The sequence below is a fragment of the Cygnus atratus genome, chromosome 17, assembly GCF_013377495.2.
Source record: "Cygnus atratus isolate AKBS03 ecotype Queensland, Australia chromosome 17, CAtr_DNAZoo_HiC_assembly, whole genome shotgun sequence".
NCBI classification, from domain to species: domain Eukaryota; kingdom Metazoa; phylum Chordata; class Aves; order Anseriformes; family Anatidae; genus Cygnus; species Cygnus atratus.
The window spans coordinates 5,430,133-5,673,925 of NC_066378.1; the positions used below are offsets into that span (position 1 = coordinate 5,430,133).

Below are 243,793 nucleotides of genomic sequence, written 5' to 3' on the forward strand. Positions count from 1 at the left end.
ACCACTAGAGGGTATTACTATTGCAAATAACCAAGCTGGTAGGCTAATTCTTAGGTTACATAGAAGAATGTAAGATATTTGTGACAAATTATTAAGCTATAGAAATGTCTTGCTTTTATTTTTTCTGGATTCTTCCCTGTATTACTCCTCTAGTGTTTGAATACAGATTTTCAGATAATCAGGCAATCAGTTTGTCCACTTATCAGTATATGCAATTTTTGATTGCATTATTTATTCAACGTTGCAGTTGGATGCTGTGCAAACCAAATCAGTCTAAAGCTCAGAATGTAGTTATGAGGAAATAACTTTTCCTTAAAGCTGATTATATACCTTACAGAGGAGTGTTGCGTTATTTTTTAATTTAAAGTTACCGGTGTGATACATCTACATTACATGAATTAACCCTAAGGGCAGGTATTATGTATTTGGATTTGTTAAAAACAAACCTTCATTTGCTTTCACCCCAAAAATTTCATCTGAGCATAATGTGACTGTTGAAAGTTACCAGATGCACTATCTTACTTGCATGTATTTTGTTTAGGTAAAAAACAAGGACGTTTAATTTAGGTCAAACCATCCTAATCATCTAGCAGTAGCATGCTTTAGTCCAGCATGTACTTTTTCAAACCAACACATAGGCTAACAATAATAAAATTGCTGTGCTTTAAAATTGGCAGTTTTATCTAACTCAGTAGATATAAAGAGCTTTGTTCTGCTTGTTTACTGCAGTTACCTTTATAAAGAAATTGCAGGAGAAATTACAGATTGATATGCTGAGCTATGATTATTACTGATCTGTTTTCCTATCAAGAATATTGCTTCAAGAACTTAACCTTCATTAGCCCACATAAAATCTGTGTTATCTCAAGAAAAACATGCACTCATAGGGAATTTAGCCTGACTCTGTTTTTTTGTTTTTTACTGCTCTCCTAGATATGTTGGTCTTGTACCTTACGGTAAGAAGCATTCGTTTTCCTCAGTGACAGTATAGCACAAGACATCATAGACAGATGAACAGTGAACTAAGAAAACTAAATTATTTCTGGTCTCTAAGAGCGTAGCCAAATAACTCTTCTAGAACAGAGTGATCAAAATACCAAAGTTTAAACTGCTGGTACACTAGGAAGTCCAGAAGAATAACAGCAAGGTTTCTTGATGATCTATTTTCCTATTTCCTGCCAGCACAGAGGTAAAACTGTAGAGGCATATTTGCTAGATTTGTAATTAGTGAAATGATATCCTGAAGTTTTTCAGGCTTCCATATTTGTACAAGTGATTGTAATTGCTTCAGTTTTTGTTTCATAAGTGCTTTCACTACTTTATTTCTTCTCCATCTGTCTACCTCCAAATCCAACATATCCTTTCCCACTTCCTCTTCGTTTAAATTAGTATTGTTAATTTTGCCTTGGAAGCATACCCAGTACTTGACTAGAAAGAAATAATGATTCTCATTCTATACCCTTGATGCAAGGTTACTCCTCCTGACCTGGAGACCAGCCACAGGCACAATTTATTTGGCATTCAGCACTATTGATGGGGGCAGAAGTTTCTGGCAAACAGAGGAAGAAGCAGCTGGGCATGGGGTAAGAGGGGCAGGAGCTACTCAAGGGAATATTCTGCCAACGGAGTTTTTATTTCATTAGCAGCTGATGCACTTTAAGAGATCCTTACCTCCTCAGTTGTACTGCAGCAAATATTTGGCTTTGCTCTGAGGGTAGAAGCTGCCAATGCCTAAGACAAAGAACGTAAACTTATTTATACATAATAAAAAAGTAGAGTGGCGCCATTAAACTGTCCTAAAAATTTCAACATTTCTCCACTCTTCCTAAGCAAAATGTAGTTGTAGGGATGTGACATGTCTGAGATAATTGTAGTCTAGGAAGCTGATGCCTTGTCTTATCTGATAACATTAATGATCTTGAACAAATCACCTTTTTCTCTTTGTGTAAGTAGAAGATGGGATATTTTACCTGAAAGATCTGGCCTAGTTCAACTAGTTACTGAAACTGAAGGGAGAATTACTTGAAGGATACACACAACCTGCACAAACACAAGTCAGAACAGAAAATTGTGGCAGTTCCTTCCAAACTGAAAACCTGTCCATGCCTTAGCATCTTCTCTGGATGGGAAGGTGGATACGCTGCCTCTCCAGCTGAGGGTCCAGTCCCATGCAGTACTGCACTGAGACTGTTTTATGATCAAATACTATTTTTTCCTGACACGTTTCAACTCTTTTGAGATGTTAGTATTATCCACATGAAATGGAAGCAAGATGACTACATATTTGACTTACTACATGTGATTTTTATTATACTATAACAAAAAATTATAATTCAGTAAAATGCAGCAATAGGATTTTTTATTTCCTCTTTATGTACTACATATTACTGATTTTGCTGCTCGTTTGTGGCTTTTGTAATTAGTTTTAAACATTATTTGGCTTGTTATTTCAAGTGCAAGTACTATCTTTTAAATCTCTGTAGTTTGGCCATAGCCACAAAGAAAATGAATCAAACCTGTTCTAATGACAGAAAAAAACAACATAGCCTTCATAATCTAGTGCAGCCTGTCTACCAGTGTTTAAAACTGACTGTCATTGGCAGACAGAAGTACTTAAACCAGCAGGAATGGATCAAAGGTACAGCTGCTAAGTAAGCTTCCCTAGAAGAGCAAATATTTTCGCATAGATGTGAATTTTCAGATGGTACTATTCATCTCTGGGTCTATTGTTTTGCTAATATTGCTCTTACATGATTAAACAGCTGTTGTTTTCCACCCAGGAGATGGCTATACTTAGCAGCTGGTGAAGCGATACCTGCACATGTATTCAGGGTCTACTTTACGATCCTTTTGTGTTAGTGACATTGTGAGATTTTCCTGAATGATTTTTTCTAAAACATAAGAATCTGTACTAGGTTAGTCTTCCATTTTAAATTATCTGAATTCTGCTAAACGTCTGCAGAGGCACAGCCCATATGTTCCAATCCAAACACCTGAGTTGGCACTGGCTGCCAACATAGGAAGAAAAACAAAGTGAAAAAATAACCATGCTGTGACTGATCTTTTGGAAAACAACAGCGTGGGAGAAGGATGGCAATGCTGGCGTTAAGTCTGCACAACAGCCTCGTTAGGCAGGTCAAGGTAGTCATCTTAAATCTGTTTCTTCATTTGAAATGTTTACTTTCAAACGCTGCTTCATTTCACATTGACAGCCTCAAAAGCAACATGAAAAAATTAAAAGCACAAACCAAGCCATGAGACTGAGCTAAAATCACAGCATTTGCCAAGGTTTCAAGCATGCCTGGGGACTTAGCGCGGTTTATTTTGTCGTGCCCTTACCTATTGCAGCTAGCTATGCTGCTTACCACTGCCAGCTCTCCTGAATTTGCGCCAGAGTGCACAGGCCCCTCTGCCAAGGCTGGCGCTGCTCCCCTGAGGTCACGGCGCACCAAGCAGCCTCCCTCCCAGCCTCAAGCAGCTCGTGGGTGCTGCAGGCCAAGCTCTTGCCCAGCTGCTGCCCGCGGGGCCTGCTGAGTCCTTTCCGGGGCTTCCTTCCTCTTCAGCGGCTGCAGCACCATCTTCCCCTGCCCGTGCCCCAAAGGGCTTCGACCCCGTCCGCCTGGGAACGGCGCTGGAAAGGGGTGAAACTCTCTCTCATCGTGTAGGAAGTTGTATAGATATCTAGATCCGAGGAGATTATCACGCCGGTCCATTTTGTCCCTTCATAAATAGTCATTAATAAGGCAACACATTCTCAGGGAAGGCAAGCCCTACCAATGAGCTGCCTGCAGCCAGCACCCCACATAGCCGGGAGGGAAGGGAAGCCCCAGGGCAGCCCGAGGCATGGTGGGGGGCAAAGCCAGGGCAGAACCCAGGAGGGAGGCCCCAGGAGGACAGGAGGAGGGCAGAGGAGCGCCGCTGTCCCCTCAGACACCTTCATCTGAGGGAACCAGGCGGGCTTTTGGGGCCGACCTGCGGCACGGGGCGCCTACGGGCGGTGCCCCCTCCCTCACATCTTGCCCCCCTTCACGCACATATTACCCCACCACCACACACACTTGCAGTGGGGACCCCCGTTACTGCGCCAGGGGCTTGTTTGACCGCCTTTAGCCCGGGAGGGGACCGAGGCGCGCGGCCCTTCACAACCACCAGGGCCGCCTCCCTCAGCGGCGCCACCCCTCCCCCGCCGCGCTCCCCTCAGGCGGGCGCGAGGCGCCTGCGCGGGGCGGTGTCTCCGGCGGGCTCCCAGCGCCCGGCGCCGCCGCCATTTTGGTGCTCGGCTCCGTGAGGGGAGGGAACGGAACGGCACGGAGCGCCGGGACACGGAGCCCACCCCCAAGCCCCGCTCTCGGCCGGCCGAGCCCTCCCTCCTTCCCTTCCCTTCCCTTCCCTCCCCCCAGCCGGTACCGCAGCCGGCCGGCCGCCCTCGCCGCTTTATCCCTTGCCGGCCGCCGCTGCTCTTCGCCACCCGCCCGCCCGGGCCCGCCGCAGGCCTGAGGGAGAGGCGGGAAGGATGCCCCGCACGCCCCGCCGCTGAGGGAGACTCGGGGGCTCTGACCGCCGCCTCCGGCCGGCCCCAGCCCAGCCGCTCCTCGGGGCTTCCTCCTGCCGCATCCCTCCGCTCCTTTCCCCCCCGGGCTTCCTCGCTGCTGGGCCGGGCGCTCGCCTCTTCCTCCTAGCCCCCAGCCCCGCTCCGCCTGCCGGGCCTCCCCGCCCGGCCCTTCCCTTCCCCGGCTCTTCTCCTCCTCCTGGGCCTTCGGGCTCGTCACCTTCCTCCCTCTCTCCCTCACCCTTCCCCGCCCGGAGCCATGTCCTCCGCCGCCCGTTTCGATTCGTCGGACCGCTCCAGCTGGTACGTGGGCCCGGTGTCCCGGGCGGAGGCGCAGACGCGGTTGCAGGGGCAGCGGCACGGCATGTTCCTGGTGCGGGACTCGTCCACCTGCCCCGGGGACTACGTGCTCTCGGTGTCCGAGAACTCCCGGGTTTCCCACTACATCATTAACTCCTTGCCCAACCGCCGCTTTAAGATCGGCGACCAGGAGTTCGACCACCTGCCCGCCCTGCTGGAGTTCTACAAGATCCACTACCTGGACACCACCACCCTCATCGAGCCTGCACCCAGGTGAGTGCCACCCTCCCGTTGCCACTCCCACCGCCAGCTCTGCTCGTGGTGCTGCGAGGCGGGGGGCTCAGCCCCAGCACCCTAACGCTGGAGGTAGGGCCGTGCTGCACATAGCAAGGAAGCCTTTCCCTGTGGCCCTCCTTTGGAACCCTTCCTAACAGCGGTCCTCAGCGCTCTGGATCAGGATGACCATTATGGGTTGCTCTTTTGGTCATCATTGTCCAGATGGTTTGTGGGGCCTGGCCTTGCACTTCGTGTAGATGGATGCAAAGGTAGTGTGTACATCCCTATCACTGTAATTGCCTTGCGAGAGGGCGTGGTCTTGCTTTGTATCAACCTTCTGGTATTGTCCTGTTCCCAGGAAGGTTGAGAAGCTGGTTCAAAAATCTTCCCCTTGGTGATTGAAGTACCAGCCTCTGAGCTTAAGTTGCTCTCTGGCCCTGCATCCACAATGACACACCTTTGTGATTAGGCTGCTTCACCCTGTTAACTGAGTTTTAATGCATTTTAGGACAGCGTTTCCCAAGCTTCTAGAGTGACATTCTCCCCAAAAAATGTAAAAACATGTGTCTCGGTTTGGTTATGGCACTCTTTGTATCTCCATATACTACACTGAGAATTGCTCTTCTAGGAAGATGGGAAAATGTGACGTGACTATGAGATCATTCTTTGTCCTGAGCCCAACAGGGGACATACCTGCAGCTTGCATCACTAAACAGCTTATTGATAAGTCTAGAACATATTTGTTTTTATCTTTGGGGCTTCCTGAATAGAATGAAATGAAAATAAAAGCTAGAAAAATAACATGGTTAAAAAAAAAAAAAAAAGGTTCACTTCTAAATTCTGCAGTTTAAGGTTTTTTTTTTCAGATTGACAAGTTATTTGGTGGAAAAATAACTTTGAGTTTTATAACCACACTTTAATCTTGGCATAGTCCAGTTCTTAATCACTGTCAGTAACTTGTCAAAGGTTGACAGTAAGTTGTCAAACTGAGTTTTGACCACACACGTGATCAGAAGTCTTCCTGTAAAGGTGGTGGGAGGAATGTGACAAAGCACCAGCTTCAAGAACTCATAAAGCTGCTAAGACATCTTCAGGGTAGTGGTTGTGCTGTGGCTAAAGAAGTGGATAGGTGAAAAATTCACTCACCTTTCACAGGTGCAGGAACACTTAAACGGAGCTGCCCAGGGTTTTGTGCATGTTTAAACTTAAGGATGGTTTGGATGAAAAATGTCAAATCTGCAGCAATTTTTATGCTCACCTCTGTTCTCGTTAACCTGCATACTGCTGTGCCTTTATGAACGTAAAAGCTTGTTCTCAGTCACGTATGGCAATGACTTTCTGGGCTTTATCAAGACACAAACTTAGCTGATTCCACTTGCTGTCTTGGTGTTCGTGTAGAATCTTGCATGAAACATTTCGTGAATGTTTTCATGACATCACAAACATGCCACCTCATTTTCAAGGTTTTGATTCAGTACAGCCCTTGGTTGTTCTCTCAGCATACAGAAACAGATGGGACCCCAAGCATACTGTGTACTGACATACTTTTTTTTTAATGTATAAAGAAAGCTACAAATGGGGTTGAATAGGTGGTTTTCCTTCTAGCATAATTTTTGTTCTAAACTTTTTGAAAAATCAATGACATGGTTGGTGGTTTGAATTTCTGTTTAAAGGGAACTTCCTAATGCAAGAGGGAGAATGAGGGGCAGCATTCCCAGATTATTATTTTTAAATTAATGGACTAGATTTAGAATAGGGGTAGACAGGCATTTGTGTCAGCTAGCTGTCATTTTTCTTTAAAAGTGGGCATTTTCAGAGGAGCATCACAGGTGCTTGTGAAGGCTGTTGATTCTTTTAATTTCATTAAGTATATATAGTATGAAGGGATGTTTTTTGTGGTAGAATTAAGTAGTTTCTTGTATATTGCTGTACACCACCACTTTTAGCTCTAGGGGATGATATTTTAAACTTGTAAGACAGTTGAAACCTGTTTTAAGCTATTTGTTTTTGTATCAATAGCAAGTATCTGCTATGGCCCAATACTGTAAGATTTCTGACAGCTGTTTTGAAAGAAGGTGTATAAAGGTTATGGTGAAAATAGTCTGCAGTAAAAGAGTCTCATTTGATGAACATTCTTATGCTATCACAGAATAAAATGTACTGGACAGATGATGGGCAAAATAATAAGCAATGTGAATAAATTAAAGGTAGTAATGTGGTTAATAAGGCAAAGGAATATTTCTAGATGGCAAGCTTTTTTGCTTCTTACTCTGTTCTTAGCAGTGGGTGTTAGTATTTCATGTTTTCTTCTGTGAAGATATCACTGCAGGCTATTAGATTTAAATACCCAGTAAAGATGAGTACTTTGAAGCAGTAATAAGCTTTGTTATAATCTAACAACGCTTCAAGAGCTGAAGTTGTAACAATAAGATTAGGGAGATTATTCCATGTTACTTTCCAAAAGAAGAACAAGAGTATTGTCTCCTAAAAACACAGGGATCTGCCTCTCTTTTCTCAAACAAAGCAGTTTTCAGTATTAACAAGACTGACTGTCCCCAAAATCCTACCTATAACCTATAAACAGCAGCTTTCTGGTACAAAGATGCTCTACTGCCTATAGAATCAGAAAGACTTGAGAGTTTATCATATCCTCCTCTTACTTTTTTTCTCTTTTTCCACTATGCTCCCTCAAGTCTGGCACTTAGAGTTACTGAATTCTTGAGGGAAGTGGATGCTGAGGTTAAAAATGTGAATGTGATGAACTGAAGAGGATTAGTTAGCTCTCTGAGAGCCCTTCCCCTCCTCACCCCAAGACACCCAAATCTTTTTCATTTACTTTTAAGTATCGTGGCCTCATGTCACTTAAGCTATAGAAATCATTTTATTCTACCCTAACATCTTCAAAACAATCCAAAAAAAAGTAAACCAATAGATAAGATTTTGCATTATTTCTCCCAATTTTTGCATCCTCGATAGTTTCTTATTGGATTTCTGGGGAAAATAACATGGGTATTTAGGTAATTGCTTGAGAGCATGAGTTAAACTTGTTAAACACTTCCCAGTGTTACCAAGCTAATACTTTTGTTATAAAGGTGAACGTAGGTAGTTCTCCTTCATTTGGTGGTCCTAGCGTAAAAGTGGTGGTTGGCTTTGGAAATACAGAACAATAGCTATGGAATAGCTATTGATAATACCAACTTTTTTAAACTTAGGTATCCAAGTCCACCAACAGGATCTGGAACTGCCCCTATGTCCACTGCAGAAGAAAATTTGGAATACGTACGGACTCTGTATGACTTTCCTGGCAATGATGCTGAGGATCTTCCATTTAAAAAGGGTGAAATACTGGCAATTGTAGAGAAGCCAGAAGAACAGTGGTGGAGTGCCAGAAACAAGGATGGTCGGATTGGGATGATTCCTGTTCCTTATGTAGAAAAGCTAGTCAGATCTCATGGGAAGCATGGAAACAGGAATTCCAACAGCTACGGTATTCCAGAACCTGCCCATGCTTACGCTCAGCCTCAGACCACAAGTCCCCTTCCCTCGGTATCCAGTACACCGGGAGCAGTGATCAATCCTCTGCCGTCGACACAGAATGGACCAGTCTATGCCAAAGCTATCCAAAAGAGAGTACCCTGTGCTTATGACAAGACTGCACTGGCATTAGAGGTAAGTTTATTTTCCTTTTAAGTCCTACAGTTGTTCAATGGTTTTGTAGAATAAGAAAATAAAAATTGTTACTGGCAAAGTTGGCACGTATGACTTCATATGGAGTTTGCTCAGCTGCATCGAGGGACTGAGAAGTTCTGTTAGGTTCTGAAGGAAGATTACAAGAATTGCTTCATCTATACCACTTCCTTTGAGAAAAGTGACTAAGTTATGTCAGAACCTATACTTAATTTACTGTTTTCTTGCCTCTGCAACAGTGCAAATACGCTCAAGACTAGTAGAATGTATACATCCTGCTATGGGAGTAAGTGCTAGGGGGATGACTGCTTCTCCACCTAATCTTGGGGAAGGAAAGGGGTGTTTAATTGTTGCAGTATTCCCGGTTGAGAACTGGCAGTAGCATCCTTCAGAGAAAGGTAAAGATTGCTTATGAACAGATTTTTAATTTTGTTTTGATCCTCAACTGTAGCATGAAGTACACTAGTGTTGAGAGCTCATGTCTGGGCACATCAGAAATACAAACAAGTGGAAGAGTCTTCCGAAGGACTCTAGATCTTTTTTTTGAAAATTGGAACTTGAGAAATGGTCTTAAGACCTAAGAGGGGAGGGGAAGGTTGTGTTTATTTATAAGATGAAAGACTGTAGTGTAGCCTCTAACCTTGTGTTGAGCTTTTAATAAGTTCCTGTGCTTGCCAAAACACTTTTTATTTTCATTTTATTAGGGATGTCTTAAAGGTTTTAGAACCTTATTCTTTAAATGGTAAAGAATTCATGTTACAATTATAATTAAATTAGCATAAATGATGGAATGAAAGAAGTTTTTAAATCTATATCTAGAATACAGACACTCTTACTTGTATGCTTTGACTATACTGAAAGCTAGCTAACTCATGCTTCAGAAATGTCTCACCTGGAAGCAGTGCTATTGGTTGTTATTCTGAGTGATGAAATTTGAATGTGGTAAAATACTTCAAGGAGCAAATGAAAGGAAACAAGCAAAGGAAGCAACAGCATTTTAGCAAGTAAAATAGTGGTTTTAAAAATACTTTTGAACTTTGCCTGTTGCTCTTGCTCAGTTAGTTTGCAAGTTGAAGCTGTTAGCTATAGCTGATACTTAGACTAAGGTTTTATGAATAATTGGAAGTCGCTAATAAAAGTTACCTTAAGGCTTTTTCCTCTTGTAAAATTTCTACAGGTGATTACTCTCAGAGTGTTAGAAATTAAATATGTATCACTGGATTTTCCTTAAGTTTTAGGAAAGCTAGTTGCTTGTTATTCATGAACAGGGTGTGAAAATTATCATAGGAAGAAATGTAAATTCACTGCCAGCTGTACCGTACAGTAGATTCCTGCCAAAACTATTCATGCTTCTGAAAACAGAGCAAGGCAAGCAATTGATGTTGTTGTTATCAGGGTGTCGTGGAATTACTTCAGGGAGCTTGCTTTGTTGCAGGGTAGCAGAACTGCTTGGAAGGATGGCTCTCAAATAGATTTTTCTGATTTGCTGTTTAGTGACCTAGTTAATTGTCATTTTAGCTGCCAGAATATAGTGGTAGGATTAATTTTCTGACCAACATATAGGTCAGAATTCTTTGGAACCTTCAAGTTGCTGAAATTTTGTTTGAAATATTCTTCTGTTCCACTGATCTCCAATTGCTTATGGCTTCATGTCTTTGTGTCTCCCACCCCTGGTATATTTTGTCTTCCTATGCAGTCTATTTTTTCACAGGTTCACCTTAGTCACACTGTGGCTTCTCCAGAGGATTCAGAAGTAGAATTCTGGGAATTGATCTACATTTTCATTAAAATTGGTGGTTACAGCTTCTCCTTCCATGCACAGGGAACATTAACAACCTCATTATAGCAACATTTTTGTCATGTGTGCTATCCTTAAAGAAAATTCCAGCTTCTTTTCATTATCTTCCTTCAGCTTGCCTAACACCTGCTGGGCTCTGATGTATTAATCCCAACCTTGTCAGGGCTTTGCTTGTCACTAAATAATCTGAACCACTCGAGGTCATAGTTCAGCATTCTTGAAAATAATAGGGTTCGTTTAGACTACAAGCTTCTGTTTGGTAAGAGCACAGAAGGCAGCTAATGGTAGGGAAAGGATGGGTTATGAGGGCGTTTGGGGGAAGAAAGCTAATGGTGTTCTTTCAGAGTAATAGTATTGTACAGTGTTCTGCCTCAGAACAGGTGTATTCTCAATCAGGGTTCAGCTTGTACTGATAATTGTTCCTATAATTGTACAGCTACTGATTGTGTGTAATCTCATTTAAACTGATAAAAGTATGAAAGCAAAATACCTGCTTGCCGGCTGGAGCTTTATGTGATCAGCATGCAGACACTACTTACAAGAACCAGAACACCATCAGGAGTAAATACAGCTATTGAGTGGTAACCTGCTCAGCTCCTTTTAAGTGCAGGGATGTCATTTTGCAGGGTTCAGCTTGAAAATGGGACAAGCTGTCTGCTTTCAGGTCCAGTTTGTCTGTTGCACACTATTGTTTACCTAAGCTGTCAGAGAGGATAAATATTCATAGACTGTTACTGAGAAGAAACCTGGTTTTAAGGAAAGTAATTACATTTTTCATGTGAGAAATGTTTTTTTTAAACTTGTAAAATGAATGTTCTAGTGAAAATCCTTGTCAAGATCTAGTTGGTTAGATAATGATGGAGTGCTTAACTTTGAAGTAGTATTTAAAGTGTGACAGTTTAAGGGCAAGAAAGTTTGAGAGTGTCTGCAATACATTTCCTGTAAGGATACTAGCTAGGTAGCATGGCATTTGGTACAACTTGGACCTTACTGGGCTAAAATTGTTCAGCATTCATATTTACATTCCTGGAGTGACTAACATCCAAATGGGGATTTGGTCCTGTTGCATTATATGCTCTATTTTTATTCTTTAAAATAAGACATTAGCAATGTGCTTTACAAGCTAAAATACCAATTTTAGGTATTGCTGTTATCCCCAAACATACAGTTACTGTGCATATAGTTTTGTGCATTCCACTGCAGCAGTGAACAATTAGTAAAGCCTATGATAAGTTTATTGTATGTCAAAGATTCACATATTACTGTGGTCAGTTCAGTTAATTACATTGGCGGTTCAGATTTAATGCTTTTTAGCGAGATGATTGATGTCTGCAGTTTCTCACTGCAACTTTACTAATTTTGATTACTACTCTGTGTAGTAAGAATACTGCGCGCACACAAAAAAATCATCAGCCCAGATCTGTTCCTCTAGTTGTATGCTTTCAGCCAAGAGGCAGTTTCCTTCCTTTCTGGTGTTCTAGAGGAAGAAATACGAAGGACAGGGATGCAGTGTCCTGCGTTTATGGGAACTAGAACTCTACGTTACGGGACTATGTACTGCTCCTCTTCACCCCTGATTTTCCGTGGGAAAATGAGGAGGACAGCCCTGTGTTCAAAGGTTACACAAACCAGCACTGCACGGCAATGCGTTCTGTAAGAGCAGGGACTGTTGGCACTGTTGCTGAGGTACAAAACAGCAAAGTCTACCTTAGAGTTTCTCAGCATTAATAACGTGGAGTTCTACAGCCAGCCTGCTAATGACAGCATGCTAATGAAGCCTCATCTGAAACCCGCCTATGCAGTGCCCAGCAGCCTAAGACCTGCTGCATTTTACCTTAAAAAGGAGTTTATCTGTTGGTATTTGGGCTTTTTGCTTGGATCCAATAAGCTGATTAATTGCTAATATCTACACAACAGAGTTCTTCATGCCTAGCCTGGTCAGTAGGTAAACTAATGGTAGGTAATTCCCTTAAAAACTGGTGAGCTGTTTGAAGGTTGGCTCAGGTTGTGAACTACAAATTCCCTTATAAAATGGAGTGGAATAACTTAAGGATGTTTTAAATACGCCATGTGTTTAAATAATGGTTCTTAAATATATTGCAAGCATTGTAGTATCGCAGACCATTTTGAAGGCAGTGGTAGTTCTAGAGTTCACATCCAAATCTGAAATGACAGTGTTAGGAATCTTAAGGTTTTCTATATACAGAGCTTCATTTTATTTTTATAGCTTTTTTTTGTAAGTGATTTTTTTTCCCCAGACCTGTGCCAACATTATAGTGTTAAGTAGCTTATTTGTGTGCGACATATCAAACACATAGATGTATCCATTTGCTATCAGAGAGTTAATGTTTCACTGAAATGTTTTGGTGAAATAAATACCTGTTCCCCATAGTTATATAACTGACATAATGTGTCTCTTGAGCTTGTTGCAATTAGGTTACAGTTAACTTTCTTCTCTTTAAAGTAGAGTTGAGACAAGTAGGGCAAGATGTGCTAGTAGTAGAACTTTCTTAATTAGGAAATTAGGTTGCTATTTTCACTAGGCAACAAGCATTGTGCTTTTCTTAAGTCAAGGAAATTCACTATTGCTGTTTTAAACATTAAAATGCATCTGACAAAATAAATATTTGGCTTTAACTACACAAGTATAGGTTCTAGGTTTTAAGTGTTGATCACAGAGCTTTAGCTTGGAGAACCATTGAATTGAAAGTGATGTTGGTGGCAGGATTTGTGTATCTGCTGATACACAGAAACTTTTCAGTACGCTACCTTTGAAAATGCAGCTGCCAATTACATTGGAGGCTGTGTGCGTTCTTAGCCTTTGGGGCATCCTTTTCCAGTCCAAATTCTTTATTGTTCCCATCAGTTCAACAGTCAGTGCCTCGCAATTTAACACATGTTCACCCTCCGAATCATTTGCAGAGTTTATTTTCAGATGAAACTGAAAGCGATGGGGATAATCTAGACAAGTTCCTGTGCTAAAATGAGATTTAGTGTGGCTCAAGAGTGACTGTTTATGGGAATTCTGAGCTCTTTGGATTCTGGACTGTCATGCAAGCATGCTTAGCAGATGGGGACAGGCTATCATGGTTTAATGAAAACTGCACCTTGTTGTGGTGCTCTAACCCCAGCTCTGGCAATTGTCCTAACTCTACTTGAGGTACGCACTGCGGCACTCTTCCTAGGTGAGGCTAGGTTAATTGTATCTGGGGTTTCAACACTTCTGCACTGCCCTTCGACCTGCTCTCACATCTCAAGAATGGTCAAAGGTCTCTCCTCAGGTCAGAATGACTTAAGGCATCAGCTGTTATTGTTCAGGCACACAGCATCAAGATCAGGGTAATAAAGGCATGCTATCAGCCATTTGGTTTCTAGAATCTTCTAATACCTAGAGCACCAGCTCCTTGAAAGTATCGCTTCATTCTCCTTGGAGTGCAACTGAATTCTGCCTCTTTTGGTTAGTTTTATACATTTTGGGGGACAGTGGGTTATCAGGTAACTTCTTTGATGTAATATCTCTAAAACATGTTGAATTAATGGACTGTGTGACTCAAATGGCATGCAGGAACCTTGTGCAGTGTATGAATCAGCTTCAGGTACAAGACAGGTACAGAAGAGTCTGGAGTGAATGAAGTAGCCTTTCTGACTGGCATGTTCCACAACTTGCATTTCCCTGGGGCTTTGAATTCGTGCTGTAACAGGGACATAATGAAAGGATGCTATCTAAAATACGCTTTGATTTTATCATTTGGGTGGAACCAAATGGCTGCATTTCAGAAGTATTACTCACTTCAGTAGGTGCTACTTCCATCTAGTGATGCTGGCATGCTTTGCAAGTGAGTTACTTGTCTGAGAGATGCTGAGACTAAGGAAGCATTATCCTAATTTATAGATAAGGGCCCATGAGCTGTCCAGAATCATACAGGAAGTTTGTGGCAGAAATAAGAATAGAACCAGGTCTCCTGACTTTGTCCTGTGCCTAATCATAAGACAATCCTTCTGACTAGCCCAAAATATTCTCTGAAAACAATAGCATGTTAAATAATTTTAGTGGGAGATCACACCTCAGCTGACAGGCTTTAAAGAGAATTTACCAAATACTGCTTTCAGTTAATACTTGGGAGGGATGTCCAGAGAGACTACTTGACCAGATTCTAGAGATGCTCTCAAAAAGGGTCTTTATGAAATCCAAGAATGATTCTGTCATGACATCAAGATTCCTTCCCCAAAAATCTTGTTTCAGGATGCTATTTAATTTTCTCAAGGCAACTGCATTTTGTGTAAGTAATATAGCACGAGGGGATATTCGGCAGCTTTCCTTTAAAAAAAAGAGATCTGTTTATTGCAAATCACTCTACTATTCAAGTCCTTGGTATATGAGAATGTTTTCTGAGAAGCTTTCCTCACCTACCACTCTTTAACAGCAGCTACTGATTTGTAGCAGCTTTACCTGCCCAGCAGTCTAAAAAACACTTTGCATTGTTAGTCTGCACAGCGTTTTTTTTTTGCAAGGTGATACTTAAATTGTCATTTTATGTTATTTTTTTGCTCAACTGAAGTAAGACTTCCAACCTATTCAAGCTGTAGAAATCAAAATCAAACTGAAGGATGTTTTTCTAGAGCTTCTGAATTAATTTTGGATTGATCTCTACAGCATGTGTCCAGAATTAAGTTGTCAGACAAAAAAAAGTCCACGTGTTTGATTCTGTGTACTACTGATTCCCCTCCTCATCCCAGGAATAAGATTGAAGTGTTTCCAAATGGATTGTTTGTGTGGTGTGGGGCAAATGCAGTTTCCTATTGGGTTTTAACTGTTGCGGTGTCAGATGTGCCTTCATGATTTTGAGTCTAAAACCTGGAACTTGAATCTGTCTTCGAGGGTTATTTTAAATCTAGCAGTGCAACACTGACTATTTATAGATGTTATCAGCCTTTTCCTAAAGAGACTTTTGTTAGGTTCCTGTTTGAATCATCTTGTTGCTATTTAAAGCTTTCTCTAGACTTTCCATATAATGAGAAGTCAGACAAATCGTGCTTTTTGTCAAAAAAAACATGAAGCGTGCTGCAGTAGTCCACCAAGAGAGGAAAGCCAGTCAAATTAATGCTATCTGTGTGTGCTAAATGACCTGGGCGGTGTATAACTACTCAGTAGGATATGCCGGCTTCATGTTTGAATTTATGAGCAGCATGCATAAAGTTGACAGTTTAAGGGAGTCTCAGTTATATCCCAAAACTGCATGGGGATCAGAGGACTTTCTCCTCTCTTGAAAGCACAGGATTAAAGTTGTCTCAAGCATGAGTCTTGAACTTCCAGATGGGAAAGGGGAGGGGGAAAGCTCTAAGTAGTGAGAAACATGGGGTGAGGGAGGATTTGGGGCAGGAATAGAACTCCACATTTTGAGTAAATGTCCAATTTCATTCTAATACACATCAAGCTTAAATATCTGGAAAGAGTTTCAACGTTTGAGAAATTTTAACAGATGTAACACTGAGTGAAAGAGTTTATGGTTATATCTTAAGCTTCACTCAAGGTTTCTGAATGCTTCAGAGTGGTCATCAAAAATATCTACTGAAGTAATAGTAACTGGTTTAAACAGGCTTTGGATCATCTGGTGATGTGTTTTCTGCAAGATATTTTGTAAACTCAGCTTTTTTCCTTTTTGGAAAACATACACATCTTATCTGAAACTTTTTAATCTAAGGTCCTTTGCCGAGGCCCTTGAATTATCTGCATCAGTTGTAAATGTTAATGCTATTTAGATAGCGTGGACAAGTTGTTATATATACACTATGTCAAGAATAAAATCCATTTTTTCCTTCAAGATCAAAGCTAGTTTCCTTTTGGATTTTGCAGAAGTAGTTTGGTAATCTGAAACCCAGCTACAAATTGCTTGGACCTCATTTGGGGAGGAAGCTCATGAACTGCTGGCCGTTAGGCATAGGCACGTTCTACCTTTTGTGAAGTTAGTTATTAGCTGCTAATGTCACTTCTCTAATATTTACTATAGTTACCACATAGATGCAATTAAATAAACAGGAAGGGAGGTGTAGTTCGAGAGCTGCTGCAACAGGCTACGGGTTCAGCTATTCTGAAGTGTTTGAGGGAGAAATGACTGTTTAGTCAGTCTCGAAGGCTGTTTGTCATGTTGGATATTTTGCTTTGTAAATTATCCTAATTCAGGTTAAATACAGGCACTGAACAGTGATAAAGTATAATTTATAATTTGGGCTGATGGTTTTTTTTTGTGTTATAGCTTTTCTGTTTTTTCACTACCAAATAGAAGAAAAAGTTATGATAGGAAAGGCCTGACGCATTGTTGTTCCTGTTCCAAATTCTTTGATGGGAAGTGGAGGTGAAAGCAACAGATAAAGCTACTATCTGTATATCTAATGCTTATTAAAAAGCATTTGAGAAGTGTATCATTGTTTTAGAAAACTACACAAGTTTCTTAGGTTGTGGTAGTCAGTAGTAGACCTTCACATAGTGGTTTCTCTGCCACAGGAATCATTCTTTGAAAAGCTAAGTTTCCTTTGAAATAAGCATGCTGATGCTAAATCCAGTGAGGGCTGTGCTATTTTGAATGGATGTTGTATCTCATTATTTATGGTAGCTTTAGTGATGTCAGTTTACATCTAAGCTAAATATATGGCTGCATGAAGTAAGCTTTCCTACAGGAAAAGGCGTGGTTCAGTAATTTATTGCAATACGTAAGTATATCATTAGTTCAAATTTTCAAAGCAAATGCAGACATCACGTTTAGCAATGGTGTCTGTGTTTTAGTTGAGTAAAAGTAACTTTTCTTTCCCTTTGAAGCTTATGTCAATTTTCTTTTTAAATGATGGGGTTGTATTTATTGTTCTTCATTTGATTTGTATATGAGGTAAGATTCTCATGTGTAATAACTTTTTTTTAATTCTGCAGGTTGGAGATATTGTGAAGGTTACAAGGATGAATATAAACGGTCAGTGGGAAGGAGAAGTCAACGGTCGAAAAGGGCTTTTCCCATTCACGCATGTCAAAATATTCGACCCTCAAAACCCAGATGAGAATGAATGATTCCCTCTACCCGACTTACACTGCTGCTTCATTTTCCTGGCTATCATTAGCGTTGTTTGAGGTGGAATGACTAAATGGCACATTGCTAGCATTGCCCGTTTTCCAGCTTGCTGCAGTTTGACAGTTCTTTTAATATACATTTGGAATACATACAACCGAAGTCACTGCCTGACCTTCCTGCCGTAGTTGCATCAACCAGAATTTGGTTTCGCTTTTAAAACTGTATTGGGCCGTAAGCTGGAGAAGACTGAACCGTAAGGTGTACAGCAGACAAGTATGGGAAGAAAACCTTTCTTAAGACTTCCACGGACTTGTTCTGGCCTGCTTAGTAGGAAGAGTCCTAACCTTAGATCAAACATGCAACTCGTGTTACTGTCCAACAAAAAGCAACAACAAAAATGCAATTTTAGGACTGAAGAAGACTTAGTTTTAAGTGAACCTGTCCTAAGGTAGTACATTTATGATGATGGTCTCTTTAAAGGACAATAATTGAAGCTATGTATTCTAAGCAGTTGTATTAGAAACTGCTCGTTTCTGTTAACTCTTGAGCTTGTTGTTGACCTTCTTGAAACAGTGCGTGTTAAATACAGATAACCATTGATTGAGCTGCATTGAAGCTGAGGCATTTATTTATAAGGAAATTTAGGAGGGGTTAATACTCGTAACTCATTTTTGACATACTTAATGCATTTCTGTTGATTTTGCAAGCACTAACTGTAGTAAGTGAGCTTTAAAGGGAAACACTTTGGCCTGGTCTACGTACAGCTCTTCTGTGTTGAAAGCCTGGTTTACTGCTACAGCAGTGCTTGTCACCAAGCTGTCACTTGGTAGACAGAGAAGTCAGATCACCACGGCATGGAGAAGTACAAAATGACCAGGACAGAAGAACCTGGTAAATACTGATGGAATCCTCTTATTTAAGCATAAACCTTTTATACCCATTTCTCTGCAGGTTCCCTTGTCACTCCAGATTTCCCTAGCTAAGCCAGCCCCAGCTTGCTTAAGACTCCTTGAACACAGTACCTTTTTTTCCAGGGTGTCTCCGCATTACTGTGCTTCTTTTCCCAAACTGCTTTCTTCTTTCTTTTGGGCCTTTTTTTTTTCTCTCTCCCCTCACTCCCTTGTATCACAGACCCTCTGCATGCTACAATTTTTACCCCCTCCACAGGAGTTGGCTCTGGCTTATATATGCCCCAGATCCCTCCCACTCCCAGCATCCTCTAGAAAATGGTTAATTGGAGTCAGCTGCCTGGATTCCCTGTCAGATAAGTGAATGCTCAGGCTGGAGGAGGCCACAAAGGTGTCTTTTATCAGTATAGCTTTTTTTCCCCTTTTCTGTACATAAGCTGTACTGCTGTACCTAAAGTAGGGATCTACGTGGCTGTAGCTATGTGAGTATAATTAATGCCATGGAGGGTAAGTCCTTAGCCTGTTTACAGGATATGAAAGCTTAGGTACAGTGCTATCTTCTTCTTTAAATGTGTTTTCTAGGTGAACTGGAATGCTCTTTTAAAAATAACGCCAAATTAACAGAATAACGTGTCTGCAAAGACTGTAAGTATGAAACCTCCCTTTTCAGACAGCCTGCATAAAGAAAAATGCCTGCTGCAGAAAGCCAGGAATATCTGACAGGAAAACAGCAGTGCTACAATACATTCATTTTTCAACTTGTGAAGGCTGTCAGTTGTAGCAAAATGAGAAACTTCAGACACCTGCAGAACTGTACCACTTCTTACAAGTGTTATATTATATGGAAGTTGTCATCTTAACTTCCAGCATGTTTTCTTGTTGATTTGTGTCACTTTTTCCTAGTAAAAGAATGTTGTTCTCACTCCTGTGAAAGTGCCATGAGACCCTTAAATGGAAGGCACTGAAGAAATGCGAAAATGGCATTTACAACAAGAGATGTAAAATGCTGTGGTTGTTTTTAAGAAACTCGGTTCATCTGTTATTTTCTGTAGTATTAATCAAGTGGCTGACAGTCTAGAAGTTCTTGTAGAGCATTTTACTACCAAATTAACTGTGAAGTAGCGTAGCATTGACTGAAGTGTTCAGTGCTGAAAGAATTTCTTGACAATAGGCGTTGACAGGTTGTCTTGCAAAGAAAAGCTATGCAGCTCTCTTAACTAAAGGAGGTTGTGATTCTTCTGTGCCCCAACTCCACCTGAAGTTTACTACATAGATTGTACTACTGAAAGTCATCATGTGAATACAGAAACTGCACTAGACTCAGTCTGCTGCAGAGAAAGCTTATTTCAGACCTGACCTAGTTGCAGGTAGCTCTTCAGAAAACTGGTTGTAGAATTCTTCCTTTGCATGTTAAAGTTCGTAAATAAATACTGTGAGATTTGAGATCTTGAACACAGCTTGTAACCTGGATTTTGTCACTAAAATAAGTGTCTTGACTCATCTCCTCATTGAATAAGGTATACACTTTGAACACAAGCATTGTTTTAGGTTCAATTATGTTCTGATACTGCAGAAAAGCAAACTATATTCCTTCAAAACTATGCAAAATTTGTGTGCAGTGGCATCTGATGCAAAGACGAGTTGGTACATTTCTGTGAACCTGGTTTTGGGCCCCAGACGAACAGTGTTTCTCGCAGTAGCAGCGGTATGGATCGGTGATGTTCAACGCGGTTTAAATGTAGCATACTGGCCAGCCTAAGCTGATTGTAAACTTGCTTCAAAATGTCTTTGCCATTTTACTATAAGATGAATATTTTCATATAAAGACTGCATTTGATCAGTTTGTGTTTTTCTTTGAAGGACTCTTTTGATTCTCAGTCGCTTGTTGCTTGCTTACATGTGTGCTGTCTGTTGCTTTATGAAGCCTCCTGAATTCGAGTGCTAACCTATCTGTGTAGATGTTCCCTGGGGGCATCAGGTATTCGTACTATGAAGCATGAGAGTCTGCAAGTGATGGCTTCGATCTATGCACCATTAAAATCGTTCATGCTTTTGAACTAGCAGCCGGTTTAATCACCAGGTGCCACACTAGTTAACTATCATGAAAGGCTTACTGTTTGACTTCCTCCTGTTGTGTATGTGTGTATATAGACATTGGAGCCTCTGACCAGTCTGAAAGTTTAAATTAATCAGTGTCCATCACTGGATAAGCGCTAATTTAATTCATGATTGTTTACAAATTGGGAAGAATAAACAAAAGGGAATATCCTGTCTGGGTTGGGGCTCTGAAGAGCCTGAGCATTATTTTTGTAAAGAGAAATACAGCATTCTTTGTGCCATTTCATGTGCCTGTAAAGTAATTTTTTAATATTATATTAACATCCTGGGAACGAGTGGGCTGCCTTTTGTTTTCTAGTCAAGTTTTCAAGCATATTTCTCAATACCTGCATTTGAAAGTGAGACCTGCCTAATAGACTGCCTTTTGGGACCAGTGAAAGCATTCTTGTATAGTTGTCATTTTCTGTTCTGTTAAATGAAAATGTTTTTTGAGACAAGGATACAATTATTGCAGTGGGAAAGGTGGCCTTGTATTCGAGACAGTCTTCACTGTGTAAACTTTAAAACACAATATGTAACTTAAAGACCATGAACTTCAGGCAATAATATTAAAGTGTAAGCTTTTAAAGTTTATTTTGGGGATCATAGCTTGTTTTATTTTTTGTGCTATAAAATTAACAGTATTAAATGAATTATATTCTTAGAATATATGGAGTGTCTTTTCTTAAGATTAGTGCCTTTTAATTTCTTACTCCACTTATTTCATAGAACTGGTCCCAACATCAAGCCACTGTTTTTTTTCCAGTGCCCTGTTTGTACAGTCTAAATAAAACTTGCCTCAACTTACAGTATCACTTGTTGTCTTTAGTCTTAAACCCTTGGTGATATTGGCAGAGTATTTAAGTTCTTACTGTGTCAGTATTATGGCCTGTTCCGTGGGTAAATCTGTGCCAGCTGAAGTTTTCCCAAGTCAAAGCAACAGGTAAGCAGGAGAAAATACTGATGCTGAGTGAATGATGCCGTCATGCTCCATCCTTGTGCGTGTTCTCCAACTGTTCTGCTGTGCTCTGGAAGCTCAACTGACAAAGATGCAGCTCCGGTAACGCTGATTATCACTGTTTCCTTCCCCCTCGCACCTGACAGCAGCGCTCTTCCTGTCACTACATTTAACTTTTCTTTTGTAGAGGCTTTTAAAAGTTTGTGTAGAAACTATGACCTTCTTTCACTGTGATAATTATCTTGACTGTGCCTGTAAGAACGATGTAGGTATTTGCTTTGAATTTAGCTTAGTTACTAAAAAATAAGGCCTGACAGGGTGCAGGTAGGGACAAGTGAAGCAGGTGCCATTCTAGCCCCTGTTGAAGCTGTCAGCGTAAGGTGTTACAGATACCTGCTTTTGTAAATCAAGATCAATTGCCTTTTTACAGTCAATCCAGATCAAGAATAGAGGGGACGATAACTCCTTTTTAATATTTGAGATCATTCAGGTAAATAATTCACAATGTGTTGAAACTTGAAGTGAGCTTACACAGGATTAAAAAAGCAGAACTTCAAACACATAAATGCTGTAAGGGAGAAGTCGTAAAAGCTTGCGTTGTTTCCCTGGCCTCTTTGTGGGTATGTTCTCACTGCAATGAAGCCTAGTGAGTGTGTTCTCTGCAGTACAGATTTCTATAATATTTTAATGTTATAGCCAACTCTGTATAGTGTAGTAGCAAATATTCATATTTGGCAAGTTACATTTTTTCAGAAAAAAAAACACCACTATCTCAAATACTCAAGCAGAAGGAAAGTGCATACAGGCAGCCTGAGAACGGCTTCAAATTATTTTGTATACCTTTCTAGCAAAAACTGGAAATGCTTAGCTGCTTACTGCAGCTGCTTCTCAGGACATCATAAATAGCTCTTGCCTCACTATTTATGTAGCAAAACCAAGGCCCCTGCTTTACCAGCAGCCTGCTTCCTACAGCCTGAATTACGACCACGTGTGCAGAGGCAGCACCGTTCCTGGCTACGGTAAGAGGTGTGCAATGCACATGGAGGCAGTTGCTGCCCATCCTCTGAGGAAGGGGGGGGCTGCCCGCACCAACCAGCCCAGACAGGGCTTGCCCTGGTTTTTGTTCCAGTAAAATCGGGCTTCTCTGACACTAACCTGAAGTGTCCACACCCACTGTTATCACGCAGTGGGAGATGGAAGTGCTTTCAGAGCCAGAAGACTTGGGAAGTTTAATAACGTTTATGTTCTAAACAGAAGAACTTAGTAGTTTTCTCAAAATGCATCAGGTGTTGGTAAAAATCTGCACTACATAGGGGTATGAGGCCACAGGACTCTGCATGTCCTTGTTTCGTCGTGCACTTAGAAATAACCTCTCCCTCCCACTTGAGCTGGGAGGGGGGTGCTTTACCGTGGTAATGTTAATTATCAGAAGGGACACATTACACAGTCTGAGCGAGCTGTAGCAACAAGGGTGCAAGGGACTGTCATTTGTCTACATTTTAAAAGGCAGCTTGCTTCCTCGCAGCCCTTGCCCCAAGTGCCAGCAGCACCAGCCTGCCCCCACCTCCACCTGCCTTCCCTTTCTGCCACCAGGCTGACCCTGTGTGGGGTCCACAGCTCTCACTGCCTGCGCTCAGGGCTTGGGGTTTGTACCAGGAGCACCCATCTCTGCAGCTGCCTCCAGCTTCAGGAACATCCAGGTTTACTCAGCAGAACATCAAAGGTAACAAGAAACGAGCAACAACTCAAACTGGGTTTAGTTGTGGCTTACCTGCACGCAGACCTTCACTTATTTAAATTTGAGCTAGTTGGGCTAGGTCAGGCCAAACAGCAGGCAGCATAAGCCTAGGTGCAGGCGAGGTAGAAGGAGCTGGTTTGTCACCTTCATTTAAATAAAAGGTTTTCTTTCTAAACCAGTGCAATAGAAAACACCCCTTTAGTTTCAACCAGCTGTATGCCTGCTTCAACTTACACTACCAGTAGCAAGTATGCCTAAATATACTAAAATAAAATGCTGTCACAACAAATGAACAAGTTTCCTTGTAACTTTTTTTACATGGTTTACAATAACCAGTGTGACTTGTGCACGCAGGAAAGCTCTTCGGGTCTCTGCCAACAAGGATGGCTCACCTTAGAGCAGCTGTAGTGGTTTCTGCCCCTGTGTCCTCTGCCCTTTTGTAGAGAGCGTATCAGCTGCTCTTGTAGCAGCTGTTGGACCACAAGCCACAGCTCAGTGTATTAAGGTAAAGCAGTTCCAATTTCAGGTTACCTTAATACCGCGAGCTGCAAACGGTGACAGTCACTATGCAAACAGCTGAGCCCTCCTGCAGCAGGACTGCGAGCCCACAAGGGTCAGGCAGGCAGCAAGGAAAGAAACCATAACAGCTGTCCCAGAGCGAGCCTCCTGCTCTGAAATTTGAGCCCTACGAGCTTGCCTGCAAGCAGAAGTTGCATCGATTATTGTAACTTTGGAAACGGGACCATTGCGTGCACAGCCTGAATCTGGTCAGCACCGCGATGCTCCAGCTGGACCACCCTCCACAGCAGCAGCTGGGGACCCCAGTGCTGTGACTCATGCCCAGTTCTGCTTTGTGGGGTCCCCAGACGGGCACCACCTGCAGGAGCCAGCAGCTGAGCTCCTGCCGCTGCTCAGCAGCATGGTGACTACTCACCGGGAACCCAGTGGCCCCTCGCACTGGACGCAGCCTCACCTGCGGAAGGTGCCACCCGCACTGTTCCTGAGGCAGGCCGGGGTGAGCGAGAGGCAACAGGGACTTAACGCGGCGCTCTCCTCAGATAACCTTCCCAGCACCTGCTCGCTTCATTCCAGGCATTTTGTAACCAGAACCCTCCCAGCACAAGTTATTAGTCTAGCCTGCCGCTGGCACACCAGACAATCGGGAGCAGGGCTAAATCCAGGCTATCCACAGGGACCCAGCTCCTGCTTTGTTCGTCCTGCCTGGTCCAACAAGGGCAGCTCAAAGTCAGCGCTGAAAAATCCGTCACTTGTAATCTTGTATTTGCTCTAGAACTTAAGCACTAAAGCACATGAGGAAGCGTGGATCTCAGTGACTGTCAACAGCCCTCTCGTGTGCTCTGTTTCCCAGTCTGGCTCTCTAAGGAATCCCCTTCAGGCCCTGGGGCAGGAAGGGCTCTTGCTCAGATGAGGGGGTAAGTGGGGGCTGGTTGGGGTCTGTTTTGCCTGCCCCTGGCTGCCTCTGCCATCTGCTCTGGCACCAGAGACGGAGCTGACTTGGGGAGCGGTGAGTCGGAGGCAGGGGCACTACTTGGAAAAGACAGAAGGGACTGACATAAGTGAACATCAGGGGCCGGTTGGAAACTCTTGGCACTCCTCTTATTCCTTCTGCCCACTGCCCTGCAGCAGCCAAGCCGGACCATGAGACCCCCGGCGTGCTCCTGACAAGAAGTGACAATCCCAGCTGGATCCTAGAGTGCACTGTCACCGTCCCTAACTTGTCATTAAAAACATACAAACCAAACTTGCCCATTACTCATTACGGTGAAGCACCCCGATCATTTACAAGCCTTTGTGTGCCTAGATTCCAACCCCAGAGCGTGTTGGTTTTTTTTTACAATGCTTTATGTTACTGTACTGATTTGATCTGAATTAGGAGGTAGTTCAGGGCAGGGGACTCTCACTGGGACTTTTGTTTGCTGAATCTATTTCTGAAATCTTGGATTGTCTCTTTTTTACCCTGATCTTGTGACCAGTGTTATCATTAATCGACTGACCTTGCAGAGGAACAGCTTTTCTCTTCCCAGGTAAGGCAGCTGATGAACAGTGGGAACTGGCTCCTAGTTGGCAGCACCGACAGGTATGCACACGAGGCTGGCTTCCTGCCAGGCCTCCAGCCTAACGCAGGCATGGCACAAAGGCGGTGTCATCCATCTCACTAGGCCTTCTTAAGGGAAGAAAGAGCCCTATCCTTCAAAGACAGAATACCTCCCTCCACCCTGACTAGCTGCAATAGCTGTGAGTACTCAACACTTTGGAGAACCAGCTCCAAAATTAACAAAGAGAATTTCCCTGCATGAAATAACACCTTGGACATGCGACACCTCGGGCTGGGGGGTTGGCCACTGAAAGGCTCAAATTGGCTCGGGTTTGGGATTCTGCTGAACAGGGTAACACAGGGCTGAGCAACACACGCAGTGTTACTGGCACTGTCGGAGACTTCTGGTTGAAATCATCCCAAACCACAGGATGTCCCCAGTAGCAGCATAAGGGTTACTTCCAGTACTCAGTAGCAGCCCCTGCCTGTACAGGGCTGAGTAACCCACCTGCATCAGAACAGGCACTTGGCATCATTTGATCGAGGCAGAGGTAGCTGATGGGATGGAAATAGCTCTCCGACTGGTGGGACAGCATGCTGGGCTTCGAGCAAGCGTTTGTGCTGTACAGCAGTGGTAGCCCACAGACCTCCACCATGGCGTTTGCGTTATCGACGCTGGCCTAAATTTAAATAGATAAAAATAAAGAGACGTTAGCCTAGGAACAGAAAGCTTGCACAGTCCTTGACAGGGCAGTGAGGATGTAGGACTTCCATTCGTCAAATGTGCGGGACTCATGCCTCCCTCGCTGCAGTGGCCTGGTTTCAGCCACATGTTGCAGTCCTGCAGCCCTAAGGCAGCGTGGCACTGAAACAGCTTTGGAAAATGGAGGAGAGTGGAGGAAGGAGACGATGTACCTGGAGGAGGACAGACTGATTAAATGCCCCTCCCTGCTGCCTGCTGCCAAATGCTCTGTGGGCTCTGTAGTCATCACCCAAAATAGAGCCATAGTCTGTGTCTCCTCCAAGAGACAGTCCCTGCTGGAAACATGTCAGGGCATTGCTGGGGCAGCAATTTACAGCACAGGGAGCCACTTTGGGAGCTGCTGACACCACACCCCACTGTACCTGGCTGCTTTCCCTTTCCCCCACCATTAAAGCCGCCTGTTGATGCTTGCTAGCCTGGGAACCTGACACAGGGCTCAAACCAGCACAGAATGTAGGCAGGGTTTGGGCAGAAAGGAAGAAAGGTCCTGCACTGACCTTAGGTGTAGGTCGGAAAGGCACCACACGTGAAGCCAGGGCCACCTCAACCCGAGGGGGGCCTTCTGGCAGAGGCTGAGCAGTTCTGAGGCAGCCCCTGCAGTCTCCTGGACTCTCCAGGACTGGCCACGCTCTCCCCTAAGCCCTGCCAGGGCTCTCTGGCTGTCCCAGTGCAGACTTTACGCTGCAGCTGAGAACCTCCCTAGGGGGCAGATGGCAGCAGCAGTGCTGGGCCACCTTTTAGCGGCTGTTTCAGCAGGCAGGGTACTTGCCCAGCGAGCAGGAGGCAGGGATGCAGCTCCTTCCTCAGCCAGCAGATTGCCAAGCCCATGTCTCCAGTGTGCAAGGGAACGGCCACAGCACAGCTTCCATGGCGCTGCTCCTCCTCACCCTCTCTGGATGCTGGCTGCTCTGGGGTGAGGAGCCCCAGGGTGCGAGAGGTGCAGGTGCCTGAAGTGTAGATGTTTGGGGCCCCTCCAGGCCATTCAGCCATCAGCAGATCTCCAGCTCCGCACAGCCTTGCTCACTCCTCCTGGACAGAGAGGAAACCAAAGTTGAGAGCGCAGAGCGGGCTGGGACGGCGCAGAGCTGCTGGGGCAGAGCCAGTCCCAGGGCTGAGCTCCTTCAGCCCGGACAGAGCTGGGGACCAGGTCCCACCTGCCTGCCAGAGCCACGGCATCACCCCTGCGGGTGGGTGCTGTGCGCCGGGCAGACAGTGAGGGCCCCAGCGCGCTCCAGGATCGCAGCCCAGCAGCGAGGTGAAGGGCCAGCCAGGCTAGCTAGAGAAAGGAGAGTTTCAGAGACATTTGTAACAGACAGATGACATCGGTGATAAATCGAACGAGACAGTTTGCAAAGCCACACGGTTCCTCCATCCCTCTCACTAATGCCAGCACAAATCCCTGCCCACGCAGGGCTGCCCGGAACACCCCAGCAGAGCCGGGGAGCTGCTCCCAGGCCAGTGCTGGGTTCAGCTCTGACAGCCTGCTGAAGCCACGCTGCCCTGGGAGCTCGCCTGCGCTTTCCGATGCACAGACACCTCCTTCCCTGCGGAGAACAGCACGTCCTCCTCCTCCTCCACTCACCTTGCTGCCAGGGTCCCTCCCGCACGCGAGCTGCCTCAGCCCTGACTTGCCCTCGGCTCCATCGCTGGCAGCGTCTGAGCAAGACCGGTCACGTCCAACGCCCGCCGCAGACACGTCGTGACAGCGCGGGAGCTTCACCCGCCGTGCGCTCTAATTACAAAGCACCACCGCGGCCGGCTGCTTGGCTTTCCCCATGTTCCCTCTTGCCCTGAGACACCCAGGCCCCAAAACCTTCGCCAGCAAACCCTGCGCGTGCTGCCCGGGTCCTGGCCCAGCCGTCCCCTCGCAGTCACTGGGTGGCACTGTGCCCCTGCCTTGTGCAGCCACCCGCCTGCGCCCAGGGCCTGGGGCTCCTGGGGGAACCCATAGCCGAGGCTGTGGGGTGATGACTTTCCTGGCCAAAGCGTGCCCACGCAGGGCTGCCAAGGGCTCGGACACAGTTGTGGCAGCAGGGGACGGAGGCCCTGCGATGGCTGGCAGCCCGCAGGGAAGTGACAGAGCCATTCCAAGTGCCTAAAGTACGCTGGCCGCCGGCGAGGCTGGCTTTCCCCACTGCGCCTCCATTTTCATTACCGTGGTAAAACGAGATCAACTGCATCTTCACAATATCCCCCCTCCATAAAACTAATAGGCCAGGCAATTGGTAGGGCTCTGTGAAGTACTTTATGGTCTGGACACTAGGAGTGAGCTCCGCAGCTCAGAGGCCGTCCCAGTCCCAGGAATTTCCCCCCAGCCTCCCCCTTCAGGCTGGGAGCACCAGGACAAGCCTTCCTGGAGCACGGCATGGTGCCTGCCGTGACCTGGAGCCCCACAAGGGTCCACCAAGAGCACCCAAGGGGAGCTCCTTTCCCCCTCGGAGATCAGGATTTCTGCTTTGCAGGACAGCCCAGCACGGCCTCGCCCCAGCTCGGGGGGCTGCGAGGCCATCGGGTGAGCCAGGGCCAAGGCAGCCGCAGCCCCACTCTGCCAGCACCGGCCAGGGCAGCGGGCACAGGGTTTGCTGGGGAAGCCCCTCTGCTTCATCTGTGATTGAAAGGTGGAGGCTGGGTTCGCCTTTGTGAGCAGAAAGCAGCCATTCTTGGTCTTACAACAGTAAAACAGCTCCGCTCTATAAAGATCAATTCCCTCCATGCTGACAGCCCCATGCTTGGGAAGCTGGAGGGAGGCAACACACTTGGTGTTGGAGGAGCCCCATTGCAGAGGGCACGGCACAGAAATTAAGGGATGGGTTTTGCTTCACACATTGCCAGGACTCACAGATCCCGACGCCATACTCCAGATCCACATCAGCCTGAAACCTAAAGCAGAGCCCAGCCCTGCCTCTGGCAGCAGCTCCAGATCCACCCTGGGCAAGGCGATGACCGAACGGAGAGGTGGCTGCCTACCGCGCTTCTTCCTGACGTGTAAAAGCAGCCCGAGAAGTTTCCTTTCTTTGCTCAATCTCCGTTAGACCTTCCAGGGAAAATTAGCACAGGTGCGCCAGCAGTGGCACCAAGGGGATGGACCCTGAACAACTCAGAGGGGCATTTAATTAGTTTGCTGAAATCTTTTTAGCTACCTGCTACAGCTCCAAGCCCTGGCAAACAGTTGGGAAAAAGGATCTCTGTGCTCAAAATCAATTGATTTTTTTTGTTGTTTGATAGCTCTTATCTGTATAAAAAACAAACTAAAGATCCTCCAAGGAGTATCCTGTTGGGAAATAAAGTGGAAGAGACTACGCTCCTCTACCATGAGGGCAGAAGACAAATGGGAGATGGGAAAGCAAAAGGTTTCCAGGTCTCCATAAGAGTCAGAAGGGAGGCAAAGAGCCTGTTTCTCCCCTCTGTGGTTTAACTGTCTGTAATCTGTCTCCCCCTGACTGCCCCTGCTGACCCCATGGGACAGAGTCGCATTTTGCTGTGCTGAAATACCTAGTATTTGCAAAAATGACCCAAGATCCCCTGATAACAAGTGCCACAGGCGCACAAAGTGTTACTGCTCGCTCCTTCTGAGGGACGAGCGGCTCACCAGCACTGTGGCTGCTAGCAGAGGCTCTCTACTGCCCGGTTTTCAGGTTCATCCCAGCTCCAGATCAGAGCTCTGTGCTGTCCTGGGAGGGACAGGAGGGAGCAAGCACAGCCCCAGCTCCATAACCAACCCCCTGCTGAGTCCCCTCCTTTAATCCAAGGATACGATTCCTTTGCTAGGCACATGGTGAGCTGCCCGCCCTACCTTCTCCACCGCCTGCTGACATTTGTATCTCAAACTAATTGTCACTATATCATCTGATCCTGCCCAGCTGTCTAAAAAAGCAACATCCTGCGTACCTCTGGGACCTCTTTGTCAGAGACTGTGAACTCATCTCCATCCAGCACCAGGATGGATTGAACAAACCGAAGCGATATTTTATTGCTGAAGCATAAAACATGGGAATAAACAAGCACCAAAGTGCTACTGATCATTAAAACCAGATGGGAGCCCATTTACTGCCTCCAACAGTGAGGTGCCACCGCTGTGCTGCCGAAGCCCCATTGAAATAGGAAACCTACGGCACCATCTGGGAGGTGCAGGGCAGCCACAGCTACTCATAGCCCCTGGAATTCAGGCCTGGATTGAGAGCTGTGCTCTCCTCCCTCCACCGCCCTGGGGACAGTAATACAGCTTTCAGTACCGGCTCCAGAAGTATGGTCACTCCTGTAAGGTTGTGTCTAAATTAAAATGCCCCGGTGGGGACAAGCAGCCTGTGCAGGGCCAGTTCCAGTGTCCAGGAACTGGGAGAATTACAGGCCAAGTTGCCCACACAGGGTGAGAAGTCAGTTGCATTTCAACAGGATTTTTCTCAACACACGTCAGAGAACCATGCTGGTCAGCCCTGTGCATGTCAGCTCCTGCATGGTGGATTACCCGAAGCAGCCCGGGCCTTACCTTATTTCCTTACTGACCGGTGCTGGCTGGCACGAGAAGCTAAACACCACGACAGGACAATGCTGAGGCTGTTTCTTCTCCTTTCTAATCACTGCAGACGAATGCACGATCAGCTTCTGCCCTGAGCATAGCAAGGGCATTCCCAAAGTTTGGGGCACTGGAAATTGGCCTTCAGAAAGCTCCTGAGCTCAGCACCCCCATCTAGACTGGGGTTTGCACCTCTGTCTTCGAGCCCCATCTTCCTGTGGCAGGGAGCCCCGCGCACGGTGTGGGGCCGGGGACAGGTCCCCGGGATGCACCCTGTAGCTGGGGATGCAAATGGAGCAGGAGGCTGCTGGAAAAGCAGAGGGACAGACAGATGCTTTTACACTTCAAAGGAAACAGGGCCCTGTGAGGCTTTCAGGAATACTCACAGATCGATAGACTCCTTTTAAACACCGAGCACATTTGCTCAAGTGTGAGGCAATTAGTCCCTGAGGATGGAGGCAGGGCAGGACCATTAACAGACATACGGGCAGGATGAAGCAAAGGATGAGAGACTTGGGGCATGGCTCCACGCGAGACTGGCAGCCCTTGGGCCAGAGGCTCCCCTCCGTTTCATTCCCGAAACAGCAGCCAAGCTGGCCACGCGTGGCAGGAGACAGCTGCTTTTCTGCGGGGCAGTACATCTACCCACCAACCTCAGGAGGGCAAAGAAGGGCGTCTGCAGGACTAGAAGACAGTCTGGGCACTGGGGCTCCAGGCTCATTTCTTTTAGCAACATTTATCCTACATCTGCTTTGTTGTTTTTTTTTCAACCATAAAGCAAGTTTGTAAGCAACCCCAGCAATTCAGATGCAACCTCACACTGCAACAGCTTCCTTCAGCACAAAGCATGCAGTATCAGGAGTCTCCTGGGGAGAGGGAGATGGGTTAAAAAATGGGCTGTAGTGGTCTAGTGTTCTCACCCACAATTTGCAAAACATCCTCGTGCCTTTTGCTGGCTGGTGTCTGAGCTGCTCTGGACAAGCTCGCTGTCCACAGAGCCCCTTCGAGGTGGTAAATTAGAGCTAAAACCAGACTGTGGGAGAGCAGAGGCTGGCTGCCCAGTGAGAACAGAGCCAGCACAGGGATGAACCCCACAGCGTAACAGAAATCAGGCCTGGTCATCCCCTTCTGCTCTGTGTCAGCACTTCCACACAGCTCTCCCCTTACCACAGCCGGTGAGGATGTAACAGAGCTCCCCGTGCCAGTGCTTTGTGAGGCCCACAGATCAGAGCTGGAGGAGCAGCAGTGCCAGCGGGCAGGAGGTTTCTCCTGCAAAGAGCTGCTGTGGTTTACCTGCACGGTCTCATTTTTCAACAAGAAGGAAGGATACCAAAACTGAGCCATGTTTCACACCTAGCTGAGTGGCTGAGGGGATGCCTGCCCTGTATTGCTAGTTACCCTCTCTGACTCTCCTTTACAGAGGCACAAAATTTTCCCTCTTCGGTAAAAATCAGAGAGGAAGAAGAAAATCTCGGCATGCCCCCAAAGAACCGTAGGGGGTAGAAATTAAATCCACCCATTGCGCTCACCGAGCAGGGCACTGTCTGGGCAGGAATGCTGTAGTCGTACACCTGCACATTCAAATAAAAATAATGGAGTATTACAGAAGTGTCAGAGGCAATTCAGCACCCTACAGCAAAGTACTTCATGCCATAAAACAAACTCACATGACTTGGAAAAACAAAAAAGGAACAACACTAAATCAAGCACAGCAGCAAACACAGAACAACCGGCTGTTTGTCATAGCTGCAGGGCCTCTCGTTACTGCTACATTAAAGGATTCCTTCACACTTGTTTAAAATTTTGTCCAAAGCTGCTGCTCAGGCCCTGATCTCAACAATGCTTCAGCATTTGCTCGGGGCAGTGCAAACTGCATACCGCAGGGAACGCCGGCTGCAGAGGAGAAACACTTCCCCAATTTGCTTTACCTTATCCTGGGAGCCTGCGAGCATTGGTGTTAGCTCTGCCTGGGTTTCTTTGCTCAGATTCACTGGCTGTAACCTCTAGAAACCACATTTACACCTCATTACATCTCTACAAAGCACAGCAGCAAAACCAGCTTACCTGGAGTGGCTGGGAGCCCGGCCAGGAGCATGCTTGCACCTCACACAGCTGGGGGAACCGAGAGCTGAGCCCTGGAGAAACAGGCACCCACCTGCACAACCACAACAAAACCGTACCTCTGAGCACTGCAGGAGCCCACACAGCCTGCAGGTGGGCTTTGGGGCACACACCACCCAGGGCAGAGGGGAAAAGTGCAGCAAATCACCCTCCCCCCACACTTCAAGGAAAATCCCTTGTCCTCCTTTCTGCCTGCACAATCCTACACCTCTCTCTGCCTTCTCCTGGGTATTTCAATTCAGTGCTGCCCCCTCACTCCCCAAGGGTGAGGGCGGGATGCAGGTAAGTGAAGACACCTGTGCCCTGCACACCTGGGGGCTGACGAGCAGGCATAGAGGGGCTGGCAGCACTGCTGAAGCTCCTGCCAGACCCAGGCAGGCAGGAGGCGTGGGGCTCAGCACCAGCACAGCCCCGCGCAGGGGGTGACAGCAGGTGTCGGCTGCTGTTTGTTGGTGTCAGCCAAATGCAGCGTGCCCCCTGCTAAGAGGCTCTGTATGGGACCCCGATGTGGGGCTCGTGATTTAAGTGGCTTTCAAGCCCTGCAATAAAAAACCATTTGACTTGAAGAATGTTTTTATTCCTGGGAGGGGGTTGCTGCTGCTCGCTTGGCTCCTGGTGACCCAGGATATGCGCTAAGGCAGGAAGGGCACAGCAGGATGCTCCCCCCATGACAGGCACCTCCACCGCCCTCAGCAGGGTGCTTCTGCAGGGCCAGAGGGTGGCTGGGCACATAGAGGCCACATCCTGGGCTAGGCGAGAAGGGACCGCGCCTCTGGGAGGAACCGCAGTGCCTTGTGAGGGCCTGGGGAGAGATGAACACTGTGTGGGATCACAGCAGCAGCACCACGGGTGCTTCCCCCAGGCCCTGCCACTCTCTGTGGTAGAAGAGCAGCAGCGCTGTCGAGAAGACTTTTTTCTGCCATTCCCGCTTGCACTGAAGCAGCCTCAGACTAGGCTTGTGGCTGCAAAACCAGTAGGAGAAACCAAAATAAATCAGGATCTTTATTTCCCAGAGGAAATGTACCTAGATCCCACTTCGAGTCCGTTTGTCCTCATCCTTATGTAACTCCGCCGCAGGAGAGGAGCAGAAAGCATAGAGAAAATAAACAACTTGCTGCAAAGAATTAGCACAAGACTGAGTCATATCGAGCACTGCAAGCAGATAACCTGGAGCTTGCTGAATAAGCTGCAGAGAACAATGAGCGCTGAGATCAACAGCATGTGCCATGTAGGAACTGGCCCCAGGTAACATGACTACAGCAGAGCCACTGGCATGCTGGAAAGAGATGCACAAAAACCACATTTCAGAGTTTATTTTATTGCTCTTAATGGCCTGCCTTCCGCATGTCTCATTTCCTTTTATTGAAGCTGTCAGGGAGGCATTACATTATCTCACATGTGTGCAAAAACAGGATTTCAGTCAAGCTCATACAGATTTTAAATGCCACAGCTGAAGAAAACAAGACAGTGGAAACTGCAAAGGGAGGAGGCGGCAGCAGAGTCCAGAGCGCACACACCTACGGGCAACATTTTCCAAGGCTTCACAGAACAGCAAAGCTACAGTCTCTAACCAGAGACGGGCAGGAGGAAAGTAAAGGTACCTCGCTAACGAGCAGGATGATTCACTGAAGGGCAAGGAGTCCTGTTGCAGCAGAAGGCTGATGAGTAATTAATGGCTCCTCCTATGCACACGGCTGGGTCTTCCACCCGAGCGCGGCAGCCGCCTGCCAAACCAGCTCTACCAACAGGCCCTGTGGGGCAGCAGCACTCCCAGAGCTATTCCGAAGGTTCAGAAATAACACACTACACTTGTGTTTGCACGGGAGTTTCCCTGTGCTGCCCGGTTCTCTTCAGCTCATCTTACTCACCACAGCACGGTTTCCATCCTCATTAGCACCCTGTGGCAGAGGGAAATACAGCCCGACTTCGAGGATAAAGGACCAGACCTAAGGAACTAGCCGGGGTGTAGCACTTCATGTTTTCTTGCAGTGATCGCCCCGGGGAACCCCACCGACCTGTCCCCAGGGTCCCTGGATGCTGTGCTCAAGGCACCAAACTCCTCGGCCAGGCTTCTCACCTGATTTCCAAGACACAGAAACCAGCGGCGTCAAAGCAAACTACTAACGCTCAGAGACACGACTTTTCCTCATCCAAAGAGGACAGGCTTTTACAGCTGCCCTGCCTTCACGCAGCTGGCATGTGGGCAGCAGGAAAGCACAGTGTTCTGGGGTTAAAAACAAGCTCCTCCACATTTCTTCCCCAAGTGATTTCTTTGCAGTGAATCACTTGCATTCGCACGCGTGTGGTGCACAGCAGGTATAAATCAATACTGGCGAGGGTGCTGTCAGAGAAGCGAGCCGACATCACTACACACACTGTGGTGAAGCCTGACCTTTATTTGTGTGCTACACATCTCACGCCCATCCTGTGAGGCTGAGGGGAAGTATTTGGCTGCTCTGTACATATAATTGTGGTGCAAAGCCGGTTAGCAATATACTATTTAAATAAGGAAGTAGTCATTGGAGCTGAGTTTCACAAATACATAGGGCTACTTTTCAAAGTCATTTTAACAATAATAAACACAGTTTAACACCTCTACACTATGCGCACACACAGCGCTGGCCTGGTGCCTGGGCAGAGCAGCACACAGCCCTTCCCAGTGAATACACACACCGGGCCTGATGCACCACTGGTCACGAACCTGCCCTGGTCTGCTCAGAGACAACGTCTTGCTACATGCACACACAGAAAACGCCATCTGGCAAACAGACTAAAGGACACACCTCACTGCCTACTGACGGCTACAGACCACAAAGCAGTTTATTTCAAGTGTTACAAGAAAATATTCCCTAAATAACAACAAGGAATGCATCTATCCTCTCTGAGAAGCAAAGAGCCTGTCTCAAACAAGACCCCACTCACCACCAGGGCTGCTTGGGCAAGCAGAGACTTCTCCCTTCAAACACGAGGACAAAAATCCTCTGTGCAAGGCAGCGTGCAGGCTGCTCACGGACAGAACAGCTCCTCCAGGAGTTGGGACCAGAGATAAGGAAGGTGAAAGCGCTGACGACTGACTAGATATGGAAGCAGATCCCTACAGGCACCTTAGCAGCAGCAAGAGGACTGCACCGACCAGCCTGGGAGGCGCTGAGCTCACCAGCAGGGCAGAGAGCAGCGCAGCACGTAGCTCCATGCCTATGGCACATTCACCGTGCTAAAGGATGTGGGCGATGAACAGCGCCAGGCTGGTCAGGAGCGTCTTCTGACAAAGCTTTCTTGTACCATAGCACAGTAACAACAGCTATAAATTATATTCCCCAGGGGTGGCAGGGGGTGGAGGAAGGAAGAAGTTCACAGCGAAAGACTTCCTTTCCCTCGAAAGGAAGAGGTCAGAGTGACACAGCCAGCACCACTGCTGAGGGCCCTATTCCTGCCAAGCACAGGCCTTTGGAGACCCCTGGAGCAGCCCCAAATTCTATGAACAACCTCCCTCCACCACCAGCAGAAGGAAAAGTATTTCACTAACCTCGAATCTAGGGGTGACAGAAGAGGGGTGGGCATGAGGGACATGCAGACACAACACAGAGCCTTGCTGCCGGTTCTCTTGCAGAGGACAAACTCTTCCCTGCCTGCATGACCTGCAATTTCACTGCATATTTTACCGTTATATGCTCCTGGAAAAAAAGGCAAGACTCTAGCTTTAGTTTGACTATACTAAGTGAGGAAACTGCTCAAGGGGTCACTGGGATTGCATTTTTTGCATGTCTTCGCAAATATCTTCTACAGCTTCTTGGCCACCTGAAAGGCTTACTGAAACTCCTCAGCCCCCATCTCCTTGCACTGACTTTCCTGGGAAGACGGGATTTTGGAAACTGCCACATGCAAGATGCAAACGCAGACTGGGACAGGGTTTGGCAGCTCTTTAACTACTGCTCTTACAGTTTGTGTGCTACTCCTGTTGGAAACAAACAATGCAGAACACACTGATTCATCCAGACGTGCACTGACATAGCTGGGGTAGCAAGCAGTTTTGCTGCTGCTTGTGAAATACCACGAGGGCTGTTGTGCAAGGAGACAAGGAATTGAAGGTGTCCCATGCTCCCATGTACGGCAATGCCTCTTTGCTTAGTGTAGACAAGGCTTCAAGGTTACCACCCCAGAGCAAATTTGTCCTCATTTACAATTTTCTTTTTGTCTTTTCATGGGGAAGGTTCTTCTCTGCTCACCAGCAGGCATAGGGGAACAGCGGGTACTGGCTCCACTCTGCCATGGTCCCGTGGGCATGTCCTGAAGCCCCCTGTGTGTTGTAATCTGTGGAGAAGGCCGAGTAGCTCATTGCCCTGTACTGGCTGTGGGAGGGCACCATCCACTGGCCAAGGCCTTGCTCAGTGCTGTACGGACTGTACATGGGCGCTCGGGCTCCAGGTTTCCCCACCGAGTCCAGAGCCATGTTCACCACTCCTGTATAGTCCTGGGGAGGGGGCAGAGGTGGGGGGAGCGGAGGCAGGTTGGTGAAGCCCTCTGGGAGCTGTTTGGAGTCGTGCTCAGGCACTGTGGCAAGATCCAAAGGGTGGCACCTTGCTCGGAAGTCATTCAAGGCGGCGACGTCGCGGGCGGGAAGCTGCTGGCTGTCCCCAGCTTCATGGAACCTGAGCCCCAAGGGCAGAGAGAAGAGCAAGTCAAACCTACCGCAGCGGAAAACCACTGAAAACCCACAGAGATTCCCCAGGGAAAGGCAGGGCAAGCCCTTAGCATGCCCTCTGCTCCTCACTGTTTCAAACATCCGCTGTCCATTCAAAACAAGCATGTCTACAAGAATCATTTGGCTCTGTACAGGCTTCTTACTCCCTCCATGTGCCTTGTTTCCAGAAGCCTTGACCCGCAGTGGGAATGTGCAATGTGTCAGCTATTTCACAATGATTTCCCACGTGAAGATACTTGCATGAAAGCAAAGTGAGCCATCTTGTTCTCCAATGCACTTACACACACTGCGTATCAGAAGGGGGCAGAGGAGCGTCAGTGCAGTCACTCTCCACCTTCACATGTTGGCTGACTGCACATGAACTCTCCCACGCAGGTACAGCCTCACCTACCGCTTTGTCTTATTGTTAACGTGGATTTTAGCCCAAGCTCTGCTGTCACCCACACAGAGAAACTAAGTGCCAGAGGAGGTAAACTCAGCATGCCCTGGCTCTGGCTAAGTTCTAGCTCGGGCTCACTATAACTCATGTCTGAATTTGCAATGGTAAGGAGGAGGGAAACATCTCTGGAGTCCTGCCACTCCTCCAACACACTTCTGCCAAAGGACAGGCAAGTTCTGTGGTACGCGAAGTTAACTGGGAAAACATTTCAGGACAGGGAAATAAAGAGCACTACTAAGACATGAGCATGCCCAGAAGCAGTGGGTTAGACATAATACAGAAAAGCTTTGTTACAGAGATGTCTCCATGCTGATTGAGTACCTATCACCCAAGCATGGCATGCAAAAGAAAGATATCCTTCCTCACTCACACTGGCTGTTTTTCTTAGGAAATACCCTGTAGAAGAGGAGGCCTCCCATCAGTTTAAGGGTGCCTTTGGACATGAGCACTGAGAGATGGGACTTACCGGTATGTCTGGTAGGATGGTGTAGGCACTTGCTGCTCTCTGGCTGGACCCTCCCTCTGGTCGGCCGGCACCGGTGATGCTGCAGTAAAGGCATGGCTGCCGTTCTGCTCTGAGATCCAGAAGGGGTAGCCGCTGCTAACTGCGATGGGGTTACTCTCTTCCTTCACATCCACATTCTCGTCTTTCTCAAAATCTGACTCACAGTGGGGAAAGAAAGAATGGGGAAAAATGAGAAAGGAGAAGAGAGAGCCAGAGCTCACAACAGTTTATTAGCAGTGGAATTAATTGCAGGATGGTGAAAGGAAACACACTATTACCTCTTCTGCAGTCATACTGCCTTAAGGAACTAGCCCTTTGCTGCTTTTTTCTGTCCTTACACTGTGGTGTTCAGTCCTTCCCTGTCCCCTCTCCCTAGCTGTGCCACTGCAAGCAGCACTGTGAACTGGAACATAGAATGATCACGCTTAAAAATAACCTAACAAAAAGAGTAAAGATTATTTCTAAATGGTATCAGTTCCCCCATCTGCATCACAACCCAGCTGTACAAGCAGCAGTGCTGGCACAAGTGCACAGACAAGAACCAAGGCAGATAGGCAGAAGAAAGCCATGGGCGACACTGCAAGCTGGCATCACTGTTAATACGAAAATGTTTTGAAAGCACAGCCTTTGATCACATGCGGTCACAAAGCATGGCTGGGAGGCTGGTGCATGGAGAGCTGATGAGCAGTCACTAATGCCAAGTGACATGTGAGCAGGCTCCTGTGGACAATACACAGAGTCAGAAGACTTCCTAATCCCTTCCTCATCCTGACACAGACAAACTGAATGTGTGTGCGGGGATATCAGTCAGAAATTAAGAGAGGGAAAGGCCTCACAAAGGATCATCAGTCATCATTTGTTGGCTCATTCTACTAAAAGACATCTCTCTGAGCTGCTTTTCCTGGCTGTCGTCATGGGTGCAAAGTGGGTGCCCTTCAAGGATTACGATTTAAAAGCATAAGCAAGCATCAGAAATCTTAAGCAGCTGAACCCAAACTTCTGTGCTGGGGCTTCCCTCCAGGGCCACCAGCCATGGGCAGGGGCAAGCAGTGCGCTCTCTGCATGCTGGAAGCATCATGTCAGAAAATGCAGTGTTGGAAGAGCGGGCTGCACCGCTTCCTTCTCGCCTGCATAAAGCAAAACCTTCTTTAAACAGGGATGCACTGGTCCTGTCTCACACTTCTCCCTACTTATTCAAGCTGCCGCCTCAGTCATTCCTTATTCCTGGCTGACCTCCCTGAATTAGGGAATTAACACCATTTTCCAGCTCTGCAAAGCCGTATGCAACACCCTTTAGGGGCCCTGCCCAGGCCACTCTCCCCAGACAACAGACACAGCAGAGCTATGTCACTGCCTGGCTTCCTTCCTGTGGCCTAGGCAGTGTTTGGGACTGACTCTGGGTTTGTTGTTATCAAGATTACCACGTTCCTCAGCACCGGACTCCTTTTCCTCAGGCAGCTTCCTCTTCTGGCCCTTGGCTGGACTGGGCTTCTGAGATTTGGCTCGTCCTTCCCTGGGAAGGGAACAGTGCACGGGAGTAGTTTGTAGTTAGTTTTCTACCTAGATAAATACACAAGGGATGCTGGACAAAGGCCTAAGAAGACAAAAAGATGGGATGAACCTCTCTGATGTTCTGCATGTTACATTTCTTCTCACAAAGCAACCTGACAGATCCATGGGGAATGTTTGCCACAGTTGAATTACAGAGTTATGCTGCCTGCCACAAGCACGAGCTTCCAGGGAGAGCTCTTGCCCCACAGGATACTGGGGGTAAATCAGTAAAGGGGTTGCCGCTCCCTTCATGCTTGTACGAAAGGCAAAATCAGAGTGGAAACCTCATCAGGTTTTTTGCAATGAGTTTGTAAGCGTACTCCAGTGTTGGATACACATACTATACATGCGTATAGTAGGGTGGGTGTTTTGCTTAAAAGCAGCCTTTTTGCTAAATGGAAAATGAATCTAAGCTTAGTCAGAAATGATCCTATTATGAGGAGAAAGAACATCTCTGACAGTTTTGAAGGTTAAGTAACAAGAGTCAGATTGGGCCTTTTTCTCCAGGAAATAAGGTGGGGTTTTTTAGGCATAAAATAAAACAAAATCTCAGAAATTTTCATACCATTTTCGGCTTGGAAAAAAAAAAACAAACAAACATTTTTTCCCTCTTTATTACCAGTTTATGGGGTACATTTAAGATTACTTATTTCTTTAAATTCTCGTCCACTGGCTGCGTTCAGACCAGAGAGAAGACCTCACTTGTATTGGTATTCGACTTCCCTCTTGCAGACAAAATTTCCTGCTGGAAGACACACTTTTCCACAACGGAGGAAAGGAGATGTGAGAGCCTTCAAATGTCAGAAGCCAGCTGATCTCACAGGGAAAGAACAATCTACTGTGGACTCCCTTTACCTTTATCACTGCTATTCACATGTCAGATTTCAGTCTAGATCCAAACTACAAGGCAATGTAGGTATCAAATCTGTCACATTTCACACATTTCTGTAGGAAATCCTTTATTTCCTCCCATTCCCCAAGTCTCTTGGGTGGCTTCTATGCAGCATCATTCCCAGATATGGCTAAATGCAATGTCCAGAGCAAAATGCTCTGCAGAACTATCTGGTATACTTTGCTCTGTGGACTAGGGTAGAATTCACAAGTAAACTCTGGTTATACATAAATCAAGATGGAAAAACCAGCTTACCTTCGAGTGTTCTTCCCATGCTCCCGGAAACCTTTAGCAAATGGATTGTTGTCAATTTTCAGCTTTGTGATCTTAAAATAAAGGACCAAGATTCGGTATTGTGGTAACTGGTTGGGCTCATTATTATTTCAAGACCTTCACCTCAGTATTTATCACAACCGGTTTTGGGGGAAGAAGGGCAGGGGTGGGTGTTTGGGGGATGCCCTTGCCACAGCATCTGAGCTCTCCCAGCAGTTCAATCTATTAATTAGGAAGTGAGACAGAGAGAAAAGTGGCTTTCACAGGATCAGTGGGAATTTGAGTGGTATTCATCTGACCAGACAAATATACAGGGCCAGTACCTATATCTGGACTTTTGTCTGTACTTTTTACTGCATTTGGGATTCTGTTAATCACTAACAGGGCACTTAACACAATTAATGTGCATGATTCATCTAATCCCCAAGTAGATGTTTTCTACAAGAACAATAACATGCCGATTTCTTTCCCCTGTACATCACAGGCACCCAGGGTAACTAGCTCTGAACGAGACATCTTCCTCTACATGATTTCTAAAGACAGAATATTTAGCAATGTGTCAAAGGACTTGCACACTGTACCTGCTCATTCTGGTAGGCAGTAACAGAAGTGAAGACAGTCTCAGGGAAGCTGAAGACTTGGAAGATGCTCCAGCGGACACTGAAGAGGTCATCTGCCTGCACAATGTGGAAGCGAGGCTTGTAACGGTGCATGGAGTGGAGGATGATCTGGCGCAGAGACAAAAGGAGAAGGTTTCCATGTGCAACCTGGGACTGTTCACCTAGACAGTACAGACTAAAACCTTCCTTAGCAGGTAGTTAAGAGAGCATAAGGGCCAGGCTGAGGAAGGAAGAGAGGGCCCTTGGATATCTTTTAATTTCCACATGATATAATTTCTCACACACCTCATTTCACTTAACATCTATCTGCAATGAATTCCAAGAGAGCATGGCACAAAGGCCAGCTGCAACCTACGTGCCCATGTTGATCCAGAGTGTTGTTGGTGAGCTTCAGTTTTTGGAAGGAGACAGGTTCTTTCATCCAGTGGCTGCCAGGAGCTGGGGAATCTGGGTGGACATAGGTGCGACAAGGGAGCTGGGGCTCTGCTTTTCCAGCAACTTCCCACTGATCTTTATTCCACTGTGAAGGGAAAGATAGAAATCTAGACCTTAAAAAACCTACTTTTGTTATAAGGAGCCCCGGCAACTTTGCTTCACTGTATCATTTAGTGGATTCCTCTGAGGCAGGCAGTCCTGACAAGTAGCAGATTTTCTCTCATGAGCCATGATCGTGTTACCAAAACAGCTCCAAGTTTAGGCCTCATTTTTCCTCCCCTTCTCCCAGTGGTTGTCAGAGAAGTCTGACATTAATCATGATCAAAATAGTACTGCTTACAATGAAGATTAGTTACATTTCCAGCTGCTCCCCAAGCAAAAGTGACAAATAACTGCAGAGAGGCATAAAATCCACCAATTACTTCTGAACTTTGTCCAAGACAATTTATTTATCAGCCTGGACAGTGAAGCATAAAGATTAATCTGTTTCAAACAAAGATGGAAGAAAAGTATAACTTCTATCATTTAAAGTACTTACCTTGTACCTGAAGTTGTCCACTGGCACAAAATCTACCAGCATGAGGTACTTGGCATATGGGATTAAGCCAGAGACTTTGATTTTGCATTGTGGAAACATGCGTCTGAAGGAGAAATTAAATATACAGTATAAGGATTTCTGTATAAAGTGGATAGTTTCATGATCTACTCAAGCAGCAGGTCACGTTTACTCACTGCTGTGCAAAGTTCTGGTAGCAGTATTTCTACAGGCCAGCTACTGAACATTTTTACTATCTTATTGATGTATTGATTGTCTAATCCTGTGGGTTTAGGTGGAACAGGCACTAAGAGGGCAGCAGTCTCTGATGGCCTGACATGGTTATTGCTTTTGTTCTTCTGACTCCTGTAATGCAACAGTGGAAAACTTAAAGAAAGCATTTGGAATTTGCATGTAGTTCCCAGCTTTATGCAGCTAGCGCAGACCTGGAGCACAGATTAAAGGATTTTCTAGCATGGGTTGTGCTCATCTGAGAACAGATCTAGCTTTCTGTTCCAGTATTCTCTACCACACCACTTTTATCTTCTGACTTTGCAAAAAAGCTTCAACACCTACCTCCGTACCCAAAGGGATTGCTTTAGCTCACAGCAGCTGACATAATGCATTACAATTTCATATTCCTTCACTGCAAGCTCCCCAACACGTGACTCGAATTTGAATTTTAGAGTAGCCTGCCTGCACAGATCATTACCATTCTATGCCACGTTCTCATCTGCACTTGCAGAATCAAACCCAGGTATTTACTGCTCATCTGCTCCTGCCCGCAATGGAGGCGAAGGAAGTTCAGGGCACTTTCCAGAGCAACCTCCCAGCAACAGGAAGAACATCAGTGTTAAGTACTGAGATAAGAGCAGAGAAGATTTCACAACACATCAGTCCCACAGTGACCTTTTGCACTTCGCAGCTTGGCCCTCTAGGACATCCTGAAAACACAAGCCTTCTGCCAGAGGCAGGGAGATGTGCATAACTGGCTAACAGTTTAAGAGCCACCATGCAAAAAAAGAGTGCTCAGAGTTTTGCAAACAGATTGGAAGGGTGTGGTGCAGGCAGCTGTCCTGTTCCCCTCACCTGCCAGATTTGGTGATGATCATCTCAGTTCCTATCTGATGAAACTTCATCCAGAGCCCCATGTCCTCCAGGGTGACCACAATGGAGCTCTGCGGGTAGGGCTCCAGGCTGGGGGAAGGAAGTGCGTCACATGGCGCTTTCACGTCTAGGAGGGAGAGAAAACAGTAACTTCAGACAGGCAGGAGGGGAGCTGGCACAAAGCAGCCTCTCCTGCTCCGAGGCAGGACTCCTGAGAAGCAGCACCCAAGTCAGCCTCCCAGTACCTGTACTCACAGCTACCAAATTTCACATGCTGTTGTAACAGATGGGCTCTACATCTGGCCACTCACTCCTCCTGCCTAGCCCAAAAACTTCTCAGCTCCAAATCAGTGCACAGTGCACAGCCCTGGTTTAGCTCAGGTAGCTGAATGTTGTGATTTTATCCAGGAAAGGTCCAGGTGCTGCCAAGAGCTAGGTAGTCTGTGCCACAATAAACCTCTTAAAGAAAATCCATTATCTTCCTTCCAAGGTTTTTTTTTGTTGTTGTTGTTACTTAGTAGACTCAGAAGGCATAAAGGCTTATTCAACAGGTTTGATTTTAGCTGATAAGTCCTTTTGTAAAGATCTGTGTGTTGAACAAATTGAACTTGATATCCTTTATTCCACAACTCTGACTGCTAGGTAGCCACAATCTACTTTTATTCCTGTACTGGACAAAACACTTTACCAAGAGAATAAAAAAGGATTGGAAATATTTTAACTGTAGCAGTGGGAGAAAACAACAGATATTCGGTAGTAGAGGTGAAAAATGACTCCAGAGGACTACAAAGGGATAGACAGGAGATCGAGATGTAAGTGGAGACAGGAAAGGGAGGAGACGGAGCTGGACCAGGGAATATTCCCAAAAAAAGGATGGCTGGTCTGAACTGGACATGGAGATGGAGACCACTGAGATGCCTGTGACGGCAGCAGAAGGTGCTCTCTTCAGTAGCATACCCTGGCATGTCAGGAGAGCTGTTGGCAACAAGACTGCACTTTCTTTTACAGGCAGAGGACTAATCATGCTCCTGGGGAAGGGAAAACTACCCCAGAGAAACTTCAGTGCTGCCGTACCTACCTCCTCTGCAATGCTGTTTGGATTAAAAACCTTCCATAGGAGCTCTTAACATAAAGCTAATGTAACACACACAAGATCACTGCGGCCATAGTGAAAAGCTTGGGCAGAAAAAGATTTAGTTTGTGTGGCCTGGTGTAGCTGCTGGTGGACTGATTTCAAAGCCAGCAAGGCTTTGCTAACACTGCTCTGTGTACGAAGAACGTATCAGTAAGTCTGCTTGACTCAGAGGGTGCTCACAGCCGCAGCACTGTCCTCAGTTTAATGAGGGCAGGCCACCCTTTCTGGGTGTTGTGTTACCAGCCGTGGCTATTTGTTTAGAAGGGAGATTTTTCTGCCTCTTAACCTCGATTAGATTTTATTCACAGCATATCAGAAATAAGGGATTTTATCACCTTGTTACAGTTTTCCTGGGTAATATCTTTAAAAGAATAAGCATGAAAATTAGGCAACTACCTCCAGAAAAAACAGCTTCTTTCACAAAGTGACATATTTCCACAAAAACAACCCGATGCAAGCCTAAGGGCTTCTTCCCACTATATTAGGAATTAAGAAACGTTTAAACATAATTCTGCCAGTTTGTAAAGGTCTTTAGACATTTAAAAAAAAACAAAAAAACTTTACCCTTTTTTCTGCTTTGATCCAACATTAATGAACTGGCTAAGAAGTGACACCTAGTTTGCTCACTAAGATTAGCCTGTTAACATCTTCCTACTAAAGCTTCCCTCATATCCTCTTGCAGAGACATGAAAGCTGCCATGAGACTATGCATTCGGTAGCTCAGTGCAGCACATGTATCAAAAGGAGTTACAATAAAATTGGGCTGATTTCCCACAGGAGTCATCCAGTCACAAATACATGCAAACAGATTTTGATTAGCTCGACAGATGCTCACTCCTTCCCCCAAATGAATTTTACAATTAACATTTTTGTAAGCAAATTCCAATGCCATTAAATGAGACTACAACAAGGGAGATCTCAGGAGTCCTTACTGAGAGACTTCCAACAATGAAATCAAAAAGAATGAAAGTAAAAGGAGTTCAGTACTGAATTAAAAATCAAAGGCAGATGTTATAATCTGTTTTTACCAAAATGATTCCACAACACACCTGTATGAGTGACAGGGAGAAAGAGCTGCACATACAATAAACATTGCAGCAAAGACTTCAAAATGTCGTTAATGTTCTTCTTGTCACAGCTTTTGTGTGCCCAGTCAGAGGCTGAGAAACAGGATATTTACAGCTTCAATGTGGATCTGGACCACGGCAATAATTGAGCCTTCTAATAGACCCTCACTGCTGACAACAAAGTCATGTGCAATCAGCTTCACAGGGATTCTGCAGTGGTGGATCCATTTGTAGGATCTATTTCAGATGTGTTTTGCAGAGCCAAAGGCTGGCTTGCAAATTCACTCCTAGTTTGTGCCCATCCAACTAGTGTCAAGACTCACGCTCACGTCTTCCCCACAAAGATGCCTGTGTGTTGGAACTACACCACAAGGAGCTTTGTGGCAGGGCATCCAAGCACTGCACTGGATTTGTTAGGTCTGTACTTCTGATGTTTCCTCTTCTGCATAACTTAGGTTTTAAGGATTACTTGAAAGAGACTTAAACATCTTCCAAGAATTTTAGTTCCAAACTACTTTAAAACTATTCATTACTATTACCGTACTATTACCACACACAGTGCTTTTTGAAACATATGCCAATATGAAGGTGTAGAGCTGCTATGATAAAGGCCAGCACTGAAAATTAAGAGATCTTCATTCTATTCCGTGCTTGATTTTAAAGCCCTTATACAAACAAGACCAGTTTGTGCTTTGGTTTGTGTCTAGATTAGGCTGTACGTATCTTTTTCCTATCTTGGAGATGGAAAGGAGAGAAAGGGAAATGAGAGTAAATTCTGTAATGCTTGGAGGGAAAGGAACAAAGATCTTTGAACAGAAGATGCTGGAGATTAATCCACTCACTGAAAGCAGCCCCTTAATTAATTGTCAATTACTGAGACAATTATATGATTTCAGAAAATCTGTTGCAGACTTCCCATAAATACAGGCTAGGGTTTGCAATAGTGGGAAACTCCAACCAGGCAAAAGGTGCGTTTCTTATCTTTATCAAAAGTGGTTATTATTACATTTGTTTCTGTTTTATTCTCAGCAAAGTCTCATGCTAACAGCTATCTAGCGTTCACAGGGAAGAGACACACATCAGTATAAAAAGCTATCTGATAAATTAATTTTGCCAATAACCCATGAAACCCATGTTTTCTGACCTTATATATGCCAGTAGGAACACCTGGAAGAAACCTCACTTCTTGGAGCCACAAAGCTTTTTTGGCACTAACGAAAGGACTGTGTTTCTACAAGTGCAATGGCTTCACCTCTCAAATGCACGCAGTCATATTTCTGCTGTGTAGGGTCATACATCATAAACAATGCAATAAGAAAATAAGATGACTTCTGAAAGAGTTGAAATCCTTAACATAATAAAATACTGAAATGGGTGATTTTCATTTTCGCGCTTTTGCATAAGCCAAAGTTCTCTTGATGTGACAGAAATCAGTATGAATCAGATCAGCACCCTATGGATGGCTTTATAAAAACCCCAAAACAATGGTGAAGTTGGAAGTCATCATAAATGTATTTTGCTTATGAAACAACACATTACAGCGGTAGAGAAAAGAAGGTGAGAATACCCAGCCACCTCTAACGGGTAGGTGAACTGCATACCTAAACTAGGTAAAGAGTCGTTTCCTACCAATGCAGAGGAAAACATGGGACTAAAGCTGGGTTTCAGTTATACTGACACATGCAGTGCCCCTGGACTGGTCTTTAGTTTTCCAATGCATTATCTGCCATTGTGTCCAACTGATCATGCCCCACACAGAGGTTAATAAAGAGGTTAATAACTTGCTGTAAGAAGGACTGATGAAGAAAACCATAAATAAAACCCTATGGAAATGAAAAAAAAAAAAAAACACCGCTGTGTTTGGGCATAAAACGCTGGTAGAAGTTGGGGGGTATGTCTGCTTGGAGTTTATATTTTCAAAGGGCAGAAAAAAGATAGGGGCAGGCAAAACAGACAGTTTGCATCTGAACTATCAGCAATATATGAAATATTTCCAAACCTTCTATGGCCTTCAAACCCAAAGGAACTCATCATGCTACTTTTCAGACAACATGCAAATAACACCTTCAGTGAATGATCACATTGCACAAGGTGATCCAGATAAGGGAGTTTGGGGCAAAACCAGGAGTGAAGCTCTGCTACCTTTGCAAAAGATCTTCCACAGCTCACAGAGAACACTCAAAACTGCAATTGCTCATCTGTTCCTACAACAAAATTTAGAAATTATCTCTAGCCACACACATACTATAAACACTGGTATCCCTTCAGGTTGGCTTGTTCTCTTTCTAAAATTATTGTGCATTCTTGGCATATCTCTAGGATCTTTCTGCGCAATAGGGAATAGGAGGGAGTCCTTTACCTACCTGATAAAACTTGCATTTTTCCATGTACTGTGGAGTCTATGAAGTTGCTCAGCCACCAGAGTCCTTAAAAAGGGAGCCCAAATAGTCCAGTTCAAAAGCAGGTCTGATTTCCTGCAGCACGCAAAAGCCCTTCCATCTGAGATCCAGTGTCAAGAGTGACTGAGATGAAGATGGGACTCCAAGCACAGCTAGCCAAGGTGAGTTCCTGTTTTATGGAGGCTAATGAGCAGGGAGGAGCTTCTCGCCAGGGCTGTCCCCTTGCAATCCTTTGATGTCCAAAGGGACAAAGAGAGGAAGGATCTGCAGCAATGGCTGGGGCTAAGGGAAGAAAATCAAAGAGAATTAACATGGCTTTGACATACAGGAAACCCTACAGGGGAAATGCACCTTGATTTACTGCTAACGCACTTTTAAACAAATAGAGACAAAACCAAAAATATTAGTTAAAGACTTACCTACAAAATAAAACCTTAAATATTTTAAGGCTATTCCAATGATTTGATATAATTTTCCTGGCCATTCCAAGGATTTGATATAATTTTCATCTCCAAGCACAGAATCACTTTACTGTTGATTTCTGGTATCAGAATCAGGACTGTATTGAGCTGTTTATTCCCCAAGCGAGTGATTAACAGTCTGTGGAAAACTTGAGTTTTGAGAGTTTTATCCCAGCTCAAATCTGGGATACTGCGATAACGTATACGTTTACCAAAAGATATCTTCTCCACTCACAGAAATGCAGTTGATGGTACAGTGTTACCTACCTAACCAACCTCTCCATTCACAGACTTTAACTGCACAGTTCATTTTCCTGTTGTATTGCGGTTTTTTTTGGCATGGTCCTCACCGCTGCATCAGACGTTCTCAGGTTCATAGCTGAGGCTGCTCTGCACATGATACCTTTACAGCTGAGCTTTGTGACTGAAAGCTGCAGTTGCTTTAATGACACAGCTATGCTAGCACATCGTTTTCCTGGCAGCAAACTCCTTCAGCTGGCACCTTCCAGCACTAGTGCAAGTGATCTAAAAGTCTCAGGCGTGGAACAGGCACTGGTTTTATTTAGGCCTGCTCTTACTGAACGAAAGGCTGTGCACAAGCTGAAGGACTTCAGTGTTTTCCCTTAATTAGTTTATTCTGCAAGTGTGACCATTAGCTTTTGTACTTACAAGTGCTTACAAGTGCTAAGAGACAGCAATCAAGCCTCATGCTTCAGGTCACAAACCAGTAGCTACACCTCAGTGAAGAAGGGAATTCTATGCATTCATGTACAGAAACAGCTATACTAACATTTACAGGTCAGAGATGGTGTTCAAAAAGAGGAGGTCAAAAGCAGGACATCAGTCTAGATGGGCCAGAGGTGGATCCTGCACAACAAATTCAGGAGTTCTTCATTTCAAAGAGCGTTGCTGGAAGGCTGCAGCTGATTCATGGTCTAGTTTTGCTCCCAATAAAACAAACACTTTTTATTTTGTCAATGACATTATCGGGATATGGATTTTTAGTCTGACAGGCAAAACATTCTGAATTTATTTACAGTCAGTTCCTATAGAAGAACATGCCTTTAGTTCTGCTTTTACTGCCTTTTGGAGCAGGCAATGCAACACCATGCAAAGAGGACAAAGGAATTTAATCAGAGGAGGGACCGGCTCTTTTTCACTATTACTTTGAATTTTAGGCATTCTGGTACTGCGGGGGATGGGGGCAAGAAAGGCCAGTGTTTATTGTGGCAAGGAAGAACATCTAAAAGAAAGGGGTTAGAGAGTTTGATAAGTCCTGAGGAGGATTTTATAGCAGGAGATGATCCACTGGCTCCTGGCAACTTTGAAGGACCACATCCAGCCTTCCTGACAACCCTTTAAAACTACTGGATAACACAGCAGACCACCCTCAGCTAACTCGGGGGCATCCAGAACTAGGGGCTCAGTACCACTGAGGAAGAGGCTATCATGTAGTGGGGTAACATCAACTTGTAGTTCAGCTGGAGATTATTTATTACACGTGTGGAAAAATATATTGGAAGGAAAAAGATCAGCTGTAAACGGTATCAAGGTCAAATCTCCTCTGCTTGTACTTGCAGAGCCACTACCAGACACAAATGGACCAGGATGCAGAAATGCTTTTCTGCTCTGCTACAAAAGGGAAGCCAGCATCAAATCTGCTCCGTGTCCTGCTTTTGTAATGCTAGTAGTTTAACTGCAAAAAGCAAAAAAGACGACCATAATGAGAATCTGAAAAAGGAAAATGGAACAAAAATTGGGTCATATTCAAGCTAGCAGTGAGATGGATCAACATCCCACACAGTTAGAATCTGCACAACAGCAGCAGCAGCACTGGGAATTTCAGACTCTTCACCTGACAATAGCGTGGGATGTGTATCATGACTTACTGCTTCTTCCACGAAAGGGGATCAGATGGTCTCCTGCTGCCACTTCATTTGCACACTGCGAATCAGCATGTCTAGAGAACACACATTTGCTACAAGTACTCAGATCCTTTTGGCTTTTCCCAGCTGATTGATGGGGAAGGTGGAGTCATTAATTACGCATGACTAGTTAACAACTAGCTTTCTCCCAGCCATTCCAGTTGCACTGGAGAGGTTTTAAAAGTGAAAAAAAATAAAGTGAATTTGTTACTATTCCTGGCAAGCGTGGCTAACAGGAGCAATCCTCATGAAATTCATCACTAGAAAAGGGGGATGTAGCAGATTACCCTCCTGTCTGTCTGCCCTCAGAGCCCCCTGGGCAGTTCGCTGGGAAATCAGAGGTGAACGTGCTGGTGTCTAACAATTCACTGGCAAATCGGAGGATAGGGGGAGGAAAGGGACGGGAGAGAGAGTGGATCTGATATGTGTAAGTCAGTGACATACACAGCTCTGCTCCAAGCTCATTTACAAGCAGCAGGTAAAAATCCTGCTTTGCCTAGCTCTAACAGTAGGCTCTCCTGCTACGCTGAAGGGGATGAGCTAGGGCAGCACAGAAGGGAGGGGTCGTATGATGACAAAAGCAGAAGTCAAGAGCTTTTTGCTTTGCAACTCTTTGAGGAGGTGATTAGAAAGAAACATTCCCCTCTGTGTTTTGTAGTAAGGCAAATGTTTTCTGGCACTTCTCCCGCACGTGAAGCTTTAACCCTTCACACTCAACAGGCCCCGCAGGGAACTGGCCAGCACACACACCCTCCCCCACTCCTACCTTCTGAACTGAGAGCTCTTTGAGACGGGGTGATCACTTTGCCATCTCTGGCTGATGATGAGGGCTCTCAGACCACAGAAGAGCAGATAACGTGTGTCAGCTGGAGGCTTTGGCTATCAGGATCTGAGTCTGCAAGTGGCTGCACAGGATGCACCACCTCCATCCAAGCAACATTTCCAGACACCATTCTGCCCTAAGAACAAGCTCAAGCACAAGGCATGGAAGTTACTCTCAGGGAGAAGACTGCTGAAATGCAACAGAAACCAGATTAGTAATAACGATCTTTTGAATGAGCCAGTCTTGGATCATTTGCTGATCTGTATGAGCACCCTGGTATGGCAGACAGCAATGCAGCCACCTCAGGCTTCCCTCTGTGCACATTGTTGTGAGAAAGCATTATCACAACAGCTTTAATAAAGGTGGGCTTAAGTGAAACAGTGGTGTCTGCCTGAGTTTGTAAAGCCAGATAAAGTAACACGAAGACGTGTAAACTGCATTTAAGAAATACTCCCCTCTAAAACATGAAGATTGCCTTTCTGCCATTTAAATGCAACTCACTTAGGAGATTCCTGCTAGGTGCATGTAGGCCACGGTCTCAGAGCATCTTGGCAACTCTTTACGAAGGGTACTCTGCCATCTGCATAGGATGAGTACTGAAAATATGGGAAGATAGTGTGTCATTAACAGGACTCAAAATCAAAAAAATAGTCAGCTACATATTTTCATACTTAATTAAAAACATGAAGCAGCCTCAGACTCTCCAGTCAACTTTAAAGCCCACCAATCTGTCCCTTAACTATAGGCTCAGCCTGCTGCAGAGCAAATGGGGCCTGACCACGCACACCCAGGGCAGTAGGGAAAAGAAATGTTCTTCCAGAGTAAAAAAACCAACCAAACAAACAAACAAAAAAACTATTACTCCTACAGCTGTGTTAGCCTTGAAGCATGCTTCTCCCTGTCCTTGTTAGTGACCAATATCCCATACAGAAAATAAGGAAATAAGAGTGCAACTTCAGCCAGACACTGAGCTGACTAAGTGAACTGAGCAGGGTCCGTCAGGATAGAGAGGTCTGGCTCTGGCAGCATGGGCAGTCTGAAGTCAGGCAGGTTTATAAGCCAGTCTCTGTATGGGGAGGCTACAGGAACAGTAAAAGCCTGCAAAGTGTTTTAATATCCTCTGGTAAAGTATTAATTAAAATTTCCTGTTGTGGTAGGCATAAGGAACAGTGTCTTCCTGGTTCCTTACAGCAGTTCCAATAGCACAGTATTTTCTTCTTATGGTGGGAAATGGTACTTTTTTTTTTTCTTTAAGCAGCTGGGTTGGATGGCTTTTTCCTGGTAAAAGCTGTCTGCTGTCTTCAAGGCATGTTACACGTGCATTTGCATTCAGCCATTCCTACACTGGAACCCATGCAAAGGCCCCAGCGAAGGCAGCCCTTTGTAGGGCTGAAAGCCCCGTGCTGAGTCCCAAATTGTGTTACCCTCAAAATTTTCCTGGCACTCTCAGCAAGCAAAATCACATTTGGTAAAACAAAACAGTTGGTTGGAGAGGGCCTGTTGGTAACAGCTCGATGTTAAATTCACAACAGGGCCTCTGGACTGAGGTGCAGTGTGCTGGGGAGGTTGGCCACATATCTGTGCCCACCCTGAGAAAGGCTGCATTTAGCAGGGACGGGGACCTTTTGGGGAAGGGAACATGTGAAAGTTGCCCATGCAAATGAAAAGCAGTACATTAGAAGTTTAACAGAGGCTTTTCCTCTCGCAGGTTTGTGGATTGAGGTATCTGACCACAAAGCTGTGGCTCCTGAACTAAAAAGCACACGGTCTTCTGTCTCCCCTTTATCACATCCGCCCTCCCCAGCTCTCCTGGAATATGCACCCACTTCTCCCAGCAGTTAGTTAGCATTGAGACAAGAAGGGAAATACTTAACAGCCACTTAACACTGAAGGCTGATTTTGGCCTCAAAGGCTACAGTCCAGAGTCAAATGCAAAATATTTCTGTCTAGAGCTCTTTCAAGTTTTCACAGACTCCTGATGTTAGGTGCACTGTTTTCCTGTCAACCCATTGTGTCTCCCAGACGCAGCTCAGCACTCTGTCCCACTCTAATCCACAAAAGTTACCTTTTTTGAAGGACTTTACAGCTCAGAGGCAACAAGAACAGCTTTGCCACACAGCAGAGGAAAGTGTCAGAAGCACAACGCGGCATAGTGCTGTCTGTCCTCCCCTGCACTGGGGAAGGCTCTCTGCCCCTGCACACCTGGGTCCCTGCAAGGTAGCATAAAGGACCAGCCTTAGAAAACAGGCAGCAAACAGCTCTGGGTTAACACCCATGCAGAAATATTTTTGTACAGATACACACGCACACACAGACAAAGAGACACAAAACACAAAGAGAAGCATTAGGCAAAGCTTAAAAATTGCTGGCAGTTCAATTTAACCATGAACTGAGATCAGGAAAAAATCCTGAGCAGAATGGATTGTGCTGAATGGAAGGCCAGCTGACAATGCTTCAGCAGTCTGCTAAAAAGCTGACCTTTACAGGAAAAAGCGGCAGGCCAAGCCCAGAAGCTTGTATCTGAACTTTTTCGACTTCTGAGATTGCAGATACACTGTAATACTGCTTTGGTTTCTGCAAAGGATTCTTTCTGTTGGTGTGCAACTGTTCATCAAGGGAAGAAACTAACAGATAAAAAGCCAGACTTGAATGATTCAAGTCAGTTTGCAAACCATTTTGGTTTGCCAACACAGATTTGTTCTATCAGATTCCTAAGAAAATTTTCATACACTTTTTATCATAGCAAGGTTCTAATCAAAACATGAAGTCCGTAAACAGAGTATAATTCCCTATCAAAGGGACTGTCTTCAAAGAGCTTATGAAAATGAAGATTTAAAGGTTTTAGAATTTAAAAATAAAGACTTGTGAGCTCTACAGAGCTGAGTAGAGAACTTTGAGAAAGATAATGAACAGCACCTGAAAGCATTAGAGAACAGAACAAACTGTATGTAGAAGATTTTGATTCACAGCATTTTACAACAAACCACGTTTCACTTTACTAAGGTATTTTATGAATGCATTTTTTATTTTTTCCCTTTTATATTATTATTTATCTATTCTTAAAAAATAACAACAATTTATATGGCCACAGGTTACACACTACTCTGCCCACACTTCACAGGAAGAAGGGGACTGAGCCCACAGGATGTCTAACCAACCTGTAGAGCCTGAGCTGAGCTATTTATAGGATCTCCCATAAAAACAAAGTGAATGCCAAGACAGATTCACACAATACATCCCGCAAAACTGTTTTTGAAAGCTGATATAGAGCATTATGATGGAACACATATAACCTGTAGGAAAGTCTGAAGCCAGTAACAAAAAGCTGGAAATATCTACTCATTTTAAGCAGAAAGTCCTTGGATAAAATCCGAACCATACTTTTTCTCACTTAACTTGTTCATCCCCTGGTAGCAAAATGATACTGGTGTCCACAATAGCAAGATTCAGGTAAGAAACCTTCTACATCACCAATAACAGAAAAAAGCACCTGTCAGATTTCACGGATTCCTCAAGTCTGCAAGGGGATGAGGCTGTCATAAATGTACATTAAGTTACATGATCAAACACAGCTTCCGCTTAGCCATTTTTCTGCAGTCCCTAACTCGTCTAGAATTTTCCTCAGTTCTTCTAGTATTAACAAATTCCTCATACTCAGTCTTCGTTGCTGCCAAGGGCCAGGGTACAAACTCCAGGCAGGATCACAGACCCCCAGTTCCCTCCCCCTCCCCAGCAGATTGTGAAACATTTATGACCTGGCTCTTATGGCTCTAGAGGTGCCGAACAGCCTCCCCCCCCCAAGTCTCAGCTCCTGATGGACAGCTACAGACCAACTTTTAGCCGGTTTGGTCCGTAGTTGTGGATTTTATTGCCCAGTTTGTCTCTTCAACTCACATTTGCAAGCTCCAGAGTAGATTTTTCCCTGGGTAACACTCTGTAGCTCAAAGAACTCTTCTTGTTTTTATTACATCCTTAGTGATTAAAGGGATATTTAAACCTCACAATGCTCCCTGCTGTGAATATAAAAGCCTGGCATCATTTTGGATAGATGTGTTTAAAAAAAATAAATTAAAAATTAGCCCTCCTATAGCGGACAAATGCTTTTAAGTTGTTAAGAACATCAGGCACTTGAATGATTTAAATACATTGTTTGCAGTTCCTTGAGAGACCAAGGGACAACCCATGGCTTTGAGCTATCTGAACAATTAGACAGAGAGTTCCACTTGCAGTGAGGACAATGGAGGTGTGTAATGGTTATATTATACTGAAAACACTCCATTTCATCTACTGATGAATAAATGACTTAGAATTATTTTCCTCTCTAACCTGGCAATCACTAATGCACACATAACAGGTTCCAATCCTAAAAACACAATCCTTGCTTTTGTGATGGAAAAACTGTTTTTAAATGACTGGCATTTTACAAGCTAATCTGTGCCTGTCAACCAAACATAGATACAAACAACAGTATAATGTAAACTCTATAGAAATATCAAAGTTCTGCTAAAAAGAGTGCTGGGGAATATGCAGGAGGAAATGAAGTCATATTTGAGAGCAAGCATTCCTTCTGAGCACAGATTAGATGGCTATCAATAATGGCCTTACTGGTTTTGCCACCTCCTAATACTGTAGTTGCTAGTTTAAGCTTCTCCAGGGAGCTACTGCTGGAGTTAGATTTGGTGAGAGTTAAACATGCCTGCAATGCAGGTTTGCACTCACCGCTAAGGAGCTCAGAGAATTCCTCCTCACTGCTAGCTTGCCTTACTGGTTGGTGCTGTTCAGTTTCTTCCTCCTAATACAAAGTTTTAAAAAAAAAAAAAAGAAAGAAAGAGAGAGAGAGAGAGATTATCACAAGGTGCAAGGAATATTCACACTTGTGCATGCACAAGTGTGCACCTTGTGGCCCATCTTGAGCTTTTACTGATACTTTTCTCATGACCAAGGTATTTAAAAAGGAGCTTTCCTGTTTGGATTCTCTGCTGTCTATGATGTTAACTCACATTGCAGCCATTCCTTCAGACACAGCATCTTCAAGAAACCTGTAGGACTTAACTCATCTGTGTAACTGCTACACTCATGTCAAGTTGGGCCGCAACCTGGTTAAAAAAAGTTATTATGGGGGAAAAAAGGCAGTAAGACTACACAAGTCTAACTTCTGCAGAAGATAAGGCCATTGAGGGGGCAGAGAAATACTCTTCAAAAGATTAATCTGGTCACTGTTTCATGAGATTAAGTCCACACTGTTTTGCCTAGCTACAATGAATAATTGGTATATTCATAAAGATGGTTCTAACCTCAGTCTTCAGCAGTTTGAATGGCAGTTCCAACAAGCCTGCCTAATAAAATTAGGCCTGACTCATTTATATACAACTCCTTAGATATGTTTCACATATACCTGTTAAAGGCTAATTAAGACAGGACTAATCAGTATCTAATTTTTCTGCCACTCCATGATGCTCCCGTCACATGAATTCTGGGCCGTGAAAAGCTAATCCTAAGAAATCTCAGAAGAAAGTGTTAAGAATACTCCCGCACTTCTGGGGAATATCCTGTTGTTTCACCACTCCTGGTGACCTACTGGTATTTCATTGGTTTACTAATTAGTCAGTTTTAGCAATAAAAGAAATCCAAACACAAAAAAGGAACCATCATTCTTATCATGCTGTAACTCAAATCTGCCCTACGGATTTCTTGCTGACTACGGTCTTAAAACACTCTCGACTGCCTCTGTCTCCCATCCCTAACAGTGCTCCTACCACCACAGATGGAACTGTTGCTGGGAAAGTAAAATGGTGGGTGGTTTCCAGTGAAGTGAGAAGCAGAAGGAGCCCAGATGTTTGATATAACAAACTTGTAGTTAAAAAACTACTTACTGATACCTTCTTGCAGCTGCATCTGTTTTCCTGGAAGCCTTTTTACATCTGCATTGTTGTTGATCTTCAGTTGGGTAACCTGTGATAGCAAAAATAAAAAAACACAAGGACAAAAAGAAAGAAAAAACGGTTAGATCTGTAGAGTCAGAGAAATGAATGATGAAAAGGAAAGGTGAAAAATGTAAATAAAAGAAACAATATAGGGGAAGAGAGAGCATAAGGGTAAGGACCATATTTAATCATGCTAATGTTCTCTGATCTTTCAGAAATGGATGGTATTAAGCAGCGCATAGAAACTGCTGTTGACAATGTAAAAAGATCAACTGCTGAAATCAAGGAACATTACTGCCCAAACACTGATAGATAAGGTAACCTCTTTATCAAATCCATCATTTTAAACAAATACACCGGCTTATGAGATAATAAAAAATTATATTTACCCTTATGAACCTTACTGGCTTTCTTATTTTTGTAACTATGCTTTACCATGGAATAAAACAGAGCATCTTTTAAGAGACGTAATTACAGCATGCAGCATATATTTTAGTCTTACTTTCAGAAGGAATCTCCACATTTCATAAAAAGGGATGGATGACAGCACATGCTAGAAACACCTGTAAAGTCACCATGTGTTATACAATTTTCCCAGCACTATTTCATCAGTATGCCCGCAGATACTGTGGGGTGACACGTCTGGTTCCTATATGCTGTGCAGAGAGCGAGGATAAAAATTACTGCCAAGCCTGGTGATAATCGGATGGGATTCTGCCTGCCCTGTTCTTTACCCAGCTCACCTAATTCCAGCCTATACCACTTTGAAAGGAGGTACACATTAACAGCACCTCATATTCTCCTGAGCTTTGTCAGTAATGCAGAGTTTTAATCCCCTGATGATTTCAGCACGTTATTCTAACTCAAGCTACTGGGCTCCCTGGAAGGCAATTTAGTGGTATGTGATTAGCAGAAGGCCAGACTGGATGCTCTGGTGCTTCTCCCCTTGCAGCTGTTGCTGTTAAAGCCAGCTACTGAGTTCTGAGGTTTCAAAGGCTTCCACCGGGCAAAGCCATGGCATAATTCTACTGTAGGATTTTAGTTTTGTTTTTTTTTTTTTATTATATCTGAAGTAGGAAAAATTATCAATTTTATTAATGAACAAAAACAAACTCGGAGTCCAAACTTCTGTCCATCTCTCTCCTCCTACATACACATGCTCTGCATTGAGAGATGTTCCTTTGTCTCATGCAATGTTAAAGACAGATGGATTGAAAAGGAGATGAAAACAGTCACCTTGGAACTGTGCTCGGCTGTCATGGCCACAGAGATCATTTCAGGGAATACAAAGGCAGTTATTGCACTTCAGGGTAGGGTGCAGGCATGCATGCTGGCCAGCACCACATGAACCTGAGCTGATATTTCTGTACCAAATGCAAACTGATCTGAAGCCAAAGACAACATAAGCAATCAGGATAATGGACAATGTCATCAAACCTGCTTGCATTCCTGCAGCCCACTGTGGTTTTATAGAAGCTGCTAGTATCCTGCTTCATTTTTAAATAACAGCTCATGGGCCAGAGGGAGCCTATAAAATTTATAGAGCAGTTGTGCTCTAAGGGACAGGGTAGAGGGTTATGGTTAGCAGCTTGGAAGGACTGGTTTAGAAACCTGGAGGCAAAAATTTGATATCAAAACCCATCTATGGTCACATCTTACTTCCACTATGGCTTTCTGACCTCTTTGCCTTGTATATCCTCTCCAGGATGGAAATACACCTTCTCCTCCCTTCAAATCATGTTGTCAAGGAGTTGTTCAAGGGAGGAATTGCTGACTTGAATTACTCTCTCTCTCCTGACTTTCCCCTAAGAGTTGTTTAATATCACTTAAACTTTTCTTTTGAACACCATGGTGTTCAGCCACCTCTACCTATAAAAACTTGTTAATATTAAGGAGGCTACCATATAGAGATAATTTATATAGTTTTCTGCAGTAAATGCAATGCTTTTGTTTCCTTGTTGGATGCATAACCACGTGTGTGAAAAGAGCATAGAGCTGAGCAGGGAAGTGGCAGGGCTTCTTTCTGATAGTCTGCTGTAAAGTAAACTGGTAAAACCCCATTTAATTCTTATCGCCTCACTATCAAAGCTACAGCTGAACTGGAGGGAGAATGGATGGACTGAACATGGCAGAAGCTTTGAACAGTTAAGCACAGCTTCATTGACTGATAGCTCTGTGGTACAACATTCATTGGCATCAAGGAGACCCAATAAGGGTCCAGGCCTGAAGCTAGCAGCTGCCAGGAGGGAAATGATGTCTGTATGGAGGGAGAGAGCAGAACTGAGTGCTGTCACTGAAGGGTTGACACTAGATTACCTAGTGCTCTAGTAGAAGCAAAAGAAGTGCAGCTGCCAACAGAACATGCCAGACAGCTGACAACACACAAAGCCTTCCTCTTTACCTACTCCCTTCATCTTCATCTTGGGACCACAGCTCTGCCTCTCCTTTGACATTTGTTCACTCTGTACATTGATATATTTCAAATCTGCCCAAGTTATTTAAGAGGGCCTGTGAGATGAAACATTGATCATCCAGAAGGGAATCAGTGCAAACTGAGTGAAATGCAAAAAGCAGGGATCTTCCACACTCAAGTTTGAACCTCAACAACAACCCTCAATAGGGCTGTCTTTGTCTCAGGCCTGTCTTTTGTTCAGAAACTTAACAACAGGGACGTTGTGTCAATTAACAGGAAATAAACTATAGCAATAATGCTGAATTTTCCCTTATCTGCTACATGTTTAGGTCTCACAGTATATATAAAACTACATTGCTGCTATCTATGGTGACAAAAATCATGAGTGTATTGGGCGACTCAGATGACTGACCACTTTCTCCTACCTGGCATTGGCACCAGTGTTCTTTGCCATTGGCCAAAGCTGCAGTTATCGCAAGGCTGGTGCCTGCTTTGGCACTGGTGCTGTGAGCCATCTGTGGACAGGTTTCCTGAAGACCCCTAGAGAGGAAGGGAAGAAGGGCTCCATAACTCCTGTTCTCCAGAAGAGCTGTCTTTTCACTTGTTCAGGAGATCCTGTGTTTGCAGAAAAAAAAAAAAAAGACTGGGGGTAGATGGGGGAAAAACATATGGAAAAGTAAAAGTAGAAAGAAAGAAAGAAGGGGAAAAACAAAAGGCAAGATGCCGAGGAGATATCCTCTTGCTGGGCTCAGGGGTCCTGCCATCAGCTTTTGTACCTACATGAGAATTTACAAAAATAAAAACCTGTATTTCCACACATCATGTTTCATAAACCATCAGCCATTTTCTCCCAAGAGAGGTGTGACTGCAATCTGAATGTTGCTGAGCCTGGTAGAGCAGTCCATTTCCCTGCTTGTAGACCTATGCTAGAGTGATTGGAAAGGTGACAATATTGAGCCTCTGGGTTTCATTTCCCAAGAAGTGCCTTTTGGTGACAGTGGAGATACACTAAAGCCATCAGCCATTGTGTCAGGGCTGACAAAAGATTGATCCTGTCAGGGCTGACAGAAGATTGATCCATGGATGAAAGCAGTTTCACTGTAATTACAAAGCACGAAGTTTACTAGCTGCTTTCCTCTGTGCTTTTAGAGAGCTTCAAACAGCCCTCAAGGGAGAAAAGAGTTTTCAGTTTACACAAATCATGTCCACTTAATATATTTAACTCATGCACAGTATTCATGACTCACTAAGTCATTTTCCACGTCTTGACAAATTCCTGCAATGGGCAGCTCTTCCCTGCTTCCACCACAATTTTCTTTCTATCCCTTGTTACCCAAGAGCAGTCTAGAAGCAGAACATCAGCTGTGCCAAAAAGTCTTGTCCTTTGAGTAGCACAACCCAGGGCTGTTCTTATGACAAACAGCTGAGACTGACAACACCTCCCTGTCTTCTGTTTCAGTCCTCGTCTTCACAGAAGCACTAGATTCAGTTTTGGCAACTGCAGTCCTTTTTTCCAGGACTGATTTTACTCTGGCAGAGGGAGGGATTGTATCACATCAGTGCTGGAAAGGGATGTGTTTCTCTTTGCCTGGTAAACGGGAGTGATTTGAGATGGACTTCCCGTGTTCCAATACCTGAGTTATGGGCTCTGAGTAGCAGACATGCAGCACACCTGGTGACTCATTGATTGAAGGTGACTACAGAGAAGTAAAACTCACATAATAAAGGGTTTTTCAGAAGGGAACGTGTTAGGTTAAAGGTTCTGGCTTAGCACTTTCTGACTGAATTTTTTTCTTACCTGAAGACAAATGAGAATAAAAACTTGTATTTCTGCAAGTCTATTATTTGTAAGGAGCTGTTTATAAAAGCACTTTCTGTGCAACATCCACATTTAGTTATTTCTTTCTTGCATTAGGTGAGATGGTTACAGTGAGCCTACAGCAGGACTATCACAGTTAAAAATTTATCTGACTAGCTTGGTCTCACGATTTGTTTGCCATCCTCAAAGTTAAAACTGAAACTTACATCTTGCCAACATTTTACCCAGCAACATACCAAAGGTATTTAAGCCTCAATCCATTTTTGTTCACAGAGATGAAAGTTGTGCTAATCGATGAAGCTACTAGCAATTATTCTCTAGCAAACTCTCCAGCAAACTCTCCCTGTGCTGAAGAACCCTAGGTTTCCTGAAGGCAGATCTGCTCCAGCTTTTTTCAGGTCTATTTCAGAAATGGAATTAGTCCCTTAAGAGAGCTGTCAGTTAAATATATTTGCCAATAAGAGGTCAGCTTAAATAAACCTCAAAATACTTGTGTTTTCACAGATAAATCCATTCCATGTCTAGCCAATGTAAATTCTTCAGCAAATAAACTTGTTAGCAAAAATTAAGTAAAATAAGCAAAATGAACTCTTTTTGCAAATTTTTTTTTAACATCATCCTCCACCACACAAGATATTAAACCTACATTGACATTTAGGCGTTAAGAAATATTCCCAAAACAGGATCACAACACTAATGTCTTCTGATTTGGAAATGCGTTACCTTGATGTCTGTACAGCCGCAGGAGGCCATTCAACAATAGCAATGCACTAATTCCATTGAGATGATCTCTCAAATTCAGTCATAGGGACTAGAGGATTCTATTTTATTTTTTTAACATGTCTTTCATCTAAAAGAGAATAAGGCAGGATATAATGGATGGTTAGTAACACAGTTAAATAGTTACAGAAGACACAGGAAATTTCAACTGGGGAGCAGAGAACATAGAAAAATCCAAGTAAGTCCTGATTTAGAAAAAGACTTGTGATTGCTGCACTGAAGTATCCCAAAATCTCAGCAATCAGAGCTAAGGGCTCTCCAAAAAAAAAAAAAAGAGCACGTTCTACTTAGAGGAGTGGATACTTGTTATTCTTCTCCAGAATTCTACTTACGGAATTCTGTGTTCTCTAGTATGACAAAGCTCAGGTGGGTTTTTTGTATTCTTCTTGTTTAAGTCAACTGTGGGAACAGCTCCTAGGCAAATTTATATTCACTCAAAATAAAAATAAAAAAAAAAAACCACCACATAGTTTTAACTATATTTTATTAGAAAATAAAATTATAAACTACTTAAGACATGTAAAAATGTCCTAGTCTCAAATTCAGTGGCTTTTTTTGTTGTTGTTTTGACAAATAGTTTCCATTTTATGGAATTGGAAAATGGATGATAAAAGGGTTTGTTGAAAAATTCACCAGCTGGTGGAAAAACTCTGATACCTGATTCAGTTTTTTTTGACCCTGAAGATTTAGCCAATGAATCAATGGTGTTGTTAATGAATTAGGTGTGGAAAGTGAGTATCGACAGAGCCCAGCTACAGAACACACCAAGAATGAGCCAGCTTCTAGTCTGTCATATTCAGTAAATATCATCAGTTCTGCTGGCTGCTGCTTGGAAAGCCACCAGGATTTCCTTGCAGGAACAGTATCAACCACTGAGAATGGGGGAGACAGCTGTCAAAGAAAATGATATTCGCAATAAACACCGCCTCAGGGATCACACAAAGACAGGTATTGCTAAATGGAGCTTTATTTTATGATTTCGCTTTCTGGAACTTACGTAGACGATGCCACTTTATCTCCAAAGTTAATCTATATGCTGTAGCCATGAAAATTTCAGGGAAAATTAATTGAGGTATTTTAAGTTTCTTAATACTTCTCTCAATTAATGCAGAACAATTTTAAAATTATAGTTTGTTCCTGTTTACTCTGTTTGTTATCAAAACCTCAGATTACATCAACATTTTTATTTATACACCTTACCACACCCAGACCTATTCTTTGTAATCACTCACTTGCCCACAAATTTTATACTTGAATTTCTTATTAGCAAATAAATTTCCATTTTTGTTTGGCCTTTTGCATTTTTCAGTGGTTAACTGTAAACTTTTGAGCTTGCAAATACTAAGGAAGCTAAGTATTTATTCTAAAGCATCTGTTTTCAATGGAAATTTTAGTTGTAGAAATACTTCTGTTGAGCTTTAGAGCTTACAACGTAAGCCTATGACCAAATAGAAGCTGATGATGCTATTGTCATTGAAAGCAACAGTAATAATATACTTAAGTATTTTGTTGAATCAGACACATATTGTTGGAGAAATATTGTCTTCCTCCTCTCTTCCTTTTCCCCAGCAGGCTCTTTGAACTCAGAAACAACTCTTCCATGTTTTCATATTCTTTACACCTACTTTTCTATTTGTCTTCATGGTTCCAGATAACATGACAGTTACCTCTCTGCGCTTTGTCTCCACATTATTACTGAAACATGCATGCACTCAAACTGGGCATTTTAATAATATTGTAAGTATTATTGAGTTCCATTGAAATTGCAGGTTCTTTTTATTACAAGTGTAAATGCAGGGTGTTATAGGAGTGCATATTAGCACATAATATTTACTCTCTCATTTCAGTTCAATTATCATTGTCTGAAAGTGAACTCATTAATTTAGACAGTAACATTTCCAGAGCAGTCATCTGAATTATGTGCAGTTGTTAAAGGACCTTGTGTATGCCTCTTAACAGCTGCCAATACACATGTCCATGGAGCTCAGCCTCAGGAACTGCTCTGTGTCCTGCAGAGGGAGAGCTCCAGTGCTCAGACGAAGCTAAGCACCTGTTATCCCAGCTGAATAGGGACATATTTGTAGCCATGGGGGAGACAGTGAAAGACATCGAGGGATTAAAACAAGGTTGTAGTCTTTCAAGCAACTCCATGCTGCTTGTTTTTTTTTGCTTGCATTGAGAAAACCCGCTATATTAATTTCCAAAGAAATGTACAGGCCTGATAAAACTTGACATTTTAAGAGAATCTTTGCTCAGTTTATTTAGAAGATTGATTTCAGAGCCAATGAATCCACCATCCTGGTGGATCCAAGAGTATACTAGTAAAGGCACTTGGCTTATTTGGCTTCTATAGAAAGCAAGTCTGTTTCTTCTCCCAGTTAAAATGAGAACAGTCCAACAGCACTACCTAAATGCCCATGGCTAGTTCTAATTGCATTGGTAAAATTTTAAATTAAATGGCTTCTTTTTGCTAGCAAAGCAAAGGCAATTGCACCCACATTATCAAAGAGAAACTCTTGAACATATTTTTCAAACAATACTTTAACATGTGCACTCCCAAGCTGTTATTATGCTCACAAAAGCCAAAGTGAAAAATCATCTTGTAGCACAGCTACTTGCTGTGAGACAAACGTGTCAGACGCTTTGTTATGGTCCCAGGAAAGCCCATTTACTTATTAAGTATAGGAAGTGTTTCCAGCAGTGCTGTCTATTGGGAAAGTCATAGCAGCACTGTTATTTGTTTGAACTTGCGTTGACTACTTGAGGGCATAGCATTGTAAATTGATGTTGTGAGCTCAATAACTTCCACTGTGAATTTCTAAACTTTAATATTTTTTCTAACCCACTCTAACTTAATGTAAATCTAATGTACAGTCTAGACAATCCTAAGAGACAAATTTCCATATTTAAACTACTGCTTTTTGACATTCATATGGCATAGTGTTTTTACATGTTGGTTCAATTAACAAGTTACCTGTTCTTTGAGAATTCATCTAGTGCCATATCTAAAGAAAAAAAGAAAATGATCACTGCAATCTTATTGAAGGAGTTACATTTGATATATACGCACACATTTAAAATAGAAAATATGACTGTTCATACATTTGGGTGTGCAACTTAAGGAAATTATATCTCCAGTGTGACTTACATTAGAAGTGTTCTCTGATTCTCTGGCAAAGTATGAAGCTTTTCTGCTCGTGTATCACCCTTTCTAATTATTGCTTGAACAGTATGTGTTCACTGCTGTATTAGATAATGCTCCATGCAATGTCTATTTGCAAATAAAATTCATTTGCCAATTGTTTCTTGTGAACAGCCCTCCATATGTGGCAAACACCTTTAAGAAGTAAAAAGAAAAAAAGGTGAACGCATAGACAGGTTCCTAAGCTAACTGGAGCTATACATTAGAAGAATAACAATTAAGCACTCACAAATGAAGCACTATGTCTAAAATACTGATCCTTGGCCTTTCAATTGTAGCCAGGATAATATCACTAACTAAAATAAAATTAATCCCAATCTGATTCTCGTATGCTTTTACCATATATGAACTTTGTTTATATTCCACTTATACTGGAATTTGCTGTTGTTTGAAAGGTCTTTGAAAAGGAAAGGAGAGAAATAATAGACTGAGAAAAACTGAAAGGGGGATATATCACTGTCTGATCTCATAGCAAAAACTACTTTTTAACACACATGTTGACTTAGTTTAGACAGGCAGTTTCCTTTAATATGACAACGTACTTAGACATTGTGAAGTGTTCCTCCCACTGGGATTATATAATTGAACGCTTTTGTACTAAGCTATATACACAATCATTTAATTGCATAGATAAATCCTAAATGCAGGCAGAAGTGCGATTTTACTTTTTCCCTTGGTAGAAGAGACTTTGGTTTTCTGATTTTGCAATCAGTTCACAGCCTCAGCTACATCTCACTACCCCATTTCATGTGCATTTCTGCAAGATAACTACAGTACTTGATCTTAGTTCCTGGCTACTTTAGATAACACAGAGATTATACCAGATTTTTTTTTGGGCTTGAAAGCTACATATTTCTTTCCTCAGTCTCACACACATTTTTCATCCCTAATTAAAATTTGTCTTAATGAAACTAACTCAAAACAGTTTACAGACCCATGAGTTACGTATTTATCACTTACCCCGGACTCAGGTTACACTGACACAAACCCCATGCCACTGCAATGAACCAGATGGAATTAATCAGGATTTACACTGATGAAGCTGAAAACACTGTTTGAGCCCTTTGACACAAGACTGTCAAAAGATATTATTTCCCTCCCCCATTATAATATGCTGCATATCAAGATAATGAAAAACACCCAATAGGCTTTTTACAGGGGGGAGCGGGAAGGAAAAAAATAGCTGTAAGAAAAGGAAGCATAGAATATGTCTGGTTTTATGCTAGAGCTGTCAGATTAATAATGGAGTACGCGCGTATCTTTGTGCGTTTGTTGCTGCTGTATTATTGTTTTGTGGGTTGTTTTGTTTGTTTTGCTATGTGGGAGTTAGTAAACTGACTATGAGAATTCTCTCCTCATTCCCTTTGCTTTGATTCAGACTATAAATGACTATAGAAATATGAAAAGGTCATACAGTACAGTCAGAATGCAGAAGACCCTTAGAAGTGAGATTAAAAGCAGCAGTGTAGTTCAGTCTTTTAGAAATTTAAAGATAGAGCCTGGTCATCCATTTTATTTTTTTTCCTGTCCTAGGGCACCCTCTAGCGCTAATACAGCAGCTAGTGTAACTTCCAAACAGCATGGGATGAATGAACTCTGAGCATTGCTATATAGAGGTACTCTCACAAACTTGAGACAGCCTTCCAGCCAGGCCTGCCATTTGCCTTGTTCCTAGTTCTACATAACATTTTATTACGGATAAATCCATCCATAGGATAGAAAACATTTTGGAGCTAACATACAGCAAAGCTCCTTGAGGAGCTCCTGCTTACTGTGCTGTGAGGCTGCATCTGAACCTCTGCAGACACTGAACTCCTTTAAGACACGGCAAACAGCTCATGTGCTTGACATATAGAAGGCTTGTGGGCAGTACAGAAGAAAAATCAAGCAAGCACGAGTGTTCCATATATATATATATAGGTTTATATATATATATATATACACACACACACACATATATATTCTCTAAGACTGACTCTTTTTATGGGTCAGCTGTGGCCAAATGTAATCCAGAGCAGCAAGATTCCCACATTGCAGTAACAAAGCTGCACAGATGTTGGTGACAACATGCTGCTCTAAGACTGGAATAGGGGTTCTGGAACTGGCTAACAAACATTTGCTGATAAGGTGACCCCATACATGCATTAAATAATCAGCAGCAGGTACAAAAATGTCTATCCAAGGAGAGATGTGTCTTTAAACCTCTGGTGAGATTTGCCTGGAGTCTCTAAGTATTAACATTAAAGAGCCATTCAAATGAAGATGAATGGTCATCCACCAGAAGCCAACAAACCCCCAGGTGCTGGCCTGTTACCCTTCTCAGTGTTACCTGTTGTACTGTACCCTGCAACAGCAGCTGAGAGTCACACAGGGCAGATCTCACAAACTTGGGCTCATACAGCTTGTGGTACATTACCCCAAGGTTACTCCCAAAATACTAACAGACCAATGGTTGGACTTGATGATCTTAAGGGTCTTTCACAACCTAAATGATTCTATGATTTTTAGACAGACTTTGAAGCTTAGCATTAGTGGCTTCCTAGTCATCAGCTAGAAGAGAGGAAAAGAAGGGAAAGGTGTCAATTAGCACTCAACATCTACACTAACATTCTTACCATCATCTTCAGAGGCAAGAGCAAAGCTCCTTCATTCCAGCTTTATATAACTAAGAAATCATAGTAATTATGCCTGTTGCTTTTTCTTCTGAGAACTCGAACTTTTTTACTCTGCCACCTTTTTCCTTAAAGTATACAACAGGTACCTGAATGAGCTATGTGCTGTGTGTACAACTGCATGCAAGCTACATACACCACAGGTTTTTCCACCTTCCCCAGGAATGTTATCGCCACTACCCAAACTAGAACATTGAATTTAACAACAGTGTGATCCTACCCTGGATGATAAGACTTAGTCTATTCTCACCTGGCCCCTCTGCTGCCAGTCAGTCCATTTTGTCTCCTAATCAGCTTCAGCTGCCATTCCTTCCTCATCTTTTCCTGGTCCCTTTCTCCCTGACCATATGGTGTTTATTTGGGCTGCAAAAGACATTAATTTCATTATTTATGAGGAAGTCTCATTCTAATAGAGAGTGAGGAGAGAGAGTGAGAAGAGAACGAGAAGGGAGAGAGAGAAGAGAGAAAGAACAAGTACTGAACCCTAGTATTTGATAAAATTAAGGAAGATACTTGCTGTCTTCCTTGATTTGGTAATGTTTCGTTCCATAAACCAAAATATTAGCTTTTGAAAAACAGTATTTCTGAGGCAGTGGGGAGAAGTCATTAACAACAGCTGTTGTTACAATAAAATTAACTCTTCACAACACACTAGCCCCTACCTCAGACACAAATTCTCGATAGTGTCAATCCTATGGATTATACAATCTTCATGCCAGACAATGAAACTTCATTAAACACAGACAAATCCAGTACTACATACCTGAACGATGGTGATCAGTGAAAGATACCTTACAATGTGTAAAACCAATGCCCAATAAGAGAAGAGCTATACACATGTTATTCCCAACATCTGAGTCAAAGTAATTTCTTTTTCCATTTGCCTGGATGTCTCAACTGTTTGGGTTTTCAGTAGCCAAAAATATTTTTAATAAAATCCAGTTTTCTAGCTCTAAGTATTCTGGATAAAAATGACATTTGAGTTGGACAATGTACTTTAGTTGGCAAATTGTCTTCTATTTTTAAAGCTCTTCCTACGTTAGAGCAGTAAGGATGGCACAAAATACTGTCTTTCAATACATTTTTGTCTGCACATGATAAAGATAGCTTCTTAATCCACAAGCTGACTAAACACAGACCTTACCTTTAAGTTTACTTTAGGTACCAGACATTCTTCTCCCTATAGCCTCACAGGGAAAAACAACAACAACAACGTATATACAGGAGCAGTATACTTCAGCAGCAGCCATTTATTCTACTGGCACAACATTACAGAGATATCTGGGAACAGAGATTGCAAAACCAATGGTTATCCAGTATATCCTGAAGACAGATGCCATGTTTACATTTGATATTCAACTCTGAAAGGAGGGAGTTGGTAAGTTTGACCTTGCCTATACTTGGATGTCAAGCTAGTACAACTGGAATTAGACTGAAATCAAAGAAATTATTCAAAGTAAACTCATCGCTAAGTGCAGTTTTACCATAAGGCTTTTTTTTTTCTCCTTGAAAAATCCCACAAAACTACACTGTTAGGCTTCGGAAGATGCCGTATTAAGTGAATGCTTCTGTTTGTACAGGATTTGAAGTTCTTGCTCCAAAATACCTTTAGGCAGGATGCTTCAGACAAACATATTCTTGGCACCTTCTGTCCAGAATACGGTTCCTTGAACTGAAGGACTATATAAACTGTACTTACAGAGAGAGGATTTCACACATACAGAATGGCTCCATTAGCCTAAGTCAGCAGCAATGCCCGTTATGGAAGATGGCCCACAGTCAAACAGCACACCATTTAGCCATTAGCAGAACAGGATTTGAAGGAGGTGGCCTACATTAATCTCAGCAACTTCTTGAGATTGACAAAAAGCCCTTGAGCTACCCAACAACATAACGGGAATGTAAGATTATAGATTTTAAAAAAAAAGAAACAAGGGGAAAAGAGATAAGAGTTTTGAATATAGGACTAAAAAAATTATGCAGTTCTGTAGTTTGAAGATTAAAACAAGCTTAGTGTAGATCAGCAATGTTCAGCTCTCTTTGCTGACAGAAACAGTTGTGCTTACTGTTCTTACTTTCCTTCACCAGCAAAAAAGGTCTAGAAATCAAAGAAAGTTCAAGATCAGGTATTTTAACAAGCTCTGGAAGTTAGAAAGAAAGCCCAATTACAAAGAATTCTTAAGAAGAATAAAGAAAAACATTTTCAATGGCCAAATTCAATTAAGATAATCAAATGCTCAGTCATCATACCTCAAACTCAAGCTAGAAGTCATTCAACCTATGAACTTAAATGTGGTCATAAAGTTAGCCATACACTGAAAACATACATCAGCCAAAAAGCTTATGAAATCTATTAGAGTGAAAGACCACTATTTAGAACTAGCTACTCTGAGCTGTCTTCCATTTCTCATTTTTTTTTTACCGTGCTATTTTTTGCAAAAACAAAGCTTTCTAAAGCTACCTTAGCCAGTCAATGACGAGAAAGTATACTATACATTGTATTTACAAGAACTTACACCAAGTTAAAGAGCAAATGAACACTGAAAATGTATTATTACTATTGAAAATATCCACATACTTTTACTAATCAGTTACCCTGATCTTTTTCATATCATTTGCATCCAGCTCACCTATCACTTGTAGAAAGTGAACTAGTTACATGAACAATTGCTAATATGTCCAAGACGGACATCCTCACTTCCTTACAAATTACATTTTGTTCAAAACAAAGAACCCAGAGTATGGGAATAAACTTGCAATACTAAGTTCGATGCTGCTTCTTTTTATTCAGGGTCCATTCATTATTTTTATACTGAATGAATGACCACTGTACCAGCAGATTAACTGTTACTTTGTTCAGCCAAATATTCTTTCCATGTGGTCATGTTTACTACATGTTGTCTCCTCCTTTATGTTGTTCATCAGTATTTAAAGACACTCAGGTGAAAAAACTCAGATCATGTCTCAGTGGGGGAAGTGAAACCACTGCGTGCAATCTTGGTAATGCTGACTGACCTGGCTCAGGGTCACACAAGACCAAATCCATCCTAAGAGATCTGACATTCTTCAGAAAAAGAAGAGGCTTCCTCCCACCCCCTTCCTTCACTACCTCCTTATCCAAGAAATAAAAGAAAGGGAGGAGTACTACTTCTTCTAGGACCATAGCACCTTGTCCTCTCAGAAGAACAGAGGCAACAATAGGTACATTTCAGCTTTATTAGAAAAAAAAAAAACAACAAAAGTTTATACAAAGCTCTGCATTTTACAGAAAATCACCTCCCCCAAACACAAAGAAATCCAACATGGCAAGCTGTATGCATTTTTCATATACATACATATATACGTACATACACATATGTGTGAACGCACGCGTATATATATAGTGTGACTTTTTTTTGCATGGTTTGCATTCATTATTTTACAAAGTTAACATTCAGTAGAAAAAAAAGGTCTTTGTTACCATTATTTTCTCATATAAATAACTGTGAGCAGTCCCTCTGCAGATAGATAAAAAACACCTTTTCGTGTCATTCTGTAAAAAACTGACATTACTGAAATGGCATTGAAATCTCAAGTGTTTTTTTTTTTTTCTTCAATACCACCATAAAAATATCATCTAGCCCCCAATTCAAAATGCTTGTCCAAGGCATTAGAAGAGAAAGGACTGTAAGACAATTCTGGAAAGATCAGTTCGTTAAGCCAACATTCAGGTAGGTAATTTTTGCTGGACCTCATACATTGGTGTGAAATGAGTACAAACAGGAGGCCAACCTCTCCGTCTGCCTAGAAAAGCTGTTTCTTTGCCTATTGTCACTGAGTCAAATTCCAACAAAGCATGTAGCTGTGCCAAGTAGCTCACACTCTCCGCTCACCCTTCTCACCACGCAACAAAGCCGTAGACTTTCTTGATGCAATTAAAACCTCTACCAGCTCAGCAAACTTTTCCTAATCCATTCACCTTAATAGGAGCTGGACTAACATGGCATGACTAGACAGAGATTAGGTTGCTGAATTATTGGGAGAAAAACTTAACCAATGGCAAAAATACAAAGACAATTAAAAAGAAGAAAACACTATAGAAAAGAGCTATCAGACTGAATCCCAAGGCTCTGGTTTGAAGAAGCAGAAACAGTAGAGAGATGCAAGTTGCAGCTCAAAACATCCTTTTGTTTACTGAAGTTAAAGGTGACGTCGTGGTCCAAATGAATTAACTGCCTGGTAAACAATCATGTTTTCCATCAAGCACCATGATGGAGAGAATGGCAAAGATTTTGAAGGCAATACAAGTGGTAGTGGTGATAACAAAGGTAATGAAAGTGAAGAACACAATGATGCAGATTAAATGGTGAGTAATGCCAACGAAGATGTTTGAACTGCCAGAGATGCTGGCAACAAGAAGAATGGTTATATGGTTGGTGTTGATGATGGCCAGAATTCATTCATATGTCCATGTAGTCATCATCTTCATCAGTATCACTTTCCAGTGAGGACTCCTGGCTTGAGGTCTCTAAGATTTCCAAAGCTGGCTGACAAAGGCTCTCCTTCTTTACATTCGCTGCAGACTGAGCAGACAAAATAGCAGACTGATCCCAAAAAGAGAGAGAGAGAATATGTTGCTAAATAGTCAGGATAAACCCATGATCACAGGGATAAAAGCCAACTGGTTGCTATTTCTTCACCTTCAAAAGCCCTCTTACTTTTATAAAAGATATGGCATCCTAATGTGAAACAACATAACATTAACCAGTAGGCTTCCCCACAGTTAATATTCTAGTAGCTTCCACTAATGTAAGAATTGCAATTGCTGCACTAACTCTCTCACCCATTTCTGTAATTCCTTCTAATTCCCTCAAAAAAAAAAAAAAAAAGGACAAGGACTAGAATAGCTGTGATGTCACCCATGGCCAATATTTCACCAGTTCTTAAAAACTGACTCCTGCCGACAGCAGCTCGTATCTTAGAACAGAATAGAATAGTTCAGTTGGAAGGGACCTACAAGGATCATCAAGTCCAATTGCCTGACCACTTCTGGGCCGATGAAAATTTAAAGCATATTAAGGGCATTATTCAAATGCCTCTTGAACACTGACAGGCATGGGTCTTCCACTATTTATGCTACCTCTGGTTATGAACTGGAGACAGGAACTATTGTTCCTTATGCACAAGTATTTGATTGAGGGGACAATTAAGATGAAAACAATCTAAATAATTACTTTTTCCCTTTTATTACCTTTAATTTTTGCTTGGTCTCTTCTGAAATGCTGCCCTTTGGAGAAAGGAGGGTGGGAGTGGGTGGAGTGACAGTGATCTCAGGTGGAAATTTGGTGACAGATGAAGGTATGAAAAGCTTTGGCATGTTGGGCAGAACACGAGTTTTTACTCGGGTGCCATCTGTCTTGTTCTGCTGACTTCCCAAAGTCTGTGAACTGGAGCTGAGTTCAGGCTTGGAACCGGAGGCTAAACAGAAAATAATAAGAAAAAACATGTTAGGAAGTTATCAAGGTTTTCACATGTCAAAGAAGAGGGAACAGAAGATTGTTAGACATACGGCTGGCTCAAAAGGCCTTTCTTCAAGCTTTAATTAGGGTTCAGAAACAGAAGAAGAAAGTGCCTCAAGATTCTAAAATGGCAACTAGGAATAATTAAAAAAATATATTTCTAGACAGTAGAAACTCAGCCTGTCTGCACCAATCATGACAGTAGCAGCATTGCACTGGCCCATTGACATCTAGTTAGAAGGCTACCACAAACATCTTCCTACTTGTTTCAGAAAAAATCACCTAACGTTTGCATTCTCTAACTGGATCTCCCTTCCATAATGCAACAAAAAGATACTTAATCTTACTTATGAGTCTTTTTTAAACTTCCTCCACTATAGTGTTGTCCCTTTAGTAACTGAAGCATCAGCTCCTACTTCCTGTCAATTCATACTGTTGAGATCTACCATTCACTTGCTACATTTTCAAACAGGAATTTTGTAATTTCCACTAAATTGTCCTCACAAGTTAAGAAAAATACATAGTAATACCTGTCATCACTTCCTCATTACTCCCTTCAAATCCTTCCATTAAAAAAAAAAAAATTATTTCGGTGTAATGTCCAAAAAAGCAACAAGATCCTTGGTATGCTCATGCTATTGTCTGCCACACGGGCTAGCACCATCACATCATTTCCATGTACCCCCCAAGTATACTTTTAGCCTGTACAATGCAAACTTGCTCATACATGGCTCATCTCATGAAGTAAAGAGGGATCTGGCCCTTCCTTACGCTCTATCACAATACAAAACAATATATATGCAACAATAGTCAGTAGAAGATAATGCTTTCACATTCAAAACTGAGAACGGAGATTTCTTGATATCTTACTAATAATGATGCTTCACGTGGAATCAAATTTAAAAAAAAAGTTATACAAGCAAAACCACCAGAGTATCTCAGATGCATAATAATGACAGATGTCTTTATATACGCTTTTGTTCATATTTAGTCTTAGTCAAATCCATCTCTTGCAGGTGTCTGGAACCGACAGGGCTACTTTAACACAGCAAAACAAAATGCCAGCTCCCTGACGCTATCCTGAAAAACAAACAACAACAGACTGACTACTAAGGGATGTAAAATTGAATTGTATGTTCTCAGCAGTATACAAGAATGTAAGAACTGCCACAACAGATGAGGCTTTCCATCATGGTCAGTGACCCATCTCCGTTTGCACGCAATCAGTTCAGAGTTGAGTACCAGAAATGTTGCAGTAATCAGACATGGGATAATGTGACTCATAAATAAGGGAAAAAAAGATACCTTCAACATGAATATCTACATTATGCCTGCCTGAAAAAACAAGTTTTACATTTTTCCAGTTAAAACACCTTCTCTTGGGAAGAGGGCAGAGGAGGGATAGACAGCATTAACTGTTATAATGCTGGGTTTTATGTTAACTTCACTCAGTCTGGATATTGTAAAAAATCGTTTCCTTCTGCTAAATATTCCAGTAGTGTAATCCAAAGTGTAGTCATATTGCCCTGTGTAAGATTACAATTAAAAGAAAAATTCTGCTTCCAAAGAAACACAGACTATATAGCATGATAACCTAGTACTAGAATGTTTTTTATTTGGCTTTGCTGCCATAGTATTTTGTATGTGAGTCATGCACCAAAAAGAATAACCATTAAGGGACTACAAGGCACTTCTCCAGGAAGCTGTGACATTGCCAAGAATGCCTCTAAACTCTGGAATACTCTACTGGAAGGCAAGCAGCAGAGAAGCCGGGGAATACGTATTGCAACTATCCAGTAAATCAATCTCTACAGATTGATATGCAGATAACCACTTACTTCCACTGAAGCACAAAAAGCTCCTACCTTGGGTACAAACATGTCCCGAATTTGTGCTTGTCACTGATTCCACTTGCCAGCAAACAGGCTCTGGTGATGGTGCAACAGTAGCCATTTTCATCTGCTGACAAAGCCGTGACTCCTGCTGCTGAAATCCAAGCCCCTCCAAAGGCACTTCAAGCTCTTCTTCCTCTTTATTAATGAAACATAATTCACAGATTAACAGACATCCTGCTCTCTTTCCTAAGCCTCAGTCCTTCTACTGTCTACCCAACTGGTAGAAGCTTTTTAAAAAAATATATTTTATTTTAATATTTCTTCTATTTCTAAATCATAACATGACTGTGTAAAATGAAACACTGGAAAGCTAAGATGGCAATCACAACTTTTTCATACTTGGTGCCATCAATTCAAACTCATAAAAAAATTGCTCTTTAAAAAAAGTGAAGAAAAATATCAGGTGTGTGGCATTTTGTCATCTCTGCATATCTACAAGAAACAAATACATGCAACTGACCATTACCCTTTGGAGATGTGAGGGGTAAATCACCTGCCATATATGCAAAGCAAAATCCATCACCCTTAATGATGAGCCAACTGTGATCGATGAGTCCCTCTCTGATCTGCAACCACAGGTACAAGCTACATTGAACTGCAACTTACTGGTAAGTAAGATTAATTACTGTGAACATCCAGCAATAAGGAATTTTTTTTTAATGTAATCAATATGAAGCTATGCTAAATGCCCAGTTTTCAGTGATATGCCTACTGAACCTTTATAAATGCATCAGTCTAGTATCCCCAACTTCTGCTATTCCAGAATTTGGGATGTTTGAAACTCAGAATCCTACCATGTGTGAACACAATCTCTTAATTACAAATCAGCGGTATCTGATTTTAAATTAATGCAGTGTTAAACCAGTTTTCTTGCACACTGGACTGCATATTGTACTTAACAGGAGTAATTTTCACTGAACTACTGAGAACTATTAATGACAACCCTTTCTGGGAAGGACAGACTGAAACAGCAGCTAGCATTTCAATGCTACAGGCACACAAACAAGGTCTTATTTTCTGATGAAGTTGAAGATATCTTTCAAAAACAAAGGGCTGTTGAGGCAAATTTGAATTATCTTCTACTTACAAAGGGTAAGGGGTGCACAGGCAGCTATTGCAGACACGCAGATGCAATGTATATTTACAGCTTAACTTGCTCTAAAATTCTTTCTATGTCCATGCTCTAAATCAATGTAGGATTTTGACAGCATAGTGTCTTAAGAAGGAATACATTTTTCAACTTTTCCTTATTGGAAAAGCACTCTTTCCATCCCCCGCCTCACTGTATGTTGAAAACACTTCTCCATCTTCATCATTGTTGATAAGAACTTGAAATTTGCCATAGTAATATTTTCCTGTCCAACAGCTCCCCTTGCAGAAAATGCCTGAGACAATGCCTCAGCTTAACAGCTTGGTAAAATCCACATCGATGCAGTTTGAAAGACGCAACTTTTAAAATGAATTAGATTCCTAGGGTCCTTGAATAATTTTGTATAGAAAAAGCTTACCAAAGCAGGCTATAAGTTCCTTCATCCGCTAATTTTCCTTGGTAAAATAAAATAACCCATTATCTAAACCGGTAGTTGATAGCCAACACAAGCCTCAGGATAAATGAGTCTGCTTGCAGAGAATTCTCCAAGCTACCAAAAAGGAAAGGTCGCACACTACAGCACAAATCACAGGCAGCTTCTGTTCTGTGATGTTCCACTCACTATCAAGCACAAAATGGGAAGGTCTAACGCAGAAGAATAGCTCTCTTCCTCAGCGCTTTCTTGCACGTTTTTGTACAGATACTTCAAAAACTAGCATTGGAAGTAGGGAAAAAAAATAGTTGCATCTGACCAAATCAGCTTAAAAACAACACAGAAGGAAGTGGTTATACAACAGGAATCTGAACTAGGAAAATCACAATTCATTGTTTCCCTGTTTGAGAAACAGAAGATAGCTGAAAGATCGTTTTGTGTATTTGCCTGCTCTTTACATCAGATACGTGTATGATTTAACCGCATGCTGACAAGTACAAGGGACCATACGAAGAAGGATCAGCCCTAATGTGGCCTGAAGCCAATACACACACATCCCATTACACTGCAAGCATCTGACAATAAACTGTACTCTAAACCCAGAAGACTCCCATGCTGAAATGTCTATAAGGATCAAAGATAGAAAGAAATATTACATCAACATTTGAAGAAAAGCAAGATGAAAATTACGATTTCCAATTACCCTGCAAGGCAACAACTCCCTTTAGCTTACTCCAACGCGCCAGACCCCGAGTCTTAAACATCCAGGGTAAGTACTAACAGAACCTTATTTATCCACTTATTAACCAAGGATACAAAACACTAATTAATTTAGCAGATACAATACTACATAAACTGGAAATCCTATAGCTCTAACTATGCTGCTAGCTGAGAACAGTTTTGTATGTACTTAACTGCTAAATTACATTGGGGACTTAATAGTTCACCATTCAGAACAAAAGCTCTGATTTGCATTATTGCTTAATGACTAAACCCTACCTCTTTTGTTGGTTATAATCTTTGCTTAATTATAAGATATATCATTGCTTAAGCTGATTTGCTGTGCTTTGCTTTAACTAAATTATGCCCCACTGACAAAGCTCTTTTGAGCAGCATATTTCTAGCCAGATGCTACAAGACAGATGTAAGTCTGCATTCTTTCATGAGGAGTCAGCTTACTCGCATGCATTTCCATCTTCCACATCACATTTGTTTTTCTTACTTTTGAAGATGCAGATTTGTAGCGTAGTAAAATTAGATTTAATTTTAATAAAATTGTGTGTCAGCCCTTTTTCAAAGAAGTGACTGTAAACGCAATGGCAGGAGCTTGGCACAGTAAGTGTGTATTTCTATTACTACACTTCTGGAAACAACACTTGTTAATATTCAATCAGGCTGCTTCTTTCACTATGTGACATCAAGAGCCCCCGTTCCTTAATCAATCCTTTGCCGTCAGGTGTTAAACACACAGTGACTGAATTTTATTCCCTGATTGGGTCACACACTTTATTCTTTTATGACTAAGCAATATTTTTGTTGGTGATAGTCACCCGAGTGATATTATTTCTAAGTTAAAAATTAAGTTAATGAGCAAAATATTTTTATTTCTTGATAAAGAACTGGTTATTTCAGGTGTATATATCATAATTTGTATTATCAATACTTTAATACAGTGCACAGATATATCTGTTTTCATTACAGACAGAAAGGGCAAAAGACAGAAGGATAATCATGAAGACTATAATAATAATAATCAGAAGGATTATCAGAAGATAATCAGAAGATTATCAGAAGATAATCAGAAGGAATCAATTCAACACAGTTGAATTGCTATTATTTGTCTAAAACACATTTCTGAAGAGAGTATCTCAATATTAGTCTTGTGGACGATGCTGTTATAGCCCTGAACATAATGTCCTAGTTTTTCTAATAAAAACTTTCCCCAGGGAGGTAAAGACTCCACTAACTCATGAGCCACAATATTCTGCACAAGTGCAAGAGCACAAGAATACAACTAACAGCACATCCTGAAGGTGTTCAGGAAGCGCAGATTTAATCTCAGTTAACAAATCGTTTGGTAATATGCAGTACTTGTACGGTTCTTGCAGGCTTTCAAACATTAGCTGTACAAACCCAGTTTAAAATAAAATCAGTCTGTGAAGACGTAATATGCAACAGTCGCTTGTCTCCAGGCTGAAGGTGGGACGGCTACTGTACTCTGGAGATCTGTTTAGCACTCTCACCTCATAACATAGCACAAAAAAAATAAACATATAGAAAAAGCACAGATTTGCAATGCATCTTATTAATATTGGTATCGAAAAGTTCCTCTCCGACTGAGCTGAATTCTAAGTATCCTTTTCAGCCTTCCCTCTCCCAACTACTGGCTAAACATATATAAAATAGCAGACACAGAGAAAGAGGGACATCATACCTTTCAACATCTCCCTGCTTTAGTGAGGAAGAAACAAGCTGAAAACAATTCAATGCAACAACCTACTCCAGCTTTCCTCTCCAACCTCTTTCCACTTGTTGCCAGGGAAACCAGTGTTTGCAGATGCCTATAGCGGGCGCCGGGGTTCATGACTTCATCACAGCTAATATTCTCCCTCACCGTCTCCCTTTATACAAGGAAAACACTATATACACATATCCACACACCAGAAACAGATTATACAACTCCTGCACCCATTTTTACACCGGTAAGACAGTTATTTGCTATTCTGATGCGGCTACGTCAAAAATATTCCCTTGGCAATTTGCAGATGTGGAGAAAGTTTCAAAGCAGTAGCAGTGTAACAGTGAGCAGCTGCTCCGGTCCCTGTGCAGTGCACCGTGTGCTTATCACCGAGTTTCTTTGTGCTGTCAGGTGGAAGGAGACATCAACATTAGAGTTCTAAGACATTTTAGCTGGAATTTCAAAAGAATCCTTTAGTCATGCACTAAACCTATTACGTTACGTGGCGAGTGAAAGACAAGCCCAGAAAATGTGACTGGCACCTGGAAAAAATGTTTTCCACTTGCTGAGGGAGGTGGTTTGAAGTATTAAAGCACAGATATGCTAAAGGCTACAAGCAGCTTGCAGTGCAAGCACAGAACATCATTTCATTAGAGGAAAAATGAAGAAACTGAGCTTTGAACTCCAGAACAGATGCTAACGTGATTTCAAAAGTGTATGCTTAGAGAAATGAACAGATAACAGCTTCAAGTGCTTCACTGAAGCAGTTGCACCGCTTGCCTTCATCCCTCTGCAAAGCACCTTCCCCAGCAGTTCTGTGTCAGACAAAAAGCCTGAAAATACATTACTGTGATTTGGCAAATCTGCACCACCAAGCCTTCCAAACACTTCAAAAGAGTAAGGGCTACATCCTGTGTGCCTGAGGACACTAGGAAATACCTGTTATTTGTTCCAGCAACAACTGGTTTACTTTGTATTTTAATGGCCACACAGAGTACATACAAGTTTTCACAGCATTGTTACTTATTTACCATACAAGGTAGATACTATTTTTTTTCCCCATGTTGATGGAAATGGGTCTGATCCATTGCTCCCTGACACAATGGAGTAAATATCTTGCTGCATTTCCAAAGAATAGTGGCTAATGTGTAAACAATTAATTTTCTGTATTCCATCTGCCTCACCCTCTGGCGTGCTGGGAATTAATACAGCTTTTTTTCCCATACAGCAGCTGCAAAGGCCATGGAAAGCTTGAATTTGAAGGAGCTCAGAGTTTCCTCATACACTGCTACAAGTCAACGGAAAGACTGGGCTGGAACACAGGTTGGTTCAGCTGAACACAGGCTGGTTAAGGATGCTGACCCACAGAAATAACAGCAGCATCCAGCCCCAAACTGTATGCTCTGTTTGCCATGAGGTACTTACACCACAGCAGGCAGCGAGACCAGGTGTATTTAGTTCATCAAGGGATGCAGGAGGTGTCCTTGGTACCCTTTCCTTACACATTTTCTTTCTCTACATTCATTCCTAGTATTCTAGCATGGAATTTATTTCTAAAAGTAAAACAACAAAAAACCACTACCAAAGTCATAGCTGTAGAAATACGGATTTGCCTTGAAATGCCAAATTCAGGAAATTACATTCAAAGCTGACACACAAAGCCATGTGTTAAAAATTAAGCGTCAGTAATTTTGGAGGCGAAAAGCTGCAGAACACAAGTTCTGCGGCCCCCTGAAATGAAGAAATTCAAGCAGTCTGCTGAACAGAAGTTCACACTGTAGTAACGTGGCATACTGCTATATTTATCGCTAGAGTCCCGAACAGAGTCTGCTGTACAATTACGTGAGACATACCCCGAACTCTTTCCTAACGCTGAGGTCAGCTGTCACAGAACCACATTCATGCTAGGAAAGCTTAAAACAGGTGGCTGCTCGGAAAAACGCTTCCTGGAAATAGTCCCTGGCCCATCCTAATTCCCAAACTCCTGGGTCCCTGAAGGAACCAGTCTGCGGCCCAGCCAGCGGAGCTCCTGGGTCCCACACCACCTCCTGCCCCTGCCAGGTTTTCTAGAGATGCAGCCAGCTCACAGGTACCTTGGTAAAGAAAAACCTTGAAGCACAATACTAACTTTCTCCCTTTTTAAACAAACAAACAAACAAAACCAACCAGCCAAATGAAAACAAAAATAAAAAAACAAACTGAAAACCCATGCCCTTCAATAAGAAATTTATGGGCCTAGATCAAAAAAGCCCAACAAACTTTCAAATGGCATTATAAAAATTCATCTAATTAGTAGTTGTTTTTTAGTATTCAATTTAGCAAGAGCACACCATTTGAAGAACATCACCTAGTAATAACTGTAGATAGCAAATCTCTCATTTGCAGTCTACTCCCTGCGAATTTTATATACTAGTTACCTAATGAAAGCCGTAAGACCCTTCCTTACCCATGAGTATTTCATCCTTCTTTGACCTGACAGCCAATTAAGCCCAAAACAATTTAGCAAAAGCAGCTAAGGGTAACGTTGTATTCTTTAAAGAGATTTTTCCAAGAACTTTGGAAACAATGCAATACCTGTGCAGTAGGCTTACAACAAGATCTCTCTTCAGTCTGCATTTGTGCAGCAGTATATAAAATATTCTGCTGGCAGCAAGCTAAGGCCAGTGAAACAAACATACTGAAACAATATAGCATCATTATCATGCTCTTCTACAGATCTCTGTGGTCTCTGGAAGATGTGTTGTTAATGCAAGATATCCATAGGGCAATGCTTCCCTGGGATTTTCAGGGGTATCTAGAGAGCCTCTTCAGCCCCACAGCCTGCCCAGCCCACGCTATGCCCCTGGCTCTTACCACCACCACCTCACAGGGCACAGTTTGGAAGCTGCTGTTCCTGTCCTATTTGTTCTTACTGATTGAGCTTGAGCACATATAAACAACAAGCTTGAATTTCAAAGGATTTTCCGCACAGTGTTGGATTGAATAAATAAAACTTAAAAAAAAAGTAAAGATTAGAAATAGATATTAAGTGTACTGAAAAACTTTTCTGGAATGAGTTTGTTGCAATAGAAACTAAATCAGTGTACTTCCAAAGGGAAGAGGAAAAGACACAGCTGACTGGTACTGCTTGAGCATCAGGCAAAAGGGAATTAAGAAGTCATTCACAAACAGGAAACCCCCTGCTGGCAGTCAGCAGTGAAGTTGTTTTCAGAGTGCACCCATTGTGAAAAATAAAAAGCTTCATGAAAAGGAAGGATCAGACAGGTGGAAGTGAGAATACCAATGCCAACACAGGAGGCAGATGCAGAAAGAGATTAGAGAGAAAAAACGGGGAGTTAGTCGAAGGCTGCCTGGTTGATTTCTATCAGCAACTTCGCAGTCACTAACAAGTGGAAAGGAGCTTCCACCCCAGGGTGGTACAAAAAGCATGGGGTTACAGGTATTTAAACAGAGCTTTTAAAGCCTTGGAGGAATTCAGCCTTGGGAACTGAGGAAGAAAGCTGTCAAAAGCCAGGATAAGTCATATCGTGCATATAGGAAAGAAACCTCACAGCGGGTAACTGCTGGAGGAACAACCCGATACAAACACTCACATGAGGCCACAGGTCCATGGCCAGGCTAAACTTCTGTGTTTCAGATTTTTTGAGCCATCTGTTGAGATCAACTCTGAACACTACAGCACAATTTTGAATTCAGCAAGAAACCAAGAGACGAGACTGATAATTGTTAGGAAGGCTGAACTGCTACTTCGGGTCCTTTAAAAAGGAAACTGAACGTTCAAACTGAATTCCACAGTTAAAATAAGGTTAAATAAAGTTAAAACAATTTAGCCTCATTACTCACTCTAACCGTGCTACTGTTTACCTTTCCATGCAACCTTCTTCACTGGTATTTATTTCTTCTGCTTCTCGAAGTCTGAAAGTTCTAGAGGTTGAAGTACACTTACACCTCTACCTGCCCTGTTGTGACTAGATAACAAACGTCTGAAATCATAGCAGGATTATTTATTTATGGCTTATGGTCTGCAATTTCCCTGCACACTAGAGAAAGACCTGATTGACTTCCTCATCTCTGAATTTCTAAGTTTGGACAGCTGTATCACAACCTTCTTGTTTTTGTATTGAAATGCACAGGGCTTGAATGGATGTAAATTTCATGGAGGGGGGGGGAAAATACTTATTCTTCCACCTTTAAGTTATATTCCAATTAAGTGAATAGCTGATTTTAAGCAAAACACATAACATTAAATAATTCCAACTGTACAAGCCTTGGTATGAAAAAGTCAGATGTCAGATGTGAATGTTTTCCTGTCCATTCCTTATAAGAATCATTATTTGGATAAGGACACTGAAGTTAAAGAAAATGTCAAGATTTTTCAGCAATTTAGAACAGTATAAAAACAGAGCAGTGGGACACATTGCAGAGGGTTTATCTTAATTGTCCTATTTTAGTTTCCCCACAGAAAATTATAGGTTGAGCCAAAAAGGCTAATAGTTCCATACACATTCATGCCTACATGTAGGAAGCTCTCATGTTGAAACTACCAGTACCATTACTTTGCTGCTGGATTTCATCATGTTGTATTCTATACTAGTTAGTCATATTAGACAAAATCTCTTGAAAACATTCACACAAGAAATGAGTGGCAACTTTGCTTTTAAAGCCATTCTTTCTTCTGAGTGAAGCCACAGAAAACAATAGCAGCTAATCCTCTGTGACACTGAATACTCTCATATGAACAAACAGATATAGGAGGAGGTTACAAAACATGACAAGAGATGAGAAAGATGAAAACAGATTACTCTGAAAATAGGAGGACTGATTTTATTATTTATTTATTTTTTAAACAGAAACAGAGCTAATGAGAGGCAGATGAAAAAAGTGGTAAACCAGATTATAAATAATACTTTTTGAAGGAGGTGGGTGCAAAGATAGGAGAATCAAAAAGAATAGAAAAGGAAAGGAAAGGACACAGCAGTAATTGGTGTCTCTCTCAGCTAGAAAAATGATCTGTCAGGTACGTCTGAGAGCCAGGAAGCCAGATACAACACACACACACTCAGCACTGAAACGAGAGCTTTGCAGAGCAAGCCTCTTGATCTTCACACACACGGATCCAGGGTTATAATTTTGGCAGCTAGCCCTTCCATCTCCCTCAACCAAGATGAGGTATAGAAAGCATAAAAGACCAATGAACAATAAGAAACTTCACCACCCTAACAAAGCCTAGGAAGTCAAAAGATTAAAATAAATGTTCTAATCACTGCAAGGCAGCCCAGGAAATTGTTGAGAGGAAAGCATGTCAGAAATGCTCGTGAGTTTGTTTGAAAACTGAAAGAATCCGGGACCTCTTATCTGCATTGTCATTCCTGCCAGTCTCCTTAGTAAATGCACAGCAACTGCATAAACTAGAGGATTTTTTCCCATGTTGTCTAGGCACAAACCTGAATTACTCCCTGTTGAATAAGCCTGCCAAGATATCTTATGACACTGTGCAACTCCATTCTTTAGCTTCATAAGGACAATAACAACTGTGGTTTACACATTGACTCAGCCATTCCCTTCCTTATCATTCCCCTTCCCCTCCTTCCCTTCCCAAGACAATCGTTCCCTACTTCTGTGAAAAAGGAAAATGATATGATCATAACGCAACTCCTAACACTGGATGTTGAATCTCAATTTTGTCCTGCACTCAGAGATTAGCAAATTGGGAAAACTGATTTCTCCCCAGAGTTGTCAATGAATTCAGAAGACTGTGTGTGTTTAGATGCCAAGGCTGATTACATAAGGCAGTATACGGACAGAAGTCACAGTATGAGTTTACTTTAACAAAACATCTAGATGATACATAATATTCATTAATGAGTAGGCTATCATTAAGTCTCACAAATCTAGGCACTATTTCCACTGTACCCTCATCTGTCACTTTCCCCCAAAGCTGTATGTTTGTGGTTCATTCATAACTTTATCTGGGTTCCTATTAATTCGGCTATGGCATTTTATGAGTAGCTCTAAAGTTCAAGTTTGTGAGCAGATGGAGCGAGCGCAAGCAGCAACAGAAGCTTCTTCAGACAGTGTTCCTGCTAAGGTTGCAAGAAAGTACACGCCATAACAGGTGCCCTACCACTGTAACATGCACAGCGTCCCACAAATAAGCACATCCATGTCTTTGGGCACCCAAGTCTGAAACTGGGTCTAATCCTACTTCATTCCCAAAGTGGACCAGTGATTTTTTACTACTGCTAACAGCACCAGCCTGCCAGGACAGCAGGAAAGCAAAAGACAGCACTCTCATTTAACTCTTTCCTCATCTAGGCAATCTGTACAGGATCAAGTATGTAACACGGTCCTAAACAAATTACACGCTCTTGCTACAGAATAAGTAACATTTGTTTTGCCTCTTCAACCCTTTTCTGTACTCCAACTTTGCACATAACCATACTAGGACTATAAATATATTTCCAACATTCCAGTCCTGCCAGATGCTTCTTTTCTCAAATGTGAAACATAATGGTGATGATACACTAACTTTATGAGCCATGCAGAAGCTTGGAATTTTCACAGTATCATGTATCTCCACACACATATACATGGCTGTGATATCTATGCATCTAATTATGTTAATCAGGCACTTACAAGTCAGATGTAGGCTATCCATCAGTTTATTGCAATTTCAATCACTTCCAACTTTTTAAAAGCATTTGAGGTATTTTAAAGAACTGTATCTTTACTTTCTTGAAGAAAAACAAATGCCACTTCAGACTTAAATGATCTATTTAAAACATTATGTTATTTTTAGGCTGCTATTCCATGATTTCACATGCAAGTTACATGCAGTGCGTACTAGAAGCTCTTTACTCTATCCTAGCAATTAAAATATGTATAATTTTGTACATGTCCCAAAACAAAACCTCTGTTTGTGTAACCTTTTGAGTATGGTCTAGTGATCAGAAAGTGGGACAGAATCAGAACTCAGGCACTGACTCACCATGTGGCCTTGGCAAACTGATTAGAGAGGGCCATGATGTTCTGTCTCCCTGAGACTTACCACGTGCAAGATCACTCATGCTGGGAGCAGTCTCTGCATTCTGACTCCGGAGATGCTCAGTGTCCCTGTGTGACTCCTGGGAGGGAGGCACTGAAGAAGATGCTGAGGAGGAAGAGGATGAAGAGGAAGAGGCTGGTTTTGATTTGGAATGAAGATCATTCAGTCTCAGGAGATTTTCAGGAGTCACAGTGTCTGGATTCACTGGGGCAGGATGCAGCGTGGCTGGTGTTACTGGGAAGAAGCTCTCTCTGTTGTCCTTCGTATGCTTTGGGGTTGTGGGCGTTTCTGCTGTGGACTGCATAAAACACAAAAGGGAAGGCAGAGACAGTGAAAAATACATGCCAGTAATTCTGCATCTGCTACCTGCTTCAGTTACAACTGCAGGCAGCACAACTTCTTGTAGACAGAAAACACTAATACGAATACCAAATCAAACATTATTATAAAGAAATCTTTCTCCTTTACAAATTATTTTCCTGTTCCTTACAATCTACTTATCAAACTAGCACTTGAACACTTTTTCATATTCACATTTACAATGCTTTATTTAACAAGCCCCTCACAACATAACATACTTTCCTGAACTCAGTCATTAAGCCTGAGTTACAAACTCTTATGAACAGAAATGAATTTATTTCATTCAAAAGTATGTTGACAAACTTCGCCTAAATGAACAGATCCACAGTGCTTTAAGAGAATTTGCAAATTATTAAAATAAATGATTTTTAGTGGATGATATGAGAAGAAATAGAGAAAACAGAAACACGTCTTTGCTTGCAAAATAAATCATCAGCCTAGCCCCAAATCATAAATCCCCAATAACTGCAGAACTGAATAACATTGGTGTCCAATTTGGAACAACACTCTGGGAATTCATTGCCTTTGCAGAAGTCAAAAATGGCACCAAGAACAACACTTTTCTCCAAAGCCAGAGCTAAGAATTTAATGCAGTGCTGTTACTTATGTAGATAGAAGAGCGACAAAAATTCACCAAAGAAGGGGATAAAAGCACCCATAAAATGAGCATCTTCGCTATAATTTTTATCAGTAATTAAATAAAATATTCTTGCCTGTGAGGCCACAGGATGTTTTTATTTCATGTTCTTTACAGTCTTCATTTAATGGAGACTTACTGTACCATAAAAGATACGGTTGAGTGGAATCTCAGTTGTTTAATTGCCTGTCTCATTCCTCTACCTCTCATACCTCTGCCAGGAATGAAGAAAAAGTCATTTTAACCATGGTGATTGAGTATGAGTGTTTGGAATAGAAATAAAGAATTCTGCTGTCAGATGTAAAATCAAATTGGTCCCTAATGTCCTAAATGACCAAAGATTTATTATGATGCCTTAAGACTCGGCAGAATTTCACTGAGAGAATAAAGTAAGCTTCAGCTGGAGAAATTACATCTTTAAAATTCAAAGGTGGAAAGCATACAAACACATTTCTGAAAATAAATGGTGGAATGTATTTTAAAGTTCCTGAACTTGTTTAATCAATTGCTAAAACATGATTAAAATCTGCAAGATTTTATGTGCACACAAGAAAAAAAACAGCAGCTGTATTCAAAACAATTGCCCTGTTGGATCAGATGAGGTCTACTCTACCTCTGAAAACAGCAAGTTTCTGATGTGCAAAGCATCAGTTCCAAAACTAAATGTCTCAAGATGCACAAATAGGATCATATAAACCTGAGGGAAATTAAGCTGCAGAAGAAAGCCTCATGCCAGAAGTGAGATCACTAGAGGAAATGTCCTCAGCTGTGATTTAGAGGGAAAACCCTTCACACCCATGCACTTCATTAACTCACATAACACATTATGTAGAACCTGAAATTTCTGTGCTTATATTGTATCTATTTTTTTCTGCAGAAATATATGAGGATACAACTAGTTAGTTACTCATTTGTTAAAAATACATCTGCATCTCAAACGGCATTTCTATAAAAACGCACAGCTATTACCAGAGACAGAAAGAGGACATCTGGAAAGTAACTCAGCAAGATTGGGATGGCACTCTGAAGAAAAATGATTACTGAGAGAAGGAACACAGCATCATGGAGTAATTCCTGCTGGAAGGGATCTCTGGTCCAACTCTCTGCTCAAAGCAAAGCTGACTTCAAAGTTAGATCAGGTTACTAAGGGCCAGTGTCCAACCCAGTTCCACGTACCTCCAAGGATGGAGGTTCCATAACCTCTCTGGGCCCTGTTCCAGTGCTCTGCCACCTTCACACTGAACGCTTCTTTTCCTATCACTTCAGCCAACTTTCTCTTGCTCCAACTTGTAACTGGTGCTTCTCATCCAGCTCTTTCTTCTCTACTGAAGACAGCAATTCAATACTCCCCAACCCTCCAGTAGTCTTCTCCTCTCCAAGATGAAGCAACCCATCCCTCTCTCACCTCATTGCTGTAAGGGCACATCGGTGACCCGAGATCAACTTCTTGTCCACCAGGACCCTGAGACTGTTTTGGGAAAGCCGCTCCCTGCCAGATACTTCACACCGGGGCCATTCTGCTCCAGGTGCAGGACTTTGCATTTCTCTTTGCTGAGCCTTCAGGTAGTTCTTGTCGATGTTATCCTTCAGCCTACTGAACGTCCTCTGAACAGTAATTTCCATTCTCCATCTTCTTGACCATGCCCTCCAAGTTGGTGGTATTCATGAACTCCCTAAGGTTTCACTCCATCCCATCATCCGGGGCCTTAGAGAGGATGCTGCCCCAAAACAAGCCCCTGAGGAACGCCACCAGGAACTGGCTGCCAGGTGGAAGCCCAGTGGTTGGCTACCACACAGGAACACAGCAAACAGTGAAGAGAATGAGGCCTTCTTGCAAGTTGTGGATGACCAGGCACACAAGGAAGAAAGCTTGAGACTGAAATAACCCTTATTGGTGTACATAGATGGAACAAATTCATATTTAATTTCTCTCAAAATAAGGATGTTCTATTAGTGGAAAATATTTCTTTTTTAATTGGTTCCTCCAGGTGAAGCTGCAGTTTGAGCAAGTTTGTTTTTCTTTTTTCCCCCCGTATAAAATTAACCTGCCTCACCCAAATTTTAACTACACAAAAGAGTAAAGTCAAAACTAATATGTTTCTGTCTCAGTAAAACCATGACTAAGATTCCTAATGCACAGTCAAAAACTACAGCCTCATACTAAAGCCTGGCAACCAAACATTTTTATATTTATGGCTTTAAAGGGAACGTCCCATATGTGACCTGGTAAAGAGCTGTCCAAGGATTCTGGAATTATGTTCTTTTCAACCCAGTGAAACAGACAGACCTTGACAGGAGGAAAAAAAAACAACAACAACTCTCAATGACTTTCTTTTCTCCAAACGGTGTGTGGGGGTGGGAGAAAAAGGAGGAAAAAGCTATCTTTAAATAAAAGATGAAGCATTAAAAAAAACAAAAAACCAAAGCTACTGTGTATTCTGTCATTCACATGGCCCTAACAAAAGGGATTTAAGCCTGGCTTGTAGGTTTTACTGGCCCCAGAATCTGGAGAAAATCCAAAAGCTGTGAGCAGAAAGCTAGGAGGACTTCTTCTGTAAGACATTTGTTTTTTAATTTAAGGGCAAGAATTCCAGCACCTCTAATCAGTAAGTGTTGCTACTCCCAAACTCCAGGTTAGTGCAGTATCACTAACTATGCTGTTCATCAACAGTTATGGGGCCACGTTATCATCATCTTGCAGGTGACTGCCTCGAGAAGAACACCTTGTAACACTACATTTGAAAAATAAACCCAGAAAAACTCATTACAGGAAGTCTTGCATTTGCCAAAACCACTTGATGTTCATCTATTTCTCCTGCTCTATCAGCAGTAAGGCACAATAAAGATTATCCTCCACGAATGTGAAGTAGGAAACAGAGTAGCAGTGATAATCCTTTAACAGTGTTTTATGTTTCCTCATTGAGCCTGTTCTCATAGAGTAGAGATTCTTCTTAATGTCTGCTTTGCTGTGGCACTTTTAAAATTACAAAAATTCTCCTTCCCTCACCCCTCCAACCCATCTCACCCTGCTGAGCTTCTCTATTATCACTGCTGCTTTTGATCTACAGTAGCTTTATCATAAAGTGGCTTTAGTTACTGAGGGGAATCTTCTGTTTTCCAGGCATGATACTCACAGAACAAGTGCATATAACTCAAATAAGATGAAAACTTATTTATCTGCCTTCCTTATATCTTCTGTTGAAATTACAGGTTCATCCGGTCAAGACTGGATTTTCTTCTGGATTTTTACTGAAGAGCATGTAGTTCTACTTTTGTCTTGACTACTATACTATCAAAGTGGATGGAAGAAACATTTAAGACATTAATATCCAAACAATGTGTCACAGACTGAGAAAAATAGTTCATTACTTCCATAAATATCTACTATCTTATCTCCTGTTCTTTAAAACATCTAGTAAAAATGTTCTTTGTTATGAAGTTTGTATAAAGCCAAAATTCAAATGAGTAATTAGCGTGCATGTCTGTATGGATTATGACTATTTCTAACTTAAACACATGAAGGGGTCCAAATCATCTCCTTATTTGCTCAAACCTTGACTATTTCAACATGTTTCTCTGAGAGATGATTCAGCTTCAGGGAGGCCATGGACAAACGCGCCTCATGTTGAAAAATGATGTAAACAAAGTAAATAAAATGCAGGAAAACAGGCACAGGAGCAGCCTTCCACTACGAAAAGCAGTAGTGAAAAATAAAGAACTTTTTCAGAGATGTTACTGGAAAAAATAGCTCCCTATTATTTCCCAGTGATGCAGTTCAGTAATGAAACAACAGCACAAAAAAAATAAAATTGGGCATTAAGATTAAGTTATGAGAAAATTGTACTTTATAGACTATCTGCAAAGTCATGAGCTGACAACCTCAGCAAGGTTATATTTCTGCCTTGTTGTTTTCAACACATGTTCTGAAAAACAAATAAATCCTACAGGAACCTTACTATATTGCCTCTGGAACAGTTCACTGCTTTGTGGCTGTGGGAAAAAATAACATTAAAATGTTCCATAAAATGGGAAGGCAAGAGGCTTCCCAACAGGAGTTTCCTAATGAAAGATGCTGGCACTGCAACTGTTACATAACGTTTGGTGGTGGTGGTGGTTTTTAAACTAGTCTCATGTCGGAGTGTGGCATCCTGGCGGGACTGAAGTCAGAATCCCCCAAAGAACAGGTACGCCTTTTCAGAAGGACACCTGCCTGGAAGCCATCACATGAACTGGCTGACTGATATGCCAGCCATGTTCTACAGCATTACCACTCCAGCTTCTCTTCAACACTGTTTTAATTATACCATGTCTTTTCATATTTTTTTCCTCCTAATTTCGCTATGGCAATATTTTGAAACAAATCTCCTTTGGAAGTTTTCTCCAAAGTGTATTAGAACAGCGATATCCATTATCCATAACCTAGATTCTGAGGAACCTTCTATTTCCTAAGATTACTGTTTTATATACGGAGCACAATGAACTTTACGTATGTTGAACTGAACTGCATTCCAGCCTAACAAAATCTCCAATTTACACAAATGCATCTGGGACTTAATGTCCTGTTTTACCCAGGCAGCAATATTCTGGCAATACTTTCATACACAAAAAGCAACGTTATTATGCACCGAGAAAGATAAGGTAGTAGGATGAAAAACATGAATAGACAAACTAAAAGATAAAAAGTGACTTTTCTTTCCTTCATGTTCACTTAATGATTGCTTTCTGCAGCAGACAGAAGGAGGAGAGCTGTTAATTATATCAAGAATACACCTCCAGGATAGAGTGAGAGGGGGATGCCATGGCAACTGGCAAATGCAACAGTGAACAAAATGGTCACCCTTTGGTAGGAGTGAGACCATGAAAAAGCTCGTCCTCTCGTCCCCTCGATCCTCACCTCCGCCTTCCTCCTCCTTTGTCATCTTTGCTGCATTAATAAAGCATGCAGACAACTCAGGAAAAAGAACTTTCTCTGTAAGCAGTCTGACGTCTTGATGTGCAGGAAGAAAAGATGAAAATTAGCAGCATGTGGGTGGAACAAAAGGGGGGAAACACATGAAGTAGAACTAGAGATTATTATTTCCTAATTATTTAATATTTGACTTATCTCCACCCATCCCCAGCAAAGCGCCTTTATAGAAGGCTTTTAGCTCTGTTTCTTGAAGAGAACAGCTTGCTATGGCTTTTTTTTTTTTTTTTTTTTAAAGTGAGAATTCGAGAAGAAAATGCTCTAGACATTCAAGGCAGTTCAAACAAGTCACTCGCAAGTTTTCTCCCTGAAGAAAAACGCCTAAAAGACTGTAGCTGCAACGCTGGCTGCATTCCACAGCAGAAGGGGAAAAATCCACTGAAGTGCCCTGTACCATCATGCACAGAAGACAATCTTTATTCTGTTCCAAACAAAACGTCACATTCACTGTAAGGTCTAACGCAGAGACTGGAACTTCACTAGGCTGGTGCTCAGGAGTCAATCTAAGCACTTTGCTGCTGAGGTTGTGTGCGGTTCCAGCTACAGGCTCCATATACCAAGCTCATTCCCTGCATTTCCCTAAAATCCTTTACTGAGAGGGAGCAGTTGAAAACTAGCCATTGCCAGCACCAGGGAGAGTCACACAGGTGAAAGAAGAAACCAAGACCTCTGATACCTGTTTTGGAACTAGAGAAGGGTGGAAGCAGCAGCACTAAATCGCTGCCTTTCTTCCACAAATACTGCTTTTCTATTACAGAGGTGGCAAAATTTTGTAAAAGCAAAGATCACACTGACAGCCTGCCAGGAGCCTGAAGACATGGCTGATTTGCATAACCCGATTGTGCCTTTGTGTTTATAATAAATTTACTTGTTTTGATTCTAGTGGCAGCTTCTTCATGAAGCGTCATGTTTAATTAGATCCGATATTAAAAATTGCTGAAGAGTTTTGACTGCAGGTTTAGAAAGGGGAGGCAAGGAGAGTGCTCAGAGGTTGGCACCAAGAAGAGGGAGAAGGTGGTCACAGATGTGGTACTTAGGAAGAGGAGAGCAGAGCTATGGGCAAAAAGCAAGATTTTATCTGTAAGAACAGTGCAGGGAGAGCTCGAGGTTTTGCAGCTGGAGCAGGAAAGGGGGGGCTGAAAATTTCTTTTCTCTCTCGCTCTTCAGGGATTGAGTTGGTCCCAGAACAAGGATTTTTTGGCTAAGACAGCAGTGAGTCTTAAATAACTCAGCAACATTGAAACAGTCCCTTCTCATGACATTTAGATGATATACTATATGGTGAGGAGCCAATAGAAACGCTCAGCTGCTACAACGCTATCTTTTCCTAGGACTTTCTACATTCAGTTCCATATTCTCAAGGGTCACAGCACAGGACTAGAGACTTAGTGGCATTTTGGAACTTTGCCTTTGAACACTACTGTATTTTTAGATGTTAAAAACATGTGCAATGTTGATGTCTGCAATGTTTTAAAGCTGTTCCACATAAATTCAGTTCTCAGGACTGATGATGCACAGTATACCCTAATGCATGACCACAGAAGTTTCACTTGTTTCACTCTTCTCTTCAAACTACCTGTCATGACAGTTTCAACACCAAGGAAAGCTGTAATTTTTGTATTAAAGCACTCAATATTAAGCTTGCAGTAATAGAAATACTTTGTCAAATTGCAAGACAAGAAAAAAAAGTGTTCTTACACTGAAGTATCTCCACTTGCACTAATGGAATACGTTGTGTATTATGAATCTTCATTCTAGCTTGTGCTGCAATAACTTTCCCATGCAGACTTGTCTTCAATGGCATTGGACATCATCATTATACATAAAACGAAGAATTTAATATGACCGACTTTAGGCAGTCAGTGAAAAGGCTTATTAGAAATTCCCTAATTATCTGGAAGCTTCAAAACTGTTTTCTGCTGGCCCTCCTCAGTCCTCAGGACAACACATTTAAGCATAATGCTACATCAAGGTCAACCTAGTCTGCCTCAATCTTTCATTCTCCCTCACCAAGGCCTCCTAGGTATTCAGTTTCCAGGGACCATTAATTTCATATGAAAATCATAGTTGGCAAGACTAAAAATACATCTCATAACTCAGAGCAATAGCTGACTGCTTTCAGGATCTCTGCAAATCTTTTTAATAACTTTCTCAGACCGAGAAAATAATAAAAAAAAGAACAAGCATCCTTCAAAATGCTGTTTGACCGTGAACTGGTCAAATAATTTCTCAGGTAACTTCAGTAAGTTAAATACTAATGACACAGTGACCGCTACTGGGCAGCAGTTTCAATCCATTTGATACTCATCTGTCAAAGATCTTGCTCTCAATAAGAACTTAAAAGAAAATGCACGAAGAGAAGAAAGACTTTCAGTCACACCTGCTCTCCAGCCCAGCGTGCTGCACAGCCTCACGGAGGCCTGTGCCAGCACAGAGGAACACGTATATACACACCATGGCACAGGAAGCAGCAGCCACCGAGGAATCAGGCTTACTTCTAGCAGCAGTTCTCGTTTAGAAGTGCGGATTTAACTATGCTGTGTTCTTACAATGTGATTCACTGCCATGTCTCCTGGAGGTATTATTTTAAACAACAACAAATCCAGAAAACCCCAACATCACCACAACCCGTAAGTTCAGCCAGAACTACTACTCTTCTTCCCTCAGATAAAAACAGCCCAGCAGGCAAGACTAGAAAAAAAAATTTCAGCAAGTGGACAAAACCCATTTCCCCTCTAACAAAATGAAATTCTGGCCACCCCCTGTCAACCAAAGAAACTTTTGAAACTGCATAATGAAACTGGCTCAGTAACTGTTCACAGTCTATACAATATGCAAAGTAAAACAAAAACGTGGAATGGAGCATTTCATGTTTTCTCTATTCTTCCTCTCATTCAACTCCTACTCAAGGATGCAGTTGCACATCACTATGGCATCCCTGCTGCTGCTCCTCTTTCACATCAAGATCTACACAGTGCACAGCTTCAAAAGAACAGCTAGGCACTGTACAAACACAGCCTATGCTACCACGGTCCAAACGTTCCCAGTTGCATGACTGCTCCCTCCATGACTTTACTAGCATAAAAAATTAAATGTCTTTGGGATTACAATTCACTCCTGACGGGTTGCTATTTAGGGTTGTACACCCTCTGCTGGAAGTTGCCACAGTCTGAACTAAATTTAAGCAGTCTCTGGAACTTTACTTTCTTATTTTTAAAAATAGTGCAGTAGGCTAGAGTACTAGGTCAACACTACAAAATGGGATTGTTTGAGAATACATTTGGTTAAATCCTCAGCATACATTCGTTTAGTCACACAAAGTCTCAGTGACTTCAAGAAGAGCAGTTAAATACACAACAAGCAGAAAAACTGAATTCTCTGAAGGGCTGAAATGGAGTCTTCTGTCCCTGACGTGAGACGGGTACGCTGCCACACCATGCATGATCTCATGACAGAATATCTAAATTCTCTGTTGAAATGTCAAGTTTCAATAGAGAATACTTCCATTCTAATATGTCTTCAGGAGCATATGAACTTATCGTGGCAAGCTTTGTACTACCTTCCTTTTCTGCCTTCTTCAAAGCTGGGAGCCAACCTTTATAAGCCACTTCCCTATGTATTAGGTTGACTCTGTAGAAGAGGATGCTTGAGTCCCATTGGCCTAAAACATGTTAACATTACCTCAGTCACGAAGACCACAGAGGATTTCTGAAATGAATTGAAAGTGTCACAGTATTGTCAAGCTATTAAAAGGATTAGATCTCACCACAGGATTATAATAACCCACTTCATCAAATTCCGTTTACTGATTGCCGTATTGTTTCCTGCTTGTGCCTGAAGAGGCATATAAAAAGATATCAAAAGAGTTGTTAAATATTTAGGTTAAAAACTTTTACTGGTCTGGAAAAGAGCTAAAATGCCGTAATTCAAATATCTCCTAATTTAGTAGGAAATGAAAACTTTCATAAAGAAACCATATACTGTCTGGAACTGTAAAATACAACAACTAGCAGAGGAAGACATATATCAAGATGGGTTTTGTGCTCGCTTTTTGTTTTTTTGGCCGGCAATTCCATGGGATAAGAGACTGAAGAACCACAGGCCCTGTAAACCTATTCAAACCATCCAATAACAAAGCACTTTTCTGGCCTGCGGCAGCTTTATGCATGACATCATTTATTTACAGGAGGCAAATACTTGCCAATTTTAAATAAAACAGGATCCAGTCTGTTGAAAACAGACAGATGTCTGCAAGAGCAGCTATTCCTGTGTCTCCACACTAATTCAGTGTGTTATACTAGCAACAGTAGGACAGCCTCACACCGCTAACAAGATCTGCTAGAAATAGACGAAAATGAGACTGCAGAACGTGATAATCTCATTAGTTGGGACTGCTTCCTAAAAGGGACTGCTTACAGGCTTCAAAGTGCATCACATTAAGAAGTATGTTTTATTTCTAGTGATTTAACAGGAAATTTCATTGCCTCCAGCGCAGCTAAATACTAGCTCACCTACTGCATCTATTTCCAGATTAATTTGTGCGCAGGTTTTTCACCATTCTAACATTTTGCTACATGCCTGAGGAACTGTGGACTTTGCTGGAAGAGCTGGCACAGCAATCACATACCCAGAACCTTCACAAAGGCCCAGCAAAGAACTTGGCTGATACACGCAGCTTTGCACAGTTTTTGAAAAGGTGAATACATCCAAAAAGCAGATAGTAACATTACTTTTTAAACAAGCTTATTGGCAAATTCCTTTTTAAAATCATAAATCACAGTGCAATGTCTCCTATTTTTCCGCAAGATAAATTATTAAGACTAAAAAACATCTTAACATTCTGAGCCAATATTTATTTGTTAGCAAACCACTGTTAAATACCAGAAGACAAGCAAAGAAAGATTTTCACTACAATACCTCTTCTGACATTTCTGTTCATTTCTACAGTTCAATGGAAAAATGTTACTGGTTTCCTGAGGGGCAAAAACTGGAGAAAAATGTTACCTCCACGAAAATCTTTTCTTCATCCTCTTATGTTATTCTGCTAGGAGACGCACTGTCTGAATGCACATTTTAATTAGATGCACTCTAAGGTAATTTTTACTTCAGTATTAAAAACTGGAAACCTTTATGGATACTCAAGACCTAGACTTTCTACAGAGTACAGAGAAAAACACAGGTTGGCACATCTCCTAACAAATAAAATTGACACCATTTCAGGAAGAAATTTAGTATGCAGGTAATCTTGTACAGAACAAATGCTGTATAATAGAGTCTGCTCTGAGAGCCTGAACCTTCTGTACCCTCCTCGATAAGGCAATAATAACCAGTAAAACAATATTCATCAGAATGAGATGAGGAGAACAAGTACCTAGAGGTTCAAGAGAATGGTGCATGAACATACAAGGTTCAAGCTCCAGTAGAAGGCAAATATTAAATGGAGACAAACAACAACAACAACAGATTCTGAAGGGTTTCAGATATTTCACAGAAGACATAGAAATATCTGATTTTCCCAGAGTTGCAGAATAGACAAGTCTAAACCTTGCTGCTGCAGGAGCTGACCTACAGCCTCAATTTCCTGCAGCTCTAATAGGTAGAAAAACCTAAAAGGAAGGCTTTAACTCTATATAGCATAGGAGGTTCACCTTGCAAGTTTTGCCTCCTATTAACTAGCCATTAACTAATTAACTATTAACTAATTAACTATTAACTAATTAACTAATTATTAACTAATTAACTATTAACTAATTAACTAATTATTAACTAATTAACTAATTATTAACTAATTAACTATTAACTAATTAACTATTAACTAATGCCATTGTGCTTTAGCTGGTGTATATGACAAATGCATCTCCAGAACACACCAAAGGAAGGACCAAATGGCATACATTATCTGAGGCTAGGTTGAATAGATTTAAAGAACAGAGGCAGTGTCTGGTGATGGATATCAGATTTACTTCATAAAGTAGAAGAATTATCTGAAAGTTTAAGAAAAGTATTTGTTTTGAAAGACAGGTGAATTAGGTATTGAAATCCATGTCACATTAAGACAATATTTAAATTGCTAGCGTGAGATGTGCCTCCTCGAAAGGTTATGTTTTAGCAAAGCAGAGACAGCTGTATTTTACAGAAGAAAGGCCTCAGTCAAATTTCAAAAATTGAGAGAAATTCTCAAAGACACTTGTTGTGCTTCAATTGTTATGAAAATTAGCACATAGGCAAGTGATGGGGAAGCAGGCAGTTCTCCCCTCTCTGCAACCATAATACTTTTTTTGGTAGCTGACAATCTGCAATGCATTACGTTGCTATCTCTAGAGCAGTTAGAGCCATGTACTTCTCATACACTTCTACTGCATAAAACACACAATGTGAAGAGGAAGTTACGGGAGATGATGGCAAAATGAAATATTAGGCAAAACGAGCCACTAAACACACTATTGATCCATTTCAGTTTTCTTCTTGGCTTAATTTCCCATTAAAGACTGATAATCACCATCCCTTTAAAGGTCTATAGTTGTTTGCTGGAGAAACCCAGACGCTACAAGCTAATACAAATTAAGTAATGTAAAAGAGTTAAAATCAGAGCTATTGATGCAAGCTGAAAGAAAAGATATTTGGTACCTCTGCAGCAGGGTGCAATGTCAGCAAGGGAAGAGCTGATGAGGTTGTTAGCCCTTACGGGGTCAGAGAGAAGTAATTACCATCCATGAAATGCTGAGGAATGATGTGGACATTCAGAAGACTGTAGTGTGCCATAAGTATTTCAATTTGAAGATTATTTCATGCTTTCAAAAAAAAAGCTTCTGGACATATATATTCACCTTCAAGCAAGACAAACTGTAGTAATGACCCTAACAAAAGGGATGAGCTTCCTCCAGTAATGTGGCCCCACTTATCCTTAGACAACAGTACAAGAAAAGTAGGTATTTCTGATTTCTGCAAGCACTCAGCCACAGACTTGACTTTACAGACAATATAATAAAAGCATGTTACAAGTAACAAGGACTTCACAGAGCTTACCTGTTTCTGTGCTGATGCTCCCATATGCACCTGGCAAAACTTGACTGCCTGTTCAAGTGCTGCTTCTTCATCCACCTGAACAGAGAATCACAATTAATGAAGTCATAATTACTTAGATCATTTACAAATCCAATTACGTTCAGATGAAATGGGGATGTGGAACATGGTAAGTGGGAGAAGCAGCACTCCTACAGCAGAAAAGTGATCTTTAAATGTATAATCCTGAGTAACTAAAGATATACAACTCTTTTTAAACTCTAACTAACATTTCGTATGAACAAACTCTACGGAACTGGTAGTAGGGCTCTTAACTGATTTCAGCAATTCAGAACTGGGTTTTTGAGTTCCAAAACACAGAGGGGCTTACTCCCCCCTTCCCAGCAGCGCTCTTGTCAAGAGAGTGGTTCTGTGGGAGACACTTATCTCTTCAACTTTTGAACAGATACAGGGCCAACCTTATACTGCTTGGTTTGGTGATTACTGTTACTCTCTAATAATCTCTAAGGTCACCAACAGAAATTACGATGAACAACAGAATGCTTTACCTGTTTAATCAGCATGTATGTTTCAGACATGATCTTCTCAATTTTACCCAGGTCATAGGCCATAACTTTCTGACCTTGCTGCCATACCCGGTAAGCATCAAGTAGAAGTGTTTTCCCAGAATCTACATCCTCAAGTAATTTCCTCTTCCTGCTGGATCTCTGGACAGGTTCTTCTGTAGGTAGTGCTTGAACCGTTCCTTTAGTTGCCTGCTGCTGCTTTGAGCTGATGCTTAACTCTTCCAAAGAAAGTTCTGCAGTCCGGCTCTCTTGAGCTCTCTCTTTTGAGTTCCTGCCAGACTGAAGACGGTCTGGCTCACCGCGTTTACATGAAGAATCAATTTTTTCAGGGTCATTAGAATATCCATCGAAATCCATAGGCTCAACCGAACCAGGCCTAGGGAGCTCTTTAATTTCCTTGTCATTCTTGTCATCATGTTCCAATATGTCCATAGCATTAGGAATTTGTCCCTGGGTCACTTCTTTTACTCCATTTTCAGTACTATGTACTACTCCATCCGATAAAGCTTGCTTTTTGGGAAGGACATCTTTGCCCTCTTCAGCACTGGTTTTATTAGAAACGTCTGTTGTCATCCTTCCCGAAGCAAGGTTGGAAGACTTGGAACTCTGATCTTCTGAAACCTTAATAAAAGAAAGTCATTCTTCTCTGTTATTATTGAAATCAAAAAGCATTTCAGCACAGCTATACTACCTTGAATACTGACATGAAGAACCTTCACATTACTGCCTCTGCTGAAGAAAATATATTATTCCATATTAATTCTTGTTTGTTCCTGAGAATTAATTAATCCAAGCCACAAGTCTTATAATTAAAGTATTTTAATCAGTTAAACACCACAGAGGAATCAACAGCACAGGCTGAACCAAATCTGCAATGATTTTTTTTTTAAACTGAAGTCTACACTATGGAATCCCATTAAATGAAATGCAAGGTTTTAGTAGCACAAATTTTATTTTTAATGTATTAAAATCAAAACTGCATCTGTTCCTTTGGCAGCTGCAGATCAACCTCAAATATCAGAATCTTTCCTTTGGTTGCTCTTGCATAACTTTCTTATTGTTACTAGATGAAGTATGCTAAACTCTGCTATAGTATTTCGGTTTTATACCTTTACTTTTGTAATGGACCAAAGATAGAAAACCTCGGTACCTCATCCCTTTGTTCAAATATTGCTAATGATACAATTATTTCACCCTGATTTATGAACTAACTGTATTTCATACAGACTTCCCCTTTTCTTACAGACATTTTCATTAAGTTCCTTAAGACGCTGCTAACTTCGAAAACCCATAGGAACAAGTTCTTCCTTGAATGTATTTACAAAAACAACCTTCCAAGTTCCAGTTATCTTACTCTGTAAACTGATTAGTTTCTAAATGACATTTAGAGATTGGCAGGCATGCAAAATCCAGTTGTCTAGTTTTGTTTTGTAAGAGGAATTGTAGATCATTTTAAATGAAAGTTGCAATAGACTCCACCTGAAAATGCAGTAGTTCTTATATCCCATGTAATTACTATTATTTAAAATTTAAGGTAGAGTCAAATCAAACTTACTGCAATCCGTTCTCAACCACTATATTTATTACTGAATTTCAAAATCAAAAAAGAACAATGCTGGAAGAAAGTTTACTGTGTAACTGCATATAAACAAAAGGTATTAAAAGTGATAGTAATGTAGCCCTTCAGCCTCAGTAGATATAAGGAACAAGTAAACTGAATCTAGGAAAACCTAATTATTAAATCAATGAGCATCACACACGCTGCTGCCTTACTTGCGTCAGATCGTTGAGCGTGTCCTCCAACACTTTCACTGTAAGCACGAAGGCTTGCTGGGCCAGAACCTGGCGATCTGCATCACGCAAGTACTTCCTGCATCACAGTAAAAGAGCACAAATGAAGCTAACTGCCAAAAGTTTACGTGACGTTAAAAGCAAGTACCGGGATTTAAACCAAAAATTATTTTAAATATGCTAGTAGAAAGCAAAGAAAACATATTATATATGAAAATTGTGTACAGAAATGTGTACATGTAAACTCATGAAACATAACATTTTAACCGTGTTTCCCCTCACCTCTCCTCTCCCCATAATAATCAAAGAAGACATGCATGAAGTAAAAGGTGGATAGCACTATCTGCAAGTGTAGGTGAGGGAAGGGGAGAAATGCAAAAACTGCGGAGTGAAAGAGACAACCAGGATTACAGTTTTCTTTTATCAAGCCATTTGTGCTCCTCAAATACTAACTTTCTATTCAAAACTTTCATAAAAAGAGAATTAGTCACACAATGCTATCTCGAACCGTCAGGCGATTTTCATGTTCTAGATAAACTGGGCATGTGATATTAAGGATATTAGCAAATCCCTCTTCTTGTTGGTCATATTGGTTACTTTCAAATCTAGGTTTTCAGAGCTAAAACACTGATGTGCTAATACCTTTTTTCTATTTAGTACTGTAAAAACCTGACATTCTGTCTGTAGAACTTACTCACTCTACGGCTTCATTTAATTTACTAGAACATGGCAACTTCACAGCATTATGATGCTTTAGACCACTTTCAAGGAAAATATTTCCAGCAATCAACGCTACCCAATTGAGTGTGATAGAAAAATGGTTTTCTATTTCAGAATGAGATAGTTTTAATGAGAGGGCTAAAATCAAGTAAATAATTTTGAAGGATACTCTTTAGTCACCAAGATGACATTTTTAATACACATTTTCTCTCTACAGTATTACATTAAGTTAGAAAATTTTCTTTCTATTTCAGACAAAAGATAGAAAAACTTGACTCATCATTAGTTCTGATTTTTGTTGTTGTTGTTTAGGTAGGCTTGCTAAAGGCGCATACCAGGCACACCCAGAACATTTGTAAGTTCCTGTAATGATTGCAGTTCACCATGGCTGGCATTGGCTGATCCAAAACATCAAATTACTTGTTTGTTAAATTCAGTCTAGACTTATAAATAACATAATATTTTTAGTACAACTGTGGGCTTGCTTAGAGCAGAATTTAAGCCTTCTATGGTCCAGTTCTTCTGATATGTTAAAAGTCAAATATTTTTGGCTTCGAGTTTGCTGAACATGTGGTGACATATTCCCAGATATACTATGATCTATGCAAATTCACATGCACTCGCACGAGAAAAATACATCACGAAACCTTCAATGCCTCCAACTTATTGCCATCAATCATTCAGGTCAATTTCTCAAGCATTTGCCAGAGACTAATTTCAACATTTCCCGCTCAGCGAACAACTAGAATTTTACCTCGATTGCTTCAGTATTTTCTGTAGATGTTTATTTTTGTCTTCCTATTGATATAAATCTGTATATAGTTCATGTTAAATGACTTTTTTTTCTTAATTAGGGTTAATACAATTAAAATTAGATCACCCCTGAATAGGATAAGCTTTTTAAATAGCATCAGCTGCCCGTAGCCACATAACCATCGTTCAGTCAGTCAGGGATTACAGGAAGGCAGGATGCCTGGGCCGTGACCTCTCACTGGACAAGGCTCTTACGCAAGAGGCCATCAGAGGGGTGCAGAAGTCACGATGCTCTCTTCCACCAGAGAATCCCTTCACAGTACAGAAAGCATCTGGAAGTCTGGTTAAGGCAGATGCATTTCTCTTGAAACTCAGTGCAGACATGCAGAGAAACTCCAGGCTCTATTCTGGAATCATAACCCTGAAAAAATTTAACCATCATTCCACTATATTCCCATGGAAGTCTGTCTATAGACTGTTTCCTAAAGTAAGAATGTCTTTAAATAAAATAGGATATCCTGAGTTGGAAGGGACCCACAAGGACCATCAACTCCAAAATACTTACACAAAGAACAAAATATAGGCAAAACTTTACAGAGTAACAGATTAAAAGAAATATCTCATACTTTCCCTGATCAGGGGTCCTCTGTAGCATAGATGAGACTTTCAGCAAGGTGTTGTAATCCTTCAGCTGTGACAGCACGTTTAGCAGTAAGACTATAGAGCGGTTCATATGAGACGCAAAACTGCCCGGGCGGTCAATTTCATCCACGGGGATGCGCCAGATTCCCTGCAAAGAGAGGAAAAGAGGAAAACCCTAAAGAAGGATCCAGATGAAAAGGACAAAAAGCTTAAAATATGCACCTGGTTTATCAGCATACAGATTTTCAGAGGGTCAGGGGAATAAAGGACAAGCTCTGCAGTCTTTCAAATAGGGAGATATGGACTTAGTCAACTAATCAGTCAACTGATTAATTCCTGTCAGTAGCAAAAGAGGGAGTCTTGTAGAAGCCTCAACACACCTTTTAAATATGACTCTGAACTATTCCCAGAAAAAAAAAAAGCAAGCAAAGCCTAAATCATATTGCTTTTTTGTTAAGTGTCTGTGAACATACAACCTAAGCTAAAACTCAGCTACCGTTAAAAAAAAAAGTAACTTAAAGCAAATTTTCCATGCCTGAAACCTGCAACTCTTGCCCAGCCAGAGATCTGTAACTAAATGTGTTAGGAGCTTGGTTACTGCCTTGATACCATCAGTGTTCACCTTGCCATTAACCAGCCTCATAGGAAGAATCAGACTCCTTGGCTGTATCCAGTTTCCAGTGGGAGATTCAAATACTTGTGCATACATCCCGAGCCTCCTAATTACATTTCTGGGACAAGGGAATCTTAGGGGAGCAAGGCTGGAGATGGATAGAAAACACAATTTAATTATGGTCAGTCAGCTCAGGTTTTGCAATGTCTAATAGGTTTAAGGAGTTTTTTTTTTTTTTCCAGGCGTTTAATAAGAATGCTGCCAACAGCTAGTCAACCATATTTGAAGAATACAATTTAAGTAATATTATATCTGCATTTTGGCATGTACTTCGTATTTTGTATTATGGCCATGCACAAAAAAACTGCTGTTATATCAGTGCTCACTTTGCTCAGTTCTGAAATTTTTCCTGTAGCAGCTCTTTAAGATGAAAATCCTCTGGTCATATATACCACTTTGAGACACTGCAGGAAAGAATCGCCTCCTTGATAAGAGTATTGGACTGAAAATGAGTTCTGCTTTCCAAGCCTGGTCAGAGAGCAGGATATACAAATATTTACTCTTTTATCCTTGTTTAAAGGTCTTGCTTTGGTATTTTTAGCTTTACTTTGTGTGAGCAGAACTCTTCAGAACTTAATACAATGTGGAAACAAAGAAAACGAATACTGCAATCACAAGTGACATTTGACCACAAAAGAAGCAGGTACATAAGTGGCCTGCCTACAAACCCCCCCCCGTCTTCAGAGAATCTGTAGTTCTGCTCCATAGCCTGTATAGGAATGTGGGGAGGTGGGACACCACAAAAAAAAAAAAAGTACAAATATCAGGAAAAACAGGAAACAATAGGAAACAATTACTTCAACTCAATATAACACAGACTGTTCTGCCAACTTTTTTTTACTCTTGCTTTTCCTCCTGCTCTCGACTCTTACTCCCTAGTGATCAGAGACACCCATTTTTCCTCTTTGTTCCCTGGAGCTCTCTTTATAATTTAGTTGCAGCTTTCTTTTTCCATAAAGTTCCTAAAACCTTGAAGTGGTTGACCCCTGAGGCACAACTTTCACTTCCCATCCCCAACTGCTAACACCCACAAGTACCTTCCATGGCTTGCTGTCAAAGATTTTATCTGCTCAAGCAGCTTATTGGCTCTCACCTAGGTACAGACCTCGGAGGAAACAGCTCTGTAAAACAGCACAAACTTTAGAGAGCCTTTTTCTCCCCCAAAACTACACGATGATTTTACTTTTAGGCTACAGATGAACACTCACATTCTAGAGCAGATTTTTTTTTGCTTGTCTGCACATATGTAAACTGGGTTTCCGCCAAATCCTAAAACAACCGAATGCTTCATAATGGCACCATATGCAACAACTTACTTAGCCAATTTGACTATACTAAACAATTTACGGTCGACTTAGATGCATACTGAAGGAATGGAAAACAGCCAGCGTGTAGGTTCCTGGTCTTTCTCAGCATTATCTCATCCTTTATTTGAATTAGGCAGATCATTTGGAGTGAGTTTCAGGATATCGTTTCTGGAATCAGTTGAAAATAATTCTGCAGATCCCACTCACACGTTCCATGTATACATTTTAGTAACTCACCACATACCAAAGATTATTGATTTAGAAGTCTCCATGCACCACTTTTCTTTCTTTAAATTGAAAATATGAGGGAGAAAATGAAGAGAAACTGCTCTGAAATAACAGATTTAGTCCAACCAAAAACTTTCAGAAAGGACTAACCCCATGTGAAAAAGATGAACCTCCTCATACTTCAAGCCTTCAGGCTCTTCATGTAAACTTAGCACAATTCACATTATTTAATTTGCACCAACAATATTAGCTATGATTATAGCAATCACAAAAAACCCTTCCCTTTAACTCAAAGATGTATTTTGTGTGTGTTCATGAGGCGATTTTGATAGACCTGGATATACATTGTTACATGAGAAATTCTCAAACAGTAGGACGTATCCCACCTCTGCTACCACAGAAACTGTAACAATGCAAGAACACCATTTGCAATGATGGAATATACAAATTGCAGCCAGAAAGCCCAGCAAGTGACCAAGTTCATCTGCTACAGAGAAAGCAAGTTGCTTATTTTGGGGACCACTGCTCTTCCATCCTTCTACAACGCCAGGCGCACTGGAAAAGTTTTAAATAAAACTCACACATTTTAAATTTACTTTAACATTGTCGTACAACAGACAGTCTGATTTTAAAAGGAGAGTCACTAACTTGTCACGTATTGACTTGCAGTTTTACAAATGCAAAACAGCAATACATAAGATTTCTGTCCTATGTTACATATCTGCCCATTTCATGTGCAGCCTCAAGCCAAAAGCAGAAACAAACCTGCCATTAGGAGCTGGAACAACATTCATTCCACCCACTGTGATTTTATTAAGCAATATGCAAAACAATTATGGCGGAGTTTTTCAGAATCTACTTCATAAGCGATATTGAATTCTTTTCAAGAATTCAATTTGAGCCAGAGGCTAAAGAAACATTCTCATCCAAACCTTTGCCAAAGAGAGGTTTAGCTAATCCCACCAGGCATATATTCTTCCTTACCAAGTATCAAAAGCCTTCACGAAGAATATTTTTGAATTAAGATGAAATTCTGCAACTTTTTATTTTGTAATGGCTTAGGCCATTTAAAAACATTCAGCTTTTAAAACAGAACTTCAGAAATAGATGCAAATGCAAAGGTTGAAATGAAATAACTGGGGAGGAGCCTGGAAGAAGTTGTTCAGCTTGACTGAAGTTTTCATATCATCGTTTGAAAATTCAGATTTGCTAGCAAAGTATCTCCCTTGAAAGTACAAAAGGCACAGGAGTGCAGATCCTTGTGACAAACATTTGCAGTTCCTTAGGGAGCTTTTATTACTGATTGTTACCACTCAGGCCTCTTGACAAAACGTCTTCAACCCTAGCCACCAAATGGATTTTACATCCAACGCAGCGCAGCTCCTGTTTGCTGGCCGCCATTCCTGCAGCTGAAAGGTTCTCCTCCCTTCTGCAACAGCCAGCAAGGCTGTTTACATGAAACTAGAGGAAGGAGTGAGAGAGACGCTTCCAACAACTCCAAATGCCTCTCAAGATCCAAAACGTCAAACTGCTTTCCATGCCTCCCTGGCTAAGCAAACATTCTGTAAGAGCTGGGGGGCGGGGAAGCAAGCCTGATGCGCGCTGCGAGAAAAAATACATCTGGGAGTAAGAGAAAATTCTGCAGATGACTTCACATTGAACTTTACATTAAATCCGAAGCTGAACAATGAATGACCCTGTACAGGATATTCCTCATGACACTTGTTTCAGTTTTTACAGCTTGAAACTTACTGCACAACTTCCACTTGCAGAATTCCAGACCTGGGGAGGAGGGTAACAAGAGGACCATGCTGCACAGAGTCTTGTGAGCATGAACCATGGCAATAGTGGATACTTTCTAGTTCAGTCACTGAAAATAGAAAGGAAGGAAGTTCTTATTATTCCTCTACACTGCAACTTCAGAACTTTAAGGGAGGGGACTCCCTAGGGTTTAGGAATGCCTCTCCGAAGAGGAAAAGCTGACAACTCTTAGGAAAACCCAAACTTCTCTGGAGAGGGCTGCCGCTGACACTGCAGAGTTTTTGAGTAAGCCATTTTCTAAGCAGAGAGAAACTTTCTCAACATTGCACGATTTCTCTCAATGAAATGGAGCAATGCTAGTCATAACTCAGATGATCCAATTCCCATGTAACAGGCAAACACATGAAACAACTACTGCCGCAAATAAAGACCTCCCATTACTTAGGACTCAACTCCCAATTTATTAAAAGACTCCCAGAAGTGCAAGTTGCACTGGTTACACCAAACAATTCCACTGCTGCCTTCTTTAAGTGACCAAAGAAAATTCAAACACTTCTTTGACCCAGTATTTGTCAGTCTGAGTAATGTCCTAATGTACCAGTTAATAACGCAACAACCTACACCATATTTTAAAATCTGAAGTTGAATTAAGCACAGTTGTATAATCCCTCGAAAGCTCACTTTCCTAAACATAAATATTTTTAAAAATCTGTTTTAACAGAGGGTTAAACACAACATACTGGAGCACTACAAGCCTTCCATCTAGATCTTGCCCTGGGGACCTGAAAGGGGAAGGAACATGGCTCAAGATGAACGGTTTTAACACACAGGAGTCTAAACCTGGCTCTTTCCAGCCAAGAAAGCAGAGCACAGACCCTCAATTAAGAAAATCCCCACTCCCCTCTGTAAGCACTGCTTTATTTAGTGCTCAGCTTGGTACAAGTGTGTTTGCTTGACAGCCCATGACTTCCTGCTAGTGCTGAGTGCTACCATTGAAAGCTCCTCCCCACCCCCCTGTTTAGCGAGTTACTAAACCACCTTTTCTCATCCAACCTTAGCACGCTCCATCTCTCTTATTATTTTACTTTGTCACCTGATCTGGGCTTTTCTTCTTTTCCACAGACAATTCTATTATTTGTCTTCTTCAATTCTCCTCTTCATTACTATTCAGAATGTAGTGGAACAATTCCACTTCTGTGAGCAGGAATGCAGGTGGATACAAAAAACTAAGAAATTAAAGCAGTTGTATTCACAATATTAAAATTATTATTAGCTGCAGGGACTTGTATTATCAAGGAAAAAGAGAAGCCTTCTGTGAGTAACTTACAGAGCCAATGTCAGAAAACCTTACAAACCTTCACAGCATTTAAGGAGCATTCTTCTTGTCTGCTGTTAGTCCTGTCCACATTGCACAGTAACAAGCTAACAAAAATAATATAATGATAAATAAATGACATTTTATCAGCCTGAAAAGGTAAGAGAAATAAAGCAAAATTGCAGCAACTTCCTTTTAAGAAGCAGAACAAGATTACAATTCCTAGGCTACATGGTGTATATATATATATATATATATATATATATATATATATGTATTTAAAAACCACACACACAAAGAAGTGAATAAACAAGATGTATGCTTTCTGGCAGAACTGTGGAACTCTGCAGCATGATTTTAGCAAGACAGCAGCATGAAAAATGGTGACATGAAAATGCTCCGCACGCTCCAATTATCATATGCTGATAAAGAAATGCAATGGACAATTTTCGCCCCTCATTTCTCTCTACAAACTATAACATTTTCACAGCCTCAAATTTAAGGCTTTTCAATTTCTAGAACAATCATTCTACAATTGACATGACATTGAATTGGTTTTAACCCTATGAAAAGAACACCTGAGTTGTACCTACTTCGAGAGACTATTATGGGTGAACATGAGTCAGGGACGTGCACAGATGAGGTAGGGAAAGGGATTCATTTCCTCGCTGAATAAGCAGTCATCTAAAACCAGAAGTGCCTTGTTAAGATGATAAGTTACAAGTTCAGGCAGAATCAGTGAAACAGAAACTGAGGTCTACAGATAGCCTCTGCAAAACATTGGGTTTGGCCATTTGCCAGGCAGCATCTAGAGGTTTTCGTTCGTTTGTTCAAGAGGCTTGAGGAGTTTTTTACTCACATTTCCCATGTACCACCTGACTGCGCAATGATGGCAACAGAAAGACAGACAGACACAGAGACACAAAAAGAAATAAAGCATCCATTCCACTCCCTGGCTACAACAGAAGGAAATACAGAGAAGAAAGTGAGAAGGAGCAACAGGCCACTGTCTTCACAACCCCTGCTTTGAAGGTGCAATCCTGTTCAAGAAGCTACACAGCTGTGATGCCTCAGGAGCTCTGCAAAGCGTGCCTCAGGCAGACATCACCCACCTGAAAATCCAGGGAACACAGGAGGAGCGCGCATCGTGCATCACCATCTAGATAATAAAGCCTGCTCCTCCCGCTACTTCTCCACGTTAATGTCGACAGTGCTAGTGGAGCATGTTTCCCCAGAGTACTTCAAGAGACAATCCTTCGATTCTTTGGTTTAGCACTTCTCTACTTCGCAAATCTGGGGTTGCTAAAGCAAAGGTGGATTTCAAGATACAGCTGCAGAACAATTTTTTTTTTCTGGTACCTACATTAAAAAACGTTCCCTTTTGTATAGCAGGGCAACTCCTCAAGCTGAAACATCAGTTATTGATAAAAGACTTTTGGACAAATGAGCTATGTACATTTATCATCTTTTCTTCAGCTTTGCTCCAGAAATTGCTTCCTTTTTACTAGGTGTATTTTAGGAATGAGAGAAAGAAGGGCTGGTTAGGAAAGGACTGAAATCAGCAGCAGTAAGGATCATCCACTGGGTCCTGCAGCCAATCCAGGGTTTTCAAAGGAGAGAAAGAGGTTTGTTAAAGGGATGCAGACGAGCAGAAGTCATCCGAAGATGTAGTCAGGCATTTCCATCCTAAAGAAGACACCAATGAAGGAGTCCGGTCACCTGCTTTGGAATTTCTGATTCTGCCTCTGTTAATTCAGTATCTTTTTTGGGGTACATTTTGGTTTATTTCCTGTCCCTGTTTGAAGGAGTCCGGAATTTTTTTTCTTTGGGAGGACATAGAGCATTGAAACCCAAAATAAACGTTTCTAGGTCTTCTAATAAGCAAATAGCTTGATGCAGAAACCTAATGAGACGATATGAAACCCATGATAAGAAAGCTCCTTACCAGGATTTTGCATTTCTTTAGGCATTCTCAGGGGCCAGACGCAGGAGGATTTCTTTACCACCAAAATAAACAGTTAGCAGAGTGCATCTCCAGAGTGACAGGGGTTCTGGTTCTGCCTAACAGACAATCTGTCATTTTAAGAGGATTTTTCTGCTTAGATCTTTCCTGCATATCTGCTACAACGAGACTGCCTGGCATCAGATGCAAATGGTACTCTAATGAACAAAGCTTGGTACAGTCTGTCCATCTCCCTGGAAGGGGGCAGGCTCCTGCATTAGTCCCCTGCAGACATTATCAAACTCTCATTTTTCAACAGCACATGGGATTAATTTAATCTAACTTCAGATGTTTATGATATTGTCAAATGTACATGACTATATCGCCTTGAAACCTTTTACAGAGACAAAAATGCATTTGGGGGTGTGTGGCTCACCTGAGCTGTTATAGGCTCTAGCTTAGGATGAGATGAGCTACGCTCTAGGAACAACTGTCTTCACTGTTTGTAAAGGATGTCTGGAGGAACAAGTCATAAAAGACAAATATTAGGGAAGACAAACCCCAACTGACAAGTCTACAGGAGGTTCTGGTCTCTATCAGTAGCATGGTGAGGTCAAGTCCCCATTCATTCTTTTTCCTAAAGGAGCTTCTGCAGAACCAGAAGAAAACTGGGGCTGACACAAGGCTGAGAGAAGCTGGCAGTTCCCCAGTTCCAAACAGGGAGATGGGAAGTTTCAGGACTGTGAGGTTATCACCTAGACCTGTACACTTCTGTCACTAGAGTGACCGTCCCCATCTCCCCAGAGGTTACAAAGTAAATAGCTATTAGTGGACACGCACTTTAACTGGCATTAAATTCTAACTGGGGAAAGGAGAGTTACCTCAAACTAATTTTAAGAGCCCTTATCTGTACCTCAAAAATGGCTTCAGACCACAGAATGACCAACTTTGCTACCTCTGGTAACACCCTGAGTCTGTGAATCTGGTGCATTATATTGCATTGTTCTGACAACATCCGGCCTTAAATGAATGCAAGAGTAGCACAGTGTAACCAAGTCTAGGAATGAAGAGAGATTAGAAATACCCAGCAATATAATCCAGGGACAGAAGAGTAAAAGTCTGGAGCTAAGTCTCAAATGCCTCTCCAAAAGGTAGCCTCTCCACTCCCCTGAGAATAACAACAGGATAATGCTTACATGCAAAAGAAAGTTAAACATTGGACAGATGTTCAAAAGGATGTGAAGAATGATGCAATCTGTGGAATCGACCAAGAGCAAGGCAGCTGCTACAGGCAAAAGACAACAGATTTTTCATAAGAACATCAGCTGATTTTCAAGGTGAGTGGATGTGTACAGCAAAGGAAAAATGCTAAATCTCACCCACTAGCGTTACAGGTAGGTACCTAACGGTGTCTTTCTCTCAGCAGCCTGGACTGATTCACTTTCATCGTCTAGTGAGCTACACACGATACTACAAGCAAAAGAGGACACAAACTTCGTAACATTGAGTGGTACGCTCATCACTGAGACTCAGCACATTGTTAATGTAGAATTATGAGTTCCTCAGAGATTCTTAATGCTGAAGCACTGCAGTGAGGGTCTCCTTGTACAGGATGATGCCTTTAGTATTTCACGAGGCTTGAAGGATTTCACAGGATTTGAAGAAACACATATTCACCTACTCACTCACTTAAACATCCAAGTTCTAGACATGACTGTTACTGGTTACCCAGGACACAAAACATAAGTGACAATTCTTTTAACAGTCTAGTGAGTCTTTAATACAAGACTCAATGGATACTGAGAGTTTTAAACTATGTTGTCAGAGTGCTAAAAAGTTCACCTACCAGGACATTCATATTTTTATGCCAACAAAAATTGCTCTTCCTTCCCACATCCCTTCCTTGCGAGCAAACAAAATGCCTAACTCCCGCCCCACAGCTGACATCCAGAATCTCTGCACTGACAGCACAATGTCTCTCAGCTTTTAGACTCTCTTCTGTGTAATGACACACACTGAAATATCAAGATGAGAAGCTACAAAATTCAAGTGTATGAAAAATACTTCAGCATATTCATACAATGCTTAGAAAAAGTAGCAACATCCATCTGTACGTTTTACAAATATATTGACAAGTTAGACTCAAAAACCTCAAGTAATACCAAAAACTAGAGCGTATCAGGTTAGCTCAGTACCACAGAGGAAAACACAAGCACTTCAGAAAACAGTACTGGTCAGGCACCTGACCTGCTCCTCCTTGTCAGCACCAAACCATGGGAATACATGGCGTTACGGGATCCCGCTGAAAGAGATCTTTGAGTCTGAAGGAAATAAATCGAAAGGTCCAGAGGAAACTTGCTACTAGTTTCCATCACAGTTTTTGAAAAGAGAAAACCCTCTAAAGCAGTACTATGTGGCAGGCCACAGAATACAGATCAAGTGATAATTACTTACCTACTACAGAATAGCCTTCAGCTTAATTTCACTTTCACTAACATTAAATTACCTAGAAACGTTCTCCTTATTGGTACCTGTCGACTAAGATGCATTGTTTCAGACACAAGTATCTCTTATCTCAGACCACATCAGCCAAGTCATCTAACTATGGGGGGACATTTCTCCTCCGTAATCTGTTGGGCATAGCTTTTCACAACTGACCTGGTGAGTATGAAAAAGGTGGTTACTCCACCTCTCAAGAACATTTTGAGGTGATGCAACACAAACCCAGGCAGATCTGGTGTATGGTACATCCCGCAACCTGGTCAAGCAAGAGCCGTGCCGTCATTAAGAGGTGGCATAACAAAATATAGTAATGACTGCCCGTGGTTTGGTACTGGTGACGTTATATCAAATTTTTGTAATAGAGTAGTTATGACCAGACTTGTGTAGTAGCTTACAAGCCACAGCCTTCAAAATATACATAGGTGGGAGTTTTGTAGCTTATTTAGGAACAAGTTGAGATTACAGAAAATGTTAGTAAGTTTCACTGAACAGGCTGTGAAATAATTTACAAGAGATAGAGAACTGCATATTGGAATGTAATGAACTGTCAATATTTTTTTAATACTGTGAATATAAATAAGTGCTATCAACCAGAAGAAAATACCAAATGCCAAACATATCTGTAATTGTATTAATAAAATTATACTCAACTGTTTACTATTAGCTTTTAAACTCTAAAAGGCTTGCTGGAAAACAACAAGAATGGCATGTTCCATCACCAGGTGGCATTTTGGTATATCCACACAATCTGGAAGCACAGAGAAATACTCGCACCTTTCATCTATGTTAAAAAAAAAAGAGCTGAACAAAAATGTAAACACTTCAAATGTTCTCACAGAGGTAAAATGACATTAGTAACTAGTGAAAAAGCCTTTAAATCTCAAATAAAAATCCCCTAAGATCTGACTAGAGTTCCGTACCCCTTTTCTTTAAATGCCAGTTTTATAAAGATATGTGTTTGCAAATACTTGGCTTGGTTCATATTTGAATGTCACAGTTCTGCCTAAGGTTTCATACTGGCACTGGAGTGACAGAAGTACACATCCTGGATTTCAGACTGTGAGCTGAAGTTGAGGACAGGAAGCAACTTATTTAAACCAGGTAACAGAAAACAAACACCCTGTGTGAGTGATCAGGAACTGGAAAGAGACATAGGCAGTGGTAAAAGGGTGTCAGCTCTTGGGGAATGCATACTCCTCTCAAACAATGTAAGCTCTACGGGAGCTTGCACATTTCATCCTCACCAATTAAGAGCTTCAAATGAAGTTATTAGGAGCTGACAGATAACTCACATTTCACCATCTCTTCTCCCCCCACTACAGCAGCGTCCCTAGAACACTTCCCTTCTCTGTCCAGCAAGTGGAGGCTCTGAACAAGTCCTGACTGCTATAAAAGGCAAAAAATTCTCTTACTGTTAAGCACCCCAGAGCTAACCTCAGAATATCTTTTCCCCTCCTCTGTATGAGGAATTCATACAACAAAAGAGAATTTCATTAACTCTGCTATCAGGTTTTTACCTTTTTATTTATTTATTTTTTTAAGGTTAACATATAATGCTGTTGTGCTTTCAAAGACTCCCAGGGCTCCCTTGGCCTCTTTTTTTTTTTTTTTTTTTTAAGAAAAGTAAACAAGTTCCTTATCCAATTGTAAGAGTTGGTGGAAATGTCTAATTCAAGTAAACATTTAGGCAGCCATCTGCCTAGCACCCCAACTAAAGTTGACTGATCCCTGATAACACCAGAGGAACATGACATCACAGAGAAGCAGTAATTCAATTACCCTATTTACAATAATGCAAATCACAGTATACACGAGGGATCTTCAATATTCAACCAGCAGCATTATTACAACAGCTTAGTCCAGCACAAGGCATAGCAGTGACTCAGTTAGCTAGGCAGAAGAGAGGGTAGAGTCCGCTGGGGTTTGATTTCAGGGATATTGTGAGATAGGAATTATTTGTTTGAGAACAACCTGATTAATTACTCAGGAGGAGGAGAGAGGACTCAATATTTATTTAGAGTATTTCAGACTCTGATACAGACACTAAAAACACACAAAAGTCATGTTACTGAAACCAACTATGTTTCTGGGGATTCAAGATGTCAACCTAAATATGCTCCAATACAAAAGACATATCCTGCAGCTTCCAGGGAAATAAAAACCTCCACAGCATATGCTTTAATTCCTAGATCTGCTTCATGCAAATTACCCATGGCACACACAAAAATCTGCCATTGCATAAATAAACACATACTGCAGTAAATTGAAAAAAAAAAAAAAAAAACACAAAAAAACAGAAACATGAAGCTGCCACAGCCAATGCCGCAAACAGCGCGTGGCACTGGCTTATGCACATCAGAATTTACTGCAATTAAGACATACGTTCTCAAATTATAAACATGTGACTAGACAAAGCTGACTGGTTTTAACAAACTGCTAATTAAATTGGAACCCTCTTATCCCCTCCGTTTAGCTGAATGAAGCAGCGAGTGCTACAGCATAGTAGCTCATGCAAAACAGATCCTGAACAACAGGCTCTCGTTAGGTCACCGGTAAGAAGGGGAATCTCCAGCGTGAGCCTTGGCTGGCGGAGGCTGCCCAGCAGAGTGCACAGCACGGATCACAGCTGGCTCGCTCTGTGCCAGACACGATTCCTACAGACCTACCACCTCTTTACTCTTCCAGACGCGAAAGCGTCCCTTTCCGAGCTGAGGGCTGCACCGAAAGCGAGGATGCGAAATAATCCACCCCAGTAAGGGGGGTAGAAGAGAGACCGCGAAACCCCAAGAAGGCAAGCAGACCACACCAGGAATCCCTCAGCCATTCACGCCCCGGCCAAACTTCTCTCGGTTCCCCGTTTCCCATTTCTCCGGCGTTTTCCCCCCGGCCCCTCCTGCAGCACGGCAGCCCCGGGGCGGCGAGGGATTCCCCTCCTCTCGCTGCCGGCCACGGCTCGCCGCCCTCGGGGGGGCGAAGGCGAGCGACGCCCCGCGGCTTGGAGAAAGCAGCGAGCTTTCGGGCGGCGGGGAGAAAGCGAACTTACTGCGGCTGCCGGGCCGAGGCAGGGGAGAGGGCCGCGGTCCCACCGCCTGCCCGCCGGCCCCCGGGGCATCACCGGGGCCGGCCCCGCCGCGGTCCCCGGCTGCCCGGGGAGGAGGAGGAGGCGGCCGCCCCCGCACTCACCATTCCCGAGGCTGCGGGCTGGCTCCGCCGAACTTCCCCGGCCCGGCCCCCCCCGGCCGCGCCGCCCTCGCGCCCCCACCTGACTGCGCGGCCCCCGCCCCGCGCTTCCTCTCGCACCGGAGCGAGGCCAGCCTCTGGAAACCGCCGACCTCAGATTTCCTGCTGCCGCCTCTTTTTTTTTCTTTTCTTTTTTTTTTTTTCCTCCCCTTTCTCTGCAGCCCGCCTTGCGGCCGGCGCGGGGGGGGACACGAACAGCTGCTGCCGGCGCTTGGAGGGCGAAGCCACCGCCCCTCGCCCACCTGCACGGCCCTGCTGGGGCCGCCTCGGCCCCCCCCTCAGCCCCCGGTGGGCCCCTTTTTACCCCCCCCTCCATAGCCCCTTTCTCCTCGCTCCGCCCGCAGGAGCCAGGCCCAGGCGCAGGCCGCGGCCCCTCGCACCGTCCCGGCGGCCCCTTCCCTCCCCAGCCCTTTCCCCCCCGGTTCAGCTCCCTCTGCTCTCGCAGGCCGCCCCCCAGGGCACGCCGAGGGCTGCCCCCCCGGCCCCACTTTTCCCTCAGGCTCCCCCTCAGACTCCCGCCGCCAGCCCGGCCCCGCGCCCCCTCCTCAGCCCCGGCCGCTTCCCTCAGCCGCGGCTCCTCAGCTCCAGCCTGGGCTGCGCGGCCCGGCCAGGCTCTGCTCCCCCGTCTTCATCGCAAAAGCCGAAACGGGGCATCTTTATCCTCCCCTCGCTTCTGGGACACCTGCTTTGACTTCCTCATCACCTTGCTAAACTCGGTCCTGTTTACTAACAGCCCAGGTCTAATAACCTGCTCCACGACTGCAAAAGTCCGGGCATGCTATGCAGCAGGCAATTGCTAAGATCATCCCTTTCTTATAATTTCAGCCACTTTTTAGTGAATTTCTTGTGTTTTTCTTTTCTCATGGCATCAATTCTAAGCTTCTCACACTGAAAACCCCATATACCTTGCCCCTTCTCATTTATATAATACACATTTATGCTTAACAGAATCCTTAAGGAAGCTAAAGAGTCATTTACTTATCTAATTTATCTTTCATAAATTCCATTAATGAACTACACCCTCTCTCTCCACTTAAACGGTAAGAGCCAGCGTTTTTGTTTTGATGCTAAAATTCCACTGTGGACAATACCACACTTTACGAATAACCCATGTCTTCACTACCTCTTACATCTTGCCACCACAGGCAATAACCCATTCCGTACTTACTAACAATGCAGTTTTGGCACTACCACTTCAAAAATCCATTAACCTTTCATCTTTTGACTGCATAATGTTTTAAATACAGAATTTACAGAATTGAAATGAATACTTACTTTCTATGTATTAATGCAAAGAGGCTTTTTTTTGACCTGCATTTTTTAATCTGCTCAGTTAGTCAGTGTTAGCAACAGAGCTCCTATCTCCTCTATTGCACTGGAGTTTTTTTCCTATGTATTTATGTAGATTAAGTAGTTGTTGTACCTGGAATTAAATGCATCTTAAAGTGTTTAAAGTTAATAGCTCAAGGACTGGGTGTTCACTAGGTTGGAAATTATGTCATATAACAACCCTGAACAGCTAAATGCCTTTAAGCCATAAGCACAGCAGTGTAAGAATTTTGTTTTCTAATTAGTACTGTAGCTGTTCAAATGAACAGTCATGGTACCATAAAAAGCAGCAAGAACACAAACATCTTTAAGTGATGATAAAAGGTAAACATGAATACTTAACTCCTAGATTTCAAACTGCTTTACAAACTAGCAAAACTTTTTAAAAATCATTAAGTGGAATATTCATTATATGTCTGATTTATTGTTGCTTTTGTATAGAAAAATTATTTGGTAAAGGTCTATCCCCAACTTCAATTAAAGAAACAAGTTTGCCTCTCAGAAGTTTAGAAAGATACATTTTTCACCACAGATTATCTTAAATTCTGTCCAATTCCCAAAGTTTCCTATCTGCTTCCCCCTCAATCAGCATTTTTATCAATCACCATGAAATCTAGGTTTGCCTTGTGCACTCCCACATCACACATCCAGCTGTCTGAACCATCACAAGCAGAATAAATTTTGCACTACTTGCACACGTAGGTGTCTGTAACTTACGGAGCTATTAAGAAAGAGCATTAAAATTCAGTTACCTAACATTAAAAATTAGAGGCTCAGTGAAGCATAAGTGGCAGTATTGGTCCCTTGTACAAATGGGAACCAGCAACATACAGTGGGACTTCCACCCTCTAGATCTCAGAGATACATTACAGAGATGCTATAAATCCAGTAGTCATATGGCAAAAAGTGGATGAAATGATTTACTTGGCGTTCACCAAAAGGGAGCTAATGTTGGGCGCTCAGGCCAGCAATAACCTGGAGTCATTCAGGTCTACCCGTGAGCACACCTCTTAGCTCCATCTCTTGCTTATGCAGCTCTACTCCCACCGCAGCCTGCTCCGGGCTCGCTGGTGAAATGGCTGCTGCAGAAGATGGCTGGCACCATTACGCCCACATTCCTGGTTCAGACTTCGAACTATGTAATATCAAAGGCCTTTTCATTAATTATTTTTACACAGCACAGTATTTGGGACATGCTATTCAAGACTTCTGGCTGATTAGGGGTGAAAGATGATAGGGTATTTTCTTAATTTATGACTTTTCTTAATTAATGACTTGGGAGACACTGCAAATGAGGGCTGCATGAACAGCTGACAGTTCCTGCTTTTTATGCTTAATTTGGGTGATGGAGGAACAAAACAGCATGGCTTTATGCATTTTGGCAAGAAAGATGGATGGTGAAAAAGAATGACAGAGCAATTACAGGGAACTTGAAACATGCCCAGAGTCAACAAGATGACTTAACATTTGTCCTTTTAAAAATAAATGCTCATAATGAATACTTTCAGTTCAGCAAACAGTCTACAAGAAAGAACAATCGTTCTAGGTGCAATTGTTAATCCTCAGCGACCATGTCTTAAACTCATTTTAGTTATTTACAAGGAGAAAGGAAAAGAGCAGAGAACTATTCCAGACCATTACAAGTGACCAAGTTATATTTAAATATATTTCCTTCTTTAAGAGTCTCATTTCATCAAATGTTTTTTGTTTGTTTTAAAATCTTCTATATCTTTAAATCAGTAACAATCAAAGCAAGTTTGAGAAACATCTCAGCCTGAATCACCTACTGGGATATGAACGCTAGCATGTGCTTTCCAGTGCCACAATACTACAAGCTAGAGCAAAGTGATTTTCAACTTTTAAGCATTTTTAACTCTTGTACACTGGTATTTCTTGATGAAGTGTTCTGGGGTGAATAATAAACGTCCAGAAATATTGCAGACCTCTCTGCACTGTAGAGACAAAGATGCTAGCTTTCCATGCAAACACAGTATACAGGTTTTTTAAGGTGTGTGTATATTTGAAATTCTGTTCCACTGTTAAGTGCTTTTCTTCAGAGGATATGCATTGCATATCCTTGCATGAACTCTATTTCCACTTAGGAAGACTACATTTCATCTTTTGTTTTAAAGGAAGTAGGATATTGTTTTGACTCAGAAATGGCATTTTTTTTTCTTGCAGAGAGAAAGGTAATCTCCAGCTTTCAGGGCAACAAGTCCTGCAGGAACTATAAAACATTCTTCCTGCAGCAGCAGTATTTGCTTCCTTTAAACAGATTTTTTTAACCTTCTTGCAAACAGTCGGGTAACAATAGCTACCAGATCAGAATATTTGTCTAAAAACCAGTCTAATCCAAAGCAGTGACTGTTAAGGTATTATGTAATTATTTTCAAGGCCAATTTCTCTTTAACAACAGTGCTGGCACTACTATAGAGAGGCCACTACTGCAGAGCAACAGAACTGGCTGCTGTCACTGAAAACAACAGTACACCTGCACTGAAATTAAACCTGCACTGTGATCAGCAGGTAGCAGAAAGGCAGAGGTGAAGGGAGGGAAGAAAAATGTATTTCACTTTTCCTTGAAAATACACCAACTTTGTTATCCAAAGATTATCTCCTGTTTGTACACAGGTTTATATTTCTTCGTTAAGAACTCATTTTACTTCCCTTTGAATCTCAAAGAGAAACTTAGACCAGCAAGTGCCAAACCTGGGCCTTCAGAGGACTTGTATCTTTCCAAAAGCTGTGCCTTTTTGATATTCAATGAGTAAGGGTGATTTGATCCTTTTTTTGACAATTATTACTGCTACTTGAAAATGAGAGCTTTGTAAAAGAATATTTTAACCAATTCTATATCATTTTATACCTCATCTGACAAACTTAAAAAGCCCCTAGAATCTCCTCTAACAAATAGGAACTTCTATCGATGAAGCTTTAATTTGGGGAATTTCACATGGACCACATGTTGTTTTGCCTAGAGACAAAAAACAGTAAAAAAAACACTCAGCTACCTGATTATTTGTCCACACGCTACATTTAAACTGCTGTTAAAAGGGCAAATATAAGAAAGAAAAAATGCAAATGGAAAAATAAGAGAGGAATATGTCAAAAGGTAGCAACAGGAATAAGAGAAACTGAAAAGAGTTTTATAACAGAAATCTGTGGTGCGTCATCTTGCTGTCTTCACCTTGCTGTCCACATGCTTCAAAGACTTCAGATTCAGACTCATCTCCTGGTGGGCCTTTCATTTTGTTAGCTCCAGGCTGCCATTGGAGACAGCTCTCAGATGGAAGTGTGCAGGAAGAAAGACACTTTGCTTTGCTTTACCTTATTGATCTGAGAACATACAGAGGCAGGAAATTTTATTCTGGCTCAATTATTCACAAAAAACAAGCAGAGACTTGTCAGATTTTGAAGGAAGAAGAGTGACATATTGAAAAGACAGTGACAAAATAACCCAGAAAATAGGCCTACATGTGAATGGTTTACCTACCCACATTGTCACAGTAATGCTGTGCCCAGAATATACTAATTTCTAGCAAAGATTTTAGGCAAGCAATACTCACTGATTCCTAATTTACAAAGAAGAATCCCTCCCCTCCTTTTTAAAATGATTCTCCCCTTTCCTCCCACAGTTTCTCGTCAGTGTCACATCAACTGTGACTGCCTAAATCCTAGGCTGAGAACTCTCTGGACATGATGCATATAAGGCAGTTAAGTCCTTTCTGTCTGGTCTTCTCCTTTCTTCCCTAATTCAAACCTGTTTGCTTCCCAAGTGCCTGGGTGCCAGGTGGCGCAAGCTGAAATCATGGCTTTTATGATAACGTTGCTAATTCTCAATTTCAGCATGGGAATGGACTTTCCAAAATTATTCAGCCAGATACCGATGATCTCAAAAGCAGTCAAGACCCTTTTGGAAATTTCTTGACATGAAATTCTGTATCCCAGCCCTACCAATGCTGAAAATCCAAACACATTTTCTAATCAAGAGCCATTAGACTCCTCCACGTTAAACACATTCACTGTGCAGCCCCTCATCAGTGGAGAAGTATAGCAAATGAGTCTTGAAGCTATTTCCACTCCTTTCTCTGTGATCGGAAATAGCTGTAACTGGACTTCAGAAGTATTATTTCATTCTCCTTAGCTTTGATACTTCTATAAGACATTTGAATAAACTAACAGTACACTTAAAGTACATTATAATCTCATTATGTTACTATCTTCCCACTAAAATCTTAGTTTTGAAATTCAGTCAGTCACAGGAGTAGGATTAAGTCCTTTAGACAGCTAACTATTGCTCAAGATAACACTTCTTTCCTATTAAGATTAGCTTTACTGCCTAGTATCTTTCAGAATAGTTTTTCTTTCTTCCTTTAGAAAGTCTATTTGTTCTTCCACATTATAGCTGTTCTTTCCCCTAAAATACAGGTAAACATGCATACACATGCAGAGTAAAATTCAAGAAGTCTTTTTACAGTTGTTCCTGTTTAATCCCTGCAAGACAAGAATTCACTGCCTGCAGAAACCCTGTTTGATGTTGATGACAAAGCATTTTTCTGGTTTGAGGTTTTTTCCCCCAGTGGAGAAAGATATATTTCTTTTCTGGGATACAAATAGGGATCCACTGTGCTCAAGGACTGCAGAACAGTTATGAAAAGGTGAAACACTTCTTGATTCTTTCTATACGATTATTTTAGGTTAATATTGTTAAAAGGTTAAGATGTAAGGAAATCTTCATACAACAATGACCACAAGAACTATGAGGGCAAAGTCTAGAGAGTAACTCTTGTATGTGGCACTAACTGATGAATATTCATTTACTTCAAATGAAGAAAAAAAGCAAAGCTGCAAGAACATCTCATTACAGAAGATATGACAGAGATGCAGTATGTTTACTTCAAGATTTGTGCGAAGAAAGAATGAACATGGAATGAATGTGGCAATCAAACATTTAATGCTTCTAAAATTAATTTGACATCGATTTTGGATAGTGAAGCTAATCATTGAAAGCTTCAGAGTTTAAGTGCAAGTGCTTCCTGGGGGAACCCCAAACTGAAATTAGAAGGTAATCGATCACAGGAAGTGTTGAACACTAATATACTTCTCAAGTTAGATGTGCATACACACACAAAAGAATCAAAAAGAAAACCCTCTTTCAAAAATCCTGGTTTTAAACACTGTTCCTTGGTTTATCTTTAGAAATAAGATGGCTGTTACTGCAGCCATGACTTAGGAGCAGACTACCTTAAAGGTATGCTTGGGAATCAATCCACCTGGTTTAAAAGGAACATGTCCTTACCTGAGTTACACGCAATATAATATTAGAACTGCAACTGTTTCTAAATCTCTCATTTTTTTTTTGAGCCAGAATTGCTTAGTTTTCCACTCCTATCAACTCTGATACAAAAAAAGAAAGTTACTATTGTTAATTTCAATTTTCATCAGTTTCTAAAACTTTTATACCTTAATGTTTTCTTTACACTCCTATTATGAGTGCTTTCTCTTACATGACAAAGAAAGTGCTTTTGAAATCACTGCACTGCATTCACATGGAAAGCCCCATCTTTGTTATACCAGAAGAATAGCCTTAAAGTGTCACAGAGTTTGGGAGAGCTACACACTTCTCCATAGATGAGCTAAACAGACACTAAAGGTGACAGCACACTGGCCTATCTTCAAATTTAACCAAATATTTTCCATTGGAAATAATTAATTACTTAAGAATCAGTATCAGTAGAATAAGTGGAGCTCAGTGACCCTGAAATATTGTATTAGATAGTTATACGGTGAATGCAAAAACAAACAAGAAAAACCACCACATCCTCTTAAACCGTTTGAGCAGTCTGACAGGAGGAACAAACTAGGTATGCGTAAAGAGAAATCATTTTAGCTGTTATAACAAGCTCATAATTTAATCTCAAACATCTGAATACTTAAGAAAATGCCATTAATTTAATGACTCACACTAGTTCCAGTCTACTAAGCAGTACATCATGTTGTAAGTGCTGGTATACTTTGAATATACACACAGGGAGTGGCTACGAAGCGATAAAGATTTAAATTGAAAATGACCTGGTACGAGTTTTCAATTTCTGATTTTTATTCTCTGTCAAACCAAATAGACAGCAAATTCTGTAATTCATTCTGAATAGCTTTTAGGAAGTGCTTCAACTGAAAGGTTCATGTTTTTTTTTTGAGTTTGCTTCCTTTAAGCTAAAAAAAAAGAATGAACACCAAAACCAAACAACTTCATAAAAGCCAAATTTGTGAAACTGTTTCTTGACAGGAGGCGAGTAATCAAATGTGTGGAGGTGAAGTCAAATGAAATGAACAAAGGTCACAAAGCTCCTGGAAATAAGTTATTTTTCACTCAAGCTCTTACAGGAGCTTGTTGGATCACAGCCATACCTTTGGGTGCTCAGAGGAGCAAGCTAAAACACTCGCCACCATGGACATCGTTACTTTCAGTCACCCATCCAATCACATTTTCTTTTAACGCCTTTTGGAGAGTGAGACACAACTCGTTTAAGTGCTCAGCCCTTGCAGTTTTACATATTAGCTATCGTGCAAACACCAAAAAGTGTTCACGTTATGCCAGGAAATCCCACCTCCTCCACAGGAGCCAAAGAGTCTGGAATAATAATACACTACACAATATTCAACATTTTTACTCCTCTAACTTCAGGAATTTTGCCAAAGACAGAATACTGTTACTCAGATAACTCCTGCTTCAAACTCTTCATCTCAGCTCTGCACAGTGGTACTGCAGTCAGCTCGCGAACAGTTCATCATGCACCAGCTACCACAGAATGACAAAACATATCCTTACCTATCATAATCTGCCATCTTACTTCTTCGCCTCCATCTTAACCTTTTTCATTTGGCCATTTTTATCCTGCTGTATCCATTAAATTTAAAATATTTATCTATAAATACTTTCCACTTGCAGAGATGTACACACAGACTTGTATCACTGCTGTCATCCCACACTCTCCTGTTTTCATTTTTACACTGAGGCAATGTGTAGCCATGAAAACCACTCAGATCCTTCTGCCGAGAGCTTTAATTCCAGGAATATTTCTCATGACATATGCTGCTTTAATAAAAAAAAATTACTTTCACTATTAGTGTGTAATGAAAGTTGTAATAAATCACCGTAATTTTAGAACGGTAGTGAGCTGTACATCTCGTTGTGGCTGGTTTTGCATTCACTTACTGCCATTTGGCTCCTTTCACCTTCAGATTAAGGTTGGTCTTTTTATACAGGTAAGATATAGGAATGAAAAAACCTCACTGCAATATCTGGAATATGGAACAGGCAAGTGCTGTACTGAGCAAGATCAGATACAGTGCTGACATCTACCGCAACAGCAGCCCCAGGAACATCTTCAAAATGAAAGATACAGAAGTAGTAGAGAAAATTGCATTGATTAATGCCACAGAATTCTCTTAACGTACAACTGGCAGAAAGAGCTCATCAAAAACATACAGTGGAAAAACACACTTCATCTTGGATATGTCATACAGAGCTTCACCTAAGAAAGCAGTGTTTTAGAAAATTGCTCTGTTTGAGAAGGTTTTGATTCTGGCAATACATTTAATGTATCTATCTGTTTTAGAACAAAAGGAAAGGGTTTTTTAAAAACTGAGGTGTGACTTCAGACACATACAGACTACTTTCAGCACTGTTGTGTGAACTTTACGCTTTGATAGTAACAGGACTTACAAGAAAGCTTTCAATAACAGGCTATAAGAATTTGGGAAAAGTGAAACACCAATGCCAGCTAACTAAAATTAAAATTCTGTGTCTTAGGTTTGCTTCTAAAATTCCAAATTTACTGTTTTCTGTTTTTGTTTGCTTTGTTTTGTTTATGCAGCGGTCTACACTGGAATAACAGTTCTTGCCATTTATTTCTATGATAAAAATAGGATAAATAACTGATAGTAAGAAGCCACAAGAACTAGTCTAATAAGCAGGTAGTAGACATATAAAACCATGTATTTTAAAGACCTTTCATGGTTCATCACCTTAAAACTCTTTTTTACATGTCCTACTTTATTTAAAAATCATAAATAGATTTTTTAATACATACATGTATATATTTCCTTTAAGGGAAAGAATCTAGCACTACTTTAAAACAAACCCTGTTAAGCGTCTAAAGGTCACTCTCCCATCCATATCTGATACAAAGCTGACAGATGGCAAAATCAAATTATGGATTTATTCGTTGCACATATGTAAAAGGACACTCATCACACATTATTCAAGCAAACCAGCACCCACCCTTCAAATGCTGTTTAGACAGGGTAAAATGGTTGCTGTTAAACTTTTAAGACTCAGCTTTAAAACTAACTGCTTTATGTCCTGTAACACACTACAACCTCCACGACAACTGCTCTGCTATAAAGCCGTATCTTCACTTTTTCAGGGTTGTTTGTTCCCCAGCTCACCTACATCTAAAAATTCATCTATTCAATAAAAGAAGAAACTTTTCCTAGGGAAACAAAATAGGAAAAAAAACAAGAAACCCACCCTGTTTAATATCCACTGGCACAAACGACAGTTTAAAACCCCGTGCCTGTATCTCCAGGGATTAGATTTATTGGCATCTTTACTAGTGAGGTCTTGGAAGCCTGCAAAGCTAGCCAGAAAGAACAGTGTGTATATATTGAGACAGAAAACCTTGTGAACGACGGACATTTTTCACTGATGAGTTCTGTTTTTCCAAGAGGATGGAGTGAAGAACTGTAAATAACATGTTGGGCAGAGGTTGAAAATGTTATCTAGCTTTTTATAGGCAACTTTAAGACTTCATTGCTTACTGGCTTTCTGGTCTTAATCCAATCACTACGAAAGTTTCACTTGCAGAGTTAACTCCTTGCTTACCTCTGTTTGCAGCGTTGGTATTAAGATTGCACAAGAGAGCATGCAGAAGAGCAAGCAAGAGAGAACAAGAGAAAATACTCCTTCGCACCCACTAAAAGCATTCTTCTGATTAAAACGTTAGAAAATCTGGGCAGGAGGTGTATGAGTAGAATTACATTAACTTTCCAACTGAAAAAAAAAACATGGGGGAAAGAAGGAAAATGGCTAGCTACTGGCAGAAGAGCAACTGTCAGAAAAGAAATTGTGAAATCTTAACTCTTGTTATGGGGGCAACTAGTATCAGTTTTCCACTCTCCCCTTCCCCAGTAGAACCCATCTGTCATGCTAGACAAAAAAAAAAAAAAGGAAATTAATATGCTTATTTGACTAAGACGTGGATTTTCTAAAAGGTACCTTTTTTACATAGAAAAGGTCTGCCCACTTCAGATATAGATAATAATAACAGTAAGTTTAACAAAGAGTCAGAGAAAACTGATTTTCTTCCACACAGCCACTTTATAAAGTTGACTTTCAGTCCTAGTTTCAGAGAAGGGTAGGCTGTCACCTCATTATGCATTTTAATTAACTAAATTATATGAAATCTAAGCTTTCATTAAAAAAAGTTTATAGACTTGATGCAAAAATAACCTCACAAATATGAATTATATTTAACTGATGCAAACATGCCTTCCTGCACCTGCACACTGATTTGTTAGCACAAGTTCCTCTACCTTGTGATTCAGTAGACATTCAAACAACTGGTGCTCAGAACTGAGCGTCCACATCTGTGCCACAGTACTGCTCCTCATAGGGTGCATTGAAGGAAAACTGAGGAAACTAACAAAGACCAAAAAGGAAGAAAATCAAGGAACAAAGGATGGGAAAACACCGATTTGGTTTCACCCTTCAATCTTTCACACTTCAGCTTCTACCATAATGACAAAACAACTGCCATTTATATAGCTGATTTCATTTTAGTCATAGGATTATGGAATCGTTTGCTTCAGAAGGGACTCCTGGAGGGTTTATTTATTTACTCCATGGAAGCTTTCTATACAAATATCTCTTCACCCACACCAGAAATGGTTTTCTCACGCAGCTGAAGAACAATAGCTTTGTAATGACATTAGGCAGGAATGCAGGCAAAGCAATGAAGTACTTGTTAAAATTTCAGAGGAAGCAAGCTGGGCAGGCAGCATGGTGGCTCATCCGCATCCCCAGTGTGGTACAGCAAGGCCACCAGTTGTCTCGCCTTAGGGAGGGGTGCTGGCTGAGCCCAGCAGCCCTGGCTCACACGAGCACCTTCGCAGCAAAGCTTCCCTGCAGCACTGTGTCTGCTAACAGCACTCCAGGGCACTGCTGACAGTCCTCGTTTCTAACTTGTCAACCATTTCATCAAGTAGCTGGCTCTCCTAGCAGAGGAAGAAAATGTGTGTCTTCTACTGAACTTAACATCTGAATACTTCATAATCAGCAGAAAGCTGGCATTAAGAAATTGCATTTACTGAATGGCACTTGTACAGAGTAGAAAAACTCTCCCTTAGGGTGTGTTAGGGACTGCAGAGTGAAAACAAATATCTCACAGATAGAATATGGCCATCTCCTGGAAAGATTAAAAACAGTTCTGTCTTTTAAAGTACGTAGGGACTTAGCCATCCTCTAAGCAGATATCTCTATCTGCCCACCCCGTTAAGAAGAATAAATATATTGAACTATTAATATCTGTTGTTGTTACGCTATCATTATTTTGTTTTATCCAGCTGTATAGAAGGTCAGTGTTAATGGTGGAGGTCATCTTTTCTAGACACTTTTTCTGTATAGCACCTATTAAATGCTACTAACTCTAATTAGAGTGCTAGCTAGCTGCTGGAATCAAAAGTTTTTTAAAATTAAACCTAAGAATATCTTGATTCCTTTATGATTTCTGTTTCCTTGTGGTTGCATAAAAATGACATCCAAAACACTAAAAATGGCATCTAAAACACTCAGAAGCAAGACATGCAAAATCAAGTTAACTAAGACCTTGTGATTTCTGGAATGTCACTTGTGACTTTTAAAAAAAATGAACTAGCATCCTCTCATACTCACATAAAGTGTTAGAAGTGCTAAAAAGACCAACATTTTTTTCAAAAAATTGCAAGCAATCACGAATAAGCTCAAATATAACGATGAATTCTCCTAGAGCCCCCATACATAACTGAACACAAAATCCCACCAGGCTGAGGCACAATCTCAACTCACATGGATACACGGTACATTTCTTAAAGTTCTTTCCCTTTCCTCCCAATCTAATTCAAATGGTACTAGTTCTCTTAAGGAGACTCATTTTCCACATAGCAGATGTCTAGGAGCTGGAAGCACACTTGCCAACTGAAAAGACACACACAACTGATGAGCAGGAAAAGAGTAACCCAGATCTATCACCTGCCAAGGACAGGAAGGAAAGCAGAGCAGCTATAGTTCTAGGGCAGTGATTTTAGTCAGCTGTTGCCTCCAGTTTCAGGCTTTTCCAGTGCACAGTAAGAAACAAGCAACCTGAGGCTTCAGTCAAGCTGCCACAATCAGCCTTGAAGAGCTGCCCTTGGCCCTTTGGTGTCCTTCAGGTCAACACCAGAAGCAAACTCGGGCTGGATAGAACAATGCCTGGGAGACCTAACAGATTTCATTTCGTAATGGAGACCACCCTAACAGATTTCATTCTTCCCTTGGTTGATATACACCCAGTTATCTCTATCACATCACACGGCCAACAGACATTAAATTCTGTAGCAAATGTTGCATTTTAATTCAAGTCATGGGAATATAAATTAATGCTGAGGTCATACTTCAGGAGCTAGGTGGAAAAACAAATGAAGGTCTGTATCAGATCAAAAGAAAAGCCCATATTGCCTTCCCCCCCCCACACTCCAATAATCCTGATCAACTTTTCCTCCATGATTTTATATTAGAGACCTCATAATAGCCTTCATTTCCTAAGTCTCAAAATCACCCATATGGCTCGAGTTGTACAGAATCCCAAAGCAGAGTCAGTCCTTGCAGGTTGCTCAACTTTGCAGAATCAATTTTCTTCTGGAAAGACAGAGATGTTACTCTCAGAATCTGAAACACAGCCTGGGAAAGAACCTGCTATAAGGAGTTAACAAAGTGCCCACTGGTTATTGCCCTGCCCCTAGAAACTTGCAGTACCAAACTTTAAGACTTCATTCTTCAGCTGCTTAGCATCCAGATCTTGCAGCTCTGTACAGCACAAGTCTACTGCAGTGCCTGCTCACACGTAGTATGACAATGGCAATTAAAGTGAAACCACTGCTCTCTCTCAGCTTCTGGCTCCCAGTGGATGCTACCTGACTTTGACCCTGCTCACTCAGACCACAGAACAAAGAGCTTTGGGGATACAGCAGCGAATAAAAATACTGTATTTCTTTTGGAATTAAAAATAGAGCAATTAGCCTTAACAATTTGCAGCCTTGCAAGACTTAACACACATGAATGTTGCATTATAGTAAAATTGTGCACATGCACGGTTTACATATATCTTCTTACGTGGGGACCAGTTACCGAAGATGGACATCAAGACCTTTATAACAGGAAAACGTGCCAGGAAAATACAAATACTGTACATTAAGCCATATGGAAAAGTTACTGATATACCGAGCTCAACCATCAAAACGCTTCTTCCACAATCAGCACCCACCCACAGACTGATGAATACCCATCATCTGTGCACAAAGTTTAACTTTGTTTTATTAATAGTGGTATGAAATCTGAATAAATAAAGAAGTACCCTACTATATAAAGCAATGTTATGTTTGTTTTTTTCCCCGGTGAATTAATTTCTAATTTAGTTACTATAGAAACCATTCTGGAGCCCTCTAAATTAAAAAAAGAAGAGTCCCTCTATATATTTACACACATACACATACATAAAAGAGGTAAGCTGGAGCAAACCTTTATACACAAGTTCCGGAGAAAAGTACAACTGGCCAAAGAAAAAAATACTTGGACATTCACATATAGAAACACTGCTAATACTCTTGCCAGTCTAACTGCAATAATCACTGCACCGACCCTAGAACATCAGGGCTGTTCTCTTCTGTTTGGGAAGCAATGAAGTACAATAATGCAGTGAGCATGCTTTACCTAAAACATAGAAAGGCAAGTTCTCTGCATCCTGATATTCTCCTAATATGCCAAACGAGGAAATCAGGGCTAAGCAAACGTGCCTTTTTTGCTCATTCTGAAAACAGCAAAAAATAAATTCAAAGAGATTTCAGACACAGGTGAATGACAGTTAACAAATTAGCCAACAGACTGTGACACACAGATTCAGACCTGCAATCCCACAGTAAAATTTAACGGGAGACAACTTTACCCAGGTTTCTTTCTTTTCATACAGTGCTCTCATAAACATTTCATAAATAATTCTACTAGGAGTATGCATGATTTATAAAATGTCTGGGAGGAGCCGGCTAGCACAGTCCCTACTTGTCTTTGAGCTGCTCAGCTTTCTCCCTTGCACGCTGTTGTTTGTACTTGTAAAACTGAGTCAGCTATAATTTCAACAACCCTGAATCTTCTGTACAAAAGATTAAAAACTCTATCGCTACTTGCTCCAAAGGAAAAAGGTATTTCAGTAGTAAAATATATACAGAAAGCCACTCAGACATTAATTCCTTTATACCATAGGCTAAAGAGTTCTCAAGAATAAAACCAAATATGTTACATGGAAGCAAACAAACACCCTAAGCAAAGTGTTTTTGTTGAAAATACCCCAGAGGGCATTAATAAGCTTAGGAAATCTTAAGGTTGGCCATTTAATTTCTAAGATTACATGTAGTTGCTTACTTGCATAGAGCTCCATAGAGTTCTGCTTTATCACCTGACTCTCTGTGAAGACACTAGCTGGGACAGTGGGCTGCAACACCATCTGTACGCAACGGATGACACACAAGTCTGTATTCTGAGCGCTGACCCAGATGGTGCAGCCTATGTGCTTACCCGCTGCCTGGCTAGGAGCTCTGCATGAGAACAAGCTAGTTAGCTGAGGTTTAACCCAGACAAAAATCAATGCAGTGGCAGAGAGGTTTTTTCCAAGCTGTTCACAGATTTAGGTTTGTCCAATTCTGGAACGTTAGAGGCACTAACAGGTTTTTTTTTTTTTTTCATGGGTACTTGTAGCCATTTCTCTCTTGGATCTGGATTTTCTCACCATGCTATGTTTGTGTCATCTGTACTGGATCACTGCCACACGTTCTACACAGAGTGCTACTTGAAGAGAGTTTTGAAAATATAGCTGGTAGAAAATTACATCATCAAATATTTAATCATGCTTAGCTTATAATGTATATTGTACCTGTTAGCAGCGAGACTAACCTACATGCCCGCAGGAATGTCAGGATGTTAGCACTGATTCACAAAGGCCTCCACAAGTAGTTTTGGCCATCTGAGGCACTCCATGGTTACACTGTCATCACAGCTGAGATGCACTGGAACGTTCGAGACCCAAACTGAAATGTGTCCAGCCTGGAGGCAGTGTTCTACCTGGACGACTGCAGACTAACATTGTCCTCCTCTGTTGGCAAACTTAAATCCAAGCTGAGGTCACCATTTTCACACACGTGCTCACTGTTCTAATAGTATTGCTGGGATATTACAAGCATATACTTTTCATTGAAGATTACCTTTTATTTCAAAGTGTTTAATTTCTTATTAAATAAAATTAATAACATGGAATTATGCAAATTAAGTTTTTGTTGATTTACAGAACAGAACTATTACACAGCTATCTAGTATCTATACAAGCACTTTCCATCCTTCAGCGTACAAAAGGATCAATACGCAGAGTAAGGAATGATTGTTGTATAAAATAACACTGGAGAACATGCACCTAGGGATACAATGGAATCTATCCTTCAGTTAAATTATCTGGCATTAGCATTCAAAAACTAGACATGATTTAGGTCAACCAGTGATCTCTCTTAATGTGGTAATTCACATTTTCAAGTAAAAACATTCCCTTATCCATGCTGCTCAGTTGCTCACTGCTCATCTGCATACATGAAAACACAGGATACTCTTGACGCTTAACCCTGCGATGATGAACAAGTTGGCTTTGATCATGCAAAGCGCACACTTGACTTTGAGCATGCTGAATAATTTCATTAACATCTATGAGAATACTTGGTTAGCTGGACCACAGCCAAGGTATTCACCAGCTTGAAGAGTTAATCACACTGCAGGATTCTTAAGGGAGAAAGCAGACAAATATTGAAGGGAAATAACCAGAACAAAGCCATGTAATCTATCAACCAGGTCACAAGTTTTTGGCCTACACCCTGTCAGGCTGGTGGTATTTGTTAATCAAAACTTCTTTCCAGAAAGATGGAACAACATCACTCTTTTCGCAAACAGATCCATGACACAATTTTGAACCAGTCAGTATTCCTTAGCTGTTCAGCCCAGTTGAGGGATTATAATCGGAGGAAAGCACTTACCATATACTTACCGAGTAGTATGCACAGAGGTGCTAATTAACACAACATACAACAAAGATGAAGACAGACATTAACAGATATAAAGTTAAAAAAATCAGAAGAATTATGATATTAAAACAGAGCTAGGACATAGTACTGGATGGGGAAGCAGAGACGTAAAATTATGTCACTGTAGTCACAGGCAACCATATCACATATACATCATCCAGAAATAAACAAAACTTCTCTAGGTCCTTCTCACATCATAAGCCACAAAACTGCTACAGAATCCTTTCATGAAAGAGAAGGCACAAAAAACTAGAACATATCACAGAGAAGCCAGATATACTGAAGACAACAGCAATGCACTTAAGTCTCAATTACAGCAGGGAATTTAGTAACTGCTCATCTAAGGATCAAAAGTATTGTGTCCCATGTTACTGAGAGGGGCACAGACAATCCTGTGGACTAAAAGATATCACAAAGTCTATAAGACAGTGTTGCTAGTACTGTGTGACTTGGAAATACTCTTTCTGCTGAACCATACTACAAAAGCTGAATACAAGGAAGCTCCTTCCAAATCCTGAGATTTCTTAGAGCAACTAGTTTGTTAAGAGAACTACTAGTCCAGCTGAGAAAGACTGAAGAGGAACATAATTTAGATGAACAGAATTATAATTTTTATAGAGGTCTCAACCACCAATTATATGGTAAATGATGTGTAACTGGGAAGCACTGATGCCTCCCCATGTTTTCAAGCTCATTAGAGGGTTTATTTCTGATGTGTTTCCCTCCAAGAGGAGAAAACCCAAGCAAGTATCTCCATAATACAATTCTAGTTTTCCTTTTGCTAATTGTGTGGCTCATTTAATGTGCCTTTGCTGAATTTTACAGCCTTTTGCAAGCCTTTCAAATGAGAAACAGGTGTTAAAACAATGGCTGAGAAAGTAAGGATGTGTTTATCAACGGTATAAACTTACATTGAAGAAATTCGTCTTGTTCCTCTCACAGAAGAGGCCCTGTGCAGGCATGTGCTTCAGCTGCTGCCAGGGGACACTGCTGCCCAGCAGCACGTCGCGGGCCCACTGCAGGTTCTGTGGAAGAAACGGGACAGACAACGTCTTTATGGGTATAAGTACAAAAAGTGCTCACTTGCTTTTATTGAATACCCTGTATTGTGATTTCTCATTTCCCAGAGAGCTGCTGTTCCAGCAGCATTTGTAGAGACATGGGCTTTGGGGATGACAACCCTTGGGAGAGAGAAGCCAGTTTGCTTCTCAGAGCAAGCACTGAGGACTGATCAGCCCCAGCAGAGGATTAGTCAGTTCCCTACAGCTGCTGAATCCAGCTTCATACCAACAAGTTTTGTTTTCCTTTTTTTTTTTTTTTTTAAACTGTCTTCATTTATTGAGATCCACTTGCTATCTCCTGTCACCTACAGAAACCTGCACTATAAGCATATTTAAAACACCTACAATTTTGTTAAAAGATGAATTAAAGCACAATATTAAATAATTTATACATAAAATACAGTTTCTCACCAAACTGTGGACCTCAGTGTCCTGGGTATCCCACAGCCTTCCTCCAGCCCCCTTTGTGCCCACCCCACCACCCCTGCCATTCTTCTCTGGCCCTCAGACCCTCCAGTTTGCCCAACTTCATTGCCCCACCACACTCTCAAAGTCATCTGCCTCAGCCCTTCCCCAGGGCTAGCCACCAGCGAAGAGTACACGCCAGCTCTACAGCCAAACAGAAGAGGTAACCAGTAAGCCCAAACTTGCAGCCTTCTTTTACTGAGGTGGTTAATTCAGGCCTTTTATCTCTCTACTCAGCCATTGCCCTCCGTGTAATTTTAATCTCTCTGAAAAATTCCATGCCTGTCATCAAATTTAGTTAATAGTGCTCAAGGAGTTCACAAAGAAAGCATTGGTAGGAGAATAAATGATAGACGACAATCAAAAATTCATAAAAGCACTACCCCTCTACAAGTTCAATGCATGAACATCTCTTGTGTAGTGGAAAACTAGGGAACAGCTGTTGGCTCCAGGCAAAACATGGTATTTAGAATTACTAACAGAAGAGAATTATTTATCGTAAGGTTTTACTGACAGAGGTTTGTTTTACTTCATTTTATTTCTTTCAGTATCAGAAAGTAGCATTAGGCTGTTTTTTTGGTGGTGATTTTTTTTTCCTGGAGATTTACAACTTAACAGAGCAAACAAACGAAAGAGGAAGCCATTGGTTCTCAAGAGGCAAGTTACAATGCTGAATTCTGATTTGTTTTTGGTGGGCTGGAGATACGTTTCTGTGAATCATAAATTTGATTTAATCATGTCCATCCAACAAGTATATTCCACTTGTAATATCACCTCAATACTTCCTTGTTGTTGTTAACAAAAATCTTAGCTTGTTTTCCAGATGATTTTCTTTGTAAGATTCTGGCGAAAGAGTAAAAGCTGTGCCTAATCATAAGCACTTCGTCCTAATGACAGTAGTCATGCAGAAACCTCCAACGTCTTACAGAACTGGAGCATCCCTTTTAGCAAAATGCTAAAGGGATTGTTATGGATTCATGTGCAAGAGAGCTGAACATTGGAAATACTAACCAGATATTTACGGATGTCAAAAATACTTCATTCAGAGAATGGATACAGAGTACTTATACAGGACCTTCATAATTACAACGTACAACAGTCAAGGGTTTGTGTAGCTTTCCCTCTGGTAAGGGACAAATACACATTCACTCACAAATATCACAAGGTACTTCCTGGCTAGTCAGGGTGACCACTGAATTTAATAATTATCAAAGAGTGTCAAATTTAAGATTGAAGAAGGAGAAGTATATAAACTTAACCTTTTTTTTTTTTAACCACACTGCTTTTGTACTATGTCTTTCTGTAATTCTATTAACCTATGCCTGTAAAATACTCCGAGATACATACAGAAGAAAATACAACACAAAAAAGAACCTACAAAAGCCTGGTCTTCAATGAAAGCCAACCTGTTTTGAGTAAAATCAAAATCCAGCAAAAATAATAAGCCTAGCACAACTCTCACAAGCCAGGCATATAAATGCTTTATTTTATGTCAATCATAGTCATCATAAACATAAGGATATTCAAAGTGTGAAAACAAAGGAAAACATTGCCTAATATATAGCCATGTGAATCTTACCGTTAAAACCATTGCATAAAAATATAAAGGAAAACAAAACCCAAATCCCAGTCTGAACAAATTTTAGCTATAGATATATTCCTGAATCTTAGTTTTATACTGAAAATGGAAAGAGATCATTAAGTGTAGTGTCATGCCCTGGTGATCTGCTCTGCACATTATACTGACCATTCACAGGCATGTATATGGGACATATAATTCACAGGCTTTTATTGAATATGATGACAGTAACCTAGCAAGGAGCAAAAAAGATCATTCAGACAAATGGTGCAATTATATCACAATCAAACACAAATTATAACACAATCAAAACTAATGGGAATAAAAGATGTAGTTACAGACTTTCCACTACCCTTCTTCTTAAATCAGCATGATCAGTGATTCCCAGCAAATATGCCTGAACAGGTCTTAACTCATTAGATTTCACAGAGTCTGCTCTGCTTTGTTTTTGGCTGATGAAGTTATTAGGAGTGGGTGAAGGGATTCAGGACATAGCAAAAGAGATTTATTCCTCCTGGCACACTGCTTGCCAGTCTGAAATACTGGATTTAGCTTTCTGACTCAGGGCAATTACAAAGCACTCTTTCCGGTTCAGCTGTTGCCTCCCACATCTTCAACACCTCAAGATTCAAAGCCAAGATGACTGACAGGGTACAAGAACTTGCAGAAAAGTTTACTGCATTGTTCAAGAGGGAAAGAAAAATCTGTTACGGTCAACCAACTGGAAATCTGAGTCGCTTCAGAGATAGATACCCTTTAGCTCAAGGGTGTCAAAAGCCACTAATACCTAATTTGGAAACTCCATGAAGTGCTGCTGAGAGGTGTACAGAACATCCTACTACACTTTAATCCTTCCCTCTGTTTAAGAAAAAAACAAACCACCACCACACACAAACACACACCATAGTGTTACTGCATCAAATAGAAGAAAAATAAAAAGACTATTGACCTTGCAGGGTAGCATTTTAAACAAACTATTACCAAACTGTTGCTACTTCAAAGGCTTAGATATATTAAAAACTTACAGATTATGCCTGTCTGTATGTTAAACCTACATATAATCTTGTAATTTTTACATGCATGTATTCTGCCTGTTTTGACTATCATATTGGTAACATATGACAATATCTGACATTAATTTCTTCAATTGACATCTAAATCAGGAAGACACTCAAACGATTCTAATTATTAGCACATCCACTGTTACCTTCCCAAAAAGGACATAAAACACAACTCATCAGTACATTCAGGCAGACCATGTTGTCTCTGTTGTGAAATGGATCACGGTTATTGGATCTCAGCATGGACTCAGTATTACTAGCCTTAGAGTACAGAAATTACTATGTCTCTACCCAGCTGATGGATGAGTAATATTATAAAATCTATGGGATAGAACAATATGACAGTGAATTCATAGTCTTCCTGAACAAAAATTCATAACCTCATCCTGAAAATGTAGTGGAGGACATTTCACTAGAAATAATCTAAGCCAGCTGTAAATGCATACCATGACACTGGAGCCATGCTAATATTTTTTAAAAAAAGTATCTTTCACAAAACAAGTTGACTTTCACACTTACTCAGTGAATATACGGAGGACCAGGTACTGAACTGCAACAGTTTGTCAAGTATCCCAGCTTTAAATTACTAATAGTATTTTATATATGGTGTCCATCATGATGGTAGCAAACGTTTGTTAAAAAACATTACAAGGTCTGTTAATAAGGGACATAATAGAAGATAAAAAATCTAAATTATACAAACAATATCTATGAGCAGACCGAGGATTTTTTATTGCAGTATAAAAAAGCATGTAAGTATTTTTATTTCCTGACAATCTACCGGTTGAAGAATACCACTTCTACATACTGAACCCTGACACCATAAGGCAACTACTCACTATCCACAAAGTGTTTTAGTTATAGCAATGAACGATCTCTTGCCAAGTTCCGTCTTCCTGCCCTTCCAAACCGTGCCAACAGCCATGTTGGAGGTAAAATCCTAACATCACAAAGGATGAAAACTTCACTTCAAGAGAGAGACAATGCAAATGGGAAACTAAACTATTGCCCAAACTGGAAATGAAGTAACTTTTGAAAATTCACCCTTACTTTCCTGTCTATTTGTTCCAATAAAAAACAGCTATGTAAAAATTTGCTGTGATAACATAATAAAATATATAGCCTCCAAAGAGTAAACAGGATTTTGCAGAGGAAAAAAAATAGACTATGTAGCCAAACAATGTTGAAAGATTTTGAAAAGGATGTTAAAAAAAACACTCAACTATTTTTACTAATCTCGCAACAGCAAAGCCGGTAATACTGTAAAATGGGAGAAAACAGATTGCATATGGAAAATTTGTTTTTCTGTGCACTATGGAGACCTGCCAATCTGCTCCTTTCCTGGCCAAACATGAATTTTGGCCATCAGTCTAAATTTTCATACATATTTCTGGCACTGGCACACAAATGCTGAATTTTCCAAGATGGTTATATACTTAAAATTAACCTCAGGTTTCTAAAATCTACCAGTAACCTAGTCTGCCCCCACAACAACTCAACCTGATCTAATTTACCTATTTTTTTTTAAATCAGGCTCGTCACCAGGATATCTAAGCATACTTCTTACTCCAATTGCTGCTGCAAATGCGTAGATGCATTTTGTGTTTTACATTTGTTCAGGAGTAAAACTTCCACTAGAAATGCAGTAGTGTACCATTAAAACACAGATATTTGACATTGTTCTACAGAAGAATTCACACGAGGTGTCTAAGAAAAAATTACAATCTCATGAAAGTATGTAGACTAAATATACTAGTAGGAAGATTTTTTCTTCCAGTGTTGAGTAGTTGTTTGTTAAAAAAAATAATAAATACAGATAGTAAAACCCAACAATACTAGCTGAAACCAATCTGATACCTACTAGGCTCAAACAGGCAAGATTCAATTTTTCTGAGTTCCAAGACAAGATAAATTTAGACAACAATGTGCATTTCATACAGAAAAACATCAAAAATCACTGAGCTGTTATTTTATATAGAGAGAGATACAAAGAGCAAAAGAGGAGGCATCATCACTGGGAAAAAAAAAAAAGATATTTTGGCAAGTAGCTCCTCAGGCAAGGACATGCTACTAGAACCAATGAATTGAAAACAGGCAGCCTTTCTCTGTTGAATGTTGATATAAAATCCTTTGTCAGCAACAGTAATGACAGATTGCATGAATCTGCAGCTCCTCTTAATGATTAACTCCATAAAAAAATTAACAACTGTCACATACAAACAGCATAAGAATGTTTTCAAAACATATTATCTTTAAAAAACGGTCATATTTTTCTGGATAATCACTCTACAGCCAAATGAAATATTCATCACCTTTCAATAGACTGCTAATACATGCTACTGCTCAATTTGCAGCAGTACTGTAAATGGGTGTTCTGCTATGAAGAAAGCGGTATTAGTTGTTTCCATTACCTTCCTGCCCCTATTAGAGGACACACTGGAAATTCAATTCACAAAAGCTTCAGTGGTGGGAAAGATAATTTGGGAAGTGACGCACTGCAGCATATGCACAAGTTTTCCAAATACAAAATTTGTGAGTTCAAACCTTCATTATGACAATTAGTGAAACAGCTCTCATAATTTCTGCTTACTTTTCATGCATGTTTTACTAGCATACTTCAGAAAGACAAAGGATTATAATAACAGAAGTATGTAATAACAGAAACATGCAGAAGAAAGATAATAAAATTTTAAATCAAAATAATGGTGACTTGTAGCTCAAGGCTTTCGAAATTAATTTTATTATGAAGAACATGCAAGGATAATATTGGAAGGAAGTTATTCTACCCTCACTTCAAGCTGAAACTGGTAATACTACAGTGACCAAGACATTGTTATGCCTGTTTAATCCAAAATCATCAGCTAATGATCAGTAGGATCTCCAGCTGAATTTCATTCAATGATTTCTAAACAGCAAATAATTTTGTTGTACTAAACGGGATGTAAATATGAAGTACAGGAGCTGGAGAAAAAAAATGTACATATGCTGTTTAGAACATGGACCCAAACTGCTAGTGATCTCCATGCTCTGACACTGGGAAAACTTTCATTCTACAAAGACCTAAGATACCCAGAAAGTTTATCTTTGTCACGTGATGTGTTTACACCAATACTGATGAATTTCTGCTTCCAAGTAACTTTTCAGTCCAGTTACTCAGTAAACGCAGCAAGTATCTTCAATTTTAAAAGAACACCTTCATTTATGTGACATATCTAAAAGGTAATTTTCTGGTGAACGACAAAAAGTAACTTAGTTCATCAATGAAAAAGGCATTTTGTACTCATATGGCCTCACACACATGAATAAGACAATCTAGGAATCAAAGACTTCCAGAAGTATAGTTCCAGTCCAAACTGAACTAAACTTACCTGCTACATTAAAATGTACGCTGACTTCTGAATCAGTACAAACAGCAACACAGATTATTTACAGTATTTACAAATTTTACAACAAACACAGCTAGTCAGCTATTCTATCAGTGGTCTGCTCACCTTGTGTGTTTTGCTGTATGTGTACAGATAAGCCAATCTGTAGAGGCTCTTGTAGTGCTGAGGAAAGCGGCTGAGGCACAAACAGAAGGAGGCGATGCACTGCTCTGTCAGGAACTTCCGCTGCTCCTCAAGGTCTGCTGGAAGACCCTGAGGAAATTCAGATGAATCTCCACAAGGTTCAGCTTTCTTCTTGCAGTCCCACTGTGAGGGTAGGAGGACTGCAGCTTTGGTGGGATTGCCAGAAGCAGGCTGAGGATCCAACAGAATTTTCTGGCCAGTAGGCTCAGCAGGATGGTAAGATTCTGAGCTTTCCAGCAGCTCTTCTGACTTTCCTGCCACTGAAATATTAAAAGAAGAAAAAATGACAATGAAAATAATAAAATGGCAAATGACATATGCAAAATGACAAAAATGAACTACAACAAATGACAATCCTTTTCTTCATTACAGCATAGACAGAATTAACAAGTGAAAAAAGATGATGTCTATTCTTCATGTTTAATAAGTCATCTTCAGCTTGTTAACAGAGCTACACACTGATCTCTCAATAGTCTTTAGCTGGGCCTTCTACCTGCGCAGTAGTAAGAATTCAGCATACCTTACACAGTGCAGTGTATACCGTGTTGGAAGGTAACTGGGGAGGGAGGGGTGGTGGCAAAGGAAGGCAATAAGACTAAATTCAATGAAATTCTATTGCAAAGAAAGGAACAGAAAATTAAAGCCACCCTGCCAAGTGAAACATATTATTCTTAACAATCTATCTAGAAGAACAAAATTCCAAAATACAAAAAGAATGATCAGCAGCAGCTAACCTGGCCTTTTGGATAACGCAGGACCTACAGTTCTATCCAAATATTTTTGCAGTCAACTTGGTAACTCATAGTTCAATTGGTCCATCTTTTCATGAAGGATATCAAATCTTACTTCAGAAAAGATCTGTGACAGCAGGAGCTTGCACATTTCCTGTTAGCTAGTCAGTATTGCTGAAAACACCCATGCTACATGCAGTTCAAGTTTTTTCAGCTTTGATTTTTAGTCATGGAATTTTACTGTCTTACCTTTCCTAAGATAAAGAGCCTCTTGCATTAGATTTCATCTCCAGTCTAGAGATATACTAAAGTATACTTCGTACTCAAGTACGAAGCTGCTCCTTAACATTTTCTACAATAGAGCTAAATTTCAAGTCAAGTCTGTTTTCCAGAACAGAATTTTTTCAAAATTTATTTGGATAACATATGTATCCATCATGATTTTCACTTAAAGATAGCTTTATGGTACAATTTTTCGAGCATTTCTTAGCAGTGTTTTTTTTCAAATACCTTTTACATGGCAAGTCTATGGATCTTTCACTTAAAAAGAGCTTGCTTTGGTTTTGTATTTTGTTTAATTAAGCTGATGATGATTCAAATGACTGGAAAAATCTTAGCTCATACAGCAGAGGGAATGAAAACATGTGAAACTGTTTTCCATCTAGTACAAGTAAAACACACATTAGGAATAAAAACCACAGAAGTATCATTTAAGTTTAGAAAGCCTTAATAAACCTTGACACTGAATAGGACTTGGGAGTAAGTCAGGAAGCTACTTTACAGTTACAACATTTGTTCTAATAAATGTCAGTAATGCAAGAATTGATTCATGCAAGAATTGATTCAATACAGTTATCCTGAAAGACAACTGATGACAATAACACAACTAACTCACTGCAAGCCTGAAGAAGAGTCATGGTTTTAGTCCGACACCCAAAAGGTTACTGGATTTAGTGATTGCGGAAGTGTTATTTTACAAAATCAGGAACTGACATCTACTTTATATTGATGCAAGCATCACCGCAGACTTCCCTAGCTCAAGCAAGACTGAAGTAAAATATTATTAAAAACAAGGAAGCAAGATATCAAAGTTTCTGAACATAAAGATGGCTTGAGGGCACCTGTTCCTAGTGAGATCAGTGAAGCAAATTAGGGATATCCACATCCCACGCTTTGTGGTTCTATGAAACTGGAAGAGAGTACAGCACGGTCTGAACTGGCAGACTTCACACACAAAGGGCCTACAACCCGGAAAGATGGCCAAAATTAATACATCCATTTTGTTTCTCTTTCCCTAGTGAAGTCCAGCCTCTCTACTGCCATATCCAACTGTGCAAAACAACAGAGAAGGAAATTCCAGCTTCTGGATAAAGTTTAAAAAAAATTCTGAAACAGTTTTTCCAGTGGAATACGAAAGACTTAGTTCTATTTTATATGGAAAAGCGTGGTAGAAAGCAATTCCACTCTCCACCAAAATAAAGTGTCCAATGGATTAAAACATCTAATTCCACTACTTGTGTCCTTTTAAGTACTGAATATCAAGCTGTTACTGGGCCAGAATAAAAAGGGCATCTACATCTGGGGAAAAGAGAAAATACTGTGATCGACGTTATCTTAAAATAACTCACAACTACCTAGTCTTTCTTCAGTGTTTCATATCTCTAAGTAATAACCTAAAGGAAGGCAAGCCAGTCACAGGGCCACCACAGATAGCAGTTTATCATGATTCTCTGATTTATGAAGTTTAACAGGCATTACGAATTGGGATGATGGCCACATGAGCAAAGCACAATTCTAATTTTAAACTACACACGTATATGCAGCAATAATGCCTAGTTAACATTCTCAGCCACAGTGCAGCATATTTCAGTGCTTCTGCATGCCAGAAGAAACATTTTAATGAGAATGTACCAGCTGACATTATCTATTAAAATGAGCATACTCTTTTCCTCTGTAGATCCCAGGGTCTCTTTGCTGGGCATCGGTGCATCAGCACAGGCAGTAGAAATCCTCTTCTCTGTGTAAGTCTTCCTCAGGCTGTCTTGAGAACTGGCAGGCTCATTAAACATATCCTGTGTGGAACTGGAATCAGACAGCACTGCTGCAGTGCTATCCTGACTCCTCTCTGCAAAACAGATAAAGAAGGAATTCAGTATTTCATACCCATCAAGCTGCTACTTGCATGTTAGTAACAGTAAACATAAAACTGCAGCCACTCTGCAAACCTCTTTCAAATGCAACACAGAATCCTTAACAACCATCAATTCTGTTGTCTAAAAGGTATTTATTTTCTTTTAACTTGTCTACTTCAACTTATCATTTTCATCTCACCTCTTTGTGCAAAGAAATGAAAACCCCAGCGTTCTTTCACTAGGTATTATTAAACACTAATGTAATAGAGAGCTCCCTGCCCCACCAAATTTCTTCCTAGAATATAACCCTGGAATTTGGTTCAAAAGAAATTATGCTTAATTGTGACAAGCAGTTAGTTTGAACAAAAGATTTAAATTGCTGTATGGTCCCACAAAATCTTACAGTTTTACTGTGCTATGTACCTTGAGAAGCACCCAGTAGGATTTAGTCTGACACAACCAAACCCAGTTGATAAAAGAAAACTATGAACAACAATAACGATAAAAATCACTTGTGAAGGACAAAAATTCAGTACACCATCAGAGTGGGCAAAGACTTACAGGAATGATCAGTGGTGCCATCTATCCTGCAGGTGTTAGATGCTGTTCACCAAACGCTCTGAAAGGTGATTTGATATGGCACATAAACAACCCATCAAAGAGCTAGGTCTCAGACAGGAAAACGCTTAGACTTCAAGGCAGCAGACAAACTTCTTCAAGAAGTTTCTTCAAGACTTCAAGAACAGAAGCGACTTTGCCTTGACAGATTACACCTGAGTGGAGTAGTGTATGGTGACTACTGACTACATTAGGGTCAGAATTAAGTTGTTAATCTGCTTATAGCTGTTACAGCACAAGACTAGTTATAAAACATCACAACTGTGGGGGATAAAATTCACACCTCAGAACGAGCAGGCAAGAGAAAACCTTCCACCCATGTCTGAAACCAGCCTGATACAATCCAAGTTCTTGTACATCAGGGGTTATCAGAGACAACCCTGCGTGACTGAAAAAAGGCAACTTATTATCTCTGGCAGAAAGACAGAAAGATGCATACATGTTTCTACTGAGATGGGAAACTGGCATTTTTCTGTAAAATTGTGTCCCATGCAAAATTCTGATACAGGCGATTCTCTTTAAATCTATAGCCCAAAAGATTAATTTCCTGCCTAAGATAAAGGGGTAGCTTAACCAAGAGGCAAGTTATATACATTATCTAGGTAGTTCCACTGCATTCTTATTCATTAAGTTTCTTGATATAATCAAGAAAGAAAAAAAAAAAGGCCCTTGAGATGAGCTGATTATTTAATTAAATTTCTTCTGTTCCATCCAACTTGCACGTGTTCAGGAGAGAGCTAAGGGCCTCCTATGAATTTACTTTATCAACATAAATCCCTCTGCAGACCTTTAGCTTGTAGATCAGGTTCTGCTTATTAGGATTCCAACAAATTTAAACCATATTTGATGCAATCCTCAGTCTTTTCACTAAAACACAAAGAAATCCTTCCCTTTCAATTAAGGAATATTAATAAAACTGTATCTTGAAAAAGAATGGGGGAAGTGTATTTGCTTCTTAATTGGAAGCTTTATGGTTGGTTGATGATGACAAGTTTTATACAGAAAAGATATAATTAGGAAGAATAGGAAAAGAATGATTCTGAGGAGAGGTCAGTCAAGCCTTCAATGACTCATTTATAAAGCTTTAATAACATTCTGTGGCACTACTGAACTCCCAGCTGGTATCAGACAAACATTTACAGTAGATAATGTTGATTTCTTTTTTTTTTTTTTTTTTTAAAAAGGAAGTTTCTGCATCTATGGCAAAGAGGCTTAATTACTCATTAGGGAAGGAAAAAATAATTGCAATTTCCAAATACTGCCATAAGCATGTAGGTCAGTTCTAATGTGTGGATTGTGACAAATGAAGCATCAGAATGTAAACCAAGAACTGCTAGACCAATACTCAAGAGCGGTATCAGATCGCTAGGAGATTATGCTAACTTTTCAGCATGCAAAGATGGACTATGATTTTGATTTAGCACGGTATATTTCTAATGTATGCACGACAGGGAAATTTTTCTCTGTGTGAAGAGAATTGGGGGAGAATTTTCAAATACATAAAATTAGCCAAAATCAAAATAATTGCTCTTCCTATTCACTGAGTACAGAGAAAAAGGCAATAGGTAACAAGAAAGTTATATTTTTCCCTAATCTCAAACTTAACTGTTACATACAGTTAAAAAATAGCATAGGGAACCTACAGAATTGCTAGAGGTTTTCAAGGACAGGTGGACAAAGAGCCAGGTTACCCAAGATGCACCTTCTTATAATATGAAAAAAAAAGCTCTGACGATAACCTAAACATTACAGTTTATAATGCAGAACTCACAGCAATTGCACCAAGTAGCAACTGCCTTAAAAAAAAACAAACAAAAAAACCACTATTTTTCATACATCAGTGCTTCTAAGATAACTCAAAAATCTCATATATGCTGCACGTCTGTCTAGCATATATAGTTTTAAAACCATTGCGTTATAAACCTTTTCCTTCATCTTGTAAAAGTTGACTGTAGTTGAGAGAGATTCACTAGTGTTATTCAACCTACAAGCCAAAAGCCATTACAGTCATAGATTCATTTAGGTTGAAAAAGACCCTTGAGATCATCAAGTCCAACCATCAGTCTTTGAGACATGACAAGTAATTGCTAATTCCCAACTGCTGCTGCTATCTGTCCATTTGAAAGATGCACATTCAAGAAGAGCATTATTACTTTTTATTAATTATTGCTATAATTAAAGACAACTTAATGAAACACTGAGTTGCATTAAAATATGTCCTGATACCAGATTCTCTCTTTGGTATTAATATATTTTGTTTTATTACTTTGTTTGAAATCTTTCTAAAACTTACGTGTGATCCAACAATCTGACCAACTGAATTACCTATTTCATGTAACCTTAAGTATTGTATGCTTATTTCTAAAGACTAAGAATATATTGTTCTCAGGAGCTCAACTTGTGACATTTCAGTGATTTCTATCTCAGACTACAGCACCCAATGTGTCAACAGGTAAAAGAGAGCAGTACTGGACAGAAGATGTGAAAAGGTCAAAAGGAAGAGAAGGGACTTTCTGGTAACTTTCCAAGAGATTACTGTATGTTTAAATTAGGAAGATGTTACTGGGAAAAAAGAGTTTGTATTTTCACCTGCACTGTCAAGAACTTCATTGTATCACAGTGAAATCCTTTTAGTCACTTGGCTAACCAAGTAGTTATAACTACTGAAACACAGCCAAGGTTTTTGAATGAAAAAATATTTTTCTCTCATTTGACTTAGTTCTGTTCTTAAGAGCATTTTAAGGCTAATCTTATCCTGCATGAAACAGGGTTACCAGGTTGACTTCAAAGTCCCTATTCCATGCCATTCCTCCATACCAGAAAAAAACGTTCATCACTTTGCACCATTAACATTCAGGCACAGCATCTGCATGCCTACCAAACAACAATAGAAAGTTGTGTTAAACTTTGGGGAATCCCAAGGGGTTGCAGCCTATTGGTGGTGGTGGTTTTTTGTTGTTTTTGTCAGCTGTTTGGTTTTAAATTAAAAATACAATAGGAAAAAGGCTCAGTACTTTGCTAGCCATTACCCTGTGCCAGCATTCTCCCACATGTATCATTAGCCCAACGGATTACACACCTTGTTACCTGTGTCCACTCACATGACAGAGAGAGTGAAAAGAGGCAGCAATGTGTTAAAGTGCGTGACCTGAACTGGTAGACATACAGTCCTAATGACACAGCTCTTCTAAGCATGCTAACCAGATAAAATCTGCTCATGGTACAAACTTACATAATTTATTCTCAGGAGCTGAAGCTTTATTGTGCAAATATAAATAAGGTATTCCACCTTTGCTGATTAATTACTATGCAGCTCTGTACTTGTGTTGCCTGTCCTCCATCCCTTGAAACTTCTCTGAAATTAAAAGCAGCAGGGAGAGGACCTCTGAAGCACCTGTATGTGGCGGAAGGTAACAGGCTTAGAAAGCCAAGAGGGTATAACTCACTTTTTCTGAATAACATTGTCTGAAATATCTGAAGGAATAAGTATGCCCACTTATTATAAAAAGGTATGCAAAATGTCAGCTGCAAGTCAAAAATCAGAAACAAGTGGCAGAGAATTATTTTAAAAAGCTACATATATATATATATAACCTAACTCAGTTTACAGTAAAGAAAAATACTGCAGCAGAATTCATAGCATATAGATAATTGACTATATATTAAAAACATATCTATTTTCTCGTGAAAAAAAAAAAAGGTGGGTTCTTCAAAGGCTGTGGCTCTACATACTTTCCTTATCCTGCCTGCCTATGGATATCCTGACACCATATCTCCCATGCTCCCTTCACTTGTATGCATGAACATTTTTCCTTATCAGTCTGTGGTCAGAAAGGTGATGTATCATATACCATTTTCATTCTTGACACAGTTTCCACGCATATGGAAGACAACACTGAGCTCTGTAGCAAAGGCATTTGCACATTACTAAAAACAAAAGACTTGCAAAGATTTGCATGACAGCAGGTAAATTTCTTGAGGACAGCAAGTCCTCTGAATTTTTAAAGGGAGTTCTCTTATAAAATGAGTCAAAGATGAGAGTATGTTCTTTTCATCCATCTACACTGATCACTGAATGTGTTGCAGTAACTTGCATTCTATATTGCTGTTTCCTCTTCAAGTGCAGAGCAAAACATCAATGTCCCATTCCTTCGGTCAAATTCTCTTTACACAGTCTCACACAATGTCAGTGCCCTACTTGTACTCATCAGAGAGAGGTCACATTGGAGAAAAGTAAAAATGGAGCATACTGCAATAAACTGGATCTGATTCATTATTCATGTAGTCCAGTATGCAGTGTCCATGAACATCCAGTACCATGTGCCAGAATAGGGTATGTGCTGCCGACCTGAAGATTTCATTTTGAGTTGTAGGAGAAATTGAATTAAGGGTTAGATTTTAATTTTCCAAAATGTAACGTTATGTACGTTCTTTTTTGCACAGAAATAACCACTCCATCTTTGAAGGTCATTTTACTTTGACATGAGTGACAACCTGGTGCAAAATGTTTCTCAGATCACCTTTGTCTCATCAGGATGTTGAGAAGCCCCGTTTACAAAAAAACTGCATCTTCATAACATTCGCAGAATTAAAGGACCAACGAACTATGAAGGGAGACTTCTCCCACAGCATGAAGCAAGTAGCCTTTCCCAGTGAGTTTATCATGCAGGATTTGCCAATTATTAAAAGCAAGCCGTGACAGGTAAAAGCAGGAAGAGAATGCCTGGGGAACAGAGATTTGTATAAAGGTTAGAGGCAGCACGGGCAATATTGGTTGCAAAAGCAATCAGGCAAAGACAAACACAAAAAAGGATGATTACATCTAACTACACAAAACATACTACGTGGCATGGATGAAGACTTAAACAATAAGACATTTTAACACTGCAGTAGCAATGGGTACTGAATACATCATCTGCATAGCACCACAATTATTTGTAACTTAATATCAACACCATAACGGCATATTACAGCAAGACAGACCACACAATCTCTAGCGCACATTTTGGAACCTGAGTTTTTTTTTTTTATTATTTTCATAACTAACTTATGTTTAACACAAAATCTAGCTAAACTGTTTCAAGTCTGTACTGTGACAGGTCTTTAATGACTGCACACATCCAGCCCACATAAATGAGGACAATGAGCATGTCTGTTTTGGTATATAACACTGGCCTTTTAGCTCTGTAAACACACTGATCCTAGGCCCTTGCTGAGTTCCTGATTCTTCTTGCTTCCTAGTTTGCTCTTGGATAATTAAAAGAAGTCTAAATCTCAGGCTTCTACTATCCAATGTAAGTTTTCATTCTGGAGAGTTATAAAACAGCAACAGGCAGGGGTGACAACAGAAAAGACAGGATTAACAGATGGAAGGAAAAGAGGCTCCTGAATGGAGCAAGAAAAAAAAGACAAGAAAGGAGAAAGGAAGCTGCCTGCTTTACACACATGACAGCAGCTAGTCAGCCAGCAAATAAAAGCTGCAACTGAAAAATACTTGTCTCTTTGAAGATCTGTGCTAGCAGCTGCCATGAGGAAAAAAGTTCAGTTACTTCATAAGCTGTACTTACTGGTTCCTTTCTCCCATTTCTATTAAATCTACCTTTAAGCCATTATCACCGACATTCATCAGATGTAAAGCACTTCAATGCACTTAACTGTAACAGCGATTTCTGCATATCCTGATCATCTTTTTCCACCATCACATTGTGCTGGAGAGCTTCAGAAGTATACTGACACATTTAAATATCATGCATCTAAAACAAGCCTGCCCTCACAACTTCACCTATCTACAGATAAATGCTTGGAGATCTGAGTCCCAACATTTTCAAGAAAGGATGTCTGGCTGTACAGTAATTCTGCCATGCTTGTAATGAGAATTTGCTGCACTAGAAGGCATGTTGTTGGATCTATCATTTAAGAAAAAAACAAACCCACAAACAAAATTCATAGAAAAATAGGGCTTGGAAGGAACCTCAAGAATTCAGCTAGTCCATTCCTTTTTCCCTCAGGATAAATTGAGCCATCATTCCTGGCAGATGGCTCTATCACCACTTTTTCAAGATGTCCAGTGTTGAAGTGCTGCAATGTTACATGATCCCCAGGAACATACAGTGTTTCAATTTTATTTGCTAAATAGTATTTCCAAATATTATTTTAACTCTATTTTTTAGTATCCAGATTCATTTTTTCTTAAAACAGTTTAAGTCTAATACTTTCTGTTCTGTTTCCCATGGACAGGGAGAAAAACTGGTGTGGTATCATTTTGTTGGTAGTGTGTTTTTTTTTTTCCTTCCCCTCTCTGCACAGCCTTGAACACTATTTAGTTAACGCTACTATTTAGTCTTCTCATCCCAAGACTAACCGTCCCAATTCTTCCTCTTTCCTCACGGCTCATGTGTAGCACCCAAAAATGGTAAAGGGAGGTCTCACAGGATCTCTGTCATCGCTGAACCAAGAAGTATGTTTGCTCGTAATGTATGAAGAGAACTTTGTAGGTAAGAATCCCCATAACGCTCCCACTGTTTGTCAAATATGATCAACAATACCAATAGAGGAATAAAAGTAAATAAGATTATTGCGAAGCCTCAGAAAGAACAAATATCTGGGCTGAGTTTAGGCCAAATTATCCAATGTGTGAACAATAATAAAGACAGTTTCATTTGCTGTCAGAACAGGCAAAAAAATTCTATAAGTAGTCAAATGATGGATATTTTCTTGCTATTTTTAGGAACAGTACAATGGAAATGCTGGCACCAGTTTTCTTCAGTGATGTGATTATGTGTAAGCTGTCAAGAGCATTTTACTTCATAAGTATGTACTTTAATATAAGTAAAATGCAAATGCATGCAGAGGAGCACAGCACATGTAATAATATAAGAGTAGAAGACTTCCAAGCACTGCTCAGTCTGTTAGCTCTCCTTCCATCTGCAACAGCCCCAAGGCAAATATTTCAGTTTCCTGGGACTCTTCAACATGCTGTATCCACAGTTTAGTTTTGTCAGCAACTTACAAAACATTATGAATGATGCCATACTTCCCAATTCTACTTGTCATAAATGTACACCACCTTCCTAAAGATCACCCTAACTCTGCTTCTTTCAGAAGATAACATTTTGAATTTTTGTGACAGCAGCAAAGCTAAGTCCTAGCTAGGTTAAGCTAGGTTAAGCTGGCTAGAAGTGCTGCTTCAGCCCTGACAGGTGCAGCCATTCCTTAGTTTGCACCTCCAGGCTTTGCTAAGCAGCCAGCTTTGCCCCTATTGGGCAATTAGCCTGCCAAAGTTCATAATATCTTACTCTGAGTGAACGTACTAATGACATGTACTGGAAGATTCATTTAACTTGTCTGTCTTCTGGGAACATTTCAACAGCCTGCAGAAACTAGGCAGATGTAGTCTTAGGCAGAACTGCTGCTCACAGGGAATACTGTTAGGAAATATTTGCACCCTTCTGTTATTACTGTTTCAAAAAGACATCACAAATGCTAGTTGACCAGTATACTAACACATTACATATGAGATCAAAACAGTCAAACAAATTACTTCACATTTAAATGTAAGCTTGGATAAAATTATCATTTCTATATTCAATTTAGCGGAAGAAATGAAGGAACTTTTGTCAGTTTCACCAAGAATTATTCTGTGGGAAAAGAAAGAAATTCACCTTGCAGAGTTTCCAGGCAGGTGAACATTTGTTTCAAAATTGTGTCAAAGATATTTACAAATTACTGTTCTTCAGAAATTGACAACAGGAAGCAGCCCACTCTCCACAAATTCATATCAAGCAGAGCACTTCTACGGGGCCCTGCCACATTCTACCAACACTAAGCTATACATTGAGGTTATTTTACACCTTTTTGAGAGCTACGGATAAACAAATGGCCAGAAGAGTAGAATAAGAATAAAATTTCTAGTCCAATAATAGTGTCAAGTCACCTGAACAGTAATTCCATTTCTATTACATTCTCCACATTTCAAAATCTTCAGGTATGCCGTGATACCACCCTACCTTCTACTGTTATAAGCCAATCATTTATATCACTCTAGAGCCTATAAAGATGAGCTCATAGTCAGTCATTGTAAATGATAAAGAAAAATCAAAAGATGAAGTCTACTGGACTGTCATGCAAATCACTTCGTGCTGATACACAATATATTCAAAATAGTTGCCACCTGCCTCCTTCTAAAATGGATAATACTTTTGTTTTGCCTTTTTAACAATTTGTTTTGTTTCAGCCACAGTTCAAATTTTCACCTGGTCAGTTCACACAGGCACTGGAACAGTGTCCGGTGTTCTGAAGTCTGAATCCACATCTTTCCTAATAAGCTCAGACATTTAGCTTTGAAGAAAATAAAAAAGCTCTCTGGAAGTCCAATTAGCTGCATATTTTTTCCCCTCAATATCCCCATTTTGATTAAGTGACAGGTGCCAATGGTGGCAGGTGACAACTCTGAATTTTGTATTTAAAGCACCAACTGTACATTGATTCTATTTAAAGCACTGAAATTTAAAAAGCATCAATATTGCCCGTGTTACCACAGACCCATCACCCTCCTTGAAACGAGCAGTTTGATCATTCCTGGTCAAACCCCCCATGATTAGAGCACCTCCCTGTGCTGCCAGTATTGAGAACAGGGACTGTACCATCCGGCGTTGCCTGCTGACGGGGTTTTTTACATTTGACGTAATCGTGGTCAACTGGAGTGGCTGTGTAAGGTGGGGATGTCAGACCTGGACCGGAGGAGGAGGGGAGGGAAGTCCCAGGGCCTGGCACTGTTCCAGCTGAAGAGTGAGAGTCTTCATCAATCATGCAAGCTTTTTCTCTGGGAGGGGAGAAGAAAAAGTCATGTTAATATGCTAGTAACATATAGAAAGAATGAAAAGAAATTACATGTTCTTATGATTTCCAATACAGTAATCAAATCTTACTAACAAATTCTAAATGATGGACTTTGAGCACATGACCACCACCACTGTTCTGGAGTAAAACATTCTTCATCTTACAGTTGTTAAGAAGACAAATTATGAGGACTAAAGTCTCTTAACCTTCCAAATAAAAGCATTTACTTTTGCGTTTCTGATAGTTGATAAAAACAACAACTTTATTAATAAAGAAAAATAGCTGTTTCAAAATAGATCATAAGAACAAAATTGTTCCATTTTTCCCTTCCCATCCATGTTGTGCCAATTATTGAGCTTTAACTGTACGTAGTAGCTGAAAATTGCAAACACTAGAATTAATTTTAGTCACTTTGGTTTATATTTCATTCAAACCCATTTTAACAGGTTATTATTCAGTAGTTTGGAAGTTTGCTTTCAGATGGTATTCCTGGAAATCAGCACTCACTTTTCTGCAGCTTTTGGGGTGTTCTTCTCCTCACCCCTGGCAAATGGTCCCTCAGAAGCTTCTTTCATGAAACTAACTAGTATCTCTGCATCTACTCCAGAGTCTGGTTTCCCCACAAGTTTCAGAATAGAAGCATGAAGTCGAAAGTACACCTAAGAAACACCGAAGTCCATTTAGTCAACAGAGAACACATAGCTCTGCAAATAATTACAAATAGACCATTCTCTGTAGAAACTGCATGAGTTAGTATAAACAGGCATCTGGTACCTAAACTTACCTCAACAGGACTTTTCTTGCCTTTTTAAGTTGTTTGCAAATGACAGAATCTGAAAACTAAAAAATTTATAACTGCAACCTATGGAATACAACAGTGAAAGCAGACGTGGACTAGTCAACACTGGGTGTGATCCAGATAAACTTTTTTTTGTTTTTAAAACCAGACAACGCAGTAAAAACTAAGGTGTTATGACTACTGATCTAATTCTCATACATAAACTTAAACTTGTGAAACCTATCCACACTCGATTTCGGTAAAAACTAAGGAGCTGTGTGCAGGAAAATCCAGAAGTGGAAATTCTGTCCAATACATACATAAGCTGTCTTGAAAACAGAAACAACCTGAGTAACAGACTTCACTTAATTCTCCAAGTTGGTCTTGTAAATGTTGCCAAATGCAGAGCACCATACATGCTCTGCATGCTTCATGATATAAATTAATAATAACTGGTATTCCACTATCTGTAGAGAACAATGCTTTCAAGTCTAGGTATTTCACTTTCTTCTTTTACCTCCAATGCTTCCATGGCAAGTTCTGGTGGATTATGGTAGTGAATCTTCTTTGGATATCGGGCAGCCTCCTCATGAAGGTAATGACCTGCCTGTTTGTAATGAAGCAGGTAGACAACAGGAGGCTGTTTCTGTTTCTCCGCAATCTTTCCCAGCATATAGTGAATAAGCCACTCTTCTTCATCGCCATCGCCCTCACAGCGAGATGCTGACGTAAAGCACAGTTTGGCTGTCTCCAGCATACTGTCTCGACGTTCTTCCATCTGTGATGGAATGAAGTGTTGAGAATACATGAGTTCACTGTGGCTGAGAAAAAAAAATGCTAAAAATACACTCCTGCACATAAAAGCACAGAAATGAGGTACATCATTTAAAATGTTTTCAGTCTTTTGTGTATGAGGAACACATTCCCAAATAGATATTTTCCCAGGAGGAAGATTATATTGTTCAAATTTATCTTTTAATATAACAGAGCTTTTGTTAACAAATTATGCCTTTTTAATATATTCACTTAATAAAAGCAGATTCAAGAAGTCCTAAATAACAATTCTGATTTAATCCACAACTTAAGATGAAGCCTGTATTGTACTTTTTATCTGACAATGTGAAATAACTTCAGCATTATCCCTGGAATTCTTCAGCAAGCCCCCCATAGCCAAGAGGCAACAAGACAGTAAGACCAAACTTTGGATAGAACGAAGACATAAAATGTAGTAACTTCATTTTCTCAGTAATTAGTTTTTGAGCTCTTGGGATGTTATTAGCAAATAACCCTTAAAGAAAATGGTATCTTAGTTATCATTTCACACATACTATTAACAACAAAAAAAAGTTTTTTCCCCTTTAATACACATGCTTACATCACCTTTTTGTTTAGGGAATCAAATGCCATGTAAGCATCTACCCGGAGTGCAATGTTAATACAGTTACATAGGCAGCTCAGATGCAAGACCCATCACCCTGCTGTAAATACACTCTCCTAAAAACAAAAGATGCTCCCATTACCATTGTCTATAGTTTGAACACTTGTAAGTTTTATAAATTACAAGTCACTCACTAGCAGTACTTTTTTTTTTTTCATTCTGCTTCCAGTTCTGCACTACATAACTATTCTGACTCGGAAATATTGTCAGAACTTGAGTTTACTGGTCAAAAAAGACAAATGAAACATTTCTCCCAGCAACTCTAAGGTCAGAGAAAATATCAGGAATTGCTTGTTTTGGCTCAGCAATAAATTTCATAATATTTTTTAAAAAGAGTGATAGTTATTATGTATAAAAGACCAAATTTATAACAACTTTTGTCTAAAGTGCATTAAGCTTCTTATTTTGATATTTTCTTTAAGTAAGTAGCCAAAAAACATAGAAAACAGATACCTTTAGAAACAAGAGATGACTGATGAACACACATACCAGAGTAATTCTTCATCTTTTCACTACTTAAACATGTATACATTTCACCTTTTCCTGGAAACACTGTATGACATTTACAGAAAGGTAAGGTAAAAAATAGTTCCCCTTTCCAAAAGGTTATCATCATTTTGTATAATCTTTCAAAGATTATTCAAAGATCAGGCTCAAATTAATTTTACGCAGAAAAACAAATCCCTTTAAAGTGTTTGATGCCAGACGCTTATATGAATGAAAATTAGAATTTCCAATATTACTAAGTAGCTATACAGTCTAATAGGTGGTGTACAGCATTTAAATATTTAATTTTAAGAAGTTATGTTAGGAAAGGCCATTTAAAACATTTTAAAAGTTCACACTGCTCTAAGTTATTTCCCACCTGCTGCACAACTTCAGGGGGGAGTTCTGTTTTCCACTGCTTAAGCTGTCGGGATGCAAAAGAATGCAAGGCATAGGAAATGGTGCCATATTCTATCCACAAGGAGAGATTAGAGCTGTCAATCTCTAGGGCTCGCTTAAAGCAATTCAAGACAGGAGTGGAGTGCTTCCAGATGGGTCCATCACTTTTCAGTTCATTAGAGTTCAATTTGTCCTGAATACGACTTGCTCGAGCCAGAGCCATGCCAGCCCATGAATCAAACCTGTGCAAGCAAGAAAATAACACATCAGTGATCTCCCCCCCACACATTACACTGAACAGCCAAGACAAGATCCACTTTGTTATATTCACAACTTTTTCTTCCTTTTGTCATGTGCTCTCTCAAAACAGATTTCTGCATCTCCTCCTCTCATAGCCAAAAAGACACAGTATAAGCCTAAATCATACCGATTCAATTAAAAATGGTTTCCTCATAAAAACACCACCCCCAATAATTCTCTCACTTGAAAAAATGGGAAATATCTGGATTTATTTGCTATGCAAAAGTACAATATCTAATGGCAGCATTTGCACTGATTTCTCTTCTCAATAGCCATCACATCCTGTCCAAACACTGTCACCCTTGACTTCTGTAGACCAGCAGCTATTGTGCCATTTTGTATTATTGAGCTGAACTGTGAATGGTCTTTATCGTCACTATTATTTTCCAACATAAAAATAACAAAAAACAAAGTGCATTCATATAAGAAAATTCTGATAAACAAAAAAAAGACTGCTTTTTGAGGGAAATGTTCAGCATCCAGTTAGATCATTGACAATACAGTCTGAAGAGCGGCTTCCCTATTTCATAATTTCATACTAACATCTGAAGTCAATGGTTCTGGATTTTTTTTTAAACCACGATTATAACTCCAAAGGAATAATAATGTCCTCACAGTTTCGCTTGTTAATTTCTTGCTAATTTCAATTGAAACCTCATTTCTGGGTCAAGTGAAATAGAAAGATTCCCTAAGGGAACCATAATACAGACATTTGAAGAAATAATATCTAAGATGACTAGGCTAAAAATACTATGCTACCACACAAAGTATATTCTTCAGAACAACAGAACTTCACATAATAAATTCAAAACGCACTATCATTTATGATATCTATAAAACTCTAGAGAATTTTTATTTTATTTTTTGTAATTTATCAAGCTCCAAACTAAAGTTCTAGCAATCTGCTGATCAGTTCCCAGGCTAGAAGATTCAATAACATGAAAATATGTCTATTTCCTCTGTAGATTTTACATGCTAAATTGCTTTGTGCCTTCACCTTCCATTTTGTCTGTTATGTGACTTGATTTAGAAATAGCTTTCTCTCTCAAGACATTTAAACTAGGGTTTTTGTCATTGACATTGGTCTATCAACTTCAGTGAGAATTGAAACGATTGCTAACATCCAATATGCAAGCCCTAAATTTAATCCATAAGCTTAAAGATTGCTTCAGTTCATTTTAGAAAAGTTATTCAAAACATACTTAGAATCATAGAACCATAGAATATCCCGAGTTGGAAGGGACCCATAAGGATCATCAAGTCCAACTCCTGGCGCCGCACAGGTCTGCCCAAAAGTTTAGACCATGTGACTAGGTGCACAGTCCAATCTCTTCTTAAATTCAGACAGGCTTGGTGCAGTGACTACTTCACTGGGCTATATAAGTAAGATAAACAATTTCCGGAAGAGGTCAGCCTAAACAGCTAATCCAGTAGAGACTGCTATTTGTATCCCTTACACTTCTGAACAGTGAGGTCTTTTATTCTTTGACATGTATGAACACACCAAAAACAAAGAACAAAAGGTGCAAAAGAGCACTAATGATTCAGTCCCCACCTCTCCTAGTCAATCTTGATTTTAACTTCGCTTTCCACTCTCCTCACCTCGCTCTTTCATTTTTTGGTTTTAGTTTCAAAACAATCACTGACCTGTTTGGGCAAATACAAATGTCATGCATGTAAAATTTGATGGCCTTGGACTGTTCTTTGTTCTTGAAATGATAATCTGCCAAAAGGTAATACAACTCAGTCACCACTGGTGGAGAATAGTCTGCCCCATCTGGGAGAGATGGTGCCTGGAAATAAATAAAATGTATGTATTAAATGAGATGAATATTTGCTTCTTCCTTGTAGTGAAAGTAGTCTTTTTTATCACAGAATATGAAGGATTGAATATGAAGATAGTGAAAGTATTTCACAGATTTACAGAGCACTGAGAAACACTAATGAACATCTCACACTGACTGTATGTTAACCAATATCACAACTTGCCATTTCAATACCAGAAGCTTTGGTGGTATCATTCTTATTTCATTTAAATGCAATTATCTGAGGAAATCTAGTATTATTGAATAAATCGTTCCCTTAACTATCTGAAAGTCAACAAAAAACACAGTAATTTTTTATTCTTTTTTTTTTTTTTTTTAAAGCAACTACTTATACCTTGCTGCATGTTCCTTCAATATAGGCAGAAACAGTATCTAGGCTCAGCATAGGCTTGTCTGTTCGAGGAACAATTGTAGCAGTCTTCTTTAAAAGGTTGGCCAAGTCAGCAGAAACAGTACTGGTTTTGTAACTATCAAATTCTGGAAGAGTTTTAGGCTTAAAATACTCAAACATGAACAAAGCATCTTCCCACGTTAGATCCACCTGAAGAGGGAGGCAGATGAAAGGGGAAAAAATTAGCTCAAATTCCAAAACTAAAGTACCTACTAGAAGTGAGTTTCTATGACCTTTATATACTGCTCTAGCAGGAAACAGATTAAACCTCTCAAGAAAAAGAGCAATTAAAGGCACCATTAGTATATGGTGTTCCCAAATGCAGCGTACTGCTCAGTGATTAAAAGACTACCATACAGGGCTGTAACTTTGTGCATGTTACTGAGAAGTAAAGTCATTCTACCTCCTTAGACAATTTATTTATTTATTTATTTTACTTTTCCCCATTTTCTTCTTGTTAGACCAAGTTTTTCTTTTCTTTTATTGTTCAACTTATTCCTACAGTAAATTTTGCTTCTCTACTGTAAACAGGTAAGTTGCATTACTAAAAAAGACAATTTTAAAAATAATTTCAGTAAGAACTTTTTCATCCTGAATTGCACAAATGTAACGTGTTTTTGGGAAAGGGTACTCTCCTTACCCTTTTTTTCCTTTTTCTTAATTATTCCCATCTTCTCATTATCTCAATTTTCTAACGGGTACGTTTGAGAGAGAACATTCACAAATAATAACTAACAAAGTAACAGTATTTGCATATTTTAAAAGGTCTTTTCAAAGCATCAAGACAACTTTTTGCTTGTATGAAACTTTTTCATTTATGATTTAATATCACTTGCATTTGGTAAATGCAAATTCATCTGAGGTTTGTAAACAAAAATCAGTCTTTCAGGTGGAGGATTGCTGACCTGATTTTTCTGTCCCTTAATACTACAGCCCTCTTTCCCATGGCAGTTAGTAGTTTTTCTCCTCCCAAACTCAACTGAATCTCACACATTTCTAATAAACAGCTACTATTCATTGTGAATTTAATAAAATAAGCTATAGTGTAATTTACTTGCATCATTTTTAACAGTGCCTCTTTTCATATTCATAAACTGCAAAACTGGCAGCTAAATCTTTTCTTCTTACAAGCTGACATTCTCCTCTCTATTGTTCTCACCCTCGACATACTCCTCCTCTGTTAAAAACAGGAAAGTCATGGCTCAATAAAAAACAATTTGTAGATAGTTTCAAAGTGACAGACTACTATGCATAAGACTATACTAACACTTCATTTCAAACATTTGACTCTCTATATTCATAAAAAAGCGGAAACCTTATACTTTTTTTTTTTTTTACAATATGTAAAATATGTAAAATTTACAGGGAAAACGAAACAAAACAACCTTCCTCATAAATATCTTAAGGTCCATTAAAACCAGACAAGGGTACATCGTTCATCACCTCAGAATATTTTACTAACAATAAACAATACAGATCTTACCTGTTGTACTGAATGTTCTTCTAGGTACCTCGCTTTGCTTTTTTTGCTAGGAAAACCATACAAACAATAAAAACATTGTTCCAAGGCTGTTTCCAGCTCTTCTTTGTATGGATGAGTATCTTCAGAAGTGGATGCTGCAAGTTCTTTTTCTAGAACCTGAACCTACACCACCACAAATATAAAAAAAAAAGTCATCTGAGAGTTGAAGCTTGTATGAAGTTAACCTAGTTGTCTGGAGTTCATATGATGAAAACAGCATACAGTACTACACATTTTTCCCAAATTATAACCAGATTTTCCCCATATTTCTGTAAACTGGTCTTACAAGTCATTTAAGTAGCACTAACTGCAATAAAGTGTTTTTACTTTTTTCGTCATTAACTCATGAACTCTTGTTAACCAACTTCAAGTTTCAGACTTAAGACTGATCAAAGTTTCCAACTACACACCAAGTTAATCCTGTAAATATAATCGTTACAGTTTGTCAGTCCTTTGAATAAGCCAGCTACCACAAGGAGAATGCATGGAAGAACATCTGCACTAATCCACAAAAATCAGTTTTCTCTGTATGGAAAAAGGTGGAATGGTGAGGCCTTTACAGAAAAAGAAGTATCAGCTAATGAAGATCAGCCTACAAGGGACACCATTGCAGAGTATGAACAATATATAGATGGCTAAACCTAAACAAGAGCGGCTGAATTAATTGCAAATGACTAAACACAGTAACAAGTTGCTACTTTAACTTCAACATTACAAGAAAAAGTACCCATCAGTGGTATGCTTTGTTAGACGCTGTTACTCTAAGACATTCATTAAAAAAAATTACCATTGAACTTCAAAAGACAAAAGTTAATTACTGAATTTTTTTCACAAAGCTTCCTTAAAAAGCAAAACAAAAAGGAAGACATTCCAAAAGAATCTTGATATTTCAACGTTAATAGAAACATGTTCATCAAGAGTAATTTGTATACCAGGATTCTGAATCTTTGCTTCAAAAACAAAAGAAAAAAACACAATCAGAGGTTTAAAAATCAATTCCGCTAATGTTATACTGTGAAATTTAAATTCAAAAATGAAACGTGTAAGTGGAAATTACATTTGTAACACCTTATACATTCAACAGCAATCTGAGGTGTTTTTCTTTTTTTTTTGTCAGAAAAATTAGATCTGTGCCAGAGACAAGGTACCATTTTTTGTTTTAAGAGCCAGAACCCTGAAAAATAAGAGTAGAGCAAGGACGATTGTTAGAAGGCACTTCAATGAAATTTCAAGTGACAGCAATCATCTTTGAATCACAGCAGTCCTTATTTCCACTATATTTCCTGTGGAAGTTGTGAACAGCTTCTGAAGTTTAATAAAGTGGAGGTAAATAAGTTGAAAGGAAGACGCAAACCTCACAGATCACCAACAGAAGCATGATAATCCTACTGCTGCAAGCAAAATCAGATCTAACACCTGTAACAGAATTATCTCTTGATCAGAGTTCAAAACGACCTTATTGGCTTTCAAATTGCTAAGCAGCAACCCGGAACTGATTTTAATAGTCCAGACTTAGACTACCACCAAAGGAGTTAATTATGTATCAACGTTTTTTCTTGCACTCCTTGAGCTACAAGCAATAAAAGGAACTTCAACAGACAGTTCACCTATACAAGGCGATCATTTAATACCAGTCTATAAAAAACATTTTTGTTAAACATTCTTGAAGGTGCCTTCAACTAATTTATCCCATTTTATCTTTATCATTCCTTACCTTTCTGACACCCTCTTGTCTCTGAAAACTAAATAGCTGTGCTAAACAATACTGTATCCTATTTTAGCTATAGAAGTGGGCGATTCTGAGACTGAAATTTGAAGTTTTCATTCAGTGTACCTGACGACATTTGCAAAAATCTACCTGTAAATACATTCACAACTCTCCATGAATTATCTGTAGTTTACCCAGGCAGACAGGGTGTACTATCAGATCCATCAGGCTACGGATACAGGCACACCATTCAGACATGATTTAGATTCAGCACCTAGGAGCACTGCATCTGTACTAAACTCAGGGCAAGGCTGAGTCTGGAAATAGGTTATCTATTTTCATGAAGCACAGTGCCTGAGCTAACAAGCCCCCTGGACCCAGAGGCAAATCCATGCACAGGCAACTCAGGTGTATCAGCATTATGCTCCTAATACCAGGAAGACTGAGGAGAGTAGGATGCAGAGATAATCAAATAGTTCTACACTGAATCAGCCTCAGCTCAAACACTGTTCATTAGCTTCAGCCCTGCTGGGGTGAGCTGACTCCTGCAGAACCCCTCAGGCTCTCCAGACCATCCTTCCTAGCTGTCTAAATTACTGGCCTGGCCACAGCGCTGCTCAGACACAGAGGTAGATGGAGTGTGGCACTAGGCTGCAGCTAATAAGCTCCAGGGAGTGCTGAGAAGGGAAACAAAGAGATTCCAGAGTAGCTCTATGCAGAACTAATAATCATCTTCTCTTGGCTGAAGGTAATAAGGCTCAGTGAAGTCAAGCTGAATCTGTGAAGTGCAACTGAAATATCCCTGTAGAGCACTACCCAATGAATGCCACAGTATTGTATTATCTGGGTTTTGCCAACAGCCAGGGTATCCCAGACTGCTACTCTGGATGGTGAAAAGCTGACTGCGATTCAGTTTCTAAGCTAAGGGAAAAAGTAAGGAAATAGCAATACACGTAGAAATATTCTGCTTCAACCATGGGAAACTTCTCAAGGATTTATCATGAAAAAGTCAATGAGTGGGTAACTCCTTTCATCTAATAATGCTACAGCACTACTTCCCAGACACACGTTTCTGAAGCACCTTAGATTTTATAATGTGCTCATCTGAACAACAGAGCAAAGAATAGCCTCCAGACACAAGGAGGACTGAATTAGCTCTTCATTCCATCATCTTTGTTGAAGAGATTAGATCTATTTGTATAAGCTGAATTTATATTTACCTCATAACATGAAGACAACAGAATTACTGCTTTTCCCTGTCTGCAGTACAAAATCAAAGCAGGTATAATCAAAATACTCAAATTTATCAACAGCAAAACAGCCAAAACATCATAGCTCCAGGACCAAATTCAGTAACACCTCTGCCTTAAAGTAATCAATAGCATTCCAGAAGTGTAACTGGGGATAGACCACACCCTACAAATCTTTACTCTTGTGATTTAGAAGAAACAAATAACCAAATAACCAAGTAAGAAGAAACAAATAACTGCAAAATTCAAAACTGAATTTTCATTTAAGACACTCTTTTAAATACTAAAGAGTATTTACCCATATTGAAAAGCGTGCAGACTTTACATAACATTTGGCAAACTTGGTTCTGTGATGTGAGCAATTGTAAATTTAGTAAAAACTTTTTAAGATCACTATGATGAATACAGAATCCCACTTTTTTTTTTAGCAGTGTCTTTAAAGTAACACTGCAGGTGTTACTTTACTGAGTTTACACAAATTGAGTTGCTCAGCTTTGCTGACAGCTATCCAGATCCCTTCCACCAGGTATCCACATCCATTTTAACATCTTTGATAACACGTATAAGGTATGTCAGACCTTAGACCATTTACTAATTCTCATTTAAGATGGTTTTTATAGTACAAAGGTGGTTATCCAAAGCCATCTCTTGTCTTGGGGGCTGGGAAAGCGAGCCTTAGCTATTCAGATTAAACCTACTAAAATGTTACATGTTTGGCAGCTAGAAGAAGTAAAGTGGAATCTAAAGTGTATTTTTAACATGAAGACACTAGCAAGGAAAAAAAAACAATCTCAAACTTTGAAGTTGTTCCCTGTTTTGAGATGGGTGTTGGCCAGATGATTTTCAAAGGTTCTTTCCAACCTAAAGTATCCTACAATGCTACCACTTACATAGAACTTGAGGAGAGCACCATCTGAGTTGCAACACCAGGATCTTCTTCCCAAATACTCATGAGCCGTGTTCAGCAGCATGAGCGAAGAAGGCAGCATAGGTGTATCAGGACTCGCTGGAAGAGAGGAGTTGGTAAATATTTTAGTCGAACAGAACTGAGTTAAATCCAACTAGCCAAGGCTTCATCTGGCAAAAAAAGAAAGTTTCCTCTGAGATAAGTGACATTTGTATATCCCTCTACTCCCTTCAGTCAGCAAGGTAAGATGACAAACTTAAGGATTTTCTATTTATACTCCAGAGCTAGATGGTGAGGAGCTCAGCTCCAATATGTAAAAGTGAATAACTAAATTACCTTCTTCTCCCTGGTTCTGCTGCTGCTGTTGGCAAAGGGACCGAAAAGCATCTTCTTCATGCTGGATGATCCTGTGTAGGATAATCCATGGAAGCACCGAAGAGACATATGGCTCTTTTGGTTCTTCCTGGACTGCCATGCTGCAGTCGATGATCTAATACAGAAGCATGAATTTAACACACAAAATGATACACATTAAGAGTCAGGTGTGAATCCTTCTCAAACAACCCAAAGCTGGTAACGTATTCTATCCTGATGAAATAATCTAAAATTAAGTCTCCGCTTTTTGTGGTGAATAGGAGTAAAAAGTCCTATTAGACCAGTCAGCATGGGGAAGGGTAGAATATGATTCCCTCTGCCATGACATTCTCTTGCATCATTTTATTTTTTTTTTTTTTTTACTTGAAAAACCCTTAGCTTGGCCAGCACTTGCAAGCAACTCTACCATGTTCCTAAGGCTCATGAGATCTTGTCTTCTAGCCCAAAACATGTACAGCCAAGATAACACCATAACTTACAAACTGCATCCAGACAGCTAAATCACCATTACAAACAGAGCATAAGAAAATTGTTCCTTGGGTTATTTTACTACCATTTGCTGATTACTTTAGTCAGCTTTGCATTTGAAAGTACCTACTGCTACAGATTCTAGAACAGGCGTGCTCAGTGCCTAACATACTGAAATGAAAATGAAGACTGAAGATAATGTTCATCTTCCTTTCTACCCCAACAAAAACGTAACCCAAAACGTCACTGCGAACAGGTGGCAATTCAGACAGAAGCTACAATCACATCTAAAGGGCTGTATCACACAGCACCTCTTTCCAAGTACAGGTGAGCAGGTTACCTGAATCAGGTTGGTTGTTAATCGAACGAGGCTTGGTGTTATAGAAGGATCTTTCAGGATGCTGCTGTCTGACGATAATGAACCATCTATTCCTGTGAGCAGTTGTGTTACCGTAGCAACCCACTCTTCTTTAGCAGAGGCTGCTGTCATATTCATCATCTGCTGAATTGCTTCATTCAAGGCAACTTCTGAGCATTCAAAACATTGCTTGTAATCTTTCAGCTTGAGTAGGGAGTCCTAGGGAATGTAAATAAGAAAAAATCTATTGTAAAGATGAAGGGTTTATTTTAAAACATGAGTACACAGCAGACGAAGGCAATACACTATATACAGGTAAGGTGGTTACTCTACTAAGTGTAAGAAAACACCTTCACATATGACATTAAAGGACAACAGGAGGTGCATGGGCCCTGGACAATAAATATACAAGCAGGATCTAAATTTCTGAATATCATCACTGAATCTTTCTGCTAGAATAAGAGACGCATGAAATACAAATTTTCAAGAAAGCGATGTCTACAGGCTTAATGAATTCTAACCATATGCAGTTTATGACCTTGTGCAACCATTTTACTATAATTTCATAAATATCAAAATGGCAACTACAAGGCCAGCATTGTATCAACATCCTCCTGCTTCTTTATACTCTGCCAAGTTTGGGTAAATGAGATGGCATGAAAACTGTCAGATTTGGCTCAGTCCAGCTAAACATCAGTCCTTTTTTTTTGTGTGCAGCCTTTTTTTCCCCCTTGAAAACCTGACAGGCTCAAACTATTCCAATAGCTGAGGTCACTCATACACTTACTTTCAGTGTCACATGGACTAAATCTATAGCCATTATACTGGATATATGTATCAACACTTTGTCATTCATGCAGGACAGGTACACTAGATCATAAAAATCATTTATATGCTACATAGCTTTTTAAGTTTCAGGTTCAGAATGGTTGTAAATCACCAACAGTCAACAACAACAAAAGCTGCAAGTATTCACAGCAGATGCAGATAACATAAATCCAGACACTAGATGTTTCTGCAAATGATTCAAGTTTATTTGAATTTAGATTTTTTCTGGCCATTTCATATAGACATCAGACATCTTGTATCTTTAGTCACATCCTCAGTTAGCAAAAACTGACATACTTCTAATGACATTGAAAAAACTATGCTGTTCTGACCATTTACAGATTTGGTTCCATGTTTTGCCTTGTAAATAAGACTCATTAACCATTAACATCCACTCTAGAAATCCTTTCATCCTGTTCCCTGGACAAAACAAACCTGTAGGAGAAGCAGCTGTGCTGGTCTCTCTGGTATGGATGTTACAAATTCCAGATGTTTTGCTCTTCCAAAACCATTAAAACATAAAGTTGGATGAAGCAGATGCACCACTGCATTATAATCCCCTGCCTCATACAGTCGCTGGATCTCTTCCAAAGACTGGCATCTCTCCAGAGATTTTAGGTTCTTATCAATCTGTAAACATCACAGATAGCACAATCCAACCTTTGTCTTCACATACATTTGACTAGTGGCATTTCACCTAGCAGTTCAGCTGTAAAGCTGTTAACTCTACAGTTACATCCAGGAACATAAAACAGTAAGAAAACACCTACTATGTAACACTTAAGCTGTTCCATATACTTTTAATTATTATCTAGTACATGACTATAGTGCTATAATGACTTTATAGTTTTTTGTCTCAAATTCCCAAATCACGCATTTCTATATACATCCACCAGATGGACTTCAAAGTGAACTTGGCATAAGCTGGGTTGGAGTTTATCTCCCAAAACAGCAACAGAAAGAATGGAAGATGGACAACCCTTTATTTAAATATACATGCAAATTATTATGTGGAAAAAATTGACTGCTGAAGTAAGAAGCTCATTTAGCCATCAGTGAAAGTTATGTTCATAGAACAGAAAATAAAACACTGGTTTAATAATTTTTTGCTGCACATAACAGTTGCTCTAATAGAAATATTTTGCATAAAATCAGTCTTAAGTGGTACAGGATAAACAGCTCCAAAAGGCATCTGCTTGAAAAGATGTTGGCCACAACATCATCATCAAACTATGAACCTGTTCCTTCACTCTTAGAAAAATTCTAGAACAGATATGGTAAAATTTCCAAGACAAAAGAGCTAATTCATATATGACCTTTGAAACTGGAAGGGGTGGAACACTGCAAGTCAATTCTTACCTCTTCTAAAGAAACAACAGAATCGACATGTAGATTAGGTAACCGTATTGTGATGCATTCATTGTCAGCTTTAGCTTGCATTGCAGTGGAGCTCTGTAGCATTTCAGTGCAGATATCATAGTTTTCAAGTGCCTGTTCCATGTCTCCCTACAGAAGCAGTACAGTGGGGAGAAAAAAAGAAATGAGAAAACACACAATGAACCTCAAGAGTTTTGTCTGCAGCAAGGTTTTCCAACCACATACAAAATGTTTAAATTCAGTGCAGGCGCTGCCATTTTGATTATTGCACATTCTCCCATATGAAAACAAATCCAATTGACAGTCACCAATTAAAACCAAACCAAACCGAAAAAAAATGCATCTTAGCAGTGACTTTTATAAGAGTTAAAACAAATCAAAGAAACAGAATTCAAGTTGCATGAATGTGAAAGATTAATTTGGATTGACTAAAATATCATTCCTTTAAGAACACAGAAGCATAAAACGGTGGAAATAATCCTTCCATTTGTACAAATCAAAACACTGAGTCAAGAAATATTCTTGTTTTCTGCAAAGTGAATGCACTCTATTTGCTCTGTCCAACTGAAGTACATACTGAAGTTGAGTGGTCACAAATAAAATGCAAGCTGCACAAGCAAAATATAACTCAGTATATCTGAAGAAAAGATGGTAATAGCCCTAAAATGACTCTCATTTTCCAAATCAACTGCAGTGTCTCTGGACAACATTACTTTTTAATTGCTGGGAAAAGTTTTATTTGTTAAATCACAAGTAAAACAAACCTGAAGTGCTAGAAAGCGAGCTTTCAGCCAATACACCCGAGTGACAAACTCCATCCAGCCTTCCTCAAACAAATCTCGCTGTGAGGATGCGAATGACAACTGCAGCAGATCTCCCAAGAAATGAATTCCTGGGAAGTCAGGACCAAACTTTCCATTGACAGAGGCAGCAGGGCAATTTCGTGGAGCAACTGCAAATCAATTGTTTTATGATAAAGTTACTAGCATCCCATGAAAAGAGTCCCACATACAAATATTTCAAAAGTACTGATCTACTTGAAGGCAAACAATTGATAGACCAATAATAAGCATCTTTCAGTTTTGTATTTTAAGAAAAGATAACTCCCAAATCCAGTGAATTCCTATAAAAGTTTCTTCATTTACCTATAGTATTTTTATTCTGAGGTAAGAAACACCTGACTCTCACCTGTAGAGCTCTTTCCTTTTGTCAATAGCCACTGATCTAATTGCAGTTCCATGCAGGAAAGGCTCATCAACATCATATCCTGCAAAAGAGGTGTGAAGATATTAAACAAATATTTCAGAATATGGTAACAGCACTGACATTTGAGAAGTAAAAAGTCATCATCTCCATGAGACTGAATGTGTATTCTAGTCTTACCAGCTTATTAATCCTTGATGGATAAAGTTCAGAAGTACATTAAAAATCATGTCACCATGGACATCCACCAGGTAATTTTGTGAAGAATATACTATTTGCTGATTACATTCACAGGGCTACAGATCTATCTGTAAAATCTAGGTGCTTATGAAAAGGTTCAAAGGTCCATAGCGCATGTTACCAGAATAGCCCTCTGTAGTCTTAAAAACCCCGAATTAATTACACTCAGGATAGTTTGTATATTGAGTTTAAAATAAATTCAAGGATTAAAGTCACTGTCCTCATGCTTGTCTCTTCTTTTTAATGGTGTAACATGAAGTGTTACATACTAGCAAGAAGTTATGCAATCATAGTGACAACCCAGTAAACACATTTATAAACATATTTAAATTTGTTCAGAAAAAGGGTATGTATACATGAAAATACACAGAAATACAATAGTTACATACCAGATGTATAAAAATTTTAACATCTACTACATAATACTATGTTTTTGTTTGTTTTTTAAACTAAATCAGTGGAGCATAGTTTTCAGAAAAATCAGTAGAAACACTTGATATTAAATATATATTTATTTTACTTCTATTTTTTGCTGTAAATTGCAGGCTATATTAGAAGCAAGCTATTTACTTTATTTAGAGCAGAAATGCTGACCCTCGAACAACCAATGTGAACAGAGCAGCATCTCTACTCGCCTGGTAACAAAACAAAATTCTGTCATATCAGAAGCGAAGTGGGGGAAGGAAAAGCAAAAGCAACAACAGAATAAAGGAATAAAAACTATTTAAGAATCTAATATATAAATTGCATCTATATGCATATATGTACACATGCTGTCTATATACAGAGTATTCTCGCATACAGTATCACACAGATACGTTCAGGAGCTCAGGAACAAACAGTTACGTGAGCTGCAGTATGTGTACCACAGTTTATGGAAGATGCAAGAGCTAGCACAAGCAGCTCTCCAGGAAGAGGTAAGGAAAGCCTGCAGCTAATTGCTGGATTTTGGTTAGATACTTTCAGTGCACAGAGAGAAACATAGTGGCAACGAAACAGAAAACGTAATACAGAAAAATGTTTCATTACCTTGATATGCTGATTACTTGAGTCCCTCAGTAATGGATTGGGAAGACTACTACTGTGCTTTCTCCAGCTATTATAGATGCTAAGGACCACCTCAGACAAGCCAGGAGGCCACTTCACCAGGAACTTTTGGCTGATGACTTTCAAATATCTCATCATGAGTTCCAAGATCCCACCATTGTTTAGGTTATCCAGCAAGAATTCATGAACATCCTGTTTCTCTAGGAAGCAGATAAACACAAAGCCAAACATGATTAAGGTCAAGACAAACCATGACTTGAAACAAATTAGTTTCAACAGCATTTTATGCACTAAGCTTACAGAAAGGCCACAGCAGTCCTCCTGCATTGCATAAATGCAAAATTAAGTATCCTAATATGCTTAAATGGGAAACTCCATGCAATTCAGCTCTTGTACACAGTAAATAAACAGTCCCCAAGACTTCAATAAAGTCACATTACCAAGCAAGATAGTTCCACATCATGAAGTTATTCTTTTAAAATAACATATTCATTTGCATCTTCTAGATGTAAGACAGGAAAATACAGAAAATAAAGCACACAAAATGGAAGAAACAACAGAGAAAGGGTCATCATAATGAAAACCTTACCAGATTCCATAAATGTTGTAGAATCAAATGACATTCTATGTGGTCCAACATGCTGGAAATTCTCTTCTTTGATCTCTGACTGTACCTCGTAGTTATTGAAAGGGTCTTCCTCTTCCTCTGGATCTAATTTTCTTAATCTATATTGGGGGGGGGGGGGCGGGCAGGGGGCAAAAAACACTATATCAACAAAGTCATCATTCTTTATTTCATGAATAAATCAAACATAAGCATGGCACATTGTGCATATTTTAAAAGTGAAAGCACAGTAACTGAAGCACACTCAGATTTACATCCAGTTCCCAAATTTTGTCCAAACAAAGAATACCTTGTTTGTCGATCTTGCCCAATTTGACATCTGCATTGTCTTCTAATTGTTTCACATTAACAAAAGCTTTCTAGTTTGTAAATTAGGTTGTAGTAGTTTTCACTAAAAACAGTTTTATTAAATTTATGAGAAGACACTGCATTGCATGTCCTTCAAAAAATAGCATGGATATAGTGGTTTTAAGGTTGAGCCGTATCAACCAACCTGAAGCCCAAACAGCTTCCTCTAATTAGCTCTCAATATTCCCAAGATGTAAGTTATTTCTGTATCCTACCTGGAAGGAAGGAATTTCACCAACAGTTCCTGAAAGTCAACCTTCTCCTCTTTTTTACACTTAGTGTTCCGGACTCTAGCAGATCTCCGTTTTGCTGTTTCACCACTGTCTTCTGTAATTCTCCTTCTCTTCACCCCTTTCTTGGATTTATCTCCTGCAGATGTATCACCTAAAAACAGAATTCAAAAAATAAATACTGACAGATTAAACTGACAAAGAAGTGGATAACTTTTTTAGAAAAAAAATAATAAGAAGGTGATTTGTGGCTGACGCTTATTTTACAGCAATACTCTATTTTCCTTCTGAAGACAGTGTAAAATTTTTTTTAAAAACAAAATAAAAACAAATATAAACTGGCTATGGTATTTTGCTTAAAAATGCTGTTCTGAAGCAAAAAGCAGACTTCTTACTGGAAACTCTGCATTTCATTATTCATTAGAAATCATTATTTTAGTTCTCAAGAAACTTCTACAATGAGAATCAGAGGAGTCTGCCTTTACCTCCAACATCACTTGTAAATTCCCATTAATATCAATACTGGTAACTCCTTGATAGTTTTAGATATGTAAATACATATACAACTACACAATAAAATATTCAAACCTCTTGCTACAAGTTGCAAATAAATATAGCTGACAGCTTGGTTCTCTCAGGTCCTTAAAGTTACACATGAAAGCAGAAGAATAACCAAGTCTTATCTTTTTCTGTAACTGCTTATTCATTTCTATGGAGTTCAAGACTCCACACCATTAGCAGTTTGATATGCAACACTGCTGGAAAGGAAATATGATTCTTTTTTTTTTCAGTCTGAGATTAGAAGCATAAGTCAACAGCACAAAAACAGGAGTGGTTAGAAACTCCTGCACTGGTGCAACAATTAAAAACAAACCAACCTGACTCCCAGATCCATTAGATAGGAAAGTAAGTCCACTGTCCTGAACACTTGTCCCATGTCTGAGTTGCTAGTCAAAGACTTTCAGGCAGTTTAGGTGGCTTACCATTTCCGGTGCAAACAGTTAACTTTATATGGTAGAAAAAGTGAAGTTGTGTTCTATGTTATACATATGCTAAAAAGGTTCTGAATCCACCAACAAGCAGTTTGGAGACAGCATTTCCCAGTGTATTCTGTAGTGCTTTTAGTACCCAGACAAGTAGGAAAAATCATGAATCTTAAACTGAAGTACCTTGCTCACCTACAGTAGCTCCTGGTTCCAATACATTCTGGCTGTGGCTTGGAAAATTGGTTGTTGCTGGAGTATAAGATAACACGGGATCTGCAATTGTCACCACTGCATTAGCGCTGACTGGAGTTGGCTGAATAACACTGACAGGAGTAGAGGTAGGAGAAACAATCAAATGTTGAACTGGGTCTCGGTACTCTGAGAGATCGATTCTCTTTCCCAGACTTGGTCGAGGAGGATCACATGTTGTGAGGTGGTGATACATGGCCAGTAAAGCTTCTCCTAAACACTTCCATCTGCACATGAAAACACAATGGTATCATAACTTCATTAGTTCTTGTCACGTTATTTGCTAAATTATATTTATAAACCTAATAGCATTCAGCATTGTTTTTCTCTAATACTTAGAGGTAGCAAGAGCAGCTTTTTCAGCAGAAGAATACATGTAATCTGAGAGTCATAATCTGTTACACATCTACAGAAGCTGGAGAATATCTTCCAGTATTCCTGTCATATGGGCCATTGACTATTCCAGGCCTGGAACAGAGGTCCTTAATATCTTTCCTTCTTGAATACACTACTTAAAAACCAAGAACAAAATATGGCAATGAGAAAAGTTTTCAGAGGAAACTGGTGCATCAGCTGAAGTAGGAAGGAAATGGCAGTCAGCGTGCCTAGTCTCAGAAAATGTCTTTCATGAATAAAACATCTACGCAGTAGTTGCTGAGGAAATTAAATTACTCTGTACTGAACTGTAAAAAAAAAAAAAAAAAGTGTCAAAAGGAACCATTTTCAGATTCTGCATTTAACCAACAACAATAAAAAAATCACCCTTATCTACAAGTAGACGTAACTTCTCTGCAAGATAACCTACATGCAGAGTCCATCAATATTCCAGGAAAACGTGCAATAAAAACCAACCCTTTATACCTTAATAAAGACGTATTTAACAATATAAAATAGTATCCTTATATCTTGCTGCAAATAAAGAACAGCAATTTGTTTACGAGTTTCCAACATACCAATTGTAAAAAACATTTTTTTTTAAAACCTAAACTTACTTAGAAGTTCTTGTACAAACTAGTCAAACAAAAAATCCAATAATACAGCTAGAATGGTTGCAAAATCATTCTTAGTTAAGGTTTTTTAACATCAGTCTGAAGTTCTAATTCAAAGACTGAAAATTGATAGATATGTGGCTTAAAATAAAATTGTAAGCAGAGCAAAACAACCTATAGACTCATAAAATATGGAAGTATTGTTCTTTTCTTTTTTTTTTTTTAAGCAAGAAAAGCCTGCTGGATAAGCTTAAAGTGGAACATAGTTGTCAGCATAAGTAGCTTCTGATAAACCTATTACAAACAGAAAATATGAAGACCTACGTGAAGAATGGAATTGGCTGGACCAGTTTGAGTTCTGGTTCTCTGTCGCGCACTAGCAAAGCCTGTCTTTTCTTACGTAGCTCCAGTGCTTCATCTATGATTCTTCCTGTTTCAGCTGTACTCACATTTACATTATGGATAGACATGTCACTAGGAAATATTAAGAAATGAAGAAAAGGGTTTGATTTTTTAAAAGGCACAGGGAGATTCATTTTATATTTTCCTATAACGTAACAAAAATAAAGTGTTAAAACATGCATTAAAGAAACGTTATTTTGTAAACTTTATAGCATGCACGTAGAAGTGTTCACCATCAGAAATCTTTGCTCTTTTAAAAATTAAGAAATAAGTTTAGGTTGTCCTACTCTGTTTTCCAAATACTGAGAAATGAAAGGAAAGCAGTAGAAAGTGTTTTCGTTCTTGAACAGTGATAACTTCGAAATTCATGGTTCAGAAAATAAATGTACAGCTGAGAAATTCCTTTCATTCCATAGTGCTGCTCTGAACAATTCATGTAATCACAAAAAATTTGGAGTTGAAAATCATCTTGTATATTCCAAGTCTAGGAATGAATTTGTGAAGGCTAAAAATAGTCCACTCTCTCAGAGATATCACAGTCCAGAAACAAAAGCCAAGTGGCTGAAAGCCTTGGCTTAATTCAACATGCAATTCATTTTAATAGCCAGACCTAAGATAGCTTAATAAATCAGGTTCTCTTTAAGTAAGCAGAACTTTCTGTGAAGTTATCCATTCTCTTCTAAATCTTCACTCTAAATACTCTATATTTTCACATTTCAGATGTTAGAACATAAAAGTTCAGTTACCTTGGGCAGATCCCATAAATTTTATGGGCCTCTACTTTCTCCCCGACATTCTGTCAGTAGCTGCAACATTTAGCTTTTTTTGTGTTGTTGCTGTTGTTGCTTTTTGTTTAATTTAGAAGATATGTCAGCAAGATGTTGTTATAGCTTAAAGCATTATATCACACCAGCTTTTCTGAACTACCCAAGCCTAAAATTCACACTCCAAACACAGCACACACTATAAGATAACACCCACCATTTGAGGAACATCCTTAAAGAATCTTTCCGGAGGCAAGGTTGCTCCTCAAAGATCTTCTCCTTCAGAACCAATCCTTTGCTGTACAGACAATCTTTTTCCAAGGCTTTGCAGATAAAGTACAAACATGCTGACAGAGAAATGAAAATTGAATGGTCAATTGCTACTTTGGCTCACACAAACAATCCCATTTCTGGGCTTCACATACACCACTAAACTCCAGCTGAACGTGACATTTACAGAAACCAATAGCTTTGTAACGTGTGAGATAACTACATGCATGAAAATACAGTTAAAACAACCTATTACCTCTTCTCGAGTATTACATCTAGTAAAAAACACATTAATTTTGTTTAAACACTTTTGCTGTACATTTTTTATTTACTTTTAAGACTCCCAATCCTGCACAAAGGGTATTAGAATTTTGTAAAGCGGAATCACAATTGTTTACCATTTTCATGGTTATCAAATGTCTTCCACTGCTGCAATAAGCAGTGAATCCCACCCAGGCTTTTGCTCACATGGGCAACTACATAAAGAGAATTCGGCTTTGCAGCTTCCAGACTGACAGACGGCTCTCCTGGAGCAAAAGTGAATTTATATTACAGTTACTCTGAAAATAGTGAAGTGATTCTTTCTAAGAACTGAAACACTATTTCTTGACTGGTCTGGGCTACAGAAGACACAGTCCAAAGCGCAAAGTCAAAACATGACTTGCTAAGGATCAAATCCTGTTAGCCAAGCACGTCACAGAAGACCTAACAGCTGACGGACTCTGGAGTAGAAAATTCAAATACCCTTAATTCAGACCTCATTTATCATTGACAATACGTTCTGCAGTACATTTCAAACACTTAACATGTCAACAGCACATCCTTTGGTGAAAAATAACCCACTTGACACCTGACAGAACACAGAGGTCTGACAGTTTTCATTCCCCTTCTCCTTCCTCTTATACACCACTTGTGACTTTCTCTACTGAACTAACAAACATGCTAGTTAGGTATTTGTTGCTGTTGGTTTTCATTTGTTTGTTTTTCTTGTTTTTTGGTGGTGGTGTTTGTTTTTGTTTTAAAGAAAGATATTTTAGCACCAAAAGCAGAGATCCAACACCAAAATGTAGATCTACTCATATTTCTTGATAAACACCATACCGGGCATTTATTTTTAGGATAAACAGAATTCATAAAAATCATAACTTATCATGAAGTAAAAATCTCCATCACATCCTAACACACTGCATGCTTATGAGAGATATACTTTCTCCTTTACAATTGCATTGTGTTACAATTTTTAACATGAAATTATACATTTCTTCAGATTCTTTTAAAGGACTACTATTGTACTTACTTGTGTAGTCACTGAGTGTGTACAAGACTGTGATAAGGTTATCTAAACAAGGCCAGTGATCAGGATTACATCTGAGACCTTCTTCAAAAGCATGACGAGCCAAAGGTAGGCGGATGAGTTTTATTGCCACACGACCAATTTTATACCATAGGTTGACATCAGTAGAGTCTAGCATTACTGCCTAGAAAGCATAACAGACAACATTGGTCACATTTCAGATATGCACATCTGCTTGTTTACAGAGACTATCCCTGCTTTAGCTTTTCACTGGGACACTACTGGCTTGGGGACTGAATGGTGGGCATATAAAGTCAGAAAGCACACAGAACTCAGACATACATATAAACGAGGTATACTGAAACGTGTACATCTGTATTTTGGTAAGTTGTTGCAAACATCCAGGCACCAGTATTTTATTTCAGCTGTTACTGTACCTCCAAATAAAACTCCATGGCTGTCTCTAAGTCATCCCTCTGTGCTGCCAGTTGTGCTAGGTTTTTATAGGTGGAATATTTTAACATCAAGCCTGGATGTTTCAGCCCTTCTTTCTCATCACCAGAAAGAACTGCCTAGAAACAGTAAAATAAACGTAACATAGGCATTAGGAATTAGACAAATTAAAAATAGCAACAAAAAAGTTGCCAAGTGAGAACACTGACATTTGTAATTAGCCAATAAGAAGTTAAGGCATACAAAATATAATAACAGTTTATAGAGTTTCATTCTCTAAAAGTCACTGACCTCTCGCAAAAGACGAATCTCAAGCAGCTCATGATAAGCTTTAGCAGACTCTTCAAATCGGTCATGTTTCTGAAGGTCCAAAGCTTTGTGGTACAAAGCAAAAGCTTCTGCTTCCTGTAGTTTAAAAAGTTAGAACATATTCTGTAGGGTAATTTTATCAAATATAACAACATAATAATTTTTAAGCAAAATTGGATTATTTTGTGCTTTTATTTCACCATTTTTCAGACTAGCTTCTGAAAAGATAGGGCGCCTTTAATAGTACTTACTGCTGCGTATCAAGTCTTCACACAGAAGAACACTAGCTTTACTAACCCAGTACATCTCAACTGAATTTAGGTTGTTAAAGGAAGGTTCAAAAGGTAAGATATTAACAAAACTTTCTCATGAACAAAAAATAATGGATAACCAATCTCTGCAACAAGAGAGGACAAAATTCCCACCCATTATGTCCCTTTGTAAAATTGTGGGTTTACTTACTTGTGCTTCCTTTGTCTGTGTTTTATGACTTTTGAAGCTACCTTCATAGTCATCCTCAATTGTGGAGCTTGCATTCAGTGCTGCAATTCGAATCTAGAATGACAGTTGAGATGCCACAAGAACTGTTACATCTACACAAGTCTCAGTTTCTCTTGCAAACTTTTTTAAAAAAACAACCAAACTTTACTTGGCAAACACACTCTGCATAATGCTACAAGAGCTGCAACAAATTTAGGCATCACTAATATAATATATGCAAATAATAATACATCAAAATCTCTTCCCTAAAGTCAACTGAAAACAAAGTTAAAATTTCAAACGTCTTTCAAGTAATAGCTTTCCTAGAAAGTACAAAATACATTACAGTGAGGCTTTTCAATTTCTTAAATTTACCAATAGCTACAATCACTCCGAATCCAACATTCTCATTATATCAATTTATTCTCTCTTATTTCTGGGGAAAGAGAAAGTTTTCAATTTGCAAAACATCTTGAACACCATGTCAAATAAGCCCTTACCATGTTTGTAAATATTCACACTGTCGTTCTCCAGGATTAGCAGGGAGTGCTAAACACCAGCAAATCTGGAAAGCAAATTGGATTAGAATATTTATTCGATAAATAAAGAAAGCATTCAGAAGTAAAAGACAGGATGGATTTACTTTAAGTGATAACCAATTAACTGTCCTATGTCACCACCACCCCTCATGCCAAGAGACAAATTGCCCTACCACGTATGAACAACAACATTAAAGTTAATTTTAACTAAGAACCGAGAATAAAATACAAAGTTAAGCACACATTACTTCAGGATGGCTTTCCTAGTGGTGATGGGATAGTGGAAGTATTGGCAATGTAGTTACAGCTGTAAGGTTATTTCGTTACTGTATATTTAATGAACGACATTATAGTAACATTTAAACATGAATCCCTGGAATGACAAAAGCTTGCAAAGGAAAAACTTCCTGTGTACAATGGCATTACATGAGCGTGAATCATTACAACTTATGAAATTTCTTTCCCATTACTTAAAAAAAAAAGTGGAACTTCTCCTGTACCCTTCATCTGCAGCACAAAGCAGGGTGCTCTCCCAAGCCTCTAAGAATCAGCAACTGCCATGGTTTCTAGAAGAGGAAATGAAAAAATGGAAAAGCCACCCAAGTCCCATTGACTTTGCAGCAGATCACAGTGGCTACTCATTACTCAAAATACTGTCTGCACCTAGAAATTCTTCTGATTTAAAATGTTTTTATTACTGCTTGTTATTATTTATATTATTAAAATGCTTTTATTACTGTTACAAGTTCACTGCGCAAACTTTTACTAACTAGTATTTCTTCATTCTGCAGGAGAGTTACTAATATTTTCAGTCTTTTTACCGTTGATAAAAAGCTTGAAAGGGGATATACAGGTTATAAGCGTGAAAGTCATTTTTCCAGAGAATTAAACCCAAGTTTAAACTGCTTGAAACATGTTAGTAAAAGCAAAACACTAAGGAGTTTTGTGGGGCTTTTTTTTAAAAAAAACAAAAACACTTCACTTATGTATAAAGCCTTCCCATCAACTGAAACAGAGATGACACATGCAGAACAGGCTAAAAATTGTCTTTAATATTGGAAACCACATTAATAGAAGAATAATTCCAAAATTAGCCGCAGCAGGAAGTAGTGGGAGTTTTGAACTATAAATTGAATTCATATGTTATCATGATTAGTCCTGCTTGTAGAAAAAATAGTGCTTTTACACGAATTTCATCAGTTCAGCAGATACTTTGTTTGCCCACACACTATTTACTTTACCTGCAGCTAAATGAGACTGACAACTACACACCAATAAAGCATTTTTCCTTTTAAGTCACTCACTGAACATTAATAAAACATCAAAGACAAGAATTCCTTATCTATATTGCAAATGTAGAAAATATATACAGAGAGACTAACGGTTTCTCTTTTCAAAAGTACTGAACGCCCCAGGTTTTGACAGAAAGTGCAGACACTTATGACGTCTAAACAAATCAGGCTGTATGATCCCAAATCAATTAGATATTTAAACTGAGGATTTTTAAGTTCACTTACAAATACACCCATATGCAGAAACGCATTCAGTGCTTTTGCTGAATCACATAGTCTTGTTAAAGGCTGTACCAAAGTCAACAGGAGAGACTACAATCAGTAGTTTACTTCCACAGCTGGACTGCCAATGAGACTGCAACTACAGAAAAGGCGGGGAAACGATTTTAATTCTACTTTAATTTAAATGAGAAGTCTGTGACAAATATTTAGCAACTCTCCTCTCTGGTGGTCACAAATTGAGAGCGCAAAACCAAATTGAGCACAATGCTGCTGGAAACAGGACCAAGATGCAACCTTCACACAGCTTTTACACTGCTATGCTAGGCAAGTGTTTTTTTGTTTGTTTGTTTGTTTTTAAGCCAGGCACTGTATGTGCATGTTATCCTGATTGTGGACTGAGTTACAACAGTCTCAGAATATCTCAGAATAAACTAAGTCACAATAAGAACTTTCAGAGCAACATAGTGACATCAGTTAGGTGGGGGAAAAACAATCAGTCTAAACCACAAAACATTACAATCAGTTTGAAATCTTTCAGTTAGAAGAGCGTCTTTGCTTGAACTGTGGTTATTACAGGTGAACACATTATCAAAAGGCAACAATAGCCATTAAGGCCCCTTGACTTTAAAATCTTCTCTCCTTTTTCCCTTAATAGGTTAAAACTTAGGTAAAAATTTCAAGCGACTCTCATTCCCAGTTATCGTAACATCCTTTGGGTGACTCTCAACTTCAAAACCAGAAACAAAGGGAGTGACTGGTGTTTCCTGGCATCTTTTATTGGTGCTGTACATAGAATTGCACACTGTAAATACGTGTTTGTTTAAAGAATACTTGGGGTTTGGGGATTTTTTTTGTTTTCTGTTTGTTTAAACACCGCAAAACTCACCTCCACCGCATTTTAGCGACAGCCGCTTTCACTGAAACGCGGTAACTCTCCGCAAAGCGGAGGGGGGACACCTCTCCCACTGCTCGCCAGACTCCCCTGCCCGCAGGGTGGCCCAAAAAGGGCTGGGAGGCGGCCGGGGGAGGGAAGGAGCCCCCGTTTACCTTCAGGATGCCCTCAGGGAGCGGGGCAGGAGAGGCCCCGCCGCGCCAGGCCAGGCCAGGCTCGGCTCACCCGCCCTCAGCGACGGGCTGGGCAGGGCAGGGCACGGCAGGGCAGCCCCTCACGGCCCTCCGGGGGCTGTGGCGGAGGTGACACTCACCTGGCAGGGCCGCCCCACTGCCCCGAGCAGCCGTCGGGCCGCAGCCACCGGGGGGCTCCCGGAGCGGCTCCCTCAGGAGACCGGCGGCCACCGCCTCCTCAACGATCTCCACAGCAACCGCCCCGGAACCCGTCGGCAACAAAGCGGCTGCTCATTGGGCCAGGGAGCTTTTCCTCAGCTAACCAATGGGAAGGGGGGGGAGAAGGCAGGCGGGAAGGGGCTGAGGTGAATAGCGGGCGGGAAGGCGCTGCCCCGCCGTGAGGGGTGCGGCGGCGGTTAGCGGTGGCATCTCACCGGGCTTGGAAACCGCCCAAAGTGCCGGGTTTTGCCTCAGATTCCCTGTGGGGATAGCTAGGGATGGAAACGTGCTTTTACGTGGCTGAGATAGGGGAGGTTTTACTGTACGATGGCATGACTTCAGGCAAACAATTAGCAAAGACAACTACTTGTGGAAAAAAAATATTTAAAAGTAATATTATGATATTGCTATCAGTCTCAAAGAGCAGGTGTATTACCTACAGCACTCATGAAGGCTCCTTGTGAGGAAAGCACCTGAGCACGCACAGGCTGTGAAGAACACACTCAAGCCTTTACCCAATTTGTGGCATATAATCACGTCTAAAGTCACTGATTGTTAAAATGAGTCCACACCACACTGCTGAAGTTAAGCATGAGCTCAAGCATTTCACTGAATTAGCACCTCCCTTGGTTTTCATTACACATCTGACAGGGCAGTTAGCATCATTAATTTTAGCTTCATCTGTGCCAATAATTTTAGCTATAAACTGCACATGCAGGAAAATCAGTTTGGGGAAACCCATAATATGCACATAACATATACAAGTGCTGTGGCAGTATATCTTAGCAGTTATGTCTTTATGTAAATCATTACCAGACAAATAAACTTCGTGTCTTATTTTCAATCTGGCTTAGTGAATCACTGTTATGTGGAATAATTTACAAAAGTTACTGACGTGGCCATGGTGGGGAACGCCAAACATCGGAGCATGTTTCTCAGTAGCACCCTGTAGGCAAGAGCCTCACCTGAGAGTGATGGTTTGGAACATGGGAAATGCCTAAACAGTTTTTTATTTTTATTTTTAAATCTGATTATCAAGTTATAATCAATAAACTTAATTATAGCAACTTTTATGTTAGAAGCTTGTCACAAATGACGACTAGGGAACGCCAACATGCACTTAGAGGGAGAATTAGGAGAGTCAATGAGCAGCAGAACATCAGGAATATAAATGAAACAAATTGTTGCTTGTAGGAATAAGCCTAGTATAATCAGAGTGGTGCTTGCTGGACTCTAAGTTGATTTTTCAGTTCTGATACTCAAATCAATATAAAATTATTTAAACTGTAATCCATGTGATTCGTGGAAGAACTCTATAACTCAAAGCAAGTAAGTTATAAAGTAGGTATGTGGTTTATTTCGGCGCCGGGCACGTGCGTGATAGCTCCCAAAGGCATGCGCACCTTAACACAGCAACTTGCGTTGGTTATATGCAGTAAAAAGTTACATATGCATGAAGTTTCCCAATACGCCTATACATATTCATAACCTATCCCCGCTTTGTATTAAAATTAGCTCCAAGAAGTCATTTCCATAAACTCCTCCCATCTGCGCCTGCGCAGTGTGTTCTGGTGGTGGTCGTCGGGGGGTCGTGGGGATGAAGTCCAATAACTCCTCTTCATCACCACTAGTTGACCCCCTGCCTTTGTACAGACTCAGCTGCTCCTTGGCTCTTGTCCAAACCACAAGGTCGGTCTCAACTGGTTTTCGAGACAGGTTCCCCATTTTTGTCAGGAAACATCCTCTGTGAGGGGCCCCGAGACTCCTTGTTTCGGTTAATTTGCACAGCAGTAAACAAAGACACTCAGCAATATCTATTTTAAAGCGATTAAGCAAGCCCTCATTCTTTCATTCCTTGCTTTAATAATTACGATTGTTTTATTTAGAAATCATTAATACAATTAAGCAAGCCCCCATTCTTCTATCCCTGGCTTCACATGCAGCTCACCTTAGAGATCACAGTTCTGAAGACAAATTGATCTGTTCACACAAGTGGTCTGTGCTGAAGGAAATGGAGGGAGCTACACTGGAAGCTCACTGGAAGTGTTCCCTAACTGGGAAGAGGTCACAAGAGGGAAAAAGTATTATGTTTGTTTTGAAAAAAAGTCTGGATGGCTATTTATTTACACAGAGGAGAAAGCTGAAGGTGGAGAAGCTGTGTGTTGGCTTGACACAGTTCAGACTGAAGCATTTCACAAGTTTTTATACTATAATCTCCCTTTTTGTAAAGAAACACTTCAGGGCTGGGGTGAAATTTTATATACGGGAGTATGTAAATATATTTGAAATATATATTGTGTGAGAAAATACTACCCATCTTTCCATCCACATACACTGCAGTACCACTCCGTTGTGCTTGCAGAGTAATTTCCACAGCTATCATGATTTTGTAATACTTTTCTGCCAGTAGTGCCCTTCAGGGTGTCACTGGTCCTCTGTCTTGTGTAAATACACAGAAAGGTTGTCCTTGCTTCAAAGGCCTTGAGGCTAAGAAATAGTTACACAGTCTTCAAAATCAGGTCATTACCTTTGAATATGCAAACATGCCTATACAGTGATCTCAAACAAACCAACAGAGGCCATTTCTGGGAGCAGAGATATTTATTAATTTTAGAAGGTTAAGCCTGGGAAGTTACAGATGTCAGTAAAACAGTAAAAGAAACAACTTACTATAGCTGGGAGATTAAATCCAGATGACAGGCAGACTCAATACCATGGAAGCAGAACAATCTGCACATAGCATTCAAAGGAAGGGGATTTTATAACACTATTTTTGAGTGCTAGATAAGAGTGGTGTATCTAATTTACTCTAACCAGCAAACATAAGCAACAGAGATGTAAGAAAATGTTTCCTGCTTCTGGAGGCTTGTTTGCATACTCCAGGCCCACATAACCCCCTTCAGCATATCTTTAAAGGCCTAAAATAATACACTAAGCTAATCTAAAATTAGCTCAGTGTAAGAAAAATAGCCTATCTATTTAGATCAACAAGAACGTAAGTATGCTCAGTACCAACAGTTCATGAAAGAAAGCAGCCAGCAGCGAGTTTATATACTATCAGCATCTGATTCTGCACTGACAGGCCCCAGCACCAAAAAAGTATTAAATTGGCTCAGGCCAAGACAAAAAAAAAAAAAAAAGAAGTTGTTCCCTTGATCAATATTTTAACTGCTCTCATAAAAAAAATCTCTAAGTCCATGAACCATAAAGTTCTCAAGATGGTTTTTACCCAGCACTTTCACTGCGATCTTACATTATTCCTGGATGTTTTGTCAGACTACCGCTAGAATGCAGCTATGACATGGAAACGGGTTGGAAAGTCACATTTAATCTCTGAGGATCCTTTTATTGAGACATCTTTGCGTGGTGTATTCCTCCAAGCTTTCCCTCTCCTTCTTTATCTCTGGCTGCTCAGTTCCACAATGCTGGGAAAGACAAGTCCCAGGGCAAAAGCTAACGTGGGGCATAGCGGAAGGTGAAAGGAAGGAACAAAGCCTGCAGTAATGCCCAGCAGTGGTCAACGCTGCCCAAACAAGCCGAGCTGGGGCACAGGTCAGAACAGGTTTCTGTAGTGGAAACGAAGGCTTTGGCAAGAATTTCTGCTTGATCCTTCAAGGCACAGAAGTACCTCCAGGAAATGAGCAGTTTGCAGACCAGGATTAAAGCTGCATTCTTTTCTGCATTTCAGAGTATTCACTTGAAGTTGGTCAGCTCTTTTACACCTCAATAGCAAAGCAAGGGCTGCCCACCTTCTTCCCTGCAACAAAGTACATTTGAGTTACATGTGCATCTCACATTCAGTTCACCTGTTTATTACCTTGTTTCAAAAACATTTAGTTGAAGAGACCTGAGAAAGTGTAGAGACCTGGGCAGCCAAGGCATCTATCTCTAAGCACAGAGAGCTAAGAAAACAAAAGCCACATTGTAAGCCAATAACTGACACTTATCAAAAGAGGTTCTGATAAATTTTATTAATCAGATGTGTGGGCCCCCCAGTGGCCCTGAATGAGATTTTGCAAACATAGAAGATACTTAAGCTGCATAGGGAATAGCTTACTTCTAATGGTAATTAGAGAGGATATCTTTAACTATCTTGAGACCTCAAGACATAAACAAATAAAATCTAATCGGAATTATGAAGGAATGCAGAAGTACTCTTCAGCCTTGTGTCTCCACGGACCTCCATGCTCTTAGCTCCTCTGTGCCTCCATGTCTGGTACCTGACAAAGTCACAAAGCGGAAGGGAAACTGGTTAAAGTTTTCATTATCAGTGGAAGGCCGAGATAACATTATACATGAAAAGTATAGTGCTTTTGTTTTAATAAAATACCATATATATTCCAGTTATAAAGCAATGGAGCATGCAGGTCCTAAAAAACAAAACACTTCCATTCAGAATGAAGCGTAACAACAGCTGAAGTTGTAAGGGCCCAGGTCCAATAGGCAGAGTGCTGTCACTGTGCTAAGTCACTTGTGTACAGCTGCAGCAGCCCCTCCACAGAGGACAGCGAGCTGAAAACCTCAGCCACAGGGCACAGCAAGGTACTGTATCTTTCTGAAACTCCCTGTAACAGTGGGGTAAGGAAAAGTATTTTGAACAGCTGGGTAAATGACAGGGATTAAAGCTAGCAGTAGCAGAACCTTCAAAGTATTTTCCCGTGGCATAATGCAATTCTTCACAAGCAGCTGCCTCCTCTGCACACTGCCATCGCCACACAAACATTCAGCCTCGAAAATTCTGTGGACAAATAAAACTTTGTGGGAGCAGTCACTGGCAGCTGGCAATAGTAGACCACAGAGCACAAAATTTGACGTAAGCCTTAAATAAACAATGAAATAAATGCATAAACCTCCCTCCCAGTGATCACATCTCTTTCTAGAAAGAGCTTCTGGGAAGCCCAAAAATAGAAGAACTTGAAGGGATATCCCAGGTCTCCTCAGCCAGCCTGAGAGCCTTCTGCTGCCACAGGGAAACAGAAAGTAGAATCTTTCTGCATTGCAAAGTATGAGGAAATCTGGATAAACTGGAGAACCTCTGCGATTCTCAACACAAGCAGATGTGTTCTGGATTTAAACAAGCTTTGCACTGCTACAAGGAGCTTTGTCTAGGCGTGGTAAGCATGGCTATCACCAGACTGTTAACGGCAAAACCACGGGGTTAGCAACAGGCAGCTGGAGAGCCTTTGGGCTACAAGACAGGCTTGAGATAAAGACCTCAAACTATTCTAATAAAATCACTACAGCTGATTGCACCAGTCTTCAGCTTTGTAGGCATATGCTGCAAAGGCAGGAATGAAAGATGCAGGTGAAAGTGCAGGACTATTAGAGCAATAAGAGGAAACAAGATAGATGGAGCTGGTCACCTCTGGGTTGTCTTCATCATTGCTTCGTTCCCACGGACTGCTTGAGGGATCACAGGAAAGTCATCACTGTCCTGTTCTTGCCGATCTGCCAGGGCTCCAGTGGGTAAAAGCGAATGACAATCCTTATTGGATATAAGAGCAAAAACACATCGGACAAAAAAAATATTATTTTACAGCAAGTTGTTATCCCTGCCCAGATTGCAGCAAGCTAGGAAATCTTCACTAAGCTCCAGCAGGCTCACACTGCAGGGCGTTAATTTAACAGAAGCACAGACAGGCTGCATGTGGGCAGAGTACAAACAGGTGCCAGAGTTCATCTGCACAAACCCAACTGCAGACTGAACTTCAACGCCGCCTGTATGAGAGACTCGTCCATTTCAGAAGCACCCAAGCATCTCCTAATCCTGCCGGGCGTTTATCCTGACGGCACGCCAGGGGCAGGGGAATATCATTACTTTCCTTGTGGGGCAGATGGGCCGAGCCTCCAGCCCGGCCGGCCGCGGGCCCCAGAGCGGTCCCCCTGGACCGGGACAGCCCGGGGACAGCCCGGGGACAGCCCGCACTCACCTCTCGGTGCTAAGGCCCAGCTCCGCCGTCAGGAAGTCGAAGAAGCGGGCGCTGTGCGCCTGGTTCTGCTGCGCCGAGCCCACCACGCCGATGGAGGAGACGAGCAGCTGGGCGCAGGGCTCGGCCGAGCCCGACACCACCATGGGCAGCCCGCTGCGCACCGTCACGTTCACCCGCTGCCGGCACACGCACGGTCACGGCCACGGTCCTGATCCCGGTGCCGGTCCCGGTGCCGGTCCCGCTCTCGGCCGCCCCCCAGCCCCGCACTCACCTCAGCGGGCTTGCTTAAGATGGCGGCGGCGGCGGCGCACAGCTTCTGCGGCAGCTCCGGCGGCAGCCGCTCAGCCGCCAGGTTGGTGTCCAGCTCCACGAACGGCATGGCGACCGACCGACCCCACAGCGCCGGCAGCCGGGCAAGGGGAACCGGGAACCGGGCACCGGCTCCTCCCCGCCCCCGTCCCGCTCCACCTCGTCCCGCCCCCGGCACTGCAAGAAGTGAGGCATGCAGGGAGGTTTCTTGTCTTGTCCCGTATAAATAATCATCGCCCCCACATTCTGCAGTCGGGGCTTGAGCTCCGAAGTTGGCAGAAGTGCCCCTGGCAGCAGCATCCCAGCTGCAGCTCAGGCTTCTCACAAGCTGAGGTGCTGTGCGGGGAGGTTCCTTGTGCTGATTTACGGCAAAAAGTTACGAACCACCTTGGCTGCAAAGTCATCGTGTGTAAGGTACAGCACTGTGGTGAAGGTTGGCCCTGTATGATGTGATTTTTTATTTTTATTTTTTAATTTTCCACAGTTATTGACGAACCTAATGAAAACTGGTAGAGCTGCTCGCCTTGCTGGGGGAATTGTTTGGCCTTCAGTGCTGCCAGCGAGGACAATACTGGCACGGGGAGCAGTGTGTAAAGCAGCCATTAGGAAGGCTGGAATCGGATTTCCAGGAGAGACTGACTGCAAAAAGAGAGACAGGACGGAGAGGGGGCATGGCAGCTGGCAGGGGATGGCTGCTGGCTGCGCTGAGCGGTGGCACAGAAGCTCCCCTCAAACCCAGAAGAAATAACCCAGAGAAGCTGTTAGATTTCAGGGTAAATTTACAGAAAGATATAATCTTGTAATTAAGGGATGATCTTGAGCTGCAATAACCATGAATTCATACAGTGTTACTGCCTACATGGTATTTTTCCACACAGTAATTACTTTTCTGTAATAATTCTGTTTTCTGCCAGGGGTAAGGAAACCACTGCTGTCATTGCTGCATAGAAGAGATGCAGTGAGGAAGATTTTACGACTTGCCCACTCAGAAGCCCTAGGAGACTGTACTGAACTCTCTCCAGGGCACTCACTATCACCATCAGGGAAAGACAAACGAATTTGTCACCAAAACCAAGACACTGGGGGTGTTCAGGCACCTTGCAAACCCCAGGCCCAAGCCCACTGCCTGGCTGCAGGGAATCATTGACCCATCGTAAGATGCCCTTTAGGATCCATTTTTCTATTTCTCATTCCTTTAAATATTAAAAAAAAATCTCTTCCAAATAAATTCCAAGGCCAAAAAAAAAACCACCACTACACCACCAAAACAAAAGCAAGAGACCAGCATGTCAGAAGGCCTCCCAAGAAAAAACAAGCAAAAGAAATTTAAGTATCAGAAGTCAGCAACTACAACAGGATGAGGGTCTGCTACAAACATTTTTAATGATATGCTTTGTCCTTTGCTCTTGATGAGCAACGTGAGTGGCAAATTGTCCGTGGCCTCAGGGCACAACCCAGAATCCCAGAGTTTTTATTAAACTAAAGACATTTGTTTTATTGTTTCTGTCTTGGAGCAGATGACTGAAAAGTTTGCAGGGTGATAAACCAAGAGGGATGACAGCACAGCAGCAAGTAGTCTCCATCCTGCTCAGCCTTTGGAAAATCCTGTTGTTTTTCTTTCCACTTGTAGACATCTGTATGTGTCATCAGTCACTTAGAAATTCCACTCTCAAAGTTCAAAAGTCAACCACTTCCCATTTAAAATTTAACTCAGTTATAGACAATATGTGTGAATAAAACATAAGTTAAAACATATTATTCAGCCAATGTTTGGGAAAGTGAGAATAAATGCGTGCCTGTTTCTAATGTTTTTGGTTCATGAAAAGAGAGACTTCAGTCAGTTCTCTTGTTCTTATAGAGAACATATCACAAAATGAAATTTTCTGCTAGTGAAAGCTCAAATATATAACAGAATTCTCTTTCCAGTTGGAAATTTGAAGATGTCCCTCGGCTCTGGACTAAATCCATATAATCTAGAACTGAAACCTTATAGAAAAACATCACCAAAACATATCAGGTTGTAGAGAACTCAGCAGATATGTGACTAGCCAAGACATGTTAGTATTGGAAAGAAAAGAAGCTATTCTGTTACTGAGAGAAGCAGTTCCCAAATTATTTACTCATTTTGTCTTCATTCCTTCCAGAAAGAGCTCTTGGGCAAAGATTTCAGGGTAAGGTTCAAGAGCAGCAGCTATTTGTGAATGGAAGTATGCAGAGATATTCCACCAGTTTTTGCATCCTTCACTACTTGTTACTTTCAACTGAAGACACTAGAAATTGTTATTTTACTTAAATTGTGCTGCAATACAAAAGATTTTTATATTTGAGCTACAACTAATCTGAAGTAAACGCAGCCAAGAAGAAGAGCCCTGAAGCTCCAAAACAACTCTCTGCCCTATATTATTGTGATGCATATGTTGCTCAATGCCACAAAATCTTATTACTTCAGCTTGCACAGGGTGACTTGGTGAACTTCCATCCAAAACAATCTCAGAAGAGCATGTCTGGATTTATTCCTCCTCTCCATTTTCTAGGAGGAATGTGGATTGCTATTGCACTATTACCACAGGAAAAGACAAACAACAACAAACAACAAAACAAACAAAAATTGATTGCAGTCATGTTCTCTTTCAAAAAATGAAAGAATGTGAATGCATTCTTTCAGTGTATTTCCTATATAATACCAACAGAGTATTTAGGTAGGCAGTTATTTGAAGGCTGTGGCCACCCTCAGCTTTTTGAGGTTGCTTGGTCTTTACTATACAGATCTCCCAAGAATTGCCCTGCCACACATGTACTGACAGACCTAGCACCTACAAAACCCAACTTTCAGAATTGGAGATTTGTGGTTAAACTAAAGAATTACAAAGATTCACAGTTATAGATGAATATGAATAAACTTCTCATAGGATCCTAAAGGCAAACAGAAGTATGGAATGTACATGGGTGGCCAAGCAACATGCTCCAGCAATAAGAAACTTTCCAAGAAAAAATTGATGTCTTTTTTCATTTTTGTGACTACCTGTAGTTTTGTCCAGGCAGAGACACACGCTGGGAAAGTGAGGATCAGGTACGCTTTGCAGTGCTTGCCACTTAGCTGCAAATGTTACAAATACATGAAAACAATGATCCTCATCCTGTACAGTTCTCTGATGCTCCAGTTTGCAGGCTGGCTTAAATTTTGTCAGAAAACACCATTCATATCTCCACCATCTCTGAGAAGACTGACACTAAAATACAACCTAGATGCACATACTAAGTGACCCATAGGGCCTCAGCCTTTTGTACAAATTTAATGTTTCAGGTCTTAAAACTTCCCCAGCCACCACCCCCAAAGATGCAGGGAAGTCTTGGTGAAGTAGCAGAGGACACCCTGCAATTTCTGTGTAAGAATTACAGTGCTCTTTCCAGTTACATGTAGAGCTGGATATCAGAGAAGTTTGCTTTTTTTTTTTTTAAAAAAAAAAAAAGGAGCAGGAAAAATGGTAACATAGGTTAATTCATTTCAACATCTTCATCAACATCGGCGCCAGATGCTCTTTCAGCTGTGGATCAATTTGAATGTTGCTCAGTTCTTTGATATTCAGGATCATCTCATGGGCTTGGAAGAAAAGCTCTTTCCCCACAGCTTCCTCCACCCGCCTGCGCCACTCCATCAGTCTAGGTCTGTCTTCAAAGACGTCACAACCAACACCAACAGGCTGCAAAAAGTGAGAGAGAACAACGGTGAGGCACTGGGCAACCCCCTCTTTGCCAAGACAACAGGCACCAAAAATGTACCTGCAGGTACAGGCAGGGGAAAGACAGGGGAGGAGCTCATGGAAGAGCATGAACAAGGAGGGAAATCTCCACTAGTCCAGTGAATCTATCTAGGGGGCACAGACGCAAGTCTGTATTTTAAAGGCCGTTCATAAGTCAATTCTTGAGTGCAGGAACAGCTGTTAGAGAGTAACAGAGAAAACTACCACATACTGCCACTTACTGAGATTAAGCTACAGAATCAAGGATGTGGTGGCCTGACAGTTCCAGGGACAACCGCAGTCTACTGTAAGGTCTGCTGTATTACTAATTGAACAGATGTCTTAGCTGACATAATCTACTGCCTTCCATTTTCTGCCTGTGCCACATGCAGAAACACAGTGTTGTAGAGAAGCAGAACGTGTTATTTTTCAGTCTCTGGGATACAGAACTAGGAGAAGGAATTGCCTCTGGATTGCAGGACACAAGCCGTGATGGCCTGGGAAAGAACAAGGAGTTTGTAACAGACTTAATTTGATTGCCTCTGTCTGAGGTTCAGTCTTGCATCTTCCAGACATGGCATGGGCAAGTACCATTAAAAGGATATTTTTGTATGATAAAAATATTTTAAAATAATTTTCTTACTCATCAGACCTGCCTGCTATTGCTTCTTACTTGCTTTATTTATTATCTTTTTCTCTGGGGGTTAAAAATAAAATCAGGATAAAGGATGAAGTATTGCTAGAGAACAGAAACAAAAGAGATCAGTTGCAGCCAGCTTTTTAAATAAAAAAATAAAAAGCAACTGATTTTCTGAACCCACTCCTGTCTTCTCTTCATTGTCTCGGTTCTGCTGAGATATGCCCTTACTCCTCTTTCTAATGAAGTGTTACCACATGCTGCATCCCTCCCTGCCCAGCAGCATGCTCTCCCTTGTGCTGAGACTTCATTACCACAGTCTAGAACTCACTTGCATCAACTCCACAATGGCCACAAGATCTGCCAGAGAGATCTCATTCCCGATGATAAAAGCCTTGTCCTGCAGAAACCTCTCCTCAAATTGCTTCAGGGAAGTGGAGAGCCCCTCCATAACCTCCTGGAGCTTCTCTGAGGGCAGTGGCTGCCCTGTGAAGAGAGGAATCAGCACCTGAGGAAAGAATGCATGTAGAGTACAGTCGGCTGTCTTCTCACGGATTTAGTGGTAGTCATTTAAGTTACACCCTGTGAGGTACTCATGACTGTCAGTGATCTTAGGGAGGATGATTTTAGAGCTTCATATACTGCTGTAGTTTCAAGTAGCTCACAGGCAGGGAGCACACAGTCTAAAGTGACTGATCTGCAGTGACAGTGACCTCCAGCTAACAAGCACCAAGACAGAGAAAGAAACCAAGGATTCAGTGTTTTGTGCCTGGCATTGTGCCTTCCCACTCCCCCTGAGTGGGTACAAAAGAAAAATGGGCAACAGCTTCCAGGAAGACAGATCTCTGCAGCAGTCACCGCTGCTAAGTCCCCGGTTTCAACAGTCTAAGACTGGTGAGCAGGCTGCAGGCCCATCAGCCACCCCTGGTGTCCACCCTGCCATGTAACTGCCCGCTGGAGGCAGGCAGCTGCCAGTCCTGTCAGGTCACCACAGGAAGGCACAGCGGTGGCTGTGGCAGGGCGCGTAGAGGGCAGTGGAACGCATCAGCCCTGGCTGGAGAGGCAGGAAATGTCTTCCTCTGCGTGACAGCAATGAGCAAGGCGGAGAGTGAGTAAATGTCATTATTACGCCACCCTTTCTGTGGTCTTCCAAGCACCATTCCTTAGACCACTAGAAATGTTTCCATAGAAATCATAAGTGTGGTCCTTGTCTTCATGGGCTTGCTGGCACAGGGTGCAGTAGCCTTTCAATGAGGTTTGTCACCGTTCACAGAGGTGTACGCACCATCAGAACCCGCAGTATTTCACAATGATGCTGCCTCCACCTACCATGGCTAAAGAAATACAGTTTACTTAGAGAAAAAATTAAAGATGTAAATTTCCACCAGTGGGAGTGGATTGACTTTCTACTTACTGCTAGTATATTCAACAACTCATGTTGTGATTGCTTAATCCAAGCCAGGATTTTTGCCAAGTACATTTAGAATCTATTTCATCAGAAAATTCAGGGCCAGTTCTCTTCCTAAGTGTTTCCAATTATGAATGATGGGATCTCTGGGTACAGTCGTTTGAAATGGCTTTTCCTTTTCTGTATCTTAGGGCAGTTTATCTTCTCACACAACTAGCTAATGTATCTTCTGTTAGACAGTGGCTTAATATGTTTCCCTCTTTTCATTTATTCTGAGGACTTTTCTGGGTTACCTAATCATCAGCAACGAGCTGGATTTCTTTCTCTTGGAGCAGCGCAATAACAGCCTGTAGAGACCGGAAGAAACTGCTCTTTGTACAAATCTGACTCATATTCGTGTTGCTTCTCTGGTCTCTCTACCCAAAAATTCAAATGTCAATAAATCAAAAAGCTAACTGAGTCCTGACATGCTTCGTTAGGCATAAACAAGGGCAAAACTTTACACAGGAAGAGTGAAGTTCTTACCTGTTTACTGGCAACTTTTACTTCATCTGAAATTCCCTATTATAGCTGTACTTGTAGGGCTATATTTGTATCTGGGCTTCTCTAAAGAGTTGCATTAGTTTTTTGGTGAGTTGATTGGAAACAGGTGAACAGCCTCACTGTAATTATTTTTTTTTTGCCTCAAGATGATTCTGTTAATTTTGCCTAAATGTAAATTGATTTGACCACACTGAATAAAGAAATACTCTCTGTATCTCTATTCTACCTGTTGCTGAACTTATTTCAGGGTAGTATGTAAGTGTGCTGGAAGGAGAAGTCTCCTGGATTTCAACCCTCATGGGGCTGCAGGGACTCGATGTGTGAAGAACGCAAGCCTTTCAGTTTCCAGCAACAACGCATGTACTTGCCAAAGAAGCAAAACTTGTGTGTGCGTACTCTGCACAGCTGCATAGGGAGGGGAAGGCCCTTAGAGGCAATACCCAATCTGTTATATATTTGTTCATAAATCCAGGCAATAAAAGTCTGTTGGCCTTCAAGACCTTCTGTATCAGTACTACTTTTAGGCATTGGAATGGGCTGCCCAGGGAAGTGGTTGAGTCACCATCCCTGGAGGTCTTTAAAAGATGTTTAGATTTAGAGCTTAGTGATATGGTTTAGTGGAGGACTTGTTAGTCAGAGGTTGGACTAGGTGATCTTGGAGGTCTCTTCCGACCTAGATGATTCTGTGATTCTGTGATACTTTAAGGAAAAAAAAAAAAAAAAAGAAAAAAACAAATTGACCAGAGCCGCTTTTGCCAGATCCTGATGTCAAGCAACTAGGAACAGCTCCCTGTCTGCCAGCTCCTTTCAGCTAGGAATGGCCTGGGTTTGTTATTTGATTCTGACAAACTCTCTCCATATTGGGCCTGTTCAGTATTTGGCCAGGAAAACATTGCTTTACTCTAATTTTAATACTCAGTCTCCTTACCTTGATCCACATGGTCTTAGGAGCATTAGCCCGGATGTTAGCATGATGCCATGAGAGGTATTCATCTACCTGGGCCCGTTTTTGTATGTCTGATGGGTACCAGTGGTCAGGAGTGTTGTACTTTCGACTTAGATACAGCAGAATGGCAGTGCTGCTCAGACATTAACAAGAGACAAGAAAGGGGTCAGGGAGTTAAGATGCAGAATGCTTTCACTTCAGTTCCCTCTCCTATCCCTTCTGAACTTCCTGAACACTAAAAAGCATTCAGATCCAGGTTTCTGACAGAGCCTAGGGGCCATATATAGGCACCTAATTCATGTTGACATTAGAGATGGAACTTTATCACCTTAGTCCCCCTGAAAACTTTAACCTGCTGGAAAATCACAGCATTGATAGAAGTGCATTGTACTGCTGGACAGTAGTGGGGTAAACAGACAAAAAACCTCCATAATCATCTATCAGCAATGTTAACCCCATTTCCTCAACTGTTCTGACCCATTTCTCTGACTTTTGCTCAATGTTTATGTGCCTGTGTACTAAATGAAACCTTCTAATGAATTATGTCGCCTTTTGATCAGATCTATGTCTTTCTAGCCTTCACCTTTCATTGAAGCCAGTGGAAGTCCTAGTAGGGAGAGCCTACAGAATTTTCTTGTGTTTGTCCACATGTTTATACTTCCACTAATTAGCAGGAAAAGTCAGATGGAAAAAAAAATTAGTCATCTGCAACAATGAGTAGGCTGTTACTACAAAGAGATGCCATAGATAACCCTGTGCTGGCAAAAAGAAAGAAAATGCAGACCCTCCGACTATGCTGATACTACCATAATTGAATTATTATAGTGTTATGACACTATTAACAAGTCTCATTAATTTTACATTATGAAACCTAAATTTCATCTCTGTAGGTGTTAATTTGTTGTTATGACTAAATGAGGTAAACAAAAGTAGCTCCTTAGTTTTTTTTCTAGTGTAAAAGGGATTTCATTCAATTTTAAACAATTCTCAGAAATGTTTATGATCCTATTTTGAGGTAAGTGCATTCAGAAGATCAACAAGTTAAGTCAATTGATTCGTTTACACTATGAAAGGTAATTCAAACAGAAAATGGAAACAGAGTAAATGAGGTTACAGTATTACAAATGACTAAGATGTTATAAGGTATGAAACTTTGCAGAGACTTTTTCAATCTTTGCAGTTCTCTTTTGGAGGCAAATACATTTGAAATATAAAAATATCATCATAATTATATTTTCATCACTTCAGGAACTAGATGTGAGTTCATAACATATTAACCTCTTCAGATTGAGAAGCAAGGCATGTGATGGAGGAAACGAGCACTTATAATGTCATCTTAGGCAGAAAATGCTTGATTCTCCATAAAAAGACTTAAAGACATAAAGGCTAGTTGATAATCTATAATTACAGAAGTTCCTGCTAAAGGAGCACCTTTCTAATGACTCCAAGTTGTTTATCTCCAAGTACGGATCATGTCTATCTGAAATAATGCATAGCTTTAACTGTTTAGCTTAACACTGCATATTGATATATATATATATATATATATACATATAAATATAATTTATTTTCTCTTCAGGAACAAAGGACCTAAAATGCCAAAGCAGATCAATAATCTGTCCCATTCATAAATGGCCAGTTTTGTGATCCTTAGTCATTCAGAGGGAATGACACCTCCTGAACACCGTATGTCTTACTGGTGCCCAGGGAGGTCTGAGGACTGAGCTCTTACCATTCTGCTAGGGTGAAATCTCCATCCTTTAGTGCTGGTACCTTCTTCAAGAGGCTGATTTTGCTAGCCCCTTCACTATTTGATGGCCCTAAGAACACGAACAGACAAGTCAGAGGTTAGAAGAGTAACAGCCAGTGAATGATTAATGAAATACGTGTATCCAGCTGGAAAATAAGTGAACTCTGCTAGGTTTTTCCTATATGAGCATATTAAGCAATTAAAAGGTAATGGAAATGAAGAGTGACTGTAAAAGCCATCTACAGCCTGCAGTCTGCTCAGGCCTGTCACATGGCATGGAGCAGTTCACATTTTTATACAGGAATTAAGTTGCTTGACTCTGGTACCAGCATCTCCTGCAAAAGATACTGAAAAATCATTCCCTAAGAGGCATTTAAATACCATGATGACGATACTGGTTTTGAAAACACTAACTTGACTTGAGAACAGTGTCCTATGGTTAGAGATAGGGGGAAAAAGATGTAAGGTAGGATGTAAGTTAAACAAGTGAGCAGCTGAAAAATACTTAATATTTGCAAACAAAGCAGGGACTGGAAAAGTTGAGTTTGCACGCAGAGCATCCTGACGAGGTTAGATGGTTTCTACTCCTGCTCCTCTTCCAGCAGACAACACCAAACCAAGTTTGTTTTCTTCCAGTTTGTAAACGTGGCTGACTCAAGCTAGGATGTAGTCATGATGGAAAGCAACTTAAGAGCTTTGGGCCCACAGAGATCACTGCAGTGGTTGATTAATCAAAGAGAACCCGGGTAGCTTATAAGACACACAGAGCAAAATCTTTCCCTTGTTTGTTTGTGGCTCAAGAGCAGGGGGAACTGAGCATTTCCAAAGAAAGCAAATGTTGATCCCTCAGCACACACACAGCAGAGGATGTTTCCAGGGTTCTTGCTGAAATGGGAAAAACATGAATGTCAGCAATACAACAGTGGATTCACAAAGTAACTCATTCTGCCACAGTGGACATTCACTAGGGGCAGAGCAACTCAAACACCTCTGTCCTGCATCACTCGCAGCTCTGGGTCAGCATTTCAACCTACCTTTGTTAGGAAAATGTAAGTGGAAGAAGCTATCCCATAAAAGAGTTTAAACTCCACAGTTACTTGGAGTTTGGAGGCATTAATTGCTAGCTAATATCTAATCAAGTTTTCAATTTCTCACTGAAGGCGCTGAACTTGCAAGTCAGCAGTTAAATGCCAGGGAATTGTACAAAAGTCCAGGAAAGAGTACAAAATAAAAGGTTTGAGAAGTTTGTTTACTTTGCTTGGTTTAAATGCTTTCTATAAGGAGACATGATATTCCAGGGTGCGAAGCCTGATCAAATCAAATCAGCATGACCAGCAGGAAGTCTTACAAATATGCCTTTGTTAAAAAAAAAAAAAAAAAAAAAGTACTGTTAACTAAGACAATGATCTACATCTCCAAGAAGTATTTGCTGCCATACAGGAGGTGGCGGCAGTGTCTGCTTTAATGGATGAACGTGCAGCAAGGAATAGTCTCCAAGCAATAAAAACAGTCTTTGGACTATCAAATTTATTTACAGTTGGCTGTGGGAAGGCATTGGAGAAAGCATTACAAAATACAGAATGCACAAAGGTCTCTGACTACTTTCCCAATATTGATTTCACACGAGAAAATTCAAGCAGAGCAAACATTACCACCCTATTCTTGTTTCCAGCTGACCAGCCTCTACCTTGTTTCTTCTTTGGGAAGCGTGTCTTTAAATTCCAGCGTAAGTAGCTTCATTGGAGACTGAGGTTCACACCCATCCACTGTCTGAGGGGATAAAGATGCCCATCTCCTGTCTCACTGGGAAGTGTCTCTAACCACCTACAGTGACCATGCCCTCCCGCTGTTCTAGGCAAGATGCAGAGCAGAACCAGGCAGCAGCATCAGGAAAGGCAGGAAGAAATGGTTTCTTAAGAATTAGAGACAAATGGAAAGTGTGAGGTAACAAGCCTATTATCTGAGAAACTTGAACATCCAAAACCAAAAAAACAAAAAACCACCCCTAACAGAACATCAAGCCAGCAGACAAAGTACAAGTACAAGGTGCCTTATTTCTATGATTTATATCACAAAGACTGCAAGGCAGATTTGTGTAAACCTCTTGCCAGCCAAGGAGTTGCTCTGGGAAAGTGTTTGGACCCGTGCATTTAGAGGGGCTCCAGAGGCCAGTGGTCATCACACTCAGCTTGGGCTAGATCTGTAGAATTCAGGTGGTCTTTGGAAAAAATGCAGCAGAAAGTTGCAAGTCAATAACACCTGCAGCTAATGAGCAGTCTATTCTTAGACCTAGCTGCTTGGTTGTTACAAGCTACTGCATGTGTTTATCATCTAAGGTATTGAACAACTGAAAAGCAAGGATATGAGAAGTAAGTAGTGGGTAAAGGCAGCCTGAATCAGATTTCAGCCTGCTTTCATAGTGTATCAGTCTCAGCAGGAATACTGAATACACATTCCTCATGGGACTGACATGTCACTACAGCAGGCTGGACTGTAGGTCAGTGTCTGTTACACAGACTGCACCAGAGCCCAGAGACAGCATCGTATTTGCTTTGGCTCATCCAGACACAAAAGACCTGTGCCAAGACTCTGACACTGAGCTGCAAACTGATAAAGGCCTTGGTATGAACACTAATTCCAGGTTGCTTCAGTGGGACTGGCTGTTTATTGCATTAGAATAGAGACCAGTATTTGTATTTGCAGTTTAGCGGAGTTTAAGACTGTGCCTCTCTCCCAGCAAGCAGAGTTAGACTTATTGTTCAGTTACTATGTAGCCCATCTTTATCAGTCCTGTGATGTTCACTTGACTTATGGTGCTGTTTAGCATCGGTTGCATCCGTCGTAATTAGTTCTCGATGTCCCACAAGGGTGTGGGACACTCACTGTGTGTACTGCTGGGCTTTGAGGAATTTAATAAGCAGATTGTACACTGTCAAAAAGCAGGGCAGGCTGCACACAAGAAAGATTCTTAGTGTAGGGAAGATTCACTGGTGGTAAAAAGAGAAATGGACACGGCTCTACAAAAGAAATAAGAAAACAAACAAACAAACAAAAAACATTGGTTGATTTGCCAATTGTGTCCCTGCCAAATCATCTCCTCAGCCAAAGATTTCCAAGTACTATGCTTTGCCTTAGGCAAAGAAGTAACAAACAATTTACTCAGAAAATACAAATGCAAATGTTCAATAGTCATCTTATACAGCTGGACGAGTCTGAACAGCTGAAAATTTCTGCTAAGTACACCATACCCAGAGCAGTCCTCGGCTGTCACTGTGACTAATTTGCTAGAAATGGCTGGGGGAACATTCCTCGGGGATCCACAAAAATAGACGCAGCATGGCTATGAGACAGCTCTGAGAATAAGAGCTCCATGGTCAAACCACTGTATTCAGGTGGGTCTGCAGGGCGCGTGTTGGAAATCTCCCAGTTACCTGATGAGCTAGTCCTTCCCCTGCAGTGGGCCAAGCTGAGCTTCCAGGGACTGGGAGCAGGTTCAGCTCTGCTGCAGTCTTGCCAGGCTCGACCCTGCTTTATAGCTCCCGAAGCAGGATGGGACCCTGTCTCGAAAGGCCACCAGGGTACGACCCCATGGAAGTCTCTGAGCTCTGCATCCCCACGCTCCTCTCATAAGCAGGTGATCTCCTGCTCCCACTAGCTCCAGCATTTTGCTCGCTTCCAGATTTCAAGCGTTTCCTCCTGATGCTGTTGAATGTCCGCAAGCACACACTGACAGTGCCGTACCCCCTTAGCAGGGAGAGGACTGTTGCATTTCCATCTGGAGCAGACTAAACGCCCCTATGGGAACAGCTCAAAACGATTCAATCCCTGAGCAAGTCCCAGCAAAGCAGCAGCTCGGGATGTAGCTGTGACAGGAGGTCAGCGTGGCGCTGATCCCACAGCTGAGTGGTTCAGGGTGAAACCCTCGTGCCTCCTCACTCAGAGAGGTGAAAGATCTCCTCGAACAGCAGCGAGACGAAGGCATCCGCTGCTCGCAGTGATGTGTGACGGGGCAGCGGCCCTTCTTGCTCCGGTGGCCGCATGCAGGGCCCGGAGCTAGGGGGGCTGCCAGCACCCGTCCCCCACCGCCCCAGGGTGCCCCCACCGCCTGGGGCCTGCTGTCAGAAGATTGTGTTACGGCCTGGGCTGCTGCCAGCCGGGCCAGGGCACAGCCTGTTCCTACCAGGCAGGCAGGCCAGGCAGCACCGCCGGGACCCCTCCAGCCCCGAGCCCCCCGGCCAGGCAGGGGAGCTGTGACAGGAATAACGGCCCCTGGGGGAGCAGTGGGGGAGCCTCACCTGTGCGGGGCTGCTCCGCGCTGCTCGCCGCCGCCGGCTTCCTCCCCAGCACCGAGTCTGCCAAAGAGCCGAGAGAGGGGCGCTGAGTTTCGGGGGGGGACAGACCCCTCGCACCCCGGCCCCGCCGCCCGCCCACCATCCCCCGGGCAGCTCCCCTGTGCCCGTCCCACCTTTGAAGAGCTCCACGTGCTTGAACTCGAAGGGGATGTTGTTGCTGCGGGCGAAGATGTAGATGGAGCGGCAGGGCTGCGACAGCAGGTCCAGGTACAGCTCCAGCCCCATGCTGCCGCCGCTGTTTGCCGCTGCTGCCACCGCCGCCGGCTCTGGCGACGGCTGCCCGGAGCCGCCCCGCTCGGGCAGGCGGGGGTTGAACCGTGCCTGGGCGGGCGGTGCCCTCCCCGTGGGCCCGGCCGGGCGGGGACGCGCCCTCCGCGGGCGGCGGCGGCGCTGAGGGGAGCCCTGAGGCGCCGGGCCCCGGCTGAGGGCCGGGGGTTCCCGCGGGCCCCCCCGGGGTGGAGAAGGGGAAATGCGGCGGGGTGTCCCCGGGAACCGCCCCAGGCCGCAGAGGGTGGCAGGTGGAGGTGCTGGGGGTGCTCCGTGCCCCACAAAATGTCGGGTTGGGAAAGGAGAAGGCTGCTGGCACCGTGCGTGTAGGGCTGCTGGGGGGAAAGGATGGTAGGGACGGGGAGCGGTGCATGCACTCAGAGCAGGGCTGGGTGCCAAGCACCGTGCAGCGGAGCTGTGGCACCCCACGGGTTTGGGGTTCAGCTCCCCCGTCACGCACCCTGCACAGCGTGGTGAGGTGACACCCTGACGCGGAGGGTGGCAGTGAAGCGTGGAAGGCTTCTCTGCAGGCACTTCACAGGCCAGTGGCCCTCCTTTCTCCATGTTACTTGTCATTTAAGATCTCCAAGTGAGCAGAGAACTAAAGTTGAGGCTGAATTTGAGTCCTCACATGCACCCGCAGTGTTTCTCAGCTCTGCGATTCGGGGACAGCGACATGCTGGTAAGTACAGGGACATCATTGACTCTCACAGCAGCTGAACCACTCAAAGCAAAGTCACCCCCAGTCAAACCCACCTCAGCTCAGCGACACCTTGTTATCAGTGCTGTGCCAGAGTTCACACGTCACACACAAATCTTTTGAAACAGCCATGAGAACCTCAAAGAGAGGGAGCTGGAGGACCAGTTGCTGTTCTACCTGTACAAAGGATCGTTACAAAGGGTGGTGAAGAGGTTCAGATGCTAAGCAGTGAGCTCATTGACTGCATAAATTAAAAACTGGAATGCTCTCAGGTGCTTCGTTTAATATCGCTTTGCCAAGGCTTCTGCTCTGACAGTTTCCTAAGAACGGGGATTGCTGTTAGACTGGTCATTCTATGAATCTCTTGAACAACCTGTGTCTCAACATAAAGTATTGAGTTCACTGCACCACACACCTATTTTCTGGAAGAATTTTTCAGTTTTAGAACTGCGCAATATATTTTTTTCCAGTTTCTTGGCCTGAATAGCTTGAGAGGGGCTGTGTACACGCTTTAGTTCCTGTTACGCTCTAGAGCACCTGCACGCAGCACCAACATGCCAGAGACAAAAGCTTGTAGAGTATTGTGGTAGGTGCTTAAGCTCACATCAAACTCCTTCAGTGCAAGGAAATCTTAAATAGTAAGGGAATGGGGAAAAGGAGCATGAATGTGGTTCTGCACAGGTAACAATAGGCAGAAAAGTCATTTGTGCTTCAAAATGGTCAGAAGTCCTTCTAAAATATCACTGAAGAGAGTTCGTTGATCCCAGTGGTGGGTAGCAAGATCAGTAGTGTGGGTTCACTTTGATCCTTGATTCATGGTTCAGTGGAGCCATTAGTACTATCTGGATTTTCAAGGTCTTTTTCCATGGGTCCTGGAAAAGTTCCTTCTGTAAGTCTTTCTCTAGTTTGCTGACTGCATTGCACAATCCACACAACCAAAGAGATATTTTTAATCTGGTCACATTATATGACATTTTATTGCATTATTTTTGACCAGAGTTCTAGCACAGTATTTTAATTTAGTTCCATCACTTCAAAGGAAGTTTTTCCTCCCTGTACTTGTAGCCACTGTCAAGAAAAAATGCAGTAGGCTTTGCATTGTATTTCTTAATCATTTAGAAAATGTCTTGGGGTATGTATCTGTTTTTTAAACTTTCTTTTGATTTAGTGTATCACAGTTTTGTTTTATTCTAGAAAGCACAGGCTCTCACCTCTTTACAAATAGTCCCTGGCAAAAATTAAAGAAAATTATTCAGAACAGCAAGTTAAACTGTCATGGGAAGTGTAACGTCTCTCCTTATTCAGGGGAGTGGATACCGAACAGTGTACTGAGGCATTCAAAACTCTTGTACAACCTGTTGGGTTTTGGCAGGTAAAGAGGGCTGCTCTTGGGGCTCTTAGCCTAGGGCCTGAAACCAGCCAAGATCAAATGACACAAATAAACCAAATGAGGGAGGTGGAGGGAAAGCAGAAGGCAAAGTACAAGGATGAGATACTCTATCTCCATGATTTAGAGGGAAAAAAAAAAAACAAACACCAGCAAGGCAGATTTATCTGTTGTACAACTCTATTGCCGTGTGAGGAGTAACTGTGGGGAGGTGTTTTGTCCTGCATGCACAGGTGGGCCTGAAATGCCAGTGGTCACTGTGCACGCAGCTTCATTGAACAAGAACCTGTAACTCAGATGGTCTTTGAGCAGATGGATAATACTATGGGGAAAAAATTGAAATCTCCTGTCGTCATGACCATGCTGGAGAGAGGCAGTAGCTGATCTGTGTGTTCATCCTCTGTGACACTGGCAACAGAGGAGCACAAGACAAAAGGGCTCTGAACATAGTTCTAACTTGTTTTTGAAGGCAGCGTCCTTGCAAGAGCACACAATGGGTGACCTTTAGGGAAATTGTGCTTTATTCAAACAAGCAGAAAATTGGCTCAAGACTTTCTTACACAGAGCTTTTGTGCTGTAGGTATCATAAATAAGAAAAAAAAAAGACACTATTTGCTTTGGCTCATGCAATAGTTTTGTATGCACAGCAACCCTATCTAGAGATTCTGCAAGGAAATGTATATCAAGAAAGGCACTGCTAACATTTGAGGTCTCTGCCAAGATTAGCACTCTATACATTTCGCTCTTGGTTTTGATTGTCTCTACTCTGTTTATAGTTGAACAGAAGCTGAGGAATTTACTGTGCTGGTAATTGGAAGTTTACTCTCTACAAAAAAGGGAGAAGTTGGAGGTCAGGAGTCTGAAGTTACACAAGTACAAAAGGTGCCAACAGGAGAGGGTGCAGTAAGGTGGGATGGCTTTGGTGAGGTAGCAAGGAAGGCACTATTTTATTCCGATGGTGCACTGAGGCCCAGCCAGGTGGATGTGGTAAGCTGCAAGTTATAGAAGAAAGGAAGTGGTTGGCAGTATGGCATAAACAGGCCATTTTCTTTGGGTTTAGCACTGCAGGCAAACTGCTACAGCAGAGGACCAGTGCAGCACTTAGAGAGGTTACTGGTCAGGTAGCAGTCATGCAAGCACTCTCAGGGCCAGAAGAAAGCTGCTGTCACTGAGTTTTCTGGCTGGAGTGCAACAGGCTGTCCTCAACAAACATACCGATAAAAATCATGTGAGAAGACAAGTATCCTCTGCCTGTGTCAGCACAGAAACCGAAAGAGTTTGGGGGTAAATCTGTTCTTTTCACCACTGACGTTTAGGATTTCCTGCAGGTTGGAAGAATGAAAAGGGGACCAGCCTGCTTGGCTGGTGTATCTCGGCCCTGAGGGACGTGCATTGCAAGCTCTGGTTCATGGTGCCCTTTTGAACTAGAGGGCAGGTTTACTCAGGAAACTCAAACACAGAAGAGACAGCTGGCTTACCCCTCCAAAACAGCAGGTCCTGGTGAGAGTGTGAGACTGGTTTGAGCAGCTATTTTCACCTTTTCTGAGCACTGAGTCACTTAACCTGCTGTGGTATGCTGGGGGTGGCTGAGGTGGCCGACATCACACCCCCAGCATACCACGCTGCCACCAGTGTGGGTGGTGTAACCATCTAGCAGACCACAGCGCAGAGACAGACAGACTTCCAGCTGCAATTGGTGCTTAATAAGGAGGGAAAAAACAGTCCTGGAAACTAGAACCCTCGTCATGGCTCTTACCTGGAAATGGAAGGTTACAGAGACAGGAAGAGGACAGGAAGGCAAGAGGGGTACAAAAGGACACAGCCAAGAGGCTATGACGGCAGCTACGCAAGTGTGTGTAATGAATCCATGGCCGCTCCCTTCCAAATCCTGTTTACAAATCCAAACAGAACTACACATGGCAAGTGTAACCATTAACTTTACTGGAGAATCTGACACAACAGAAGAGTAGTGGAACATTGACAGTATTGAGGCACTGGTCGGTTCGCCAGCTCGGCACTCCACTCACCCTGGGGCTGGCCACCACAGCTCCCTCTGCCACAGGTACTGGCCCAGCCACAGCAGTGTTCAGCAGTGGAGAACCTGGCTTAAATGTCTTCCATCGAGCTGACAGGGCAGCTCGGGGGAAAGGACAGAGCACCAATATGGCTTGAGGAGGGGGGTTGTGTGGTTGGCAGTGGTTTCACCTAGAAAAGCAGCTTTTCTCAACTGTGCAGTCTGTTCTTTGTAGATTATGGCAGAAGTCTACAGTTGAGGACCTTTATTCATGGGACTCACCCCATCCTTCCCAGACCTCACTCGAAAACCTGCATGGCCTCCTTGCTCCTCGGGTGCTGTGTCCCTTTATTCCGACACGTAATGCAGCAGCCTCTAGTGGCCAGGTGCTCCCATACCTTCCTGGGCAGGGTCCCCCAGCCAAGGGCTGGTTCTTGGCTATTCTCTTTACCAAGTGAGCAAAAATCTTCCAGCTGGGCTTGCTGCAAAGTGAATGTCTTTTTCTACAACTAAAATGCCTTGTTTCAGGTAGCTCTGTTCTGCCACCCTTTCAGGAAACCTCTGCCAAAAAGGGCAGTTCTGACTAGCCCTGTTCCCACGTGGACCGAATTGCCTCTGTCCTGAAGCAGATCCAGTGGTGTTAGAGCAAGAAAGAAAAGCCTATAGGGCTACAGCTCATATATCTGTAGTGGACGAGAGAGAAAAGCAGCTCACTGCAGTCTGTTTAAGACTTAGTTTTCTTCCCTTTTAAGTTGCAGAAAGGCTGTAATTGAAGTGCATTTTGTGGAATGGTGTTTTCATATGATTTTTAAAGGAAATGCAGAAATATTAGAAAAAGCCTGCACAAAATAATTCATTTTAATTTGAGTGGAATTAGCTAATTCTAGCTAGACTGCTTTAGGAGCTGGTGCTTGAAGTGCTCCAGCAGTTCAGGTGCAATTTTATCAGCGGTCAAATTCTTGGCGTTCAAGATCCCTTCGTGCGCCTCCTGGCAGAGCTGCTTCCCCACCGCTTCTTCCACCCGACTGCGCCACTCCGCTAACTTTGGCCTCTCCTCAAAGAGGTTGTAGCCAGCACCGACAGGCTGCAGAGAGAGAGCAAGAGAACCTGGGCATGAGGCTTCCTGCCAGCAGTCAGCCGAGGTGTTTGCCAGGGCTGGGACCAGAACGGAGCACAGATGTGCCTCTAGCTCAAGGCAGCAGAAAGTCATGGAGTTTATTAGGCGGAGATCATCTCTGGCTCTCAGCTTGCAGGAAGCAAGAGCTGTCATCCTCAGCAGTTGCTGTCCCCTGTGACCTGCAGCAAAAGCGCAGCCACGGCTAACCCAGGAACTGCCTAATGTGGAACACAGAGGTCCATGCACACCAATGTCTCATCTAAATACCCGTACTTTCTGTGGCTCATTTTATGACACTGATCCTGCTACTTTGAGAAAATCTAATAGATCTATTCTCACCTAAAATAGAAGGTGATTCTCTTCCTAGACAGCATGGGCAGTGCTTCAGTACTTCTGTGTAGGAATTAGGGTGAGGAGTCCCTATTCTGCCACTTAAAAGACAAAGCAGTGGTTAACAAGGACCAGACATCCAGCTCCCTCAAGACAAACGCAGAGTTTACTTTCTCTCCTCCTGAATTCCTGACCTAAGGGAGCTGTTCTTCCAATCCCTCCTTCATTCTTCTCTGCCTACTTTGTAATTTATCTTTTTTTTTTTCCAGAAGAAATACAAGAAAATGGGAATTTTATTCAAACTTCTATAGAGAGAAGTGTCCCATCAAAGTAGGTGTTTCCTGGAAAACTCAGTTCTGATCAAAGTCAAAACGGAACAAGTTTTAACTCCACTAAAGAGTAAACTGTGGAAAGGTCTGGCACGAAGGAAGTGGTGCTGCAGCCAGCCCTTGGCCTGGCCTGCCCACAACCCAACTCGCGTATCCAACAGCATTGCAGCTGATGCTCACCTGCATGAGCTCCACCAGCGCTACGAGGTCTGCCAGGGAGATCTCATTGCCCACGATGAAGGGCTTGTCCTGCAAGAACTTCTCCTCAAACTGCTTCAGAACAATGTTCAGCTCTTCAGTAACACCTTCCAGTTTCTCCGGAGACGGTGGCTGGCCCGTAAGGAGAGGCAGCAGCACCTGACAAGGAGAAGAAAAAAGTTGCTTTCTTCATGTTTCCCTCCAAATTTAGTCCAGGCCTCCACCTGCCTTCTTCTGAGGATCGTCCAGCAGCCATGCACAAGAACAGCTGGTACTGCTCCTCTCCCATGACAGATTAACATTAGTGTCCATTGCTTCCTGTCTGTCTGTGTCTCCTCCCTAGAAAGTTTGAAATTTCAACCACAAGTGTCTTCTCTCAGGGGAAGGCTGCATCATCTCCAAGCAGCTGCATTTTGTTTTCCAGTGGGAGGTTCATTCTTTCCACGAAGCTGGGCAGAAGCCAGCGAGCTGTATCTGCTGTTTGCTGCTCACCCAGGACACACACATAGGACGTGCTGCTCCAGACTGCATCTACAAGGGTTGAGTCCCACAGACCTCAGGGCGTGCATGGAGCTGTGGCTACGGCGTGAAGGATACGGACCACTTCGGTTAGGCAGAGACCTGGCTCCGCTGATCAGCCACATCAATCCCAGATCCAGTTTTGTTCCCATCTGTCACCTTGCCTGTACATTTGCTTAGAAACGCCTGACACACGGGGCTACTTCCTGGGCTGTAACACTCAGTTTTTAAGTGTATAATGATCTTACCTTAGTTAAGAACAGCTTGCTCCCTTTCCCACGAATGTTGACATGCTGCCATGACAGGTACTCATCCACCTTAGCCCGTTTCTGCAGGTCAGCGGGGTACCAGTGATCGGGAGTCTTGAATTTCCGGGCCAGGTACAGGAGGATCGCGATGCTGTCAGCAAGCAAGACACAGCAGTGATCAGGCAATCTGAGATGAAAGCACCTTGCCTTTTCTCCCTCCCCCGAATTTTGCATTTGCATTAACTGTCGGGTAGTCACAGCACATGGCAGAGTTTGTGCTGGCTTGACCAGCTGCTCGTGGACAGCAATTATCTGATATATCAGCACACTGAGGCAGACATGGCCTGCTGTACAGTTAGCCCATGGACATTTTTGAGCAAATATGAACCGCAGAACGAGTTCACACCAAATCAGAGCTTTGCATTGCCTGTCCATCCTGCAGCAGGTGCCTTCTGTCAGATGTAGTGCATTGAACTACAGCCTGACAGCAGAGAGCTGGAGAACATGTGGACAGGTATTTTAGCTCAGAAACATTGCCTATATGCAAGGTGGCTCCAAGCAGCAGCTCACGGATTTTTCCCACTCAATGCTGGTTGAGTTGCTTACAAGAGAAAGGTTCCCGTAAAACACAAGTTTATTTTATGTACAAGGAAGAGGCGAGCAGCTGTTTGCGCTGGAGTCTCCCAGTAGAGATGCAGCAGCACACTGGCAGAATCCAAGTGTTAGGACAACCAATACTTCAGTAGAGGGTTGAGCTTATTCGAGCCTTACCTCTCTGCTAAGGTGAAAGAACCGTCCTTTAGTGCGGGCACTTTCATCAGCATATTCACCTTCCTGAACTCCTCGGTCCTGTGCTGCCCTGAGGAGCGGAACAAGACATTTTACTCGCCAGTGATGCTCAGCACCCATCTGGGAACACCTGAGGAGTCCATGGGGACCATCTGGCCTCACGTTTCCAGCTTTGACTGTAGAAGTACAGTCCTGTTTAAATTTATAAGCAATCAAAAAGTGCTGCAGGGTGAATACTGGCTTTGCCCTATGATGTCAGCTTATTGCCTACATACCAGAACCGTTCTGACCTTTGTCAAGAGGTTGTTAAGAGTCCTTTCATACCAGCAGTGCTTGTCAAATCAGGACTGTATCAGCACAAAGTCTGTGCTTGGAGGTTACCTGTTGTTGTGGTTTAGCCCGGCTGGCAGCCAAACACCACACAGCCGTTCGCTCACCCTCCCCCCTCCCTCTCCGGGATGGGGGAGAGAAACGGGAAAGTGAAGCCTGTGAGTTGAGATAACGACAGTTTATTAAGACAGGAAAATTAATAACAATAATAATAATAATAATAATAATAGTAATAATGTGTACAAAATAAGTGATGCACAATGCAATTGCTCACCACCCGTTGACCGATGCCCAGCCTATCCCCGAGCAGCCGGCCCCCCCACCCCGGCTAGCCACCCCTATATATTGTTCAGCATGACGTCAGATGGTATGGAATACCCCTTTGGCCAGTTTGGGTCAGCTGTCCTGGGTCTGTCCCCTCCCAGCTCCTGCTGCACCCCCAGCCTGCTCGCTAGCAGGACAGAGCGAGAAGCTGAAAAGTCCTTGGCTTGGTGTAAGCATTGCTCTACAACAATTAAAACATCAGCATGTTATCAGCGCTCTTCTCATCCTAATCCAAAACATAACACCCTGCCAGCTACTAGGAGGAAAATTAACTCTGTCCTACCGACTGAGCTAGCCGAGCTGTCCTACCTGAAACCAGGACACCTGTCAGGGTACAAACCTAGAGCGAACACCAAACCTAGAGCTTGGAAGCTGTCCTACCTGAAACCAGGACACCTGTCAGGGTACAAACCTAGAGCGAACACCAAACCTAGAGCTTGGAAGCTGTCCTACCTGAAACCAGGACACCTGTCAGGGTACAAACCTAGAGTGAACACCAAACCTAGAGCTTGGAAGAAAGGGAAAGGGATCTCAGTATCATAAAGATGATGGGTTAACCACAAGGACAGTGAGAAAGCTGGTTTTTTTTTTTTTTTGGTCTGGAATATAAGGTAATTTACATTCAACTATCTTTTTAGCCCTCAGACTATATAGATATTTTCCTGCAGAAAGTAGGCAGAGAGCGAACCTGACTGGAGATGTTTTGTTCATTTGAAGTCTCAGTGTGCTTCACTACATCTGGACCCAATCCCACACACCTTTGTTCATGCCAGCCTTTTCCAGCCCCCTGGCTTCAGTCATACTTGTGTATCTGTATTCAGGTTTCTCTAATATCTAACCCTCTGCCATGTCCCCGCTGCATGAGTCAACTGAGAATCTTTTTGCCCGGGGAGATGCTCTGGAAAAGGTCTTAGTTTTCCTAGCACTTGGCAAACCTGATTTGTGACTATTCCCCTTGTTATTTGGCTTGCAGCCTGTCTCCTCCACCCCTTTTCAAAAAGACACTGTCATTTCCTACACGCAGGTCACAGATTCCGATCCTCGGGTGTCTCTGGAGTGTTGTGTGATTTTTATCCCCTTCTCACTCTTTCCCTGTTTCCTTGAGACCTACCCTGCTGGACCCAACAGCTTTTCAGGTGGGCCACAATTGAACTATCTGCCAGCACAAATCACAGCGTCCGTCCCCTCACTTGGTCCTTACGTACTGAGACACTGGCACTACTGAGACACTGGCACATGTCACAGCACAGTGCATCCCCCAGGGAGGGCTCATTCTGGGGCCAGTGTGCCCATTCCCCTCTGTCCAGCACCCAGATCCTGGGGTAATTGAGCCCAGCTCTCAGGAGCCCCCCAGAGGAAAGGGAGGTGCGCCAGGAGTGGGATGCACCTGTAGCATTCCTGTAAGCCAAACTGCCCCTCTAAAATCCATTGACCAAATGCAAACACTGTCACCACAGGGCACAGAGCACTGGAAAGCTGTGACTGATTTCACTTCTCTTCCTCTCAGTTCCCTGACATCTCTGAATTTCAGTTTCTCCGTTCCCGTGATGCTCTCACAGCTTGCCCACCAGTCTCCTCTCTGGCAGCTCTGCATCTCGCCACAAGAGCTCATTGAGAAAGAAGGGAAAGGATGGGCTTACCCCCAGCTGCAAGGAACAGCAAAATCTGTTCCTACCGAGATGAGTGAGTGAAGACAGAAGCAGCGAGGTGTGTTCAATGAACAGCCAAGGCATGAAGGGGAACACCCAGAGCCTCAACCACAACACGCCTGAGGTTTGTTTTTTTAGTTACGAGCTGGAGCCTCTTTTGTTTCTTTATCAGTTTCAGCCCCAGAAGCCTTCTCACCTTACTTGGTTCTTCAGGCCAATACGTTAACTCAATTTCAAATCCCACAGAGCTCTGAAAAGGCTGAAGGACAGTTTTCACCAGCTTTTCTTGCAAAGAAAGGAGATGCAGATCTTTAGGCATCCTTTAGCAGAAAGATAGCCTACCTCTCGGGCAGGTGCCTACCGTCTCTTGGTTGGCTTCCAAACAATCTGAAACGCTTCCCTTCCGGAGCTCACAGCTTTCAGATCCCCGGCCACCGGGCTGTCCCCCTGCGCCTTCACCATCCTTGTGAGCCTCTGCTCAGCCCCGTCAGGATGAGTGCCACGGGCAGCAGGACCTGATGCAGCACCCAGGGGTGCCAGCTGCCCCGGGTGGGCAGGACAAGCCCCCACCTGCACAGTTCCCGTTCCCGTTTACCCGAGGCACAGCCCTGGGCCCAGCACCCCCCGAGGGGTTCCGGGGGGGGTTCCTGGGGGGCTCCCCCCGCCGCCACCACTCACCCTTCATCAGCTCCACGTGCTTGAACTCGAAGGGGATGTTGTTGGTGCGGGCGAAGATGTAGAGCGCCCGGCAGGGCTGCGACAGCAGGTCCAGGTACAGCTCCAGCCCCATGCTGCTGCTGCCGTTCCCTCCGCCAGCACGGCTCGGATGCGGTCGGCCCGGCACGGCCCTGCTCGGCCCCGGAGCCCCCGCCCCGTTAGCGCCCGGCCCCGCCCCGCAGGGCCGAGCCGAGCCGAGCCAAGGGGCGGGCTCTCGCCCCCTGCCATTAGAACCCGCTCTGGCTGTAGTGTCAGCGGAAGTCCATCCTAAGTGGTGCAAGTGGACGTGGTCTGGTGGGTGGTATTGGCGGTAGGGGGGCGGTTGGAGCAGATGATCTCGGAGGTCTTTTCCAACCTTTACGATTCTGTGATTCTATGATTGTCCATCATCGTGTGAGGCTGAGGAAACAACGCCAGGAGCGAGCAGGATCGGCACACCAGCAGCAGAGCTCCAGGTGTGTGCCCAGAGGAGCTCACAGCTCTGGTTTTACTCTCCTGCTCCACCATCCGTGCTAAGCAAAACCAGCCTGACAGTGCAGAGGACACTCAGGCAGCAGGAAGGCAGATGCTGGCTTCACTGCTACAATCCCCCCTTTACAGTATGCAGCCACCTCTCTTGCCATCCATCCCCCCAAGCTTTCCAGCACCTTCCCCTTCCTTTTTCTCCATTAATGTATTGCTAACACTGGTGTACAATTATTTTGTTTTACAAAATAACAAGGCAGTGCCAGGGCACTTCCTGCTGAAGGTCTTCAAGGGTGGTTGGAGGCTACAGCTACGTGGTAGTTCTAAGCCTTCTGCCCGGGGCAGCTAAAAATATCAGTGGCATGTGTCAAATACAGACTTACGGCTCATACAGTTACTAGTTGACTGCAGACATCAGACATTTTACCCTGCATTAATACTAGCCTCATATGTAACAGTATCTGCTGCTACCACTGCCCCTGAATGAAACAATGCAGGCAAAGAAATACCAAAGGCACAAGACTGTGCAACCAAAAATCCACTCAGCGCTATCTCCATCCCTGTACCCAGGAATCTTTAACAGACACTGAATGTTTTAAAAAAGATTTATATATAGTATTTATTTAAAAGTTCCAGGCCCTTCAGCCTAGAACAGCTCTTCAAACGGTATTCTGTTATAGACACTGCACAGGTTTTTATGCTTTTATGCACTTGCAGATACCACTCCTTGCACAGTACAGCAGAACCATGACCTGGCCCAGTTCAGAGGCAAGAAAGGCACAGCCCAGACCTTTGGTGACGAGCAGTTCCCTCAGGCACAAGCTTCCGAACAGTGTCGAGCTCTTCGCTGGTTTTACATATGCCAGTAGGGTATGATGCAAAGTCCTTTTTAATGCATTTTTTTCTTTTTTGAAAACCAGTAAATGAACTGTGTTACCTGTGTCCTTGAAATGGAAACAAGGACTGTAATAGCTGACTTAAGATATGATAAACTAGAGGAGACAACCCTTGAGCTCAGGAACTGTATCTCTGTGTTACGGTGCTATGTAGTATAGTCCAGCTCAGCAGCTTCAGCGCGATGAAACAACCTCCTCTGCTTGCATTCATTCAGGCTCGTTTCTGTGCTTGCTCACCCTATTCAAAATTAAAGTTGAGAAGGTGACTGAAGATGCTCCTGTCTCAGGGTCACACAGAAGGGACTTCAGGGAGCAAAGGGACAATTTAATGATCTTTTCTGCCCAGTTCTCTGACATTCCTAATCTGCAACTCAAAATCATAGTTTTTCAAGGACAGATGTTTATCAAGAGTCCTCGAAGTAGAAAGCAGAACACTTCCCCACACTGTACAGCACAAGAATGTCCATTATGGATCCCTAGTCCACCAATCTGACAAGTTAAATGCTACCCTGCTTCTGTCTGAAAGCTCTCAACCTTCCTAATGGTGTGTAAGGGAGGGACTGTGGATAAGGCTTTCCTGGCTTGATATACCCAACTTGAGCATGGCTGTAAATCAACATGGTTGTAAATTACCATCTTAAAACTCTGGAATGACAAAAGGCAACTCAATCTCTGCATTTTGTTTGCTTGCATCTGGATAGCTGCCAAAACCCAAGCTCAAGAGATAAAGAGAAAGCCAGTAGAGTAAAGGGAACACCATAAATACTGTCTACCCTTCTAACAGAAAACCCTCCTCCCCTCCCAACCCTCTCCAAGTACTTCATAATGATGCACCCAAAAAAGCTTCCTTCATACTGATACAGAAACAGCTCAGTTAAAGAGAAGGTTTCTGGACTCTGATACTTGTGATCGTCATGAGTTGCAATGAACCATGTAAGCTGTAGTTTGATTTTTAAAAATTTATTTTCTGTTGCAGTTACCTTGACTGCCTTCTCAAGCTTAGACAGAGCTTCCTCATATTGCTGCACCAACGGCTTTAATAACTTGCCCTTCACCAAGTGCTTCTTTATGTCCAGGATGCCAGCATCTTTCAACATCCGCAGAAACCTGCGTTCCTGTGTAACAAAACAGATACAATAGAAGAAGAAATGAAAGTACCTCCCCTTCACTGGAGTTGAGACACCCCACTGCCTATCAGCTAGAAAATGTGCACATTTTGGAACGTGCTGTCTAGTCAGGGAATAACTGAATAGAAATTTCCAAGTACAAAACTCATCTGACTGGAGAAGATGGAAAGTTGTATAACCCTTATCTTCCTTACTCTCCTCTCTATGCTTCCTCTTCAAATGAATTTTACACCAATGACATACCTGAATTCTAAGGACCATGCTGAAAGCTAAGCCAACTTTTCCTGCACGAGCCGTTCTTCCAACCCTGAAATCAGAAAAAGGAGCATCAAGTCAATTTAGCCATGTAGTTGCTGCCACTATCAGCTTCACAAGTCCCATTATGAAATTCTCCAGATGTAAGGAAAGTATGATTCTAAGTTTCTGAGTCTAGCACAGCAGGACTAGCCATATGTTACAAAGGATGAACATTTCCAGGGCTCATTTACAGCTGCAGAGCCTCTGCAGTCTTCTAAGCATCTGGAAACTCAACTTGATGCTGTCCAGGACAGTATTTCTAACTCCTGTAAAATACATTTTGTATAACAGGGTTATACAAAAGTTCTAGTTCTATATTCTAGTTCTATTCTATTTCTCTATTCTAGTTCTCTATTTTAATACTACATTGCTCTGGTGATGCTAGGGATTAAATTCTGATTTAAAAAGCTATTTGCATATTGAAGTTAAAAAAAATAAATAAATCGAAAGCTAATAAAACACCTTTTAAGTGCATGTTACTTATGCTTTCAAAGAAAACCAAGCTCAAATATCTTCCTTTTGTTCCTGGTCATCTTACCTACCGGTGAATGTATGTCCTGATGAACTGAGGTGCATCATAGTTTATCACACAATTCACTCCTTTAATGTCAATCCCTCGAGCAGTGGCATCTGTGCTGATTAACCTGGTTTTAAATACATAGTCGTTTTTAGGTAATTCCTCTTGCACTACACACACGAAAAACAACTGAACACAGCACAACTCTTACTAATTTCTGCTCAAACTGGGTAGCCAGCTTCTGACCTCTGAGCAGGAAAACAGCACAATAAATCACTCCCTTATGTAAATGGCATTATTAGCTGTCTGTTCTAAGTTCCACTGCAGCTGTACATGAAAAACTGCTTGGTGTTTCCAGGTTCTCCAAACACATGACACTGATCCAGACAGCTCCCAGCACACCAGAGGTTACGAACATGTAAACCATCTGAAAACTTCTTAAATGTACTGAATGCACACAGCAAGGTGTGAAATTCCAGTAGTAAAGGAAAAATTTAAACACATAGGGTTTGGACAAAAAGAAAATCCAGAAAATAATATTTACCTTCTTCTCAGGGACATTTTATAGCTGCAATCCCAAATAGTTACCAAAATCACAAAGTAAATCAAGAAAATGAATAGAAGTAAAACTGTCTGACAGTCTGATTGGGGGTTTCTTTGGTAGGAAGCACTAGTACTATATGTAGTTCTAGCAGCAACATCTATTTTCTTCCAGTAAGCATCAGATTCCCCTAACCACAGACAGTAAAGCTAAGATTTTTCAGAACTGCATATACATTTTGGGCAACAACAACATGAATAAGCAGATACTTCTACTGCTTGTTATAAAATAACATAACAGGCCAGTTCACGTGCAGGTGTAAACACAGTTCATAAGTCAAAAGACCAAGTCCCACACCCATTTTTTAAATTGTTTCCCACATGCTCTGTTTTACAGAGCTCCGTTTTACTCTGTTTAAGTATCTTCTTGATTCTAACTACCTTTTCATGCTAGAAATAACCTATATTGGAAGACATGCAGGAAACTTATTTAAGATACTCACAGTTGTATCTTTCCTTGTTCAAATTCTTTCATGGTTCTCTGTCTCTCATTGGGGGGTAACCGGGAAGAAAATTCAGCCACAGTGATTCCACCGAAGGCCTGAACCAGCAGGAACAATCTGTAGGCAAATGGGATAGAAATGGTCACTTCATCACCTAACTCTGTAACATCACTACAGTAGGTATGTGCCAAGTGATCTAATTAAAGTGTTCATTCACCTGTGGGACGCCTCCCTGGAGTTGGTAAAACACAACACCCGGGTAAACTTCATTGTCAGCATGAAGTGCAAGAGGAGCAAAGGCTTGGAATTCAGGTCACAAGGCACGTAACATTGCTGCAGTCAGCAGGGAAGAAATTCAGAGACAAAAATTATTTCTTGCCAGGCTACCTTCACTGAAACCCACCACCTGTCTGTGACCTACATAGGCTTGGATGTTTTGCAACTAATAGCAACAAAACCAGACCCCACAATGTCACTGCCCTTAGAACAAGTCACAGCAACGCGCTGGGAGAACACAACACAAGGTAGAGGTGGGAGAACTATGTTGTTCGAGTGATCTCACTTCTCCATGGCAAGTAACAACATGCGCTGCTTTCTTGTCTACTGGGTGACCTGTAACCACATGCCTTGAAATGCATGTTATACGTACGTATGTAAAGCACAGTTGAAAAGTACTACTATATTATTACTTCATATCTCCACTCCCTATTGATAGCAAATTTAATTCTGCATGAAGACAGTTGAATTCTAAAGAATTCTAATCCTAACCAAATGAATGCTTATCCATTTGCTCATTACTCAGCAAAGGCAGAGCTCTCTGGGTCATAAATACTGCCAAAGCCACTTTCTCCCAGTACCTCTGTATCACAAGGCATCATATGAAAGCTGTATTAATAGATAGGCTACAAACATTATTCCAAAGTTAAACTAATCTTCTAGTATAACTTATTCAAGCACCTTGTTTTTTTAACAGCTACCAAATAAAGTTACTTTAATGGTTGCAAGAGAATTAATGTTATACCGATAGCCCCTCAGGGAGTGTGTATTTCTCTTCAGCATCTTGTTCAGTCTCTGTTCCATCTCTGAGTGTTTTTTTCTCAGAATATACAGATGTGAAGAGGCGAGGCTGGAACAAGCCCAACTGCTGCAGTTTCTCTGGGTCCTGGGTCAGCGTGGCTGAAAACAGCAGTTTCTGTAAAGGTATCTGAGGATAGCAGCAGCTGAAATAAATAGTACAGGGAAACTGAGCTTTGAGGTTAGGGCAAAGGACTTCCTCCAGAAGTACTTTCAGGTGATGTTACAAGGGAAGCAATTAACTCTTTTTGATGCTCTTCTCCTGCTCTGGGCCTTTCCAGTGGGTTCTTTTCTACCCTTGTTTTACAGAGTTCACAGGTGGAACTGGATCAGCATTCTCAACTCAGCTGCACAACACACATCAGTCACCCTTGCCCCCATCCTAGTTCCTTCCTTCCTTGGTTGCTGATCTCAGTTTCTGACACATCTCTATCCTGCTATTTGAAAACAGCAGCTGCAGACACACAGTTCTAGCATTTTCCTTCAAATTCATTACTTAGCTTGCCAGAGAGCATTGCTATAGATAATGTGCAAATGATTCAAACACTTGCAATATTTGAGGATTCTTTTGATGCTGCTTTAGTCCAGTTAAGGAAAGCTTGAAGAATACAATACGTAGATTTCAGTCTAAAAGATATCCTTTAACACCAGCTGTTTACCGCCTGCTTTTTCGAGCTCTGAAGAAGTAGCTGCCTTAATTTGGCAGACATTTCTCTGAATAAGTATGCTTTGGGAGTGCCTGTGAGTGTGCTATGAAGCAGGCATCTAAGTGCTGGCATCCATGCAAATGGTTCAAAGAAACACATTTTGCAACTTACCTTGCTGCTGTTACAGGCCCTGGTTTGGTCCTCTGGAAAAGCGTATTAGAGCCAGAGTCATTTTCTACTTGGAATGCAGCTTTGACAACTTGGTTCAGCCAATTCTGGTGCATGTCATCAATCATACGGTCAGCTTCATCTATGATCTGGATTCATAAAGATAAAAAACATTGTTTGTTAAATACTGTCTTGTGCTTAGGCGGCTTGTATTTCTCTTTTGTAACTGTATGCAAGATGTATAGAAGCTTCTATTCCACACAATTTCTTTCCTTGCCTGCTGTTCCTCAAATGAAGGCAGAAATGTCTACCTCCAAACTTTTCCTTTTGTTTCAGTTGCTCAGTAGCCAACCCGACACTCAAACTACACAAATTCATTTGCATTTAAATACAATCAATGTCTTTGCATAAAAGATAAAAATCACCTTTATCCAAAATAGGATGGCAGCTATGTCTCTGCACAGACTCCAATATGGTGGAAGCTACTACAGTCTGATAATTTACCCTGAAACTGTTTTTTGACTGATATGGCTTCACTCCAAATTTGTGTCTGCAAGAAGATAAGACAGAAGGGGAAGTATGTGGATGCCTGGGTGTCACGAGTTGGAATAAAACTTCTCATCTTGACACAGCTGCCTGAGCAATCTAAAGCAAGGACCAAGACCACAAAACAGTTCCAACAGAGACGTGTTTATGCACCATGAAAGAACAAAGCAGGAAGATCCAACAGACTTCACACTAAGGTTGGACACCTGCGGAGTTGACTCACCAGGAAGCGAAGTTGTGTCAGGTTGAACCCTGGGGTCTTGCTAATGTGATCTGCGAGCCGCCCCGGCGTAGCCACAATGATATCAGCAAGGCTGCAGTAGCCTGTCACTCTGAAAGAACAAGCAGCTCATCACTAAGTTTCTCCCTATGCTGTAAGGCATATAAAAGAGATCCTTGGTCAAAAGACCTTAAGATTTTCCCATTGTTCTTTGAATTTAACTGAGAAATAATAAAATTCAAACACACAATTTACCAGCACACAAAGACAATGCTGGACACTAAGCCCTATTCTCCATTGTACTACCTGTTTAAGCAGAAAGTGACATTATTCATTGCCCTGAAGAAAAAGCTTAATAATTGCAGCAAAATCCTCTAACAGTCGTTTGTACCTGTGGGCACAAGGTAAATGTTTGCATTCTACTCAGCTGGTGAACAGCCCCAAAAATCTAAAAACACAACAACCACAAAGAGGGGTAGTAGCAGGCACTTGGTCAAAAACAGAACAGTGTCTACCACATAAACCTACTATCAAAAATCATTACTGCATGATGGTGTGATGCAATAAGCTCCATTTTGACCTCTCCTCACAGAGATTAAATAGCTTACAATCCCCACAAACCTTATCAAAAGAGCATTTAACCTACTTTTTCTGGACGAGCATCTCCTGTTCCTTTGCAAAGGATTTCTGGCCAGTAATCAAAACGACCTTCAGACCTGTCCCATCAGTGTAAATGTTGAACACTTTACTCACCTGCAAAGAGATGTGCTTTGTTAGCCACAACAAAATCACTGAAAGTAATACTTCCCATTAATAACATCAAACCCACTGACAGTGTCTTCAAACTGCATCCCAGAATAGCCAGACAAAATATTCTCTGCACCAGCCCTTCCCTCAGCCCAGTTCTGCTCAGTGAAAAGCTGAGGAGCTAAATTATGTACCTGTTGTGCCAGTTCCTTGGTGGGCAGAACAACCAGAGCTCGTACCTGGCAAACTACTCGATCTAGCAGAACCTGCCAAAACAAAGGCCAAGTAAGTCTCTGAAAGCAATGGGGTGAAAAGAAGCTTCTTGTATCTAAGCTGGTGAGAAGAGATGGGTGTGACACCTTCCAGAGTTTTATGCTTCCGTTTTACTCCCCTCCATCCTCCCAACTCCTCACGCTATGCCTCTTGTCTGCAAAAAGGAGTAGGATGCTGAGGTGAAGAGGACTCATACAGCTCCTTCAGACAGCTCTGAGCAAAAAGTCTGTCAATTTGCATCCACAAATTCCCTGGCTTTCTAACCTACTTCTAAGTTCAGGATGGGGTTGATTTTGTTCAAGCAAAATATTTGCCCTATGTTTTGCTGGGGGTAAACTCACCTGTATTATTGGTATGACAAAAGACAGGGTTTTACCGCTGCCAGTAGGTGCTGAGACACAGATGTCTTTGGGGCGGTATCCTCCCTGCCCCATCAAATACCCATTGGACGCACTCTGCAGAATAGCAGGAATCACCTCTGCCTGAACTGAACAAAAATGGGAATAAACATTATCTACAGAGTTAATGAACTGGACTAAGACTCACCTAGGAAAGCAGTGTTTTATACAACGAATCTATTTCCCTATCTGTGCTGTTGCTGCTACAGATGTTTTTGAGTCTTCCTCTCTTACATCTTAGTATAGATGTTATCTGTTTTTTCCCTGGTTCTTTTTCATTCGTGAGCTTAGCACTGAATACGGAGATTTCCTGCTCCAAGAATTCAGCTATTTCTAGTGCTCAGCATAGATGTTACTGTGTTAAATATTGTTTTCAACTCATACGTGTCTTGTCTTTCTGTTAGGGTGACACTGGGCAGATTTAAAGTCTGTGAATGCTTGTCTGTGAGCATCCTTTTTTTGAAGTACAAACTACACCTATAAAAACACATACTATGCAACAGAGCAATGTAGCAACATCTGCCAAGGAGCAAAATGAACACCTCCTATAGGCTTTGAACTCACTCAAGTTTGCTGCTCCTTTTAACAGCTTTTTGCTGCTTTAATGAGTTGAACGGGCTCCCAGACTTGTCCAGTTAGTACAAGAGATGGTGGAAGGCAAGGAAATAAAGCACATGCACGGAACTAAGTGGAAAAAATGTGAGGATACATGCGAGATCACTCTCCTTTGGGTGCTGTGAGCTACTACTTCAAAACACATCTTTTGTGATGCTGCATTTATGACTAGATATACCAATTTTGATTACTCAGCCTACCTAAGTCTTTGAAAGTAAAGTGTTAAAACTAGTATCATCATTTCAGTGCATTAAGTTTGCTTTTGTTCTATATTTTATTTCATTGACCCCATAAAACATACAGCAACAGATTCAGGAATTAGGTAAGTGAATTCAGAAAGAAAGAAAGAGCACTATCAAGGTACCTGGAAAAAAAGACTCTATCCCATTCATTTGCAGCTTTTTCAATAGCTTGGGATGAATTCCTGGGACATCCCCGACTGGGATCAGGTTCTCTTTGATACGTTTTTGCAGTAATTTTGGTTGAGCAAGCCACTGTGGTAAAAAGGGCTGAACCTGAAGTGGGGGAAAAAGAGAGAGTCACAAAGTGTTTCTGCCATCAAATGAGCAATACCATACATTAAAACAAGCTGGTAAGATGCCTGTTCATACCCAACCATCATCAAAATTCAGTCAAGCTAGTTACCTTCTGCATGGGCTTTCTGTCATAATCTCCGAGAACCACCAAGCTGGAAGGTGGTGGAGTTGCTTCTTCCCTTGAGGCTGCTAAGGGCAGCTCCTCCTTTGTGCTTTGGTTTCCTTCAGCTCCTTCACTGCGCGCTTTCTTTTTTTCAGCTCCCTTAGTCTCGTCATCCCTCTTCTTCCTTTTAGATTTGTTTTTAAGATTTCTTTTGTCTTCCTGTTGTTTAACGTCTTCTTCAGAATCTAGACAACAGGAATACAAAGCTGCAGGTCAGAAGGTGTTACAAAAACGCAATACAGGGAACATTTTACATCACAGAATGTAATCAACAATTTGCAAGCCCATCCTTCCTCTTAAATCCAAGTACAAGAGTCAAACATTGTGGTGGTGATATGGAGGCAAGCGAAGACTATGTTGACACACATCCCTCTTTCCCTTACACTAAATTCACCACCGAAGCTTGCAATAAGGGGCTTTAGAAAGCAAACTACTCTCAGATAAATTCAGCGAGGTACTCAAAGGGCACCTCGCGAGTACCCCTCTGCCCAGAACCTCCGACCCCATCACGCCAGGCCCCCCCAGCCCCGCTCACCACTGCCTGCTCCATGTCCCTCGGCGGGCGCTGCTCCTCCGTCCTCCTCCTCCTCCCCGCCGCCCGGCGCAGCGCTGCCGCCTGCTGCCCGCTCCGCGGCCGCTCGCCGCTCCCCCCGCGGTCTTCCCCGCCCCTCGCTCCCCGGGCTCGGCGCCTCTCCTCCCGCTGCGGGCTCCCCGCCGGCTCCCCGGGGCCTCTCCTCCCGCTGCCGCCTCAGCTGCCGGGCCCTCGCCTGCTCGCGCAGCCGCTCCAGCAGGACCCGGGCCCGCTCCTGCGCCTCGGCCCCGGCCTCCTCCTCTTCCTCCGCGGCGTACCTGAAACAGCCGAGAACGAACGCGTCAGGCCCGGCCCCCGACCGACAAATCCCCGCTCTCACCCTCCCGCCGGCCCCGGGCACCTGGTGATGGAGAACAGCGCCATGGCGGCGCGACGAGACGGCGTCACCGAGCGCCACAAGATGGCGTCACGGGCCGCGACAAAATGGCGTCACGGGGCTCGCGCGGCAACCGAAGGCACTAGAAGGGGCGCGCGGCGGGGCTTCCCTGAGGTGAGGGAGGCGGCCCTGGCCCCACTACTGCGTTGGCAGCGACACAGAGAAGGCAACGAGGCGGCCTGAAGGCGTCCCCGGAGCCCAGCAAGGTAGAAATCATCCCAGAGCACTGCCACACACCATGCCCTCAGTGAAATACCCAGCCTTATGAGCAGCACCAACCCTCAAGCATTTATTCCTCACAGCTCTCAGACCCCACACATACCTCATCCCATCGCGCTCCCAACCCACCACAGCTCACAGCAGACTATTTTATTTCTAAATCTTTATTTGTTTCCTACACGGAGAAAACAGAGGAATGTTGAAGCAGCAATATCCAAACACATGAGCAAGGAGCCATTGCTCCGTGAGGGCACAAAAAGCAGCCCAGGGCCCCTTGTGCTGTGGTCTCTATGGGCAGCGTGAGGGTAGGTCCAGGAGCAGCCTCTTCGTACTGGGGGTGCTCTATGCAAAGGTGGAACCGTTCCAGCCCACGTTGGCAGCGTTCATGTCGAAGTAGTTGATGTACACCCTGCAGAAGAAGCACAGGAATACAGTGACATTTATGTAAGTGATGAGTGAGAGAAGGCAACAGGATATTGGGAGTGTGCTTCCTGTTCTCCAGAAAGAAAAAGTGAAGTTTCGTTTCGACCAAAATCTAGCTAATCTGTCTGACAGAACCCCTAACAGCCAATATTCCTTAGAACCCCTGGAACTGTACTTTCTTTTAAATGTAAACCCTTCTTCAGTCAGGGACTGTTCAGACTCCAGAGATGTTTTGGCTCTTCCCTCCAGCCCTGGGATGCAGGGGGCAGCAGGTTCCTCCTGGCCTTCACCACTCCCTGTGGATATTCCCCAAAGCCCTGCCAGTCCGTGAGGGAGCTGTTCACAGCCTGATAGTTCATTCGTACCCAGTCTTTCAGCTCTGGCCTGTAACTCCTACTCCCTTGAGCTTCCAGCCTCCCACTATGAGAAGACATCACACCTCAGAGGCAAAAGACTCTGCAACTTGTTAATACCCTGGTATTCCTCCCTACTCTGAGGGCAGGAAGTCATTTAACAGCAGAGGCCTGAAGGGAAACTTTGTAGGCAAACTCTTACATGGATGCAAGAATGCTGCAAGTGCTCACTTTGTATTCTTTCAAACACATGGACTTATTACTGGCTTTTTATGCTTCCAAATTAAGCTATCGAAGCAGTTTCAGAGCACCGGAGGAACGAGGTTAGCATCACTCACATCCCAGCCTTACCTATCTGCAGATACGTGCAAGTGCTTAGAGATCAAATCGCACAAGAGCTTGGTGTAGGTCTTGTTCTGCTGCCCTCCTATTTTGCCAATGCTGTAGAGGCTGCAGAGAGCACAGGGATCCGTGGAGCCCCCAAAGGACATCATCTGATCAGGTATGATGTGCACAGCAATGTACTGTGATAAGAAAACAAACAGGGAGTAATTCATTTTCCTTCTCCTCACACAGACTTGTTTAAGGTACCAAACTCAACATCAAGCATTGTGCAGCTGTGTGCCATTCTGGAGGCCAAGAACAGCCCCCAGCCTCCTTATGGGGCCTTGGACCACTAGAGGCTGCTAGGATCATCCCAGATGGTGGGATCCCCCCAGGTGCCGGGATCCCCCCTGGAGCCTGGCTCTGAACTCCAGGTCCAAAGGCTGAGTTTGGGCAAACCCGCAGGCAAGGCAGGCGCTTCTCCCTGCCGCTGCTGGAGGCGTGGGACACGCGGTCGGCGATAAGGGCCGAACGTCGCGTCCCCGTGCCAGAAATCACACCCCAAATCACACCCCAAATCACCGAAACCCACGGCTCCGCCCGTCCGGGACGCGGCCCCGCCGGGCTGGCACCCCCGGGCCGTACCCGCGGGCGGCGTGGGGAGGAGGAGGAGGAGGAGGAGGAAGCGGCCATGGGCCCCCAGGCACCCGCTGCTCCGCTTGGGCCGGCGTTTCCCCAGCCCCGCATCCCCCACGATCCCTGCCCGGCCCCATCCCGGGGCGACCCCGCTTCCCCGTTCCCCCGCCGCCCTCCCCGACCTGCGCGGGCTTGCCGGTGGCCTTGGCCAGCTGTTGGGTGAGCTCGCCCAGCAGGCTGTCGGGCACGGCGTCCTTGCAGACGTTGGTCTGGATGGCGAACATCGGCATGGTGCCGGCGGGGCTGGGGCTGCTGGCGGCGGAGACGAGCGGGACCGGGAGCGGCAGCGGCGGCGGCGGCGCAGTGGGACGAGGGGGTGGCGGCGGCGGCGCTTTTAGGGCGAGCGGGGCCGCGCCGAGCCGGCCTTAAAGGGGCCGCACCGCGGGGGGGGGGTGGGGGGGCTGGACCCCCTCCACCCCACCCCACTGCAGGGACCCGCCACAACGCCCCCCCTAAAAAGAACAAAACAGAGGGGCAGCTGCAAAAGGGGGATATTGGCCCTGGATCGGAAGAGGGTTGTGTCCTTTTGCAAAATAAAGGCATATTTGTGTATTTTTTGTTTTAACCGCGTGCATAGCTGTTACACAATGTGAGCGGAAATGTGTCTGGCTGGTGGGCATATTAATTATTCTCTGATCTTCTTCGCTCATATTGCAAGTGATATATTACTCCTCAGCATCCTCATTTTCATACCAGATTTGTGGGGAAAAAAAGGCAGAATTGCTCTTTTTTTTTTTTCTTTTTTCTTTTGTCTTATCTTTCTTTTGCTTAGAAATGAAACGGTGTGAGCCCATTCCTTGGGGAAAGGGATCTTGAGAGATGGGCCTTCTGCTGGCTATGTGATGTGGTGCACGTAGACTGCAGAGGGCACGACTCGACTCGCCGCCCTGCTTCACGCTGCAGCTTGGCGCTGCTTGAAATGACTCACGGGAAGGCAAAAGAGAATAAGGCCCAGAGCCTTCTCTGTGCAGACATTTTCCAGACAGGAATCAAGCACATTAATTTTTAACAAAGTCCCAGTACTGCAGCTGCTAGAAAGCTTGTCCATACATCTGCATTACACATGTGACTACACATAGCCCTGAACAAAGAGCAGAAGGTGATTTGAAGAGGCACAGGCTGTCACACAGAGCCGGCAGGACTTGAAGTGCTTACTTTCATTTTTGTGATTAACAGTGCTATTGAGACCTGAAGACGTTTCCCTCTGAGCAGTGCCACTTATTCCCCACACCTTTCTCTCTCCCTGAGTTGTTGCATAGGTGTGGGGTGGCAGTTCCAGCACTGCAGGCTGAAAAACTTGGGAGAGCAACGGGACCACGGGGGTGATGCTCTCCAGCCTGCCAGCCCAAGGCACCAGACCCTTGCCATGCTGCTCACACCATGGAGAGACACCTGCAATTTCCTCCTTGTGTCCCCTTGACTAAGGAAGTAGCAGAGCATACATTTTCATGGCTTCTAAAGATGCATTTTTAAAAGTTAGATAAGTACTAGTACGCATCTGTGCACCTTTCCCTCAAGTGATTACTCCACGTGCTTGCAATCATGTTTTCTGGATGAATCTGTTTTAAAACAACTGCTTGTGATTAAAATAAGAACAATGAAGTGTGTCTAAAACAGAAAGAAGCTGAAAGGTAAAATGTTTTACAGAAATACATCTAACAGCATTCTAATGATGAACTAAGGCCAAAAAAAAAAAAAAAAGCCTTCATATTACCTATTAGAGAGCATAAAGCGTGTTTGTTAACAAGTAGAGGTGGTCTTGACTGTACTTGGTCTCAGAGTTACCTTAGGAACGTGCGGTTCAGTGTTTGGATGCTCTGAGAATAACTCAGAAAGCATCTAGCACAGAAAGGCTTCAGCAGAAATGGGGAGTAGGCTGGAGCCTAGGGTTATCCTGGAGCCTGACTGTAAATAGCAGGGTTGGGGCATTTGCTGGTTGTGGTTGCACATACTTGACTTAATTGCAATCAGAACCGGAGCACCGAGCCATTGGGCCAGGGAGAAGGAGCCAGGAGAACATCAGAAGATGCTGGTGCTGTGCCTCCAAGAGCAGACGGAGGAGGCGCTCTTTTAGCTGCTGGCTCTGTGAGGAAGGCAGACTGATTTATGGAGAAGGGAACGGCCTCCTCAGCTAAGGTCCTGCTGTGTTGAGGGGCTTCGTAGCCATTGTCTATGAGCAATTCTGCCAAAAGAATACCTGCCTTGTGTCATGCCTTCCTTCCTCGGTGGGCAACTCTGCAAGGCTTTAAGTAGGGATGAAGTCATAACTAGGGATGATGTCTCATAAGATATACGGTATTCAGATCTAAAGTAGCACCTTGCTGCTTTGATTCACCAGACCAGTTTCCACGTTATCCCCTCAAAGTATTTGTGCAGGTTGAGATGCAGACTTGTATTTAAAGATTGTGGCTGCAAAGGCAAAGCTACGATAGGGGCAAAAATGGGATGTTTACAATAGAGCTTGGAACAGAGATGAGATGGGGGCTATTCTTCCAGAAAAAAAAAAGTTTCTTTTTCCTTTAAAGCAAAAACAAAAAAATGTACACCTGATCTCAGACCTTCAGGAAATAGTTCTGTATTCAATCTTTCTATTTTCCTTTGGAAGCAAATTGTATTATCTGACCCAGGGCTTGAATGATAAGTATTTATGTGGAAGTCTTCCTTTCATAATTCACCACTTTGACATCTGGGAATAGCTCACTGTGTCTCCCTCATTTTGAGCTGTGCTCTAATCTTCATTGTCATTGCAGGTTGCTGAGGGGATGAAAGGGGAGGGCAGGACAGCAGACACTGGGTTTTTTCCACTTACTCCCTCTGTCTGCTGTGAACCCTGGGAGACTCCTGCAGCACGAGTGTCTCTGCTAAGCAGCTAGATGTCTGCCTAGTGTTAGATCTAAGGAGGACCTGGACTGCAATCCAGCCTTTTTCAATAAAACACAACCCCGTGTTCCCCCTTTTGAAGTGAGGTTCATGTACCACATCAATGGCCACATCCTGACGTACATTTACGCGTATTTTGAAAACAGAACTATCTTGACCTGATTAAATCTGTTCAGGCTGCCCAGCATGAACCCAAATGGAGTGTTCATCTTCAAAGGAAGAAACTGTTTTAAAGAAAAGCTTCTATTAGGAATATTTTGAGAAAGCACCCTCCCATCTCAGCCATAGGCCCTTCCAGAATAAGGAGAATCTCAGCTGTAAAGGTTCCTGCTGTTCTTCTACTTTTATTGAGGCAGCAGACAAGATGTTAGGACAGCAGTGGGTAGCACCGCTGGCTTTTACACTTGTGGCATATGCAGATAACATGCCTAGAGCTGCAGCGCTCAAAAATCATGGTGAGTGTTCAGGAATAAGCTCTCACCACCTCAGAGCACCTCAAGCAAAGGTGGTGTTGTTCCAGCCCACGTTGGCAGCACTGATCTCAAAGAAGCTGACATAAATTCTGAAAGAGAAGACAGGTGCTGTTAGCTGCCAAGAGGAGACCGCTGCAGCTGGCCAGGGTGGTCCTGCAGAAGGACACGGTCCTGCTGCAGTCTGGCCCCAGAGCTCTGCACATCGCAGGACCACACCACCTCTCTGCAAGTTGCACATTTGCTCCTGCAGTTTCTGGCAGGTATTGTCAAGTGTTGCAACGCAAGATGCCTTGTCTACTTGCATCCTGGAGCTGGTAGTGGTTTCCTACTTCTTGTTTTAAGGCAATCTCAGGATGCTCTATTTAAAGTAACTGACACAAAGTCAGTTCTGGGGCAGATTGGTGTACGTTCAGGAGAAGCACTAGAAATGCTTCTATCTAAATCAAAGCTCTTACAAGAGACCTCCACCTGTACCCCACAGACAGTGGGGAGGTATTGGCAGATATTACTCAAATTATCAAATGCATCTGTACCTGGGCTTGTGCACGTGTGGTACCTGAGCCTCCATCATTTTAACTAAGAGATTTTACAGCTTTTGGGCTCTGCAGCTCATGCAATTGCTCCTTTCCTCTTTTTAACTGAAGAGTTGCTCTATTGACTTGGCATTTAGCATCTTCAAGAAGAATGTTAACAGAAGAACATCAGAGGACAAGTTTGGGATTAAGAGCTTTGACAATCTGTGCAAAGTCGCATCAGATATGTTTCTGTATGAGCTCACCTGTCAGATGGTATTTTCAGCTGTTTGTTCAGCAGGTCACAGAGCAATTTGGAGTAGACCTTGTTCTCCTGCTCTCCTATCTTCCCAATGCTGTAAAGAAAGCACATAGCACAGGGGTCTGTGGAGCCGCCGAAGGACATCACCTGATCAGGAGAGATCTGTATTGCTAGATACTGTTGGGGGAAAAAAAAGAAGGAAAAAAAAAAAAAGAAAAGAAGAAGAGGAGTATTATCTTCCTTTGCCACGTTAGGAAAAGTTTTGAAAATTGCAAAATCCCGGATGACATTACTTATGTTTTTGAATGTTTCCTGTATGTACTTCATTGCACTCTCAGATCTCCTAAATGTTTTTCTGCAAGTCACAGAGATGAGAAGGTAAAAAGTGCTCCCATAATATACCGTTTGGGGATAGAACTGATGGCAGTGCCTATCTATTATGGAAAGGCTACTTTCCTAGCTAAAACTACTAGCAACACATGAAGTAACTGAAAAGAACAGTCCCAGGCACTTACAGATATTTTTTTTACTACTTACTACAATGCAAATAGTTTTACTTGTGTGCTTATGAAGTACAGTGGAGCACCGATCTTTCCCAACCTTCCGTCTTACCCTTGGAAGACTTTGTCCTCCAAGCCTTGCTTGCCACATCCAAGGCTTTTGTGTCTCGGTACCTAACTGTACAAGTTTGCATTCTTCTGAGATATTCCCTGCTGTGTTAAGGGCCAGAACAAGGCATCATGACAGTTAGGCTTGGGAGTCTCAGTTCCTCATGATTACTCTGTTCGGGTAAAGATAATCGAGGCAGGGAGGCAGTTGGATACACTGCACCTCATGTGCAGGACAGCCCCTTCCCTGGCTTGAGCAACTGGTCTGCTCCTTCTGTGGTCAGGAGTGAAGCCAGGACACAAAGAAACAAAGGCAGAACTGAAGCAGTGGGTGGTCCAGAGTCTGCGGTGTAAGCAGACCCTGCTGAAGCATTCAAAATGGGACAGGAGGCACACCTAGGTATTTACTCCAGAGGAGGGGATCCTAGCAGTGCCCGGTGTCTGACAAATGCCGCTGTCTTGCAGTGAACACTGTAGGTAATTGCAGGCTTCAACCCCAGAGTGTTACTCCAGTTCCATACTGGAAGATGGGCTCTGGATGCTCTGCCCAAGTACACTGTTGGGAGGAGGACCCTGTAATATCATTGTCTTTCCTGCCCGTGAGATTTGGGTGGAAAGTTCAGGTGCTGAGAACTCAGTGACGTGCAAAAAGAATCTGCTCCAAGCCACCAGGCTCTCCCTGACTGTGCAGGATGTGTGAATGCCACTGGGGTTTGCAACCGCATTGCTCCAACCCCACGTTCCAGAGAGATTTTGCACCTCACTGGACCAGCTGCAGTCTTCCCTGCTGAGGTAAATGTGAGCTGACACAGCTGAGGTCTAGACCAACATCCCCCTTGTTAAACAAAATACAGCTTAATCCTGCTTTTGTTCTTGCTAGCAGGACAACTGGAAGAAAGTATCCATGTTAACATTAATGAGCAGCCTGCAGTTTTCCCTGCTGCTAATGCATAGTGTCACATCCACACACTGGGGAATCCAGGGATCAGTTCCTTTGGCACCCATTTGGCTTCTGTTCTTACCCACGTTTATTAGTAGCACATCATTGGAATTCAGCAGCAATTAACCCCCTCGTAAAAAAAGCAAGCCTGAGTACCAGGAAGCATCTGGGTAATTAGCCTTGGCTGCCATTTACAGCTTGTTTGGGTGCAAGGTGCATCCAGCCACAGCAGCGCAGGATGAACCAAGGAGATCCTGCTGAGGTACCACTTTTCCAGCCCTGTTCTCCCCAGCTGGACACCCTGTGCTCTAAGCTAGCTGTATGCCACTTGTAGGTATGCACACACCTTTAAACATCTATCCCAGAAGCAGGTTAGTATTAAAAAATACCAGGCTGAAATATTAATCACCATTATTTTCACCTTAAATGGTTTGAGAATATTTATTGAAGTATTTTTTTTTCCAGGAGAAAACAAAACACTGATAAAAAATCAGGATTTTTCTTCAAATGGTACCATTTCCTGCGAGAGGAAAGCTCTGCATTCCTGCCCACACTAATCCTTTCCTTCTCTCTGATATATCCAGGAGACTCTCTCTCTCTTTCCTATTGCCTCCTTTGTCACGAAGAGTTTGCCTGTCCTAAAAAAAGACTTTGTTGTTCCCTGTGTATTTCTAAGTAACATTACATGTCCCTTCCACAGGGCTGCACAAGCCTGTCCCAGCTGCATCCCAGCCCTGCCCTCTAGCTTTATATTCAGAGCTGTTATGCAAGAACTGGCAGAGGACAACCTCTGCTCCCCCAAACAGGAAGCATTTGTTTGCTAGATTGATGAAAATTTTTTTTGAAGAGGGGTAGAGCACATCAGTCTCACAGAAGTAGTCAATTATCTTCCTGCATGGGTTGAAAAAAAATAATCTTACTCCCATTTTTGATTTAACCTGTTTTCTGGGGAGACAAGGCTTATACAAGCCTAAAACCTGCTTCTGAAATAACTAGCTTCAGCCAGATATAACAGATTGATTTCCTACATGTTTGATGAGACTGGCTGACTGCGCAGCTCTTTCCTGAGAAATGGCTCATTGCACAAGCACGCTTGGCTAAATGGAAAAAGTGAGCATCCCGACTTACCTGTGCTGGTTTTCCCATTGCCTTTGATAACTGCTGGGTGAGCTCTCCTGTGAAAGACTCGGGAACTTTGTCCTTGCTTATATTTGTGTTAACAATGAATTTAGGCATCTTTGGGTCGCAAGAGGGTTTTCTTTCAGCTCGCCTTGTTCACAGCACAGCTTTACTCCCAACACACCTGCTAGATTGCTTATCCCACTGAGAAGGAAAGCATGGCGGGAGCCTTTAAATAGCCAGCAGTTACGTGCCCTGGTGCTCCTGGGGGACCAGGAGTCCCTCGGGAGAGAAGGGGCTGCGTGTGCTGCTGGCTGCTGTTGCAGACAGTCCAGGTAAAGCTTCTGCAGGAGGGGGAGCTGGCTGCTTGCACTCTGGAAATCAAAGCGGCCAAAAAGACACTTCATGTTTGGACTACTGCAAAAAACAGTGAAGAAGCAAGGGTTTCAGAGAATTTTTGAGGATGAAATGAATATAATGTGCTTTTCCTCGCTATTCTTATAATTATTTTAAAATGTAGATGGACACCTCAGCTGTGAGTTTGGGGACTCTCTCTGTGGCATAGACCATAACAGAAAATCCCCAATAGCTCATGTCATGGAGACTTCCCCTGAACTGTGACAAGGTTGTCACAAAGATGCCTTTAATTCATCCACCGTCCATGTTAGTGGATTGGCTCTCCTGCATCAGAAATGTTCTGAAAATAATGAAAATCCTGAAAAAAAAATCCCAAAATAACTTTTCAGGGCATGTACCCTGTGTGAAAGCATTAAAAACGAACTCAAATGACAGCTCCATCCATAAGGAGGGGAACTGCTATTTGCAATATTGATGAATCTCTTCTTCAGTGATTTGTTGAAAGCAGGTGGTGTAATCCAAAGCACTTGGTCATAAATCATACTACAGTTGTTAGTGGTCACCTGGAAAATCTTATACTGTGTTTGTAATGAACTTCACAACCTGTTTTTTCTACTGGTACAACAATCTCTACTTATTTGCAGCTTACTTATGTAACAAGAAAAACATTTCCAAAACAAACTCTTTCTTTTCTGAAAACATCTGATGTAATTCCCAGAAGCTGATGTACCAGCTCGGAAACCAGATCCTTTGACACCGCAAGGGCTCTTGAGAGCGTGCTTTCTTTCACAGGAACCATTTCACCTCTTTTACATACACTGGGAACCTTTCAGCCGGTCCTTCTCCCTGCCTGGAGTTACCAGGACGTTCTCCACTGAGACTCCCACCCCATCTCCAGAAGAACTGTCTGACACTACAATTTCACTTTCAATGGTTTTTTTTCTGTTTCCATAGCTGGAACCTTTTTCCTAAGTTCCTCTGCTAAGTTTTGAATCTGTGTTCCCTGGGGCCGCACTAAACCACGCGCCTAGCTTTTCCTCTATCAGCCTGACAGTCAGATATTTTAGACTTCTCTTTTATCCCTGTCTCATGACTGATGAACGTTAATTCTTCCTTCCCTCCATTTGCCTCTTTAAATTATTCTGCTTGGTCTTACATATTTCTGAACACTCTTCTCTGAACTCTTTGTCAGCAGTTTCCTGATTCTGAGGTGCTCAGAACTAGTGAGTCTCACTCAGGCAAGTTCAATAACAAACTCTTTGTTCAGATATCTGTGGCATCAGACAGGGCTCCTGGGAAGAAGGGAGACCAACTGAGACCCAGGGCTCAGATCCAGAGCTGAGAGGCAGCCTTTATATATGGTCTCAGGACAGGATTAGGCCCTACGGATCATTAACAAGATGTTTTACAACTTCACAAAGTACACTAGGATAAAAGATGTATTTATTTAGGAAAAAAATCTATTTGCATCCAGTAGATCTTAAAGCTGATAGACTAAATTTCCTGTTAAAATGTTTAGAGACCAGCAAGAAATAAAACTCCAGCATAATGAATTTCATATCTGTATTTAAAAAAAAACAAAACAGAAGACACAGAAGTGCTTGCAGTCTGTTTTTAATGTTTCTTTTTTAGTTCTATTCCAACACTGTTTCCTGTCTTTTCTAAGAGATGCAAATTTCTCCTCTGGACATTCAGAGTTTGGTGCAGAACAACTGTTCCTTAGGAAAATTATTTTCTGTAACCGAGATTTCCTTTTTTCCAAAATTCAGCTTGTTGAACTCTGCTTTTATTTCCATGATTGACTTTCCCTTGGTCTCAGGGAGGTACAGGTAGATGAAAATTGCTGATAAAACAAGGATTCCCAAAAAGATAAGGAAGCAGAAGGGACCAAGGTTATCCTGCAAGCAAGTGAGAGACACTGTAAGGAAAATAAGAATCTTTGCCCCTCTTTGCCCTTAGGGACAGGTCTGTGTCTTAGTGATGAAAATTCAAAGGTTTGCTCAATACACAAACCAGGGCAAGTATTAAACCAAGAGTTTCCACTGGCCATGTTTGATCTGAGTCCAACTGCTGCTTCTCTGAGCAGGCCTGGTGTTCGGACAGAGCTCTAAGCTTTGCATGTCTGTGCAATTTATTGCTGTTATTTATCTCCCTGTCAGCTTTCAGAAGGAGATTAGCCTGGAGTGAGGGATCCAGTCAGAGTCACTTACAACAATCAATGGAAAAATCATCCCAAGTACAAAGAGCCCCATCCAGTTGATGCAGCCAACAATCAGAAAGGCTGATGGTCTGAATGACTGGCTGAAGATTTCAACCATGATAGATACAGTGGCTCCAGCTGAAAAAGAAGAGCAAAATACAAACAAGGTGGACTTGTTTCATTAGTTCCCCAGCACACCTTGCTCCTGCCAAAAATCCTTACGGTGGCAGTGGTAGGAAATGACAGACAGAGAGAAGAGGTGGCCTGCTGGCAAGTGGCTTCTGCTATGAGGCTGAAAGGCCTTTTTCCCACTTGCAACTATCTGCCTTTTCCTCCTTATTTTCTAGAATTTTGTCATGGGACTGCTCAGTTCCTCCTCTGCCAGTTGTGCTGCCAACCAACATGATACAAAAATTTCCTCTTGTACTCACATGGTCCAATTCCATAGAAGAAAACAAATAGGAAGATCAAGATAACACTGAAGTAGTGCAGCCAGAAGAACTGATGCTAAAAGTGAAAAAACAGTGATACCAAGCTGTTAGATACATGACAGAATAGCAGAGCTCTTTATTTTCTGTCACTGACTTGAGTTTTTATACATGTTCTGTGAGGCAGGACCAGGAAGGGGGCTGGTGCTGGGTAAGCAGCCAGAAGGCTGCTGCCTTGTTACCTGCAGCGACAGCGTCATGGTGAGGAGTGCTAGCACAGAGCACATCAGTGTATATCCTCCGCATAGCAGCACCTTCCTCCCAAATCGCTCTATAAGGGTGCTCTGAAAAGCAGAAAACGTGTCAAATGAAAAAGTTCCTGCCTTTGCCCTGTGTTCTTGTAAGACTTATCTGAATAACTTGGTCAGAAATCTGTGCCATCCGAGAGACTCTTAACTCCTAGCAAATTTTCTTAGCTTCAAAGCTGTATTTATTTGTCTTCCTTTGGCTGTTTTTAGACACTTCCCTTTCTTGCATGCTGCTATATATCAAATTGTGCGTGCACGCATACACACATCTAATCCCGACCATCAGCTGATGCAGCTCATCTAGACTCCTGTTCCCTTGGAGCTGTGCCCCCGACTCTTCTGATCTGCTTGTCTTCTCACATAGAAGTTACTCTAGGAGTTGTTTGCAACAGAATGAAAAAATATTTTATCAGAATAAAAATGAGTCTAAAGGCATCCAGTCATTGCAAATACTGTGGGAAAAGAGCTGCCTTTGGTTCTGCATATGGTTTATAGAAGCAGGGAGATATGTCTTAGGTTGTGCAAATGTTCCCCAAGCCCAGTTATGAGAAAGGAGAAGTACAATTGTTTGACCACATTAAATTTTTCCTTCAAACTCCAGTCTGAAAAGACTTACACACAATATAGAAGATAAGCATTCGCACAACCCAATGCCCAGGGACACGTATGGGATAAGGTATTCTTCAAACTTGGCTGTATGGAATACTTCGAAAGAATAGAAGTATATCTGAAAAAAAGGCAGAGGAAATGCACCTGTGAAAAAAGACCACCTCCAAAGGTCACGCCCAATGTAAATTATACTGAGTCTCTCATTCTAAGCTGTTTTTTTTTTTCTAAGAGGGTTTTGCAACGCTGCCTAGTGTGTCTTGTTCTAGGGATAAAGAAAGCACTCAACTGCATTGATTCCACAGAGCTGCAGGGTGGTCATGACAGTCACCAGGATGTAAAGCTGCCAGCGCAGAGATCGCTCTTTTATTACTTCAAGGACGCGCAGGGTTTTAGTGCTCGTCACTGCAACCTTCTCCTTCATAATGTCATCAATTTCTGCTTGATGGTCTCCTTCCCCCCAGAGCTTCCTAATGGCTGTTGGGGAGAGAGAGGGGAGGGCATTATGCTACCAGAACAGCTCATCATGAGTGAGTACATTAAATCCTTTAGTCTGCCTCGCCATTGGTGTAGGTGGTGGTGGTGGTTTTGTTAGCTGCTTCTGTCATATGGTTGGTTCTAGGCCAGCAGGCAGGTGGAAGAGTTTTGTCTCTCTGGTTGTCAGTATAGCATATCTTTTGACTGTTGAGTTGGCTTGATTGTAAACAAAGTAAACTTTTAAGTTAATTTTATTTAGTAATAAATGAACTGTCTGAACCATTTCCTTTAAAGAAATATTACCACCAAAGTGAGACTTACTAGACATGGTGTTATATATCTTTCTTTTCTTAACTGATTAACTTTGCGTGAGTGAGCTCCCAGGTTAGCACAGATGTATTGCTTTAGGTACCCTAACTGTTTTATTTAGAAGTTAGTATTTATGGTACAGTGCTGTGCTGTACAGCTCTGCCCTGCTTTCTTGACTTCTACACTTCTTGGCACTCTAACATATCAAATGAAGTGAATGAGGTGGCAAATTAGACACTCTACCTTTCCTGAAGGCTTCCTCATTACCCTTCTGGATCAGGAGGTAAGATGGTGAATCAGGGAAAAATGGGAGAGTAACCAGTTGAACCAATGCTGAAAGTCCACTAGATGCTAACAACCAGGGCCACAAAGCTTCGCTTCCTAAAATCTCCCTGAAAAGTGTATGTGAAACAAAATTATGCTGAAATAATAGAATGAATGTTCAGGAACTTTTTTTTTTCTGAGTGGTGAGGATTGCTCAAATTCCACTTAAGGGTGCAGTGGAGCAAACACCTGAATTGATGATTTGGCAAATTTCACATATTTGGCTATTTTTATTTCTGTCAATTTTTAAGAATTTCTTTTGGCATCTTGAAATACTTTCTAAAGATCATTAGGATCCAACATGATGTCTAAAGAGCTGATGAGACTGATTTGACCATTGTTTGACCAAAGGACCAAAACATCTTGCTAAGACTTTTCATGTAAATATATTAAATTTCCAAGAAATCCCGTAGTAGAAAGGGAGTAGATGGGAGAAGAAATTAGGAAATTCTTCCTCCTATATTTAAAACAATGTCTGCCTCAAATTTGATCAAATTTTTTCTTCTGGCATAAGATAAGGCCTGTTCTGAGGAAGATGGAAAGGTTTCTCAGACACTGACTAGGTGAGAGCATAGGTATGCAGAAAGATCTCCACTACTTTTAGTGTACCCTGATAGAAAGATTGGAGAATTTACCTTAGTCCAACAACCTGTCCAGTGAGTTTTCCCAGTGTCAGAAAAACAGCAACTGTGGAGTTTGTAAATCCGCGCAGCTTCTTAGGTGAAATCTCTCCTACATACTGAGGATGTATATTGAGAGAAAAACCTTTAAGATGGAAGAGGATAAATGACTATTAAAATACTGAGGAAAGCTAAACTTTCTGACTCCATCCTCTCTTCCACTGTTTCCATTCCCTCTGTTATTTGGATTAAAATTTCTTCCAAAAGGCCTATTATATTTTCTGGGTACTTTAAAATCTTTATCCAAGAATGGCAATAGGAGTAGAGACAATCCTGGGACAGCAAGGATGCTTGCCCTCCACAGTGTCACGAGTGCATACCTGTACCAACGCCATAGAGAAAGCGTCCAGCCAGGATCATCTCAAAGGACTTGGCTGTTTTACTGAAGGCCATGAGAAGTGCAGCTACCAGCATGATTAGGTTGGTGAACATTTGGCATTTTTTTCTGAAACAAACAAGCAAATCCAAAACACGAGAATTTAGGGTGAAATGAGAATCTCTTGTACTCTTTGGATTAATTTTGCTGAGACAGGAAGCATGGTACAACCATTCTTGCATTTTTTGAGGAATGGCTGAAATGATTTTGACTTTGAATAGCAAAAGCGGTTCTTTAAAATTCTGGGATCCTTTGTGTTTGATTTTGTTAATATTTCTTAGCTTAGATTTTAAACTTCATCAGCATTTCCACAGTCTAAGTGGGAAAGAGATGAAAGAACTGGCCCAGGTTGTCACCAGGATTTTTAAATGACTGGAACTCCTCATAAAACATTAGATTGTTCCCCAGAAATAATGTGAGTTTATGGCTCCCATTTTCGAATGGCTCGTATTAAAGGCACTTTTGGCCAAATGGATGTGACCAGAGGTGATGGGAGATGGCAGAAAGCATTATTCAGAGGCATGACACTCCGTTCAAATTGTGGGCTGCTGTGGTCATGACCATGATGTCTCAGGCTCAAATCAGTCTTTTGCACTCAGTTGTTTTGCTGTGATGCTTGCTAGACAAGAGTCCACTTACACACATTAAGAAGTCACAGAGATCCTCTCTTTAGAAGACACTGATTCAGCAATTAGGTTATCACATGCTGAATAATCCATGGGAGAAGAATGTGATTTTGTTTTCTGTCTTGGGAGAGACCCTCGGAGTGTGGGATGAGGCAGTGTCCCACAAGAAGTTTCTTGGGGGCACTTACCTGATAGGAAAGAACACAATTGCAGGCAGGCTAAGATGGTTTGTTGAGACCCATATGAGGGGCCTCTGGACCAGTGGGTTGTGGAGCAGATCTTTAAGTGGGTCACACCAAGCAGATAAGTTTGCCAATTTCTCTGCAAATGAAATTAGTGGTGTTACACACAGGCACTGAGAACATACCAGACTGCGGAGGAATCTTTTCTCCATCCATAGAGAAAGAGAGTTTGGGACTGATGTCCAGAGCAGAGATGTCTCTTGGAGAATTTGTGTTGGTGCTGACTGTATCTTTACAGTGTAGTTACAGGCAGATTAATTTTTCCAATTCCGTTCACGGGTTCAATAGATCAGATATTAATATTTGATATAATGTCATCACCCCAAAATGAGTGTATTTAAGCAGAAATCTGGCTCTTTGGCACTTGAGAGTACCTTCCACACACTGTTTTCCAGGTGGTTAGAGGAACTACACGTAATGTTACAACACATGACACAGCTCCTTTTTGGGCATTTGTAGAGCTTGGAAGATCTTTAAGAGAGTCATAGGGGATCTTGAAGAGAACATGAGACAGTTACACTGTCCTGGTACTCCCAGAAGCTCTTATCAGGTGATGTGTTGACAAGTGCATCCTTTACAGAAATACAGTTTACTGGAGGGCAGATAAACAAGATAAAATACTGCTTGCTACTAGAAAGAGACGGATGTGCTGGCACAGAATACTAGTTTAGTCTGCAGTCAAGCTGCTTGAATCAAGAAGAAAAGGGTTTACTCATTCACTTTGATACTTCTCTGTACTTCATGTACTCTGACTATCAGGTAAGAAACACTTACTTTCTGTATTTTGTAGTCAGGTAGCCACAGCAGAGGCTCCCCAGGAACCCTCCTATCCCATAAACAGACACAATGAAGGACCACAACAGCATGATTGTCTCAGGATGGAGGGGAGAGCCATGGCGCTCCATCCAGGTTTCATTAATAAACTTCCTGATGTGCTGAAAAATAAAATGGTGTTTGACTAGATAGTGGGTGGTGTCAGATTCCTTCATATTCTTTGGCTGTTGTACTTCAGTTCTAGCCTTTGGTTCTAATACTGGACTTCTTCTGAGACTAACTTCCTTAGGAAAATAGGTTAGCTGAGATCACATCGCAAAATCTTCAAATTAGTGTCAGTCAGTAAGCTTGAAAGACAAAAATTGTGCTTTTAGCATTCTTCCCCCTGTTTCAGAAAGTCATATTTGATGAAATTCAGGAATCGTAGGAAGGCTTTGGAGGTGTATTAGCAGAATGGCTCATCTTTTACAATTAAATAAGAAGAAAAAGTGCTGAGGAAGGAGAACTAAAATCACAAATCAAATTCAGAGAGGTTAATGCAAGATGCCTCTCTCACTTATGGGCTCTAGCAATGAGACACGTCTTGTATTTACACCTGGAATCAGTAACAGTAGTGAAAGTGTAGAGCTATGACTTTGAAGTCCATGTATTTGGCCATGTTTTGCCTGTAAGTAGCATACAGGAGCAGGGCTCACATGTAGGGCAGGCCAGACAGACTGAAACACCAGAAAGCAAGACCCCATAACCTTAAAATTGGCTTAGAAAGCATGATATCTTGGGGAAATGACCTGTACAGTTTTAACTAATGTTCTTCCAGTCATGACCTATATTTTAATAGTTTGAACTTAGAATTCTCCACAAGCATCAGAGTAAGAAACTTTTATAACAGAAGCTGAAACTTTAATATATCAAATGTTTTGAGCTCAGGCTCTCCATTTGGGGATTTCAGCCTCAGGAAGATGGCTACTTACCACAGAAGGATAGTTGATGACAGAAATATGGAATCCATATGGGAAACTACCACCAATTCCCAGCACTAGAATCATTTGAAATAGTCCTTGGAACTGAACCTGCAAAGTGAAAAAAAAAGCTCAATCAATTTCACGTTAATGCACTGCTTTTGTTTCTGCCTGTGTTGTATCTTCAAGCATAATAAAGAAAAGATCCTTTTAATACTCACCTCTTTCAGAAAGGCATGGGCTAAAAAGAGAAGATAATAATTTGGAATAGCCCCTGTAATTGCACTAACACAAAACTCTTCCTGACTGTGATTTGTGATTTCATTTCTTTCTAAGTATTTTCCTTTGTCTACATATTTAACCTGAAAGTAGATGCTTGTGTATTGAAGGGTTGGGTGTCTTTAAGGCTAGGGAGATACTCTCTGTCTATAATTGCCTTGGTCAAGAATAAGGGACTGAGATAGGCTGGCTACTTTGATGAATGAAATAATTTGCTTGTAAATAAGGAAAAACATAACACGTAACTACTTAGACCTTTCTGAGGTAGGTGATACTGCTGATCTTCTGTCCAGTTTCCAAGCACCTGCAAGTCTTGGTGGAGTTATCCTCCAACAGCCTAGACTGTACCTACCAGACCGAACCTAGGACAACTGTTATTTTAGCCCCATCAGGAGCTGTGCAGGGTACCCTGAGGTTTAGTTGCCCTTCCTTTTTTTATTCAGCACATCACAGACCAGGACAGTGACACCATCTCTACGTAGAGGACACTGTGCTCTGTACTGTTTTCATGTCAGACACGAGCTTCAGGAGCTCACAGCTTTATGGAGATCAGCGTGTGGATGAAGAGAAGCTGGTAGAAAATGCAATCAGACAGGAACAAAGTAAAGCACGTGTGACTAATGCTGGATTGGAAGGCATGTAGAAGAACTCCCCTTTTTCTGGTTCTTAGGTCCATCTTTCAAGGCCTTGTTACTTAATTGGCCCACAGCTGGATTTCCCAAGTTACCACAATACAAGAACCAAGAAGCTAATGGACCAGAAGATTCTAAATTTCCTTCAAAATCCTGTCTCAGATTCAATGGATTTCTAATCAGCAAAAGCATTCAAACAAGTTAATTCACCTTCTCTCTCCTTCTATTTATTTTTTGCAATAGGCTTAGAAATTGACGGTTTTAATACTTACAAAGGCAAGCAAAATAGCTTCTTGCTGTCTGTTGGGAACTGGATTGAGAAATGCTTATTATCATTTTTTCCTTGTTTCAGACTATGGTAGCTCTGGATGGATGATATTAAATGGGTGGATGAAATGAGGAGGCTCATTTCTTTTAAAGCTTGTCACGTATTTTGTAGCCTTTTGGAGTACAGTTAATCCATTCATTTATTTAGAAATAGCCACAGAAAATAATAAGAGTATCTACTAGTTAGTATTATTTTCAGTAATTCAGAAGAGTACAATAGCATTGTCAGTGGTGGAACTGTAAAGACTTTTGGTAGTTTTTATTTTATCTTTTTGCAAGGAAAAGACCTTTTCATGGCCCCAGGTCCCATTCCTCTTGGTGATGTTTAAACACAGAAGAAAAGGATGGCCTCTGTCCCAAAACAGCTCACAATCTTTAAGCAATCTAGATATTTAGTATTATGTTAATTTTGTCCTTTAAAAGTCCAAAACATGAGAAAAAGTGACCAGCTACTCACCAGGTCAGAGAAGAAGGTAGCCATCTCCTACGAAAGAGCTGATTCCTGTTGCTTACTGACTAGTACCTGCCAAAAGAAGCAAATGCTCACATTATGCAATTAGCAACGTCAGTGAACTAGTCCCCATGTTACTGAAGTTAAAGTTTACTTCAAAGGTTTTTGAGTTAATTACACATATTTCAGCTGTTGTACAAAGTTTAGAATTGCTGGATTAAATATTTCAACCAATGGTTATGGGTTATCTAGCCCAAGTAACCAAGACGGTCTCCCTTGCAAGGAACCCATTTATTTTGTGAATTACATCCAGACACAACCGTTGGTAGAAATATTTATTATATCAGGATCAGAGACATAGATTCTAAACAGGATTCCAATAGCTTTAACTTGCTTAGTTTTCAGTATTAGCTGAGAAACCTAGAGGCAATGTTATTTGTTGGGAATTTTAGATGGGAAACCGACAGTAAACTACAGGACTTTGGCATATAGTGGGAAAGAGCTTAACAATTCTACAGCAGCACAGCAGGCCTGAGCAACTAAATATTTAGGAGCAGCTGATTTTCCTTTGCTGGGAGAGGAAGATTCAACATCAGTTTTGTAACCTCCATAGTTGGAGTGCTGTCTCTTACTTCAAACAGAACATTTGCAGGGTTTAATTTGATTTATTTCATGGTTAAGAGGGTTTTGTATGTATCAAATTGGTAAATGGCTTAGATATCATTTACCCTTTACACTTCAGTTAAAGAAGATCAGAAAAGAAATCAGAAAAGGCTTATTGGATGCAAGTAGTCATAATAGAAAATACATCACCTGCAAAGAATATTCACAAATTCTCTAGCTAATGCCTGAAATGTAGCATGTAGTGCCACCTGGCCCTTTGTCCCATCTTCATGTGGTCCTCATAATGAAGTTGACTTTGTTTTTGTTGCGAGTTGAGAGTTCATGTGTTTTTTTATTCCAGTTTGGGTTCTCTAGCAGAGAAGCCCTTGTTAGAAGTCAAGTGAGACCATCCCTTTGATACTAAGAATTAATTTCTGTTTCCATAAAGTCATGTAAAGTTGAAACAACATACTGTGCATCTGCCAAAGGAAAGACGTGCCATGCTAATTCTAGTACCAGCCTTGCTTAGATGGCACAGGGGGAAGACACAAACAGGCAATAGTAGGCAGCTGACAGCATGGGATGTTCCTTCTCAAACACTGCTGTTGCACTTGTTTTCTTATGTTCTCTTTCCCCGACTTCTACTTATTTTGCATTATATATATTGTGACTTTTACTCTTTGCTTTTGTACTTTAATTTTACGATTCCCATTTGAAGCTGGTTAATAGTCTTCCTCCTGTAATGCACTTCTGCATTTATGTTGATTAGGTACTGTACTGCTGCTGTGCTTAGGCCCCCTTTATTACATGTGCAGTTTCATAATTACTGCTAACTAGGTTCTTACAGATACCCTTTACTCATATTGCGATTGGAACAGTAGATCAGGCCATTTTGTTACTTATCTTGCAACCTTCTGGTCATTCAAGACACATGTATGCAAAGCTATCCTAAGCCTTCCTTAATATAGTCCAGCTAACCCAGATTTGGTTTTGTGCGTGTGTATGTCTAATCGGAGTTC

The 243,793-nt window shown here is 41.7% G+C and overlaps 10 protein-coding genes and 1 long non-coding RNA gene across 29 annotated transcripts; 2 read left to right on the forward strand and 9 right to left on the reverse strand.

Annotated features, from left to right (window-relative positions):
* Positions 1-4,199: 4,199 nt before the first annotated feature.
* Positions 4,200-18,268, forward strand: CRKL (CRK like proto-oncogene, adaptor protein). Its single transcript, XM_035556831.2, has 3 exons — positions 4,200-5,122; positions 8,338-8,794; positions 17,533-18,268. Exons 1-3 carry the CDS (start codon positions 4,809-4,811, stop codon positions 17,665-17,667), a joined length of 906 nt encoding a protein of 301 aa, XP_035412724.1. The 5' UTR covers positions 4,200-4,808; the 3' UTR covers positions 17,668-18,268.
* An 18,776-nt stretch (positions 18,269-37,044) lies between these two features.
* Positions 37,045-48,706, reverse strand: LOC118252883 (T-box-containing protein TBX6L). Its single transcript, XM_035556652.1, has 9 exons — positions 48,447-48,706; positions 43,864-44,008; positions 42,778-42,880; positions 42,160-42,324; positions 41,766-41,912; positions 41,167-41,237; positions 39,890-39,981; positions 38,430-38,622; positions 37,045-37,471 (listed from the first exon to the last, which is right to left on the reverse strand). The coding sequence occupies exons 1-9, from the start codon at positions 48,460-48,462 to the stop codon at positions 37,045-37,047; spliced, it is 1,359 nt and encodes a 452-aa protein (XP_035412545.1). The 5' UTR covers positions 48,463-48,706.
* A 22,840-nt stretch (positions 48,707-71,546) lies between these two features.
* On the reverse strand, positions 71,547-182,219 carry CABIN1 (calcineurin binding protein 1). 14 transcript variants are annotated; one of them, XM_035556638.2, is made up of 39 exons: positions 181,696-182,219; positions 180,494-180,629; positions 179,477-179,542; positions 178,938-179,002; positions 178,420-178,512; positions 177,940-178,053; positions 177,633-177,767; positions 177,199-177,379; positions 175,849-175,978; positions 174,790-174,939; positions 173,420-173,703; positions 172,227-172,395; positions 171,628-171,764; positions 171,021-171,238; positions 169,737-169,815; positions 169,313-169,500; positions 168,531-168,677; positions 167,607-167,801; positions 166,326-166,562; positions 165,479-165,632; positions 165,126-165,241; positions 161,239-161,400; positions 159,699-159,905; positions 159,186-159,331; positions 157,219-157,480; positions 155,433-155,693; positions 154,645-154,796; positions 153,942-154,120; positions 144,492-144,674; positions 141,741-142,078; positions 134,995-135,108; positions 104,363-104,526; positions 102,246-102,342; positions 100,455-101,093; positions 99,910-99,984; positions 86,924-87,218; positions 75,865-76,029; positions 73,732-73,958; positions 71,547-73,084 (listed from the first exon to the last, which is right to left on the reverse strand). In XM_035556638.2, the coding sequence occupies exons 4-39, from the start codon at positions 178,938-178,940 to the stop codon at positions 72,941-72,943; spliced, it is 6,540 nt and encodes a 2,179-aa protein (XP_035412531.1). In that variant the 5' UTR covers positions 178,941-179,002; positions 179,477-179,542; positions 180,494-180,629; positions 181,696-182,219; the 3' UTR covers positions 71,547-72,940. The 14 variants fall into 14 exon arrangements, with proteins under 14 accessions (XP_035412531.1, XP_035412527.1, XP_050570108.1 ...); XM_035556634.2 differs by having other exon boundaries at positions 173,411-173,703; XM_050714151.1 differs by lacking the exon at positions 180,494-180,629 and having other exon boundaries at positions 154,029-154,120; positions 173,411-173,703.
* A 3,506-nt stretch (positions 182,220-185,725) lies between these two features.
* DDT (D-dopachrome tautomerase) lies at positions 185,726-188,204 on the reverse strand. Of its 5 annotated transcripts, none has more exons than XM_035556998.2 (4): positions 187,976-188,200; positions 187,138-187,259; positions 186,416-186,512; positions 185,726-185,994 (listed from the first exon to the last, which is right to left on the reverse strand). In XM_035556998.2, exons 1-4 carry the CDS (start codon positions 188,081-188,083, stop codon positions 185,965-185,967), a joined length of 357 nt encoding a protein of 118 aa, XP_035412891.1. In that variant the 5' UTR covers positions 188,084-188,200; the 3' UTR covers positions 185,726-185,964. The 5 variants fall into 5 exon arrangements, with proteins under 5 accessions (XP_035412891.1, XP_035412892.1, XP_035412889.1 ...); XM_035556996.2 differs by lacking the exon at positions 186,416-186,512 and adding an exon at positions 187,705-187,880 and having other exon boundaries at positions 185,967-185,994; positions 187,976-188,173; XM_050714218.1 differs by lacking the exon at positions 185,726-185,994 and adding an exon at positions 186,049-186,144 and having other exon boundaries at positions 187,976-188,204.
* A 42-nt stretch (positions 188,205-188,246) lies between these two features.
* On the forward strand, positions 188,247-188,945 carry LOC118253035 (uncharacterized). Its single transcript, XR_004780316.2, has 2 exons — positions 188,247-188,427; positions 188,498-188,945. It is a non-coding gene; the product is annotated as an uncharacterized LOC118253035 (long non-coding RNA).
* Positions 188,946-189,371: 426 nt separating this feature from the next.
* Positions 189,372-201,706, reverse strand: LOC118253032 (glutathione S-transferase theta-1). Its single transcript, XM_035556994.2, has 6 exons — positions 201,503-201,706; positions 201,333-201,389; positions 197,020-197,107; positions 195,270-195,420; positions 192,722-192,898; positions 189,372-191,714 (listed from the first exon to the last, which is right to left on the reverse strand). The coding sequence occupies exons 1-6, from the start codon at positions 201,612-201,614 to the stop codon at positions 191,514-191,516; spliced, it is 786 nt and encodes a 261-aa protein (XP_035412887.1). The 5' UTR covers positions 201,615-201,706; the 3' UTR covers positions 189,372-191,513.
* A 3,956-nt stretch (positions 201,707-205,662) lies between these two features.
* On the reverse strand, positions 205,663-212,481 carry GSTT2B (glutathione S-transferase theta 2B). Its single transcript, XM_035556993.1, has 5 exons — positions 212,269-212,481; positions 209,270-209,357; positions 208,499-208,649; positions 207,714-207,890; positions 205,663-206,841 (listed from the first exon to the last, which is right to left on the reverse strand). Exons 1-5 carry the CDS (start codon positions 212,378-212,380, stop codon positions 206,641-206,643), a joined length of 729 nt encoding a protein of 242 aa, XP_035412886.1. The 5' UTR covers positions 212,381-212,481; the 3' UTR covers positions 205,663-206,640.
* Positions 212,482-213,371: 890 nt separating this feature from the next.
* DDX51 (DEAD-box helicase 51) lies at positions 213,372-223,459 on the reverse strand. Of its 2 annotated transcripts, none has more exons than XM_035556915.2 (16): positions 223,330-223,459; positions 222,575-222,888; positions 221,986-222,224; positions 221,705-221,855; positions 220,669-220,814; positions 220,249-220,320; positions 219,954-220,060; positions 219,311-219,419; positions 218,545-218,690; positions 217,674-217,872; positions 216,870-216,985; positions 216,653-216,769; positions 215,635-215,736; positions 215,039-215,102; positions 214,649-214,783; positions 213,372-213,906 (listed from the first exon to the last, which is right to left on the reverse strand). In XM_035556915.2, exons 1-16 carry the CDS (start codon positions 223,332-223,334, stop codon positions 213,880-213,882), a joined length of 2,049 nt encoding a protein of 682 aa, XP_035412808.1. In that variant the 5' UTR covers positions 223,335-223,459; the 3' UTR covers positions 213,372-213,879. The 2 variants fall into 2 exon arrangements, with proteins under 2 accessions (XP_035412808.1, XP_035412807.1); XM_035556914.2 differs by lacking the exon at positions 223,330-223,459 and adding an exon at positions 222,972-223,040.
* On the reverse strand, positions 223,375-225,356 carry LOC118252999 (macrophage migration inhibitory factor). Its single transcript, XM_035556916.2, has 3 exons — positions 225,145-225,356; positions 224,354-224,526; positions 223,375-223,635 (listed from the first exon to the last, which is right to left on the reverse strand). Exons 1-3 carry the CDS (start codon positions 225,250-225,252, stop codon positions 223,569-223,571), a joined length of 348 nt encoding a protein of 115 aa, XP_035412809.1. The 5' UTR covers positions 225,253-225,356; the 3' UTR covers positions 223,375-223,568.
* A 3,041-nt stretch (positions 225,357-228,397) lies between these two features.
* On the reverse strand, positions 228,398-231,933 carry LOC118252993 (macrophage migration inhibitory factor-like). The gene is made up of 3 exons (XM_035556907.1): positions 231,826-231,933; positions 229,154-229,326; positions 228,398-228,464 (listed from the first exon to the last, which is right to left on the reverse strand). The coding sequence occupies exons 1-3, from the start codon at positions 231,931-231,933 to the stop codon at positions 228,398-228,400; spliced, it is 348 nt and encodes a 115-aa protein (XP_035412800.1).
* Positions 231,934-233,864: 1,931 nt separating this feature from the next.
* Positions 233,865-242,201, reverse strand: LOC118252968 (solute carrier family 2, facilitated glucose transporter member 11-like). The gene is made up of 12 exons (XM_035556838.1): positions 242,178-242,201; positions 240,495-240,593; positions 239,524-239,684; positions 237,826-237,950; positions 237,461-237,590; positions 236,745-236,893; positions 236,005-236,192; positions 235,726-235,836; positions 235,044-235,145; positions 234,805-234,880; positions 234,384-234,511; positions 233,865-234,071 (listed from the first exon to the last, which is right to left on the reverse strand). The coding sequence occupies exons 1-12, from the start codon at positions 242,199-242,201 to the stop codon at positions 233,865-233,867; spliced, it is 1,500 nt and encodes a 499-aa protein (XP_035412731.1).
* Between the last annotated feature and the right edge of the window lie 1,592 nt (positions 242,202-243,793).

Excerpts from the sequence above, each read along its gene's own strand:
- LOC118252968 (XM_035556838.1), bottom strand. The coding sequence starts at position 242,201 with ATGGCTACCTTCTTCTCTGACCTG. Across the intron at positions 235,146-235,725 it reads GCTTATCTTCTATATTGTGT|AGCACCCTTATAGAGCGATT; the intron begins GTAAGTCTTTTC and ends TCTGCTTTTCAG. Across the intron at positions 234,881-235,043 it reads CCATGACGCTGTCGCTGCAG|CATCAGTTCTTCTGGCTGCA; the intron begins GTAACAAGGCAG and ends TTTCACTTTTAG.
- DDX51 (XM_035556914.2), bottom strand. The coding sequence starts at position 222,994 with ATGGCGCTGTTCTCCATCACCAG. Across the intron at positions 220,061-220,248 it reads CCAAGGAACTGGCACAACAG|GTGAGTAAAGTGTTCAACAT; the intron begins GTACATAATTTA and ends ATCTCTTTGCAG. Across the intron at positions 213,907-214,648 it reads AGCTTGAGAAGGCAGTCAAG|GGTGAGCAAGCACAGAAACG; the intron begins GTAACTGCAACA and ends AATTTTGAATAG.
- LOC118252883 (XM_035556652.1), bottom strand. Across the intron at positions 42,325-42,777 it reads TGGACAACTTCAGGTACAAG|TGGAATAAAGATCAGTGGGA; the intron begins GTAAGTACTTTA and ends TTCCCTTCACAG. Across the intron at positions 37,472-38,429 it reads CCATCCTACCAGACATACCG|GTTCCATGAAGCTGGGGACA; the intron begins GTAAGTCCCATC and ends CTTGGGGCTCAG.
- CABIN1 (XM_035556636.2), bottom strand. Across the intron at positions 159,906-161,238 it reads AAGAACATTCAGTACAACAG|GTGGATCTAACGTGGGAAGA; the intron begins GTAAGATCTGTA and ends CTCCCTCTTCAG. Across the intron at positions 76,030-86,923 it reads CATGAGTGATCTTGCACGTG|AGGAAGAAGAGCTTGAAGTG; the intron begins GTAAGTCTCAGG and ends TCATTAATAAAG.
- CRKL (XM_035556831.2), top strand. The coding sequence starts at position 4,809 with ATGTCCTCCGCCGCCCGTTTCGATTCGTCGGACCGCTCCAGCTGGTAC. Across the intron at positions 5,123-8,337 it reads CTCATCGAGCCTGCACCCAG|GTATCCAAGTCCACCAACAG; the intron begins GTGAGTGCCACC and ends TTTTAAACTTAG. Across the intron at positions 8,795-17,532 it reads AGACTGCACTGGCATTAGAG|GTTGGAGATATTGTGAAGGT; the intron begins GTAAGTTTATTT and ends TTAATTCTGCAG.
- LOC118252999 (XM_035556916.2), bottom strand. The coding sequence starts at position 225,252 with ATGCCGATGTTCGCCATCCAGACCAACGTCTGCAAGGACGCCGTGCCC. Across the intron at positions 224,527-225,144 it reads CCACCGGCAAGCCCGCGCAG|TACATTGCTGTGCACATCAT; the intron begins GTCGGGGAGGGC and ends TTCTTATCACAG. Across the intron at positions 223,636-224,353 it reads TTGCACGTATCTGCAGATAG|GGTGTACATCAACTACTTCG; the intron begins GTAAGGCTGGGA and ends CTTCTTCTGCAG.
- LOC118252993 (XM_035556907.1), bottom strand. The coding sequence starts at position 231,933 with ATGCCTAAATTCATTGTTAACACAAATATAAGCAAGGACAAAGTTCCC. Across the intron at positions 229,327-231,825 it reads CAATGGGAAAACCAGCACAG|TATCTAGCAATACAGATCTC; the intron begins GTAAGTCGGGAT and ends TTCCCCCAACAG. Across the intron at positions 228,465-229,153 it reads CTGAAAATACCATCTGACAG|AATTTATGTCAGCTTCTTTG; the intron begins GTGAGCTCATAC and ends CTTCTCTTTCAG.
- LOC118253032 (XM_035556994.2), bottom strand. The coding sequence starts at position 201,614 with ATGGGGCTGGAGCTGTACCTGGACCTGCTGTCGCAGCCCTGCCGCTCC. Across the intron at positions 195,421-197,019 it reads GATTTCACCCTAGCAGAATG|CACTGCCATTCTGCTGTATC; the intron begins GTAAGAGCTCAG and ends ATGTCTGAGCAG. Across the intron at positions 191,715-192,721 it reads CCATTGTGGAGTTGATGCAA|CCTGTTGGTGTTGGTTGTGA; the intron begins GTGAGTTCTAGA and ends CACTTTTTGCAG.
- GSTT2B (XM_035556993.1), bottom strand. The coding sequence starts at position 212,380 with ATGGGGCTGGAGCTGTACCTGGACCTGCTGTCGCAGCCCTGCCGGGCG. Across the intron at positions 209,358-212,268 it reads GCACGTGGAGCTGATGAAGG|GGCAGCACAGGACCGAGGAG; the intron begins GTGAGTGGTGGC and ends TCCGCTCCTCAG. Across the intron at positions 206,842-207,713 it reads CGCTGGTGGAGCTCATGCAG|CCTGTCGGTGCTGGCTACAA; the intron begins GTGAGCATCAGC and ends CTCTCTCTGCAG.
- DDT (XM_050714218.1), bottom strand. The coding sequence starts at position 188,083 with ATGCCGTTCGTGGAGCTGGACACCAACCTGGCGGCTGAGCGGCTGCCG. Across the intron at positions 187,260-187,975 it reads TCTTAAGCAAGCCCGCTGAG|GATTGTCATTCGCTTTTACC; the intron begins GTGAGTGCGGGG and ends ATATCCAATAAG. Across the intron at positions 186,513-187,137 it reads ATGATGAAGACAACCCAGAG|AATTTTCGAGGCTGAATGTT; the intron begins GTGACCAGCTCC and ends ATTTGTCCACAG.